General features: G+C 40.3%; 4 protein-coding genes, 1 long non-coding RNA gene and 1 pseudogene across 8 annotated transcripts; 4 read left to right on the top strand and 2 right to left on the bottom strand.

Moving 5' to 3' along the window:
- Window positions 1-32,124: 32,124 nt before the first annotated feature.
- Memo1 (mediator of cell motility 1) lies at window positions 32,125-132,058 on the bottom strand. The gene is made up of 9 exons (XM_048353181.1): window positions 131,709-132,058; window positions 91,062-91,143; window positions 83,049-83,117; window positions 78,819-78,931; window positions 73,088-73,199; window positions 58,122-58,264; window positions 48,954-49,030; window positions 35,181-35,285; window positions 32,125-33,997 (listed from the first exon to the last, which is right to left on the bottom strand). The coding sequence occupies exons 1-9, from the start codon at window positions 131,767-131,769 to the stop codon at window positions 33,866-33,868; spliced, it is 894 nt and encodes a 297-aa protein (XP_048209138.1). The 5' UTR covers window positions 131,770-132,058; the 3' UTR covers window positions 32,125-33,865.
- A 7,992-nt stretch (window positions 132,059-140,050) lies between these two features.
- Window positions 140,051-150,586, bottom strand: Dpy30 (dpy-30 histone methyltransferase complex regulatory subunit). The gene is made up of 5 exons (XM_048353182.1): window positions 150,470-150,586; window positions 150,170-150,241; window positions 150,028-150,075; window positions 147,280-147,422; window positions 140,051-140,503 (listed from the first exon to the last, which is right to left on the bottom strand). Exons 2-5 carry the CDS (start codon window positions 150,203-150,205, stop codon window positions 140,431-140,433), a joined length of 300 nt encoding a protein of 99 aa, XP_048209139.1. The 5' UTR covers window positions 150,206-150,241; window positions 150,470-150,586; the 3' UTR covers window positions 140,051-140,430.
- Window positions 150,587-161,828: 11,242 nt separating this feature from the next.
- On the top strand, window positions 161,829-217,508 carry Spast (spastin). Of its 2 annotated transcripts, none has more exons than XM_048353180.1 (17): window positions 161,829-162,390; window positions 171,136-171,219; window positions 174,321-174,404; window positions 185,306-185,401; window positions 190,536-190,723; window positions 191,773-191,906; window positions 192,158-192,251; window positions 193,504-193,578; window positions 194,299-194,370; window positions 197,172-197,247; window positions 197,726-197,817; window positions 197,947-198,026; window positions 200,725-200,767; window positions 202,995-203,074; window positions 208,813-208,883; window positions 211,643-211,683; window positions 214,726-217,508. In XM_048353180.1, the coding sequence occupies exons 1-17, from the start codon at window positions 161,976-161,978 to the stop codon at window positions 214,846-214,848; spliced, it is 1,848 nt and encodes a 615-aa protein (XP_048209137.1). In that variant the 5' UTR covers window positions 161,829-161,975; the 3' UTR covers window positions 214,849-217,508. The 2 variants fall into 2 exon arrangements, with proteins under 2 accessions (XP_048209137.1, XP_048209136.1); XM_048353179.1 differs by having other exon boundaries at window positions 161,830-162,390; window positions 171,133-171,219.
- On the top strand, window positions 179,681-182,299 carry LOC125356582. Its single transcript, XR_007211931.1, has 3 exons — window positions 179,681-179,895; window positions 181,573-181,987; window positions 182,282-182,299. It is a non-coding gene; the product is annotated as an uncharacterized LOC125356582 (long non-coding RNA).
- A 951-nt stretch (window positions 217,509-218,459) lies between the features above and the next one.
- LOC125356916 lies at window positions 218,460-219,324 on the top strand (annotated as a pseudogene).
- Window positions 219,325-223,164: 3,840 nt separating this feature from the next.
- Slc30a6 (solute carrier family 30 member 6) lies at window positions 223,165-257,194 on the top strand. 3 transcript variants are annotated; one of them, XM_048353176.1, is made up of 14 exons: window positions 223,165-223,302; window positions 227,654-227,740; window positions 232,363-232,447; window positions 233,108-233,150; window positions 236,923-236,988; window positions 241,441-241,521; window positions 242,290-242,325; window positions 244,384-244,478; window positions 248,049-248,097; window positions 248,738-248,857; window positions 251,955-252,057; window positions 253,730-253,777; window positions 254,941-255,009; window positions 256,539-257,194. In XM_048353176.1, the coding sequence occupies exons 1-14, from the start codon at window positions 223,300-223,302 to the stop codon at window positions 257,037-257,039; spliced, it is 1,386 nt and encodes a 461-aa protein (XP_048209133.1). In that variant the 5' UTR covers window positions 223,165-223,299; the 3' UTR covers window positions 257,040-257,194. The 3 variants fall into 3 exon arrangements, with proteins under 3 accessions (XP_048209133.1, XP_048209134.1, XP_048209135.1); XM_048353177.1 differs by lacking the exons at window positions 223,165-223,302; window positions 227,654-227,740 and adding an exon at window positions 233,597-233,743; XM_048353178.1 differs by lacking the exons at window positions 223,165-223,302; window positions 227,654-227,740; window positions 232,363-232,447; window positions 233,108-233,150; window positions 236,923-236,988 and having other exon boundaries at window positions 242,295-242,325.
- Window positions 257,195-288,358: the final 31,164 nt, after the last annotated feature.

The following is a 288,358-nucleotide window of genomic DNA, read 5'->3' as shown; positions in this document are numbered from 1 at the left end:
CACCTAGGACTTTAAATGTAACGTCAACAATAGAGTTTGCTTTCCTTGTCTTATATGAACATACATACATCGCTTTTGAGCTACTGTGATCCACTGAGAGGTCTACTTTTGGCCTTTATATGTTGAGTAGTTGTTTGGTTTTAGTTACATAATGTAGGGTCGCTGACCCAAACCTGTGGGAAATATCATTTGACAAGAAGTTTTTGGTTTCGCAGACCTGGTCTCTACTGTCTCCCCCTCCTCCCATATGCAAAAGATCTTAAAGCGTGCAAAATAAATATCAGCTGTATATTCTCCAGTGGTAACAGGTATTTATGCCAATCTTACTCTTGCAATAACCATCCAAGATTTAAGACGAAACTTTTAACAAATGACTTTAGCATTCTCCAGCCTCATTTTCCAGGGCTTGCTAGCATTAGCAAGGCATTTTAACATACCAAATACTTTTCTGCTGGAGAAAGCTGGAAGGGGGCTCCCTGGGGTAAGACTCAGCCCACCCATTACTTGACTCTAGTCTCAGTCCAATTTTGACTAGAGCATTTTACAGATCAATTGACCTTTAAATACCTTCAGTTGAAAGAAAATGGTTACTTGAAGATGATCTCTCTTCCCCTCGGTCCTCTGGATCCTAGGGGACCTGGGGCGGTTGTTTGGAATTCCATACTGGCAGAGGTTGCTTGTCCTATGTCTTCCTGTAAAGTAAGTTTAATCACAACCAACATATTCCTCCCTTTGAGGACCTTCAGAAGGGGGTCAAGGCATCCCTTGACCACCCCGGCCTTAGAGAGCTCTGCTGCATCCAGCTTCTCTCTGTCTCAGGCCTAGAAACGGTGCACCTTTCAGATTCAGATGGACCCACACAGACGGGCCTGCAGACCTGCAGACAGACCCACCCAAATGGGCCCACAGACAGTTCTCTTTCCAGCACACTTTTACAGACAGGCCCACTCAGACGGGCCCACAGTGCACCCCACAGCGCACTTTTAGGGCCCACTCAGAAGGCCCACAGACAGTGCACTTTACAGCACACCTTTACAGATGGCTGACTCAGACATACAGACAGAAAAACAGACAGAAACAGATGGGTTGACCAAGCTCAGACATACACACTTCCAGAGGTTTCTTTTCTTCACTCGGGTGTCTTCAGTCTCCCCCCTCCCTTCCCTCCCAAAAAAGGAAGGCGGTTAAGGACTCTTCCCGGCCCATGCACCAAAAATGTTATGGGATTCAAGGGAGAGGATTTTCCGACCATCTAAGAGTCCACCACTCAGAGACAGTCTCAAGCAAAAAGTTGAAAAAATATGGATTTATTGGGGAAGTAAAAACGGAACTGACTGGCCAGGGACACAGCCCAGACTCGGGAGTTGCAACTGTGACCTTAAAAAGCAGGCTGATTGGCCAGGGCCGCAGCCCAGCCTTGGGGGCTGGGAGCGCACGTACAGGTGCGCACGTGCACACACGTGTTGGGGTGCACTCAGGGTTGGGGTTATAAAGGCAAATACCACATGGTCAAGCCTGCCACATGCAAGTGGCCAATGGGGTTACAACACTTACAGAGCAGGCCAGGTCACAAGCCGGTGGCCAATGGAGTTGCAGTCTGCCACATAGTATCTGTTTGAACCAACCTATCATTCTAGTTAGAATTGGCATGTGAATTTGGCAGGTCCCCACATGATGCAGGGGGATACTCCTCCTCATGGGGACAGGGGTAAGGCTGCTCCTTGATGGGATGGCACAGGTTTAACGTTGAACATTCCACAACTCAGATGGTCAAGCAGTTTACACAACCTTAGCACAGCGAAGGGAACCTTCCCTGGACAGGGTGGGGCCCTCAATTCTGAAGCTCGGGGCAGGAGAGATCTTAATGAAGATGGGGTCAGCTTCTGCTCTCTCTAACTCTGAGATGGAGCCAGTCTGATGTCCCCCAACATCCCCCCCCCTCTTTTATTTCCCTGAATCGAATCTTTAATTCATGGTCCTCCTGATGAAGAAAATAGTACTTGGCACTCAAGTCCCTTAGTTACATGAGGAGATCTTTCTGGTTTACATTTAGATGACTTCATGAGTCCCTTAACCGCACAGATACAGATAAACATATTTATATTATAGCCAACTTGATTAAAGTGGCTCCACCCACAGGCTACTGGGGAGAGCAAAGATGAGACAAGGGCCAGTCTGATGCACCTGCAGCTCCTAAGCTTGCAACCAGAAACAGGTTCTCTGTGAGGTCCACCCCCCAGGAGGGCTGCAGGTGTTCTCACCTATTTAAATCTCCATCCAGTTACCTAGGTAACAGGCACACCTGCAGGCAGTTACCTCCCTCCCTTCTCTGAGGTCACACCCTAATCCATCCGGACACACTCTAATACACTTGGACACACCTCCCACCCCAGGCATCGCCTGGAAGTGACTTTCTAGCCTGCCCCACAAGTGCAATTTTCTTAATAGAGCTAGTCAACTCTAGTCAACTCAGAGGAGTGGGAAAGTTACCACAGAAAGAATATCCCCCCAAAATCTTAGTCTCAGAAGATTCAAAGTGGCCTTCTGGCAGGAATCAGCCATGTGTGATGGAGTCCCATCTGCTTTTACCACAGTAGAGGTGCTCAGGGTGAAGATGTAGATTCTTCCAGATGATTGTCAGGCTGTCCTTGATCTTAACCCAAATTGGATGGGCAGGGGACGTGAAGGCAGCAGGCAGCAGTGTCTTCCAGTGGCTCCAATAGAATGTCACGCCTTCTGTTGGGTTGCCTGCAACTTTCTGCATAGACTGGTTAAAGAAGCTTAACCTAGGGCTGGGGATATGGCCTAGTGGCAAGAGTGCTTGCCCTGTATACATGAGGCCCTGGGTTCAATTCCCCAGCACCACATATATAGAAAATGGCCAGAAGTGGTGCTGTGACTCAAGTGGCAGAGTGCTAGCCTTGAGCAAAAAGAAGCCAGGGACAGTGCTCAGGCCCTGAGTCCAAGGCCCAGGACTGGCCAAATAAAGAAAGCTTAACCTAGGCCTGACTTTAGTGAAATCTCCTAATATTTTCCTGGTTGCCTTTTTAAATACGCTGGCTTTTGCAGGCTGGAGCCCCACTGAATTTCAAGACAGCTTTAGGCAATCAATGGCCCTTGCCAGGGCAATAACTTTTAGTAATCAAATATTTCCAATAAGGCTAGGATTTTCTAGGCCAGCACAGAAGGCTTAGCCTGTAACCATCTCTCACAAGTGCAGTCTCTATTCTTGTACACATGTTACCTCGGTTTTCCATGCCTCTGGTTTATCCTGCCTCATCTTCCCTAAAATGACTCTGGTGCCTTGATCTTAAGGGGAGCTGATGGGCAAAGATCATCCATCTTCTGTAACTTCTTCAGGCTGGCTCAGGGGTGTTGACCTTACCTACCCAGGAACCTATACTCTTAGCCTATTTTACCAAGGGGCTGCAGGACCAGATGTCCATTAGGAGCTTTACTGCAAGCTGGAAATTACATTCAACTGAAGAGCCAGACTTTGAAGTCAGGCCCCACTTTACCACGTGAACCCCAGTTTACCACGTGAACCTGAGATAAGCAGGCCCTGTGAGCACACTCAGGGCAAGCTTATTAGGGCCCAGCCGGTCGAGAACTGTAACCACTGGGAATGCTTAACTCTAACTGCCCCCAGAATGCCTCGAGCCCTGAGCCAATCAGATTTGTACCTGTGTCCTAATCTTGCTTGCTTGAACACCTGATGGCTGTAACTTTGTTTTTTGCCTTTATAAGCCCTGTGTAATCGCAGCTCCGGGCTTCCTCCTAACCTCCGCTGTGTCGGTGGGTAGGATGAGGCCCGAGTTGCAGCCCCGCTTGAATAAAGCCTTGGCTTGCTTTTGCATTTCGGAATGTCTGAGTCTCAGTGGCCTTCTTGGTGGTCGTTTCGAGACTTGGCACAACACAACATTTAACTTTTAACAACTATACAAACTTCTTCTGGGGCTACAGTAGTGTAGCCTTTTAACATTTTAGTTTGCAAAAGCATTTTCCTGACTGGCTGGGGAAACTTATCTCTGATGACCTAACAATGCCTAAATTACCTTTGTAGGCCTTAGATCTCAATAAAGACACAATCGCAGGTCCCCAAGCTTCCTTTCCTGAACAGATGTACCAGCTTAAAATTCTCACTGTCAGGGTTTTGAGCAGATGCAGGGGGTTGGGATTTTTAAACTATCCCCCCATTTGACAAACTTAGCTTTACTGCCCACTATCACAGATGGCTGGCAAGTTCCTGCCCAGTTAGACAGACATGGGCATTAGAAAGGCATGCTTACAAACTATTCTTCTAGGACCTCCCGGCTCTGATTAACTTTTGAAGGGCCAAGCACAAGTGACTCTAGGATCTGACACCATCTCTGCCATCCAAGCAGTGGCTTACTGCCTCTGGATGTTCCCTCACTTTTGTCCCAGGAGTGACTTTTCCATTCTGGGGTAAATGTACCTTTGGCATTTCTCTTGGTCCATCGTTGGACTTGGACTCAGGGCCTGAGTGCTGTCCCTCAGTTCTCCAGCTCAAGGCTAGCACTCTGCCACTTTGAGCTCCAACACAACTCTGTTCCCAGCACTCTAGTGGCTGATTAGAGACAAGGACTCTTATAGGGACCTTTCTTTGCTCAGGCTGGCTGTGAACCGCAGATCATGAGCCTGTACATAAGGCCACTTTACTCCAATTAAAGCAACAAGGTGGTCCACACAGAAGTAGTTTTTAAGCATGATCTTACCTGGAACTTATTAAGGGCCAACGTTACATCTGACAACCTTGTAGGAATCGCCTGTCCTTCTCTGTAGGTCTGTTGGAAACTTACAAAAAACCTATAGACAAACTGGATAGCAATTAAACAATCATTTTGGTAGCCATAATTTTTCCCTTATCCAATTTAAGACAAACATCTAGGACAAGTTGTATTTCCAAGTTTTCTAGAAATGCCTTTTACTAACCTCTGCTTTAACACTTACACTTTAGCTTTCATTGGCATTTGAAGAACTCTGAAGCCTAGGTGCTGCCCATTGCTTCAGGCTCCTTATTTTAAAAGAGCCATTTTTTTCCTTCAGTCCAAGTTACTACATGAAGACCTTTGAACTCAAATGACAATTTTCCTTACTGCAAGAATTACAATTACAAAAATGGAAATACTTATCCATTTAGCTTTTCAATAAATTAGTGAGACATGTTAGCCCATTCTGCCATTTCTTTCTACATATAGACAAGAGCTAATGAGAGTTTCTTTAAAATATTTGCCTGACCATATGTAACTTAAGATAGTTAGAATCTTACTATTACATCACAGTATACACTTAACTCAGCAACAAAAGGCACAATTAGCAAGCAATAAAATTCAGTACCCGAATCATTAAACTGATACCCAAAACAATTGCAACAAAAGTACATTCAACACAGTGTGCACCAGTATTACAAACACAAGAATCCAGACTTAACATCTTTGCTTTTTTAATACATCCAAATTGCAAAATAGCACAGAAATAAAATTACATCATACAAATAAACTTTTTAACCCTCCTTTAAGATTTTTCCAATTTTAATCCATCCTAAGGGGCAGTTTTAGAAATACCAATCAACTCATTCATTTTTACCATCAGGTTTCCAATGTTCACCTGAACATAAAAGAGACAGGATGAAGAAAGGCCTCCATTGGCCTGTCCTACAGAATGGGCATATACTCATCCTACCCCTTAGAGCCTGATGAACTGCCTTGGTGCCAGCTTGCAGTCTCTACTCTTGCGGTCTCCACCATGCGTGAACTCCCCCAGGGCCTGTCCCACCATGCAGATTCCCCACTAGGCCCTGTGCCACCATGAGGACTCCCCACTAGGCCCTGTGCCACCATGAGGACTCCCCACTAGGCCCTGTGCCGCCATGCGGACTCCCCAATAGGGCCTGTGCCACTACATGGACTGGCTAAGCGGCACCTTTCCAGATCACCCCCTCTCTCCTGAGGATAGGCACACAGGCCCGTCCTAAGTTTTCCGGTCTTTTTCTCTTGATTTTTGACTGAGAAACCCAAGCAATTCTTTAGCAGTGATAAACAGATCTTTACATCCAAATTCCTGCCATTTAGTCTCAAATTTTAACAGTGGAGGAAAATAAATTTCAAGTTCCCAATGCCTTTTGCTAAATCAGATAACTTGATGACAGTGCAAACAGCCTTCAGCATTAATATACCAATTTTTAACTGCAAATTAATTGTAGTTCCTCTTTAAAACAACATTTGGTAACACCCAAACTTGATGACCTTTGAGTTTATAAACTTGTCCACTTTTCCATCATTTGAACTCTAGTTCCTCTTTTAAACCTTTAAAACATTTGGTAACGCCCAAACTTGATGACCTTTGAGTTTAAACTTAAATTCATCCATTTTACATTACGCTGACAGTTGTAATCTTGCACATGTTCACACTCACACATGCACACACATACATATTTATGCAAAAGATCTTAAAGCATAAATAAATATCCAGCCCAGTCAGGAAAATCCATGAGACTTCTCATCTCCAATTAATCACCAAAAAAAGCTGGAAGTGGAGATGTGCAGGTGGTAGAACATGATCCTTAAGCACAAGAAGCTCAAGGACAGCACTTAGGCCCTGAGTTCAAGACCCAGGAACAGCAAGAAAAAAAAAGTTAAATGCTTCAAAATTATCTTTTTCTTATTCAAGAACAAGTAGATGCAAATGTCATCTTAAATCAGTAAGAACTCAAACCAGAGATTGGTTCAAATGGTAGAATGTCAGTCACAAGCAAGGAAGTCCAATGACAGCCCAAGGCCTTTAGTTCAAGCTTTGATACCATTACAAAAAAAAAACCAACAAATAGTAATAACTCATAAGATTAAAAATGAAGTTGTTTCATTACCAGATTTGAAGAGCTGAAAATCACACAAATCTAATTCCTTTAATGACACATACTTTCCATCATTTCTTCTCATTAAGAGATTTATAAAATGTTGAACATCCTGAACAGCATAATTTTCTTTTAGGTGAGTTGACATCTTTAAGCCTTACCTCTTAATTTATTCTGGCTATTTACTGATTCCAGTCTTGTGCCTCGTGATTAGAGGATCTAAGGATTCCCTGCCTATTTGAGAATAAGTACTTTCCATTTCCTCTCTGAAGCTTTGAGGTCTTAGCTGGAAAGGAAGACAATTGATGATGAGACAAAATCCTTGAAGTCATTCCCATTTCCTCTGGCTGCCAGAACTTGCTATCACAATACTAAAGGTTAAGGACAGCTAAATGAAATCTTCAAGGGAAAAACGTTTAAGGGATGGAGTAAATAGTAGGAGGTAGTCTTATTTGCCTATAAAGGTCTTGTCTTAACTTCAGAGATTTTTTTTCATAAATGCAACACAGAAAGACATCATACAAATTAACATTTTTCTGACACTCTCAGTGTTCATTTATAGAGTAGTTAATACTATTATCATTGATGTCAAACTTAAAAAAAAAAGAATGAAAAGTCTAAGTTCTTGGACCTATTTGGAAGTAACCTCTTGTAATTGAACCTTAAAAGAATCTGTCAAAATTATTCTAAACCAGTTCTTCTAGACTGTAACCCCCCCTTCCCAATATCTAGTATATAATGGATTTGTATTGAATGTAATAGAGGTGTTATCTTTCCTTATATGCAACATAGTGAGGAGACCATTGAAAAACTCAAAGGTCCATACAGAAGGAACACTGGCTAGGCACTGGTGGAGCAGGCCTATCATCTTTGTTAATTGGGAGGCTGAGAACTAAGGATCACAGTTCAAAGCCAGCATCAACAGACAAATCCAAAAGACCATTTTCTCTAACTAACCAGCAAAATGCCAGAAGTGAAGGTGTGGCTCAAGTAGAAGAGCACCAGCCTTGAGTTAAAAAGCTAAGGGTGAGTGCAAGTTCTGAGTGCAAACCCCAGTACTGGTACCAGAAAAAAGAGATGCTATACTACATTGCAGTTAGATCAACTATTCAGCTTAACTAAATGACTTGAAGTCTACATTGAGTTTGAAGGCTTTCTGTCATTGATCTATTTGCCCTATGAAGATGAGTATACACTCTGAAATACACTGTCCTCTGTTTACTACACTACAGGTTAATCCTGTCTGAGGAGAAAGTCATAAAAGCATTTAAATAAACTCAGTCCATTCACTTTAAGTTTTATGCAAGGTCATCTTCTTTTTCAAAAAGTGATTTGGGGATGATGGTATGGTTCAAGTGGTAAAGCAGTCAAACGGGAGATCCAGAATGAGGTTTTGGGGCAACAAAATTATTTTTTTTCTGTGCCAATACTGGGACTTGAACTCAGGGCCTGGACAGTGTCCCTCGGCTTTTTTCACTCAAGTGTAGCACTATACCACTGAGCCACAACTCCACTTTTGCCTTTTTGGTGGTTAACTGGAGATAAGAGTCTCACAGGGCTAGGAATATGGCCTAGTAGCAAGAGTGCTTGCCTTGTATACATGAAGCCCTGGGTTCAATTCCCCAGCACCACACATTAGAAAATGGCCAGAAGTGGCGCTGTGGCTCAAGTGACAGAGAGCTAGCCTTGAACAAAAAGAAGCCAAGGACAGTGCTCAGGCCCCGAGTCCAAGCCCAGGACTGGCAATAATAATAATTAATTAATTAATTTTTTAAAAAGAGTCTCACAGATTTTCCTGCCCAGGCTGGCTTTGAACCGAAATCCTTACATCTCAGCTTCCTGAGTAGCTGAGATCACAGACGTGAGCCACCAGCAGCCAGTCAAGAGCAACTAAATCATCTCCCTTCTTCATTTTTCTCTTATTGTGTGCCAAATACACAGAATGTCTTACATTTCAGTGAAGGTTTTTAATGTGTGTTTTTTTCAAATGACATTGTGGTTAAATGAGTGTTATTATCATCTATATGGCCAAGTAGTAAAGACATGATGCAGTAAATTCTTTATGGAATAAGACCCTAAGACTTAGAGCCTAGAGTTGAAAGTAATGCTGACATCCTAGACAAAAATGAGATTGTTCTCAAGTTCTGACACGCTGAGTTTATGGGGATAGCAAAGCCAAATGGAGTAGGTAGATCACTTACTTCCAGTTGATACCCATTTTGAAAGATAATCTCTACAGTGGCCTAAGCCAGTACATTATTTTATTCTTCTTCTGCAATGTTAGGATTCTGACATTCCCAGCTGCTTAAGTACTTTTTATTCTAAGCCAGATCATCTTGGATACTCTGTAAATAAAATCAGAGTAGGTATTTTATGCACTTTATTTGAAGCACAATGCTGACACCTAGTGTATTAACTTATTTCCTTCCTTCCTTCTTCCTCCCTTCTTTCCTTCCTTCCTTCTTTTCTTCCATTGCTGTTAAGGTATAGTTTAGTAATAGTGAATACTTACTGAGAACTTATATGCATAATACTGTTAGTCACTTTAAATGTATCATTTGTCTTCATGAACTAAGGAAAACACTTTATTCTCTGCACTTTTCATGAATAAGGGAAAGGAAACTTTTAAGAGTTTAGCCAAACTTTATTTTTGCAAAAACTAGAATTCAAGGCAGATCTACCTGATTCTGAAGCTGAGCACTCAGTCACTAACTTTAAAGAAATCAAGTAGGATGGTGTTATCGATAGTTAAATTCATTTATATGTACTAACTTGGATTATAAGTTTGTATAACAAACACTTGAAAACTACTTTTGTTAAAACAAAACAAAAACAAAACACTGATTCCTTACTTAAGACCACAAGTTAATTTAGGGGAGGATAAAGCCTATTATGCCTACCTTCATTTTGCTTTTATCTCCTTGGCCTAAAACTTTGGGTCAGACATCTGCTTTGCTCAGTATATAGGTATGTTAATCAGTCAAGGACTGTGTGTGTAAAACCAGCAATACTTAAACTTTGCTCATCTCCTTTCAAGGCTGAAGGTAGAGGCAACAAAGTTTTCTGACCCTGTCAAGGTCTTCCATTCCAAGATTTCTATGATATCCTCCCCCACCAGAGGAAAGTAGTTACTGAAGAAAATAGCCTTTTGTGGGCTGGGAATGTGGCTTACTGCTTGAGTGTTTACCTGCATGAAGCCCTGGGTTCAATTCCTCAGCACCAGATAAACAGAAAAAGGCAGAAGTGGTGCTGTGGCTCAAGAGATAAGAGTGCAAGCCTTGAGCAAAAGATGCCAGGGACAGTGCTCAGGCCCTGAGTCCCAAACCCCAGCTGGCAAAAATGAATAAATAACCTTCAGTCTCTAACTTCTCATACAAATGGAATGATGACTTGACAGTGAGAGTTTGAAGGACAGCACTGGTCACAGGCCTAGCTCGTTTTGTCTCTCTCCAACCTTACTTTTACCTCTTTAATTACTTCCTCCTGAATCTCTATCTCCTGCAATCACCTTGAGTTCTGGAGATGTTAGGATTGATCAATAAACTTCTTTTATGATCGTGGTCAGAAACTACCCCCAAGAAACAGTAGTAATAACCTCTTCAGAACTATTTGCAAACCAAAACTGAGCTAAAAAATCCTTCAACCACTGGCCTGACCAAAATGACCTATTCTGCCAGCTGTGTGCCTCTCAGTGCCCTCCTTTGTGTAAAATCTCCTTCTTTCTGTAAAACAGTAAAATTGCTGTGAGCCCCTCACAGACAAACTTCAGGACACCAAACCTCTATATCAGTTTCTCCTGCCACGGCCATGTTGAACAAACCTCCTTTCTCTGCTTTTCACCATGGTTGTGTCTTTAATTCACTTATTGGGGACAAGTAATTGAGCATAATATGCTGGGGCTTTTGCCCTAAAACTCCAGCAGCATTTGTACAGCCATCCTTCAAGACTGCTTGTAAGGGTTCAAGTAGAAAATACGACAACCTGAAGTTTTGCACCAGCCCTTCTCTTGATTCAGTGTAAAGGGCTCTTTCCAGAGTCATTTGGTATTTCTCTTTCTTTTCTCCTACAGCACACTTCCTTCCTTCTTGCTCCCATTGTTTCATAATCCAGTGTTACTATACATCAATCCTCCTTAATACAATGAGAATAGAGAATTAAGATGCAAAGTATGTACAAAACAATGCAACAAGTTCATGTCATACTTCCCAGTGACTTTGACCAAGCATGACAGCTGCTTTGAGAGCTCTCCTTTAACTTTCTTAAGTCAAGCTGTAATTAAATCCTTAGTAAACCTTAAAAGACCCTGCCAATATTCCTCAAGACTAGTTTTTTATTCTCCATTCCAAGCACAAGAATACACAGATTCTCAGTGAATAGGGTGTGTGCATGTGCATGTGTATGTGCACATGGGCATGAGCACGCAGTGTTTGTGTATGTATATGTGTATATACTGGTACCAGGACTAGATAGAACTCGGTGCCTGGGCACTGTCCACTAGCTTTTTTGCCCAAGGCATTACTTCCAACACTATTTCCATATTTTTTGCTAGTTATTTTGAGATAAGAGTCTCAAAAAGTTTTCTGCCCAGGCTGGCTTTGAACCATGATCCTCAGATCTCAGCCTCCTTAGTAGCTGGGATTGCAGGTATGAGCCACTAGCTCCCAGGTGAATAGGACTTAATATTAAAGATTATAACAAAAGTTAATTTTGACATTAATGGAAGTTCCCTGCTTTGTACAGAATATGCATTCCTTTGTTTTTTTAAAAAAAAACTATCAATGTTTACATATGATGAAAGACTAGAAAATTATCTCAACCAAGGCCAGAAGAATATCTGACCCTAGAATCAATACTGCACAACTATGAATCTCTAAATATAAAACAAAGCTTTCTTTTGGTTCAAAGAAGCAAGGCTTCCATAGAAGTACTGGGACTGGATTAGTTTAAAACTGTTCTCTTAATAGCCACTTGGAAGACTCAGGTAGTGCTGCCTTTTTTGTCTCTATGCAAAAATCTCTCTCCCTTATTTTGAAGGCATAACACCATGAAATCCCTCTCCTGATTGTCTCTGTAACAAATTAATTCAAATCAAATTTTGTGACTAATGTTGCATTTTCTTGATTTATGAACATTTAATGTAAAGCAGGAAGACACTCAGAGTTGGCTTAATACTGTATTATTTCTACAAAGTTGGATATCTTATATTAAAAGTATCATCTCCTTTTACACAAAATCACATTTATATCATTAACAAATCTGCTCCAAATAAGTAAACTCTGTCTCAAAACTACTCATAATTAGGATACCTCATATCTGAGAGAGAAGCATTAGTTTTATCCTACTCTCAACTCTACACATTGTAAACATTTCACTCATTTTCTAATTTAATGTGTGAACCCATAAAGGAACACTGCTTAAAAGTTGGGTTACCAGGCCATTCCCAAAGAATTCCTACAAAGGACAATGAATGGTATTGAGCTTAGGGACCTATAATTTTAATAAGCACCAAAGGCAACTCTGATGAAAGGGGTCCTTGAAGCTCACCTTGATGTTCAAAAAAATTTTAATTCAGCTACTTGAAAACTATTTCATACTGACTAAAAAATATAGTCAAGAAAACATAAATATTTATAAAATCTAGGTACATCACTTGCCTCTGGATTAGAAGCTTTGGGTCACCTTGTTTAGTCATTTGAAAGACCAAGCCACACAGACAAGAGTTTGTAATGTTCCCAAAAGCTTGGCAGAAACATTGACCATATTATTTATAAACCACTGAAAATTAGGACATGGATTTGCATAATAGATTTTAAAGATTAAAAAGAAGAAAATGTATAAAGTCAATGCACCAAGATGGAAAAGAATCTGCATTCAGGCCATAGACAAAGAAAACTTAGGTTCCTATTCGCCTTCCTTTCCTTTCCCTTCCCATTTCCATTCTCTTACCAACACTAGGTAAAACTTGCAGAATCATAATTCTTACCTAAGGGAGAGCCAGGAATAAAGTAAGTTCATGTTCTCAGGTGCAGCTTCCAGCTAGGAGGGGCCCAGGGAATACAGAGTTCATATCACCAGTCATCGTTCTATTTCATCTTTTGGTGTGCATAATTGTAGAAATAAATATTTGAGCCAGACACTGGTGGCTCATAAACCCTAGCTACTCAGGAGGCTGAGAATGGAAGGTCGTGGTTTGATTCCAACCCAGACAGAAAAGTCCCCATGAGACTCCAGTTAATACTCAACTGTTGACAATCTTTTACAGTATTTCAATAGGGATTGGCGAAGGAAATGAGAGAGAACAATGAAAGGGGTAACACTGATGAAGATGCACTGTATTCATAACCTAACTTATAGAATTAAAATCTCTTTATGCAACTTCTTAATAATAAATAAAGATCTAGCCATAGGCAAGGATTCACTGAATAGCACTCCAATGGCTCAGGAAATAATACCAAGAATTAGCAAATGGAGGGGGGAGGAGGAGTGGGGGGAGGCGAAGGAAGGCGGGGAAGAGGTGTTGAGTTGTAAATATGAGCTTTGCATACATGTATTCAAATATTATAATGAATTCCATTGTTTTGTACAACGTGTGCTACATAGACATCCTTCCATTGTATTACCTTCCAGTTTCTGTTATAAAGTCAGTTAATGTTTTTACTTTGCTTCTATATATCTACCAGGTCTTTTCTCCTGTCATTCCGTGTCATTGTATTTTCCTTAGATGATACTGGGTTTAAATTCAGGGAATCATGCTTGCTAGGCAGGTACTCCATCACTTGAGCCATGTCTCAATTCCTTTTTGCTTTGGTGATTTTTGAGACAGATTTTCCGTTTTTCACAAGCCCAGACCTCCATCCTCCTACACATGTCTCTCACATAGTTGGGATAACATTTTGTCCCATTACTAGCCTTGAACTCAGGATCTTCTGCTCTCACTTGGCTTTTCACTCATGGCTAGTATAGGTTCTGCCACTTGAGTCACTCATTCACTTCTGGATTTCTGCTGGTTAATTGAAGACTCTTGCATATTTGTATCCCTGGGATGGCTTGTCAATCCTCAGATCTGTTTCCTAACTAGCTAGGATCATACATGTCAGCCAATGGCCCCCAGTGCCTAGCTTCTTTATTTAGTTTACTTGCTGCCCAGGCTGGCCTCCAACTGCCTTTATTCTCATTTCCACCTCCCCAGTGGCTCAGATAACAGGCATGAGCCACTACACCCAGCTGTGTCTTAAAAAGAAAAAGAAAAAAAATTATTTTTACTGCATCAGTGGTATTCATCAATTTGGTTATGATATGCCTTGGTGTGGTTTCTTTGGGTTTTTATTTATTATCTGGGCTCACTGTGCATCTTGGATCTCTGACTTTCTAGATTTCATCAAATCTGGGTGTGCATAAAAGTAAATTTTGGCCATGTAGCAGCAGTGAGTACTTGCCTAAGTGGTGAAGGAAGTAGTTTAATACTAAGGCCAAAAATGTGTAATCAAATGTCCAATACTACATGGCTATTTACATTCTTGGGAAGGAAAGGAGTTTGTGGAATTTCACAAGCGTCACCAGTTCAAGGTAAAGAGTAGCTCACACTAAACCTTGCCAAAAGTACCTCAAATTAAATCCTGCTTGATAAAGTGTGCTCAGTCCAGGTCCTGAGAAAAACACCAAATATAACTAATTGTACTAATTGAATTAAAGGCCAGGACCTGGGTTCTAGAAATTTATAATCCAGCTGAGAAAAATAAGAAAGGAGGAAAAGGAGATGGAGGAGGAGGAGGAAGAAGAGGAAGAGTCATCAAGTGCTAGGTTGCATGAAAAACAGACTTCAGGAATGCAGAGGGGAATGTCAATTAGAGAAAGATAAGGAAACAAGAGAATTGCTTGGCAAATAAAACAGTGTGTTCCAGGAAAAGTGAGAAAGAACTTCTGGAAAGTGGGAAGGAATGAGTGGTATACTCTTAGATAGCAAATGAGAGGAAATACCTAGTAGGAGATTTATATAAAGAACTTATAATGAACAAATTAAAAATTTTTTAAAGCTCAGACAATAGATTAGCATAATCCAAATAAGCATTGGGGGTTTCTTTTGTTGTTGTTGCTGTTGTTTTTTGCTAGTCCTGGGGCTTGAACTCAGGGCCTGAGCACTGTCCCTGGCTTCTTTTTGCTCAAGGATAACACTAGTGCCACTCATGGCCTTTTCCTATATATGTGGTGCTGAGGAATAGAACCCAGGACTTCATGTATGCAAGGCAAGCACTTTACCACTAGGCCACATTCCTAGCCCAAGTATTGGTTTTAAAGCAAGAGACTGCCATCTCTAGTAGGTTGGCGACCTCAAAAAGGGTCCTGTAATATGGGAGGTCAGATCTGGCCAGTGCCATCATTGGCTGTTGAGGGGTGTCAGATTGACTCCATCTCAGTTAAAGAGAACAGAAGCCAACTCCACTAAGCTCTCCCCAGCCCCTGAGCTTCAGGGTTGGGAATGTGCCCTGTCTGCTCAATCCAGGGAAGTTCCCCTTCACTCTGATAAGAATGTGTAAACTGCTTGACCACTTGAGTTGTGGAAGGCGCAAGGAACGTTCAAGATTAAACCCTTGCCCTCCTATGAGTAGGTGTATCTACCTGCATCTTGTGAGCCCCACCAAATCCATGCGCCAATTCTAACTAGAATGATAGGTTGGTTCAAACAGATACTGTGAGACAGACTGCAACGCCATTGGCCACGTGCGTGTGACCTAGCATGCTCTGTAAGTGTTGTAACCTCATTGGCCACCTGCGTGTGGCAGGTTTGACTGTGATGTTTGCCTTTATAACCCAGCCTGGAAGGCCACTTGTGGTCGCAGTTTCAGCTGTCTGGGCTGCGGCTCTGGCCCGTCAGTTTGCTTTTTACTTCCCCAATAAATCCTCCCTTTTATCATCTTTTTGGTGGAGAATGAGTGGTGGACTTTTGGAGAAACCAGGAATCCCCTCCCTTGGTGGGGCGGGGGGGGGGGGGGAACTCCATTACAGGTCCTCCACTGAAACTGCTTTCTAACCTGGGAAGAACACCTCCTCATCATGGCAAGGTGGCATAAGACCACACTACACTAAACTGAAGTTTGTAAATGATGACTGAGTATCAACAGCTTCAAGTAGCTCATAAAGAATCAACACTGTCTGTCATGCAGTACATGTTCAGAAAGCTTAATGAACTACATTTCCTCATCTCATAAAAATGTGATTTAAAAAGGAAAATCAGGGGCTGGGAATATGGCCTAGTGGCAAGAGTGCTTGCCTTGTATACATGAAACCCTAGGTTCGATTCCTCAGCACCACATATATAGAAAAAGCCAGAAGTGGTGCTATGGCTCAAGTTGGCAGAGTGCTAGCCTTGAGCAAAAAGAAGCCAGAGACAGTGCTCAGGCCCTGAGTTCAAACCCCAGGACTGGCAAAAAGCAAACAAACAAAAAAGGAAAATCAAAGCTGGTGCTGGTATCTCATACCTGGAAGCTAAGATCTGGAGGAATGAGATTCAAAGCCAGCCTAAGCAGAAATCTTTGAGGCTCCATCTCCAATCACCCGGGGGCGGGGGGGGGGGGGAGAGCAGGGAGAGAGAGAGAGAGAGAGAGAGAGAGAGAGAGAGAGAGAGAGAGAGAGAGAATCAATGCTGAGACATGGATCAACTGGCAAAGTGCCAGCCATGAAGAAGAAAGCCAAGCACAAGAGTGAGGCCTTACATTAAAGCTATCAGCACATCCATGTTTCTTGCAGCATTGTTTACCATAGCCAGGCTATGAAATCAGCCTAGATGCCCCTCAGTGGACAAATGGATCAAGAAAATGTGGTATACATACACAATGGAAGTTGACTCATCCATCAGAAAGAATGATATTATACCACTCATAAGGAAATGGAAAGACTTGGAAAAAAATTGTATTACATGAAATAAGCCAGCCCCAGAGAAATACAAGTTGCTTGGTTCCTCTCATTTATGGTAGCTAGAATGTGCCTATGAATCTACAAGTAAACATACTGAATGGAAAAAAAAAACAAAACACCAGGACATGATAAATTGTATAGGTCTCTAGGAATTCACAGTGAGACCAGAGGAGGATATTCAAAGGTGCAATAGCTATTTGCATCTGATCATATAAAATAATATTTATCAAAAATGGAAGCTTTTTTCTTAGTTGTTATTTTTGTCTTCTTTTCCTTTAGTCTTGTTTATCTGTCTTTGGGAGTCTAGGGGAGGGCACAGAAATGGTGGGACAAAGAGTGAACAAATACAGCAGTGGTTCTCGCTATGTTGAAAATGAACTATACAACTTGTAAGTGGGGACTGGAGGGAAAAACTGAGAGAGAGCAAGCTAGGGAAGGGGAAACACTGTTAAAAAAGAAATGTACTCTTTATCTGACTTATATAACTAACTCTTGTGTACATCACCTTTATAGTAATAATTTTTAAATGCATGAAGAAAAGAAGCAGAGGCCTTGAGTTCAAACTAGTACCACCACCAATAATTCAAGTCCTGGCTCAGCCACTTATTAGTAGAGTGACATCAAATCAGTCACTTAACCTTCCCAAAATTGTTAATAATAATAATAATTTGAGGTTCCTTAGGTTAGCCTGGCAAAGAGTGGGTTACAGAAGATAATACTAAGATTCATAAGAGGCATGTGACAAAAACCGCTTGTATCAATAATCAAGAATGTGAAAACAATCCTGAGCTAGAACTTCAAAGTTTGAAAAAAACAGGTTTTCAAATTTAGGCTCACAGGAAGGAAAAAGAAAAAGACATTTTGGTTGATAAGAGATATATTTAGCCAAACATATTTACATTTAAAATGTACATTATATATACATGTATCTATACATATATATGTGTATACACATTTCGTACATCCTTTGTAAGAGCCACGTATTCAAACCAAAAACCACACATATAGTATGAAAGAGACATTGACAAAACATAAGAGGTGAGAAGAAAAAAATGTTGCTGTGTGCCGTTGGACTGGCCAGGGAGAGACAAGTGCGGTGCTATCTAGCAAGCATGAAACCTTGGACTCAAAACTCAGTACCAAAAAAAAGTTTTCATTAAAACTGAAAACTTCTCAAGGTTGAGATAAGACAGGAATGGAAAAAACAAAGACATGGATTGGGAGGGAATACTGGCAAAAGAAAAAAATATATCTGATAAGAGATTGTTACCCCAAATAACTCTTAGGGCTGGAGAATGTGGCTCAAGTGGTAGAGCAAATACAAGGCCCTGAGTCCAAACTCCAGTGCTGCCAAAATAAACAATTAAAAATTCAATTTTGAGGGCTGGGGATATGGCCTAGTGGCAAGAGTGCTTGCCTCCTATACATGAAGCCCTAGGTTCAATTCCCCAGCACCACGTATACAGAAAATGGCCAGAAGAGGCGCTGTGGTTCAAGTGGTAGAGCGCTAGCCTTAAGCAAAAAGAAGCCAGGGACAGTGCTCAGGCCCTGAGTCCAAAAGGCCCAGGACCGGCCAAAAAAAAAAAAAAAATTCAATTTTGAAAGTTTTGAATTTAAAACTCAACTTTAAAATTTTGAACATGCCCTATATCCAAAACCCATAGAAAGTAGGACACCAAGAATGAACCCCCGATTTTGGTCATCATGATGTGCCAGTGTAGCTTTGACAGCAACAAAGATACTAGTCTGGTTTTAAGATGTTGATAGGAGGAAAGGTTGGGGTGGAGTGAGGAGATGTGCAGGAGTAACATAGGTTAAACAAAACTTCCTGTACTTTCTGCTCAATTTTGCTATGCACCTTAAACTGCTCTAAAAAATTATAATAAAAGATGCCTCATAGGTACCAAAGATCCAATAAGTCTAAATTAGTTTCTTAACTATCTCAACGCATCCTATTTTTTCTTAACTTGTAATCACTAAGAATAAACAAAAGAGGGGCTGGGGATATGGCCTAGTGGCAAGAGTGCTTGACTTGCATACATGAGGCCCTGGGTTCAATTCCCCAGCAACACATATACAGAAAACGGACAGAAGTGGCACTTTGGCTCAAGTGGCAGAGTGCTAGCCTTGAGCAAAAAAGAAGCCAGGGACAGTGCTCAGGCCCCGAGTCCAAGCCCCAGAACTGGCCAAAAAAAAAAAAAAAAAAAAAAGAATAAACAAAAGAATAGCCTGCAAGTGTGAAGATGTTACAGAAAAAGCCAAGTATTCTGTCACTACCATCTAAATAAGTGGCAAGGTGCTGAAGATTACTGCCAGGTGGTTAGCAGAAGACAATAGGTATCATTACTTGATAGACATACCTTATTTTCATGGATAGAACAGACTTCTAGCTCTTTTATTTACATAAGCCAACTGCATATTGCTTGAATTGTGCTTTCATAGAGACTATGTATAGCAGTACTTTCTAGAGTAGGATTTGACCTATACCCTGGTAGAGAAGCAGAGTTACAGTGTGTTGTTCTCATTCAGTAAAGAAAATACTTAGTGCTTTCTAAATTATACTTAACAAATATACACTTTTTAAAAATGTGCATCCTGAGCTGAGTACTGTTGACTCATACCTATAATCCTAGTTACTCTGGAGGCTGACATCTGAAGATTGTGATTCAAAGCCATCCCAGACAGGAAAGTCAGTAAGACTCTCATATCCGATGAATCACCAAAAACCCAGAAGTGGAGCTGTGGTTCAAGTGACAGAGCACCAGCCTTGAACAACAACAAAAAACACCTCAGGGACAGTGCATAGGCCCCAAGTTCAAGTCCCAGGAATGGCACGCATGCACACAGGTATACACACACACACACACACAGACACTGCATCAAGGTGACCCAGCCTATAATCTTAGCTACTTAGAAGGTGGAGATGGGAGGATCACAATTAAGGACTGTGCAGAAAAGTTCATGAGATCCCGTCTCAACCAGCTGCTGAACAGAGAGGCACATATTTGTGATCTCAGCTACAAAGGGAAGTAGAAATAAGAGGATTGCAAACCAAGCTGGCCAGGCATAAAGTGAGATCTTATCCTTGACTTGTTCTAAAATAAGCAGGTTTACTACCAGAATTAAACTGAAGGACTTCAAATCTCAAATTTAAGTTATAATTAAAACTTTTCTATAGTGAGATCAATTCAGATCTCCCCAGTTGTCACAGTGATTATAAGGGATTCTAGTTGTTTCCAAAAATTTACACTTTGCATTTTCAAAATCTTTACTTTTACTAGTTTTCTCAGTAACAAAATCCCTGGTTATGTAATTTTTATTATGTCATCTGACCTAATCATCATCATGAAATGGCCACCCTTGCTTATAGATTTGCATGTAAGATAAAGCAATGATTCCAAACCTAGTGTTTTGAGACTTAATTTTTTCTTCCCTCCTAATTCCATACACATATTCCACACAAAATAACCTTTCACAAAACCCTTTAATAACAAATTCTACTATCCCATCTTGAGTGAAAAGAAATTTCTAAAGGCCATAATCTCTGGAACTTCCCCTGGGTAAAAGTTCATTGAATTACTGGTAATAGAGACCACTCACTCCACTGTTCCCTGTAAGTTCCCATAGCTCAGTGCTATCCTATGTGCCTAAGTCTCCCGAGTTCAGTTTCTGCCAGTGTCCATTCACATTGATGTCCACTAATTATTGACTAAAACAAAAATATCTCCTCATGAGCCAGATGTTGGTGCATCATGTCTGTAATCCTAGTTTCTCAGGAGGCTGAGACCTGAGGATGGTGGTTCAAAGCCAGCCCAGGCAGGAAAGTCCATGAGACTCTTATTTCCAATTTCCAACTAGGAAACTGGAAGTGGAGCTGTGGCTCAAAGAAGTAGAGCACTAAAGCTCAGGAACACACAAGTTTGCATGCATGCACGTGCACACACACACACACACACACACATCCCACCTCACATACAGAACATGTCCTCCTTATACCAAGTACCAGTCAGCTCTGATGTCCTTACTTTGATTCACTTATTTTTTTTCCCTACAAATCTCATTTCCTTGAATCATCAGTCACTTACCTCTAAACTTTTATACCTTTTTTATGTGTGGGATTGTGAATCCAGCCCACAATTTAACACAAACATGATGTTGACTACAATGAGTGTGCACCCTACAGAAGAGTTAGGAGGGCCATTTTTTCTCAGTGTGTGTACCATGCTATTATTAGCTTACCTAGAAGATGTCAGAATGCTAAAGTCTAATTTCCAAAGGAGTTCATATTTTTTCAGAGCTCATTCACTTGGCAAGAATATGCATGACATGACAGTACAACTTAGGCAGACAACCTGCCAGTCATTACTTTTATTAGTTTAGCAAATGCCCTCGGGTCAGCCAGTTTAGAAACCTCATTTATCCAAAAATAACATTTAAAAACAACAGCAAAGAGGGTGGGCTGGTGGAAAGGATAAAGAAGGCTGAATGCATCAAAATAAGACTATAAAAGAAAACCTATTGTGGATTCTTTTTTTAAGAGGCATTGAGGTGGACAGTGTGACAAAAGGGGTAAAACTGATTGGAATATAGTGTAAACCTGTGAAGGGGTAACCATGAAATCCTTCCTGATATAAGCCAATTTTTAAAATGGCATTCTTTAAAGCTAAACAGCCTTTGTTGGAAAATGACACCGAAATGAGAAAAGCTGCATCACTACTGGTGTTGTGTAAAAGTAACAGGCTGAAGTATTACTTGAAGCTTGCAAAATCTGTTCTAAACATACATTCAGGAAGAAACTCATTCAGGAAGAAACTTAAAAAACATATTTATTAATGATTGTAGGGAAGTTAAAAACATTATTTACATACATTTTTACAAACATGTCTATAAAATGATTTTCTTGCTTTAAATAGATTGACAAAGTTTAAAACATTTACTATAAGCAATAAAACTGTATACCTGTAAAAAGTTATTTCATGGGATTACTCTAACAAGGAAAATATCTCTGGGGTCTCTTCTTTGCTTTTTTCCTCTTTACCATGCTACCCACCACATACTTTCTGTAAAACTTGCAGAGCAAAACCCCAAATACTGTAAATCCTGCAGTTAAAGGTGGTTTCTCATAAATATGAACTTTTGATCACTGTCTAGACTGTTAAAATGGATTTATTACCTATTGTTAAATTAACTGTGAGGCACAGAAAGAAAAAATAAGTCTCTTTTCTTCTCTTCAGGTTTTTCCTTAAATTCAGCATTCATATCGGTCACCTAAAACACGAGTGATCTCCACCAGGACAATGTACTTACCTACTGTAATTAATGGTAGAGCTACTGTCAGGAGGTAATGCAGAACCATGAGCGTTAATAAAGAACATGAAACTTAATCTGACACATACAGCATTTTTCTTCTTGATGTGTTCCAAGGAAAGATATGCAAGAAACAGAAGAGAATGAGAAGGGAAGGGTAGTGTTGGCATTTACTTTGGACAGAAGGGAGTTGCCATATACAGGGCATTCAACCTCCTAAGAAGCCTTGGGGGTCAGGCGGGAGACTGAGATACGTGAATGGAGGGAGGAAAAGTGAGCAAATGCTCGCTTTTGTACATCATGTAAAATTGTCTTCAGTGTACATCATGCAAAAATTGAATTATGTAAAAACCTGAGAGTAAGGATGAGGGGGATGAAAGAGTGACATTGCTCAAGACACACTGAATTCATAACCTGACTTAGGGAATTGTAATTGCTTTGTACAACTACTTAATAATTTTTTAATTCATAGGAAAGCTTACCCAGAGAATTAATAATTTGCCTACTATCAGGAGCTACAGAAGTAAAGAAAGCCTGAAAAGTGAAAGCTCAAGTTCCTCCAGTTAACAGTGGCAGCGCCTCTTCAAGACTATAAAGGCAAGGGGCTGGGGATATAGCCTAGTGGCAAGAGTGCCTGCCTCGGATACACGAGGCCCTAGGTTCGATTCCCCAGCACCACATATACAGAAAACGGCCAGAAGGGGCGCTGTGGCTCAAGTGGCAGAGTGCTAGCCTTGAGCGGGAAGAAGCCAGGGACAGTGCTCAGGCCCTGAGTCCAAGGCCCAGGACTGGCAAAAAAAAAAAAAAAAAAAAAAAAAGACTATAAAGGCAAGCTTCTGCTGTTGTTGCTGATGAAAATGCACAGAGAAAAGGGAAATGGAAGCAGATCTTTCATCTTGTGTCTTTACAAGAGTAGCCTATACATTAGAGAAAATGTCTCCTTCCATGGTAGCAGATTATACAGCTTTCGTTATAGAAATTTAGCCACTATTGAGTTACTCGTGTCAATTAACTTAACAGGCAGACACACCAATAGATCTTGTGCTTACTGTCTTAATTTCTAAAGACATAGATAACTAACGTACTTTTTAACAAATTTAATGCCTAACAGTTTTAATTTTTTTAATTATTATTTATTATTTTCCTACTTGTGAATCTCATTATCTTTATTTCTCAGAATATCATTCTTCATTTAACAGGACAAAGTTCCTGCATAGAACCCCTGTAATCTCTATTTTGTTAGTCTATCCTTCTGTTGTTTTCTTCAGGATACCTGTACATGGGTGATGTGTAAATGAGTGTAAAGCACACATGACCAAGTCTTTTTGTGAGAGGCAATTCTGAATGTTGGTTCTGTTTTGACAGAAGTAAAGTATACCTCCTCATGTTCATCTTAGGCAGAAAGCTAACATTCATTGAAAACAACCATTTTCAAAGCTTTAAAGGCAATGTAACCACTAAAAAAAAATGGGGGTGGGGTGGGGAATGGAGAGCATTACTAGTAACTTCAGGCATTATTATATGATTTCATTTCAACTCTATAACCAATGGTAGAAGCTGGCAAGAAAAATTGCAGATTCCAACCAGCAAGCTTTTGGTTATCATGTGTGATCCAAAAACAATTTCTGTCAAAAATATTTCTTACAATGTAACAGGAGTAGCTGCTGTCATATGTGATAGACATAGAAACCTCAAGCTATTATAAACAACTGCTTCTTCAGTTAAAAAGGTAAATTTCCGAGGAAAACACAAAAACTATGTAACTGTACAATATAAAAGATGAAATCACATAATGAACCAGAGTCATTCAAGTAAAAAACAAGAAATGACTTTAGATATTCAGTACTGACCTATATTTCTCTATTACTTAAGTAATTACTTAAATCTCCATTTTAAAAACAGATGAAAATCATAAGTATAAAAAAACTATAAAAGTATCTAAATTACTTAAAGTATAAATCATAATCGAGCAGTATTAAATCTAATACTAAATCTATGGTGAAGACCTGAGTAAAGGATGATATCCTTTAGACAGAGTCACAAACACATTAACACTGCACCTAAATTAAACCCTAAATTGTTTTAGTACTAACAATAGGTTCACTCTGGGAGGGTAAGGGGGAAAACAGAAATGGAGGGACAGGGGCTGGGGATATGGCCTAGTGGCAAGAGTGCTTGCTATACATGAGGCCCTGGGTTCGATTCCCCAGTACCACATATACAGAAAATGGCCAGAAGTGGCGCTGTGGCTCAAGTGGCAGAGTGCTATCCTTGAGCAAGAAGAAGCCAGGGACAGTGCTCAGGCCCTGAAGTCCAAGCCCCAGGACTGGCAAAAAAAAAAAAAAGAAAAGAAATGGAGGGACAAAGAGGGACACTACATTGAAACTGAACTATACATTGGGGGCGGGGGAGGGGGAGACTGGGAGAAAACAAGGGAACAGGTAACACTGTTCAAAAAGAAGTGTACTCATTACTTTATTTACATAACTAATTCCTCTGTAAATCACCTTTACAAGAACAATTTTAAAAAACAAAAAAACCCAACAGGTCCAACAATGTAAACAATGTAGTTAAAAACTGTTTTTTTGTAAAGAGACAATAAATGTGAAGACTTTTTAAAAAAGTAGAAAAATAAAACATACATATGAAAAACTAGATTACCGTAAGGTTACAATATTTTACTAGAACAAAACCAATGGAAAGAGATACGGCAATCATAAAGGTTTTTCTTTCCTTTTGGTTTCTTTCCGTTTGTAGTGGTGGGGATGGAAACCACAGCTGTGTAGGTGCTGCTACGGAAGTGTTCTGCCACCAAGCTACATCCCTGGCCCTGAGATCTATTTGCAAAACATAAATTTAGATGTATATAATTTCATAGAATAAAAACGTTATATTTTTATTATATAAGATTATTTTATATAGTGTTTTAATTATTAGCATTTATCAATGTCTTAACAATGATTTTGCAAACTCTCAGAAATAGATCAATTCCCTCTAACATTTATCAAAATAACTAACATTTACAGACACAATATTGTCAAACAACCCTACTTGACGCTAAGAGAAGCAGGGAAAAATGGAACAGGCTGTGATTAGGACAGAGATGTTGCACAAGAGGCCTATGGGGACAGAAAACACATACATTTTATTAAAGAGACTATTTTTAAGACTTTTAAAATAAATGATGATGATTGTTCACATTTAACTTTAATGTAGCTCACAGTATCATTTCTGGAGAAATTGTGCAGGCACTAACCATCTACGTTAGCTAAAACCAATCCTGGTCACTGATGATAAGTGAGGAGGTCTTGGTTAGAAATGAGAAAGTTTCAATCAAATACCATAAACGCACTAATTGCAGTAGAAGCAAATTGCTTTAATTCAATCATATTTTTAAAATAGATAATTCATTTTGCCTATCTACTTAAATAGACTTTCAGAAAAGATTTCCACCCTAACATCTTTCACCTAGAATTTTTACTTAAGTTCTAACACCTTCAGTCTCTCCTCTCTCCTTTCCCCTCTCCTTTTGTCCTCATCTCCCCTCCCTCTCCTTGTGCTTGTACCAGGGCATGACTCAGGGCCTCGAGCTCTTCCTTACTGCTGACACTCTACTACTTGAGCTACACTTCCAGCTTTTTGATGGCTTACTAGAGGTGAGTCTTACGGATTTGGTTTCTCAGTCTGGCCTCAAACTTCAACCCTCAGCCTCCTGAGAACCTAGGATTATAATAGGCATAAGTCACCAGTACCCAGCTAATCTTTCTCTTATTGTAAAATGAACCTAAGAAAATTAAATTGAATATGGATGATTATAAAACAAATTAAAATAGAACAAAATATTTGTTTGGAATTCTGTGCAAAACAAAATCACCTTTATAAAATATTTCAGGGACTGAGGATTAAGTACTTACTTGTCTACCAATAAGCACAAGTCTGGGTTAAATTCCTAGCACTCCACCAAAAAAATACAGTCTCAACACTATTAAAATCTTATTTCTCTAACCAAGTGTGTCTTAGTTTGTCCCAGAAACAGACTCTGAGACAAGAATTCACAGACAAGAAGCTTATTTGGAAATACTCCCAGGAAACAGTGATAATGGAATGGGTAGAAACAGAGAAGAAAATAAAGAATATGTGTTTATGATTCTTGCTGTGGGCAATGAAGACAAGGCCTCCTCTTGGAACTCCAGAAAGCAGCATGAAACATGCCTCTAAACTTCCACCAGAAAGGTTTCTTAAAAGCTGATACAATTATCCTGTAACTATCATCCATCACTGGCCAGGGACTGCTCTGGGATAATGATCTTTCCAGCACTTCCAGCATGCTCTATGTGGAGCTGAAAAAAATCCAAGGCAGAGCCACAGGTGCTTGCAGGACCCTTTCTACAGGAGCTGGAATGGTGCAAGCCAAGCCTCCAACCTCAAGTCTCACCATCAGTAAGATAATCATACAAAAATAAATGTAATTCTTGTCATTAATCCCAGTATAGAAAAGTTGTGCATTTTCATAGTGTAAGCAAGCAGAATAGAATTTCAAGATCTTAGTGACCTGACTTATGAAATGGTAACCATTCTGTACAACACCTTAATAACAAAATTATATTTTTAAAAGATTTTAAAGTGATCCTTCCAGCAGAGAAAATAAAAGTCTACAGAGTTATGAGAAGTAATGGAACCCCTAAAAATATATCTATTTTATCTGAATTAATGAAATATATTTCTACATGTTTTCCACTATAACTGAAATTGCAAATGCCCATTCCTTAAAAAAATAAAATCCAATAGTTTATCACAGCCAATACCAAAAACAAAATACAGAAAACAGTACAATACTTGAAGCATCACACTGAAAATCAACTAAATTATTGTCTCAACTCTGATACTAACTAGCTGCATATATACAAATAAGGAAGTTGTGTAATCTGCATGTGTCTCTGGTACTCGTATCAATAAAGATAAGGCAATAATGTCTGGATTTTTATTGCTGAGATATGAAAACAAAGACATAGGAAATTTTTTTTAAAGATGTAACACAGGTTTTTAAATTTTCAAAGTACAACATAGTACATGTGCTTATTTCCTTGTCATAAGAAGTAAAAAATTCTAACCCACTCTACTACAGAAATGAACGTTATCCTAGGCAGGGCAGCAATTTATTTTAGCAAATCAGCAGCAACTCACCTGTAGAGTTGAAGTGGATTCCAGTCCAGTACTTCCAGTACTTCTGCATTGGCTAGACATATCAGTGGGTATGCAGCTAAAGCACAATTTTAATTACCTTTCAAACATTTTGCAATACATCAGGTAATGGTATCATAAGATACCATACTCTTTACAAATGAGCTGGGACTACTCAGGAGGCTGCGATCGGAGGATTGTGGTTCGAAGCCAGCCCAGACAGAAAGTCCATAAGACTTAGTTCCACCAAAAAGTCAGAAGTGGAACTATAGCTCAAAAAAGATAGCAAAAAAGATTAGGGACAGCATCCAGGCCCTGAGTTCAAACCCCAGGACTGGCACAAAGCAAGAAGCTAGGCATCATGAGATAGTAGTTTCAAATTTACCAAATCATTTCCACTACTATTCAGTTTCATTTGGCATTACATACAGTCTAGCATTATCAAATTTGTTTAAATTGAGGTTGGTTTACACAATTAAAATCTGAAAATGTAAAAAGCCACTTAAAAATGCCTCCAATTGAAAGGTTTATGTTTTCCTAGACAAGAAAATACTTCACATGAAAATTTTTTTATCTCCTCACTTCAAAATTCAGTTCACTGAAATGGAATAAGCACCAATTAAATGTCTAGTATTCTTTACATTAAACAAGTAAGTTTTAAGTGGAAAGAATTCCCAGAAAAATTCCATTTATAAAATAGTTTAAAGTATCTTTATTAAATCTAATTTTACAATTTAAGTAAATTTTAGACACTCACAAGATTCAGTCAGTACGATCTAAGACTTTTATTCTTCACGTTCTTAGTACTTTTTCTTTAAGTGTATGTAAAGAATTCACATTCTGTAAGGAATTCAGAATATCATGGTCAGAAAATTTTAAATAGTTTTAATGTTTACATTGGCAGATTTAAAGACCAGAACCCAGATCCTGCGAATAGCTGAATACACTTGGCTTTCAACAGCTTTTTAATAATGGCATTTATATTGTCTTTGGTTTTATTACTAGGATGATAGGGGGAAATATGAGCACGTCAGTTACATTCCTTACTCTCAGTATGAAATGTGCATTGGAATATTTATAACAAAATTGCATCATATTATGGCTTTCACAATCAGAACCAGCGTTTAATTTTTTCCCATTATTTTTGTAGGATGACAGCTAAAACCTTATAATTAAAGGTGCAAACGTGTGGGTGCAATACATACATACACACACACACATACACACACACACCATCAAAAAACCAAGGAAAAGATGGAAAACTGGAAATACTGCACACACAAAACCCATTCATAACAGTGACATCAAGGAGGCAGAGGCAGGGCTCAGTTGTGGCATGAGGAAGTTATTATAAAAATCAGTCACTGTTGACATACGCAGTGCCATTAAATCACATTTGCAGCCATGTGCTGGAAGTAATTCCTATCTGCCAGCTGCTCCCGCCTCTCCTTCTAATATTTTGATATCGGTAAGTATAAAAACAGCTCTCTTGATTCAGTACCCTTTCCATTTCTGATATGGCTATCATTTAGGTTGAAGAAAGCACCTTTGTTTGAGAAAGAAGCCATTTACTCAAAAGACCGACTTCAATTCTTTTGTATTAAGAACTGACAGAACTTTCCTTTACATGTAAATGCTCTAGATAAAACAAATTCATTATTCTAGAGTTCCACTATTACTAATGAAGCAACAATCTTCTTGATAATTCACAATCCCCATGTTTAAAGGATTAAAGACAATTTTGACATGAAAATAACAAGTTTTGTACAAATGAGTTTGATTTTATTTGTTCTGATTCTACTAGCTTTTGTTCAGCCTGGTGATCTATGATTATAATTATTATAATTATAAAATATTTCAGGTAATAAAGTATTTCCAGGAACTCAATTTTGAGAATTACAGATCTAGTTTTTGTTCAAATATTTCTAAAGCTTTTGTGAGGGTAGAGCCTGTTCTCATCACCAGAAATCCTCATATATTACATACAGAACCAGAAACTGTTTAATACTATTTTGACCTAGAATAACACAGAACAATCCTACTGTTCGTCTATGACATTCAATCAAATATTTGAAGAAAACTCTCCTTTAGACTTATTTTCTCCAAAGTAACTACACCAGTTCTTCCATCCTCACCCCACACAGGCCTCTTGTCACTCTGGCTTTCTGAGCGAATGTTCTGGAAGTCTGTAACTACATTGGGTCTTCTGACAATGAAAAGAGCATTTCTTGAATACCTCGACTATGCACTGCAGCTGACTTGATGAGGTTTTCAGTCATCATCAAAAAAATGACAAAATAAGTCTACAGCATTTTTTTCATCAATCTAAATGTACTCAAATTACTCTCCTTCACTCCAAGTTTTTGTCCTTCCTTAACACTAGAGTTCATGGTTTAAATGAGGGTGATAGAAGATAGTAGTTATTTTTCCAAAAGTCTTCACACAAGTAAAATAAATGCTCCATATTTCACAATCTCATTTAAAATAATTATCTAGTATTCCAAAATACTTAGACAAAAAAAAAAAGAAGAAAAACTTGATTTGTGCCAGCCATGGTGATGCATGCAGTAATCCAAGGACTTCAGATGCTAGGTATGATAACCACTGGAGGCCAGCATGGAGTACCTAACAAGACTCTGTCTCAAAAAAAAAAAGACCAAAGTTCACTGTATACATCCTCTGTGGCAGGCTACGTAGTTAGTGTGGTAGCTCAGAGATGGTAGAACATGTGCTCAGCATGCATGGGGCTCTGGTTCAATCAGCACCACCCAAAAGATACAAGACATTCGCAATAACTAACCCTACACTAATCACTCCTTCATTCCATTAATTCATAGCAGCAAAGCAAACCCATTGGGCTTTGGGAAATAAAAGCATTTCAAAGTACTATAATACTCATTCTAAGAGTTCTTCATTTCCCTTTTTACTTTTTGAAACTCAGAGCTTCTCACTTGATAGGCAGGCGCTCTACCACTTAAGCCACACCTCCAGCTCCTTTTGGCATTGGTTATTTTCAAGGTAGGGTCTTGCTTTACGCTATGCCAGCCTGGATTAGTCCTCCTAACTTGTCTTCTCCCATATGGCTGGGGAGGACATGTGTGCACCACTGCATCCAACACTGAGTTTCCCCAAGGCTGAGATAACAGAGCCATAGTGCCCAAGTCCTGATCCATCAATCTCCACCTCCCAAGTAGCTAGGACTACAGGCCTGAGTCAAGGTCACCAGACTATTCTACTCTTTGCAAAGACTTGTAACCTACCCAAGACAGAGCACTCACTTACCTGTCCACTGATCTAATCTCTAACAAACATTTCTCAAGGACTCACTAGTGGACAGTGAGGAATCAATGAATATGCTGCTCTGTGCAATCTAAGATTTAAAAAAAAAAAAAAGGCCAGAAAGAACTCATCTGTGTATAGTAAAGAAGCAACTGTATAAAACTAACATTCTTTGCATTTTAGATTTTATATACAAAATGCTTTAAAAGGCACTTAAAATAGGAAAGCTTAGATACAATTTATAATATTAATTATACTAAATAAGGTTAATTCATTTCTGGCTTATGTTAACTAACAAGATTTTCATTTCCATATACATAGAACTCAAATCAAAAGATAATACGTATACTCTGATTAAATTCTGTAGCTATTTATCATAAGTGACACTAGAATATAGGTTTTTTTTAAGTCAAAACATCAAATAATTTTAAACAAAAAGGGCTTAAGAGATCACTTCCACATTGTATACATGAGAATGCTTCAATAATACATGAAACACAAGTTCAAGGGACCGAACTAGAACCCAACACATAACTATAAGCTTAGAATTCTTTATATTTCAAAACTAGATATAGAAGGTATGCTCATATTTTATGAAAGGGCAGAGTGTTATTGAGATAGTCCAGTTATAAAAGCACAATACAAGCCAAGTGTGTGTGGTACTTGCCTCTACTAACCCCAGCACTAGGGAGGCTGAAGCAGGAGTACCAGAAGTTTGAGGCCAATCTGCATTATAAGGAGATCCTGTCTCAAAAAATGAAAGACTATAGTACATAGTACTCATGGAATTACAGGTCACACAACGTAGACAACTCTTCTATTTTTTTATATGCCAACTATAAAACCACAAAAGGAGCCAGGGGCCAGTAGCTCATACCTGTAATCTTAAACTACTATGAAGGCTGAGATTTGAGGATTGTGGTTTGAAGCCAGGCCCACACATAAAGTCTATGAGACTCTTATCTCTAAATAATCAGCAAAAAGCTAGACATGGAGCTGTGGCTCAAGTGGTTGAGGGCCAACCTTGAGTAGAAAAGCTAAGGGACAGTGCCCAGGCCCTGAACTCAAGCTCTAGTACTGGCACCAAAAAAAAAATTGAAAATTAAAAAAAAAAATCACTGAAGGAAAATAACTACAAAACAACTCATACTAAAATTATTAAGGAAACATTCAGTTTTGCTGAACAAATTGTCAATGATTAGAAGAAATGTCACTAGTAAAAGGTTGGTGTAGTGCGAACTCAACACTACTTACTAATATGATATAATCTTACTGAAAGATAATTTGGCATGTTTTAAAGAGCCTAAGACATTCTCACCATGCAAACCACTTATTCCATCCCATAACGACATCTAGAGAATGAGTCTAGTATAGCATTAGGATTTTATAATAAGGATGTCCATCCCACTGTAAAATTGTCAAAGATTAGAAACAACCTAAGGTCCAAAGAGAGCACTAGTAAACTTATATTTTCAAACAATACAGCAGCCACTTTTTTAAAAACCACATTTTCAAAGACATGGGTAGGTACTTATAACAGTAGGTTATTAAAAAAACAAGGTACAAAACTATATGGTCGGTATAATCTTAACTTTGTTGTTACACTTACACACATACACACACACACAAAGCACACTCATACACATGAATAACATAGACAAAAACTGAAAGAAAATACAAAAGAAATATTTAACAGTGTTATCTCTGGGTAGTGAGTAATGCAGACAATTTTTGTTTTTACACTTTTCAGTATTTCCAAATTTTCTACAATATCCATGTGCTAGTTTGGTACTCAAAAACATTACTCTAAAAATTCACTCTGTTGACAATTCAGAAGTTTTTATAGTCTATATTAAGCCAGAAATAAAAACACATAGTACTCAAAAGTATATCTAAATAAATAGATATACTCAAAAGTATAAATAATTGATGTGTAACAGTATAATTTCTACACATATATACGGATAATTTTGAATCTAAAAGATAATTTTATCCCATTCTTGAGTATAGAAAATTGATAAGAAAGGCAAATCTTTAAATAGAATTGGTGCAAGGCATCTAAAGTTGTGCTATTGTCATAACATTGAAGATATAACCACCCTCCAATGAAATACAGATAACCAGTGTCCTGTTAAAATAGGTATAATACACAACATGCATGGTGGCTTAAGTGACTGAGTTACATTGTTTTTTGCCAAAGTGATTAGGATTGATGTATGTTAAAGAAAGAAATACAACACCATACCATTATTTTAGTTGGAAGAGCCGCACCAAAAATCAGGCCAAAAAATAAGACTATCAGAAAATCCAGTGGGTTTTGATGCTGTTGTTAATGATTTCTTGCTAAAAAGTCAAGTAAAAGAGTCAAATTGCTCAGAACACTAAAAAAAAACACAGCAGTGTATGGTCTGCAAAGATTTGAAAATTACTAGCAACACTCTTCAATGTTTCTTCATTTGCAGACTATCAGATATCATTTCTGAAGTAAAGGACTGATCTATGTCTTTTACCATTCTTCAAGCCATATTCTACCAAATACTGTAATGACATGGGGAATGTCACAAAGGCAAACAAGTATAATTTTTAAAGTTAATTATAAAATAATATTGTTTTCTGTGATTAAAAAAATCACATAATATGCAAAATAGAAAATACATCCTAAATATATTTTTACATAGAGCTGAGGCTTACCATTTTAACAAAAATTCTGAAATGGAATTAATTTAAAAAAACAAATTTCATATATACCACAGAGCAATAAGTTTAAATCAGACTATTTTGAGTTGTGTAGCCCTTTATTAGCAACTAAAATAGAAGGTATCTGTTGTACAACATGGGTAGTAATTGTCTATTAACGGGGGTTTATTGTATTCTAATACAGATCATTTATAAATGCAATTCTTTATTAAAAAGCTTCCACCCTTATTTTGTTTGTTTGTGTACAATTTGCAAAACTATTTGAAAGCGGAATATATGTGCACAAGTCTGCAAAGAGTGCAAATTTAGGATATGGTAAATGCTTTACAAGTCACTTCCAAAAAACTGCCAGAACTTGGCCTTTACATTGTTATCTCTTTTAATCAAAATATTTTTTGATGCCAGCCTTCATTCCACTGCCCCAAACTATAAAGCATTTATTTAATGAGTTGAAATTAAGAAGGACTACACCTACTAGAAAAGAAGAGAAGAAAGTTCTATTAGTTTGAGGTTTCAGAATCCCCCCAAACCAAAACCAGTGTGTTGGTAAAGGCTGGGCGGGGACCAGGGCAGAACATGAGTATGTGCAGGTGGCATCCCTGAGGATTCAGAGTTTCAGTGGACCGTGAGCGCTCCAGCCGCATAACTCACTGAACTGTCCTGCCAGTTTCTACACTGGCTAGACTGGGCATAATTCAAAAAGGAAAAGCTCATATTCATCCCATTCTTCTGGAGTTCTGTGATAGCCTAGAAAAAGAAAAACCTGGTTATGAAAAACATCATATAAAAACTGAACATGATGGTGGTCTGAATGCCTATGTCACAACTGAAGCCTAGATTTCTTTCACCCTTTATTTCTTAAATGTTTCCTGTTGTCTATTAAACAGAAAAAATGAGAACTCATCTGATCCTCACAGACTCTCTTCTAAACTTGCTTCAAAATTAAACATCAGACATCATTCATTCTACCTTTTACTCTAATTTTCAAAAAGAAAAAAAATCATAGTATCTATCTTCTAAACCAAACCTTGGATACTTCTGCATTAGTGTACTGGAGTCTTTCTCTAACTTTGACTAAATTTGAACTGTGCATAAAATTAAGTTTCAGATCTAGAAGACATGCTAGGATTTCTTTTTTCTTACTGATGGACTGGTAGTGTATTTAATGAAACCTTTCATTTGGTTCAATTCAGACTTTAGGTAATCAATACCACTCATTCTAGCTCAAGCCTCAGGGAATTAACAGGATACTAAACTACAGAAGCTCCACCTTGCAGAGTATTTCTCTGCCTTTCTAAGTAAATCAGTCACTGTTACTTCTTGAGTATATATATTCTCTCTTTTTTTCTTACAGAGTGTTGTGTTTTGTTTTAGAAAATCCAGTGTTTACTTACTAGAAGGAAAATCAATGTTTACCTCTTTCAAAATCCAACAAAACTTCTGTCATTACTCTTTAAATGAAATTAGAATTACCATTTTAGTTTTTAAGAGAAAAACTGACATGTCACCTTTCCTGCATTATTAAATTATAAACATCTAAAATTCATGAGCGGGAGTTTGCACTTATTTTAAATTAAAGTCTGTAACACACACCAAAAAATCTGACAAATCAATCTCGTGAAAGATCACCTAGGCTTATATTTATAAAGAACATATATTTATAAAGAACATACTGGAACTAAGTAAAGAGAAAATATGACTATTCTAAGTAACCTTCTGTAATTAGCAGAAAATACAGACCTGTATTCCAAGGGTCGATTTAGTCATACACTAAAAACACTGGCCATCTACAATTGTGTTAAAGGTACCAGGAAGAAAATGGACTATGCAAAAATAAAGCAATGACAGTAATGAGGCACAATGCTTAAGAAGGTATTTTAAAATATGACAGTATTAAACACTGTAAGTCACAATTTCCAAGGATACTCACATTTAATAATACCCCAATGGGATGTCTTCCACATATAGTATTATGGTATTTCTTCAAGTAATTGCTAAAAGACACAGGATCTAATTGTTCTATAATACTCATACCCTAAAAAGGGAAGAAAAAGAAAAAAAACACAATTTATTATTCCTTAATTATATTTTAAAACCTAGAGCTAAACATAATTAAATAGACAGAAAGGAAATACATTAAATTTTGTGAGATAGCAAACTCATTCATAAAAGAAAATCCCATTATAGTTAACTCAACTGACAGAAACCCTTTCAATTTCAGTTCATTTTCTCTAAACTCCAGAAACGTTTCTACACCATCTTTAATAGTCATAATTTAGCTCACAATCTTCACATATTTCACAACATATTTTCCTTACATTAAGAACATTTACAAAAAATAAGCATGCTGTAAAATTTTTCATACGAAACCTACAATTTGATTTCACATATGGCTCATTTCTCCCTTTGTGGTTTTCCTGCAACCGGTGTGAAAAATCAAAAGTCCACCAAATGTAACTAATTCAACAACATATACTTAGATATCACTATCAGCCATTACCTAGGTACCTGATTTAAAAGAAAACAGCAGAATCTAAGAAAATAGCTAAAATATTTTAATTAATTTAAAATTGATTGGGGTTTAGATTTTTCTTTTTACATTTTAAAATGCTTTACTTAGACTGATGTTAAATCTGTACTCCCTGAAAACATTCAAATAATGTATAATTCATAATCCAGGGTAACTTTTGTTCACTGAGTAAAGCAAAAAAATAACTAATTCTAACTAATTTGTCGCCAATTACCTTTCATTATTTTCTCATTCAGGTCAAACATTTTATATCTGTATACATCTAGATTACTACCCTCTGGCATGGTATAAAAGTGCAGAGAATAGTCAGAAGAAAACTATAAGTCATAAATCATCTGGAAAGTACAGTAATAAGTAAATAACAAATTTTGTAGCTAGGGGCTTCAAAATGTAATTGTATTAATAAGCTTTTTCACAATATTCATAACTTTCACAAATATCAATTTTACAAATATACCTAAAGCATAGGCTTGTGCATTTATAATCAACTCTGCATTGTTTATACAAAATCAGGCAGTTTTAAATCTATCCACACTAGTTTTTAATGCTAAGTCAGTTTCCCCTAACAACCAAGAGCCCTCCAGGTCAACAATAATATATGGTGCAAACTCAGAGAAATATAAACTGAAAAGTTAAACCTAAGAGGAGCATTAAATTCTGGTGAAAAGTAAATCCTATGGTGTGCTACTAAATTAACAAGCAGTAATACTGAAATGGAGTAAGAAAACTCTACAAAACATGGAGAATGAAGAGTGTGTCTCCCCTAGAGATGAAAAATGGACATAAAAACACTCTAACTCCAGGACATTGCCCATTAACTGGTTCATTAGAGTGTAAAGGAGCTATAATAGTTAATTCTTTTCATTAATACCCACATGTAGATACAGCTCCTGAATGAAATCTAGAACAGCTTTACCTTGAAAAGAATTCACTAACAAAAGCTATGTGAAATTGGAGGTGCATATATTTTAATGTTAAACTCTCCAAGCACATTTGGAATAAGCTTCATATTTAATCTGATTTGGTATCAAAGAGAAAAAAACTGATAACTGTATTTATAGAAGGCAAGGAATTCCAAGTAACAGTCAAGAAACCCTTATCCTGAAAGATTTAGAATCATAAAAATAGAGAAGACTCAAAGAGTTCAAAATGAAGATAAGTGAATTAAATTATAACAGGGAAAAAATTTTAAGTAAAACAACTGAAGTTAAAGGATTCAATGTGTTAAAATTTTAATAATTTTAAAGTATGTTACATAACTACTAGAGCAACACTCAATTGGATTACACTCAAATCTACAAATATGATTTAATGGTATGCCTTCTTATGTAGGAGAAATAGAGGGATTTGGGCTTTTCTTACAAGTGAACCTCTCCTAGAATTCACTAAGTGTGGAACAAAAGTAATGATGATACAATTGTAAATTTGGGAGACCCACCAACTAATATATGGAATGCTGACAAATACATGTTTACATACATTTATCTTTGATGGTAACAACGGTAAAATGACTACTAAAATTCTAAGCAAATGGAACAAGTTCAATCTGATGCCAAAACTCCAAGAAGATGAAATACATGAATCCTAGACATGCTGGAAGGCATAGTCAGTGGGTGTAATGCCCAGGGCCTGGCAGAATAAAAATTTGACTGTTTCTCTATACAATAAGCTGGATTATTGTCCATCATCTCTAGGTGGGAAGGCAAACATTATAAATATCAAAGCCTATCCATTAAGAATATGGAATTATTTGGTGATTTAGCTTTTTTTTTTTTTTTTTTTTTGCCAGGCCTGGGCCTCGGACTCAGGGCCTGCGCACTGTCCCTGGCTTCTTTTTGCTCAAGGCTAGCACTCTGCTACTTCAGCCACAGCGCCACTTCTGGCCGTTTTCTATATATGTGGTGCTGGGGAATTGAACCCAGGGCTTCATGTATATGAGGCAAGCACTCTTGCCACTAGGCCATATCCCCAGCCTGATTTAGCAATTTTTAAGAAGAAATATGAAGAATGAATACCAACTCCCTAATTTTGAGAGTACAAAGAGTTATGTACCATTTTGTTAAGTCTCCAAATAATGGGTGAAAACTTGTGATGTCAAGTCTCAATCACGTGTCAGTCCTAAACTCAATAAGCATATTAACTAAGAGAACTGAAAATTCAGGACTGATTAAAAAAAATTTGTTTGCATTTAAAAATGAGCTTACAGGAAGTGGTGCTGAGGCTCAAGAGGTAGAGCGCTGCCCTTGAGCTGAAGAGCTCAAGGCCGGTGCTCAGGCCCAGAGTTCAAGCCCCACGACCACAAAATAATAATAATAATAATAATAATAATAATAATATATAATAATAAGCAGCTTACAGTTGAGTACTGGTGGCTCATGAGCACTGGTGGCTCACACCTATAATCATAGCTACTCAGGAGGATCAGATCTGAGGATCACAATTTGAAGTCAGTCCAGGCAGGAAAAGTCCATAAAATTCTTATCTCCAATTAACCACCAAATAGCCAGAGGTAGAACTGTGGCTAAGTCACAGAGCACTAGCTAGCCTTGAGCACAAAAGCTGAGAGACAGTACGTACCCAGACCCTGAATTCAAGTCCTAAGACCCATACAAAAAAAAGAAAAAAAAAAAAAAAAGGCGAAACATCACACAGGGCCAGGAGCAGTGGCTCACACCTGTAATCACAGCTACTTGGGATGTATAGATCTGGTGGATCTAGTTCAAGGCCAGTTTCAACAAAAAGGTATCATGACTCCATCTCTATCAATAAGGCAGGCATGTTAGAAGTCTGTACCTACAGCTATGTGAAAGGCGGTGAATAGGAAGATTGCAATCCGAGGTCAGTCCTAGGTAGAGAAGTGAGACCCTATCTAAAAAAAGACCAAAGTAAAACAGGTCTGGAGGAACATGGGCCAAATGGTAAAGCGCCACCTAGCAAACATGTCTTGAGTTCTATGTCAGTATTGAAAACAAAAACAAAAACAGGTAAGTAAATAAATCTCTTCCTAAAGTAATAGAAATGAATAGCTCCTTGAAGTAACAAAATCAAAAGAAAAGCAATCATTTTTTGTTTTGTTTTTGGGCAGGTCCTAGGGCTTAAACTCTGGGCCTGGGCACTGTCCCTGAGCTTTTGTGCTCAAGGCTTGTACTCAATCACTTGAGCCACAGCTCCACTTTCACCTTTTCTTGTGGAGATAAGGGTCTCATAGACTGTCCTGCCTAGGCTGGCTTTGAACTGCGATCCTTAGCTCTCCGCCTCCTGCATAGCTAAGATTACAGGTGTGAGCCTCTGGCACTCAGCTAAGAAACTTTTTTTTAAAACACTTAAGCAACAAGAACAAGAATTATGTCTTTTAATAATGACCACTTAATCAAAATACTGTCAAATCCTTAGAACTATAAAGTAAGGATTATATTTATGTGGGGAAGGACACAAGTTCAGAGAAATAAAGTATTTTTTGTTTCTTGAAAGATAAAACCTTAACAGTGAAAATAATTCTATGCAAAAAAACCCCACCCTAAAGATAATTCTAGGTAGCAATGCACTAGTAATTGCTGCCATAAAGATAAAAGAGGTGCGCTTTAAGTAAAAAAAGGGATGATATGACAAATAAGTGACCAAAAATTCAGACAAGCTGGGAGCCAGTGGTTCACATCTGTAATCCCAGCTTCTCAGGAGGCTAAGATCTAAGGGTTGAAGTTTGAAGTCATCCCAGGCAGTTAAGTCCCTGAGACTCTTATCTTCAGTTAACCACCAGAAAACGAGAAGTGGAGCTGTAGCTCAACATGGTGGAGCATTAGCCTTGAGCAAAAGAGCTCAAGGACAGTGCCCAGGACCTGAGTTCAACCCACCCCCCCCTGAAAAAAAAATTCCAACAAGTTATACCTGAACACTTGCAATAATCTTTTCTCCCTGTTCAATATTAATTGCATTTTCCATAACCCATTCGAAGCTAGAACTTTACCACTTGAGCCATAGCTCCACTTTTGACTTTTTGCTGGTTAACTGGAGAGAAGAGTCTCTCAGTTTTTTTTCTAGACAGGCTAGCCTGGAATCAAGATTCTCAGCTCCCAGCCTTCTAAAAAGCTAATAAGATTGTAGGGGTGAGCCACCAGCACCCACCTAATATGTGGCCATTTTCATAATAAATAGATATAAGTATGTCTCATATTTCAGTGAACCTAAAATTCACAAAAATCAATGTCTTAAAACATATTTGCTTTACCAAGGAAAAAAAAAAGATCCACAACTAATAAAATTACAAGACTTTCCATACTATAATATACAGAATTTCCCAACTACATTTGGAAGATGCATTAATCTTGTGTGTGTTTGCATAAGTAGCTTTCCAAGACATCCAAATGTTATATACACACATTTTAATAGGAACAACTATTTTCATTTCTTTTAGAAACTTAAAAGCGACTCATTTTCTAGCAACTTATTATTACAGTTAGCATTATTTTTGAGATAAAAAGGAACAAAAACACTAATTTTTAACAGATATAATGTAAGCCTCCATAATTAAAGATAACATTTTCTTTATTAAATTTTAAACACTCTTTACCCAAATGCATGACAACAGCAGTGTTTTCAATTTTAGATTTTTTAAGACTTTTGCAAAATTTACATATACATAGTGAGGTATCTTGGAGATGAAACCCTTAAACATGAAATTCATTTATATTTCTAATACAGGCAGACCGAGAGTAATTTAAAACAATACTGTGTTTTTATCACCTGCAAACATAAAATTTTCATTTATGCCATCATATCACCCATCAAAAAAGTTATGGATTTTGAAGTAGTTCAGATCTTGGAGTTTGGGGATTAAAAATTCTCAACTGGTATTATACAACATGTAATCACTAACATTTCCATAATATTTATACAGAGAACCATCCAGCTGTATTTTCTCTCAAAGTATTACATATATAGGAATTAAGATGTTGGTTCTCAAATGAACTAACTTGCTATGTAAAATGAACTCTTAGAAAAGGACTATGAACTTAAAGGGTAAGGTGCAGGGAATATGATAAGGGGGGAAAAATAGATTATAATACAGTGTAAGCATGTGAAGAGGTTAATAATGAAATTCTCATTTGTATTAGGCAATTAATATGTATATATTAAAAGACAAACAACACACAAAAGTATATTTACAGTCTGATTACATAAATCAAGACATTATATAGGAATCTGCCTACTAGGTCATTCAGATGAAAGCTAGCCCTTTATTATTTAGCAGTATGCTAATAAGAACAGACCATACAACCAGGTACTGGTGGCTCATGCCTGTGATCCTAGCTATTCAGTAGGCTGAGATGTGAGGATCATGGTTCAAAGCCATCCCAGGTAACAAAATTCATGAGACTCTTAGCTCAAATTAACCACCAGAAAACCAGAAGCAGAGCTGTGGTTCAAAGTGGTAGAGCACTAGCCCTGAGCAAAAAAATTCAGGAACAGTGCCCAGGTCCTAAGTTCAAGCCCCAAGATGTACCACCACCCCCCCCCCCAAAAAAAAGAATAGAACATACTAATAAGTCACTTCGAATTCTATGTATGAATGTATTTCAATAAGTGGACTACAAAAATTGATTAACTTATGACATCAAATACTAAATCCAATAACATTTACTCTGAAATCATATTCTAGGCTATTTATTTAAAATAAGTTCTGGTAATGTTTGTATCTAAAGTAAACTAGGTATAGATTTAGAAGTCAATCTGAGCTTACTGGTCTACTGTTTGCTTTTTGTAAACTAAGCAGAAAAGGCAACAATATCAGGAGACACTGTAACTTATGACCATTGGTAAATGTTTTGTTTTGCTTTCACATAGGAAACCATGGTAAACCCATGTTGCAAGCACATTGCCACTGACCTATAACCCAGCCCTGAACAACCCTATTTTGAAAGTATTCTGATTTCCCTCTTAATGGAAGAGTTGAGGATTGCCACCATGGACAATCTCATCTCATGATATGGCAACTTAATTTCCATCACCATATTGAGACTTCCCAAACTGTATCTCTAGTCCTGCACTCTTCTGTGAGTTCTGCTGACTTATTCTATTCATTTCTTCACTTCTTCATCAACACCACCCCAGTTCCAGGTACCACTTCTTCTATACAATATTGCCAATGGTCACATTGTTGCTACTTTTGATCCTCCCTAGTCTATTTTCCTCACAAACATCAGAGTGACCTTTAAAACCATGTAAATTACATAACTTCATTTTTTACTGTCCTTACATAAATTCTTCGACCAGGCTGATCTAGAGTCTTTAGTTTCATTGTTCACATCCACCATCCATTTAGTCATCTTTCATTCAACTAATTCTGAGGGAGGGAGAAAGGAGAGAAAGATATATCTACTGTCAAACACTAACAATCCAAACAAAAGAGAACAAAATCTGTTCTCATGAAGCTTAATATCTAACAGGGGAGACAGTCATCAAGAAAATAACAAGTAGTAAGTCATATAGTAAACAGTACTGAGAAGAATAATAAAAGGTGAGTATGGTGAAGACTATGCTTCATCTCAGTACTGTAATGGGAAGTTATGTACATTTTTGGTTGTCCCAATAATTAGGAGATACTACAGGGATTTGGTTGGATTCTAGGGATGCTGATATAACATCCATACACAGCGAACATTTTCAAACACTAAAGCTCTGACATGTCAATTGAGGGAAAACACCTGCTCCATACTTACACTTCAATTCCATCTTACTACCAAGAGGAAAAGGTTTTCATTGGTTTTAATACAGACTTCCCAGGAATAGAATTAGCATGTAAAGTAGGAAAGATTGTACTTTGTTTTATTTACAAGAGTACTAAGAATTACTCACCATTTTGGAAAGTCAGTTCATCCCTCATTATCACATACTAATTGGAGAAACAAATAAAACATACCTGTAGGAGTCTTTATTGACAGCTGCTTCATTAACAATACTATATCCAAGCATCTAATAACCACTCTCTTGTGCTTGGACTTTTAAATCCTTTCCCACCTCTGGTACTGGTGCTTGTACTCAGGGTTTGGGCACTGTCCAGTGGTAGGCTAATGCTCTACCACTTGAGCCACAGCTTCACTTCTAGCTTTTTTGTTGATTAACTGGTGATAAGAATTGCATGGATTTTTCTGCCCAGGATGACTTTGAACTGCAATCTTCAGATCTCAGCCTTCTGAATAAGCTAGGATTATAGGCATGGGCTACAGGCAGCAGGCTGAACTTGCTTTTCATTTCATTTTTATATTACAGTTGGGTATTCACATTTTTAAATTATGTATACCGGAAGATTATTTATACTAATTTACTCTTTTAAAATATTTATTGGGCACATACGCTCTAATCACTGTTGTAGGTCCTTTGGATACATCTGTGAACAAAACCAATACCTTAACCAACAAAAAATGCAATCAGTAAGTAATATATTTTGTTGGTTTTGTTGTTGTTGTTGTTGTTGTTGTTGTGCCAGTCTTGGAGCTTGAACTCAGGGCCTGGGCACTGTCCCTGGGCTTCTTTTTGCTCAAGGCTAACACTCTACCACTTGAGCTACAGCGCCACTTCCGGCTTTTTCTGTTTATGTGGTACTAAGGAATCGAACCCAGGGATTCATGTATGCTAGGCAAGTACTTTACCAGTAAGCCACATTCCCAGACCTATATTTCGTTTTTCAGAAGCAAAATGTAGTGCAAAGTTAGGGAATTCAGGGTAGTCAAAAGGCCCTACTGAGGGCTGGGGATATAGCCTAGTGGCAAGAGTGCCTGCCTCGGATACACGAGGCCCTAGGTTCGATTCCCCAGCACCACATATACAGAAAACGGCCAGAAGCGGCGCTGTGGCTCAAGTGGCAGAGTGCTAGCCTTGAGCGGGAAGAAGCCAGGGACAGTGCTCAGGCCCTGAGTCCAAGGCCCAGGACTGGCCCCAAAAAAACAAAAAAACAAAAAAAAAAAAAAAAAAAAGGCCCTACTGAGAAGAGTAAGTGTTAAGCAGTTGTAAGGCCTGTGAAAAAATTATATGGAAAAAGAACAAAAACCCAAAGCTGGAAACATATATGCCAATATCAAGACAGTGTGTTCACAGAAGAGTGAAAGCAGCATGAAGGCAACATGCTATATTGGTCTTTGTAGGTCATTATGGTAGACATTGGCTTTTACAAATAAGGTAACACTATAAGGGGTTGGGACAGAAGAAAGATACAATCTGATTTGAACTTTAAAAAGAACGCTTTGGTTCCTATTTTAAATTACTTTTAGACTAAAGAAAACCAGTCAGGAAACTGCAAACTAGCAAATGAATTGGGACAACTTGTAGTTTAAGATGTTTTTTTGGGCAAGAGAAAATCAGGAGTTGGGATCAATGACATGGTTCATTTTAACTATTAATAAGACCCCAGTGGAAATACCAAATTAGTAGTTGCTAAGTATGGAATTTACAACAGTGGTCCTTGGAAGGAGTTATTCTTACCTTTTAGGTGCAAATGCTATTGTATTTTTTTCCATAAAATGCAGCACAAACTCCCTAAAAACCACCTCCAAGAAGACTTGCATTTACTCTGAAAATAAATCCTGAGGTATTTTTGAAGATTACTTTCTATTTAGTTAGTTTAGCAGAGACAATTTTAATGAGAGGGAAAGATTTAAATGTAATCTAGTAGTGATACTATCTACTTTACATATACCAGTCATTCTTCCTATACTCTTCTGTATGGATGCTAGGGCTTGGCACCAGGATCTTCACATAAACTATCACTGAACTACTCTCCCAAACACCTGTATTCCTTCCTAGGAGAATAGGAGAAAGTGATGCGGGAATGAGAATCATATGAGACTTCATCTCTCCAAGACTTCAAATTAGTAACATCACTGGGAATTCTGAAGGGATTCTCGATTTCCATCTTGCTGTTTAGGACACAATGGTAGATATGGACAAACATTTAAAAATCATTGGTACCAAGCTCAGTGAGACAAATGGCATATGTTTTCTCTCATTTGAGGAAGCTAGACCTAAAATACACCAGGAAATGATAAATTTTACAAGACTCGACATTCACACACAGTGAAACCAAAGGAAGATACTCTTAAGGGAGGGACACGAGGACACCAGGCCTATGTGCCTCTGACCATATAAGGTATTATAGATCAAAATGAAAAAAGAAATCATTGGTATATAAAGGGTATATGGAAAGGATATTAATGCCCTGAAAGTGTCCTGAAAGAGTACATGATATAAAAAGAAAAGGTGAAATGCCTTCTTCCTCAGCTGTGCTTCCTACATTTTCTCATCATCAAACCAGTCAATACCCAAATATTGTTCCTTTCTAATCAGCCAAACTAGTAGAAGGACAATTCTATCGTTTCTTCATTCCAATTTAGCTTCTCTCCTTATTTTCTCAAACTACTCATATTCTTAACATAATTCACCATACTACTTGACTGTACCTCTCTCTCTTAGTTAAAGCTTTCTCCTCCTGGGATATCACTTATTCTGGACTTTTCCTAGGCAGAATTGTTTTACTGGTTCTTCTTAATCTTTTCACCCACTTAATGTTTTGTTCCTCTCACTCAATTCCTCTTTTCTTCATGCATCATATACTCTCTGGACACCAGCACAAATATCCTTCCTATCTACCTTCCATACACCAATGATTTTTAAGTGTTGGTCTCCATTCAGACCCATTTTTGTGTTTTAAACCAGCAATAACCCCTTAAATATGTAATTTGGGCCATACAAGTCACTTTAATTTTTCTAATATCCACATTAAAAACAAAATGAGGGCTGGGAATATGGCCTAGTGGCAAGAGTGCTTGCCTCCTATACATGAAGCTCTCGGGTCGATTCCCCAGCACCACATATATGGAAAACGGCCAGAAGGGATGCTGTGGCTCAGGTGGCAGAGTGCTAGCCTTGAGAGGGAAGAAGCCAGGGATGGTGCTCAGGCCCTGAGTCCAAGGCCCAGGACTGGCAAAAAAAAAAAAGAAAAAAGAAAAAAGAAATATACTGGTATAATATTTAAAAAAACAAAATGAAAAAAGTGAAATTAACTTTAAAATATTTATCTACTACAAACCATTATACCATAGTCATGATAAAAATCACTCGAGAATTTTTTTTCTTTTCTTTTCTAAGTATTTGAAATCTAGTGGTGGGTTTTACACTTACAGCATATCTCAAATCAGAGCCTGGGCACTGTCCCTGAGCCCCTTTGTGCTGAAGGCTAGTGCTCTGCCACTTGAGCTACAGCTACCAGTTTTTGAGCGGTTTTTGAGTCTCAAGGGGGCTTTCCTGCCTGTGCTGGCTTCAAACTGAGATCCTCAGATCTCAGCTTCCTAGGTAGCTAGGATTACAGGTGTGAGCCACTGGCACCCAGCTACATTATCAACATTTAAAGTGATCAAAAACTATATGTGACTAGTGGCTATAGTTGAATTTCTAAACATAGCACAAAAGCATGTTTGAATTGAATTCATCTCTCTTCTTACACATGGTTTCTACTATGTAAGTACATGACAATATTTATGTAAGTATGGAATGCAGAAACTATCCAATACCCTACCATTTCCTTAATATGGTAAATGTATCTAATCAGTTACTAAAGTTCCTTTCATTCTACCTTCTAATATATCTCTTAGATCTCTATGTTGTAATGGCCTCTTCATAAGTCTGTTAACCACAGGACTTATGTTCAATTAAGTCAAGAGACCATGTTTTCTCTTCTTAGTAATCTTCAGTACCTCACATGGTACCTTGTACAGTAGGCAACCATTAAGCATTTGCTGTATGAAGAAAATAAATGATAACTGAACGAAGTAAAGTTTTCTGAGGCAATTGGAAACTAAATCAGAGAGAAAAAACTATCACTAGGCATCAAAATGTGTTAATCAATTAAAATAATAGTACCATAAAGCCAATAAATTAAAGAAATTAATCTACAGGTATTAAGACAGTCATTGAATTTAAAATAACAATGGACATAAATTGAAATATGATTAAATGTCTTCAAGTAGGTAATTTGCAGGCACTGTTACAATACTTTATAATATATCTATCATAGAATTTAAAAATATTTTACAGATCATTTGGACCAAGTGTCTCTCCTTACAATGAAGAACTGAAAACAGAGAGCTAAAATGATCTGTCAGAGGTAAGAGAACAAATTAGTGACAATCTTGTTATACTGAATATGTTTTTAAGTAGAACAGGAAACTTGCAAGACTTTTTAAAAACTAAAAACACTCTGTACATAATGACAATAAAATTAAATTAAAAATAACTAGGGTCTGGGGATATAGCCTAGTGGCAAGAGTGCCTGCCTCGGATACACGAGGCCCTAGGTTCGATTCCCCAGCACCACATATACAGAAAACGGCCAGAAGCGGCGCTGTGGCTCAAGTGGCAGAGTGCTAGCCTTGAGCAGGAAGAAGCCAGGGACAGTGCTCAGGCCCTGAGTCCAAGGCCCAGGACTGGCCAAAAAAAAAAAAAAGAAAAGAAAAAGAAAAAATAACTAGAAACAACTAAAATAACTATCATACTACTTTAAAAAATGATAGTAGAGTCAATGTCTAACTGTACTCCTAGAATAGGTAATAATACAATTATACTTTAAATTTCTGTATTTACAAAAACAAACTATAATTCCATTTAGGCAAAATCAAAATAATCAAAATATAAAATAATAAACTAACAATTTATGGGAAGAACAAAAGACAAGTGAAAAAGCATGTTCTGTATTTATAAAAGTAATTCCATTTCCTTATTTTAATTTTCTCTTTTAGTTTTTTTTAAATTTCTGTAGCTATCATAGTAGATATAGACTATAGGCAACAGAAACTTAAAGTTCAAGTCGTAATAGGCTTTAGATCAATAATAAATGAAAATTCAAAACAAGAACTTAGTTCAATATATAGTAACCTAATTTATGAGAGATTTTACAGAAACACACCAAGGCTCAAATTTATTCTGGCTAAAAGTATTAATTTCACTAAACTTAAGTTTATTTTGAGAAGTTCTAAAAACTGTAAATAGAGGAAGTCCAATATGATTCCAAACAAAACAGTCTTGTAATTAAAAAATTAAAATAGCCAGGCACCGGTGGCTCACACCTATAATCCTAGCTACTCAGAAGACTGAGATCTGAGGATCCCAGTTCAAAGCCAGCCCAGGAAGGAAAGTGTGAGACTCCAATTAATCTCCAATTAACCATCAGAAAACTGGAAATGGCACTGTGGTTCAAGTGGTAGAACATTAGCCTTGAGCTCAGACCCAAGTTCAAGCCCCATGACCAACAGACAGACAGACAGACACACACACACATACACACACACAAATTAAAATAGCAAAATAAAGTGCTTATAAAAAAACTGCCTTAGTTTAGCAACTAATTTTGTGTATACTGGAATTCCTTTACCCTATCATCAATAAACCTAGAATGTCAGTATTTCCAGAAGGAAAAAAATGTAATAATGGAAAAAACAAGAACTTCAATCAAATATTTGAGATTTTAGGTTATTTACTTTCTTATCTCCATGTTTTATTATATGCTATAGGGTACAGGTTTTATCAACTAATTCACAAAATCTTCACCATCACTCAAGAACAAGAACAGTTTTCCCTATAACAAACTAAACTTAAAAAATAATACTAAGTTACTAAAGTGCAAGAAACGACAACCCATTTAAAAATCACTGGAAACTCAGAGATTGTCTGCTATGCTTATTACAGCTTAGCAACAAATACTAAGAGTAATATCTTAGTATTACTAAGATGCTTCTCCAAAAAATTAATAAAATACACATCCATAAAATTTTTATTAAATATTCTCAAAATTATGATGAAGCAATCATGTACCAGTAGAAAAATAATTATTATTATAGACAATAATAATATGAGGACAACTTGGCACTTGTTTTTCTGCTTGTTTGGTTGGTTCTTTTGAAACAGTGTCACCCAGGCTGGCCTCAAACTTTCAATCCTCCTGCCTCAGCCACCCAGTACTGTGGTGATAGTCCAGTACCACCATGTCAATAAAACACTGAATTTGTACTTTTAATTAGAGATAAGGGAAAGAGTTGTTAGTCCACTGTATATTTAACATGTCTTGAATCACTAATCTAAAATTAAAGCAATTGTCTTAAAGCATTAAAACCCCACACCTGAAAGACTTACCATTTTATCTAGATGTTCAATGGATCTATAAATCTCCCCCTGGGATTCATCATAGTAACTGTAACGGAACCTTTGACCTTGAAACAAATATCATGTACAAAATAAAATAGGGAAAAATTAGAAGCTAAAAAGAAAGCAAGCGCTTACCAAATAACTTCAATTGTCATGAAAGGCAAAGCCTCTGAGAGCCATTCCCAAGAGTCCTCAACATAAAAGTAATAGGCATATTTGGGAAGGTAATAAAGAAATGATATATCACCAGTGTTTCATGATGTTAAAGCTACTTCATACTGTAGGAACCTGAAAGTCACCAGCAATACAAGGTTAAGGAAGCAAACAGCTTAAAAGTTAGAAGCATAGTTAAATACTGCATCAGTTTACAATAAAGGTAAATCCAAAGAAAATGAAGAAAATTTAAGAAAACTATCTCAGTAAAAGAAATCAATGAAAGTTTTGTTTCTGCTATAGGAATGTAAAAATTTGATCTTGATTACAGGAAAAAAGTGTAGTCAGCAAAACTTGTGGCTTATTACCTCAATTTTTAAAAAGATCTCATTTTTGCACTATTTGGAAAAGGTTCAATATGAGTGCCCTATGGATGTGAACAAGACATACAAAAGGTAGAATACAATAGTCCTACATGCATATAAAATCTCAGTAAGACCACAAGGCCAAAATATGAAATGTTTAGCTGTTCTGCAAAGAACAGATGTCAAGATGAAAGCAGTTTAAAAAAGAAAGAAAATTTCAAAATATACTTTTTTCCTGTGTAGTCATATGAAATTAAAAAGTTAATATTCCTAATTATGGATTACTTAACTAAATGTGATATATTTCAGATACACCTACATCTACCTGTCAGCAAGACCTTACTCCATTATTTTTATGCTGCCTCATTTTTAAAGACTCACCAAAAGCATTTCTAATGGTACTAGAGGCATTGGCTCATGTACATACACCATATATATGTCTTAGGCTTTGTATTTAAATCACTATTAATATATCTAATTATTGTCTTCATAGTTGAGAAGATGAGTTTTTTTGGTAGGATTATTACAGCCTTTCAACTTTTATATGTCTTACTAAAAATACTACCACACAAATAAAGGTTATAAGCACAATTATAAACCCTCATTGGTGTCTTTGGTTTTTAAATCCACATTTCATACAATTTCATACAATTTAACTTTGTTGATGTAATCATCTTTAGCATTTACCTTTCTAAAATATATCATGTTTCCTCGATTTTCACATTTTAACGTTCCATACACACACACATTTATATATATGCAATGCAGCACCTATTAATTTTCCCCAAACATTATTATATAACCTGTAACAATACAGTAATATCTACTGTATAAATGTGACAGTATTGGTTACTACATGCTGCCATAGACATGAGATCTACTACAGACTCTGTACTAAAAGAATGGGGAGAAGGAGGCAGTGCTAGGGTTTGAATTCAGGGTCACATGCTTGGTAGGCAAGTGAGAGACATCCTCAGCCCATTTTCTTAATAGCCATTTTTCAAATAGGGTATTGCTGTTTGGGCCTGGGTCAGCCTGGGCTTCTAAGTTCCTACATATGTTTCCTACATAGCTTGTGTGACCATGCCAAGCTCTTTGCTGTTGAAATGGGATCTCACTAACTTTTTGCCCAGACTGACCTCATAACTGCAATCTTCTCTACCTCTGCCTCCCAGGGACTATAGGTTTGAGCCAATGCACCCAGCCAATCATTCTTAAAAATAATGATAATGTATCAATCAAAATCTCTCTATTAAATATTATATCAGATCTTCCCTTCAAAATTTAAAGCTAATAATAGCCTTTATTTTTTCAGATGTATACAAATCTAGTAAGGAGAATTAGCTGACAATGAGAACTATTATCCTATTTTTCCACTTGGCAGGTGATTATCAGGCTACTCAAAGCCAAATCTTAAGTTCTTACTGATTCAGTAATTTACTGACTCATTCGATGGTACTAAGTTTTTAAATTTCAAAATTCTGTTGATAAAGCCAACAACATTTGTGGAAAATGATTAAATAAATAGCTTAAATTAAGAAAATTCTGAATTACTGTCACCAGAATTAATATTCTTGACAGAAATCATGATAATACATTGAATTCTTTGAACCTGAACTACTTCAGGTTCCAGCTAATACACTCTTTCCCCCTGTTCCTGAAAATTGCTCTTTGTTTTGCATAGTGTCAGTAAATCTTGTGACTGGCCATAATTGTTGTCTCTGCAGGTTTATTCTCAGGTCCAAGGAAAAATGCACAGAGTGTGTGAAAGTCCTTTGCTACTCTAGTCTTAACTTCCAAGTTCACAGCTAGTCTCTCAAATGGCAATCTGCCTAACTGTAACTGAAAAATGTAACAATATTTTTAAGTGCTATCTTGTTCTACTGATATGATTTTCTATATAACTTTCATTTAAAAACTACTGAAGGAAAAGTATACAGGATGTTTGAAATGCTTTAAAATGCATTATTGTGTGATCTAAAAAGAATGACAACAAACAAAGGAAGCAAATCTGTGCAATGCTTAATATTTTACTATCTACTTTCTGTTACTCTTTTATAACCACCTCACATTTAGGAGCTGAAAATATAAGCACAAATAAGCACAAATATACAAATAAATACAAACAGGAAGAGCTTATTCACAGGATATATAATTAATACACTGAATAAATAGTTCACATCTACATGTTCATTCTGTCTCAGGATCACTTTTAAAACATATACATACATTTTTTTAATTATGTGAGTAACAAATTCTGGCCAATAAATAGAGAGAGCTATCTAATTTGATATTAAGGAATGCCATCATCTTACTTCAACATGAATGTATGTTTATGTGTGTGCACCTATGTGTACATGCACACACACACATGTGCATGCAAACACACATGTTAATCAACTGCTGCTTGGAATTGTGTTCAAAAGCCATTTTCTACTTTCTTATTATTAAAAACTTAAAGTTTTTCAAGATTTATCACAAAATCACAGCACTAATATACTAATCATAAGTACACATTTAAGTATAGTTCATCTAAAGTAAAATACCATTTCATGTATCTCCTAGGTAAATATACTTTATCACATAAGTTTTCATATTTCTGACTTTCAGGAATGATATGACTCTAACTATTAATAAATACAGTTGCCTCTGTACTTGAAGACCTGGACTTGTGTACTTTTCTAAGAATGAATAAAGCATATCACATAGTAAAAGAAAATTACTTACCTGAAACTTATCCTTTCAGAAGGTACACTGGGAAAATGGATTCTTTGAGCCCCTGTTTCAACTCCAAGTATGAGCTTTCTAGCTTTAAGAGCCACTGACACTGCCCTAGGGGCAGGACAAGCTTTGGAACTCCCCTAGTATGTCAGTAGTTTCTTCAGGTGCCTTCCCTCAGTTCTTTTCAAATTCAAAAGATGAGAGGAAAAATAACCCAAGAAAAAAAAATCCTGTAAAGCAGAAACCTTACTCTTTGAGGGAAGGAGGGTAGCTCATTTGTGAATCCATTCCAGAGCACGCTTTCTGAGAAAAAGAAATACAGGTAAGTAATTTTCCTATCTCCAAAGGTGACTGGTGATTAATGAGTGGATTCACAGAGTGTGGAAAGTAAGCTCCAGGGATGTCTGTTTCACACACAACAATTAACTAATGAAGACAAACAACAATGGATGGGACAAGAACCAATGCTACTTTTTTTAAATACCTCGAAACAAAAGAGAAAAAAGAAAAGAAAATACCTCACATTAAGCTATACACTAGACTACAGAAATAAGCAACCATGGAAACTTGATCTATAAAGCCCCAAAAGACCAAAGAAACAGACTTTCTGAAGTAAGTCCAATAAAAATTGTACTACTATATATTTACTTAATCATTTGGTTAATACATTAAGACATTTTCAAATATTTGAAGTCGCACAAAAATCAGCGAGATATATTATCTTGCATTTCTACAATAAGGTTCTGAATTGGGGACAGCCATAACTGAAATCTCACTGACAGGAAAGTATTCCCAATGAAGTTTAAAATCATTTCTGAAAACCAGATGCTGTCCTTCCATCATGATGAAGGTTTAGTCATAATGTAAGCACTAGACCTTTCTTAATCTGGGAAATCAGAATGTACAAGGATTTGAGAAGATAAGTATAAAGGTATGAATAAGATATATTTTAGGAATAAGCTAACTTGTATTGAGATCAATTTAAATATTTAGAAAATGATCATAGCCTTGTATCCAAAAGACTAACAGAAGAAATACTAAATCATTTGTCAATATATATTACAAAAGAGATCTAAATAATGACATAAACCTCATAAATATTTGGGGTAAGGTCATTTAAGTGGCATGTTTATGTAGAAAATTATGAAGCCTGGACAAATTCAAACCACTAGACACTATGACAAACATTATTCATATTTTAACAAAATAACACAATAGCATTAACAGTAAGTAAGCCAAGTGGAAATGATCTGCAAAATTATCAAAAAAGCAAATCAAAAAGCCGCTTAACCCCACTTTTAAATTGGTTTTTACTGGTGTTTGAACTCAGGGCTTCATGCTTTCAAGGCAGGTATTCTATCACTTGAGCCTCTCTGGCAAACCCTATGAGTTCATTTTAAAAGAATCAACATCTAGCCGGACACCAATGGCTCTAGCTATAATCCTAGCTACTCAAGAGACTGAGACGTGAAGATTGTGGTTCAAGGCCAGCCAGGGCAGGAAAATCCATGAAATTCTTTTCTCCAATTAACCACCAGAAAACCAGAAGTGGTACTGTGGCTCAAAGTGGTAGAGCACTAACCTTGAGTGAAAAATTCAGGAATAGCACCCAAGCCCTGAGTTCAAGCCCCACGACCAAGGGAAGAAAAAAAAAAAAGAATCAACTTCTTTTTTAGGTGCAAGACCAGGACTCAAACTTGGTGCCTGATACTTTTGCTCACTGGCTAGCATTCTACAAACTGAGACATATGTCCAACTCAAAAAGAAACAATTTCTATTAGATCCAATTTCAGTTAGAAATTTGTTCAAAATTAAGACTGTTGGGCATCATTGGCTCATGCCTGTAACCATACTACTCAAAAGGCTGAGATCTGAAGATCCAGGTTTGAAACCAGACCTACCAGGAAAGTCCAAGAGACTTTTATCTCCAATTAACCACAAGAAAGCTGGAGTGGAGCTGTAGCTCAGTGGTAAAGTGCTAGCCTTAAATACAAAAGCTCAGGAACAGTGCACAAGTCCTGAGTTCAAACTCCAGGACTAGCAACAACAACAACAAAAAAAAAAAGTGAAAAATTATGTCAATGAAAGCTATCAATATTATAAAGTTGGAAATAAAGATTTTAGAGACTCAAGAAAACACAAAAACTTAACAGTAAATATGGAGATGACTTAAGAAAATAGAGTAAAAACTATCCATTAAAAAACTAAAATAAGCCCATCATAAAGAATGTAGAACTTGGTTATTAAGCCTATTATGGAAACAACTTACTTAAAACCAGTAAAAACCATTCACTGCAGCAAATATGAATTGAGGTAAGAACATCAGGTTACCTAAAAAACAATGCCCTGCCGTGCTAATGCACTTCCACACATGGAAGAGTGATAAAAGACAGGAATTCAAATTCAGGGCTTGATTTGGGGGAATTCAATCTGAGTGACAGAAAGGAGATAAGAGAATCTAAGTTCCTATCCCTATCTGGCATTCACTCAATAAAAACAAACTTCCACTATTTATATCTAAGTAATTTGTCAAGTATACTATGTTATTTTTTATTTCAAACACCAGCAATTTGAAATTGTGTTTTAAGAGCCCAATTCAATAAACATTTTAAGGTCTCTGGGTACTTAGGAACTGATTTCATCTTGTGAAATTTTTAAGAGTTCAATATTATTATTTTTATATGGTAAAAAAAAAATTCAATCTGGGGGCTGGGGATATGGCCTAGTGGCAAGAGTGCTTGCCTCATATACATGAAGCCCTGGGTTCAATTCCCCAGCACCACATATACAGAAAAATGGCCAGAAGTGGCGCTGTGGCTCAAGTGGCAGAGTGCTAGCCTTGAGCAAAAAAGAAGCCAGGGACAGTGCTCAGGTCCTGAGTCCAAGCCCCCAAACTGGTTTAAAAAAATTTTTTTTTCAATCTGAAGAAGGGCACTGGTGTCTCACACTTGTAATCCCCTAGCTACTTAGGAAGCTGAGATCTGGGGATCATGGTTCAAAACCAGCCTGGGAAGGAAAGTCCCTGATACTATGCCTATCTCCAACTAATCACTAAAAGAAAGCAGGAAGTAGAGCTATGGCTCAAGTGGTAGAGAACACTACAATGAACTCAGGGATAGTACTCAGTCTCTGAGTTCAAGACTCAAGATTAAGACCAATAAATAAATAAATAAATAAAACCTAAATAGTGTCTTCTTAAAAAAGAAAATCTAGGTATGGTTATACCTATAACCCAGAACTAGAGAGGCTGAGGCAGGAGGATCACATATTTAGGGCCAGTCAGGACTAAATAGCAAGACCCTATCTCAAAAATAAATAAAAACTCTAAATATTGCAGTCATGAGAAGCTAATTTGTGTTTTTGCTCCCTGGGGTACTGAGGTTAGAACACAGGCCTCGAGCTTGGTAGGTAGCTCTCTAACAACTGAGCCACACCTTCAGCCCTAGTTTTCATTGGTTATTTTGGCACTGGAGTCTACTTAACTTTTTTGCCCCGGCTGGTCTTCAACCACAGTCCTCCAGCTCTCAGCCTCCTGAGTAACTAGAATTACTGATGTAACTTATCGATGTCTAAGGAGAAGCTAAATTTTTTTACAAAGCAATATAGCATACTTATTCAATTTGGAAAAATAATCAATACTAATGGACCATAAATCTGAGAAATGCAGAATTTCATCACTATCTTGGTCTATAGCTAGCCAATGAGCCATGTAATCTCAATAAGCATGCAAAACAGAAAATGTATCTACTTTCCAGAAATGACCATTACTATTACTATAGTGTCATGGAGGCAAGGACATGATCCTTTTTAGAACAGCATCCATGTCACTAACTCACTGACCTCATACTCCCATCAAATTTCTTAGAAAGAATTAGCACAGTGCTTTCTGAAGGTACAAAGCTAACACTAAACATTACCAGTGATGGTGCCACCACAAACTGAACATGGGAGAGCTTCATTACTTACCACCAAAGGTAAATATAACTTGGAGTTTTCACAGATATCATTATCAACCTTTGGAAATGTCTCTTGTTTTTTACATCTATCATCTTGAAATGTAATCTTAACTATTGAAATCTCAAAATACTTAAGAAGTCAGAAGATAAAATGTTTTTAAAGTTCTGAAATTTCTTTTTTTTCCCCTCTCAACAATTATAGCTATGGACAATGGAGTAGGATTTGTTAGTTTTAGAATTCTTTAGGGAAGAGGTAAAAGGGATAAGTCTGCTGAAATAGCAATGTCAAAGTGTCTATTGATGGGTAAAGGAAAGTCACATTGGGCTTTCAACTTAGAGCAACAGCTCATATTCTAAAGAACTTTATCAGAGAAAATAATTAGTTAAGTCAAGTGGTTCATAAGAGTCTTCAAAATGAAGAAAGATAGGTGCTCGCATTAAAATTCTTAATTTCCAAAACAAAGGAACACACATTACCAACACAATATTAAGTAGTTTTTTCAATAACAATATTCCTTACCATCTACTATCAATTATTACAAAATTTCTAAATTCCCAAGAAAGAAATTCCTTGTCTAACCATCTACTTGGGCCCTCAGAGCTAGCTATTTATATCCATAAAAAATGGCTTCTGCCAAACATAGCAAACTAACTAGACAATTACTAAAGAATTCTAAACTTTTCATAAAGAAGTTCAGCTCGTTTGCACATCTTCAGTCTGGGTTTTCCAACTTAGCACTACTGACAGCAATTATTTGGCTGGAGTGCAGAGAAATTCTTTGTGCATTATAGGATGCTTATCTGCAGCTTCCTTGCACTCTATTCATCTGATATCAGCATCTTCACCACCCCCAAAATCCCATCTCAGTTGTGATGATCAAATAAAAATGTCTTCAAGCATTATCAAATACTCTCACAGAGGAAAGCCATACCTAATGAAAAGAGCCTTTAACCCAAACAAAACCTGTCAATACCTCCATATAAGATAGTTGTCTTAAACTAAGATGTCAACAATAAAAAGGCCATTCAGATAAGGTTGTAAGAAGATCTAACAAAGCCAGATAAATGTCTAATCAAATCTGGCAATCAAAGTATTAAGACAGCCAGGAGACAAAGTGTTAACTGTCACACTGAAGATGTTTTTCTAGTCTTCTAACACTTTTATTTTTAAAAGTATAATACTATGTTTTGGGTTTTCTTTAATAACTGATGAATTAACAGGCATTGGCATCCTTAAAATAGTGAATTAAGTATATCAAAGAAATGATGTAAGAGGAATGGAACTTAGAAATATTCTGGAACAGTAATGGATAGATGAAAGCAATGGCATCCAAAGAATGCAGAAACACAGTTTACTTAAGAGGCATTAGCAATGTCTTTCTTCTTTTATTCACCATGAAGCATCCTTACACTAAAATCATAAAAATCACTTTTCTTACTCTTATATTAATGACCAATGAAGACCACAGCCAACATGGTATCATCTTCAGAATGTATCTCTACACTGATTGTAGTTGTGGGCAAAAAACCACCACCAAAAAAAGCAAGAGAGACTAATTACCAAAAAAAAAAAAAGGAAATCTGAAAAAGGACCTGCAAAGCACACAGTGCTCTTCCACATTCTACAGAACATGGTTTGTCCACCAAAACTAAGTTCAGAAAAGCTATCATACATGCCTACATGGAAATGGGCTAAAAAGTGATCATTCCCTCTGGCAAGTTCCTAAACCAAGAATGCCCTCACAGTGTGAATCCAATTATACCAGTCGCCTTTGGAAACGTGGCCTTAATCCACTTTTATAGTCTGATCCTTTATAAATGACCAAGAGACTTTATTCACTTTTAAACATTGTTGCAAAAAGGCAAGAATTTTTTTTAATTGAAAATCAGAACTTAGAAAAAGATACCTTAAACCACATTTATATAATATCTACCATGATATGTTAAAATCTAGAACTTACCCCAATGGCAGAAATCAGAAGAAACCACAAAGAGATTACTAGGATCCGCTAGATATTTACTGAAGAGTTTTCCGAATTCCTGTTCTTTTGACTCACTCAGAGCTCCAACCAGTACAGGAATAATGGTAAACTCATCCTTATGGCTTAAAGAAAACAGAAAAAATATATATATAAAAAGCCATTTAAAATATTTTAAGAATAAAAATAGTTTTGCAGATGTGCTGGCACTAGAAAGTGGAATATTTATTAGCAGTGGTAATGATAACATATATTATTGCTGTTTAATTCTTAAAGCCTATAAATTAAATGTCAACAGAAGCTAATTTAAAAACGTAAGAAGGAACAGATTACTAAAAGAATTTATTGAACTTACAGAAGTGTACACTACTTTAGGAAACAAGGCTATTTGACTGCCAGGTGTAATAATATTGTCAAACCAAAATAAGCCCATCAATCCATTATCAACTAAAAGCTTCTCAACTACTTACTAAGGCTACAGTCACCTAACCAAATCCTCCAGGAATTTTCAACGAGCTTTAAAACTATTCCTCACCTATTATAAACACTATCATTTGGGCACTTATTCTATAATCCTCCCAAGTAAAACTTACAAAACTTAATGCTAGTTCTCTTAACATTCACAAACGGCACTTTTACATTTATCCTAATGATCAGATACAAGCCAGCCTCGAGATACAACTCAAATTTCACAGACATCCAGAATAAGCAAAGTATTCATCTCTAGCAGTAAAAAGACACCATATCCACCCATAATGTGTGTAGCATATTCACAAATCCCTCTTTTAATCTACAGATTGGAAAATTCATGGAAAGGAACAAGTAGATTAATAAAGAGAAACTATGATGTGCTATGTTTATGTAAAACATTTGTAAAAATTTATTACATTGAAATTTTACTTATATATAAATACAGTATTATTTATAGTCTCAATGATCCTACATTAGAATCTTAGAAATAAATATGAACCACGTTTGACTTGTTCTGAACAGGACTTTTTTTTTTTTAAATCACCACCATAATAACTGCTTTTTAAAATGACAATGTGATACTTAACTGATAAAGGACAAAGTTCATTAACGGATATTTTTAAATACTAAGTTTAAGTGTTCCCCCAAGTAAATATTGGCTAAGCTACTTACAGCTAAATTTAGGGCACCCAAGCACCTCCCCCACAAAAGCCCCCTTACCCTTGTCAATTGCGAAATAAACAGATCATACAGATCTCCAGTCCCTCTGCAATGCAGGGGCTTCTTGGGCAGAATCTGCATCTAGGGAGTAAGAAAAAAAAAGGAAGCTGGCAGAGGAAGCTGCCATGGATATCTCATTCTGTAACTCTTACTAGTTTGCTAAGTAACTGTCAAGAACAAATAGGGACCTCTCATTTACTAAAGGTGATTGTTAATTAAAAGAATTTCAGTTTTTAGGAAAAATTTAAGAAGACTGCCACAAGTTATTCTAACCTGAGAAGCGCCTACAAGTAAAAGTATCAATCATCAAAGAGCCTGCAAGTAATTATGAGATGGTAGAGAAGCAGTTATAATAAAATATAAGGAACAAGGAGAAGCCAGAAAACTGTGGGTCCAAATACTGCCCCTACCACACAAGTAAGTATAGGTAAGACTCAAACATGAGAATTTATTTCCTTATCTGTAAAATGATTTTACTTGCAAATTCTATTTCATAAAATTGTTATGAAGAGAAAAATACTATATAGGAAGATACATTTTTGATGATAGATGACTCACTCTAAAGGAACAACAAATCTACTCTCTAAGACATCCACAGCAGTTATCCTCAATTTGAGCTCATAACCCTATCTCTAAAAGGGAAAAGTCTGGTCCTCTGTATAAACACATGGCTTGAATCAAAGTTTATTCAATCCTCCTTATAATCACCCTTTTAAAAAAATAAATAAAATGTGTTCTCTATGTCTATAAATAATGCATGACTGGGAAAAATACATTTGATTTTGAAACTTTTTAGATTTTAAAATCCAAATTTTAAAGTTTGACTTCAAAAGAAGTACAAAGTTTGTCTCTAGAAAACAATTATAAAATGGAATAAACCTTGAAAAACAACCATTTTTATAACATTAAATCAATCAAATTCTGTTCTTCATGACAAATAATATAACTTCTTGAAAAGAACAGTTTAAGTCTAGCATCTTACCAGGAGCTGCCTCCATCCCCTACTCAATATCAACAGATGTACAAGTTCCATCCAAATGGCATTATGAAAACTAGCACCATCACTGCCCAAAGAGGATAACTTCCATTTGGAACACAGAGCAGAAAAAAAAAAAATCACACCAGGTAGAATACAAAATCAAAAAATAATAAAGAAATAAAACTAGAAAAATAAGAAATAAATTAACAAGGAGATCCAGAAAATGAAAGAACCTTAGAAGAACTTGAAAACATTTTCCACAAATCCTGAGAAACCCTACACACAATGTGGCTGACTGAAAGGCTTCATATACCTACAGGTGAGACCCCCAAAGGATGCTGAACACAGGTGGCTCATGACTACTCCTAGGTAGTCAAGAGGCTAAGATCTCAAGGATCTTGGTTAGAAGCTGGCCTGGGCAGAAAAATCATGAGCCTCCATCTTTAAAATGACCAGGCAAAGAACAGGGCTGGAGGTATGGCTCAAGTGGTAGAGCAACAGCCAGACAAGCAAGATAGACAAGATCTGAGATCAAACACCAGTACCACAAATAAAATAAAATTCCCTTTGAGCTAGGAATCTGACTTTGCAAAGGGGAAACTTGAGAGTGATCTAGCTTGCTACAAACCCCTGATGATGGAAAATCTGTATGTAGGATATAGCAGGACAGAGGACACACAGGAAGTCATAAGATAAAACAAAAGAAATGAAATGAAGCAAACATAAAAATAGATTGAATTATGAATGTTCTGCCCAAAGCACACACATTCCGAAAGCAAAAGAGGAAAGAGTTACTGGTGCAAGGTATTTAAGTATAACCTATACTACATTAAAGTCAAGCTAAAAAACAAAACTGAGCAAGCACAACAGCAAGCAGCACTTGAGAGGAGAAAGAGGCTGCAGCTGAAGCACATGTAGCCTGCTAAGTAAATGCAACCTGCAGGAGGAACATTAAAAATCAGAATCACAGGGCTGGGGATATGGCCTAGTGGCAAGAGTGCCTACCTCGGATACACGAGGCCCTGGGTTCGATTCCCCAGCACCACATATACAGAAAACGGCCAGAAGCGGCGCTGTGGCTCAAGTGGCAGAGTGCTAGCCTTGAGCAAAAAGAAGCCAGGGACAGTGCTCAGGCCCTGAGTCCAAGGCCCAGGACTGGCCAAAAAAAAAAAAAAAAAATCAGAATCACAGGTACAGACTATGTACAACATCCAGTTCAAAGAAAAAAATACATATAATTCATGCAAAAATCACCAGCAATCTGTGATTCGTACTCACAGGAGGCAAAGGGGGTGAGGGTTCTTTTACAAATATATGGTATTTTTACAAATATATAACAAAAGTTGTATCTGGGTAAGACCATATCTTAGGCTTAGCAGACTAAGATTTCAAAACAATTATAATTATCCAAGGATTAAATGAAGCTATTTTTAAATGATAAATGCAATTATTTTATTAATAGCTAATATAGATTAGGAAATGCAAACTAAGCTGGATCCAGTGGGTAACTTCTGTAATCCTAGAGACTCCAGAAACTGAGATCTGAAGATCCTGGTTCAAAACTAGTCCAGGCAGGGAAGTCTGTGAGACTCTTAATCACCACTAAACTACCAAAAGAGCTGGAAGTGGAGTTGTAGCTCCAGTGTAGAGTCCTAACCTTTAGCAAAAAGAAGCTCAGGGCTAGGCACCATTGACTCAAGCCTGTCATCCTAGCTACTCAGGAGGCTGAGATCGGAGGATCACAGTTCAAAGCTAGGCCAGGAAACAAAGCCCTTAAGACTCTTATCTCCAATTAACCATCAGAAAACCGGAAGTGGTGTTGTGGCTTTAGTGGTAGGGCACTAGCCTTGAGCTGAAGAGCACAGGGACAGAGTCCAGGCCCAGAATTCAAGCCCTATGTCAGACAAGAAGAAGAAAAGAAGAAGGAAGAAGGAAGAGAAGAAGGAGAAGCAGAAGCAGAAGCAGCAGCAGCAGCAGCAGCAGCAGCAGCAACAGCACAAGAACAGTGTCCAGGCCCTGAGCTCAAGTGCCAGGACCAGCATCAAAATAAATAAACAAAAATACAAACTATTTTTTTAAAGTAGTAACTAAGAGTTGAAAAGTACAATAACTGAAATGAAAATTTACTAGGTTGTCTAAAGAACAGAAGTGTTATTAAAATGGGAATGAATGTATGAAATTAAAGATTTTATTTTAAGGCCAGGAGTAGTTATGAATGCCTGAAATCTAATACGTAGAAGGCTGCAACAGGAGACTGAAGAGTTTGAAGCCAACCTGGGATACACAGGAAACTGCTAGCTAGCCTGGGATACAGAGTAAGATCCTATCTCCAAAGTAAATTTTAAAATATTAAAATGAGAAATTACGCAATCAGCAGAACAGAAAAATACTGGGGAAAAAATGAAGAGAACTGGAGGTATAAGTAATACCAAGTATACAAGCACATATATGATAGAGGAGTGCCAAAAAGGGTAAAGTAAAACTATTAGAAAAAAAATTTCTGAAAACTTTCTAAGGAGGTAACAAGTTTGACAAAAAATATATTCACTAAGTATGTAACTGTAATCCCTCTGTACATCACCTTGACAATAAAATTAAATTAAAAAAAAAAAGACTTTTGGGGGTGGGAAGGTCAGGAGGGAAAAACAGAGAAAACGAGGGAGGGGGGTAACACTGTTCCAAAAGAAATGTACTCATTACCTGACTTATATAACTGTAACCCCTCTGAACAGCACCTTTACAATAACATAAATACAAAAATAAAATAAAAAAGGGAAGATATGAGGAAAAAACATTCTAAACTCATGAAAAATATTAACCTACAAATCTAAGAGATTCAACAAATCTAAGGTAGAATAAACAGAGATTCTCCTAAGCTAGTGATTAAACTATTGTAAACAAAGCAAAGAAATCTTGAAGCAACAGAAGAAAATGACTCATCACATGAGGACAGTCTTTGCAACAAATGATACTGGGTAGTTGCACATCTATATGCAAAATAATTAAAACACAGATTTTTTTTTGCCTTACCATGACATAAAAAATAATTCAAACTGTATCTTGAAACTGTAAGATATAAAATGGCAATTCCCTTAGAACATGGGCTCACAAACTTTTTTTTTTAAGGTATCATCAAGTATTTTAAGTTTTCTAGACCAGTCTCCAAAGCAATTCCTCAACACGTAAACAGAAAATATGTCATTAAATAAAGAGTAAATGCTTAAAAAAACAGTAATAAGAAAGTGGAGCTGTGACTCAAGTGGTACAGTGTAGGCCTTGAGTGAAAAAGCTAAGAGTCAATGCCCAGACCCTCAGTTCAAGCCCCAATACTGGCATATAATAAACAACACCAATGTTATTCACATAAACAAGATGTAGGTCCAATGGGATCAACCCATAGGCTATAATTCAGTGACTCTTACTCAAAAAATAAATAAATAAATAAAAAGTAAGAGAGGGGCTGGGAATATGGCCTAGTAGTAGACTGCTTGACTGCATGCATGAAGCCTTGGGTCTGATTCCTTGGTACCACATATACAGAAAAGGCCAGAAGTGGCGCTGTGGCTCAAGTGGTAGAGTGCTAGCCTTGAGCAAAAAGAAGACAGGGACAGTGCTCAGGCCCTGAGTTCAAGCCCCAGGACTGACAAAAAAAGAGAAAGAGGGCTGGGAATATAGCCTAGTGGCAAGAGTGCCTGCCTCGAATACACGAGGCCCTAGGTTCGATTCCCCAGCACCGCATATACAGAAAACGGCCAGAAGCGGCGCTGTGGCTCAAGTGGCAGAGTGCTAGCCTTGAGCAGGAAGAAGCCAGGGACAGTGCTCAGGCCCTGAGTCCAAGGCCCAGGACTGGCCAAAAAAAAAAAAGAGAAAGTGAGTTATTTATTTATTTTTTGGTGCTGGCCCTGTGGCTTGAGCTCATGGACTGGGTTCAAGGCTCACATTCTACCACCTGAGCCACAGCTCCACTTCCAGCTGTTTTGGTTCTTAATTTGAGATAAGAGTTTCAAAGACTCCTGCCTGGGCTGGCTTTCAACCATGATCCTCAGATCTCAGCTTCCTAAGTAGCTAGGATTATAAGTGTAAGCCATCAGCACCTGGCTTAGGCAAGGATTTCTAAATATGGTTCCAAAAATAGAGTACATACATGAAAACGATAATTTAATTCATCAAGATTAAAGAATACTTTGGTGGCTCATGCCTGTAATCCTAGCTATTAGTGAGACTGAGAGCTAAGGATTAGGGTTTGAAACCAATATGGGCAGGAAAATATGTGACACTTTTATTTCAAATTAACCACCAAATAAAAAAAAGCCAGAATGGAGCCATGTTTCAAATGGTAGAGTGCTAGCCTTGAATTAAAAAGCTCAGCTATAACACACAGGCCCAGAGTTCAAGCCCCAGAACCGGCACACCAGTGCACATGTGTGCATGCGCATACATGCACACACACGCACACGCACACATCTTCTTAAGAAAAGGGGGAAAGAAAAAAAGGTTGGGCATGGTGGCACACTTCTGTAATCTCAGCTACTCATGAGGGGCCGGACCAAGCTCCAGTGCTGGACCAGGGAAAAAGGATAAAACCTCACCTGAAAATTAACTAAAACAAAAAGGGGGGCTGGGAGTGTGGCTTAGTGGCAAGAGTGCTTGCCTCACATACATGAAGCCCTGGGTTCGATTCCTCACCACCACATAAGAAGGAAAAAAGCGGGGGGTGTCTGGGACATGGTTCAAGTGGCACAGAACAAGAGCAAGGCCCTGGGAAAACGGAGGGAGAAAGGGAAGATGGGAAAAATAATCATATAAGGGGAGAAAATCTTTGAAAAATGAATACATGTATAAGTATTCTTACAGCTTAATGACAAATTGATCAAGTAAAAATTAGGAAAAATATAATTAGTGCACAAAAAGATAATACCAGTGATTAATAAGTACATAAAAAGCTGCTGAACATAATTAGTCACTAGGGAGATGCAGCTCTCAAAATTACTGTAATGAACAGTAATAATAGCATCTACTGGACAAGATGCAGAGAAATTGCAACTATCATGCACTGTAACCTAGAACACCAAATGGTGCAGTCACTTTGAAAAACCAATACCTTCTCAAAGAGCTAAAAACACAGACATCCTATCATCCAGCAATTCTACTCCTAAGTACTGAAAATGCTGCCAACACAGAGAATTATATGAGAATGTTTATAATATAATATCCTCAAACTGGAAATGATCAAACTATCCATTAACTGGTAAGTAGATACATAACACATGACATTCACATATGAGAATACTTAGCAATAAAAAGAATGAACTAGTGATACAAACCACAACATAGATGAACCCCCTGAAAGTATGCTAAGTGAAAGCAACGGAACCAAAAGACTATATGATTTAATTTATTTGAAATTTCTGGAAAATGTAAATCTAGAGACAGAGAGTTCCAGCTGTTACCTAGGCTAGGACACAGGGATGGACCTCAAGTGGACCAGATTTCTTTTTAGGATAATGAAAATGTTCCAAAACTGAACAGTGAGAATAATTACACAACTTACTAAAACATCACTGAGGTAAACACTTACATTGGTGATTTTTTCTGAGGCAGAAAAGAGTTTATTGGGGGGAGAACAAACTGCCAGCCCACACAAGATGGAAGCACAGAGACAGAGGGGAAGGAAAAGGAGAAAAAGAGAGAAAGAGGAGGGGGACTTGTAGTGAGCTGGATTATATAGGGAAAGGCGGGAACACTGATGATTTTTACAGTGTATACATCATATAAAGTTGGGTTTTTTTGTGCTTTTTTTTGTTTTAGGTTTTGGGGCTTAAACTCAGGGCCTAGGCACTACTACCTTTGAGCTCTCTTGTTCAAGGCTAGCATATTCTACCACTTGAGCCACAGCTCACTTCCAGCTTTTCAGTACTTCATTGGAAATAAAGAGTTTCATGAACTTTCCTGCCCAGGCTGGCTTCAAACAGTGTTCCTCGGATCTCAGCTTCCCTAATAGCTACGATGACAGGCATAAGGCACCAGCAGCCTCGCTCAGTAATGTTTTCAGAAAATGAAATCCATTTTTGCCATTTACAAGCTTCACTTCTTGCAGGGAGTTACCAACCTAAGCCTCAAGATAACGGTTATCTGTAAAAATTATGTTCACAATACTTACCTGACAGGGATCTTGTGAAAGCTTTAGAAAGGATGTAGAACACTCATTCTTTTTCTAACCTATAGCTTAAATCATGCTACAGAAAATTCATATATCTAAGGTGTATAGCAGATTAAATAAAGAGTTGAATTTCCAAAACAAAAGCATGAGACTCTCTTTGCAAGTCCACAGTGTCACCAATGATCTTACTGGCATATAGCACAAAATACACATTCTAATGTTCAAATTCTAATATAAAAATGTAAATTCCTATGTTAAATTCCAAGTGCTGCAAAACATTGGAACTTGCCTACAATCTCAGGACTCTTAGAGAGCAGAGGCAGAAGGATCATGAGCTTGAGGTTAGCTTGGGCGATGTAGAGTTCCAGGCCAGCTTGGGCTTCATAGCAAAACCCTATCTAAAATACATGCATGTGTGGTGCACTCGCAAGTGTGCACATACACACAAAAATTCCAGTGATATCACAATTTAACTGGTAGTGGATGATTTAAAATTAATCGAGGCTAGGCATCACAAGTTCATACTAGTATTCCTAGCTACTCAGGAGGCTGAGATTTGAGGATAACAATTCAAAGCCAACCTGGACAGCAAAGTCTGTGACACTCTTATCGCCAATTAATCACCACCAAAAAACAAACAAACAAACAAACCAGAAGTGGAACTGTGGCTCAAGTAGTAGAGTTCAAGCTCTGAACAAAAAAGCTCAGGGACACACCCAAGCCTTGAGTTCAAGTCCCAAGAATAGTAAAATTAAAAAACTAATAATAATAACACAACTGAATCTTTAAAGCTGATACTTTAAATCAAATATGCTGTTGACAGCTACTTTTTCATTTTTCCTTTGCTTAAGTAAATATTTCTTCACTGAACATCACTGGTAAATATTTGAATTTTCTTTCCTATGTAAGTTCTTCCATGTTCCCAAAGAGTTTAAATAGAGATCATTTCTCAATATCTAGGAAAAACTAAACTTGCTACGTCACCCTGTCTGGCCTTGAACTCTTGTTTTAGTTTTCCAAGTGTTATACATGTTCTTCTGTGCCTAGTTACTAGGAATTCATATATAGCCAATGAAATGGAATTTTAAAGTGACTTCACATGGAGCTTCTTGTTTTAATCCCAACACTTAGGAGGCTGAATGAAGCAGGATCATCAGTACTATTCCAACATAGGCTACATAGCACAATTCTGTCTCAACCCACCACTTTCCCAAAAATAAATAAAATGACATGAATATACATCATGATGAGAAGCAGTTTTCTAACATACTGTATCATAAAAAGAAGATACTTGGACCAGGCGTCAGTGGCTCACACTTGTAATCCTAGCTACTCAGGAGGCTGAGATCTGAAGATCTTGGTTCGAAGCCAGCCCAGGCTGAAAAGGCCCCAAGAAACATTTACCTCCAATTAGCCACTCCAAAAGTGAAGTAGCACTGTGGCTCAGTAGAGTGCTAGCCTTGAGCACAGAGGCTCAGGAACAGCACCCAGGCCCTGAGTTCAAGCCCACAACCAACAACAGCAGACAATTGATCCCATTTTTATACATTTCTTTTTTTTTTCTTTGCCAGTCCTGGGGCTTGAACTCAGGGCCTGAGCACTGTCCCTGGCTTCTTTTTGCTCAAGGCTGGCACTCTGCCTCTTGAGCCACAGAGCCACTTCTGGCCTTTTCTATATATGTGGTACTGGGGAATCAAACTCAGGGCTTGTATATGAGGCAAGCACTCTTGCCACTAGGCCATATTCCCAGCCCTTGATCCCATTTTTAGATGATTAAATTAAAAATCTAAAATGGTTACAAATCAATTCATTCAATACTTAATGACTGAAATGCTTTAGCCAAGGTGTTAGGCACAGGATATACAGTGTAGACTAGCTCCTCTAGTCAGAAAGAGTATTAAGTAACTACCATGGAAGGGAATCAGGCTTGCATATCACTCCAAGATCTATCAAAACCCATCACCTGAAAATATAACCACAAAAAGTTCCTCCCATGTCTAAATACTCAAGGCCACTTCATTCATTGAAGACAGAAACTGCTACTCATTCCCCTTCAATTTAGCCTTGTGAGTTACTATGAACAGTAGATTTGAAATATTAGCAATCCTAGAAGTTTCAACTTTGACACAATTGCCACCCTCCAAAGCCAGGAAGTCCCAAGTCTATGCTGTTGCAGGGGGGAAGCCATGTGGAGAGACAGACTTTGAAAAATGAATGACAACAGGAGACAAACAAAAACCAAAATGAGAACTGTGCTACAGATAGCATCCAGTATTACACAGTCAAAAGAAAACCACAGTATCTGGAACATTCAGACTAAGTTGACTTGCCTTAACTGAAGCCTGTCATTAACCTGGCACCAAATTTCAAGTCACAAAATCAAGATGAAATTTTAAAAAATAGCCAGGTACATTAGCCAGGTACCACCAGTGGCTCGTGCCTATAATCCTAGCTATCTAGGAGGCTGAGCATAGGCTAGCCTGTGGAGAAAAGCTTACACATCCCTTCTGAACCCATGTTGAACATGATGGTGTTCATCCCAAGCTACATGGGAGGCTGAGATCAAAGGATTGAGTTAGCAGTAGAGTGCTTGCCTAGCATGCATGAAGCCCTAGGTTTGGTTCCTCAGCACCACATAAACAGAAAAGCTGGAAGTGGCACTGTGGCTCAAAAGGTAAGAGTGCTAGCCTTGAGCAAAAAGAAGCAAGGACAGTACTCAAGGCCCTGAGTTCAAGTCCCAGGACTGACAAAAAAAAAAAAGAAGAAGAAGAAGAAAGGACTGAGGTTCCAAGCCAACCAGGCAGACAGTCTCTGAGATTATCTCCACAGAGAAAAAGATGAATGTCATGACCTGTGATTCCAGAAACCATGGGAAGCCTAATGTAAGCATGAAGGCAGAAAGCAAGACTATCCTAAAATTAACCAATGAGAAGTAGGGCTGGAGGTAGAGCTCAGCAGTATCATGTCAGTCTAGAAAGTGTGAAGCCCTGAGTTCAGACCCTAGTATTGTCCCTAAGGTACTACAATAAATATGGTAATACAAACAGTAAGGCATGTTATGATGACTTGCTATGCTGCAAAAGACAACTGAATCAAAAAATGATTTCTGGAAATCGAGTGCTGCTATAATAGAAACATCAAACATATAATCATAGCTTTGGGGACTCAGAGGAAAATGAAGGCTGAAGGACAAAAAGGAAGACTTGCAGATAGGCAGCACAGAAACTGTCAGAGGAGGCCAGCCAACAATGAGCAAGACTGTCACATGAAGTATCTTTAAAAACAAGTATTATGCCAGGTATAATAGCTCGTATCTGTAATCTAGCTTCTGGGAGGCTGGATCATCAAAGGACCACAAGTGGAGGCTAGCCCAGGCAAAAAATGTGAAAGAAAGATCACACACACACACACACACACACACACCTGCCAGGTTTAGTAAAAGCTGGATGTGGTAACATTTGCCTGTCATCTCAGCTACGTAAAAAGTGTAAATGGGGAGACCAAGGTTAAGACTAGCTTGGGCAAAAAGCAAGACCCTATTCAAAAGTTAGTAAACCAAAACAGGTTGGGGACATGGCTCAAATGGCACTTCCCTAGCAAGTCCCTGAATTCAACCCCCAATACTGCCCTCAACACCCCCATCCACATGCACATGTGGATCTAGTGAAGGTGATTTCTAAGCCGAATATTGAGAACATAAATAGCTTTTTTATGCCTGCAAATGAGAAGATACAAGGAGAAAAACATGAGCTAAAAGTGAACTCATTAGCTGCAAGCAGAATTAAAAGGAAACAGTTCTAATCTCCTCACTATCCTCTTCAGAGTAAAACACTTAGAGAAAACACTTCAAGGATGAAGATAAAAATCTATAGTACTATCAGGAAAACCTGGGCTTGAATTCATTAAATAAAGATGTTCATTCAGATCTCAGATTTTTAGGCAATGGTTACACTCCCTCTTGGGAGGCTAAGGGGCTACTAAAGAAACTTCTGGGGCTGGGGATATAGCCTAGTGGCAAGAGTGCCTGCCTCGGATACACGAGGCCCTAGGTTCGATTCCCCAGCACCACATATACAGAAAACGGCCAGAAGTGGCGCTGTGGCTCAAGTGGCAGAGTGCTAGCCTTGAGCGGGAAGAAGCCAGGGACAGTGCTCAGGCCCTGAATCCAAGGCCCAGGACTGGCCAAAAAAAAAAAAAAAAAGAAACTTCTGCACCACAACTTAGGGCCCTAAATAGAAAGAATTCAGCCTCAGAATTCTAAATGTGACTCCTTTTCTAAAAGACTATAGTTACAATCTGATATACAGACAACCCACAAGGTATTTAAAGGAATTCTATCAGTTTGAACTAAACAAAACACTGGTTCAAATGAAAAAAAAACCTACACTTTCAAACTGGCAAATTCACGAACCAAATTTAAGACTGCTACTTAGGTACCAAGTAAAACTTATCTCTTATGGAAAAGTAAAATGGTTCAGAATTAACAGTCACTCAAAGGATTCAGGCCAAAGATCAGAAAATCAGTGAACTGTGAAATCACTACCAGTGATAGAACTAAGCTACAGTCAAGCAATATCTTCTGTTCTGTTTAAAGTTTAGGATAGCTTTGCTCTCTGCTTCCTATTCCTCCACTAGGAATGGAAGTGAGTATGTGGTCATCAATCCGTGTCTCAAATTTGGAAGTGGTGGTTTGGGGAGGAGGAGCAGCAACTTGTCTTCTTTGTTCATATGTCTCCAATCAAGAAGAACCACATCCAAAGTCCAAACTTGATACAGAACAAGGTTCAAGGATTTTGATGAAATTTCTGGAAATCCTGGGAGTAAGGGCTATATATTACATGGTAGAGAGATGTATACTGTCCACAGGGAGTAGAACCGTGCCAAGTCGTTCTCAAATATTCCCATTCCTACACCTTCCACCACAACTCCTGAAGGTGGAGTACTCAACTGCAAGAATTTGGTGGAAATGATAATAGTGTAGTTATAAGCCTAATTCTTCACAGGCCTGGAAACTTCTGTTTTGCTCTTCTACAACCCTAGAATCCCCACATAAAGATATATATGCCACCATTCTGGAGTGGCCGAGAAAAAAGAAAACCCTTAATTGATAAACAGACTATGCCACTGGAGAACAAATGAGAGCAACTAGAGCCAGTGTCAAGGCCCAATGTATCTGTGGGAGATCATCTTGAACTCTCTACCCTACCTGAGCCACCTTAGACAATACCTTGAAAACCAGACCATGCTGGCTGAAATAAATAATATTACTTTGAATACTATGATCCAAAACCACCTTAATAATCCTTTAAACCTAACAAGAAAAGATTGTACAGAAATAACTGAAGAGCCATATGTATTTAGGGTTAAATGGTCTCAGCCACAAAAAAAAATTTAAGAGGAGAAAATAATTCATCTTAATAATATGAAAAAGTCTTGATCTTTCACTGATCACAAATACATTAACCAACAGAAAATAAGAAACATCCACATTTTTAAAGGTAATGTGATTTTTAGACTTATTATAGTTAAATAAAAGCATGTTCTAAGAACATTCAATGCACCATATACTTTACTAAGAGAACAGTACCAGATCCAGAAAGGAATACTTTCACCATATTTAGAACTAATCTAACTGTATATGAGACAATAAGTACATACTAAAGAAAAAAGAGAAATGTGACCTACAATGGAAAAGATTTCTTAATTCAAATGCTTCCCTATGAGAAAGAAAGAAAACTCTCTTGAGATGTTTTTCTTTTCACTTTGACAAGACAAAGCAATGATTACATATTGAATAAAATGTCAGGCACTGAGCATACATTACATAATAAAAAACAAAACAGAGATTGTTCCTGTGTTCACATTGCTTCCATTCCAGTAAGCATCTATCCCAGGTTGACATTTAGCTGGGATGTAATGATCCACTGAGTATATTATAAAGGAAATTCACATTCCACTTGCAAATCTAAAATAAATGACCTACAAGGTTACTTCTAAATTTCAATTATTATTAATTATAGCACTAAACCTCAAAATACTGTAATTATTTTAAAATATAGAAATATCTAGGTACAGAACTGAATATAATGCCACAGACAAACCAAGATAAACACAATCAAAAGACACACGTGGGCCTGGTGTCAGTGGCTCATGCTTGTAATCCTAGCTACTCAGGAGGCTGAGATCTGAGGATCACGGTTCAAAGCCATCCGGGGCAGGAAAGTCCATGAGATATTTCCAATTAACCACCAGAAAACCAGAAGTAGAGCTATGGTTCAAGTGGGAGAGCGCTGGCTTTGAGCTGAAAAGCTCAAGGACAGAGCCTGGGCCCAGACTTCAAGACCCATGACTGATAAAAAAAAAAAAAAAAAAAAAAAAAGACATACATGGGGGCGGTTATGTTTTCACCTATAAAACAACTACATCAATTTCTATGCCCAATTTTCATAAGCAATTGACTTTTAAACAACTTCAATCCTCATTAAGAAATTTCAATCTCCAATTTTTATCCCAACTAATAAAATAAATCTCCTATTCAATAACCTTCTTGTGCTAGTTAAAATAATTACAAAGAAATTAATATCTATGATTTCTCAAGGATTTCTTATGTTAATATACCTTTCCATGGCTTTAGCTGTGTAAGGCAAATGCATTTCAATACTGTGTTCATCTTCATCAGTCTGTAGGGACATGCGTTCAAACATCCCTGTCTTCCATAGCTCTCCGTAAACTAAAGAGAGTACAAAACACAGTAAGACAAACGTATTAGTGTGCATTTTTACCTTGGAACACCACTCCCCATAACACAAAAGTAAAAGACAACAGCATCAAATAGTGCTCTACTTCACTTTTAGTAAGACAACAACAAATGTATACATACAAACTAGTACATGGAAAAACTCATTTGCATAAGTAGCAAAGTTATATTAAAACAATTTAGACTTTTTTATCAGTTTCTTTATTTCTAACATTACCTTTGGCTTTAATCAGTACTTACTAGAAAAAGGCTAATTCCTACTAAAATTTGAAAACAACAATGATCTGTTTATGCATACAGTTAACAATACAATTTTTAATTCTACTTTTTCGAATAAAATATATGGTATTATTATTATTTCATACCTTAGTCTGTTACCAAAACTATAAAATTACCGCTTAAAAACTACTTTCCTCAAAATTCAAAATTAAGCTCCTGATATAATCAGAATATAAATTCATCACACAGTACCATGCCCATTTAAAATTCTCTAGTAATTTCATTCGGAACCTTCTGATAAACTATACTCAAAACTGGAATTAAATTTAGTAAGCAAAAAATGTAATGAGAATATTTTAAAGTATATCCTTAAATGAGTTAATCAATTTCAAATAATGAAATAAATGGTGCCAGGTACAAGCCAGATACAGCGTACACATCTGTAACAAGCCACATGGAAGACACAGGTGCAAGCCAGGTGCAGCACGACACACCGGTAGCCAGCTACACAAGGAATACATAGGTCTGAGGTCAGCCCCAGGAGAAAAACACAAGGCCCTTTTTGGAAAACTAAAGCAAAAAGGGGTGAGGACATGGAAGTGAGAGAGGATGTATCTTGAAATCAAGAACAAGATCCTGAATTGAAAATTTCAATGCTGCTCTCCCCCCATCCCCACCAAAAAGAGCTGGAGGTATAGCTTAAGTAGCAGAGGGTCTGCTTAGCAAATTCAAGGCAATGAATTCAAACCGCAAAACAGCAGCAAAATTGAACTGGAACTGGTGGCTCATGCCTGAAATCCTAACTACTAAAGAGGCTAAAATGAGGAACATCATGATTTGGGGATAAGCCAGATTAGAAAAAAAAAATTTAAGAGACTCCTTCTCAATCAATAGCTAAGCATTCTGGAATATGCCTGTCACCCCAGCAACAGGGGATGCTGAGATCAAAAAGGTCACAGTTCAAGGCCAGCTCCAGCAGAAAAGTCTACAAGAATCTCAACAGAAGAAGTAGAGCATGGTGACTTGTCATCCCAGCTAGGGTGGAAGCAAATATGAGGAGGATTGTTACTGGTGACTCATGCCTGTAATCCTAGCTACTCAGGAGGCTGAGATCTGAGAATCAAGATTCAAAGCCAGCCTGGGAAGGAAAATTTGTGAGACTTATCTCCAATAAACCACCAGAAAACCAGAAGTGGAGCTGTGGCTCAAGTGGTAGAGTGCTAGCCTTGAGATGAAGAGCTCAGGGACAGGAGCTCAGGGCCCAGACCCAGAGTTCAAGCCCCATTACCGAAAAAAATAACAACAACAATAATAATAAGCACAAAAAGGGCAGAAAGAACTGTTGCAAGGAAGGAAAGGAGAGAGAAGGAACACTTCTACAAAATCATACTGGCTTAAAATTACCCATTTCTTTGCTATCAGCATATTCAAACTAGTTTTCTAAATGCCCCTTACAAAGTAAAATATGTCTTGGACATCAACCCAGAATATCACAAGCCAGGATACTTGCACATCATGTTCATTGCTGCACTACTCACAATAGGCATGTTATGGAAACAGCCCAGATACCCTACAACAGATGAGTGGATCCAAAATAATGTGGTACCTATATATAATGAAATTTTACACAGCAATCTAAAATATATAGTCATTTGCAGGGAAACAAATGGACCTAGAACAAATCATGTTAAGTGAGGTAAGACAAGCTCAGAGAGACAAACATGTTTTCTCTCATATGCACTAGTTAGATCTAAAATACATTAGGAAATGATAAACTACACAAGACTCTAGGCATTCACACACAGTGAGAACAAAAAAATATTCTCTTAGGACAGAAACACAAAAGCACAATGCCTATGTGCTTCTGATCATATAATATCAAAAGGAACTCCAGGAAATACAAGAGGGCTTTTTTCTTCTTTTTCCTTTCTTTTTGTCTTGTTTGTTCGTCTGTCTTTGGTGGGGTATGGGGGAAACACAAAAATGGAGGGACAGAGGGTGAACAAATGCAGCAGTGGCACCTACTAGACATGACTTGTGGGTTGGGACAGGAGAGAAAAACTGGGAGAAAATGTGGGAAGGGATCACACTGTCCAAAAGGAAATGAACTCTGGGGGCTGGGAATATGGCCTAGTGGTAGAGTGCTTGTCTAGCATGCATGAAGCACTGGATTCGATTCCTCAGTACCACATTAGCAGAAAAGCCAGAAGTGGCACTGGGGCCTCAAGTGGTGGAGTGCTAGCCTTGAGCAAAAAGAAGCCAAGGACAATGCTCAGGCCCTGAGTTCAAGCCCAGGACTTGGGGAAGAAAGAGGGAGGGGAGAAGGAGAGGGAGAGGGACAGGGACAGGGACAGGGACAGGGACAGAGGGAGAGGGAGAGGGACAGGGAGAGGGAGAGGAAGAGGGAGAGGCAGAGGCAGAGGCAGAGGCAGAGGCAGAGGCAGAGGCAGAGGGAGAGGGAGAAGGATAGGGAGAGGGAGAGAGAGAGGGAGAGGGAGACAGAGGGAGAGGGAGAAAGGGAGAGGGGGAGAGAGGAAGAGAGAGAGGGAGAGGGAGAGGGGAGAGAGGGGGGAGTGGGGGAGAGAGAGAGAGAGAAATGAGCTGTTTACCTGATTTATATAACTATAACTCCTCTATACATCATCTTTATAATAACAATTTTAAAAAACTAAAGTGTAACCAGGCACTGGTGGCACACCGCAATAATACTACCTACACAGGAGACTGAGATCTGAGATCATGATTCAAAGCCAACCCAGAGAGGAATGTCCATGAGACTCTTATATCTAATTAACCAGAAAAGGCCTGAAGTGGAGCTGTGGCTCAAATGGTAGAGTGCTAACCTTGAGTATAAAAGCTCAAGGACAGTGCCCTTGGACTGGCAAAAAAATAAAAATAAAGGGGGCTGGGAATATGGCCTTATGGTAGAGAGCTTGCCTCATATACATAAAGCCCTGGGTTCGATTACTCAGCACCACACATATAGAAAAAGCCAGAAGTGGCACTGCGGCTCAAGTGGCAGAGAGCTAGCCTTGAGCAAAAAGAAGCCAGGGACAGTGCTCCCGCCCTGAGTTCAAGCCCAAGATTCGCAAATATATAAATAAATATTAAAAAGTTAAAGTATGTCCCCTAAAATCATCTCAAGCAGTAAAGCTAATATTATTCTAGCAAAGCTAATAATACTCCAGTTTCAAAAAAAAAGTTTCATTAATAATAAGATGACACTAGTGGTAAAGTGCTTGCCTCGTATACATGCAACCCTGGGTTCAGTTCCTCAGCACCACATATATAAAAAAGCCAGAAGTGGCGCTGTGGCTCAAGTGGCAGAGTGCTAGCCTTGAGTAAAAAGAACCAGGGACAGTGCTCAACCCCTGAGTTCAAGCCCCAGGACTGGCAAAAAATAATAAGAATAATAAGATGAGAATAGTAATATAACAAGTTGCTAGTATACAGTAATATTCAAATCCTCAGATTAAGAAAATTAAAGCATCTCCATACAACACCTCATTAACAATAAAACTCTATTTAAAAAAAGAAAATTAAAGCAAAAAAGAAAAAGAACCTCTTCTTTTGAAATGGAACCTTTTATGCAAAAAAAAACTATTGCAAAGTTTTTTGAAGCAATACATCCCTGTCATATATAAAATATAATGGAATAAACTGAAGGATTGTTTCAGAGGAAAAGATACAACTAAGTTCAGGATAAGGGAAACTCCAGGTAAATGATAGATAGTGAGTATACCTATTTGCAAGGCAATTCTATATACTGTTTTAGATTGTTTTCATTTTCTTCCTCACATCTAAAAATGCCTTTATAGGGGACTGGGAATATGGCCTAGTGGTAAAGTGCTCGCCTCGTATACATAAAGCCCTGGGTTCGATTCCTCAGCACCACATATGTAGAAAAAAGCCAGAAGTGGCATTGTGGCTCAAGTGCTAGCCTTGAGGAAAAAGAAGCTAGGGACAGTGCTCAGGCCCCTGAGTTCAAGCCCCAGAACTGGCAAAAATAAAAAATTAAATAAATAAATAAATAAATAAATAAATAAATAAATAAATAATGCCTTTATAAGGGCTGGGAATATGGCCTAGTGGCAAGAGTGCTTGCCTCCTACACATGAAGCTCTTGGTTCGATTCCCTGGCACCACATATATGGAAAACGGCCAGAAGGGGCGCTGTGACTCAGGTGGCAGTGTGCTGCTAGCCTTGAGCGGGAAGAAGCCAGGGATGGTGCTCAGGCCCTGAGTCCAAGGCCCAGGACTGGCCAAAAAAAAAAAAAAAAACCTTTATAAAATCAAAACATTTTGCTATATACTTTTAGAAACAACTAACAAAAACTGTGATCTCTAGAAAGTAAAATATATTTAAGATTCCTATAACAACATTCAGAATTTTACAACTACAGGCTCCTAACAATTACCTGAGAAGAAATAAAGGCACTTGTGACCATTACATACTTAAAGTGAGAAATCCAGTCCACATGGAAGTATACTAACTAGCTCAGAATCTTTCATCAAGTTAATATGGACATTAACTTCTGATCTCAACAAACAACTACCACATAATGATTCTTTGAATATAAACAATTATAGTCTGGAGACTAGAGACAGTATATCTCACAGATTTTTTTTTTTTTTTTGAGTACTGGTGCTTGAACTCAGGGGCTCCATGCACTCTACCACTTGAATAATGACCTCTGTCTTCTTTTGCCTCAGCTATTTTTACAATAAGGTGCCACCTCCCCCCAACCCTGGGGAGTCCTGTGGCCTGTCACAATCCTCTTACCTATTCTTCCTATGTAGCTAGTTTATAAAAGTTTATTTACTGAGGGGCTGGGAATATGGCCTAGTGGCAAGAGTGCTTGCCTCCTATACACGAAGCCCTGGGTTCAATTCCCCAGCACCACATATACAGAAAACGGCCAGAGGTGGTGCTGTGGCCCAAGTGGCAGAGTGCTAGCCTTGAGCAAAAAGAAGCCAGGGACAGTGCTCAGGCCTTGAGTCCAAGGCCCAGGACTGGCAAAAAAAAAAAGTTTATTTACTGAAATGGAGTTCCAAAAGCTTTTTGCCTAGGCTGGTCTTGAACTGTGATCTGTGATCCAACCTAGCTCTACCTCCTTAGTAGCTGACATTATAGGTATAAGCCACTGTGTCCCACCTTGACTGACATTAAAAGCTAGCAAGGACACACTAGTTCTCATTTAGGGTATGGAAGATTTTCTTTTATTGTTTTTGTTTTAGGCAAATTAGTTACAACAACATTTGTGTTTTTTAAAGTGAGACATAATTAATTTTTTTAAGTTTTTAAATTTCAATCCCAATTTAAAAAGAAAAAACTTTAGCTATTTCAAAACTCTAACACTTCCTCATACTTACTCTTTTGGTCAATACGAAGGTCATAGAGAGGTGTCCTATATATGTCCACACTGGAAAGTGCACATCGAGAGAGGGGCACGTGATGAGAAGGCCCAAGGATGAAAACTCTCCGTCTAGGAGACACACAACAGAACACAAAACCATTGCACTTCCACACACCTTCCCAAACAAGGAAAAGATAAGAACAGTGAAAAATTACTTGTTTTCCTTTCCTGACCATTTTTTATAACCTTCTTTCAACATTAGAGCTGGGTTCATAAATACAGTCCTGTCCTGACTATAATGGAATTTTGAAGTAAGGTCTTCAAAGATCTTAAAACGGGACCAGTAGGTGGGGTGATAATCAATGTGACTGGTGTACATATTTATGTAAGAGGGTATAAGAGGCAGCACTCCTCGTTAAGAGAGAAGCCTCAAGGAAATCAGCTTTATTAGTACCTTGATCTTGGACTTCCAATTTTCCACAACTGTGAGAAAATTTTCTTCTTTCTGTGGTTTAAGCCACAGTCCAGAGAATTCTGTTACAGCAGCCTAAGCAAACTAATACAATGACTAATGACCCTCCTTGCCAATTTAAGTTCAATTTCTTATGCTTCTGCCAGCCTCCACCCCCTTACTCCACTAGAGGGATAGCTATACCATGTGAGCCATGTCCACAGCCACTTTGCATTGCCTATTTTTAAGGCAGGATCTCCCCGCATGCCTGAACCCACCTAGAGTTCCCATATCATAGACAATGACAGGTGCACCACTGCACTCAGTCGTCCTGCTTTCCCTATTGCTGGGCTAACAGGCTCATACTATCACATCCAGCCATTGGTTGAGATGGAGTGGTGGAAATTTTTATGCCTGGGCTAGCCTCAAATCAGAATTCTCTGATCCAAGGGGATCAAATTGTACAATAAAGCAACCTGCTTTTCATAAATCATCCCTGCATTCATAACAATAAGAACAGGTTTTCGGTCTTATATTTGATTGAAATTGAAATATTTCAGCTATTAAAATCTCAAAATCCTAATCTAAAATTCTTCAGAATTTCAATAAAAATAAATTATATAAATTTCTACAGTCATACAAAAACCATTACAAATAAGCATTGCAGTAATGTGATTTCCACATTTCTTCCATGGCAGAGAACTCTTATGTAATAAGCTTTCTTTATTCCCCTTCCAGTAGAAGGCGTCCTCAAAAACAACAAAGCCGAATTGTTATTTGCACTGAAGTCTAGCTAAAGAAAAGAACTGACCTAAACTATAGCTTAAATCTTTGCAGTCCCTTTCTCTTCAGGTGGAAAGTATCTCAAACTTCCAAATCAGCTTTATAGTGTAAAGTCCAAACAGTCCATTTCCTCTAAGAGTCACAGGGGCCAATATTCCTCTATCACAAACAAACAGCAAAACCAATTCAGACTCACAGAAATACATTATGACAAAGAAGGGAATACATGACAGGCTTTGCACCTAGAAAACTACACAAAGACTAAGATGGTGGTTTTTCACATCAAAATTTTGTAGACCAAGGGATGTATGCTTTAGCAATGTGTCCGGTACAGATCAGTGCTGTGTTGGGCATGATGTCCTACGCCCACATTCCAGCTGAGGAGGCCAAGAGAGAAGCAGATTCTTCTTTTTTCAAGAGGTCTCATGTTGGAAATTCACCTCATCCTCAGACCATTTCTAGTCAAAACGTGTCTGTTTCTACCCTTCACTCCAAGTGTTTGAAGCACTATAATTAAACTTTGCTTCCTGACACTCTTCTCTCATGGGCTAGGTAACCATTTAAGAAAGTTACACATTCAAAAAAAAAAAAAAGAAAGTTATACATTCTTAAATGAACAAAACAAAGAAATACCATTTTCTTATCCTATCTTGACAATATATATTACAAAAAAACATTTACTGCAGGCTAAGGTGAAACATAAAGAATGGTAATAATGTCTCAGTCACTTGATTAATGCCAGATATGTGCCTGCAGTCCCAGCTACTCAGGAGGCAGAGGCAGGAGAATCACCTGAGCCAAGGAGTTCAAAGTCAATCTGGGTAACACAAGGAGGTAGACCTTCATTGCTTTAAAAAAAAAAAAAAAAAAAAAAAAGACTCAAGTATAAAAGGGGGCATTTTCTGATTGAGGAATAAATTGCTACAAAAAGACAGAGGAATATAACATTTAAATCCAGAAAATTCTAAGACATATGGTTAAAATATTAAATGATATATTTGAAATGTCAGTCTAAACTCCAAGGCATATATAACTTTTAAGTAACTATTGCCAAAAAAATGACCATGGCTGATAAAATAAGCACTGGAGTTAGAGGCTAGAAGCCAAGGTCCTCCTCCAATGCTTGCCTTTTTGTCAACCCTAAACCTATCCCAGGGAAAAAGGCCTTTTACCAATGTGAATTCACCAATTGTTTGCCTCATAGATACTTTCCAGTTTGGTAGAAATTCACCCATAGCTAACATAACAAAGTTTCTCATTTGATTTAGAAAAATAAGAGAAAAAAATTAGGTTTAATATAAAGTGCTTTAAAATGCTATACTCAAAAGCAATGGAAAAAGGCTACATAATGTTAAAAGGGGTTAATATTAAGCATATTAGGCCAGAAATCATTTCAAAATAGGTCTTGGTTAGCCAAATTTTTTGTTTATCAATTGAAGAGGAGAGCTTTTTTCAGATTTGTCTTCCTGGGCTAGTTTTAGACCATGAGCCTCAGATGTCAGCTTCCTGACATGAGCCATCAGTGCCTGGCATTGGTTCATATTCTTTAGCCATCTAACAACTTAGCTTCTAAGGTTCTTATTATTTTTTTTTATAATACTAACCTTTCATAGTCTACTGTTATGTAATTTTTTTTAATTTATCCAATCCTGTTCATTAGTTACATCATGAGCTATGGGTATTCTATGTACTTTAATCTTTTTTAATTATCACTTTTTTATGTCTAATCATGTCTCATAAGCAAGAATATAGAGTTCCAAATTAGCTAGGACTATAAATTATTTTCTAGTTAACAAAATATATTCATCTACCTAGTATATACCTTGATGTCTTAAACTCCAAACATTTTTCAAGTTGTCAGTTAAAATTCCATCATGAATTTTGGGATAATTTTTATCTTTTCATTCTAAGACATTTTTAAAGCATATGACTACTCCACTACTTTAAAGTACTATGAAGTGACATATTATTTAAATTGCAGTACTAGGTTTGAACCAGATTCCCACTTGCAAAGCAAATGCTCTACTATATAACTCATGTCCCAGTTCCTACTTTTTCTTTTCTTTTTTTTGCCAGTCCTGGAGCTTGAACTCAGGGTCTTAGCACTCCCTGAGCTTCTTTTGCTCAAGGCTATAGCACTCTACCACTTGAGCCATAGAGCCACTTCCAGCATTTTTTTGTTTATGTAGTACTAAGGAATCGAACCCAGGGCTTCATACCTACTAGGTAAGCACTCTACCACTAGGCCACATTTCCAGCCCCTAATTTTTATTTTTATTTTTTGACAGAGGATCTTGCTAGGTAGCCTAGGCTGGCTTCAAACTCCTCCTGCCTCAGTTTCCCAAATGTGGGAATTATAGACAAGTATCACTATACTCAGCCTTTGCTTACATTCTTAAAAGATGATCCCAAATGACAAGTAGAAAATAGATTAGTGCAAAAAGTAAGAAGGGAAACTAGTGATATTGAATTCTCTCTGGAACCAACTCTACTTTTTCTGCTATACGTCTCATAGTTCCCAAAAAGATGTTCTTTCTCTATTCTCTCATAGGACTGCAAAGACACTGCAATCCACAGGAAAGGACTTTTTTTTAAAGAATACAGCTTTTCAAAAAGAAAAGCTTACATCAGCAAGAAATTATTCTTTTAGTAACCATCATTTTAAAAGTATAATAATTAACTACAAAATGATTAAAGGACTGTGTATCCCTCTTAAAAAATGCTCATCTCTGAGTTTTCAAAGAAATTTTTTTTAAAAATTAACTTTTTAATAGTTTCAGAATGAAACCAAAGAGAATGTAAAGACTAAATGTTCACACTAAGAAAAAAAAAAAAACCTAAGGTATGTCTTAACCCATAAGGTATTATAAAATTCATAAAGTCAAATTTCTAACTCAAACGAATGAATTACAAAAATTAAGATGAATGAAAAATAAGTTACTTCCATGACAAAGTAGTTATCACCATGTAATTCCAAAACTCGTCCCAGTTTGAGCTAGATACATTACTTACGTAATAGATGGGTCCACTTGTTTGTAAGCATGGGCAGCACAAGACCCACAGTACGTGTATCCTGCATGGCTACAAAACAAAATAATTTTTTAATCAAATTCAAAATCATGATATTCTGAAAATGCACTTTAGAAAGAAATACAATTATCTACAGTAAGCATAACAGATTGAATGTACAAACAAAAAGCAATGATATAAAGTCTAAAGAAACTGTATTTGTTCTTTATGATACTCCAATTTTAAAAATAGTTTCTAATCTTTGGACTTTAGACAATAAATTTGAAGATATTGAAGACTTACACTAAGTTGCTCATTTAGCAATAATAATGTGTTTCTAATCCTCTTCTACAGTTATATTAAAAATGATTACAAAGCAATATCTGTTGTTACCAGTGAAAGAATGACTGGACTTCTCTGTGCAGTATATAGCCTGCAATTTCTGTCCACACAATCTTCCTTTTCATGCTATTCTTTCAGCACTGGCAGTTCTCTTACTGTCTACAGATTACCATTCTCCTTAACTGCACTTTTCTTTCTTGACTTCTTTAAATTAGAATTGTTAAGAGTCACTTCCCTAATACTTGCTCATTCGAATGTATCCAGTGGTAAAGCAATCAATATTTTAACGGGCTCTACAAGGAGAAAACCTATGCATACATATATATGTAAGTTTATGCTAAAATTTCACTGAAATAGACATGATGTACAAATAATGACAAAAATGTGTATTATTGTGCCAGATGCCAGTGGCTCACGTCTATAATTCTAGCTACATAGGAAGCTGAGATTTAAGGGTTTTGATTCAAAGCTATCCCAGGCAGACAAAAACAGGAGACTCTTATCTCCAGCAGAAAGCCAGTAGCTCAAGAGATAGAGTACCAACTATGAATGAAAAAAGTACAGCAGAAGTGCAAAGCTCAGAGTTCAAACCTCAGTATATGTATATACATACACACACACACACACACACACACACACTCACACCAAAACGTAAAGGACTGGTAGCATAACTCAAGTGGCAAAATATAGGCAGTTATAAAACCTTAGATTCAAACCCCAGTATGTATGTATGCATGGATGAACACATGTATAAACAGACTTAGTCTAAAAGATAACGTTCTGAAAAGGATTCACAAAACTGGGCTGGGGATATGGCCTAGTGGCAAGAGTGCTTGCCTAGTATACATGAGGCCCTGGGATCAATTCCCCAGCACCACATATACAGAAAATGGCCAGAAGTGGCGCTGTGGCTCAAGTGGTAGAGTGCTAGCCTTGATCAAAAAGAAGCCAGGGGGGCTGGGGATATAGCCTAGTGGCAAGAGTGCCTGCCTCGGATACACGAGGCCCTAGGTTCGATTCCCCAGCACCACATATACAGAAAACGGCCAGAAGCGGCGCTGTGGCTCAAGTGGCAGAGTGCTAGCCTTGAGCGGAAAGAAGCCAGGGACAGTACTCAGGCCCTGAGTCCAAGGCCCAGGACTGGCCAAAAAAAAAAAAAAAAGAAGCCAGGGACAGTGCTCAGGCCTTGAGTCCAAGCCCCAGGACTGGCAAAAAAAAAAAAAGGTTCACAAAACTATGTAAATATGCTTAACACTATGCTTGTAGTTACAACAAATTTTACATTACATGTATTTTACTTCAATTTTTAAAAAATCTTTAGGGCAGATGAATGAAAAGAAAAATTGTGAAAAAAATATTGCCATGGGGGGGGGGGTGGCTGGGAATGTGGCTTAGCGGTAGAATGCTTACCTAACATGCATGAAGCCCTGGGTCCAATACCTCAGCACCACATAAACATAAAAAAGCTCGAAATGGCACTGTGGCTCATGTGGTAGATAGAGTGCTAGCCTTGAGCAAAAAGAAGCCAGGGACAGTGCTCAGTCCCTGAGTTCAACCCCCAGGACTGGCCAAATATATATAAATACACACACACACACACACACACACACACACACACACACACACACACACACACACACACAGACCCGTAGTACTCAATATACATATGTTGAAACTGAACTAGGAAACTTGGGGACAGGATTGATGAGGAGGAAGATAAGAAAAGAGTGACTGATCAAAATGTATTGTATACAGAAATTGACGTATTACACGAAACCCTTTTGTACAACTATTTGAAGAAAAAATTTAATAAGATATGAATAGAAACTTTACGAAAGAATATATTAAGTAGCACATAATCTCACAATAGAGATACTCAGGATCAATTTGTCATTAGGGAAAAGCAAAATAAAGCTATGAGATATCACTAATACCCACTGGAATAGATAAAATGAAAAAGTGACCATACCAAGTGTATCAAGAATGTAGAATAACTAAATCTACTAGGACAAGTATGGCAGTACAAGCATGTAACAGCAGTTACTCAGGAAGTGGACACTGGGTAGGATCACATTTCAAGGCCAGTCAAGGCAAAAAGTTATTAAAACCCTATCTCAACCAACAAGCCAAGCAAGATGGTAAGCATTTGCCTATAATCCTACCTAGTAGGAGGCATTGGTAGGAAGATAGTAGTCTAAGGTCAGCACCAGCCAAAATGCAAGATCCTATCCAAATAAATATGTAAAGCATAAACAAGGGCTGGAGGTATGGCTCAAGTGGCACAGCATAGTAGCAAGCACAAGATCCTAAGTTCAAACTCAAGTCAAATTTCATACTCCTAAAAAATAAAGAACTAAAGCCCTTGCACTGACAGAAATGTAAAATGGTATGATTGTTGGGAAAGACAATTTAGCAATTTCTTAGAAAGTTACATATATTCCTACCATGTAACTCAACCACTCTACTTAAAATAAAAAGGTTTATTTCCACATATACAATTGTAAACAAATGAGTCAAAGAAGCTTTGTTTTCAATAACCACTAACTACTGGAAATAACCAGAGTCCCCTACAGGTGAAAGGACAAACTGAAGTATAGCAATATAAGAAGATACTCTTCAACAATAAAGAGAAATAAACTACTGAAACTCAAAATAATTGTGCTGTTTTGAAAGAAAAATTAATAAATAAGCATGCTATGAGGGAAAACCCAGACAAAAAGAGCTCCCATTATATGGGATCACATTGTATGATCCCATTAAACAAGTCTAGAAAGTTAACACTAGTCTGCAGTTGACAGAGTAAACTGGTGGATGTGATGGTGAAGAAGGGGAACAGAAGAAATAAATAAATCATAAAAGAGCATATGAACTTTTGAGAAAAATATGTTCATTTTCCTAACAGTCAGTGGTGATTTCCCATCCATATGTCAAACATCAAGCTCTATACTTTAAACATATGCACATTAAGTAAAATCATACCATTATACAGCATTTAAAAAAATGTTTCTCACCAAGCTAACTTAGATATGGAAGAAAAGTCAATCATAGCAATACAAATAAATAATACGGGACACACACTATAACTCTGGTAAGAATACTTACCAAGTTGCCTCAATATGGTAATGTTCTGCTAACCCAATTCCAACGTTAGCCAGAAGGAAATTCAAGTAGTTCTTTGGCTCAGCACACAGCTTTGCCTCATCCTATACTTTATCTTGATACTAAGATCTGACTAGGGGACTTGTTTTAATCTGGTATGTTCATTCTCAAATTTAATCTGCTATTGTCCTTCTTCAATTATCTCTACTCTGATCTCTCCTGTTTTTCTAGTCTGATTCTTGTCCAGCTTCATCAGTCCTGTTTCTAATCAATGTCCACTCTTAGCATCCAGAAATGCTTCTTAGAAGCAAGCCTTCTTAAAGAATAAGGACAGAAATACGAAGAATACAAGGGTAAATGCATAAAAGAAGAGAATAAAAGCCAAAGGGATCATAGAAACAAATGTCTTAGTGCATGATAGAGATGAGAAATACAAGACTAACCTCGGAGGAGCAGAGTAACACGAGGCTAGAATCAAACAGGGGGCCTAAGCTTGATAAAACATAACACGGAAAAATGTAGTGACCTCCTAAGCAGATTATAACAACATGAAACTATGACTAGCAGAGCCCTGCAAACCACTGGTACAAGGACAGATTCGAGATAGATATGAAGAGAACTCTTTTGGAATCCAGACAATGCTAAATTCAAGCATGAAGCACTTGCACTATGGCATCAATGCTAGTAAAAACTGAGAAAGAAACGTTCTAGAACCTTAAAAAGAAAAACAGAGTAGTGAACAGGAAGAAAAGAAAGAGGAAGGATAATGATAATAACATTTACTATACTTTGTGGTCCAAAGTATTGATCTAATCCTAACACTAGTCTCCTAAAAAGAGAAATCTTTTTCTCATTTTACAAATGAAGAAACGAGCAGAAAAGTTAAAAAGTATACTCAAAATTACACTGTCAGCTCCACAGTAGAACTTGGGGCTACCCAGAAGGGATCAACAACCCATGCTCAGAGCAACTACAAGAGACCCTCACATGTCTGAAGGAAGAAGAGTAAAAAAATGCATCGAGTAAGTAGGAAAAAACAATAAGCCCACAAATTTGTAAATACTTAAGAATCAAACCCTACAAAAAAGGATCAGTACTGAAACCATAATTAACTGCAGTAAATACAGTTTATAATGGAAATCAGAACTCTTCATTTTAGCAAAAACTTAAAGTAAAAACAACTAGTTTCAGGGAGAGAGAAGTCAATTCAAACAGATCTTAACTTGGATAAAGAATAGCTGAGACTATTTTTTAATTAATCTATCCCATACATCTCCAAGAGTTTTCCTCTTGGAAAATTATATGGAAAAAACTATATGGGAAATTTTCCTCTTGAAAAACTGTACTTTATGAAATGAAAGAAAAAAATTCTAACATTTTCTTTCATACTAGCTAAGATTCATGGTAATGAAGAAAGCCAGAGTGATAACCACAGATCTAAAGAGGTCTTTTCCTACCCTATCTTGTTAACAGAATCTGTTATTCTACATACATAGAGAAAGTTTTATCAAAGATAAAGGAAGCTTCACTAAAGAACAGCTAAGGGGCTGGGAATATGACCCAGTGGTAAAGTGCTCGCATCATATACATGAAGCCCTGGGTTCGATTCCTCAACACCACATATATAGAAAAGGCCAGAAGTGGCACTGCAGCTCAAGTGACAGAGTGCTAGCCTTGAGCAAAAAGAAGCCAGGCACAGTGCTCAGGCCCTGAGTTCAAGCCCCAGGACTGACCAAAAAAAAAAAAAAAAGAAGAAAGAAAGAATGAAAGAACAGCTAAGGTTTCTTCACTGGGGCATCAGTCAGAACAATTAAAACTTGAATTCCACAGATACTCGATTTTGCATTTTTAAAGTGCACCCTAGCTAGCAGGTAATCCTAGCTACTCAAGAGGTTGACATCTGAGGATCCCTGTTCCAAAACAGCAAAGTCCATGAACCTCTAACTTCAATTAAGCACCAAAAACCTGGAAGTACAGCTGTGGCTCAAGTGGTAGAACACTAGCCTTGAGCCCAAAAAAGCTCAGAGACAGTGCTTAGACCCTAAGTCTGAGCTCCAAGACCAGCCAGCCCACTTAAAAAAAAAAAAATCACACTGGGTACTGGTAGCTCATGCCTATAATCCTAGCTACAGGAGGCCTGTGAGGCTCTTATCCCCAATTAATCACTGAAAGTGAAACTGAGTCAAGTGGCAGAAGACTAGCAGTGAGCAAAATTGCTCAAGGACATGGCCCAGGACCTGAGTTCAAGCCTCAGGACTGGCACTAAAAATAAATTTAAAAATTTTTTTTTAAAAAGCATGCCCCATTGCAGTATTCTAAATGCTCTTAAAATCCTTAAGGCAAAACATCATTCCTGCTAGATTTTCCAAATCATTCTGGTTCCTGGTATAGATTCATGAAGGTAAAGTTGAGGTTACACTTTAATACTTGTAATTTCAAAGGCTAAAATGCCTCTAAAACCCAATCAATCTTCTTTTAACAAGGGGTGAGTTTGCTTCTCCTTTTAACTATTACAGAGCAGAAATCTTCACATCAGCAAGTCTATTCCTGACCTGCTAGAATTTACTGCCCACTAAACTACAACCGAATGAGAATTCAGGGTCACTGTCTGTGTCACTCATGGATAGTTTCCCACATAGCAACCTTGCACTGTGGAAATTGTCCGCTGTGAAAATCAGTCATTGCTGTGTGACAGAAACTTTCAACTGTTCATTCTGAGACCTCCAAGATTGAAAGTGAACAATATAAACTGTCACTAGACAGAGTCTACCCCATGGCTAGCAGTGAGGCTTAGTGGCAGAGTGCTTGCCTAACATGCAGGAAGCCCTGGGTTTGATTCCTCAGTACCACATAAACAGAAAAGGCTGGAAAGTGGTGCTGTGGCTCAAATAGTAGAGTGCTAGCCTTGAGCAAAAGAAGCTCAGGGACAGCACCCAGACCGCTGAAATGGGCCCTAAACAGTTTACAAAAAGAGCAGCTTCCACCTTGCCCTTGCAATTTTATTTTGTCTTCTTTTCTTTCATAGGTACTGTTCACTGGTCCTTAAAATTCTAGCTTCAACAACAACAAAAACATTAGTAGTAATTACATTAAAAAAAAAAAAAAAAGAAACAAGTTAGTCATTATTTCGATTTGGGGGCGGGGGGGGGGGGGGCTTCTGAGGCTTGAATTTAGGGCCTGAGTACCATCCTTGAGCTTCTTAGTTTAGCCACAGCTCCATTTCCAGTTTTTTTGGTTATTAACTGAAGATAAGAATCTCACAGACTTTCCTGACCTAACTAGCTTCAGACAGCAATCCTTTTAGCCTCCTGAGTAACCATGATTATAGGTGTGAACCACCAGTGCCAAGGCAGAATATTTTATTTAAAAAAAATACCTCTCACTTATTAAGTAAAAAATACTAGGAGTTAAGGAATGTTTCTCATGTAATCAAGGACCTCATTTATATAAATTTCCCTTCTTATTCTTGCAGCAGTTTTTCTTTCTCTACTAAATCATTTATCAATATACAAACATTTTAAAAACTCCCAAGTGAAATGAAAACCCTTCCTTGATACATTCCTATCATTTCCCTCAAGACTAGCATTCAACCAGTTGAGCCACATCTCCACTTATAGCATTTTTCTGGATATTTGGAAATGAGAGTCTTTCAGATTTGTCTGCCCAGGCTGGCTTCAAACTGCAGTCTCAGATCCCGACCTCCTCAGTAGCCGGAGTACAGGTGTGAGCCACCAGTGTGCCACTTCCCTGAGATAATTTCATACAGTATTTTTACAAGGCAAGCACTCTTTTTTTTTTTTTTTTGGCCAGTCCTGGGCCGTGAACTCAGGGCCTGAACACTGTCCCTGGCTTCTTTTTTGCTCAAGGCTAGCACTCCTCCATTTGAGCCACAACGCCATTTCTGGCCATTTTCTGTATATGTGGTGCTAAGGAATCGAACCCAGGGCCTCATGTATACGAGGCAAGCACTCTTGCCACTAGGCCATATTCCCAGCCCCTCATACAGTATTTTTAATGTGCCTGTAGTTTGATTCCTGATTCATCACATGAGTTAGGGTGTTGAATTTTTCACTTGTGGCTTGACCTCGGTGATCAAGAATTTCAATTCTGAAGAAATCTGATTGAAGATGCTCAACAAGGACATACTTCAACAGCTATGTTGACAGCTTGCTTTCCCTCAAACAGACTAAAGCACACTCCTGCACAAGAACATGTGCTTGCTGTTCCTCAACCTGACACCTCACTCCTCAGTGTACATCCTCTCCCATCATCCTAGCTTAAATGTTACTGTATCAGGGAGACCTTTCCTTACAATAGCAAATCCCTACCTGTACTGTTACTCTCAACTATATGACAACTATTAGGAAGATTGAAAATCAGGGAAATGACAGGTGGTAAAACAAATTTTATACAATTTTATCTCAAGCAGTCTGTGTCAGAAAGATTTACCCCCCAATCCAATATAGGACAATTTTTTAGAAATAATTAAATTTGTTTTGTATGTTTCTTTGCAAGTTTAAGTATTTTGAGATATAAAGTAATGCCTGTTGTAAATAAATTTTTAAACAAACTTACGGTGCAATAATGGCTCTAGCAGGTCTTTTTGTAGACTGTACTTGTGAAAGCCAGCCTTCTAGTTGTGCATTCAGCTGCGGTCCTATAAAATGACAAAGAACAAAACTGGAGTCAGCAAAGCAATGTATTACAGACAGCCATACAGGGCACAAAGCCCTCATTGAACCTATCTGATACTCAAACAGCTCAATGGGCATGGGATCATCATTTTGGATGTTCAGGCTTAAATTTACCAACTACAACATTTCTGGAAAGTCATATGATAAGGCTAAATATTTATTAGACAAAGCTTATTACTCATGTACTTCTTACAACCATCTTCATCCCAGAAAAATAACTCTTTATAATTTGAAATAACATTTAAACCTGACTTTATTTGATCAATAAAAGGATAATAGCTCCTACCATTAATGATCCTTTCTACCATCCCCTACTAATACCCTACTGCACTACCTCAAAATTCTCTATTTCAAGAACCTCTCTCTTTGCTTTTACTCTTTCCAGTTCACTTCCAGGTCTTACAATTTTTTTCCTCTTTCCTTTATCCTCCTTCTTCATTTCTTGTTTATCCCAAAATCCAACAATATATCACTACAGTCCTTCTCTTGTCGACAACCTCAGTGCTGTTCTTCTCCATTATCAAAACAGTTTAAAATAAACTTTACATTTAACTCTACCTAAAGAGCTAATGAAAGATGAGAAACAACCATATAAACCTCAAAATTATAGTAAAAAAAATTCAGCAAACCTCAAGCAGTGCTCAGAAATCATATCACATTAACTTGACAAATTTAGTATTTCATCTTTAACAGAAAATGACAGATTCTTTTTTTCTCTCTCTCTCTTTTTTTCCCCTGTCCTGGGGCTTGGGACTCAGGGCCAGGACACTGTCCCTGAGCTTCTTTTTGCTCAAGGCTAGCACTCTACCTCTTGAGCCGCAGTGTCACTTCTGGCTTTTTCTGTTTGTATAGTACTGAGGAACCGAACTCAGGGTCTCACACTAAGCAAGCACTCTACCATTAAGCCACATTTCCAGCCCTCTCTTTTTCTCTTATGCCTTAAAAAATCTTCTTTCATCCCATTGTTACTCCCAGAAAATAAATCATTCTTTTCATTTTATCCAAGATAAATAATCAGATATATACTCTGGTCTACCATCCTTGTTTGCCAAGATGTTCCCAGTCTAATTACTGTCAGTCCTATTTCCTAGAAACCCAGTCCTAAAATTCAAAAGAGAATGACTCCATCTTCCCACCATTTATTCTTCCTGCTTTCACTTCTGTTTCAACAAACTGACTTAGCTCCTACCAAAGACCAGATACTTTGCCTGGTGCTGGTGGCTCACTTATGTAATCCTAGCTACTCAAAAGGCTAAGATCTGAAGGTTACTGTTCAAAGCCAGCCAGGGAAGGAATGTCTGTTAGACTCTTAAGTCTAGTTAACCACTAAAAAGTGAGAATGGCTCAAATGGTAGAGCTCTACTAGCCTTGAGCACAAAAAAAGCTCAGTTCAAGCCCCACACTGGTACCAGGAGAATCTCTCTCTCTCTCTCTCTCTCTCTCTCACACACACACGCACACACACACACACACACACACACACACACACACACACTAAATTTCACCATAATGCTTTGCTTTGCTTGTTTTTTGGGCTGGTCCTGGTACTTGAACTCAGGGACTAGGCACTGCCCGTAAGCTCCGCCATTTGAGCCATAGCTCCACTTCTAGCTTTTTGGTAGCAATTGAAGATAAGAATAACAGACTTTCCTGCACCCAGTGACTTTGAACAGCCATCCTCAGACCTCAAACTCTTGAGTAGCTAGGATTACAGACATGAACCACCAGCTTCCAGCTTACCACATGCTTTTCTTGTTTCTAGTCACTTAAACTTTGTATCATTGGCTACAGGCACAGCTCAAAGGCTAGAATGACAGCATAGAAAGTGTGAGGATCTAAGTTCAAATTTCAGTACTGCTAAAAACACAAATAAAGAAGTGCCTTGGGGCTTGGAATGTGGCTTAGTGGTAGAGTGCTTGCCTAGCATGCATGAAGCTCTGGGTTTGATCCCTGAACAGAAAAGGCTAGAAGTGGACCTGTGGCTCAAGTGGTAGAGTATTAGCCTTGAGCAAAAGAAGCTCACAGATAGTGCCCCAAGGCCCTGAGTTCAAGCCCCAGGATTGGGGGGGGGGGGGGAAGTGTGTCATTAAAATGCAATACCAGGCTGGGAATATGGCCTAGTGGTAAAGTGCTCGCCTCGTATAAGTGAAGTCCTGGGTTCGATTCCTCAGAACCACATAAACAGAAAAAGCTTGAAGTGATGCCATGGCTCAAATGGTAGAGTGCTAGCCTTGAGCAAAAAGAAGCCAAGGACAGTGCTCAGGACCTGAGTTCAAGCACCAGGACTGGCAAAATAATAAGAATAATAAATAAATAAAATATAATACCATCATTAATTAATTTTCCCTCACCTACCATCCCATCTCTCTGGCCCTCTTTACAGGAAATTTTCTTAAAGGGATGTCCTTACATAATTCCTCTTGTCTATCCTTTATATATTTTTAACTTAAAAAAAAAAAAAGAAGATCGGGGCTAGGAATATGGCCTAGTGGCAAGAGAGCTTGCCTCGTATACATGAAGCCCTGGGTTTGATTCCCCAGCACCACATATATAGAAAATAGCCAGGAGTGGCGCTGTGGCTCAAGTGGCAGAGTGCTAGCCTTGAGCAAAAGGAAGCCAGGGATAGTGCTCAGGCCCTGAGTTCAAGGCCCAGGACTGGCAAAAAAAAAAAAAAAAAACATCATTCCATGTTGCCCAGGCTGGTCCCTAACTCCTGGATTCAACCAATACTCCTGCCTTAGCCTCACAAGCAACTGGGAAAATACACACACCAATATATATTACAAAAGAATCTAGATAATAACACAAAGTACCTATGTAAATATACCTATTACTTTCCTGTCTGCAGATTTTGTGGTTGTTCCCACAAACTCCTGTTAATATCGTTAGCAGACAAGACTGCAGAGTTATGAGCGTGTGTTGAGTTTCTCAGGGACCTTTCTAGAAGTATGAGCACTATATAAAAATATGTACAACCTTAACTGCTAATTTATACACCAGAGCAATGGACCAATTTTTTCTTCAATATATGAAAGGGCAAAACTTAAAAATAAGCTTAATTCCACTTATATACCCTTACCTACTTTTCTGAGAACATTATCTGTAGAGCACTCAAATTCTTTCTTAGCCCCTTAGAGATATATGTAAATCTTTCTTAAAGCTAGTTCCATTTCCCTCCTGAGGATCTAGTATTCATCTCTTCAAAATGTGACCATAAAGAAAAAAGCTGTTGGCTGGCTCGTTAGCTGACTGATTTGTTTTTTTGGTGCTAGGAATGAAACCTAAGGTCTTACATAAAGATAAAAACTTTAAAAGACCAGCTAGCTTCTTCAACTTGCAAAATTATTCTCTATCAACAGAGATGATTTTTTTCAAATAAAGCCAATTCACTAACACAAAATATTCTCCAATAACAAAGTAAATTTCAAAAATTATGTGTGGCAAATAGGACGACCCAGTCCTCTTTCTCCAGTATTGTTTACTGTTTATCTTAAGAACTATGTAATTGGTTGTATATGGTTGACTATATATAAAGGTGAGATCCTATCTGAAAAATAACTAAGATAAAAAGTTCTAGAGGTGTGGCTCAAGTGATATAGCACTTACCTATCAAGATCAAGGCCCTATGTTCAATCCCTAATACCACCAAAAGCAAAACAATTATATTGAATACATAAAAAACAAAGGGAGGGAGGGGGCCTGGGAATATGGCTTAGTGGTAGAGTGCTTGCTTGCCTTGTATGCATAAAGCCCTGGTTTGATTCCTCAGCACCATGTAAACAGAAAAGGCTGGAAGTAGCACTGTGACTCAAGTAGTAGAGTGTTAGTCTTGAGCAAAAAGAAGCCAGGGACCATGCTCAGGCCCTGAGTCCAAGCCCCCAGGACTGGCAAATAAATAAATAATAAAATTGATAGCCCATCTGTAAGTTGCTTAAGTATAAAACTTTTTAAAATTATGATTCCATGATGAAATAACCTTTATCTCTATCATTAAAAATAACATTATCAATTGTACTGAGGACATATCTAAGTGGTAGAGGACCTGCATAGGATGCACCAAACCCTGGGTTCAATCCCCAGTGTTCTCAAAATACATAGCTAGCGAGGCTGGGGATATAGCCTAGTGGCAAGAGTGCCTGCCTCGGATACACGAGGCCCTAGGTTCGATTCCCCAGCACCACATATACAGAAAACGGCCAGAAGCGGCGCTGTGGCTCAAGTGGCGGAGTGCTAGCCTTGAGCGGGAAGAAGCCAGGGACAGTGCTCAGGCCCGGAGTCCAAGGCCCAGGGACTGGCCAAAAAAAAAAAAAAAAAATACATAGCTAGCACTTGAGCAACTTTTCCCAAATTTTCTCTCTCCTCTCTCATCTCTCTCTTTCCTCTCTCTTACAAATGGATTGTTGGGAAGTGGACCATAATTAGAGGGAGCAGATCACTAAGAGCATGCCTTTGAAGGGTACATCGTGTCCCAGGACCCCCCCTCCCGTGTCTGTCTTTCTGTGTGTCCATGTCTGTCTTTCTCTCTGCATGTCTCTCTGTGTCTCTGTATGTCTCTGTCTCTGTCTCTCTCTCTCTCAGTGCCAGAACTGAGGCTTAGAGCCTGGGCACTATCCCTGAGCTTTTGTGCTCAAGGTTAATGCTCTACCACTTGAGCCATAGCTCTATTTCCAGCTTTTTTTGGTGTCTAATTGGAGCTAAAAGTCTCACCGACTTTCCTGCCCAGCCTGGGCAGCAAAGGATTACATGTAAAAGACACCAGCACCAGGCTAATTCTCTCATTTTCTATGTCTTCCTATCACCACATACTTAAATTTAGTGTCATACTATTGACAATGTAAACTAAAATCTTATTTTTTACTTACATCTCAAAGGATGTTTGTTTTTACAGATCTGAGCTCTCCACATAAGAAATAACAAGCCCTTGGCACAACACACTGGGGATCATAACAAAAAAACTGTCACGTTAAGTGGAACCCAAAACTCATCCAGAGCTATACTGTATCAAAGTAAAAAAGATGATGAAAAAATTGTTGATTCTTTATGAGCCATTTGTTCACTTAAACCTTTTTTAAGAATTTCTTTCCATTTTTAGCTAAATTCTGTTGATAAGACTAAAACTGTGTAAGAAAATTAACTAGCCTTATGAAGAATCTTTAACATGATCAACAAAAAATCATTTAACATTTTATGAGCACTCACAGACTCTCAACACTATTGATATTTCACTTTTAAAATGAGGCTGCAAAAGCCTGGAAGGTCGAAGTGTACTTCCCCCTACCATTTACAAAATAATGTGAAAATTGATTTAGCACTTATCCATTAATTTGGACTTCATACACCTACCCCAAACTCACTGTTGAGAGAAATTCCTTTAAAACCTATCAAATGATGTTAATAAATCCCTCAGTAATCCTTCTAGTACCTTATCTATTATAAGATCAAAATATCTTATCTGCTACTTTTCTGATTTAGGAAAAGCATGTTCTATATAGAACACAGATTAGGAAAAGAGGATAAAATCCTATAATAATTTTCGAAATAGCCAAAATTAATATTTTATAATTTTCCTCCTAGTCTTTAAAATGATAGTTCTATAGCCTACTTTTACACCTATCATATTGCATATGCATAATAAACTTTTAAAAGACAGTATATAGCTAAACATTTTATTTTGTGAATGGATCTTGCTTCCTAAAACATTAATATAAAATATTTACCTTGTTACAATTTTTGTGTTACCATAAATAATTCTGCAACATCTATCAACTCATAAAGCTTCTTCCATATTTAAAATTATTTCCTTGTGGGCTGGGGATATAGCCTAGTGGCAAGAGTGCCTGCCTCGGATACACGAGGCCCTAGGTTCGATTCCCCAGCACCACATATACAGAAAACGGCCAGAAGCGGCGCTGTGGCTCAAGTGGCAGAGTGCTAGCCTTGAGCGGGAAGAAGCCAGGGACAGTGCTCAGGCCCTGAGTCCAAGGCCCAGGACTGGCCAAAAAAAAAAAAAAAAAAATTATTTCCTTGTATTATTCTCAGAAGATTTTTATGCAAAACAAAGTGAGTCTAAAACATTCTGATTATCCTAAAGGAGAAAACATTTCCATAGTGTCTGCTGCTTAGGTAACCCTCTACTCTAGACATTCTACATTATATTTTATCATTTTTCATGATAGAAAGTCTGTCAAGGAAGATTTATAGAAAATATTGGGATACAAAAAACAGATTTTAATTGCTATAGTTACGAGATAGTGTTGTATATCCCAATGAATGTGATCAATGAAAATCTGTTAGATAAATGAAATAAAATTTTGTGTTGGAACTGTTAAATAAATAAATAAATAAATAAATAAATAAAATAAAATAAAATAAAACATTCTGAGCAGGGGGTATGGTTCCAGAGGTAGAGAATCTGACTAGCAAGTATGAAGCCCTAAGTTCAAACCTTAGTGATGCCAAAAATGTATTTTAAAAGGATTCTGACATATTCAAAAGGTTGCAAAAATTTGTGCCCATTTGTAATCCTGCATCACCAATAATGCCTGCTTCATCATAATCCTACCATTGCTCAAAATATTTTAAAGGATTAACTCATTTAACCCATATACTCATTCAATGAAAATTAGAGAGCCCTACTCCTCAATCATATTTGACATTTCAATGTAATATATTTAATTGGTGAATTTTAATATCTAAGAAAAAAGGCATTTTGCTTGTAAGATACTGATTTTCTACCTGCAGCTGTTTATATACTGTATATATGTGTATGAGAACTAGGGAAGGGAAAGGGAATGTCAAAATCAAGAGACAAAGGATAAAAAGACAAACGATTCCAAAAGCAATACTTATAGAACCATTTGGTGTAAACCAACAGTACAACTCATTGCGGGGGAGGGAAGGGAAGAGGAGGGAAGTGAGGGAAGAAGGAGGGAGGAGGTAACAAGCTGGAGAAGAAATGTACTCACTGCCTTACATATGAAACTGTAACTCCTCTGTACTTCACTTTGACAATAAAAGAAAAAAAATGCCTACATGTAGGGCACCTGTGGCTCACGCCTGTAATCCTAGCCACTGAAGAGGCTGAGCTCTGAGGATCATGGTTCAAACCAAGCCCAGACTTTGGGCAGAAAAGTCTGTGAGACTCTTATCTCCAATTAACAACTGGAAGTGACACTATGGCTCAAAGTGGTAGAGCACTAGCCTTGAACTGAAGAGATCAGGGACAGCGCCCAAGCCCAGAGTTCAAGCCTCACAACAGAGGGAGGAAAAAAAATCACCCACAATGCCGGGTGGCTCCTTGTCACTTAATAAAGGAGGGGCAAATTTTTCATCCTTTCAGAAATTACAGTTCTTGGGAATGATGGGGGGGGGGGGCAAGGAGGGAGGGAAGATGGGAGTAAAATGAGGGAGAGATAACAAGTATGGCAAGAAATGTACTCACTACCTTATGTATGTAACTGTAACCTGTCTCTACATCAGCTTGACAATAAAATTAAATTTTAAAAAAATCACAGATCTTACTATTAGTCAAGCCAAGAGGTGACCACTATAGTAGCCAAGATGTAACCTATACGTCAGAATCACCTGATGTGTTTACTTAGGAAAGATCTTTAGGTCTTACCACAGAACTGTGTCATCATGATCTCTGAGGATGGCACCAGGTATTTTTAACAAGTCTCCAGGTAACTCTGATATGCACTCATTAACGTGAGGCACAATGCCAAAGTTTTTATATATGCTACAACCAAACTACCAGAAACTCCAAGAAGGTCTATGACAGAGATTTTTCATTTTAGTTATTTAATCTATTAGTAAGCAACAAATAAGGACATGATTTTTTCCTCGCTTTGAAGTCATAATTGACCTCCATTGTTTCTCAAATTTTACACATTTGAGAACCAGGCACCCATGGCTCATGCCTGTAATCCTAGCTACTCAGGAGACTGAGATCTGAGAACGTCAGTTTGTTTGGTTTTGTTTTTTTGCCAGTCCTGGGGCTTGAACTCAGGGCCTGAACACTGTCCCTGGCTTCTTTTTGGTCAAGGCTAGCACTTGAGCCATAGCGCCACTTCCGGCTTTTTCTATATATGTGGTGCTGAGGAATTGAACCCAGGACTTCATGTATATGAGATTAGCACCACTAGGCCATCTTCCTAGCCCCTGAGGATGTCAGTTTGAAGCCAGTGGGGACAAGAAAGTCTATGGGATTCTTATCACCAATTAAGCATGGAAAAAGCCAGAGTGGAGCTATAGCTCAAGTGGTAGAGCACTAGCCTTCAGCAAAAAAGCTCAGGGACAGAACCTAGGTCCTAAGTTCAAGCCCCAGAACTAGAAAAACAAAAATTACATGTTTAACAGTTTTTTAAACTCTAACTTCTATTAATGTCTTGCAAATGACCCTTATGAAAGAGGGAAAAGAATTCAGATAAAAAACAAGATGACACACAAACTCATTATTTCCAAAAGTTTTTATTTTAGTCCAAAATTTCATGACAATGTCATAGAATAACCAACAATATCCCTGCTTTTAAAACTCCACAAGCATCTTTCATGTTCCTGATTTTTATTTTTTTATTTTTTTTATTTATTTATTTTTTTTTTGCCAATGCTGGGGACTCAGGACCTGTGCACTGTCCCTGGCTTCTTTTGCTCAAGGCTAGCACTCTACCACTTGAGTCACAGCACCCCTTCTGGCTTTTTCTATATAGCTAGTACTGAGGAATCAAACCCAGGGCTCATGTACAGGAGGCAAGAACTCTACCACTAGGCCATATTCCTAGTCCCCCTGTTTGAAATGTAAATGGAAGTTTTATTAAGGCACATCATGTTTACCATCAGGTACAGGGTCAAGTACTCTAATAAGGAATGTATGAATCTGGATCATACAAAGCAACCACCTAAAGTGACACAAATGATAAAAGTTGGGTCTAAAATACTTTATAGACAGGAATAATTATTTTCTTCCAATTTTAGCTAGCATGTTTCTTCTCCATTTCTTTGGGCTACAATCTGACAGTTGGTCTGGCAAACCTAGATAATTTGGCATTCGATGCTAAAACATAATCTGTGGGAAAAATAAAACAAGTCTCCCTTATTGGAAAGAGCCAGTACTGAGACATCACTTCCCACACAACTTTCTCATGCAACAGCTTAAAAATAAGAGCTTAAAAGATAAAAATTTATTTTTCATATATTTTCATCACAAAATAGATTTACAGGCATTACCATGTTCTCATTTTATTCTGTGCAACACAGACTTCCTCCTTGAAGGGTTTTCATTCACAGAATTGGTAAGAAAAAGTGGGTCAGGTGCAACAGACTACACCAAAATAAAATATGGTAAGAGCCTGCTAATGATTGCATATGTGTGAACTAATAGAACACAAGATCTGAAACAATGTGGGTATCCATCAAAAAAGAAATTATGCAGGGCTCTGTACATTCACATACAAACAGACTAAAAGAGAATACTCCTAGGGGAGGAACCCAAAGGTATAACTCCTGTACACATTATAAAATACTAATTATCAAAATGAATTCTGGGAAATGGAAACATGGGTTTTTGTGGTGGTGGTGGTGGTAGTAGTAGTGTTGTTTCTCCTTTTTTCTGTCTTTTGAGGAGCAGTAAAGGGGGATACAGAATGAAAAGAAGGGTGAACAAATGCAATCATGTGGGTCTGGGCTTGTGGCTTAGTGGTTAGAGTACTTGCCTAGCATGCATGAAGACCTGGGTTTGATTCCTCAGTAACGCATAAACAAGATCACTAAATAAATCATTTTTTTAACATGCAATAATGTGTTGGGGATGCAGCTTTGGCCTTGAGGGGGGGAAGGGCAAGGAGAGCTATGCTGCCCTTCCCCCAGCCCGGGGGCAGTGTGGAAGCAAGCCACACCTCTGGGGGTCCGGAACCAGAAGGGGTGGCTTTGCGACCAGCCCCCCAACTTCTCGCCAGCTAGCACATGTGCTCCCCTTTTCGCAGGCTTTGCCCAGGGGTGGTGCTATGGGAGTGACGTTAGCCCATGAGGGAGGTCTCAAGACAAGCTCGCCAGCCTATTGCCAGCTCCTGGTCTATCACCCCTTTTCTCGTCAGCATTACTATATTAACTATTAGCCACTCCCCTATTAAATCAGATTGCTCTTGAAGCTTTCTCTGAGACTCCGAGTATGCCTGGCTTCCTTCGTGGGTAAGGAGGGAGGAAAAGAGATCTCGTTCGGCCACGTGCACCTGAGGCCTACCCTAACTCCCCCACTCCACCCTGGCCTGCCTGCAGGTCGGGCAGCCAGGGGAGAGGGTGAGAAAGGGAGCACAGATGAGAGTAAGCTTAGCATCCCCGTGCCAGGGGAGATAAATCTAGCCCGGCAATAATGCTATTCAGTATACACTATGGGAAAATGAACTTTGCAAATGGGGGAGGGGGGAAGAAGGGGAAAGCAAAAGAAGGGGTGACACTGTCCAGAAAGAAATATACTCAGGCTGAGAATGTGGCTTAGTGACAGAGTGCTTGCCTAGCATGCATGAGGCCCTGGGTTTGATTCCTCAGTACCATACAAAGAGAAAAGGCCAGAAGTGACACTGTGGCTCAAGTGGTAGAATGCGAGCCTTGAGCAAAAGAAGCTCAGGGACAGTGCCCAGAACCTGAGTTCAAGCCCCACAAATGGCAAAAAGGGAAGAAAAGAAAGAAAGAAACTAGTTACCCAAGCACCAGTGGCTTAAACCTGTAATAGCCGCTTCGGAGGCAGAGATCTGAGGATCACAGTTCAAAGGCAGCCTAAGTAGGAAAGTCCATGATACTCTTATCTCCAGTAAATTACTCATAAATAAAGACAAAGTGGAGCTGTGACTCAAATGGTAGAGCAATAACCTTGAGAAAAACACTCAGGGACAGTACACAGGCCTTGAATTCCAGCCAGGACCAATACATATCCACACACATTCACATTCACACACATTCACACACACACACACACACACACACACACACACACACACACACACACACATAGTTAAGTAAATTTTGGCAGATGTAAATAATAGAACATAAAACAAACAGAAAATGAGGCAAATTTTCATGTACCTCTATGGAAAGTCTTGTAATTAGAAGAACAATAGGATTGATACAAGAAAAAAAAACTGTTGGCCAATTATAAAAATGTTTTTGCTTATGCAGAATATCTCTGGAAAACACAAAGAAGTGTCTAACAGTGATGGCTTACTGAGAAGGGAACTAAGAGAGAAGCTTTCCAATCTTACTGTGTATTTTTTTGTATCTTCTATATTTTACATTATGTACATTTAATTTTTTTAAAAAAAGAGCTAGGTGTCAATGTCTGTCATAACTATAATCCCGGAAGCTGAGATCTGAGGATGGCAGTTCAAAGACAGCCCTTATCTCCAATGGAGACTCTTATCACCAATAAACTACTCAAACTTTTTTTTTTTTTTTAAAGAAGCCAGGGCAGGGCTGGGGATATAGCCTAGTGGCAAGAGTGCCTGCCTCGGATACACGAGGCCCTAGGTTCGATTCCCCAGCACCACATATACAGAAAACGGCCAGAAGCAGCGCTGTGGCTCAAGTGGCAGAGTGCTAGCCTTGAGCGGGAAGAAGCCAGGGACAGTGCTCAGACCCTGAGTCCAAGGCCCAGGACTGGCCAAAAAAAATAAAAGAAGCCAGGGCTAGGAATGTGGCTTAGCAGTAGAGTGCTTGCCCAGCATGCTTAGAGCCCTGGGTTCAATTCCTCAGCACCACATAAATAAAAAAGGCCAGAAGTGGCACTGTGGCTCAAGAGGCAGAGCACTAACTTGAGCAGGAAGAAGCCAGGGACAGTGCTCAGGCCCCCAGTCCAAGCCCCAGGACTGGCAAAAAAAGTGAAGTTCTAACTCAAGTGGTAGAGCACTAGCCTTGAGCAAAAACAGCTCAGGTAAAATGCTCAGGCCCTGATTTCAAGTCCCAGAACTAGTACCCAAGAAGAAGGAGAAGAAAAGATGTAGTCATATAACAGAATATTATAGTCATAAATAATAATGTAAATATATATTTTCTGTCACTCGAATTTTGCTAACAATAAATTCTTACAAATGACGAATATTAATGCTTTAAAAATAAATAAAGGCTGGGAATATGGCTTAGTGGCAAGAGTGCTTGCCTCCTATACATGAAGCCCCTGGGTTCAATTCCTTAGCACCACATATATAGAAAAGGCCAGAGTGGTGCTGTGGCTCAAGTGGAAGAGTGCTAGCCTTGAGCAAAAGAAGCCAGGGACAGTGCCCAGGCCCTGAGTTCAAGCCCCAGGACTGACAATCAATCAATCAATCAAACAAACAAACAAAACAGGGCTGGGAATGTGGCTTAGCAGTAGAGTGCTTTCCTAGCATGCATAAAGCCCTGGGTTCAATTCCTCAGCATCACATAAAAAGAAAAGGCCGGAAGTGGCACTGTGGCTCAAGAGGTAGAGTGCTAGCCTTGAGCTAAATAAATGAATAAATAAAGCTAAAATGTTAATAATCTAACCAACAAGCAATAAAATATACAACATAATAAACACAGAGTGAGAGTATATGTATGATCAGTCTCATGAAGTCTCTTTATTAGAAAAAGTGAGTATTTTCCTCCTATTCTGCTTCCTAATTTCTGGCAGAACCAAGGAACAAGGAAGTACTCTAGGAAAGAATACTCAAGCCAAGCACTAGTGGCTCACGCCTATAATCCTAACTATTCAGGAAACTGAGATCTGAGCCTAGAGGTTCAAAGCCATCCCAGGCAAGAAAATCCACAAAACCCTAATCTCCAATTAACCACCAAGAAAAGTGGACATGGTGCTGTAGCTCAAAGTGTTAGAACACTGGCCTTGAGTGAAAATGCTCAGGGATGGTGTCCAGGCCTTAAGTACAAGCCCCACAACTGACAAAAAAAGAAGAATCAAGAAATGAGTGAAGACACATTATAATTCTTCAATGAACAAAATGTAAGAGTTTCAAAAGTTGTATTTGTTTTTTTGTTTCATTTTGTTCTTTTAATCTCTCAAGTAAAGGCTTGAGCTCTTATTTCTTCAGCACTTACCAGATCATCTACAGAAAGCAAACTGCCATTTGAAGTAATTAACTATAACATGATGCAATTCTTGTTTCTGTACTTTTTGGTGTAGTCTTGTTTGAGATGTATTCAGTAACATTTGTGTTATTACATATACTAGCTCATCTGCCTGAAGAATGTTTCTGATTGAGCAACCATAAAATGCAAACAAAAAAAAATTCACCAGACAAGGACAGGATGGGACTTGAACATATAAGGTATCAATTACACAGGAAAGAAAAAGGCAGGCAGCCAGCCAGGAAGGCAGACATATAGCAACTACCCAAATAAAAGGACTCCACTTCTGAGCCTGACAATTTCGGAAGAAACTGAGGCACATAGCTAAACAAAGAATCTGAGTTCTATGTGTCCACTCTCCCAAACCCTTTCCATGCTCTTTTAGAAAATTAGTAGCCCGTAAATTTCCTAACAAACATGTCAATATAAAACTTAACTTTAGGGCTGGGAATATGGCTTAGCAGTAGAGTGCTTGCCTAGTATGCATGAAGCCCTGGGTTCAATTCCTCAGCACCACATAAACAGAAAAGGCCGGAAGTAACACCATGGCTCGAGTGGTAGAGTGCTAGCCTTAAGCAAAAAGAAGCCAGGAACAGCTCTCAGGCCCTGAGTGCAAGCCCCAGGATGGGCAAAATAACAATAACAATAATAAAAAAAAAAAACTTTGAAGTAGAACCTCTCCAATTCCTGAGAAGTTCTGGAAAAGCTTTGAGAGCCTCAGCAATGCTCAGGTACTCGTATCTTTACAGAACCTTGGACAATGCCACTGATATCGTGGTATTCTTTTTGTGGTTTCTTGATTTTTTTTTTTTTGCCAGTCCTGGGCCTTGGACTCAGGGCCTGAGCACTGTCCCTGGCTTCTCTTTGCTCAAGGCTAGCACTCTGCCACTTGAGCCACAGCGCCACTTCTGGCCGTTTTCTATATATGTGGTGCTGGGGAATTGAACCCAGGGCTTCGTGTATACGAAGCAAGCACTCTTGCCACTTGTCCATATTCCCAGCCCCAATGGTTTCTTGATTTAAATTTAATTTTATTGTAAAGGTGATGTACAGAAGGGTTACAGTTACAAGTACAGTTACACTGTACTCAAGTAATGAGTACATTTCCTTTTTAACAGTTTGCCCCCTGCCTCCTTTTCTCCCACTTTTTCCTCACCTTACCTCCCTCCCCCACAAGTTGTAAAGTTCATCTCCAACATAGTGTCTAGTCAGTATCAGTGTCGGATTGTTTCACCCTTTGTCCCACTATTTCCATGATTACTCTTCCCTTCCCCAAATCAAATAAACATATACAACACAAAGAAAACAGAAATTAAAAACTGTGACAATATCACTTCTGGCTTTTTCCATTTGTGTGGTACTGAGGACTCAAACTCAGGGCTTCACGCATGCTAGACGAGCACTCTACCACTAAGCTACCTTCCCAGCCCCCTTAAAGAAGTTTCACTGAGAATGGCAAGAGACAAATGGGAAGAAGGATTTAGAACAGGCTTTGTTTCCAATTAAAATGGAAAGTTTTAAGGCATGTTGTTCAAAATGATCCTGTAGAGAAAGTTTTATTCAATCTGAGAGATGGGAAATGAAGTACAAGGAAGACAAGGAGATCCAATGATCTGTAATGAACGAGCCAATGAGAAGAGAGAAAATGCCAATCAACAGATTGGGTGATTTTGAAAAACAGTAAACTAAGAGCAATTACCTTTTGATAGTTGGGGGTAAAAGCTGTGCATATAAGTAGTTACAGACAAAATGAATTACAAGAAAATAGGGAGAGCAAATGAAAACTATCCTCAATGAAGAAACTGAAGACAGTTAAAACTGCTTCACTATATCTAGGTCAAAACTCCCAATTTGAAGTCTTCAATTCTACAAACACAATTTATTAACCTTATGAAATATAACCTTAGGCATCAGCAACACAGAAAGACATCTATTACTGTCATGGGAATGTCAACATTCAGGAATTTAATAGCATGCTTCTGGATAACTTTCAGCTTTTGAAAATTAAACAGTTGTCTACGGCCATACCACCCTGAACGCACCCGATCTCGATTGAAAATTAAACAGTTTTCAGGGTTTACCTTATATTTCCATATTAAACAAATTCCAGATTAGTAATCATATAGAACTAGGTCTATAGAACTGAAGCCAGTAATTTACGTTGAAAGGAGAATGCTGAAAGAGAATGATGGGGGTGAATATTATCAAAATACTCAGCATTTACACGAAAGAAATGTAAGAAATCTCACTGACAGCTATTAAACAACAAGGAAAGGAAGACAGGGAAAGGGGAAACAAAAAGGGTTTATTCTGAATAGAATACATATATGCACATACAAAAATACCTTGATGAAACCCCTGGGTACAACTTAACAAATGCTGAAAGTGACACTGCATGAAGGGAAATGTACTCATTCATTACCTAACTCGGGTAAATGTAACCCCTCTGTACATCACATCTATAATAATAAAGTAATTTTTTAAACATAATATACTAAAAGATGACTGACAGGAAGTAAAATGGGCTCTGGAATGTGACATTCTATATACAAGTATGAAAAAAGAACAATGAAACCAGGTTTGTTTTTTGTTGTTTTTTTTGGGGGGTGGGGGTTGGCCAGTCCTGGAGCTTGGACTCAGGGCCTGAGCTCTGTCCCTGTCTTCTTTTTGCTCAAGGCTAACACTCTACCACTTGAGCTACAGTGCCACTTACAACTTTTTCTCTTTATGTGGTGCTGAGGAATCAAACCCAGGGCTTCGTACATGGTAGGCAAGCACTCTACCACTAAGCCACATTCCCAGCCCTGAAACTAGTTTTAAGAACGGAAAAAGTAAAAGAAAAGACAGGAGAGATGAAGCTGACGGCATACTGTATGTACATATGTAATATGAAAAGTCACAATGAAACCCCTCTGTACTACTAATATATACTAATAAAAATATTTTTAAGGAGAGTATAATTAAAAACACTAGCATTTGGTTTGGGTAGCACAGCTTTCATCTACAAACATCAAAGCAACTTTTAACCTATTAATTATAGCCTCCCTAAACTATCTTGTTGACTGCAGCAGAATACAAGCATGAACATGATTGTACTGTACCATAATCATAATGACAGAATACAATTTTAAATATTTGGAAATTCAATAATTATAATACACAGGAACATGGCAACAAAAACTATTTTGGATAAAGTACTTCAGAATGAAAAGTAAAATCTTTTCAAGTTAAACTTCAGTTAACTGTTGTCCAGAAAAATTCACAAACAACCAATCCCTTTGTAATTGTATTTGGATGGCAACAATATACCTAGGGGGGAAAAACTGCAAAGTAGGAGGACAGAAAAACCCAGAACCTATAGGTACCAGAATCCATAATGTAGTTACAGTATGCCAAGTACACCACTGTTTTTTTTTAATATGCTATCTTGGGCTTGGGTTATAACTCAATGGTAGAGTACAATTTTTTAAAAATTGCTATAGCTAATCTTTTGTTTACCTTTTTCTGGCTTTTTGCAGTGTCATGAATTGAAATTAGGGCTTTATGCATGCTAGGCAAGTTATCTACTACTGAACTACATCCCTTCCACCTTACCATGATTTTATATATAACTTCAGCTTTTTATTTTGTTTTACTTTGTTTTTGGCAGGCCAAGAATTTGAACTTATTGCCTCCTACTTGCTAGGCAGGTGCTATGCTACTTGAACCATGGCTAGAGTCCTGTTTTCATTTTATTTTCAAATGAGGAGCCTTGCTTTTAGCCTTGCCCAGCCTGGACTTTGATCCTCCCAATTCCTCCTCATAACAATTCCAACATAGCTGAGAGAGGTGCAAGGCATTGCACCAAGCTTTTTTTAATTGGTTGAGATGGAATCTTCACTAACTTTTTTAACAGGTCTAGCCTCAAACCACTATCCTGATCTTAGCCTCCTGAGCAGCTACCACTATAGGCCTGAGTAATCATTCCAAGTGATTTTCCTTTTTAACATAGTAAAAATCAGCATTCCTTGGGAAACTGGTGAGTTCCATACTTGGGGCAGAAAAAAACGAGCCTAGGACATCTTAATTTTATATATCAACTCTGACTGGACCACAGAGTACTGAGAATTTGGGTCAAGTATTATTCTGTTTTTCTTTTGTGCTTGTCCTAGGGCTTGAACTCAGGGCCTGGGTACTAAGCTTTTGTATTCAAGGCTAGCACTCTGCCCCTTGAGCCACAGTGCCACTCCTGGCCATTTTCTAAGGAACTGAACCCAGGGTTTCATGTATGCGAGGCAAGCATTCTTGCCACTAGGCCACATTCCCAGCCCCAGGAGACTCTTATCTAACCAGAAGTTGCACTGTGCTCCAAGTGGCAGAGCACTAGCCTTGAGCAAAAAGGCCTCAGGGATAGGCCCAGGTGCTGAGCTCAAACCTCATGATTGACCACCCCCCCCAAAAAAAAAACCTGACACTCATGTTTCTACATGATACAAAGCTAGATCAGTTAATCATATAATCTGTGTTAATTTAAGTATGTGACATATAATTCTATTTAATATGTTGATTGGAAAATCAAATTAATTTCAAACATGTTATAAACACCCAAAATGTTTACAAAATACTGAAAGTGTTCCGTACTTTCTTACTAACTGAAAATGTTTTTAATGCTTCTAAGTAAAACAAAAAAAATCAAAACATTTGTACATGCATAGTTTGTTTTCTAATCCAGCATATTAAACCACAAAAACATTAGGTAATTTAAGAAATACCTAAAGCCAAGATGCTGGTGGCTCACCCTTATAATCCTTGCTACTTAGATCTGAGGATTGTGGTTCAAAGCCAGCCAGGGCAAAAGTCTGTGAGACTCTTCTCTCCAATTTAACCACTAAATGAAAGAAGCAGAGCTATGATTCAGATGGTTCAGTTAGCCATGAGCATAAAAACCCAGAGAGAGCGCCTAGGCCCTGAGTTCAAGCCCAGGACCAGCAAATAAAAGAATAAACATCCAAAGACAAAGTACATATTTTGATATTATGTTACCAAATCCTAAAACAACTTGTATTTATAATGTTGCATGTCAAACAGAAAAACAACATTCACAAGTAGCAGAAATAGGTAGTGGTGACATCATAAAATTTCCAAGGGATATTACATTGGCTTTTTGTCTTAAGTCAAAATAGAAATAACATTTTAAATGTATGTTATTTTACCTAAACAGTCTTCAACAACCAAGTAAAACCAGTGTAAAAAAATCAAATCTCATTACCTGAAATTACATGATTGTAACCCCTCTGGAACATCACCTTTGTAATAACAATTTTTAAAAAGTGTTTGTAAGGGCTAAGAATGTGGCTTAGTAGTAAAGGATGCATGAAGCCCTGGATTCAATTCCTCAGTACCACATAAACAGAAAGAACTGGAAGTGGCACTATGGCTCAAGTGGTAGAGTGCCAACCTTGAGCAAAGAAGCTCAGGGATAGCACCTAGGACCTAAGTTCAGGCCCCAGGACTGGTAAAAAAAAAAAAAAAAATGTGTTTGTAAAAAAGCATTAAGTACTTTTTTAAAGTATGTATGTATACTGTTTTGGGTATAATGACACCTAAATTGGACCTGCCCTTGATATAGATCTGTGTGACAGGAAGGAATCAGCAATCAGTAGATCTCTACGCACAGACCACAGTCCTCTATGCACTATTATCTCAAACCACACATGAAAGTGCCACCCCAACCTCAAGAGGACTTAGCTTCTAAGCCATTAGATTGCATTCAAAAAAAAAAAAAAAAAGTAGTATTCTAGTTTCTTATCTTTCCCAGCATGTGCATAACTACAAAGAAAAGTGTCAACATTAAAACAGTCTCTAGCAGGCACCAGTAACTCATGCCTGTAATCGTAGCTACTCAGAAGGCTGAGAGCTGAGGATTGCACTTCAAAGCCAGCTAGGGGCAAGAAAATCCATGAGACTCTTACCTCCAATTAACCACCAAAAAGTGGTTCAAGTGGTAGTACATTAGCTTTGGGCGAAAAGCTCAGAGACAGTGCCCAGGCCCTGGGTTCAAGCCTCCAAATGGGTACCCAAAAATAAAAAGTCTCTAGAGAGTGTACAGAAGAACAAGAACACTAGCCTTAAGCCACAAAAGCTCAGGGTTATGTGCCCAGTACCCTGAATTCAAATCCCAAAATGAGCACAAACACACACAAAATTGTTTTTAATAAAACAGTAAAAGTAGGTGCTGATGGCACATGCCCTACTCCTAGGTTTAGAGCAACTTACCTTTAAAAATTGGTTTTCAACCTTCTGAAGAGCTTCTTAATTATTATGCTTTAACTTTATTATATTTAGTGACATAATATTTGATTATCTCATTCTTAGAAATTATTTAAACTTTGTCCTTACTAAGAGGATCCACTGAAAGGCCTGTTGCTACAGAATTCTGTAGTGCCTTACCTTACTATGGAACTATCCATGGCTGGGGTTTTCTGCTGAACAAGCATTTAATAAATTAACTGCTATTTACAGGGAGGTGGGGGAAAGTGTTCATGAGCAAAGATGGGTGCTTTTGTGATTACACTTGTGATCCTAACTACTTAGGAGGCTGAAATTGGAGGATCCCAGTTTGAAGTGGGGGGAGGGGGGGATATGATAAGACTCTTATCTCCAATTAACCAGCAGTAAGTGGTAAAGTATCTAGGATGAGCAGAAAAAGTCAAGTGAGAGTGTAAGGCCATGAAAGTGTGTGCCCCAGTACTGGCACAGAATAAAAAAAAATGTACAAAAGCCAAAGTGGTGTTGTTTCATACCTGAATCCCTAACTACTTGGGAGCTGATACTGGGAGGATGGCAGTTTGAAGTCATTTTGAGCAGAAAAGTTCCAGAGACCACCTGGGCACAGTGGTACGCTTCTGTTATCATAGCTATGAAGGGCACCTAAAATAGGAGGATGTAAGTGCCTGCCCAGGCAAGAAGTGAGACTCTCTCAAAAATAACCACCACAGAAAAGGATTGGGGGAGGAGGGGACTGGGAATGTGGCTTAGCGATAGAGTGCTTGCCTAGCATGCATGAAGTACCACATAAAGAGAAAGAGCCGGAAGTAGAGCTGTGGCTCAAGTGGTAGAGTGCTAGCCTTGAGCAAAAAGAAGCCAGGGAAAGTGCTCAGACCCTGAGTTCAAGCCCCAGGACTGGCAAAAAAAAAAAAAAGGATTAGGGACTTGACTCAGAAATAAGAGTTCCTGCCTAGCAAGAATGAAGCCCAGTACAGACCCCAAAAAGGGGCGGGGGGGCGGTATACAGGTGAATATTTATAAGATACATCATTTGCAAGACTAAATATTCAATTGTATAGTTCAAGAACTATTCATAGTAGAAATATTTTAACTTCATACATTTGGAATTTTTCTTGTGATAATTTTGATTTTATGTTATAGTTGAAACACCCTAAGTTAAAATATGTCACAAGTTACTTTCCTAACATTTTATTTTCAAATAAGCACAGTGGCTAATAGTCTAGGAAGTTAATATACTGATAGTCTAGGATGGGATGGGCACCATCGGCTTATACCTGTAATCCTAGCTACTTAGGAGACTGAGATCTGAGGACTGCAGTGCAAAGCCAGCCCAGAGAGAAAAGTCTGTGAGCCTCTTATCTCCAATTAACCACCAAAAAGTCAGAAGCATAGCTGTGGTTCAAGCAATAAAACACTAGTTGTGAGGAAAAAAAAGCTCAGGGACAGCACCCAGGCCCTGAGTTCATGCCCCGGGACGGATTTAAAAAAAATTGGATGGGAAGAAATATGAAATGGTTATTAAAAGCTACAGTCTGTAGAGTCAACTGGTTAAAACACTATCACAAACACTGAACTTGAACAAGTTTTTCATATAGTGGTTATATTAAGAAAGATAAAAATGTATATGCCTGGAATACAGTAAGGTTCCCAATACCCAATGATTAAGGAGAATCTAGAAATTCTATTATCTTAAGTTTGAGACAAGACTGGATTCGTTCAATACTTTTTCTAATAACATAAAATATTATTATATTGGCCAAAGATTCAAAAACTGTTAAGTCTATTTATTTCCCTGTTACTCAGCATTTTTCTCTACAAAAATATATTTTCCAAAACTCCTAATAATGTACTTACAATAATCAGCCTGCATTTTACACATCTTACAAGTTATTTTTAGTTTTTTACAAATGTGAAAACGGTTTTACACATTATGAATTTTCTTTTTTATTTTTTTGAATTGTTTTCTTAAGACAACAATTTGCTTACAACTAAATTTTCTCAGACTGTGTCACTTTATGAAATAATTACCTACTGAAAAATTTTTAAATATGGATACCAAGGAACAATCATAATACACAAATACTCCAATCAATATCTAGGATGAGTTTTCTTTAATGTTCATTTCTTTTCTGTCTCCAAAGGTTTATTAATACTGTCAGGACCTAAGATTCACCCCTGTAATCCTAGCTACTCAGAAGGCTGAGATCTGAGGAACAAGCCTGGGCAGTAAAATCTGTGAAATTCTTATTTCAAATTAACCACCAAAAGAAAGGCCAAAGTGGAGCTGTGGCTCAAAGAGCACTAGCCTCAAGCAAAACAGCTAAGGAATTCAAGCCCTGGTACTAGCAGAAAAAGAGAGAGAGGGAAGGAGGAAAAGGGAGGGAGGGAGGGAGGGAGGGAGGGAGGGAGGGAGGAAGGAAGGAAGGAAGGAAGGAAGGAAGGAAGGAAGGAAGGAAGGAAGGAAGGAAGGAAGGAAGGAAGGAAGGAAGGAAGGAAAGAGGGAGGAAAGGAAGGAAAGCAAGCAAGTAAGCCCACGCAAAACAGTCTGTGAGATTCCATCTCCAATTAACCAGAATGCTAGTGATAGAACACCAGCCATGACTGATAAAAGCTCAGCCCCCGCACAAGGCCCTGCCCAGTACTGTACAAAAAAAAGCAAGGCTTGTTGGGAGCAATGGTGCATTTTATAGCCAGTGAAATGAGATGAGCTGGGAGCCTATTGCAGAAAGCAAGTAAATGCTAAAAAGAAAAAAGAGGGGCTGGGAATATGGCCTAGTGGCAAAAGTGCTTGCCTCCCATACATGAAGCCCTGGGTTCAATTCCCCACCACATATATACATAGAAAATGGCCAGAGGTGGCGCTGTGACTCAAGCGGCAGAGTGCTAGCCTCGAGCAAAAAGAAGCTCAGGGACAGTGCCCAGGCCCTGAGATCAAGCCCCCTGGCAAAAAACAAACAAACAAGAAATGGAAAAACAGTTAACTTTTCAGCAGAGAAACCTGAAAAATATTCATAACCTTAACCAAGTGATCAAGGTTAACCTCACCAAAGTTTTTATCATGAGATCTTTACCATATAGTATTCATTCCCCAAACCTATAACCCCCCAATGTAAACATGAGAAGAAAATCATACAATTACAAATTGAGGGAATATACTATAAAATAAATAAAAATCCAGGGCTGGGGATATGGCCTAGTGGCAAGAGTGCCTGCCTCATATATATGAGGCCCTGGGTTCAATTCCCCAGCACCACATATACAGAAAATGGCCACAAGTGGCGCTGTGGCTCAAGTGGCAGAGTGCTAGCCTTGAGCAAAAAAGAAGCCAGGGACAGCGCTCAGGCCCTGAGTCAAAGCCCCAGGACTGGCCAAAATAAATAAATAAATAACAATCCAGGAACTCAGGAATCTAAAGACGGAGGATGAAGAGTTTGAGGCAAATATGGGCTATACAATGAGACTATGTCTCAAACAAAAAATATATTTTTTCTATTATATTGGTTTTTAACAATTGTTTAAAATCACATCAGTTCATACAGTAGTAGAATAAAGCAAGCCTATTGTATAAGTAACTTAATAGAACAAAATTATTTATGTAAAGTCTTTACTAGTAAATATTACTATCTTTATGCGTTTAAGTATCTATTGAGTATTCAAAATTGTTTCATCCATACATTCTTTTGATTCATAAACTTCTTTACTAACTTTTGCAAAATGCTTATTGTGTATCAATATTGTTTCTTGTTCTAGGGAAATCACAGCTATACAAACATATCTGGGTGTGCATGGAACATATGTTCTAAAAGAAGGAGGCGGAGTTAAGCAAATAAGTAAACAAGCTATGTAACCTCAAATTGTGCTATGAAAAGAAAAGAGCAAAACTTTATTTCACTGCTATGCAATGTGCAGTAGAAAAGTCACTACCTCAAAAAAAGAAAAAGTAATAAAGAACTAAGAACCAAGAAAAGAGCTGGGGGACAAAATGTCTTAGAAGGGAACAAGCACAGTGATCTCTGGGTAGGGAGTAGTACCACATTGAAGGAATCTGGGAGAAAAAAAAGACGTTTTCATGAACCCTAAAACATGGCAAATGAGAGAAAATAACAAAAGATAAAGTAAGATAGGCAGGCAAAGGCCAAATTATGGAAGCTTTACTCCAGGGTCTAAGTATAAGAGAAAACAAATGAAGGTTTTTGTTTTTGTTTTTTTAATACTTACTTATTTATTGTCAAAGTGATGTACAGAGGGGTAACAGTTTCATACATAAGGCAATGGGTACATTTCTTGTACAATTTGTTACCTCCTCCCTCATTTCCCCCCTCCCCCTCCCCCTTTCCCCCAACCCCCAGAATGAAGGTCTTAATTAGCAGTCACATGTTTTAAGTTCTAGAACATGCACTTATAAGTGCATTAACAAACAATTTAATACGTACTTTATAGGTAACTTTGTCATTTATTTTAGAAAACTAGTGTGTCAGAAAAATACTAATCTAGTCAGATTAGTCGTTGTCACTCATGAAGTATTCAGTGAGCGTTTGCCCTTTGCCAGAAATTGCTCCGGGTACTGGAAACACAAAATATAGTAGTGATGTCACCTCCCACTCTGAGCAATACATACAAAAATGAAAATGATGATCTCATCTTCTACTCTGAGCAATCCATCTTCCTTCCTAAAGGTTCCAAACACTACATGTTTTAACTGTGCTGTGTATCAGAACCATCACTGGTGTTACATAGAAAATGTAACATCTCCTTTTGAATGTTAAGTCACAAGATTAGAGACACAGAGGAGCTTTCTAAATGTTTTGTCTTCTGAAATGGTAAACATTTGGGAACTCTTTTTGGATGGTATAGACAAAAAAGAATGAAAAGGGGCTAGGAATATGGCTTAGTGGCAAAGTGCTCACCTTGCATGCACAAAGCCCTGGGTTCGATTCCTCAGCACCACATACATAGAAAAAGCCAGAAGTGGCACTGTGGTTCAAGTGGTCGAGTGCTAGCCTTGAGCAAAAAGGAAGCCAGGGACAGTACTCAGGCCCTGAGTCCAAGCTCCAAGACTGGCAAAAAATAAAATAAAGCCAAAAAAAAAGCAAAACAGGCAAAAGAAGTTGTGAAAGGTTATCAATGTTTTAGTCACATCAATCTTACCCACCCAAAACAATTGTCTAAGGATTAGGAGTTATTAAATGACATAACCACAGGTACTCTGCTAGCTCAGAAAGCTTAAAAGCTCCCAATAGGAACCATCATCCTAAGACTTAACTCCCTTCTCTTACATGGGGAAATATTTCTTTTTTATACACCAAAACAAATCTTTGCTGAAACTTAGAAGGGAAGGAGGGACGTGTATCTGATTCTCAACTATCAATAATTCTAACCCAATCATTCTGTATCATATTTGTTAAAAGCAAACAAATATATCAAAATCACTGGTGACTTATAAATTACACTTCCCTACAGCTCTCTTGAGAATTATGCCCAAACTGAGTCACTGTAATTAATGGAAAAGTGTATGTAGGATTGCACAGGGGATGCTGCCTCTGGGGGATGGGAATTAAGACTGAAAACCATTATAATAAAGAGTTCTTTTTTCCTCTTTTTTATTTGCCAAGAGGTGTGTGTGTGCGTGCGTGCGTGCGTGTGCGTGTGTGTGTGTGTGTGTGTGTGTGTGTGTGTGTGTGTGTGTGTGTGTGTGTACCGGGACTTGAACTCAGGATATGATGCTGTCCCTTGTGGGGAGAGGGCAGTACTGGGCCTTGAACTCCCTTGGCTTTTTTGCTCAAGGTTAGCACTGTATCACTTGAGCCACAGCTCCACATACTTTTCTGCCCTGGCTGGCTTCAAACAGTGATCATCAAATCTCGGCCTCCAGTGTAGCTAGGTTCTGTACCTCCCATAGAGAAGGATTTTTATAGACCAGGACTCCTAAAGGGGCATACAGACTATTTATTGGTGATCTCTAAGATCCTTTCAGAAGGTCTGTCAAGTCAAAAACATTTTTGTAATGCTAAAATATTATTTGCCTTTGTCAATGTATTAGAACTTAACTCTGATGGCTTGGACATAATTTTGGATTAAACTGCTGATGTCTTACTGGCAAACATATTATCTTCACCAAAGGATCAGGGTTAACCTCATTAAGGTTTTTATCATGTGAGGCCTTTTCAACCTGGGGTATCCATCCCCAAAACCACAATCTAATACACGGGAAAAAAAAAAATCAAAGAAACTCATATAGAGGGAACATTCTATAGAACACCTGAGAATATTCCTTAAAACTTAGCCAGGCTCAAATAAATTTAAAGAAAATAATTTAAAAGTTTCTCAGCTTCCATTTCTAATTTGACAGCTACTAATAGATATAACTTATATAAACAAAAACATCTGAAAACAAGTACTATAATCAAATGACATTTTGCATGCTAAGCAACTCTAGATCATCTTACCAAATGTATCATAACTTCTTCTGAAGACCAGAATAAGAGACAACTCTCTCCACAATAAAGGATAGTTACAAGCAGAATGACTCTTGTAAAAAGATCTTCAATTCTTAAATTCTCTCTCTCAGTGGGAAGTATTTTTAAGCCTATAAAGCAATCATCTGAGAAGCCCAAAATAAGATTGAGTAATTAGTGATAAAAATGCTAAAACGAGGAACTAATTTATTAATAACTCATTGATATGAGGAATTGTATTGCAGTGGATGTAGTTCTGTGTTGCTCTGTAGCATACCAAATCCCTGGGTTCTCTCTCCAGTAGCAAATGGGATTTTTTTCTAAAGTTATAATGTAAAGTTGTATGTTTTGGTGACTTCTATCACACTAATCTGACTGATCTTTGATAAGAATTGTAGAGTACAAAACAACTTTCAGATTTTTCTAAAAGTAGCATCTTAAAATTGCTCTGTCACCATATGGATTAGCAACCCTCCATGCTATCAGAGTTTTTAATCCAATCTCTTAGGTCAGATCCAATCTCTTAGGTCAGAGTTGAGCTAACAGCCTAAAAGATAAATTTGGTTCACTACCACCTTTTTTCCCCTCTGTTTATGTGATGCTAAGGAATTGAACCCAGGGCTTCAGGCATGCTAGGCAAGCACTCTACCACTAAGCCACATTCCCAGCCCACTACCACCTTTTATAAAATGCAATTTTACTGAAGAATACCCATAATCATTTATTTACATATTAATCATGGCAACTTCCATAATGCAAGGCAGAGCTGACTAGTTACAATTGCACTGATATGGCCTACAAAGCCTAACATACAAGGTCAGATTCTTTATTTTTAAAAAAATACTAAAATAAAAGCATGAAGTTTCCTTTTTTTTTTGTCTGAAACCAGGACTCAAAACTCAAATTCTAGGGCTGGGGATATAGCCTAGTGGCAAGAGTGCCTGCCTCGGATACACGAGGCCCTAGGTTCGATTCCCCAGCACCACATATACAGAAAACGGCCAGAAGCGGCGCTGTGGCTCAAGTGGCAGAGTGCTAGCCTTGAGCGGGAAGAAGCCAGGGACAGTGCTCACTCAGGCCCTGAGTCCAAGGCCCACGACTGGCCAAAAAAATAAATAAATAAATAAAAATTTAAAAAAAAAACTCAAATTCTAGCTGTGTGCTGGTGGCTCACACCTGTAATCCTAGGTACTAAGGAGGCTAAGATCTGGGAATCAGGGTTTGAAGCCAGCCTGGACAGAGTCCATGAGACTTTTTTTTTTTTTTTTTTTTTGCCAGTCCTGTGGCTTGAACTCTGGGGTCTGGGCACTGTCCCAGAGCCTGTTCGTGCTCAAGGCTAGCACTCTACACCTTGAGTCACATAGCCACTTCCAGCTTTTTTGAGTGGTTTATTGGAGATAAGAGTCTCATGGACTTTCCAGCCTCGGCTGATTTTAACCTCCCACAATCCTCAGATCTCAGCCTCCTGAGTAGCCAGAATTACAGCCTTAAGCCAAGGACCCCCAGCTAGCCAAGACTCTTATCTACAATTATCATTCCAAAACTGGAAGTGGATATATGGCTCAAGTGGTAGAGCTTGCCTTGAGCAAAAGAGCTCAGGAATAGGTCCCAGGCCCTGAGTTAAAGCCTCACAGCCCACAAAAAAGAGGGGGGAGGGGAAGGAGGGGGAAGGGGGAGAAGAAAGGAAGGGGAGGGCAGGAAAAAACAGGACAAGGCAGGGGAAGAATTGAAGAAAAAAAAATAAAAAGGTGCAGGGAAAATACCTTTCCCAAGAAAAACTTCAGGGTCCATTCATACCTTCTCCAGGAAATAAATAACAATACCTATTTCCTAAATTTAAAAAAAAACAACCATAATTATCAAGAAAGGTAGTTTAGGGCTGGGAATGTGGCCTAGTGCTTGCCAAGCATGCATAAAAAGCCCTGGCTTCAATTACTCAGTACTACATAAACTGAAAAGGCTGAAGTGGCGCTGTTGCTCAAGTGGTAGAGTGCTAGCCTTGAGCAAAAAGAAGCCAGGGACAGTGCTCAGGCCTTGAGTCCAAGCCTCAGGAAGGGCCAAAAGAATTAACATTTATAAACTTAGAAGTCGAATACATGTATGTCGGGAAAACACAGACGCATTTCCATTATAATTACTCTCTGTTAATTATAGCTCTCTAGGTATACACTTAACCAACACTACTAAATTAAAAGGAAATTGAATTGTAAAATTTAGAAAAGAGGTAAAATTATAAATGAATGCAAAATGATATGAATATATTTCTGGAAAAATTCAAATTAATCAACTAGAAAGTGTTATAACAATAAAAATTAATATAAATGTCATAAATGGTTTTCATATACATAACGATTTAGGAGATTTAATGGGGAAAAAATACAATGTTAAAGAAAAGAATAGAGAAGCTAGGCTTCTATGGCTCACGCCTATAATCCTAACTACTTAGGAAGCTGAGAGCTGAAGATCACAGTTCTAAGCCAGCCTGGACAGAAAAGTCCATGAGACTCTCATCTCCAATTAACCACCAAAACCCAGGAACTAGAGCTGTGGCTCAAGTGAAGAATGATTCTTCTATTTAAACAACGAAAATAACTAGTATTGTCAAGAATGTGGAGAAATTAGAACCCTCATGCACACTAAATGGCAAAACTGCTACAGCCCACCAGCCTGGCAGCCCCCAAAGGTTGGTTAAACATCAGGATTACCACAAGGTCCAGGAACTCTAATCCTAGGAATTTATCCAAAAGAACTAGAAACAGAGACTCAAATATATGTACCCTCATGTGCTTAGTAGCACTATCAATAATAACTAGAAGACATGGAGAATAGAATCCAAGTGTCTATCTATAGATGAATAAGTAAATGTGATATATACATATAATGGGTTATTTTCTACCCTTAAGAGGGAATGAAATTCTGACCCAAGTTACAACATCGATGAACCTTAAAAACATTATACTAAATGAAATATACCAGACACAAAGGGATAATGATGTCTGCCATGGCTAGGGAGACAGGAATGGGGAAGGTGAAAAGGTTTTGAGATGGATAGTGGTAATAGTTGTAAACATGATGAGTATATGCCATTGTTTATGAAATCAATGGTGTTCACAGTGTGACCTCTTATAGGACAGTATGTAGCTAGAATATAAGTAGCTAAGGTCAGTCATGAGGATGAACCAGGCCTACTTAAGTAAGCCCCAGGAATACCCTGTACACCAACAGCTCCATGACTTGCCTGGTTGGCAATACTTTGTGCTACTCACATACCATTTATAGAGAATTAAGCACAGTCAGCACTACTTCACTAGGAAAAGACAGCCAGACACATGCACCTGATTTCTCCTGTACTCTTCCACATGTACTTCTCCTTCTTGCTATTTTAATTTGTATAATCTCTCTCTCTTCCTCTTTCTCTCTCCAAGTATATATGCACACACATAACAGCTGTTTTATATATATATATATATATACACACACATATATAATAAAAATAACAGCAGCATTTCTAAGTTCTGTGAGTCCTAACAGCTCCTCAAACCCTAGAGTGGTCTTAGTGACCCTTGATATAGCTGACAGAAATAATAAAAAGAAAATCAACAAGAATGTGGATGTAAATACAGTAATCCAACTTAACATAGAGCATTCAACCACCCAGAGAAAACTTACCATTTTCAAATGAACATGAAATATTTAACAAAACAGACCACATAATAAACTGTATAACAAATCTATTCCAAGTTTCAAGGCCCAACCAAGAAAAACAAATACAACATTTTCTAAATTTATTTGACGATAAATTCTTTATATAAAAAGGTACAAATAAGTACATTTTTTCCCAAGAACATTTTGGGAAAATCTACTTTCACTTCACACTTTTTTTTTTTTTTTTAATTTTGGTGCCAGTCCTAGGGCTTGAGCTCAGGGCCTGGATTCTGCCTTGATCTTTTTTGCTCAAGGTTGGTGATCTACCACTTGAACCAGTGCCACTTCTGGGTTTTTCTGAGTAGTTTAGTGAAGATAAGAGACTCACAGACTTTTCTGTCTGAACTGGCTTCAAACTGATATCCTCAGATTTCAGTGAGTAGCTAGGATTATAGGAGGGAGCAGCCAGCACCCAGCTACTTTCACACATTTATTTGTTGGTGGTGGAGGGACTTAACTCTGGGCCTGGGTGCTGTCCCTGAGCTTTTGTGCTCAAGGCTAATTAATGCTTTACCACTTTGAGCCACAGCTCCACTTCCAGTTTTCTGGTGGTTATTTGGAGATAAGAGTCTCATCAACTTTCCTGCCCGAGCAGGTTTGAACAATGATCCTCAGATCTCAGCCTCCTGAGTTGCTAGGATTGCAGGCATGAGTTCACCAGCACCCAGACTTTCACACATTTTTAACATCTCTTTCTTTCTTTCCAACTGTAAATAACTGAAAAAAATTTTCTTTCCTTGACTACCAAATAAAATTACTCAATCTTATTTAGTACATGCAAAAGTCTTAAAGGAAGAGTAATCTTAACATATTTGGGGAACAGTCAGAATGTCACACTCACATAAATGAAGGAAAAAGTAATAAGAGATGAAATCAGAAAGTGTGCCAGAGAACATAGAATAAGGCTTTTTATTTTGGTAATAAGTTTGAATAAGGTGCTATGAAGAAAAATGACAAGAGTATCTGACTTACATCTTTGTATGGAAGCTGTGGGCCAGTGGGCTCACACTTGTAAACCTAGGTACGAAGAAGGGACTGGGGATGTAGCTCAGTGGTAGAGGTGCACCTGTGAGAAGAGGGAAGGAGTGGGGAAAAAGAGGAGAGAAGGTGGAGAGGGGGAAGAGAAGGAGGGGAGGGGAGGAAGAGAGGAAGCATGAAAAGGGAGAGGAAGGAAGGAGAAAGGAGGGGAGAGGGGAGGAAGAGACCGAGGGGAGTGGAGAAGGAGAGAAGGATGGGCTAGGCTTACATTTATTTGGCAAAGAAAACTGCCTAGGCAAATCTGCATGATCAGTGTTTAAAAAAAACTTAAAACATTCTTTATACTTGGTACCTAGAACATGTCATTCTCCTCCTCATGAGACACATAATCTGTCTCCTTACAGTATTTCCTAACCTCCCCAATCTATTCATGCTGGAAATGTTCTAAACTCAGACTGAGTCACTGACCCTCTTTATCTAGTTAGTCTCATTCTCACACTTACTTCAAGCAGACCCTTAGCTTTATCATCAATATAATAACTCTCCCCTATACTGCACACTCATATTAGACATCTCAAACCAAAATTGAGTTCCTAACTTCACACTTCAAATTTGTGTCTTACTTAAGGTCTTCCCTTTTTCAGATAACAGCAACTCCATTTGTGCAAGTACTTAGGGTTAAACTTCAGTAAGAGATATTCATGACACTTCTTTCTCTCAAACACTACTTCAAGTATGTCAACAAATCTCAGCTCTATCTTCAAAATACATCCACAGCACTGGGTTAATGGCTGTGTGGTAGAATGACAGCATACAAAATATATCCAGAAAACTACCACTCCTTGCTGCTATTACTCACTACAAGCCACTATCATCTCTCATTTGGATTACTGCTTTCCGAACCTCCCTAATTCTACCCCTTGCCTTTCTACCTTCGCCTCTGCCCAAATGATTCTATGTAATAGATCCTATTACCAATGTCTATCTCATTCAAGTAAAATTCCTTTCAGAGGGCTGGGGATATGGCCTAGTGGCAAGAGTGCTTGCCTTGTATACTTGGAGCCCTGGGTTCGATTCCCCAGCACCACATATATAGAAAACGGCCAGTAGGGGCGCTGTGACTCAAGTGGCAGAGTACTAGCCTCTGGCAAAAAGAAGCCAGGGAGAAGTAAGTGCTCAGGCCTTGAATCCAAAGCCCAGACTGGCAAAAAAAAAATTTTTTTAATTAAAAAATAAAAATCAAGCAACACTAAAAATAAATAAATAAATAAAATTCCTTTCAGTGGTCCTCAGGAAGTAAATCAGCACCTATTATCACCTCTGTATCTTTGTACTCAGCCACTTATCTCCTGATTCAGACCATATTATCCTGTCCAAATTCATTTTGTCCCTACTACAATGCTGGATTCATCTCCTTGATATTCATCAAATACTTCCTGCCTGCTCTAGCCTCAAAACCTTTGAATTTTCAACCCCAGAAAATGTGCTGCTCTATCTCTCACCTCCTTCAAGTCTTTCTTTACTCACACATTACCTCAACACCCCTCACACATTACCTCAGCTCCCAGCCTTCCCCATTCCCTGCAAGGCAACCCTACTTTGTAACTCTTCATATCACTTCCCCCTTTATTCTGTGTAAAATACTTATAGAGGAGGGGACAAAGGGAGGGGATGCCAGTCCTGCGGCTTGAACTCAGGGCTTGGGCACTGTCCCTTAGCTTTTTCACTCAAGGCTGGCACTCTCTTAATTGAGCCAATGCTCCATTTCTGGCTTTTTTCCTGGTTAAAGATTAGAGACTCACAGACTTTCCTAGTGGGAATGGCTTCAAACTATGATCCTCATATGTCAGCCTCCTGAGTAGCTAGGGTTTTACAAGCATGAGACACTGGCACCCAGGCTTATGTTGTACTTATTTACTTAATTTATTGTCTCCTCCAATTAGACTGTAACACTAAAAAATTTTGTCTGTTTTATTTCAGAGTCCCTAAAGCAGTAACTTTCACAAAGCAAAACTCACTTTGTTCAACACTGAATCATTGAATGTTAAATAAAATCTCTTCTGTTACAGGGTCCACCACTCAGAGACAGTCTCAAGCAAAAAGATGGGTTTATTGGGGAAGCAAAAACGCGAACTACCCAGCCAGGGACGTAGCTCAGACTCCTGAGCTGAAACTATGACCCTGAAAAGCGGACTGATGGGCCAGGGGCACAGCATGACCTAATAATCAAAATGGAGTCAGCTCTATTCCCCCCAACATTTCCTACCATGTTTCCCTAATCAAGATGGAGTCAGCTCTACAACACTTCTAAGTACCAAATTTTGCTCAATTCAAAAATACAGGACTAGCAAAACAGTGGCTCTCACCTGTAATCTTAGCTAGTTGGGAGGCCAAGATATGAGGATTACAATTTGAAGCCAACTGTGGCCAGCAGAGGCAGAAAAGTCCATGAGATTCTTATCTCCAATTAATCATCAAAAAGCTGGAAGTGTTGGGCTGGGATATGGCTTATGAATGAGACAAATAAAGTTGTATGTTTAGAGCAACATCTGACCACAATGCTTTGACTCTAACACTTAGCTCTCATTTTAGAGACAAACTGGCTCTTCCACTTACCTGTTATACCTTAAACAAGTTACCCAACTTCTCTGAGTCATTGCTTTCACCTCTGTAAATGGAGATAATACCAATCTTGTAGAGTCTTCTTGAATTAGAGATTATACATATTTATCCTGTACCCATGGGTACATACATGATAGCAGAAAAAAAAGATAGCACTAACCAACTGACAAGTAGAATTTCTATAAAACTAAGAACTTGACTTACCAAGACACCAAGGTTCTGAAAAGGATATGCACAGAGTAGTACACCTGCCATACATTTACTGTACTAACAAATGACTGCATCTAAAATTAAGAACCACAAATCATTATGAAAAAAGTAAACAGCCCAATAGAAAAAAAAGGACAAAACTTAACAGACATATCACAAAAGCAAAAATCCAAAAGCCACATTGTCCAAAAGAAATGTGTTCATTTCCTGACTTATGAAATGGTAATTCCTCTGTATAACACCTTCATAATAACAATAAAATTGTATTTTTGAAAAGCAAAGGCCAAAAAGAGGGGCCAAAAGGTTCTCTATTTTATTAATCATTAGAGAACACAATTAAAAATGAAATGCAATGTACACACCCTTCCATGATAACTAAAAATAAAAAGATTGACAACACCAAGTGTTAACAAGGATCTGAGTAACTAAACCTCTCATGTATTTCTGGTAGGAGTGTAAATCTGTAAAGCTAGCATGTACAACTTTAGCAGAATCTACTAAAATCTGTGTGCCAAACTCATGACCTAACAATTCTACTCTACAACAAAAATCACAACAAAAATCACAAACATGATCACCAAAGAAATTTTTTTTTTGCCAGTCCTGGGGCTTAGACAGGGCCTGAGCACTGTCCCTGGCTTGCTCAAGGCTAGCACTCTGCCACTTGAGCCACAATGCCACTTCTGGCTGTTTTCTATATATGTGGTAAGGAGGAATCAAACCCAGGGCTTCATGTATATGAGGCAAGCACTCTTGCCACTTAAGCCATATTCCCAACCCCAAAGAAATTTTTTTTTTAAGTATAAGCCAAGGGGCTGGGAATATGGCCTAGTGGCAAGAATGCTTGCCTCATATACATGAAGCCCTGGGTTCAATTCCCCAGCACCACATGTATAGAAAACGGCCAGAAGTGGTGCTGTGGCTCAAGTGGCAGAGTGCTAGCCTTGAGCAAGCCAGGGACAGTGCTCAGGCCCTGAGTCCAAGCCCAGGACTGGCAAAAAAAAAAAAAGTATAAGTATAAGCCGGACACTGGTGGCTCATGCCTGTAATCCTAGCTACTCTGGAGGCTGTGACCTGAGGACTATGGTTCAAAACCAGCCTAGGTAGGAAAGTCTCCAATTAACAACCAAAAAACTGGAAGCAGAGCTGTGGCTCAAGAGTAGAGCATTAGCCCTGAGCCAAAAAGAAGCTCAAGGACAACACCCAAGCCCTGAGTTCAAGCCCTAGGGTCAGCACAAAAAGGGAAAAAAAGAAAAAGAAAAAGTTTAAAAAATTAGCACTGAAACTATTTTTGACAATAATCATACTGTCATAAGAAATCCTATTGTCCATCGAGAACAGAATGGAGAATCTGTGGTACATTCACACAACAGAATTCATCAATGAGAGTAAAGAAAATAAAATACCCCACTTCAACAAACAAGCCAGACATGGTGGTCCAAGCCAGTAATGCAAGCTGGTAACCTCCTCTACATGGAAGGTAATCAATCCCAGCTACTGAGAAGATACAGGAAGTAGTAGGTTCACCATATGAGGCCAGTCCAAGGCATAGCTCAAAACGGGCTCTCCCAAAAAAGGAACTCTTGGGGAGGGAAGCCAGCAGGATAAGTTTCTGGAGATGTTAACACTTGAGTGTTCGTTCTGGCAAAAAGTATTCCAACAAAGGGAACATTTTGAGTAAAAAGCATAGTGATGAGAAGTAGAATGGCTGGGTGCTGGTGGCTTATGCATCTAATCCTAGCTATTTAGGAAGCTAAGGTCTGAGGATCACAGTTCAAAGTCAACCTGGGCAGGAAAGTCTGTGAGACTCTTCTCTCCAATTAACTACCAAAAAGCCAGAAGTGAAGGTATGCTTCAAGTGGTAGAGTGATAGCACTAAGCAGAAAAGCCTAAGGGACAATGCCTAGACCCCGAATTCAAGCCCTAGTACTGGTAACAAAAAAACAAAAGTTAAAAATCACTAGCTAGGGCTAGGAATGTGGCTTGGTGGCAAAGTGCTTGCCCAGCATGCATGAAGCCCTGGGTTCGATTCCTCAGTACCACATAAACAGAAAAGGCCAGAAGGGAAAGTGTGGTTGAGTGCTACCTTTGAGTAAAAGAAGTTTAGGAACAGTGCCCAGGTCCTAAGTTCAAGCCCCAGGACTAGGAAGAAAAAAAATCACTAGGTAGGTACCAGTGACTGATACCTGTAATCCTAGCTACTCAGGAGGCTGAGATCTAAGGATCCCAATTCAAAGTCTGCCCAAGCAGGAAAGATGGTAAGACTCTTATCTCCAAAAGCCAGGAATGGAGCTGTAGTACAGGTGGTAGACAGCTAGCCTTGATCAAAAAAGCTCAGGAACAACATCCAAGCCATGTTCAACTCTCAGGATATACCCCCCCAACACACACACACAATAGTAAAACACACCCAAGATAGGGTGGTAGGCAGCTGTCAAGAGATAAGATGATGACAAAAATGGTTCTCAAACCTCATCCAAAAGACAAGGTGGACCAGTGAGGAAATGATCAAAAGAACAATACAGTCAATGGGTAATACAGACAGCAGTGCAGAGGATGTACTCAAGGGATAAGGCTAGAGGAAAGGAACTGGTTAGAGGGAATTCTAATTCTCCAGGTAGAAGATAGGGGCCTGAATATAATAAAATGAAAAGATGGGAAAAAAAAAAACAGGCTCAAGGTACTTTAGTTCTGGTCACACTCTGAGAATCACTAACCTATACTAGATGTCAGCCATGGCCAATTTTTTTTCAATTAGTAGTCAAATAATCACTCTATCAGTCCCACAAATGGTCTTTGTTGCATTTCTGGTTATTTTTTAAATAACCTGTTAAATATTTTAAAGTATACTTAGTAAATAAACTATTTTTTAGCTGGATTTGGGGATGTGGGCCACAGTGTGCTGATCCCTGCAGCACACAAATAAAGAAGTGAGGATTAACCTTACTACAAGATTAATTTTCCTAAAATGCTACTTGCATATTAGTCCCCAACTCTGAAATCTGCAGCCAACTAAGCCCAACCCTATGAAGCCTAATATTCACAGACATCTCCAACTCCCAACTACACTTCCTGACATATGAACTACACCCCTGAAAAGTTTCCATTTTTATTGAATTAAAATGCTTGTACTTATCTACTGTAGTATGTTCTTCCCTCCTGTCCCAAATGTCCTTCCTTCAAAGCACAATTCAAATTCTAACTCTTAAGTGACTCCACTCTCAGAACTCCTAACAGCACTAACTCAATAGATCAAATCTTTACTTGCTGCCTTGAGTTACAACTTACCTCAAATAAACTGCAAATTACTTGAGGGTAGACAATAATTTACACTTCCCTCTAACAATGGCTCTAGCATACAACAGAGAAAATAAAATGAAGATATATGTGTATCTAGAAGATAGAGAACTTTAGCAACATAGTTTCATTCATTTCTATAAGTAAATAAACACAATTCTATGGGTTCAATCTGAATGCTGCAGGAACCACAGAATGAGCAGGGAAGAACATGTCTTTCTGAAGTCCTCATGTTTTAAGGCTAATCCAATAGAAAAAAAGTAACACAAGTAAAATTTTTCCAAAACTGATAATAACCATCAGGCATACTGGCATAACATTCAGGATAGAAGTTACTAGGCCAATTCTAAATGTACTGTAGTTCTACTTCTTTTACTTTTAAAACACAAATAAAGAGCCAGGGGCTTGTGGCTCATATTTGTAATCCGAGCTACTCAGGGGGCTAAGATCTGAGAATAATGGTTCAAAAGCCAGCCAGACAGAAAGTCCATGAAATTATTTCCAATTAACCAGCAAAAAGCTGGAAGTGGAGTTGTGGCTCAAGTGGTAGAGAGAACAAAATCTCAAGGACAACACCCAAGCCCCAAGCTCTATAACATACACATGCACACACACACATGCACACACACACAATTACAAATTACGTTTCTAATACATAACTTTAAATTTGCGTTTAATTCCCTCCATTACTCCTCAGACTAAAAAAGTCACACAGATACACAAAGACACCTCACACACATAATACACACACACATATACATACCTCATCTATGACAACTCACATTATCAAAACACTATCATTTAGTTCACCCAGATTTAGGGAAGAAAAGAATATAATTCTCTACAGAAAAGTTTTAAGAGTCTATTTCCACTCACTAATAACAAATAATTATAATCACAGAATTGTTTTAGCTATATTACAGGATTCGACTTACTTAAAAAGGCACCAATGGCTCCCATCTGTAATCCTACCTACTCAGGAGGCTGAAATCTGAGGATCACGATTCAGAAAAGGGACAGAAAAGTCCCTGTGAGACTCATATCTCAAACACTCAAAAACAGGAAATGGCACTGTGGCTCAAGTGGTAGACAGCTAGCGTTGAGCACAAAGAGGCTCAGGGACAGCACCCAAGCCCCATAACTGACAAAAAAATAAAATAAAAATTCTAAGGTCAAAGTGCCCTGGGCTATGCACCATATCACCACTCATAGACTGTTCAAGAACCCACAAGAATTCCCCTAGAATACTTGGTCCACATTCCAGTGTAAACTACAACAAACGTTTAAAGCAGGGGCTGAGAATGTAGCTAAACGATAGAGTGTTTGCCTAGCATGCATGAAGCCCTGGGTTCAATTCCTCAGTACCACAGAAACAGAAAAGGCCAGAAGTGGCAATATGACTCAAGTGGTAGAGTGCTAGCCTTGAGCAAAAAGAAGCCCAGGACAGTGCTCAGACCCTGAATCCCAAGCCCCGGGACTGGCAAAGAGAGAGAGAGAGAGAGAGAGAGAGAGAGAGAGAGAGAGAGAGAGAGAGAGAGAGAGAGAGAGAGAGAGAGAGGGGAGAGCGTGCCACATGCTGGGAACATGACTTAGTAGTGGAGTGCTTGCCTAGTATGCATGAGGCCCTGGGTTTGGTTCCTCAGTATTATATAGACAATAGTAATGATAAAATTAGGTTGAGAATGTGGCCTAGTGGTAGAATGCTTGCCTAGCATGCATTGAAGGCCTGGGTTCGATTCTCAGCACCACATATATAGAAAAAGCGGAAAGTGGGCGCTGTAGCTCAAGTGGTAGAGTGCTAGACTTGAGAAGAAAAAAAAAAGCCAGGAACAAAGAGCTAAGGCCCTGAGTTCAAGCCTCAGGACTGGCAAAAAGAAAAAAAAAGTTTTAAACATTTGTATAAGGCAGGCTGGGAATATGGCCTAGTGGCAAGAGTGCTTGCCTCCTAACACATGAAGCCTTAGGTTCGATTCCCCAGCACCACATATATGGAAAACGGCCAGAAGGGGCGCTGTGGCTCAGGTGGCAGAGTGCTAGCCTTGAGCAGGAAGAAGCCAGGGATAGTGCTCAGGCCCTGAGTCCAAGGCCCAGGACTGGCCAAACAAATAATAATAATAAAACATTTGTATAAGGGATAGAAAACTGCATGGAGTTCATGAAAAGATAACCATGAATGCAAAAACACTTTCCAGTTCTTCAAATCACACTTATTTATAAAAGCTTATCTAGGGCTGGGAATGTAGTTAAGTAGTAGAGTGCTTGCCTCAAAAACATGAAGCCCTGGGTTCAATTCCTCAGTACCACATATATAGAAAAGTCCAGAAGTGGCACTGCAGCTCAAGAGCTAAAGTACTAGCCTTGAGCAAAAAGAAGCCAGGGACAGTGCTGAGGCCCTGAGTTCAAGCCCCAGGACTGGAGAGAGAGAGAGAGAGAGAGAGAGAGAGAGAGAGAGAGAGAGAGAGAGAGAGAGAGAGAGAGAGAGAGGAAGGATATCTATAACCCTGAGAAGGCTATTCTTGTTCATTAATAAGTAATACTAATAATTCACTAATTAAAGGACACATTCAGGAGCCAAGGACTCTCATTTCTCAATTCATCTTCTACCACTGGCTTATTAGCCTTGGACACAACACTAAATTTCGCCACCCATTTCCACATATATTAGTCAAGAATGGCTTCACTGACGGTCTCAAGTGAGAAACGATTAAATGCCTATCAAGTATTTCAGGATCACGAAGGAAACCACTGTAACCATAGAACGTCCTATTTACTTAATGCAAAGCTACAGCTACTAGTGAGCAGTAGCTGCAAATCCAATCCTCCTAATTCTTCTGTGTCTTAACACAGCAAATCCTCAGTGAGTCAGGAAGGCACAAGTACTTCTTGAGCTCGTTTCACACACCCTCAGCGCAAAGACTTCCCTTCCAAATCTTTGTCTTCTCCAACACCGTGGCACTCACTACCCAACCCAACCCAACGATCTGCCAAGAGAAACGTGGTCCAACTCACACTAGGAAGTCACATCGAGTGACTGGTTACACGGGTAACAAATGACTGGAGACTGGTGAGAACCACAGAGGAACTTTTCTTTGTTAAACACACCAGAGATGCGGGGCCGGAAAGGGATCCCCGAATACAGGGTTTTAAGGAGAGCTTTATTAAGCGAAGGTCCTTCCTCCTCCCCCGCTTACATAAAGAGGGATTTTGGACAGCTGCAGACACCAGACAGAATTCGCTCGAAACCTAAACTAACTCGCTGGGTCGAAGCAGCACGAGCTCCGAGATGAAGAGGCTGCACGGGGTAAAGTGCTGATGCCTCCTCCAGCTGCCCCGGGGTGACAGCAACAATGCCAACACCCACCGAAGAGCCGGGAGGCCACCCGGAGCCCCGCCTGGCCGCCCGCCCGCGGGAGTTCCCCCCCCCCCCCCCAGCGCACGAACCCCTGACAGGTTCCCCTCCCCGCCCCGGCGGAGCCAGGTGCCCAGCCGGGCGACCAGATTAGGTGCTCCCGTTCCCGGCTGCCCCGGGCGCGGGCACTGTGAGGCTGAGGGACCGGCCGCCCGCCTTCCCCGAGCGCCGGAGGAAGCGACGCGGGGACTTCCTCTCGGGCTCCGCGCGAGGCGGCCCCGGCCCCGGAGGGCACAGAGGGCGCAGCGGGACGCGGGGCTCGGGCGCCGGGCACCCCGTCCTTTCCCCCCGCGAGGCGGCGCGTGCTCCCGGGGCGGCGGGAGCCCAGGCCCCGGGCTGCGGCCGCCCGGGTGGGGGAGGCGGCGGGCGCCAGGCCTCGGGGCCCGCTCCAGCTCCCGCTCCCGCCCCGGCTCCCGCTCCCGCCCCACGCGGTCCCCGCCCGCCGCCGCCGAGGGCCGTGCGGCCGGGCTCGGGCGGAGGGCGGCCGGGGCCCTACCTGAGGCTGTGTACCAGCTCCCGGCGTGGCTGGCTTCCCGGCAGACCACTCGGTTGGACATCTTGGTGCCTGTGCCGCCTATGGTGCACGGGGATGAATGAGGAGGAGGCGGCAGCGGCGGCGGTGGCGGCGGGAGCGGCCCGGTGAGGGGACGAGACACCGCGGGCCCAGCCCAAGAGGAGGCGGCGGCGGGGAGGGGATCGGCCCGGCCCAGGAGGAGGAGGAGGAGGAGGAAGAGGAGGAGGAGGAGGAGGAGGCGGCGGCCCCGGAGGAGGAGACGGCAGCCTGGGCGGTGGCGGCGGCGGCCACAATCACCGCCGACTCCAGCGAGCGCCGGAAGACGGGGCCCTCGGCGGCTTTACCGAAGCTCGGCCCCGGAGTCGCCGCCGCTCCGTAGCCGGGGCTGGTCCCACCGAGCCGCCCCCACGGCCCCCTCCCCGCCCGGCCTCCCGAGCCGCCGCCGCCGCCGCCGCCGCCGCCGGTGACCCCACCCCCGTGACTCCGCGCCCGCCCCCTCCCCGCCCCCCGCGGGGCTCCCGCACCCTCCCCGCCCCCACCGGGAGGCCGGGCCCGCCCGCCCGCCCGCCCGCCCGCCGGCCTCGCCCCGCCCCGCCGCCCGCCGCGCCGCGAGGTTAACGGCAGAAACCGGACCGGCCGGACGGCATCTGGGGTCGGGCGGCCTAGGCGGACGGCGGTGTCCACGCGCGCGCGCGCGTATACACACACACACACACACACACACACACACACACACACAAAGCCCAGGGCCGGGGCCTGAACCCGGGAAGGCAGGCCCGGAGGAACCAGCGCCTCCTTACTCGCCGCTCCAACGGGTCCGGCCCACTGAGCATGCCCAGCTCCGCGGCCAGGCCCGCCGCCGAGGCCCGGCGAGCACGCTCCGCGCTCCGGGGCTTAGCGCCGGCACGGGCGGGGCGCAGAGCGCCGGGCGCCGGGAGCCGGGCGCAGCCGCGCCGCGGGCCCGAGCCCCTTCCCCCGAGCCAGCCTGCCCGAGTTCAGGTCGGGAAGCGGCTTCTCCACTGGAAGCCCAGCCGCCAACCTCTCCCTAACCCCCGCCGGACCCAGGAGTCTCCAGTGGATTCCGGGATTCACTGCCCGGGAAGTTTCATTTGTAGAAACCGCCACATGGTAGTGTGCCCGTAGTCTCCGCATAGGGAATTGTGGCTTGACAGGGTTACCCTTACTTAGCACCGAATCCGGGCTTGGGCGCTCAACGTTACCTTGTTTCGTGTTATGTATCTGCATGGTTTCTCTCCCTAAGCACTGGGTAAGAGCGCTTGACTCCATTATTCCCAGCTGTAATGGGGAGTGACACTCTAGGAGTGTGCCTAGGTGTACAAGAGAGATGCATCTTATAAACTCCCAGTGTCAGCAACAGAAAATTCCTTTACAATTATAGAGCCGCATGCACAGGACATTTTGGCCTCCAAGGATGTGCTACTATTTGCCGTACACTGTTCGAAAACTGGGAACTGAGTAACAGAAAGTTGCATATCTTCATCTTCGAAGAGAAAGGTTTAGGGCTAAAATCGCAAAACTGCCGTACCTTAGTTCCGTACGAAACAAAAGTCCTGACACTGAAATCTATAGTTTTCCTTGAGAAAAAAAAAATATATATTTATATATAAATATATATTTTTTTATTTTTATTTTATTTATATATAAATATAAATATATATATTATCCATATATATATATTTATTTATTTTTTTTTTTTTTGGCCAGTCCTGGGGTTTGGACTCATGGCCCAAACACTGTCCCTGGCTTCTTTTTGCTCAAGGCTAGCACTTGAGCCGCAGTGCCACCTCTGGCCTTTTTCTATATATGTGGTGCTGAGGAATCGAACCCAGGGCTTCATGTATACGAAGCAAGCATCCTTGCCACTAGGCCATATTCCCAGCCCTATGCTTTCTTTTAAGATGCTTTTTGTTATACCACTTTCCCAACGTGAAGGGCATCAGAACTTTGTGTATGAGATCTTGTCCTTAAAACGGTTTATTACTGGAATACTTTGGTTACATTTTGCCAAAGTCACCAAGCTAAATCCTCCACCGAATCTTAATCTATACATTTCCAAATTTTCCCCTTTGACCAAATATTTATAGCTTTGGGGGGAGAGGACGCTATTATTAGGATAATAGAAAAAGAGAAGGCTGGAGCTCTAATTCGATGCTACTCTTTCTAGAGTAACAAGACTCTGACAACTGATGAGGCCAACTTTTGATTGTAAACTGAAGAATAAAGATACTTAAGTATTGGTATGGCAACAGTGATTCTGGTTAATTCTGATACTGTTTCTGCTTCCAAACCTAGAGGGGAATGAGATACAATGAATTAAGTTTCCTATTTCAGGCCCTTCAAATGAGAAGGTCAGATTTCTATCCTAGCTGTGCCACCTGAGGCATCTAACAATTCAACCTTTCAAGCCTCAGTTTTCTCATCTATAAAATGCAAACAGCAGTAATAATCTCCCAGGCTTGCTGTAGGAATCCTTAAAGTATTTGAAAATACTCCCCCCCCCCAAGTCCTGGGCCTTTAACTCGAGGCCTGAGTGAGCACTGTCCCTGGCTTCTTTTTAGCTTAAGGCTAGCACTCTGCCACTTGAACCACAGCGCCACTTCTGGCCATTTTCTATATATGTGGTGCTGAGGAATCGAACCCAGGGCTTTATGTACATGAGGCAAGCACTTTTGCCACTAGGCCATATTCCCAGCCCTTGAAAACACTTATAAGCTAAGCTGTTCTTCCTAAATGTTTGCTCTTACCACTCTCTGCTTCCAGCAACAGCCCTATGTCTCACTCCAAACTAGTAATTTAATTAAAAATTAAGGCAGGTGTTGGTGGCAAGCCAGGCACTTGTGGCTCATGCCTATAATCCTAGTTACTCCGGAGACTGAGATCTGAGGATAGTGGTTTGAAGTCAGCAAGGCAGGAAAGTCTGTGAAACTCTTTATCTCCAATAAACTACTCCAAAAAGCCGGAAGTGGTATTGTGGCTCAAATGGTAGAACACTAGTGTTGAGCACAAAGAGGCTCAGGGACAGTGCCCAGGCCCTGGGGTTCAAGCTCTACTACAAACAAACAAAAATAAGGCAACAAATTTGTAACAGTAGTTTGGATGGCTAAGGTACATGATAGACAAAGGGTTAACTTCTTCAATGTGTATCTTTTGAATTTTGTACCATATCCCTGAAGTACAAGTGCCAACTTATTTTTAAATTTTACTTATCCACATTAAACAGATAACTTTAGGATCTCTATATCACTGACTATGGATCAGGAAATTATTGTAGAGCTAGGGTAACTAAGTAGTAGAGTGCTTGTCTGGTATATGGAAGGAACTGGATTCCACCTCAACAATGAGGGAGGAAAGGACAGAAGAGAAAAAATATTTTAGAAGATATCAGTATTTTTGGACAAAAGATTGAGAACCATACAACAGTAGCTCATACCTGCAATCTTAGACACTCAGGTGGTTGAGATCTGAGGATACTGGTCCAAAGCCAGCCTGGGTAGAAAAGTCTGAGACTCTTATCTCTAATTAATTAAAAATAATAAATAAATAAATAAATAAATAAATAAATAAATAAATAAATGCCAGAAGTGGAGCAGTAGCTCAAACCAGAGTGCTAGCCTTGAGCAAAAAAAACTAAGGGACAGTGATAAGCCCCAAACCAGCACTCACATACATGTACTCAACTGCGTGTGCATGTGTGTGCGTGCACACACATCTGTGTATATATTTTGAGTAGTTTATTGGAGATAAGAGTTTCACTGACTTTCCTGCTTAGGCTGGTTTCAAACCCCAATCCTCAGATCTGAGTCTCCTGAGTAGATAGGATTACAGGCTTGAGCCACCAGCACCTGGCTTCATACATGTAAATAGTGAGGATTTCAAAAAATGAAATAACTGAGATAAAAATATTCAAGCCAGGACTGGGAATGTGGCTTAGTGATAGAGTGCTTGTTTGGTATGCCAGAAGCCCTGGGTTCAATTCCTCAGTACCACATAAGGAGAAAAATCCAGAGGTGGTCACTATGGCTTACGTGGTAGAGTGCTAGCCTTAAGCAAAAGAAGCTCAGGGAAAGTGCCCAGGCCCTGAGTTCAAGCCCCAGGATTTGCATACACACACAAAAATATCCAAGCCTTTTATAAAGCCTGGCATGTTTTTCTTTTCTTCTTTTTTTTTTTTTTTTGGTCAGTCCTTACCTTAAAATTCCACCATCATCCTATATGAACTCTTACAAAAGTTCTATACGCTTCTTATAATTCATCAAAATTATAAAATCTATCCAAACAACTTTTTTTTCCCAAGTCAAGGTGGCTATTTCCTCTAGGAAATCATATTCTACCCACTAAAATACCCACTATAATTCAAACCCTCATTCTTAAATTAAGAATATTTTGCCAGGGCTGGGGATATGGCCTAGTGGCAAGAGTGCTCACCTCATATACATGAGGTCCTGGGTTCAATTCCCCAGCACCACATATACAGAAAATGGCCAGAGGTGGCACTGTAGCTCAAGTGGCAGAGCGCTAGCCTTGAGCAAAAAGAAGCCCGGGATAGTGCTCAGGCCCTGAGTCCAAGGCCCAGGACTGGCAATAAATAAATAAATAAAAGAATATTTTGCCAGGCACTGGTGACTCATGCTATAATCCTAGCTACTCAGGAAGCTGAGATCTAAAGATCACGATTCAAAGCCAGCCAGAGCAGGAAAGTCTGTCTGACTCTTATCCCCAGTTAACCAACACAAAACTGAAAGTGGGTCTGTGACCAAAGAGGTAGAGCACTAGCTTTAAGCAAAAACAGCTCAGGGACAATGCCCAGGCCCTGAGTTCAAGCCCCACAACCAACAACAAAAAATAAGAATATTTCCCTCTTGGGGCTGGGAATATGGCCTAGTGGTGAAGTGCTTGCTTCCTATACATGATGCCCTGGGTTCGATTCCTCAGCACCACATATATAGATAAGGCCAGAAGTGGCACTATGGCTTAAGTGGTAGAGCGCTAGCCTTGAGCAAAAAGAAGCCAGGGACAGTGCTCAGGCCCGGAGTCCAAGCCCCAGGACTGGCAAAAAAAAAAAAAAAAAAAAAGTATTTCCCTCTTAATTTTGTACTTCCTCTTAATTTTGCTTTACTAAATTATATATTCATTAAGTATACAAAAGGATAGAAATTGTTTATATACTATAATTGCCAGTAACACATAAGTATATACATAAATATATAAGTATATACATAAGTATATAGAAGTTTCTAAACTGACCGCTATTTAACCCACTTATTGGACAAGATAATGTTCATCATCCCCTCACTTAGGCACTGGGCAGTGCTCACCACAATCTGAACTCTCAAAGATGGTAGAACAATTAAGAGACCCTCACATGAAGGATGTGAGTACCTGCACTTGTAATCCTAGCTACTCAGGAGGCTGAGATCTGAAGTTCAGAGTTCAAAGCTAGCCTAGGCAGGAAAATCCATGAGATTCTCATCTGTCAAAAAGCCAGAAGTGGAACTGTGACTCAAGTGGTAGATCACTAGCCTTGAGCACAAAAGCTCAGGGACAGCACCCAGGGCCTGAATTCAAGCTCCCAATGGAAGGACACGCACACACACACAGAGCTCTAGAAGGAGGAAGGGAGATTGGTAAAAGGGTGATTATGATCACGTAGTGGTATACACATTAAATAAACAAAAAATGAAACATACTTGCATAACTCAATGTCAATTAAGAAAAAAAAAGAAAACCATGCAGCATGTATGATTTATAAGCCCTGTCTCTAATCCCTTTTTCAGCTAGCAACCAGGTAAAAAGACTTAAAAAAACCTAGATCAATTCTAGAGCTACATGAGAGGTAATGCAGTGTAAAGTAGGACTAGAAACTAAACTCACTTTCTCTATAAACTTAAGCAATTAACCAAATCTTTTTCCTCACCAAAAAATGAAGTACTAAAATTAAATCTACCTCTGAGCCTGATGTATATGGCTTAGGTTTAGCACACGAGGTCCAGACTCAAGCCCCAGAAACACAGAAATAATCTAAACTACTTCAAACTTTTCAAGTAGGTAAATGTTTTTTGCCTTGAAGAAAGTTAGGATCCCACTGGTATATACATACTGAGAAACTCATCTAGTTGTATGGATTAAAAATGTACAGCATTTGTTTCTCAATAAATGAGGATAATTTTTTTTCTAAAACATTAAACTGCTTCCCAGGACTGAGACTCAATGACAATTCATACAGAAGTATTTTGCATAGCTCTTGGCCACATGGTGAATGCAAAAGAGCACACAGACTGCCAGCAAGAGGCATGCCTCTTCTGTCCTTACTGAAAAAAGGGAGCAAACTCACCACCCAGTAACAAGGGCCGTATATTGAAGATAATTCAAAACAACACTAGAACAAATGTAAAACTAGGCAGAGTACCATACATTTATGCTTTCAAAGATAAAATAATTCCAGCAAAGTGGTTCTTTAAGTATCAGACAGACTGCCTTAAAGTTTTCACCAAATCCATAAACCTAGGCTCTGCCCCAATCGAATCCTGCTCTCCAGATGTATATTTATACATATGGTATATATTTTCACATATAGTATAAAATACAAATTAGTGGGTATGCATTTTGTTATGACTTGTTTTTTGGCAAGTTCCCAATTAGAACTGATGTAAATAACTGAAGAATCACTGCTTAAAATGATATTGGGGCAATGGAATATGGCTTAGCAGTAGAGTGCTTGCCTTAGCATGCATGAAGCCCTGGGTTCAATTCCTCAATACCACATAAACAGAAAAAGCCAGAGTGGCACTGTGGCTCAAGTGGTAGAATGCTAGCAGTAAGCAAAATAAACCAGGGACAGTGTTCAGGCCCCGAGTTCAAGCCTCAGGACTGGCAAAAAATAAAAAATAAAAAGATATTATAAATGCTTGAATTTAAAAAATTACCCAACTACTTCTTTGTTGTGTGTGCTGGTACTGGGGCCTTGTACTTAAGGTTTCAAGTTCTCACTTGATTTTTTCGCTCAAGGTTGGCAATCTACCACTTAAGCCAAACCTCAACTTGCAGCTTTTTGCTGTTTAGTTGTCAATGAAAGTTTCATGGATTGTCCTGCCTGGGCTGGTTTCAAATCACACTTCTCAGATCTCATCCTCCGAACTAGCTGGGCATGAAATACCAGTGTCTGACTCCAACTACTTACTTGAATATCACTGAAACATCACTAACAATATTTCTACGGATTCACTAATGAGAAAATAAATAACCAAATATACCAAAATAAATTTTGATATACTACTGAGACTAGTATAAGCAGATCGAAATATTTCTAGATTTTTCTTATTCAGATATACAAACCAACATATGTAAATCAAAACCATACTATCACCTCTCCAGAAGAGTCTACTCTATTTAAATAACTATTTGTCAGTTTAAAGAGAACTAAAACCCATGCTGGAGAACTATAATACATGCCTCATCAATTTTGTAATTATAAATCTGCAAATGACTTAATATTTTCACCTTGAAGAAGCAAGACTTTAAAATGCTTCCAATGCAGGACTCTCAACTTTGGGAGAAATGACTGGGTAACTGTGGAAGGGAGGACATATGCGCTATCAGGTGCCTTTTAAGATATTTAACAGCACCCTGGCTCTCTCCACTAGATGCCAGTAGAATTCCACCTCACTGTAGTTGTGGTAACGAATGTCTGTGATTCACCAAATGTCCAGAGTGTGGAGGTGGGTATAGGAGGCACCATCACCTGGTTTGGAGACCCACTGGTCTCATCAATTTTTTTTCTGGCTTTCTTCAATTTCCTGTTTTCAGAGCTAGTGAGCTATTGCCATTCCTTCCCAAGGAACAATAGGAATAGACTCAAAAAAAAACTACTATATTTGTATTGCAAAAAGAGGCAACATTAAATAACAGAATTCGTCACAGGGCCATCAGCAACACATTGGCAGAAACAACTGAATTCCCACTCAAGCACTTACCAGCAGTGCTGTCTTAAGCATTTAACTTCTTCAAGCCTGTTTCCTTGACTGCAAAATGGGAATAATTTCTAATTTGCAGAGTTGCTGTATGAGAGCTAATTTGAGTAAACTGTACTGTTCCTGACAAATAGGACTGCAGAAAATAATAGTTATAAAATCATTCCTCTGAAGCACTGGAGGTTCCTGTATGCCCTCTGTAATGCTTCGTTGGTGCACCAGAATCAATGTATATTATAATCACCTGTGGTATTTATCAGATACTGAAGGCGCCCATGGCCCGCTCTTGGAAAGACCTGGGGACAATGCTAAGAATAACTAGCTGAGTGTTTTAAATTAGACTTGATTCTGGTTTATTTTCTCTGTTGTAAAACTCCACAGAATTCAAAAACACAAGAAGGCATTCATGAAAACAGCATATAAAATATTTGTCATATAGAACAAAAACTACCATAATGGCATTGGACAGTTTATTTTGAAGGCCATTTAAAAACAAAGTTATAGATGATCTAAGAAAAACTGCACAGAGTATGCTCATTAAATAAGTATGGTGATTAAATCAAAATAAAGGAAATAGGTTCTCATCTGCCAATCTGGAAATAAGTTCTGTTGTCCTGAAGGTTCTTCCAAATGGGGAAAAAAAATCATGGCAATTAAAGCTGCCTCTTAATCATGTAAATCTACAGTAGCAACCAATTTTTTTCTTTTCTTCTCAGTCAGTTTCGGTCTTCAAACTGTGCTTTGTTTTTCAGAAGATAAGATGCTAGAAATTCAATGGGATTTGGTGGTCTGTAAAAGAAAAGAAATCCAAAGTTTAGAAATATATTTTCTAGATGTATTAAATGAACTATGCCATTTAAAACCACATTTTTAGTTTAATTATCATTTTACTACCATTTGTAGTAAGTATGGTCAATGAGTTAGTCAAATAAATCAGCCAAATACAAAGTTCAAAACTACTGTAATTTGCTGGGCACTGTCCTGTGATCCTACTCAGGAACCTGCAGTTCCAAGTCAGTTTAGATAGAAATGTCTGAGATTCTTCTCTCTAACTAATCACAGAAATAGCTGGAAGTAAAGCTGAGGCTCAAGTGGTAGAGTACTAGCCTTAAGCAAAAAGAATCTGAGAGATTGGCTGGGAATGTGGCCTAGTGGTAGAGTGCTTGCTTAGCATACACAAAGCCCTGGGTTCCATTCCTCAGCACCATGTAAAACAGAAAAAGCTTGAAGTGGCACTGTGGCTCAAATGATAGAGTGCTAGCCTTGAGCAAAAGAAGCTCAGAGACAGTGCCCTGGCCCTCAGTTGAAGCCCCAGGACCAGCAAAAGTTAAATAAATAAATAAAAGTACACTGAAATTTTCCATGGTTTTAAACTGGATATGAACTTAATTCTAAAACACATATACTGCCAGGCATCAGTGGCTCACACTTGTAATCCTAGCTACTCAGGAAGCTGAGATCAAAGGATTGCAGTTCAAAACCTTCCCAGGCAAGAACGTCCCTGAGGCTCTTTATCTCGAATTAACTACAAAAAAAGCCAGAAGTGGAGTGTGCCTCGAGTGGTAGAGTGCTAGCCTTGAGCAAAAAGAAGCTCAGTGTTGGTGCCCAGGACCTGATTTCAAGCCACAGGACCCCCCCAACCCCCCCCAAGTAGTTATGTACTAATCAGAAAGGCAAGATTCAGAGGATCATGGTTTAAAGCCAGCCTGTGAAGAAAAGTCTGAGACCCAGCAAAAAGCCAGGCTGACAACATGGAGTTCAAATCCTGGGTATCACCAAAAAAGAAAAAAAAAAGTACTAGCAATGGAATGATAATTGCCTCAAGGAGAAGAATGATGTGAAATGGTGTCAAGGCAGACTACTAAGGCACTAGCAGTAATTTAGAAAGAACTTGATAATGTGGGCACATAACACAGGAATGCGTAATTTTTGAAATTCCTCAAGGTATATGCCTCTGATGTGTACAATTTCCTGAGTCAACCACCACTACCACCACAACAACAAAACAGGACAGCTGGGTACCAGTGGCTCATACCTATAAGCCTAGCTACTGAGGAAGCTGAGATCTAAGGATCTCCATTCAGAGCCAGCCCAGGCAGGAAAGTCTCTGAGATTCTTATCTCCGATTAACCACCAGAAAACAGAAAATGGACCTGTACTTTGAGCAAACAGAGCTCAGGGACAGTGCCCAGGCCCTGAGTTGAAGTCTCATGACTGACAAAAAAAACACAGGATACAGTTGTAGCGTAACACCTCTGCTGTTACTGAGACATGTAGATGGAACTACCTCAAGAGAATAATCAAAGACCAGCATTTATTTAGGCAAATTCTGCTTCTTTTTCAGAAAGAGAATTCTTTCTTCAAATAATGTAAATTCATAATTTTATTACAGAAACAACATAGCACTCCTGAGAAGTTAAATATATTTCTAAGTTATTCCTGCTGAAGAAGCAAATTTAAGAATGAGTTCAGAAAATATATTTTAAACTCTCTTTTGAAAAGATACATTGAAAATGGATTTACTATATTCTCAGAACATTCTCTTTGTACTTTAAACTTTTTCTTTGGTTGGTTGTAGGGTTTCAACTCAAGGCCTATACGCTGTTCTTGAGCGTCTTTGTGTTCAAGACTCCTACTCTACCACTTAAGCCACAGTGCTAATGCTGGTTTTTGAGAGGTTAGAGACAACAGTCTGGGTTTCTACATCCAGCCTGGGCTGGTTTCGAGCCACAATCCTAAGATCTCAGCCTCCTGAGTAGCTAGGATAACAAGTGTGAGCCATCAGCACCCAGCAAAACTTTTTATAATGGCTATTTTTTAATTTTAATTTTGTTAATCTCATTTTTTTGTTTATGTGGTACTAAGGAATCAAACCCAGGGGGTTTGTGGGAATGTGGCTTAGTGGTAGAGTACTTGCCTAGCATGCACAAAGCCCTGGGTTCGATTCCCCAGCACCACATAAACAGAAAAAGCCAGAAGTGGCACTGTGGCTCAAGAGGCAGAATGCTAGCCTTGAGCAAAAAGAAGCCAGGGACAATGCTCAGGCCCTGAGTTTCCAAGCTACAGGACTGGCAAAACAAAACAAAACAAACCCAGGGACTCATGCATGCCAGGCAAGCACTCTTCCACTAAGCCACATTCCCAGTCCCCTTTAAACAATTTCTTGACAACACATAGACAACATAGTTCAAACAATATTTAGAGCTGGTGGCTCATGCCTGTAATCCTAGCTACTCAGGAGACTGGGAGCTAAGGATGATGGTGAGAAGCCAGACCAGGCAGGAAAGTCTAGTTGAGGCTCTTATCTCCAATTAATCACTAAAAAAGCTGCAAGTGGCACTGTGGCTCAAATGGTAGAGTGCTAGCCTTGAGCCAAAGGAGCTCAGGGGCAGCCCCCAGGCCCAGAGTTCAAAAGGAAAAGGAAAAGCTGAAAATGATGCTGTGGCAGATTTCATAAAAAAAAAAAAAAAAAAAAAAAAAAAAACAACCTCAGGAATAACACTCAGGTCCTAAGTTCAAACCCCAGGACTAGCACACACAAAGTAAGTTTTCACAAATACCTTGGTTACTTGAAAACCATACAATTTTTTCTTCTATAACTTACGGTACTATTTAGTTTCTAATATGTTAGCATTCCTGTTTTGTTTTTTGCCAGTCCTGGGGCTTGAACTCAGGGCCTGAGCACTGTCCCTGGCTTCTTTTTGCTCAAGGCTAGCACTCTACCAACTGAGCCACAGCACCACTTCTGGCTTTTTCTAAACATGTGGTGCTGAGGAATCGAACCCAGGGCTTCACATATATGAGGCAAGAACTCTACCACTAGGCCATATTCCCAGCCCCAATGAGATACATGTCTATCAAGTTCATTATACAATTATGTCATGTGGCTACAATGGCTTTTATCATCTCATATGTTTTAAAACCTAATATGTACCTATACACACACACAAACAAACTGATGAAAGAATAATATACTTATGGAAAAAATCCAAAGGTATAAATCCTCTGAACAATGACCTATTTATCAAAATAAATACCAGGAAACAGAAACATGTTTTAGGGGGTGGACAAAGGGGTAATATGCATGGAAGGAGGAAGGGTGAGCAAATGCAGTCATTGTATTCAATGTACATCATGTAAAAGTTGAACTACTTGAGGGTAGGAATAGGAGAAGCAATAATGAGGGAGAACAATGGATGGTATAACAGTGATCACAATTCACTGTATGCATAACTTGACTTATGAGGTTTTAACCTGTTTGTACAACTACTTAATGAATATTTTGGAAAAAAAAACTTAACACACTTCTAATAAATGGTCATTAATTTACACTTAATTTCTTTATTAATTTATACTTGCTTATATATTAAAAAAAACTGTGACTATAACCCAAGAAAACATATAGAAGAAACAGAAATAATTGCTAATAAAGAAATGCATTCTGGCTGGGTGATGGTGGCTCAAACCTGTGATCCTAACTATTCAGGAGGGTGAGATCTGAGGATCACAGTTTGAAGGCTGCCTGGGGAAGGAGAGACATTTTTTTTTGTCAGTTGTGGGGCTTGAACTTAGGGCCAAGGCACAGTCCCTGAGCTCTTTTCTTGCTCAAGGCTAACACTACCACTTTGACAGACAGTTCCACTTCTGGTTTTCTGATAGCTAATTGGAGATATGAGTCTCATGGACTTTCTGTCCAGGTTGGGTCTGAACCACAACCTTCAGATCTCAGTCTCCTCCTAAGTAGCTAGGATTAAAAGTGTGAACCAAGAGCCCCTGGCTTGTGAGACTCTTATCTCCAATTAACCACCAAAAAGCCAGAAGTAGAGCTGTGGCTCAAGTACTAGAGTGCTAACCTTGTTTAAAAAAGCTCAGCTGACTCTATGACCCAGCCATACCACTTCTAGGCATCTATCCTGAACAACAGGTCTCAGGATATCAAAAAGACATCTGCAGGGGCTGGGAATATGGCCTAGTGGCAAGAGTGCTTGACTCATATACATGAAGCCCTGGGTTCGATTCCCCAGCACCACATATATAGAAAATGGCTAGAAGTGGCGCTGTGGCTCAAGTGGCAGAGTGCTAGCCTTGAGCAAAGAGAAGCCAGGGACAGTGCTCAGGCCCTGAGTCCAAGGCCCAGGACTGGCAAAAAAAAAAAAAAAAAAAAGACATCTTCACATCCATGTTTATCACTGCACAATTCACAATAGCCAAAATATGGAAACAACCCAGATGCCCCTCCACAGATGAATGGATCCAAAAAATGTGGTACCTATACACAATGGAATACTACATAGCAATTAGAAATTATAAAATATTGGTATTCGCAGGGAAATGGTCAGAACTTGAACAAATAATGTTGAGCGAGACAAGCCTAGAACACAGAAAACAAAGGGGCATGATCTCCTTGATATATGACTGTTAAGGTGGGGGGATGGGGGACAGTAGAGACCAGGTCTGCGAAACAAAAAACTTCTTGTCAAATGGTATCTCCCACAGGTTTGGGTCAGCGACCTTACATTATGTAACTAAAACCAAACAACTACTAAACATAAAAAGGCCTAAAATAGACCTCTCAGTGGATCACAATAGCTCAAAAGCTATGTATGTATGATCATATAAGACAAGGATAAGCAAATTCTATTGTTGACGTTATATTTAAAGTTCTAGGTGAATTTCCTTTGGCATATGCCACGTGGCTACTGTATATGTTTTTGGTACACTTTGTATTGTATATATGTCTACCTGATCTAGGGAAGGGTAAGAAAAATGAAGGTGTAAGATAGCACTAGAAATGTACACACTGCCCTATTATGCAACTGTACCCCTTTTGCACAACACCTTGTCAACAAAATTTAATAAATACATAAACAGAAAAAAAAAAAAGCTCAGCTGGCAGTGAGTTCAAGCCCCATCACCACCACCAACAACAATAACAACAAAGAGTCTCAGGGAATATTCTGCCAGGGCTGGCTTCAAAGAGAAATCCCCAGACCTCAACCTCTTGAAAGCTTAGGCCAACTAAATATTTGAGATTCTTTTGCGTTTTTTTTTGGCCAGTCCTGGGCCTTGAACTCAGGGCCTGAGCACTGTCCCTGGCTTCTTTTTGCTCAAGGCTAGCACTCTGCCACTTGAGCCACAGCACCACTTCTGGCTGTTTTCTATACATGTGGTGCTGGGGAATAGAACCTAAGGCTTCATGTAAACGAGGCAAGCACTCTTGCCACTAGGCCATATTTCCAGCCCAAATTTGAGATTCTTATCTCAAATTAACCACCAAAAAAGCCAGATATAGAGCTGTGGTAGAGAACTAGCCTTAAACAAAAAGGTTCAGACAGCACCCAGTCCCTGAGCTACAGCCCCAAGACTGGCAAAAATAAATAAATAAGACAAAACAACTCAGCCAAAGAGTTTATAACACTGAGGTTGTTAAGGCTATGTCACCAGAAGAATTTAAATAACACAGTTTTGGACACCAATATGATATTATGTCAAGCACTATAAAAATAGTTATTTCAAATAATAAACCAATAATTGAATAATAGTAATAACAATAATTGGATTAATAAACCAATACTAGGGTCAGCGCCAATGGCTTACACCTGTAATCCTAGCTACTGAGGAGGCTGAGATCTGAGGACTGTGGTTCCAAGCTAGTATGGGCAGAAATGTCCCCATGAGACTCTTATTTCCAATTAACCACTCAAAACCCTGAAGTGCACTGTGGCTTAAATGGTACAGCACTAGCCTTGCGCACAATGAGGCTCAGGGACAGCGCCCAAACCCTGAGTTCAAGCCCCACTAGGAACTAATTACAAAAAAGTATCTAAACACAAACAGGCCTAAAATTACATTAAACTGCCTGAGGACCTGTAATAAAGGAAATTACAATGAGAAAATGGTTGTTAATTATGAAAATGTCTGAATTACAAGGTTATGAATAACTTCTTTAAAAAGCTTTATAAAGGGCTGGGAGTATGGCCTAGTGGCTAGAGCGCTTGCCTCCTACACATGAAGCTCTCGGTTCGATTCCCCAGCACCACATATATGGAAAACGGCCAGAAGGGGCGCTGTGGCTCAGGTGGCAGAGTGCTAGCCTTGAGCGGGAAGAAGCCAGGGACAGTGCTCAGGCCCTGAGTCCAAGGCCCAGGACTGGCCAAAAAAACAAAACAAACAAACAAAAAAGCTTTATAATGCCAGGCAATGATGGTTCAAGCCTGTAATCCTAGGTACTAAGAAGGCTGAGATCTGAGGATCACAGTTCAAAGCCAGCCAGGGCAGAAAAGTCCAAAAGACTCCTCTCCAATAAACTAGAAAATAGCCTGAAGTGGCTCTGAGGCTCAAGTTGTAGAGTGCTAGCCTTGAGTACAAACAGGCTCAGGGAGAGCGCCCAAGCCCTGGATTCAACCCCAGGACTGGCAATAAATAAATAAATAAAATTTAAAAAGCTTTATATCCACAAATTATAAAGCATTATAAAGTTAAAAAAAACAGTTCTACATGACTGACACTTAGAAAAGTCTTTATTTTCTGTTACCCCCATTTGCAGATACAACTTACTGTATTACCTTTCCTTCGCAAGCACAGCGAGTCCCTGAAGCAAGATAGGCACCACTGTCTGATCCAGGTAGGCACGAGTTGGCAAGGATTGGAGGTCCACTTTCTGTTTTGATGACTTTTCTGCATTAATCTTCTCATTCTCTACTATCCTCTAGTCAAAATTTTTAAAAATGCATTAGTATTCCAGATATCTAGATTATTTTGAGTGCTAAACAAAAACTAACAGGAAAGACAAATCAATTACTAGACATTAGCTCTACATTGTAAACTTCTCTGACAAAAGAAATTCATCTTGGGGCTGGGAATATGGCCTAGTGGTAGAGTGCTTGCCTCGCATACATTAAGTCCTGGGTTCGATTCCCCAGCACTACATATATAGGAAAAGCCAGAAGTGGCGCTGTGGCTCAAGTGGCAGAGTGCTAGCCTTGAGCAAAAAGAAGCCAGGGACAGTGCTCAGGCCCTGAGTCCCAAGCCCCAAGACTGGCAAAAAAAAAAAAAAGAAAAAAAGAAATTCATCTCTACTTCAACCTTTTTCTCTCCGAAGATACCAAAATACCTTATTATTTTAATGTTATGTCTCCTTTTTCTCTTTGTGTACCTTTTTTTGTTTGTTTGCTTTTTGTTTTTTTTTTGCCAGTCCTGGGGCTTGGACTCAGGACCTGAGCACTGTCCCTGGCTTCTTTTTGCTCAAGGCTAGCACTCTACCACTTGAGCCACAGCATCACTTCTGACTTTTTCTATATATGTGCTGCTGAGGAATCGAACCCAGGGCTTCATGTATATGAGGCGAGCACTTTACCAGTAGGCCCCTCTTATGTACCTTTCTAGGAGTAAATATAACTTCTTTTCTGTTCTTTGTTTTTTTTTCTTTTTGTGCCATTAATGGAGCTTGAAGTCAGGGCCTCTCTATCTCACTCAATTTGTTTCAAGTGAGCCATGCCTCCAGTTCTGATTTTTTACAGGTTAGAGATAAGTCTCTCAGAATTTTCTGTCTAGGCTGGCTTCAAACCACAATACTCAGATCTCAGCATCCTAAGTAGCTAATAGCTAAATAGCTGTATGAGTAAGCCACAGAAGCCCTTCTGTTTTTGTGTTGTTTTTTGGTCAGTCATGGGGCTTGAACTCAGGGCTTGGGAGCTGTTTCTGAGCTTTTTCACTCAAGACTAACACTCTACCACTTTGACCCACAGCATTAATGGGAGGTCAGAGCCTCACAAACTTTCCTGCCTCTGCTGGCTTCCAACCATAATCCTTAGATCTCAGCCTCCTGACTTGCTAGGGTTATAGATGTGAGCCACTGGTGACAGGCCCTTTTCCTTTTTTGGTACTTGAAATTACACCCAGGGCCTTGAGTATTGCCCTACCACTGAGTTAAATACTCAGTGTATCCCCACTTTTTTATACTACTTTCTCTTGGTTTTGGCTTTTTGAGACAAGGTCTCACTATGTATCCTCGGCTAGTCTTTAACTGTGATCCTCCAGCTTTCGAAGTATTGGGATTACAGATGTGGACCACCATGCCCCGTTTACCCACATATACCTTACTACAATGTGTTCAAAAACACTGTACAGAACACAAAGCAGCATAATATCATAGCATAGATGCTGATTCTTCTTTTATTACAGATCATAACAAGAACAAATTCTCACTAGGTACTGGTGGCTCACATCTGTAATCCTAGCTACTCAGGAAGCTGAGAACCACGGGTCATGGTTCCAAACCAGACCGGGCAGAAAAATTGTGGAAACTCTTCTCTCCAATTAACCACCAAAACACCAGTAGTGAAGCCATGACTCAAGTGGGAGAGTATTAACTTTGAATGAAAAAGCTAAGGGAAAGTGCCTAGACCTTAAATGCAAGCCCTAGGACACACACACACACACACACACACACACACACACACACACACCACTAAATCCAGATGTTGTGGTACATGACTGCAATCCCAGTGCCGAGGGAGGAAGACCAAAATTTTTATGCTAGCTTGGGCTACTCAGTAAGATCGCATCTATTTTTTCCCCTTGTGAGGGGGGGCAGAGGGAGTGTGTTGGAATCGGGGGTGAAGGAGAGCAGGACTCAAACTAGGAGTCTGAAGATTTCAGTCATTGGCTAGAACTCTACCAACTGAGCCACGCCCCCAACCTTCTCCGGTCCACCCCCAAGATCTCAAGGAGGATTAAAAAAAAAAAGTTCACTATGAAAACAGACTGATGGTAAACCACTGGCACAGAGTAGTCTCAACTCTGGACGTTGGTCAAGGATAGAAATACAATTTAATCTTTTGGCAAAAGTCAGCCCACCTAAGGTGAAAATACAGCTCTCCATTTACGGTAGACATTAGACACTCAAAAAAAATTTTTTTAACCTACTAGGGCTGAAAAAACACAGAAATTTCTCACTAAAGGATCGAAGAACTATAAACATACTGGTGCTTGGAAATACTCCTGTTCTCACATATCCAAACATCCAAAACCTTCCCTGGGAAGCTGGTATTTTCCTACCCAGCTCTGCTTAATTCATTTGCTCCAGGATTTACTCATTCACTTTCAGGTACGTTCTATTTTTTCTTTTTCAGACAAGTATAGGTGCTGCTCATGATAAAGCCAGCCACCTACATACAATTTTGATACCAATTTACTCCAGGCAGCCAAGTTCTGCCTCGTGTAAAATAACCTAGTAAAATGAGACCCCGAGTTTTCTCTGGCTCTGAGAGCCGGGGCTGCTGCGGCAGAGGGGAGCGGGGTGGGTGGGTTACCTCCACGTTGTCTGTGAGACCGTACTCGGTGTGAGGATTCTCTGCAACCTAGAAAACAAAACACCCATCACAGGGAGACCCCGACGCCCCCACGGCGCCCCGCGGCGCCCACGGCCGCCCCGCGCCCAGGGCCTCCGGGTACCTGCGTCTGCCCCTCCAGCATCTGCTCCGGCTCCATGGCGGACCCCGCGGATCACAGTCACAGGATCCCAGTCTTGGAAAACAAGGAGAGCCCGGAGTTACCCGGGAGATTTCAACCCCAGGAAGGAGCCCAGCCCCTGACCCCGCCCCTCACCCCACCTGGGCGCCCGGGCGCCCGTGGCTGAGGGGGAGCGGGATGGGGCCGTGCACCACTCGGAGGCCGCCGCGGGTCAAGAAGCTCCGCGGTAGACCCCAGGGCCAGGAATAAGTGGGAAAAGAGGACCGATTGCGGGCTACCCACCCCGACGCTGCTGGTTCCGAAGGGCTCCGCGGCGCGCCAGCAACTCGCGGCGCCAACCTCCCCAGCCGTAAGTGAACGGTGTCGCACAACTGACGCGCTTGCGCCGGCGTTCCGGGCTGAGCGAGCGGCGCCCCGACCCGACCGCCCGCCGGCCATCCGGCTCGCGAGGCCTATCGCTGCCCCAGCGGTACGCACCGAGTGCCGCCCGGCCGGAACCGGGGTGAGGCGCTCGTCCAGCTGCCGAGCCGTCGCGACGCCCGCCCCAGCCGCACACCTAGTGACCGGCCAGCTTCCCCGTTCAGCCCGGACCCCTCTGTCCCGGAGGCACCTAATCCTTGCACTTGCTGAGTGGTTCTTCCTAGGAAATCATAGGCCCAGGCTCAGCATCCACGGTAGAATGTCAGTGTTTTGTTTTATTTTATTTTATTTTATTTTATTTTATTTTATTTTATTTTAGAGGAGGAGGAAGTCAAGCAAAAAGCTTTGACTCAAACCCTTAAATCTGTGAAGATGAGCGGTTAATGGTAACCTACGTTTGTATCCACATGGGCTAGGTGATGAAACTAGCTTTCCAACTCACTAGTTCTATGGATACTGTTGTATTTAAAAAAGAAAAAGAATAAAATAGATAATCTGCCCCCCTTGAAGCACAGTTCGTAAGTGGCCAGAATAAAAGGATGTAGTAAATCAGATTGTCTTTAATACAATGTCATTTATTTTAGGGTAAATACAAAAGTCATAGTCATGAACTTCATGTGTTTGCCTCAATTCAGCTTGTAGTTACATTTCTTCTTTTTTTATTTTTTATGTTTATTAGTGTGCGCGCCCCGCGTGAATGTGTTGGTCCTGCGGCTTGAAATCAGTTTGACTTTTTCACTCAGCTTGGCATTCTTCCATTTACACCTGCACTTGTGGCTATTTTTTCCTTATTAATTGAAGTCTCACAAATTTTCCTGCCCTGGCTGGCTTCAAACCATAATCTTCATATCTCAGCCTCCTTAGTATCAAGGATTTGCAGATGTGACCACTGGCGCCCAACATTATAACATCTACTTATCATGTGCAATGAATATGATCTACACACCATAAATATAAAAAGAGTAGATGGTGTGTATATCTACTAATATTTTGTTTAGCATGCTAACTGAATCCTCCCTCTAATAATGTAGGCTGTCACTAGATTGGAATTCTTTATTATCATGCTCTGCCATGCTTTCATGCCTTCACAAAGCAAGTTGAGCTGGTCAGGTAGCAATTTATATTTGCACCCACTATTTCAATGAGCTCATTCATTCTTACTAAAGATTGTAGACAATCTCAAACTAGTGACAGTTTTGGTTGAGGTTAGTGGTTGGTTAATTGGGTTTAAATGTTTGAACCAGGTTTTAAAAATGGAGATTAGAAGCTGGGCTCCAGTGGCTCACACCTGTAATCCTAGCTACTCAGGAGGCTGAGATCTGAGGATAGAGGTTGGAAGTCAGCCCAGGCAGGAAAGTCTGTGAGATTAGCCATTAGAAAACAAAGCATTGCTGTGGCTCAAAGTGGGAAAGTGCTAATCTTGAGTGCAAAACCTCAGGGACAGTGCCCAGACCCTGAGTTCAAGCCCCAAGATGACAAAAAATAAATAAATAAAATAGAAATTAGAAGAAACAAATACAAAATAGGGGTTGGGAATGTGGCTTAGTGGTAGAGTGCTTTCCTAGCATGCATGAGAACCTGGGTTGGATTGCTCAGTACTACATACACAAAAAAATAAATGAATAAAAACTAGAAATTTAGAGTTGTGATTTCTCTTGAAAATTTTTGACACTTTTTTTCCTTTGCTAGTCCTAGGCTGTGAACTCAGGGCCTGTCCACTGCCCCTGAGCATTCTTCCTCAAGGCTAGCACTCTACTACTTGAGCCACTGTTCTACTTCTGGCTTTTTGGTTGCTAATTGGAGAAAATAGTCCTATGGACTTTCTTGCCTGGGCTGGCTTTGAACTGTGATCCTCAGATCCCAGCCCCCTGAATAGTAAGGATTTCAGGTGTGAGTCACTAGCACCAGGCTTGGATTTTTTTTTTTTTCAGTCCTTGGGCTTGAACTTAGGGCCTGAGCACTGTCCCTGAGCTTCTTTTGCTTAAGGTTAGCACTCTTATCACTTGATCCACAGCGCCACTTCTTGCTTTTGTTTGTTTAATGTGGTACTAATTGAAGAATTGAACCCAGGGCTTCATGCATGCTAGGCAAGCACTCTACCACTAAGCCCATATTCCCAGCCTTCCACTCCACCCCCATGAGACTCTTATCTCCTGTTACCCAGCAAAAAGGAGAGGTTTGGCTCTTCTGTGAAGAAGGCCTTGAGTAAAATAAAAGCAAAAGAAACCCCGAGTTCAAGCCCCGCTGTAGCAGCACACACAAATACACATCTTGATCAGTGTCACCCCCTTCCATTCTTTTCCTCCGTGTGCACATTTTCCTACATCACTAATGTGTCATATTGTGGACTCAATTCAGAGAAATGTTCATGATTCTATTTTTGTTCCTTAGCATAGTGACCGGCTAATAATTTATATATTGTTACTCTAATCTTATCCCTCACTTACAACCATGTCTTCTGTTTCTCTATTTCAGAGAAGCCAATCATCTCTTTCTCAAAGTAGACTATTCTATTTTACTCTTTTTTTCTTCAGTTAAAAAGATGTCCTAAACTTGGCACTGTTGGCTCATGCCTGTAATCCTAGCTACACAGGCGCCTGAGATTTGAGGATTGCATTCAAAGCCAACACAGCCCAGAAAGTCCTTGAGACTCTTATCTCTAATTAACCACCAGAAGATCAGAGGTGGAGTTGTACTCAAAGTGGTAGAGTGCTAACTTTGAGCAAGGAGCTCAGGGACAGCTCCCGGGCCCTGCATTTAAGCCCCATGACTGACCAAAACAGCAACAAAAAGAAGAAAAGATGCCCTAACTGGGTGCCAGTGGCTCACTCCTGTAATCCTAACTACTTAGGAGGCTGAGACCTAGGAGATCATAGTTCAAAGCCAGACCAGGCATAAAAATTGGCAAGACTCCATCTCCAATTAACAAGCAAAATGTTAGACTGGGAGTGTAATTAAAGTGGAAGACTGCCATCTATGAGCAAATAAGCAGAGAAAGATCAAGAGAGCTGAGTTCAAGCCCCACTACAGAAAGAAAGAAAAGAGGTCCTTCAATAGCTGCCACTGGGTTCTCCTTCAAATAATGTAGTTAACAACTAAAGCTAAGTGTTTAGGAAGTTTCTTACATGTCCAGTAGTGCTGAAATTAAAACAAAAAAAAACTATTTGGCAAAGAAGTTAATGGGTTAAAGTGATAAAGTGATTGGATGTCCTGGCTTAGTTACCACAGTACTCAGTTCTTCTTTTTTGTCCTGGTGAAACTGTCCTAGATTCCATTTGAGATTAAGTGTCCTGAAAGTCCTAACCATCTAAAAACCAGGAGCCTTCCACACTGTAGGTTGAATGGCTAGGAAGGTTCAGATCTTCGGTCCAAGCAGAGTATCAGTCCTGGAAAATATCAAGACACAATTTTTCTTGAGACCAATCTAGGAAGATGTTAACTCACAAAATGGATTCAAAACAAATAATCCCAAGGGACCCAGGATGTGAACTGAAAAGAAGAAAAGGTTCAAGATCCCTAAGAGTTTGGGCTAGGGGCTGCTAATATGGCTTAGTAGTAGAGTGCTTGCCTAGCATGCATGAAGCCCTGAGTTCAATTCTTCAGCACCACATAAACAGGAAAAGCTGGAAATGGCACTGTGGCTCAAGTGGTAGAGTGCTAGCTTTGAGCAAAAGAAGCTCAAGGATAGTGCCCTGACCCTCAGTTCAAGCCTCAGGACTGGCAAAAAAAAAAAAGTTTGGGCTAGTCACCAGTAGCTTATACCTGTAATCCTAGCTACTCAGGAGGCTGAGATTAATTATTTGGGTTCAAAGCTAACTCAGGCAGATAAATCCAAGAAACTCTGTACTCAACCAGCAAAAAGCTGGAGTGGAAGTTTGGCCCAAGTGATAGAGCACCAGGCTTGAACAAAAAAGCTAAGGGAGAGCTCAAGGCTCTGAGTTCAAGCCTTAGTACCAGCACCAAAAGAAAAAAAATAGTTTAGTTCATATCATACTACAAGTCAACTGATGGAACCAGGGCACCAATATAGCAGTACAGTGCTTGCTTATGATCCATGAAGCCCTGGGTTCGAATTCTCAGTACCACAGTAACAGAAAATAGCTAGACATGGTACTGTGGCTCAAGGGATAGAGTGCTAATCTTGAGCAAAAAGAAACTCTGGAACAGCGCCAGGCCTTGAGTTCAAGCCCCAGGACTGGCAAAAAAAGAATCACAATGGCAAAAATCACAATGGGCAACGTTGTTTTTTTGTCAGTCATGGGGCTTGAACTCTGGGCCTGGGCACTGTCCCTGAGCTCTTTTGCTCAAGGTTAGAGCTCTACCATTTGGATCCACAGTTCCACTTCCACTTTTCTGGTGGTTATTTGGAGATAAGAGTCTCATGGACTTTCCTGCCCGGCTGGCTTTGAACCCCGACCCTCAGAGCTCATCCTCTAGCTTAGCTAGGATTGTAGCAAATGGGAAACTTTCAGATTTAGGTTTCAAGAGGCCAGAAATCAAATGACATCTAAAAAGTCTAAACTATCTGACTAGAGACACGAATCCCATCCAATAGCAACAAACAAACTCTGGATGTGTGAGTGAGACTAAAGAAGCCATCCATCCATTTCAGCTTCATAAGCATGTGACTTATCACTTGATTCACACCAGGCAAGACTATCAGAAGAAACCACCCAACAGAATCTAGACAAAATTTAGGGCAAGTAAATGGCTATTGGGCTGGGAGTGTGGCTTAGTGGCAGAGTGCTTGCCTAGCTTGCATGAAGCCCTGGGTTTGATTCCCCAGTACCACATAAACAGAAAACACTGGAAGTAGCACTGTGGCTGAAGTGGTAGAGTGCTAGCCTTGAGCAAAGAAGCTAAGGGACAGTGCCCAGACCCTGAGTTCAAGCCCTAGGACTGGCAAAAAAAAAAAGGCTTTTATCTGAAGCTAATACATTTTGGAGTGTTTTACTACACTGTAAGCAAAATGTCTACCACTATCATTTTTTTGAATTGGTTTTCAAGTTATTCCTAAATCCAATGAGTACTATAAGGCATACAGCTAGATGTAGGAAGGGAGGCAAATGTATAAAATGTAGCCATGTTTTATAAATTTTAGTAAGATTTCAATCTGTATCTAGGTGATAGTGTTTAACTCTCACATAGAATGATATAGGATAATAGGGCTGGGAATGTGGCCTAGTGGTAGAGTGCCTGAAGCCCTGGGTTCAATTCCTAATACCACATAAACAGAAAATGCTACACGTGGTGCTGTGGCTCAGGTGGTAGCCTTGAGCAAAAGCAGCTCAAGGACAGTGCCCAGGCTCTGAATTCAAGCCCCAGGACTGGGGGACAGGGGGAAGGGGGGTAGGAGCAACATCGCATAAGAGCTATAGCACAAAACAACTGCATTGACATAAGATTTCTGCTTGAGGTGATAAAGGAAGTATTTATCAAGAAGACCAAGCTGGTAATCTTAAAATACAAAATAGCAAAAAAGCTAATGAGATCCCATTGTGTGTGTGTGTGTGTGTGTAGTGTGTGTGTGTAGTGTGTGTGTGTGTAGTGTGTGTAGTGTGTGTGTGTGTGTGTGTGTGTATGTGTGCTGGCCTCAGTGTTTGAGCTTAGGACATAGGTACTGTCCTTGAGCTCTTTTGTCTCCAGGATAGTGCTCAATGACTTGAGCCATAGCTTCATTTCTGACTTTTGGTGTTTAATTAGAGATAAGAGTCCCAGGGATTTTACTGCCTAAGCTGGCTTCAGACCCTGATCCTCAGGTTTCAGCCTACTGAGTATCCAGGCATCCACCACCAGCACCCAGCAAGACCCCATCGTAATACGTAAACTGATCATGGTGGTTCATATCTGTCATTCTAGCTACTGTACAGGATTGTAGTCCAGGGTGGCCAGGTACAAATATGAAACCTTATCGCAAAACTAAAGCAAAAAGGCTTGGGGGCATGATTTGAGTGATAGTGTACTTGCCTAGCAAGCATATGTTCCTAAGTTTAATCCTCAGTGTTCCTCTTCCTCCTCCTCCTCCTCCTCCTCCTCCTCCTCCTCCTCCTCCTCCTCCTCCTCCTCCTCCTCCTCCTCCTCCTCCTCCCCCTCCTCCTCCCCCTCCTCCTCCTCCCCCTCCTCCTCCCCCTCCTCCTCCTCCCCCTCCTCCTCCTCCTCCCAGAAAAACCAGAAGTGATGTTGTGGCTGAATTGGTAGAGCACTAGCCTTGAGCACACAGAGGCTCAGGGACAGCACCCGAACCCTGAGTTCAAGTCCCACACCCTACCAAAAAACAAAAACTAAAGTCAGAAAAACCTTGAAGGACTTTGACAGTGAAAGTGGAAAGAGTGGCCATTTTCAGAAAAAGAAAACTAGTCTGAGGGTACTTGTTCATGGTCCTGGAAAGTAAGAGGATGTGCTTAGACACATGCAAACAGTGCATTTCAGTTAGATTATAATGTAAGTGTACAGGAGATGGGAAAGAAGCGTTCTTCATCAACAGATACTATTGTAGGGAGTACAGCTGACTCCATCTTGACATGGTAGGAACTGTTGGGGGGAGTAGATTAGGTCAACCTGACCCCAAAATTCTGCTTCTCTAAATGGCTTGCTTGTTTCTTGCCCTACCGCCTGCGTCAACCTCCTACATCTGTGTTACGCCTTTACCTTTATAAACCCCAAATTGAGGACTGCTCCGGGTCACAGTGGCAGCTCCCAAGCCTGCACTGAGTCCCTGGCTGGTCAGCCCACTTTTCACTGTCGAAGTTTCAGCTCCTGAGTCTATGCTGTGTCCCTGGCCAGTCAGTTTGCTTTTTGCTTCCCCAATAAATCCATCTTTTTGCTTGAGACTGTCTCTGAGTGGTGGACTCTTGGCTCTTGGAGGGACAGGGACCCCCCTCTCGAACCCCATAACAATACCAAGCACCACCTTCAAGTCAGGTCCTACTCTCACCATTATTCAAAAGGCCCCAGAAGCTGAGTCACTAGACTGAGATGACAAAGAAGTGGTAGAGCAAGGATATGAATGCTACCAACTTGCCTCCAAAACCATTCTACCATAGGGCGGACGGTGTCATGGCCAAATTATAAAAGGAATTGTGGAGCCAGAGGGCTGGGTTTATGGGTGCTGGGTTGGGCCTTTTATGGTTTTTTTGTACTTGGGATTGAATTCAGGGTCTCTTACATAACAAGGCAATTACTTTACCATTTGAGCAATACTTCTAGTCCAAGCTCATTTGTTTAGTACACTTAAGACATAGATTTAATCCACAATACTGAAAGTTAAAAAACCCAACAAAACAAACAAAAAAATCTAAGAAATTAGTTAAGTTTAAAACACACACACACACACACACACACACACACACACACACACACACACACACACACACACACGGCTGGGAATGTGGGAATGTGCCTTAGTGGTAGAGTGCTTGCCTAGCATGCATGGAGCCCTGGGTTTGGTTCCTCAGCCCCACATATATAGAAAATGGCCAGAAGTGGCACTGTGGCTCAAGTGGTAGAGGGCTAACCTTGAGCATAAAGAATCCAGAGACAGTGCTCAGGCCCTGAGTTCAAACTCCAGGACTGGCAAAAAATAAAAAATAAAAACCATAAAGAGGGCCAATGGCACACACCTGTAATGCTAGCTACTCAGGAGGCTGAGATCTGAGGATTGGGGTTCAAAGCCAACCTAGACAGGAAAGTCTATAAGACTCTTATTTCCAATTAACCACCAACCATAAAGCTGTGGCTCAAAATGGTAGAGCACCAGCCTTTAGTGAAAGAGCTCAAGAACAATGCGCAGGTGCTGAGGTCAAGCCCAATGACTGACAAAAAAGGTGCCAAACTAGTGGCAGAGTGCATGCCTCGTATGCATGAAGCCCTGGGTTTGATTCCTCAGCACCACATATATGGAAAAATCAGAAGTGGCACTGTGGCTCAAGTGGTAGTGTGCTAGCCTTGAGGGAAAAGAAGCCAGGGACAGTGCTCAGGCCCTGAGTTCAAGCCCCAGGACTGGCAAAAAAAAAAAAAAAAAGGGGGGGAGAGGCTGGGGATATGGCCTAGTGGCAAGAGCGCTTGCCTCGTATACTTGAAGCCCTGGGTTCGATTCCCCAGCACCACATATGAAAATGGCCAGAAAATGGCCAGAAGTGGCGCTGTGGCTCAAGTGGCAGAGTGCTAGCCTTGAGCAAAAAGAAGCCAGGGACAGTGCTCAGGCCCTGAGTCCAAGCCCCAGGACTGGCAAAAAAAAAAAGGGAAGGCACCAAAGTAAGTACCAATAGTTGAATACTGAAGTAAATTCGAAATTCAAGTAAATTAATAAAATAGTACATAGCATGAAAATAAATGTACTATAGCTAATAGAAATAAGAAAAGTTAATTTTATAATTTTTTGGGGGGAGCAATATTAGGATTTGATCCCAAGCCTTAAGTACTCTGCCACTTGAGGTAGTTCTCTAGTACTTTTTGCTACTTTTTAGATAGTGCCCACGACTTTCAGGCCTACTTGTTAGGTTACTTTTTAGAAAGGGTCTTACTTTTTCTTCTGGCTGGCGTTAAACCAAGATCCTCCTGTCCTAAGGGTCCCTCTCATGTAGCTGTAATTAAGGGTGTATATAACCATACCAGGTTCATTTTATTGTAATAGGTCCTTGCTAACTTATTATTGGCCACAAATCTCTATCCTCTACATATCTGCCTACCAAGAATCTGGAATTATAGGTGTGAGCTGCTAGTCCTGGTCTACAATGAAGATTTTTAACATAGAAGAAAAAGCAAATTAAGAATATTATATTTATAAAAAAAGTCAAGACCAGACAAAACTATGAAGAATATTGTTTCAAAATGCCTAGGCACACAGAAAACTAAGATGGCATGCAAAATAATAATTACTACAAAGTTCAGGATAGTGGCATCCTTTGGAGGAGGAGAAAAGAAATTTAGTTAAGGAAAGGGTTCACAGAGAACTTCAAGGAATGGCTGATATCAATTTCCCTTCACTTGGATGGAGTTTATTATTTTCCATTAAATTGCACATTTAAGTTGTATATATCATATCTGACAATATAAGGATAAGTATAATAGATTTCACATAACTGCTCTGTAGTTTAAAGAGAAGACATTGCTGGAGGGAGATGGAGAATTGAATCATTTGAGAGAAAGTAGAATAAAGAGCTGGAAAGTGGCCAGGAGGAAACATAAGTCATTTTTGCAGTAGCTTCTATTTGTAAGGGAGTATTTCTAAGGAATAATTAGATAAAGCTGTGGCACTATGTGGAGACTCTAGGAATCACTCAGGAGGCATTTGTAATCCTCACACTACAAACAATGGAGACTGTGTTGGCATTCCCTGGTTTTAGGCAACAAGAAACAATTGTGGCTAACTAAAGTAAAAAGGGAGAGTTTTCTAAAAGGCTGGGAAAGGGAAAGAAAGAAGGAAAAGAGAAAGGGAAAAAAATAAAATAAAGAGCAAGACTGAATCATTTATCGGGTAGGTTGTAGGAACTCAGAAGATCTGGGCTTCCCCGTGGGATGGAATGATGGACCAATTTTAGAAGCTCCATTACAACTTCCTTCTATCTCAGCATAGCATCAGCAAAATGCTAGTTTTGCTAGGTGCACTGACTCACGCCTGTAATCCTAGCTACTCAGGAAGCTGAGATCTGAGGATCTTTTTTTTTTTTTTTGGCCAGCCCACAGATCTGAGGATCTTGATTTGAAACCAGCCCCACCAGAAAAAGTCCTTGAGTCTCTTTCTTTCTTTTTTTTAAACAAAAAATGCTTTATTTAAAAAAAAATACTCAGGGGCTGAGAATATGGCCTAGTGGTAAGAGTGCTTGCCTCGTATACATGAAGCCCTGGGTTCAATTCCCCAGCACCACATATATAGAAAATGGCCAGAAGTGGTAATGTGGCTCAAGTGGCAGAGTGCTAGCCTTGAGCAAAAGGAAGCCAGGGACAGTGCTCAGGCCCTGAGTCCAAGACCCAGGACTGGCAAAAAAAAAAAAAAAAAAAAAAAAGTTGAAAGCAGAGCTGTAGTTCACTTAGTAGAGTGCTAGCTTTGAGCAAAAAGAGCTCAAGGACAGAGTACTCAGGCCCAGGGGTCAAGCCCCAGTACTGTCACCAAATTAAAAAAATAAAAATAAAAACAATTCCAATTCCCAGGAGAATTTGACCTAATAACCTAATATTTAGTTCTACTTTGTGACTGTATGGTCTGTACTTGCGTCTTATTAGAATACTGGGAACAGACATAGATAGTGCCTCAAATGAAGGGAGGCTGGGGCTGGGGATATGGCCTTGTGGCAAGAGTGCTTGCCTTGTATACATGAGGCCCTGGGTTCAATTCCCCAGCACCACATATACAGAAAATGGCCAGAAGTGGCGCTGTGGCTCAAGTGGCAGAGTGCTAGCCTTGAGCAAAGAGAAGCCAGGGACAGTGCTCAGGCCCTGAGTCTAAGCCCCAGGACTGGCCAAAAAAAAAAAAAAAAAAAAAAATGAAGGGAGGCTGGGGAAGTACAGTACAGAATCCTTGAATCCTTTGTAAACTATTGGATCGTAATTGAGCAAAGCCTAAGAATTACCTAATTCATGCGATTATTACTTCAAGTTAGATATCTTTACTAATTTTGTTAAGCTCCTCGATCCGTGGCCCTCAACCTCGTCGCCTTTTCTAATATTTTGGGGGTGCTCTAAGGTTGGTTTCCACGCTACTTTCCTTTCAGATAATAAGTCGGAGGTTGAGTCACATTACTTCTAAGAACTCTGATCAACCATCCTTTGCAGAACGCTTATGCTAACCAGCAGAAAAAGAATGAAAGATACATGAGAAAACTGACAATGCGAGATAGGACCCCTGTGGGCTACCCAAGCCACCCTGAAGCTTCAACGCCCTCCTCTTTGAGCTAAACAGGCTTAGCCACAGGGACCCGACACCAAAGCGGGCGGAACTGCATATCCCGAATTGTAGTTCCCGGGGGACAGGGGAAAGAGAAAGGGATGCCGCACATGCGCATAACGGCCCGGCTCAACAAAGACTCAGGCGTGCGCATGCGCGCCGAAGAAAGACAGCGGTGGACGCGCGCGTGCGCAGCCGCAGCTCCGAGCTTCGCCGGCGGTAGAGAGGACGGCGGGAGGGAGGGGCCGGTGCCACCGACCTCAGGAGGAGGAGAAGGGGCTGTGCTCCGGGCCAGGAAGGCGAAAGGGGCGGGGCGGGGCGGGCCGGGCCGCGCGTGGAGGCGTGGAAGCTCCCGGACCGGCGGGCGCGCGGGGCGGGGGTCTGTGGCCCAGGTCGACGCCGTGGCCGCCGCCGCCGCCGTCGCCGCTCGGTCGTCGTCGGACTGCGGGAGGTGGGTTATGGCGGCGGCGGCAGTGGGAGCTGTGAATGAGTTCTCCGAGCGGACGAGGGAAGAAGAAAGGCTGCGGCGGCCGCGGCAGCCCGGTGCCTCCCAGGCCTCCGCCCCCTTGCCAGGCCCCCGCCCCTCCGGCCGCCGGGCGGTCCCACGCGCCGGGCTCTCCGCATAAGCGGAACCTGTATTACTTCTCCTACCCGCTGGTTGTCGGCTTCGCCCTGCTGCGCCTGGTGGCCTTCCACCTGGGGCTCCTCTTCGTGTGGCTTTGCCAGCGCTTCTCCCGCGCCCTCATGGCCGCCAAGGGGAGCTCCGGGGCCGCGCCGCCCCCTGCCTCGCCCTCGCCCGCGATGCCAGCGCCCGGCGGGGAGGCCGAGCGCGTCCGGGCCTTCCACAAGCAGGCCTTTGAGTACATCTCCGTGGCCCTGCGAATCGACGAGGACGAGAAAGGTAATTAGGCTCTGGAGGGTTAGCTGGGGAAGAAAGCAGTGGGCTTCACCCCTCCCCTGGGTGGGTACCACCTGCGTCCCTACCTCGCCTTCCCCTGACGCCTCCCCACAGCCCGGACCCCCGTGCACTGTTCTCAAACCTTTCCCCATTGGAGGACACTCGAGCTTTCCACTTTGTTTCAGGCACCAACTCCCCCCACTGCTGCATGACCTAAGTCCCTATGAGACAACCAGACGTGCTAGTGACAGTGACAGTTGTCCTAGAGTGGCCACAAGGATCCTTTCTTGCACTGTAAACAGTGTATGGCTTCTTCTGAGCCAGGTTTTCCAAAACGTTTTGATATCAAAGAAGCTACATGCCTTTATAGGCTTATAGTGAAAACAGAGGACGGTGGTGTCAGAAAAAAACAACTTAATTATGAAAGTCTTTTTGAAAAGTCTTAATTTTGAAAGATTTAGCTGTGTGTGATTACATTATTATTTTAAAGAATTTTGCATTATTTTAAAGAGTTACATGACATTTCAGTAGGTTGACTTTTGGCTATTTTTCTATAAAGTTGTATTTTAGCACTAACCTTCCTCTTTCTTTGTTTCTTTCTCTTTTCTTTCTTTCTTTTTTGCCAGTCCTGGAGCTTGAACTCAGGGCCTGAGCACTGTCCTTGGCTACTTTTTGCTTAAGGCTGGCACTCTATCTACCACTTGAGCCACAGCACCACTTCTTGCTTTTTCTATATATGTGGTGCTGAGGAATCGAACCCAGGGCTTCATGCATGCTAGACAAGAACTCTACTATTAAGCAAATTCCCAGCCCCATGAATACTACATTCTTTATATTTCTTTTCTTGGTTTTTTGAGAGTTGGGTTGGAGGGATGAACTGAGGGCCTTGTGCTTGTTGGAGGCAGGTGTTTTACCCTGTGAGCCATGCAATCAGCCCTACCAGTTTCTTTTTGTCAATCCAGTTTCTTTCCCTCCCTTCCTACTTTCTCTCTTTCTTTCTCTTGCTCTCTCGCACTCACTCTTTCGCTCTCTTGCTCTTTTGCTCTCGCTCTGTGTGTGTGTGTGTCATGGGGCTTGAACTCAGGGCCTGGGCACTGTCCTTGAGCTCTTTTTGCTCAAGGCTAGTACTCTACCACTTTGAGCCACTACTCCACTTCTGGTTTTCAGGTGATTAATTGGAGGTATGAGTCTTATGGACTTTACTTTCCCCAACTGGCTTTGAACTGCAATCCTCAAACCTCAGCCTCCTGAGTGGCTAGGATTACAGCTGTGAACCACCACCAGCATTGGCTCTTCAGGTTCTTTCTCTTTTTTCTTTTTTGCCAGTCCTGGGACTTGGACTTAGGGCCTGAGGCTGTCCTTTGCTTCTTTTTGCCCAAGGCTAGCACTCTACCACTTCTGGCTTTTTCTATATATGTGGTGAGGAATTGAATGAACCTAGGGCTTCATGTATACAAGGCAAGCACTCTACCCCTAAGCCATTACCAGCCCCATTTCAGGATATTTTTGTGGTTAATTTGAGATAAGAGGAGTCTTAAGAGACTTCTGCCCAGGCTGACTTTGGCCTGTAATTTTCAGATCTCAGCCTCCTGAGTAGCTAGGATTTCAGGCATAAGCCACCAGAACCCAGCTATCATTTTTACTTTTCTTTTCTCTTTTTCCCCCCAGTCTTGGGGCTTGAACTCAGAGTCTAGCCACTGTCCCTGAGCTTTTCTGCTCAAGACTAGCACTCTACCACTTTGAGCCACAGTTCCTCTCCAGGTTTTCTGGTTATCTTCATAAGAGTCTCATGGACTTTCCTGTCTGGGCTGGCTCTGAACTGTAATCCTCAGATCTCAGCCTCATGAGTAGCTAGTATTATAGGCATGAACCACCAGCATTCCACTTGAAGTCTATATATAATAGTGAAAATATGTTTAAGAGAGATTATTGAGCCAGGCTGGCTCAGGTTGTGTTGTTATGGTCCTGTTCTAGCCTATTTCTTTTCTTTTCTTTCAAATTTTTGTATTTGGGTCATAATCCAATAGTAAAGAGTTTACGTTTGCAACCTCTTTCCCTTTCAAGTATCCTTAGTTTTTGCCACATCAGAGTATCTGTGAATAGACAATCTTCAAAGCCTTCCTGACTCTAGTAGTTAAGGGGCTACCAATGCCATCCCTTAGACATACAATGTAGCTTTCACGTGTACTGTTGACAGCCACCTTTATTTCATCAGATTAAGGGGGCTGTTTCAGACTGTAGTTAATTGAAACCCTTTGGTGTCTTGAATGGTAAATGCTGAATTAAATCTCATTTTAATAAAGTAATGTATAGATGTGGTTGTATAGATGTGGTTTACACAGTGACTGCTCATTTTGATGGGGAGTGAGGTTTGAGACAGGGTCTTGCTATGTAGCTCAGGCTGGCCTCCAGTACTCAGTTCTCAATCTTCTCAGTGCTGGGATTATAAGTGTGCTATCACACTTGGCTTATTTTTTTATTTTATTTTTATGCCATTCTTAACTTTGCTGCTAATTTCTTTTATGTGCTAGCATTGGGCCTTGAACTGAAGGCCTGGACACTGCCCTTGAGCTTTTGTTCAAGCCTAACACTCTGCCACTTGAGCCATAGCGCCACTTCTGGCCATTTTCTATATATGTGGTGCTGAGGAATCGAACCCAGGGTTTCATGTATACGAGGCAAGCACTCTTGCCACTAGGCCATATTCCCAGCCCCTCAAGAGACTCTTATCTTCAGCTAACCAGGAGAGAGCTGAGGGTAGAGGTGTAGTTTAAGTGGTAGAACACCAGTCTTGAGTGGAGAAACCTAAGCAAGAGCATAAGGCCCAGTGTTTACTCCTCAGTACTGGCATTTTTTTTAAAAAAAAGAAGCATAACAAATTTTATTTAATAATGTTTAGAAGATGTGTTAATACAAATATTTATTGAATATTAGCTACTTGAACAACTGCATTCTTGGTGATATTGGAGAAATTTCTCCAATGAGATGTGAGATATTTGTTAAATAATGCATTTGTGTGTGTATTCTCATTTTCTCAAAGAAGTAATTTTGTGTATAATTTTTGAACCTCTTTAGGTAACTGATAACCTATGGCATCTAATTTGTATGTGGAGAAATTGAAATGTAAAGAGTAGACTTACAAGCTAGGTGCTAGTTGCTCACGCCTATAATCTTAGCTGCTCAGAATGCTAAGATGTGAGGATTGTGGTTTGAAGACAGCTTGGGTAAGAAAGGTATCTGAGACACTTATCTCAATTTAACTATCAAAAAGTAGACATGGAGTTGTGGAATAGTGCTTAGGCCTGGGGTTCAAGCCCCAGGACTGGCACCAAAAAAAAAAAAAAAAAAAAAAAGAAAACAGAAGAAGAAGGAAAGAAAGAAATTAAAAGAAAGGAAGGAAGGAGAAGACTTACAGTAGTAGACAGCAATAATTGTGTGGGTGAACAGACACAATAGGACTGTCTTTTGCTTTTATATTCAGTAAGGCTTTATAGTTTGTATTTCTGGTGAAGAGCTTCTTAGAATAGAAGGAAAGGGAAAGTGGCTCTTAGAGTTAACTGGAACGTGTTATGTCATGTTATGCATGACTTCTGTAAGTAGACAATTGTGAAATTTCCTGGGTAATACAATGACAGATATAAAAGGTGTGGTTCAGTATCACAAGTTTCTAATATTTAAGAGCAGAGTAGGAAGAACTGAGGAGACATAGAGAAAAGAGAGAAGTTATCTGATAAAAGGATATTGGAAGCCAGATGCTGGTAGTTCATGCCTTTAATCCTAGTTACTCAGGAGGATGTGAGATCTGAGGATCATGGTTTGAAACCAGACTGAGCAGGAAAGTCCAGGAGACTCTTAGCTCCAGTGATTACTCAGAAAAAAGCCAGAGTAGACTGTGGTTCAAGTGGTAGAGTACTAACATTGAGCAAAAACTCAAGGACATCACCCAAGCCCAGAGTACTAGTCCTAGGACTGGCAAAAACAAACTAACAAAAAAAGGTCATTGGAATGATACACCTTTTTAAAGTGATAATATTACTTTTTTTTTTTTGGCCAGCCCTGGACCTTGTCTATCCTGGCTTCTTTTTGCTCAAGGCTAGCACTCTGCCACTTGTGTCATAGCACTACTTCTGGCCCTTTTCTATATAGGTGGTGCTGGGGAATCGAACCCAGGGCTTCATGTATACGAAACAAGCATTCCCAGCCCTGTAATAATATTGCTTTTAAAGAAAATGCATAAAATTTCTCTTAAGAATGTTTAGTGGGATTTACACTAAAGAAACCAAACAGCCACAGTTAGGGAAATTATACATGTTCTGTTTCTATTTTCACCTTCCCTCTCCGTTCTTTTTTTTTTTTTTTTTTTTTTTGCCAGTCCTGGAGCTTGAACTCAGGGCCTGAGCACTGTCCCTGGCTTCTTTTTGCTCAAGGCTAGCACTCTGCCACTTGAGCCACAGTGCCACTTCTGGCTGTTTTCTATATATGTGGTGCTGAGGAATCAAACCCAGGGCTTCATGTATATTAGGCAAGCACTCTTGTCACTAGGCCATATTCCCAGCCCCTCTCCATTCTTATATGTCACTCTCTTCTACTGGACCAAACTTGTTCAAGTTGCTTGCTTATGAGTGATATTCAAACAATTGACCCATACCTCCAAACCAGCTCTGTGTGTGTGTGTGTGTGTGTGTGTGTGTGTGTGTGTGTGTGTGTGTTTGAGTTTTTTTGCTCAAGGCTAGCACTCTATGACTTGAGCCACTTCTGGTTTTCTGCTGGTTGATTTAACTTTCCTGCCCAACCTGGTTTTGAACCAGGACCCTCAGATCTTAGCCTCCACGGTAGCTAGGATTACAGGCGTGAGGCACCATCATTTGGCTTCTACTTCTGGGGATTTTTTTTTTTTTTAATGTGTGTGTATGTGGGGCAGTCATGGGATTTTGAAGTCAGGGCCTGGACACTGCCCCTGAGCTCCTTTGCTCAAGGCTTATGCTCTTATCACTTTGAGCCATAGCTCCATTTCCAGTTTTCTAGTGATTAATGTGAGATAAGAATCTCATGGATTTTCTTCCCCAGGGTTGGCTTTGAACTGCAATCCTCAGATCTCGGCCTCCTGAGAAGCTAGGATTATATGTGTGAGCCACCAGCATCCAGCTGACTTCTAGCTTTTCTTTTTTGGTCAGTTGCAGGGCTTGTACTCAGTGCTTGGGTGCTGTCCCTGAGCCTTGAGCCACAGTGTCACTTCGGTTCTTGAGTGTTTAATTGGTGATGAGTTTCATGGGGACTTTTCTCCCAAGGCTGGCTTTGAACCAATCTTCAGATCTCAGCCTCCTGAGTAGCTAGGATTACCTGCTGCCTTCCCAGCATTCCAAACCAGCTTTTTGCAGGTTGCTTTGAAGATGCTGTCTTACAGACTTTGCATTAGACTGCTTTTGAAGCATAATCCTCCAGATCTCACCCTGGGAATTAGATCTACAGTATTATGTTATCTTGATAACAATTAGGGGATAGTACTCCTACCATGCTAGTGAAAGTATTGATGTACCAGTGTATTGTTTGGAAATTAACAGCTGTTCATGCTAGACATCCTATAGATTATAATATTTTGTGTATGTGGCCGCATTAACTAAGTAAGCTTTTTCTTTTTTCTTTTTTTCTTTTTTTTTTTTGGCCAGTCCTGGGGCTTGGACTCAGGGCCTGAGCACTGTCCCTGGCTTCTTTTTGCTCAAGGGTAGCACTCTGCCACTTGAGCCACAGTGCCCCTTCTGGCCATTTTCTATATATGTGGTGCTGGGGAATCGAACCCAGGGCTTCATGTATACGAGGCAAGCACTCTTGCCACTAGCCCATATCCCCAGCCCTTAAATAAGCTTTTTCTTTCTTTCTTTCTTTCTTTTTTTTTTTTTTTTGCCAATCCTGGGGCTTGGACTGAGGGCCTGAGCACTGTCCCTGGCTTCTTTTCCCTCAAGGCTAGCACTCTACCACTTGAGCCACAGCGCCACTTCTGGCTTTTTCTGTTTATGTGGTGCTGAGGAATTGAACCCAGGGCTCTTGCATGCAAGGCAAGCACTCTACCGCTAAGCCATATTCCTAGCTCCTGAATAAGTTTTTAAGCCCTCTAGAAGGAAGAAATGCTAGAGTGGAGATTTTTTTTTTTTTTTTTTTTTGGCCAGTTCTGGGGCTTGGACTCAGGGCCTGAGCACTGTCCCTGGCTTCTTCTTGCTCAAGGCTAGCACTCTGCCACTTGAGCCACAGCGCCACTTCTGGCCATTTTCTGTATATGTGGTGCTGGGGAATCGAACCTAGGGCCTCATGTATACGAGGCAAGCACTCTTGCCACTAAGCCATATCCCCAGCCCTGGAGATTTCTTGTATAGTTGGTTATTAATTAACTTGAAGAGGTAAATGTTTGGTATTTTCATTGTTGGACTGTATTTATATTTTGTCTATGTTTAGAGTGGTTTTGTTCTATTTTGGTCAGAGCAGCCTTGTCTGATAATGATAGTCTGTGAAATTCAACCCTTAACTGGCTTTAAATGCCATGTCAGCTTGTAGTTAGTTACACTAAGGCCAAGTTGATGGTACTAGGTCAGTGTCAGATGTCAGAGACTGCTTTTTCCTCCCTTTTTTTGGCTTTGAAAATCTAATATGGGCTGGGAAGTAGCTCAGTAGCAAAGCGCTTGCCTAGCAAGTGCAGTGTCCTGGGCTCAATCCCCAGTACCAAAAAAGAAAAGACAAAAAAAATACAGTTACAAAAATCTAATATTGGGGCTGGGGATATGGCCTAGTGGCAAGAGAGCTTGCCTCGTATACATGAGGCCCTGGGTTCGATTCCCCAGCACCACATATACAGAAAACGGCCACAAGTGGCGCTGTGGCTCAAGTGGCAGAGTGCTAGCCTTGAGCAAAAGGAAGCCAGGGACAGTGCTCAGGCCCTGAGTCCAAGGCCCAGGACTGGCAAAAAAAAAAAAAAAAAAAGATTTGAGACAGGGCTGGGGATATGGCCTAGAGGTAGAGTGCTTGCCTCGTATACATGAAGCCCTGGGTTCAATTCCTCAGCACCACATAAAGAGAAAAGAAAAAAAAGATTTTAGACAAATTACTATGCCACTCTAGTGGCTGTAAGTGCTGCATGTAATAGATGAGTTTTAGTAAATGCATTCAATAAATGGAAACTATTATCATTTTAGTCCTTTCAAGATTAGATCTTCTAGAGGTCATATTCGAATATGGTTAAGTATCTGTTCTAGTTTCTACTATTCTTTTTTCTTTCAAGCCAATCTTTTGATCAAGGCTAACACTCTATTTCTGGTTGTTTTTTTTGTTTTGGTGATTAATTGGAGATAAGAGTCATAGGTTTTCTGATCTGGGCTGGCTTTAAATTACAGTCTTCAGGGGCTGGGAATATGGCCTAGTGGCAAGAGTGCTTGCCTCGTATACATAAGGCCCTGGGTTTGATTCCTCAGCACCACAGAAAATGGCCAGAAGTGGCACTGTGGCTCAAGTGGCAGAGTGCTAGCCTTGAGCAAAAAAGAAGCCAGGGACAGGCTCAGGCCCTGAGTTCAAGGCCTAGGACTGGCCCTAAATAAATAAATAAATAAATAAATTACAGTCTTCAGGTCTCAGCCTCCTGAGTAGCTAGAATTACGGGAATGAGCCACTGGCACCTGGTTTTGCCCACTCTATTTTATTGGATTTGTGTGTGTGTTTCTGTTTGTGTGTTCATGCACACTTAACGCATGTACTGGGGCTTGAAATCAAGGCCTTGGGTTCTCACTTTTGAGTTTTGTTCAAAGCTAGTGCTCTACTTCTGGTTTTCTATTTGTTTGTCCACGACTGGGACTCAGACGATATCTGACACTTTCTCTCATTGGCTGGCATTGTGTCACCCGAGCTACACCTCCAACCCCTAATTCTGTTTTTTTCTTTACTGGCTAATTAAAGATAAGAGTCTCCAGGACTTGTCTTGTCTGCTCAGAACGTGTGTGTGTGTGTGTGTGTGTGTGTGTGTGTGTGTGTGTGTGTGTGTGTGTGTGTGTGTGTGTGTGTGTGTTGTGGCGCTTGAACTCAGGGCCTGGGCACTGTCCCTGAGCCTCTTTGTGCTCAAGGCTAGGTCTCTGTCACTTAAGTCACAGCACCACTTCTGGTTTTTGAGTGGTTAATTGGAGATAAGAATCTCATGGGGGCTTTTCTGTTCTGGCTGGCTTCAAACTGCAGTTGTCAAGTCTCAGCAGAACTGCTTTAAAGCAGTCATTTGTTTCAAAGAAAACAGAAATGTATTGCTACGTGTCATGCGTAAGTATATCATGTGCCAGTTCTCATGATGCAGTCATTTGTGGGTTTTTTGGTTTTTGTCTGTTTGTTTCAGTTTTTTGCTAAATACAAGTTTACAAGGGCAGTCAACAAAGGACATATTACATTGTAGTTATTGTGAACAGTGCTTTTTTTTCCTACTATGTTTATATTTTCTAGCTATATATAATAAAACCATTTATTAAGTGACTATAGTATCAATACGATAAGACAATTAGCAAAGTAGTATCCAAAACTCTTAAGAGTTTGCAATGATATTCTCTGTTAAAGAGGCATGTACATACTAAGATGCTAAAAGTACCAAGAAATCTATAGTAATGTTCTTCTTACTTATTTGATCATATTCTTTTCATTTCTCATCTGTAAACAGCATGTTTTGGGATGTATGGGGAGTACTCTTCATATTTGTTATATATTCAAATAGTGTTTTCTATTTTAAAGCAGGACAGAAAGATCAAGCTGTGGAATGGTATAAGAAAGGTATTGAAGAACTAGAAAAAGGAATAGCTGTCATAGTTACAGGACAAGGTAAGGTTATATTTTCATTTATTTATAGCTATCCCAAATTATCCATTGGGCCATATTCCAAGGCCCTCAGTAGGTTCTTAAAATTGTCTTAAGGCTTGAACTCAGGGCTAGATGCTCTCCTTGAGCTATTTTGCTCAAGGCTAGCACTCTGCCACTTGAGCCACAGCTCTACTTCTGACTTTTTGATGGCTAATTGGAGATAAGAATCTCATGGACTTTCTTTCTCTCCCTATCTACAGTTACCATCAGTTCACAGCCTCCTGAGTAGTTAGGATTATCTGCTTGAGCCATTGGCACCATCTTTTTTGTTGTTGATTGTTGTGGGCCTTGAACTTTAGGCCTGGGCACTGTCCCTGAGCTCTTCAAGGCACTTGAGCAACAGTGCCACTTCCAGTTTTCTGGTGGTTAATTGGGGATAAGAGTTTCACAGTCTTTCTTGCCCTGCCCAGGCTGGCTTTGTACCACAGTCATCAGATCCCAGCCTCCTTAGTAGCTAGGATTACAGGTGTGAGCTACCAGCATAAGGCCTAGTTATCTTAATAAAGATATTTTAAACATTATTGCTAACATTTGTAGATGTATAGTTACTGCTGTCTACAAGACCCTATGCATGCTAGGCAAGGGTTCTTTCACTTGAACTAGCCCTAGCCATTTCATTTTGGTTTTTTGAGATGGGTTCTTACTAACCTTGTCCAATTAGCCTTGAATTTATGATTCCTCTGTCTCCCGTGTAGCTGGGATTATAGATATGTAATTCATAACTGGGCTTGGGATATGGTAGAACATTTTCCTAAGTATTCAGAAGGCCTGCAAAAATGAATTAGAGAAGAGAAAAAAAAATAAACATGGGAGGTTAGATCTTTGAGACTGTTGGATATGACTTTATAAATTACGGGCAAAGATGTATTTATAGTTCTTTGATAACTACATGGAGTAAAAGCTAGAAGAAAATGAATTGTTTGTAAGTAAAACTGTATTTCATTCAATGAGAATGCTTTCTAGTATCACTAAGAGAAAAAAAAAACACCAGCCAATTCACTAAGATAAAGTTTCTTTCCTATCACTTAGAGTTTAAATCATAATCTTACTGAGTAGAGTTTATGCATATTAGAGGTAACACGTACTAATACCTACGTCAAATTAACGTATACACAGGCAGTGAGAAAATGTTATGACTGCAGCCTGGGTGATAACATTAATAAATTGGCACTGATGATAAAGTAAATCCTAATTTTAAAGATTTTGAAGTGGGGAGGACATGGAATATAGACTTTATGAGACACGTGTGAAATATGTGAAATACCACAGTAGATCTGGAAAGCATCATGAACAGTAAGTTACTTTTTGTTGTTGTGTTTTGTTTTGTTTTTTTGCACCAGTCCTGGGGCTTGAACTCAGGGCCTGGGCACTGTCCTTGAGCCTGTTCCTGCTCAAGGTTAGTGCTCTTCCACTTGAGCCACAGTGCCACTTCCAGCTTTTTCTGTTTATGTGGTACTGAGGAATTGAACCCAGGGCTTCATGCATGCTAGGCAAGCACTCTACTACTAAGCCACATTTCCAATCCGTGTTTTGGTTTTGAGATAGTGTCTCATTTTCTAGTCCAGGCTACTTTTTTGTTTCTTTTTGTTTTTGTTTTTGTTGGTCATGGGTCTTGAACTTAGGGTCAAGGCTCTGTCCCTGACCTCTACCACTTTAGCCACAGCCCTACTTCTGGTTTTTTGAGTAGTTAATTGGAGATAAGAGTTTTAAGACGGGCTGGGGATATGGCCTAGTGGCAAGAGTGCTTGCCTCGTATACTTGAAGCCCTGGGTTCAATTCCCCAGCACCACATATACAGAAAATGGCCAGAAGTGGCGCTGTGGCTCAAGTGGCAGAGTGCTAGCCTTGAGCAAAAAGAAGCCAGGGACAGTGCTCAGGCCCTGAGTCCAAGGCCCAGAACTGGCAAAAAAAAAAAAAAAAAGAATTTTAAGAGGACTTTTCTTCCCTAGCTGGTTTTGAACCATGATCCTCAAATTTTAGCCTCCTGAGTAGCTAGGATTATAGGTATGAGCCACCAGCACCCTGCCAGTCTACTCTTGAACTCAGGGTGTTTCCCATGTTGACCTTCTACTCAAACTCCTCTTGCCTTAGCTTCCCAAGTGCTGATATTACAGGCATACTACCATGCCTGGCGCCTGGCACTGTCTCTGGGGTGTTTTTTTTTGTTTTTGGCCAGTCCGGGGCCTTGGACTCAGGGTCTGAGCACTGTCCCTGGCTTCTTTTTGCTCAAGGCTAGCACTCTGCCACTTGAGCCACAGCGCCACTTGTGGCCGTTTTCTGTATATGTGGTGCTGGGGAATCGAACCCAGGGCCTCATGTATACGAGGCAAGCTCTCTTGCCACTAGGCCATATCCCCAGCCCTTGTTGTTGTTGTTGTTTATTTTGTTTTTTGTTATGATAGTGGGGCTTGAAGCTTACACTTTTGCTTGGCCAAAAGCCATGTGCTCTTGGCTGGCACTCAACCACTTGAGCCACACCTCCAGTTTGGGCATTTTGTTGGTTAAATTGGAGCTAAGAGTCTCAGATTTATCTTCCCAGGCTGACCTTGAACTGTGATCATTATTAGCTCTCAACTCCTGAGTAACTAGGATTCCAGGTATGAGCTACCTGCACTTGGCTTTGTTTTTTGTTGGCTTTTTTTGTCTTGTTTTTTTGTGGTTTTCCCCTCCCCCCTTTTTAACTTTTGTTTTGTTTTCAGTAGAAATTATTTGAAAATAATTTTTCTTTTGAGACAGACTTTTCTGTATCCTAAGCTGACGTGAATTCACTATGTAGCCTAGTCTACCTGTCTTCTGAGTTTTAGAATTACAGGTGTGTGCTCCCATACCTAGTGAAAATAATATTTATGTATATGGATATTTTTTCACAGTACTGGAAACTGAACACAGAGCTTTGTACTTGTTAGACAAGTGCTGCACTACTTGAAATATTCCCCTGCCCCCTATTAATTTCTTCATAAAGATATTGACTCTCTATGAAAGCAGTTGGAGTAATACTTTATTTGAAAAAATGCTAATAGGGAAATTAGATATTTTAATTAATTGTTCCTTTGTTCTTTTAGGTGAACAGTGTGAAAGAGCCAGACGCCTTCAAGCTAAAATGATGACTAATTTGGTTATGGCTAAAGATCGCTTACAACTTCTAGGTATCAATTAATGTATTGTATGATTGGATATTAGATATACTTGAAATGTATGTATGACATATCTTAAGTTTTAGATAGAAGTAAATTAATTATTTGGGCTCTTGCTTTTTTCTTTCTCTCTTTCTTTTTTGAACTCAGTGCATGGGTATGTGGGTACTGTCACTGAGCTTTTTTTACTCAAGGCTAGTGCTCTACCACTTCAGCCATAGCTCCCTTTCAAGCTTTTTTTTCTTTTTGATAGTTAAATGGAGATAAAGAGTCTTGAGGACTTTCCTGAACTGACTGGCTTGAAACTGCATCCCTCAAATCTCAGCCTCTTGAATAGCTAGGAGTACAAGTGTGAGCCACCTCCATCCCACTGTCTCTGAGGTTTCTTTTTGCTCAAAGCTAGCTAGCACTTTACCACTTGAGCCACAGCTCCGTTTCTAGATTTTTTTTTTTTTTTTTTGTGGTTAATTGGAGGTAAAAGTCTCATAGACTTTCCTGCCAGGAGTTGCTTTGAACCTCAATCCTCAGATGTCAGCCTCCTGAGTAGCTAGGATTACAGAAGTGATCTGCTGGCACCCAGCTACCCTTCCTTCCTTCCTTCCTTCCTTCCTTCCTCCCTCCCTCCCTCCCTCCCTCCCTCCCTTCCGTTTTGTGTGTGTTTTTGTCGGTCATGGGCTTGAACTCTGAGCCTGGGCACTTGAGCTGAAGAGCTCAAGGCTAGTGCTCTACCACTTTGAACCACAGTGGCTCAATTGGAGATAAGAGTCTCACAGGCATTCCTGCCTGGGTTGGCTTTGAACCGCGATCTTCAGATCTCAGCCTCCTGAGTAGCTAGTGTTACAGGCATGAGATACTGGCTCTTTTTCTTTTCTTGAGAGTCTCACTATGTGGTCTTAAACTTCAGGTTTATCTGCCTATCAATGATTGTAATGATACAATCAATTGGCTTAATAGGTACTTTCTGTGTGGGTTTTTTGTTTTTTTATTTGTTTGTTTTTGCTTTGTCATTTGTGGTCCTAAGTACTATCCCTGAGACTCTTTGTGCTCAAGGCTAGTGCTCTACCACTTGAGCCACAGCGCCACTTCTGGCTTTTTCTATATATGTGGTGCTAAGGGATCAAGCCCAGGGCTTCATGTATGCAAGGCAAGCACTCTACCACAAGGCCATGTTCCCAGCCCTACAGACTTGTTTTTTTGTGTGTTTTTTTTGGCCAGTCCTGGGCCTCGGACTCTGGGCCTGAGCACTGTCTCTGGCTTCTTTTTGCTCAAGGCTAGCACTCTGCCACTTCAGCCACAGCGCCACTTCTGGCCGTTTTCTATATATGTGGTGCTGGGGAATTGAACCCAGGGCTTCATGTATATGATGCAAGCACTCTTGCCACTAGGCCATATTCTCAGCCCCAGACTTGTTTTTGAATGTGACTTTTTGTTTTTTCTCCTTTTCCCCTCCCAATGCCAACATCTGCACTCATGGCATGATCTTTTTGTTCAGCTTGCTCAAGTTAGCACTTTGCTACTTGAGCTATCTCTTTTTTTTTTTTTTTTTTTGGCCAGTCCTGGGCCTTGGACTCAGGGCCTGAGCACTGTCCCTGGCTTCTTCCTGCTCAAGGCTAGCACTCTGCCACCTGAGCCACAGCGCCCCTGCTGACCGTTTTCCATATATGTGGTGCTGGGGAATCGAACTGAGAGCTTCATGAGTAGGAGGCAAGCGCTCTTGCCACTAGGCCATATTCCCAGCCCTTGAGCTATCTCTTAAGTCTGACATCTTGCTAGTTATTTGAGAGAGAGAGTTTCATGGGCTTTTCTGGCCAAGCTGCCTTTGAACCTCAGTCCTTCAGGTCTCAGCCGCCTGAGTAGCTAGGATTGTAGGCATAAGACACTGGCATCTGTGTTTTTGTTTATTTGCCTTAATAGAAGAGAAAATGAAAACAAGATATATAATCCCCATGATGTTAAATATTAGTACATTAAAATCTATAAAATGAAAAGCATTAATATTCTGGAAGTTTTGAGACTGCTATGTATTTTTTCCTCAAAAGTGGACATTTAAAGATTTGCACACAAATGCATAGGAAAACGTATTTGTATAGCATGTGCTGTTTAAAAAGCAGCTTTTGAGCCAGTGTGATAGTGCATACCTGCAGTCGCTGATGCCTGGGAAAGCAAAGCAGCAGAATTTTCTGAGCCCAGAAATGAGGAGCAAGTCCAAGAAACATAGCAAGAATCCCTACCTCTTTTTTCTTTTTTTTTTTTCTGGTGTCAGGCCTAGTGCTTGAACTCAGGGCCTAGGCACTATCCCTGAACTTTTGTGCTCAATGCTAGTGCTCTCCCATTTAGCGCCATAGCTCCATTTGTGATTTTTTTGATAATTGGAGTTAAGAGTCTCACAGGCTTTACCACACAGGCTAGCTTTAAACTGTGATCCTCACATCTCAGCCTTCTGAGTAACTAGGGTTGAAGGCATGAGCCATTGGTGCCCTACTACCTCTTAAAAAAATCAGCTTTCGGAAATTTGTTGCCAGATAGGTATCTAATTAGGATGTAGAATGTAGAGAACCATTTTGGGAGTACCTACATAGAAAATGCTTTGAATATGTACAGCCTTTCTGGCAGTGATGAGAAGAGGTAGATATAGTGACACATGCCTGGGATCTCAGCATTTGCATTGTTAAAGCAAGAGAATTGAGCTTTAGAGGACAGCCTGTGGCTATAGAGCAAGGCTATCTCCAAAAGACAAAGGAGGGGGGCTGGGAATATGGCCTAGTGGTAAAGTGTTCGCCTCATATACTTGAAGCCCTGGGTTATTATATTCCTCAGCACCACTTATATAGAAAAAAGCTAGAAGTGGCGCTGTGGCTCAAGAGGTAGAGTGCAAGCCTTGAGCAAAAAGAAGCCAGGGACAGTGCTCAGGCCCTGAGTTCAAGCCCCAGGACTGGCAAACAAAACAAACAAAAGACAAAGGAGGAAGGATCGTTCACACACACTTATTTACCTGGAGTTCAGTGATAGTCACCTATCATGGTTATAACTCAACCATAAAATCTGTTTTAGATAAGATAATTTGGCATCAGCATTTTGATATTGCTGGGAAGTTTTTGTTTTATTTTTTTGTCAGTCCTGGGGCTGGACCTCAGGGCCTGGACTCTGTCCCTGAGTTTTTTCACTCAGTGCTAGTGCTCTACCACGAGGAACTGTTAGGTTTTTAAAGTAGGTAGCCAGTAAAGGAGAACACCACGCGGTATTCAGGCAGAGAGAGAGAGAGAGAGCACGTGTGAGAGTGAGTGAGTGAGCGAGAGAGAGAGAGAGAGAGAGAGAGAGAGAGAGAGAGAGAGAGACAGAGCGACAGAGCGCGAGAGCGCGCGAGGGAGCCCACGCACGCTCTGCCTTATATCTAGGGCAGGGGCAAGGGGTGTGGCCAGGTGGATTAGGATGTGACCTCAGGGAAAGGGGAGGTAACTGTCTCCAGGTCTGCAGGTTACCCAGGTAATTGGGTGGAGACTTAATGAGGTGGGGGCATCTACATGTAGCCCCTCAGGGAGAGGACCTAACAGGAACCACAGTGCTACTTCTGGTTTTTGTGGTTAGTGGGAGATAAGATTCTCATGAATTTTCCTGCCTGGGCTGGCTTTGACCTGTGATCCTCATATCTCAGCCTCCTGAGTAGCTAGGATTACAGGCATGAGCCACCAGTGCCCGGCTATTTTATTTCTTTGAAAGTTTAACTTCATTCATCATTGGTTTAATCCATCCTTACTTTATGCTGGGTACTGTGACAAGGAATATACATGGAATTTATTACCTAATTAAATATTTATTTATTTGATGATAACCTTACAGTAGATACTGTTGCAGGCACTTGAGATACAAAGATCCCTCCTCTCTATATTAAATTTTCTACCAGGAGAACGACAGTAGATAATAAGCATAAAAAGTAATTTATATTGCTAAGTGCTGATAGCTCATGCCTATAATTCTAGCTACCCGGGAGATGAGATCTGAGGATTCTGGTTTGAATCCAGCCAGTCTATCTCTTATCTCCAGCCAGACTTTTTTTTTTTTTTTTTTTTTTTTTTTTGCCAGTCCTGGGCCTTGGACTCAGGGCCTGAGCACTGTCCCTGGCTTCTTCCCGCTCAAGGCTAGCACTCTGCCACTTGAGCCACAGCGCCGCTTCTGGCCGTTTTCTGTATATGTGGTGCTGGGGAATCGAACCTAGGGCCTCGTGTATCCGAGGCAGGCACTCTTGCCACTAGGCTATATCCCCAGCCCCCAGCCAGACTCTTATATGTCCAATTAACCACATACATACAGCCAGGAATGGAGCTACTCAAGTATAGAGTGCTAGCCTTGAATACAAAAGCTAAGTCCGGGGCTGGGAATATGGCATAGTGGTAATGTGCTTGCCTCCCATATGTGAAGCCCTGGATTCAATTCCTAAGTACCACATATATAGAGAAAGCCAGAAGTAGCACTGTGGCTCAAGTGGTAGAGTGCTAGCCTTGAACAAAAATAAGCCAGGGACAGTGCTCAGGCCCTGAGTTCAAGCCCTGGGACTGGCAAAATGAAAAAAAAAAAAAGCTAAGACACAGTTGACAAGCCCAGAGTTCAAGCCCCAAGATGGCAAAGTTACTGAATAAATAGATTATTTATGCGGCATATTAGGGATACTAAACTACTGAATAAAGAACATTAGTAGTGGACCTACAGGTGGGTTGAGTTTTTAGTTTAAAACAGAATGATTAGAATATCCTGTTAGTGAATTTGAGTTAGATGTGAAGGTATCTGGGAGAATGTGCAGAAGAACCAATATGAAGCCTTATGAAAACATATTGTATGTTTATGAAGCAGCAAAGAAGTCAGTGTGACTCAGCAAGGAAACTTTATTAGAGGCTATAAGTGGGTTAGAAGCTGTTACAATATGTAGGGCTATATAGGTCAGCATGAAGGTTTAAGCTTCATACCTGTGAAGTGGGGAGCAGTTGTCAGAGGTTTTAGGGCAGGAGTGATGTCACCAGACTTGAGTTTTAGAAAGATCACTCACTCCAGCATTGGTGGCTCATGCCTGTAATCCTAGCTACTCAAGAGGCTGAGATCTGAGGATTGAGGTTCAAAGCTACCCTGGGCTGGAAAGTCCCTGAGACTCTTATCTCCAATTAACCACCAGAAAACCGAAAGTGGCGCTGTGGCTCAAGTGGTAGGGTGCTAGCCTTAAGCTGAAGAGCTTAGGGACAATGCCCAGGCCCAGAGTTCAAGCCCTAAGACCAATAACAACAAAAAGAAGAAGGAGGAGGAGGAGGAGGATTACTCGGGTTTCTGTGTTGCTTGAAAAAAGATAAGTGATTGGTTTATGATTTTTGAGAACCAATAGATTTACTGATAAAGTTGGATAAAATGTTCTGTTTAAGGATCTCATTTTATCTTGGGAGAAACAGACGTAGAAATAGATAATTATCACTTCAAGGTGGAAGCATGCGAATGAATATTTTGTAGGAGTGGTAATATAGGTGTATGAGAAAGCTTTCTTTTTTTTTTCTTTCTCCCTTTTTTTTTATTAATTGGACATAAATTTTTTTACAAGGTGTTGTGCAAAGAGGGTGCAGTTACATAGTAGGGCAGTGTGTACATTTCTTATGATATCTTACGACCTGTTTTTCTATCCCTTGTCTAGGTCAGGTTGACATATATGCAATATACAATGTATCAAGAACATATACAGTATTCACAGACTTGGTCTCTACTGTCTCTCCATCTCCCTTTGTTAACAGTCATATATCAGGGAGATCATGCCCCTTTGTTTTCTGTGTTCTAGGCTTGTCTCACTCAACATTATTTGTTCGAGTTCTGACCATTTCCCTGCGAATAACAGTATTTCACCATTCCTAATCGCTATGTAGTATTCCATTGTGTATAAGTACCATATTTTTTGGATCCATTCGTCTGTGGAGGGGCATCTGGGTTGTTTCCATATTTTAGCTATTGTGAATTGTGCCGCGATAAACATGGAAGTACAAATGCCTTTTTGATATCTTGGATTTTGCTGTTTAGGATAGATGCCTAGGAGTGGTATGGCTGGGTCATAGGGTAGGTCTATATTGAGCTTTTTGAGAAACTTCCATACTGTTCTCCAAAGTGGTTGTACTAATTTGCACTCCCACCAACAATGGAGAAGGGTTCCTCTTTCCCCACAGCCCCTCCAGCATTTGTTGTTTCCTGAGTTCAGAGTATAGGCCATTCTAACTGGGGTGAGGTGGTATTTCAGGGTTGTTTTTATTTGCATTTCCTTTACTAGCAGGGATGTTGAGCATTTCCTCATATGTTTCTTTGCCATTTTTATATCTTCTCTTGTGAAGTCTCTCTTTAGCTCTTTTGCCCATTTCCTAATAGGTTTATTGGGCTTGGAGGGGCTTAGTTTTTTGAGTTCTCTGTAGATGACAGATATCAGGCCTTTGTCTGTTGCTGTGCTGGTAAATATCCTTTCCCATATCGTTGGCTGTCTTTCTATTTTGGTGGCTATGTCCTTAGCTGTGCAGAAACTTTTTAATTTGTAGTAGTCCCATTTGTCCAGTCTTTCCCCTATTTGTTGTGCCCCTGGGACTCTATTCAGGAAGTTCCTTCCTGTGCCTATAAGTTCTAGTGTCTTTCCTACTCTGTCCTTCAGTAGTTTCAAGGATTCAGGTCTGATGTTGAGGTCCTTGATCCATTTTGAGTTGATCTTGGTGCATGGTGATAGGCTTGGGTCTACTTTGAGTTTTCTGCATATGGCTGCCCAGTTCTCCCAGCACCAGTAGTTGAAGAGGCTATGTTTATTCCGTTGTATGTCTTTAGCTCCTTTGTCGAATATCAGTTGGCTGTAAGAGTGCGGTTTTATTTCTGGGTCTTCAGTTCTAATCCATTGGTCTTCTGATCTGTTTTTATACCAATACCATGCTGTTTTTGTTATGATGGCCTTGTAGTAGAGCTTGAAGTCAGGTATTGTGATACCTCCTGCACTGCTTTTTTTGCCTAGAATTGCTTTGGCTATTCTAGGTTTTTTGCTGTTCCATATGAATTTATGGATTGGTTTCTCTATTTCAGTGAAGAATGTGGCTGGGATTTTGATAGGTATTGCATTGAATTTGTATAACAATTTGGCCAATATGGCCATTTTCACTATATTGATTCTGCCTACCCATGAGCATGGGAGGTCTGAGAAAGCTTTCTTGAAGATGTGAAACCCTGAAGTGTAGTAGTACATACTGGTTTACAAAGACAAGTGAGAGTTATTAAAGCATTCAGAAAAGACATATCAGAAGGAAGCAAAGGTTGGGACAAAAACTTGGGTAAGGTGAGCATGCTGATAGACAATTGAAGTAGGGATCTGCTTAAGTGTGACAGAAGAGGCAAATCAAGGATGGCCTGGTTTGACATATGAAGGAGTATGAGATCTAATCTGTGAGTATGAGATCTAATCTGTGAGCAGTTGGAAGCCACTGAAAAATTTGAAGTAGAAGAAGTCTATGGTAAGATTTTTCTGTTTAAGTAATCATTCAGGTGGTTGTGTGGTGGTTGAATATGAGGCAGTAAAAAAGTAAGGTTAAGTTTTAATTAACATCACTGATGTGTCTATACAGGTTAAATCGTTTACTTTTTGATATAGTAAGGATTGAACTTAAGGTCTCACGCATATGAAGCAGATGCTCTTGCTCTACCACTATGCTCTATCCTGTGCTGTGTACTTCATATGAACAGGAAATGAATAGGAACAGGGTCATAATAGCAGATTACTATTGGTGTGTGTGTGTGTGTGTGTGTGTGTGTGTGTGTGTGTGTGTGTGTACACGTACACATGTAAATCTAAATTCACTGGGCACTGGTGGCTCATACCTGTAATCTTAGCTCCTCAGGAGACTGAGATCTGAGCCTCCTGGTTCAAAAACAAGCCCAGACAGACATCCAGAGGTACTCATCTTCAATAAACCAGCGAAAAGCAGAAGTGGTGTGTGGGTCAGTGGCAGTGTATCAGCCTTATCAAAAAAGCTAAGTGAGGGCTGGGGATATAGCCTAGTGGCAAGAGTGCCTGCCTCGGATACACGAGGCCCTAGGTTCAATTCCCCAGCACCACATATACAGAAAACGGCCAGAAGCGGCGCTGTGGCTCAAGTGGCAGAGTGCTAGCCTTGAGCGGGAAGAAGCCAGGGACAGTGCTCAGGCCCTGAGTCCAAGGCCCAGAACTGACCAAAAAAAAAGCTAAGTGAGGAGCACAAGGCCTTGAGTTCAAGTCCCAGTACCACAACACACAAAAAAAAATCTAAATTCTGTGTACCTACAGATAAATGCTAACTTTTTTTTTTTTGCAGTTGTGGAACTTGAACCCAGGGGCTGGGCTCTGTCCCTAAGCTCTTTTGCTTAAGGCTAGCTCTGTACCACTTGGAGCCACAGCTCCACTTTCAGTATTCTGGTGGTTAATTGGAGATGAAAGTATCACTGACTGCTTTGCTCAGGCTGGCTTTGAACCGTGATCCTCGTAGCCACTAGTACTCACCAAATGCTTACTTTTATTCCCAGTGACCAAATATTTTAATATATCTTTCCCATCTAATGAATTTTCTATGCGCTTTTTGTTACATTTAATTAAAAGGAGTGTTAAAAGAAGGTATTTACAGTATTTTTTTCTAACATACTTTTGCTCGCACAAGTTGTGCCTCAGTATGGCAATTTAAAGAGTACTATTGAGGAAAAAACAGATGACCTACCTCTTAGCTAAAAAAAAAAGAAAAAACTTCAAGGTATATTGTATCAGCCAGGTCTAGGAAACAAAAGCTGTTCAGTACTTTGTGCTTTGTATAAAAAGAGTAGCTGCTATTTAACCTGTCCCAAAGGCATGTATTGTTGTACCATAAACCAAGCATGGCGCCTGCTTGTCTGACCTTAGAAATAAAGGTTTCAGAGAGTATGTATGTGCTGCTTATTTTTCTTCATTTTTTTCTGGTGCTAAGGATTGAACCCAGGGCCTTAACCACACATAGTAATAAACACAGATGCTACCACTGAGCTACCCTCCCAGATGCTATGACAGGTTTTTAACATGTGTTCATTGACTTGCTAGTACAGAAAAGGAAACTTGTGTTTTCAATATTTCACCAAAATAAAATAAAATTGAGTTTTATTATGGATAAGGCACAAACTGCATGTACTTCATGTTCATTTATTTAATCCTTGAGATGCTGGGTAAACAGGGTAAACCAAGGCCATGTAACTAGTCAGTAGTGGAGCAGAAGATATATCTGCTAGCATACATACAGGTGAATTTAGGTGCAGGAGGGGTGTGCAGCCAGGAATGTAGAATGTCAAGGACAGACTTTCCCCCTCTGTGCCTTGTGTGCCAGAATTACTGAAACAAATCATTGGACAGCTTTTGTTATTTGAAATGAGAATAAGATTGAAACAAGACTAAAAGGACTGAAAAAGTGGATTGTAGAGTACATGCCACAAAGTTTTAAAATAGCCAAGTATGACTAGCATCCATCTGATATTGTGCCCCAGCAACCCAGGTCCTCTCCTAAGACGCAGCTGCATTACCAGTTTCTCTGGGCCCTTCTTATAGAGAATCTTCATGTGTACAATATACATATGTGTTTAAATCAATGGGAGGACACTATACAAAAATGCTTATTCTACTCTTATTCAGTTACCTTTGTCTTTTGCCTGATTTATGTTAGTGTAGCTAAATGTCATAATATTCTTTCTGTGCTATCTTAATTGTTTCTGTCCTAATACATTTTTTGGTTTGTTTGTCTTCTTGCCAATCCTAGGGCTTGAACTCAGAGCCTTGGAGCTGTCCCTGAGCTTCTTTGGCTCAGGCCTAGTGCTCTACTACTTGAGCCACTGCTCTACTTCTGGCTTGTTTGGCAATTTATTTGTGAAAAGAGTCTCATGGACCTTCCTGTTTGAACTGGCTTTAAGCCTCAATTGTCAGATCTTAGCCTCCTGGATAGCTAGTATTACAGGCATGAGCCACCAGCACCCGGTTCTAATATGTCCTCTTTTTAATCTTTCAAATGGTAGTCACATTCTTGCACACAGCTCCGTAAAGCCTTTTGAAAGCTTTTTTTTTTTCTTTTTTTATTATATGTAGTACTGTTTGTTTTTGTTGATACTTTTTGGTTCTGGGGATCAAACTTTTCTACATGCTAGGCAAGTGTTCTATTTTCAAACTACATCCTCAGCCTATGTTTTAAAAGGTATCATTGTGTTCCAAGTAGCCTATCACATTTAAAAGGTTTATAGATGATAGAAATCATGTCCATATTTTTATCTCTAGTGATTTGGTCATATCAGTTATTCAGTAAATATTTTCTGGTAATAATAGTGATATCAGTCTCTAGTAATGAACCTATCTAAGGCATATTTTTAAGCTGTGTGTGTGTGTGTGTGTGTGTGTGTTATTGCCAGTCCTTGAACTCAGGACCTAGGACTTGAACTCAGGACCTGGGCTCTGTCCCCGAGCCTCTCTGTGCTAAAGGCTAGTGCTCTACCACTTGAGCAGCCACAGCACCACTTCTGGCTTTTTCTGTTTATGTACTGAGGAATTGAACCTAGGGCTTCATGCATGCTAGGCAAGCACTAAGCCACATTCCTAGTCCCTTAATGTATATCTTAAAACATAATATTTCTGTTGCTGTTTACATGCTTGAGTTTTTACTAACTATTTTTAAAGATACTTAATGTAAGTGCAGAATTTTCATGAGATTTTTTCATGTGTGAGATTTTATTATATTTTAAAGATGCTTTATAAAATGCAGAAAATCATCACATAACAGTTTTGTAACACCTGAATAATTTTTCAGTTTTACATGAATATTTTATTTGTTCATTATATTTTTTTCTTTTTGTTTATTTTGTTCTTTTTTTTTTTCCTAACTCCCTCTGTTGCATAGAGAAGCTGCAACCAGTTTTGCAATTTTCCAAGTCACAAACGGATGTCTATAATGACAGCACTAGCTTGACATGCCGAAATGGACATCTCCAGTCAGGTACGTTTAGGTTAACTAACCAAAAATAATAAAGCTTGCATGCAAATTAGAGTCATACATAACCTGAAAATATCGATTTAGCTTTATAAAGAAAGATCTGCATTTTGTGTTTATAGGACTGTGTTGGAAATAAAGTATCAAATCTAAGTATATGAGCATGTAACATATAAGGTATACCTATTGTAAACATTTTGTTTCCATGTTTTACAACCTCCAATTTTAAAATTATATAGTGTGAGTATGCCTTCCTTGGATGATTAAAATATTCTTTTATTTTAATTTATTTTTTGTCAGTCATGGAGCTTGAATTATTCTTTTTATGTTTTAAGTTTTTTGTGAAAGTTTTGTTTTTGCTTTTTTTTTTTTGCCAGTCCTGGGGCTTGAACTCAGGGCCTGAGCACTGTCCCTGGCTTCTTTTTGCTCAAGGCTAGCACTCTGCTACTTGAGCCGCAGCGCCACTTCTGGCTGTTTTCTGTATATGTGGTGCTGGGGAATTGAACGCAGGGCTTCATGTATACGAGGCGAGCACTCTTGCCACTAGGCCATCTCCCCAGCCCTGTTTTTGCTTTTTAAAGAAAATGTGGTGGTCCGAGCACTGGTGGCTCACGCCTGTAATCCTAGCTATCCAGAAGGCTGAGTGAGATCTGAGGATTGTGGTTCAAAGCCAGCCCGGGCTTTGAAACCTGTGAGACTCTTATCTCCAGTAAACTACTCAAAAAAGAGGAAGTGGTGTTGTGACTTAAGTGGCAGAGTACTTGCCTCAGCAAAAAACAACTCAGGGATAGTGCCCAGGCCCAGAGTTAAAGCCCCAGGACCAGCCAAAAAAGAAAAAGAAAAGAAAACTTGGTGGAGCTTTGTTGAATAAGCAAGCAAGCAGACAAAAAGCGGACAGACAAACAGAAAGGAAGGGATGGCTAGCCTTCCAGAGGAAACCCAGAGGGGGTTCCTGCATCTCACTACAAAGGGCACAAGCCAGAGGGCTGTTAGCTGGAATGGAAGGGACAGGAGAGAAACAGGACAAGTGAGGAGAAAAAAGAAAGCTTGAATCTGTAGAACCTCTGGCCATTTTCCTTTGCATTGGTAGAAATTGGCAATAAAAAGGTGTTTTGGCTTTATGGAGTCCTTGAGTGAACGGACATCTAGAGAACATAATAATAAGAAACACAAGGGAGGAGGAGAGTCTGGTAAGTACAGAGAAAGAGACACCAGGAAGAAGGTATCCCTATCCTCCCGAAGTCTCTCTGGCTGAGAGTTGAATTCTCAATTCAGGCATCCCTGAAAGGAAAAGAGCCTTACCAAAAGTGCCATAGCAATGTGGTCCCTTTGGCGTGATACCATATTGAAAAAGACAAACAGAGGGCCTGTAGACAGAAGTTATTCACTAGACTTAGAAAGGAGATGGTGTGGTGAAGCCAGCTATGGTAAAGGCAAAAAGTCTGACATGGGGCTCCTTCAGCAGTTCTGGTCTATGGAGGGTGTTCAGGAGGTGGACTGAGAAAGACAAGAGGTATCCAATCCATCATCTCCTGACACTATCCCTTTCTGGCCTGTGCACCATATGTAAGGTTTGGAGGAAGGAGACCTCCATGTTGTTGTTCAGGCAGAAGAGAGTTTATTAGGAGGAGAGCAGACTGCTGGCCCTGCATGAAATGGAGGTGTGCAGAGAGAATATAGCCGAGAGAGAGAAAGGAGAAAGAGAGAAAGATTGAACAGAGAATAGGAAGGGAAGGGAAAGGAGAGGAAAGAGAGGGAAGCTTGTAAAAAAAATTTAAGATAAATGTTAGCTTGTTACTTTTTTTTTTTTTTTTTTTTTTTTGGCCAGTCCTGGGGCTTGGACTCAGGGCCTAAGCACTGTCCCTGACTTCTTTTTTTTTTTTTTTTTTTTTTTTTTTGCTCAAGGCTAGCACTCTGCCACTTGAGCCACAGCGCCACTTCTGGCCATTTTCTGCATATGTGGTGCTGGGGAATTGAACCCAGGGCCTCATGTATACGAGACAAGCACTCTTGCCACTAGGCCATATCCCCAGCCCTTGTTATATTTTTTTTTTGACTTACCAGTTTATTCTTCCTTGTTAAATCAATGACAAAATAAACTTTTACAATGTTTCCCAATGTTATTCGGGTGTATATTTTAGCAAATATCTGCTATTCTTTCTTTTTTGAGCTTCCATTTATTATCTTTAGTAAGTCATCCTTCCTTTTTCACCCCAGGAATCTTGAGGTTGAATTCTCCCACTTCATTTCACCCACTACCCCTGTATTGGAGTTGATGTTCAGTATAAGTGTGTGTGTGTGTGTGTGTGTGTGTGTGTGTGTGTGTGTGTGTGTGTATGCATGCATGCTGGTTTAGGAGCTTGAAGTTAGAATTTAGACTTTGGCTGTCTGTGAGCTTTTGTGCTCAAGCTCTATTGCTCTAGCTCCACTTCTGGCTTTTTTGGTGGTTAATTGGCAGATTTACCTGCCCTGGCTGGCTTCAAACTGTAGTCCTCAGATTTCAGCCTCCTGAGTTGCTAGGATTATAGGCCTAAACCACCAGCATCCAGCCAGTATAAATTTTAATATGCCAGTTTTCATTGCATATCTGTTTTCTTGTATATTATATATAAATGTTGATCAAAATACTTTTAAAACAATTTGAGCTAGGCACTGGTGGCTCATGCCTGTAATCCTAACTCCCTCCAATTCATATCTTACAAATAATGAGGCATGTGGTCCATGCTATAATCCAAGCACTGGGGAGACTAAGGCAGATGGACCACACGTTCAAGAGCAGCCTGGGCTGCAAACATAGAGAGATCTTGTTTCATTCAAATCCTATAGTTTAGGATTAGGAATGTGGCTTAGTGGTAGAGTGCTTGCCTAACATGCATGAAGCCCTGGGTTCTATTCCTCAGCACCACATAAACAGAAAAAGCTGGAAGTGGCGCTATGGCTCAAGTGGTAGAGTGCTAGCCTTAAGCAAAAAAGGAGCCAGGGACAGTGCTCAGGCCCTGGGTCCAAGCCCCAAGACGGGCCCAAAAAAATCCTGTAGTTTATATAGAAGAATATCACAAGACAATAACATTTTAACTTAGAATAATGTTATAGAAAAGGCATATATACATACATACACATATATGCAACAAATAAAATACATATTAAAAGCCATAGCATCATACATTTTTGAAAGTCATCACTTTTATGCTAAAATTATACAAGGGAAAAATGAATTCTTTGGAAGCTAGTTTATTTATCTTCTAGAGATTGGCATCTTTGCTCCCCCAGGAGTTGATTGTGCCCCAAACAAATAGGGTACTAGTTTGTTCTAATTACGGAACCCTTACACCAGGCAAATTACTTCCTGTCTTAACCCTGAAAGGCCAATGTCCTGATAACTACAATCTCATCTCCAGCTAGTAGCTTGTCCACAGACACGGCTTTATTTCCTTATTCAATCGTTAAAGAAGTTTCAGTCTGTTGTGGGTGGATCTAGTTTCTATACCTGAGGTAAGGCATAAGGTAAAGCATGATGTCAGAAGCAATAAAGTACAAGCTTCGCATGCACACACGTGTGTGTGTGTTTGTGTTGGTTCTTTGTCAGCTGTGAGGGAATGCTGGTTTAGCCCAATCTGGAGGCTACCATAGCAGGACAGCAGGACACATCTTCTAAGGATGGGCTTTCTGGATTTCTTTGAGCGACATGTGAAAGATCCTGGATGAGCTCCCTGTTGCTTGAGATATCTCAGGATATTAGGGTGTCACGTAGAAATGAGGACACATACTCAAAAGGAACCTAACAAGGTGAAGTTTACTTCTGTGCAGAACGGCCTGTGAACACATCAGAATGGTGCCTGAACACACACACACACACACACACACACACACACACACACACACACACACACACAGACAAACACACTTCATAAATAAGTTTGCTCATTTTTAAACCTCTTTTGGCCAGGCCCCAGTGGCTCACAATTAAAATCCTAGCTACTTAGGAGGTTGAGATCTGAGAGTGTCATGGTTTGATGCCAGATCAGGCAGGAAAATCTGTGAGCAGAAAAGCTCAGGGACAGTATCCAGGTCCTGAGTTCAAGCCCCCAGCACTGACCAAGAAAAAAATTTAATTAAATATAAAAAATTGAAACGTTTTAGTAGATACAAGTTGTGTGCTTTCATTCTCTTTCATATTTTTTAAACTTTAGAGCCAAATGTCAAGATACATTTTTTTCCTGTATGCATATGTTGTTGAACTCAAGACCTAAGCACTGTCCTTGAGGTTTTTTTTTTTTTTTGCCAGTCCTAGGCCGTGAACTCAGGACCTGAGCACTGTCCCTGGCTTCTTTTTTGCTCAAGGCTAGCACTCTGCCACTTGAGCCACAGCGCCACTTCTGGCCATTTTCTGTATATGTGGTGCTGAGGAATCGAACCCAGGGCCTCATGTATACGACACAAGCACTCTTGCCACTAGGCCATATTCCCAGCCCCCTTGAGGTTTTTTTACTCAAAGCTAGGGCTCTACCACTTGAACCACAATTCTACTTGAAGCTTTAGTTGGTGATTTATTGGTGATAAGAGTCTCACAGAGGGCTGGGAATGTGGCCTAGTGGCAAGAGTGCCTGCCTCGGATACATGAAGCCCTGGGTTCGATTCCCCAGCACCACATATATAGAAAACGGCCAGAGGTGGCGCTGTGGCTCAAGTGGCAGAGTTCTAGCCTTGAGCAAAAAGAAGCCAGGGACAGTGCTCAGGCCCTGAGTTCAAGGCCCAGGACTGGCAAAAAACAAAAAAAGAGTCTCACAGACTTAACCTGCCTGAGTTAGCTTTGAACCATGATCCTTAGATCTCAACTTCTTGAGTAGCTAGGATTATAGGCATGAGCATCTGGCACCCATCCTTACAAGTACTTTTGTTTATATAAGAAAAGTAGAGTGGGTATCAGGAAGAGGAAATCCTAATACTCATAACCTAGAGAACCCTTGAACAGGTCCTGAAACAGCCTGATATATATTCTAGTTGAAATCTTAGTTTGAAGTATTTCTGAATTTTAAAAGATTATTAGCTTGGTTTTACAAATTTGCTTTAGTTTACTAGTACTTTTTAAACTTATGGCCCTAATTTTCTATTCACATTGAATTTACCTTTGCCTTTGTAGAAAGTGGAGCTGTTCCAAAAAGAAAAGATCCCTTAACACATACTAGTAATTCACTGCCTCGATCAAAAACAACCATGAAAAGTGGATCTACAGGTCTTTCGGGTCATCAGAGAGCACCTAGTTGTAGTGGTTTATCCACTGTTTCTGGAGCAAGACAAGGACCTGGTCCTGCAGCTGCCACTCATAAGGTATTCTGGGACATAGACTATAATTTCTGTGCCTTTGCAAATAGAACATTTTATATTTATACTTGCTCAAATTCATTAGTTCTGTGTGTGTGTGTGTGCACGCATATGTGTGTTTAAATCAGGGCCTGGGTACTGTCTGAGCATTTTTGTTTAAGGCTGGTACTCTACTTAGTACTTGAGTCACAGCTCCACTTCTGGCTTTTTTGTTGTTGTTGTTGTTGTTGTATTTAATTGGCGATAAGAGTCTCTCTGGCTTTCCTGCTTGGGCTAGCATCAAAACAAGATTCTCAGGTCCCAAGCTCTTCAGTAGGCAGGGTTATAGGCATGAGCCATTGGTCTCTGGCAACTATCAATTTTTTGGTTTTTGTTTTTTTTTAATAATTTTTCAGAAAATGGATAAGTTTCTACAAAAAGGCCACTTGTTCTAAAAAAGCAAATTTCATTTCATTTCTTTGGACCTAATTAGTAATTTTATATTGCTTACTTGCCCAGTGTATTTAATGATGCTGTAAGTATAATTGTAAATTATTTCAGCTTATATAAATTTTATAACGTTAAACATACCTAGAGTTTTGTCACAGTTCCAAGAAAGATCAGAATTATACGTGTGAACTGGGTGCTAGGGTCTCATGCCTGTAATCCTAGATACTCAAGAGGCTGAGATCTGAGTAGCCTGGGCAGAAAAGTTCATGAGATTCTGGAAGTGGAGTTGTGGTTCAAGTGATAGAGCTCAAGCCTTGAGCAAAAAAGCTCAGGGACAGTGCCTAGGCCCTGAGTTCAAAGCCTAGGACTGGCAAAAAAAATCCTAACGTTATATGCATCGTCATAGGGCCCTTTTCTTTATACTAACTGAATCTCTGCATCAAAGCTCTGTAAACTAACTTCGTGTCATATGTAGTACTGTCATTAATATACTTTTACCTTGGGATAAATATATTTGGAGCTTTACATCTTTCCCTTATTTTTAAAGCTTGAATTCTACAGATATTAAGATTAATAAATAAGTAGTGATAAACTATATTTTAAATTCAAATTTTGTATCTTTTAAGGGTATTCCAAAAACAAATAAAACAAATAAACCTTCCACTCCTACAACTGCTGCTCGAAAAAAGAAAGACTTGAAAAACTTTAGGAATGTGGATAGCAATCTTGCTAACCTCATAATGAATGACATTGTGGACAAGTAAGTTTTGCTTTCTAAACTGTTTCATAGTTTTTATTCCAAAATTTTACTTAAAATGTATCATAAGTGGAATGTGTATAATGCCATGTTTACATGAAGTTGGATAGTTTTTAATTATAAATGTAGAAAATTTTGCTAATAAAATGAATATCACAGCATGAAAATGGCTATATTTCAAATGGCTTATATATCATATTGTAATAACTGAACCATATTTCTGTTGTGAATTCAACTGAGATTCTGTTTCTTAGTGGAACAGCTGTTAAATTTGATGATATAGCTGGTCAAGAATTGGCAAAACAGGCGTTACAAGAAATTGTTATTCTTCCTTCTCTAAGACCTGAGGTAAAGACTTCACTTATTTTACTAAAATACTGTCCACTACTAAATTCATTGTAGTAGTAAAGAAATATTTGAATAATTAATATAAGATAAACTTAGCCTGGGGCTGGTGGCTCACATCTGTAGCCCTAGCTGCTCAAGAGGCTGAAATCTGAGGATCGGGGTTCAAAGCCATCCAGGGAAGAAAAGTTCATGACACTCTTAATCTCCAGTAAACTACTCAGAAAAAGCCAAAAGTGATGCTGTGGCTTAAACGGTCAAGTGCTAGCCATGACCACCAAGAGGCTTGGGGATGGTGCCCAGGCCCTGAGTTCAAGCTCCATGACCAGCATAAAAGAAGATAAACTTACTGGTTTAAAAAGACATTAAAGGGGTTGGGAATATGGCCTAGTGGTAAAGCCCTGGGTTCGATTCCTCAGCACCATATGCATAGAAAAAGCCGGAAGTTGGCACTGTGGCTCAAGTGGTAAAGTGCTAGCCTTGAGCAAAAAGAAGTCAGGGACAGTGCTCAGGCCCTGAGTTCAAGCCCCAGGACTGGCAAAAAACAAAACAAGAAGACATTAAAGTCAGGCATTACACTGTACTTTCAAGGCCTAAACAAGACGTTCTTGAAATTGAAGCCACTTTGGGCTAATGGTAAATCCAGGCTATCTTGAGCTGTATATGAAAGTTTTTGTGCTAGTGTTATAGGGGCTTGAACTCAGGGCTTATTAGATGCTGTCCCTTAGCTTTTTTACTCGAGGCTGGTTGTACTGTACTACTTGAGCCATGGCTCCACTTCTAGTTTTTTTTTTTTTTTTTTTTTTGGCCAGTCCTGGGCCTTGGACTCAGGGCCTGAGCACTGTCCCTGGCTTCTTCCCGCTCAAGGCTAGCACTCTGCCACTTGAGCCACAGCGCCGCTTCTGGCCGTTTTCTGTATATGTGGTGCTGGGGAATCGAACCTAGGGCCTCGTATATCCAAGGCAGGCACTCTTGCCACTAGGCTATATCCCCAGCCCCACTTCTAGTTTTTTGATGGTTAATTGATTATAAGAGTCTCTGTCCTGGCTGGCTTTGAACCGCAATCTTCAGATCTCAGCCTCCTGAGTAGCTAGGATTATAGGCATTAGTCACCAATGCCAGACTACATATTCCCCTTTAAGCTGTCTGGTAGGCTGTCACAGAGAGATTGTTGTTCTTAGATAGTACATAATCCTGAATATTGAAAACACTTTCTCCTTAATCATAGTTGCGAATTGATGCATATTTTTTAAAGTTGTTTACAGGGCTTAGAGCTCCTGCAAGAGGATTGTTACTCTTTGGTCCACCTGGAAATGGGAAGACAATGCTGGTAAGAATTCTCTTCAACTGAGATTTCTATTGAGATATACTAGTGAAAATATGAAAACATCAATCTTTGACTCTTGAGTGTATTATTTATTGCTTTTGCTATGTAATATGTCCTTAAGTTTCGTGTGTGTGTGTGTGTGTGTCTGTCTGTCTGTCTTGGTACTGTGGCTTCAACTCAGGGCTCATGCTCTCGCTTTGCTTTTTTTTTTTTTTTGTATCAAAGGTAGCTCTTCTGTCTTTTTGCTAGTTAATTGGAAATAAGAGCCTCTTAAATTTGTCTTCCTGGGATGGTGTTGAACCATGATTCTCAGATATCAGCATCCTGAGTAGTTAGTATTACCGGCGTGAGACACCAGTTGCCAGGCTTTGGTTTTGGTTTTTGTTTTAAACCAGGATCTAGATACCTATATCTCTGCATTGTTTAAGAATCTAGATTTTAAAAAAAGAATATTTTTTTTACTTAGTTGTTTTATCTTTCTCTGGTCATTTATCTTCCTATATCTAAGAAAATAGTCCCCTCTGCCCCAGCTCTCTTAGAAAATGAGAAAATAGAAACATTCCTGAGGACCTTTCTTCATAGCTAAGAGGAATATTGCCTCATGTTGGAATTGTATCATACTTTACATTTCTAGAGAATCCATTCCAGTGTCTAGATTGATCAAATGTGACTATCTTTTTAAGTAGAATATTGGACTAACATTTTTTTTTCTGATTTTAAAAGGCCAAAGCAGTAGCTGCAGAATCTAATGCAACCTTTTTTAACATAAGTGCTGCAAGCTTAACTTCAAAATATGTGAGTATTCTTTTCTCAGTATTGCCATATATTAAGTTACTGTCCAAATATTACTATCTTAAATATAAGTGATAATTATGAAATTATTTTATCTAATATTTACATATAATATATACCAGTCCTCAAGGTACAGTTATTTGCATTTGTTAGATTCTTTAAATTGTATCTATTGTAAAATACTATTAGTTTGCTGAGTCTGCATAACTATATATTATAACTTAGATAGATAAATGATTTAAAATGTATTACCTTACAGATTTAGGATGGTAGATATCCAAGATGAACGTGATAGCAGAGTTAATTCCTCTGAAAGCGATGAAAGAATATGTTACAAATCTTTGTCCTTGTTTCTTTTGGTAGTTTATTGGCAGTTTTGACATTTTTCATGCTTTAATGATCTCTTATCTTCATATGACATTCCTATAGGCATATCTTTCTCTATGTTCAAATTACCACTTTTTTTTTTTTTTTGCCAGTTCTGGGGCTTGGACTTAGGAACTGAGCACTGTCCCTGGCTTCTTTTTGCTCAAGGGCAGCACTCTGCCTCTTGAGCCACAGAGCCACTTCTGGCCGTTTTCTGTATATGTGGTGCTGGAGAATCGAACCCAGGGCTTCATGTATACAAGGCAAGCACTCTTGCCACTAGGCCATATTCCCAGCCCTTAGCACAGTTTTTAAGAACCCAGTTGTATTAGATCAACCTTAATAAATTCAGTTTACTTTGATCATCTACAAAAACCTATTTCTTGTGTGTGTGTGTGTGTGTGTGTATGTGTGTGTGTGTGTGTGTGTGTATACTGCTGGAACTGGGGTTTGAATTTAGGGCTTGGGTACTCTACTTTAGCTTTTTAGCTCAAGGCTATTACTTTACCACTTAAGCCACACTTCCATTCCAGGTTTTGAAGGATTTTTTTGTTGCTCTACAGGGACTTGAACTCAAGGCCAGGATGCTCTCTTAACTTTTCTCACAGTGAGGATGCTCTACCACTTTTTTGGTGGTTAATTGAAGACAAGAGTCTCATGGACTTTGCTGCCCAAGTTGGCTTCTAATCACAATCCTCATGTCATAGTAGTTAGGATTACAGACATCAGCCACCACCAGGGGCCAGCTTATTATCTGTCCTTAAGGATTTCTTTTATTTATTTTTACATTTGCAATGCTGAATATTTAACTCAGGACTTCATGCTTGCTAGGCAATGGTTTACTGTTTGAACCATGCCTTCAGCCCTAACATTTACTATTTACCTATCTATTTATTTATTTGTTTTTGCTGGTCTTGGGCTTAGTCTGGGTGCTCTCCCTGAGCTCCTTTATTTATTTATTTATTTATTTTTGGTCCAGTCCTGGGTCTTGTACTCAGGGCCTGAGCACTGTCCCTGGCTTCTTTTTGCCCAAGGCTAGCACTCTGCCACTTGAGCCACAGTGCCACTTCTAGCCATTTTCCATATATGTGGTGCTGGGGAATTGAACCCAGGACCTCATGTATACGAGGCAAGCACTCTTGCCACGAGGCCATATCCCCAGCCCTCTGAGCTCCTTTTGTTAAGGCTAGCACTCTACCACTTGAGCCATAGTGCCACTTACAGCTTTTTTAAAAAAAATTTAATTATTTGACAAATAAAGTGATGTACAGAGAGGTTACAGTTTCATATGTAAGGCAATGAGTACATTTCTTCTCCAACTTGTTACCTCCTCCCTCATTTTTCTCCAACCTTCCCCCTTCCCCGTTTACAGCTCATAATGTGATTAATTGGAGGTAATAGTCGCATTGATTTTCCTTCCCTAGCTGATTTTGAACCACAGTCTTCAGATCTCAGCCTCCTCAGTAGCTGGGATTACAGGTGTGAGCCACCATGCCCAGCAATATTTCCTTTTCAAAAGAACTAAACAGGCTGTGTAAAAGTATAATTCGGTCTATTTTCTAAAATACTGTTCTGGGGGCTGGGGATATGGCCTAGTGGCAAGAGTGCTTGCCTCCTACACATGAAGCCCTGGGTTCAATTCACCAGTACCACATATACAGAAAACGGCCACAAGTGGCGCTGTGGCTCAAGTGGCAGAGTGCTAGCCTTGAGCAAAAAGAAGCCAGGGACAGTGCTCAGGTCCTGAGTCCAAGCCCCAGGACTGGCCAAAAAATAATAATAATAAATTTTTAAAAAATACTGTTCTGGGGCTGGGGATATGGCCTAGTGGCAAGAGTGCTTGCCTCGTATACATGAGGCCCTAGGTTCGATTCCCCAGCACCACATATACAGAAAACGGCCACAAGTGGCGCTGTGGCTCAAGTGGCAGAGTGCTAGCCTTGAGCAAAAAGAAGCCAGGGACAGTGCTCAGGTCCTGAGTCCAAGCCCCAGGACTGGCCAAAAAAAAATAATAATAAATTTTTAAAAAATACTGTTCTGGCGTGGGGATATGGCCTAGTGGCAAGAGTGCTTGCTCGTATACATGAGGCCCTAGGTTCGATTCCCCAGCACCACATATACAGAAAATGGCCAGAAGTGGCGCTGTGGCTCAAGTGGCAGAGTGCTAGCCTTGAGCAAGAAGAAGCCAGGGACAGTGCTCAAGCCCTTAGTCCAAGCCCCAGGACTGGCCAAAAAAAAAAAAAAAAAAAATACTGTTCTGTTATACCACCCCTAGTAAGCCTACTTCATACTAGTGACAAAAATTTAGTTGCTAGGTTCTAGACTAGGAATCTGTCATAAAAGTCGACATTTAAAATTTGAGTGGCAAAATCATGAATCTTTCGAAAACTGGGATAATATTGTATTTTATGTGTAATAGTACTTAATGCTTTATGTAGATGGGAGAAGGAGAGAAATTGGTGAGAGCTCTTTTTGCGGTGGCCCGAGAACTTCAACCTTCTATCATTTTTATAGGTAAGAATATGTTTTTGTTTTTGTTGGTCGTGGAGCTTGTACTCTGGGCATACGCACTGTCCCTGAGCTCTTCACCTCAGGGCTTGCACTCTACCGCTTTAGCCAAGTGCCACTTCCAGTTTTTTGGTGGTTAATTGGAGATAAGAGTCTCATGGACTTTCCTGTCCCGGGCTTTGCTGTCCTGGGCTGGCTGAACTGCAATCCTCAAATCTCAGCCTACTGAGTAGCTAGGACTGTAGGCATGAGCCACTGGTGCCCAGCTGAGAATATGTTTTATAATGATATTTGTTGAATATTTGTAAAATATCCTTTTCTTAAGTATGACAAAAAGTTTCAAAGAAAGGAGTTTAAATAAAGTATAACTTATAATAAATTCAATAGCACCCACTAAATTAATAACCCAAGTATCCAGCTAAATTAATCATAAAATGACTCATCTAGATTGCTTTTTAATTATTTTCCCTTGTATTTCCTGTAGATGAAGTTGATAGTCTTTTGTGTGAAAGAAGAGAAGGAGAACATGATGCTAGTAGACGTCTGAAAACAGAATTCCTAATAGAATTTGATGGTGTAAGTAATGTATTTTCATTATAGCACTATTTTAGTATATGTTTTTCTAAGCACCATATTATTATAAATACAGATTTTTCTTTTCATTGCTTTGTCTAAAAAGTACTGACAACCCTTTTTGCCTTGTAGGTACAATCTGCTGGTGATGACAGAGTACTTGTAATGGGTGCAACTAATAGACCACAAGAGCTGGATGAGGCTGTTCTCAGGTAGGGCAGTTCACATGAAACACATATATTGATGACCATGTTCATCTTCTACATCTTATTTCATTTACATTCATTTTTAAGACTAAATTATTTTCCTTCCTATGCTATATTCTCATCTTGTTACCAACTAAGTAATTTAGAGGGTTAGGCACAAGGAATTTGTGATATTGCTCCATTGTGTTTAGAATTGGATGCTGAAATTAGAAATTTGAATCCAAACTTTGTTTTTTTTGTCTTGGGGCTGGAACTCTGTGCCTGAGCACTATCCCTGGCTTCTTTTTACTCAAGGCTAGCACTCTACTACTTGAGCCACAGCACCACTTCTGGCTTTTTCTATATATGTGGTGCTGAGGAATCGAACCCAGGGCTTCTTGTACACCAGGCAAGCACTTTACCACTAGGCCATATTCCCAGCCCCAGTGCTGGGAAATCTAACCCAGAGTTTCATGCATGCTAGGCAAACATTCTACCTCTAGGCTACATTCCCAGCCCCCAAACTTTTTTTTTTTAACCTTATGGATTAATTTGATTTTTAAAAAATATTTTACTGCATAGAATTTTTCAACCATTAAAGTCTAGTCTCTTCAAAAATGTTGATTGGTCTATGTTAATGTTTCCTGAGATTTGATCTTTTTCATTTTTTGAGTTTTTCAGTTCTTGAGAACGAGGACTTGCTACATAGTCCAGTCTAGTTTGAACTCAGTATCTTCTTGCCTAAGCCACTCAGATGTGATCTTTTATTAAGTTTATAGGTTTTTCTTCGTCTGTACTGGTATTAGAACTAGGAAATTGAAAGGGAATACCAAAATTGAGAGACACAGGGTATAAAAAGACAAACAACTACAAAAGCACTACTTGCAAAACTGTTTGATGTAAATGAACTGAACACCTCATGGGGGGAAAGGGAAAGGGGAAGGGGGGAATGAGGGACGAGGTAACAAACAGTACAAGAAATGCGGGCTGGGGATATAGCCTAGTGGCAAGAGTGCCTGCCTCGGATACATGAGGCCCTAGGTTCGATTCCCCAGCACCACATATACAGAAAACGGCCAGAAGCGGCGCTGTGGCTCAAGTGGCAGAGTGCTAGCCTTGAGCGGGAAGAAGCCAGGGACAGTGCTCAGGCCCTGAGTCCAAGGCCCAGGACTGGCCAAAAAAAAAAAAAATAAATGTATCCAATGCCTAACATATGAAACTGTAACTTCTCTGTACATCAGTTTGATAATAAAAATTTTTTAAAAAATTTATAGGTTTTTCTTACTTAACAGGCCAGTAGTTAGTATCCTTGCTGCTACATCTTTTATAATTTTGTTTCTGTGATATTTTTTCTTTTTCATTGCTTTCCTGTTCTCTCATCTTCTATTGTCTCTTGAGCTGTTGTGTGTCATTTTCTTAAGCTCTCACATCCCTGAGTTATTACTTCATAGAAAAACACTTTGTTTCATAAGATCATTATATTCTTTAGAAAATATTTGGTCAAAGTCTAAGTGTACTGTTTGGGAAACTGGTACTTGTTCTTCATTATATCTGTTTAACTGTGGATTTTCCCCTTATTTTTGGTAGAATAGTTTGTAGAGTGTTTTTATTAGTTATTTATGGCCAGTCCTAGGGCTTGAACACAGGGCCTGGGCTCTGACCCTGGGCTGCTTTTAGGCTCAAAGTTAGCACTCTACCACTTGAGCCACAGTGCCACTTCTGGCTTTTTCTGTTTATATGGTCTGAGGAATCGAACCTAGGGCTTCATGCGTGCACCTAGATAAGCACTCTATCCCTAAGCCACATTCTCAGCCCCACTAGCCAGACTTGATTGAGGTGTTTTTTTTACAAAGTTGTGCTTTTTGAGTTCCTCAGTATACTTACCTCCTTTGTCATTTCTGTGTTACTGATTAGGGCTTACATGATCTGTATCATCAGATATTACCTGTTTGTTTAAATATGGAGGGAGTTGGGTACCTCTGGCTCATACCCATAATCTTAGCTACTCAGAAGCTAAGACCTTGAGTCCAGAGCCAGCCCATGCAAAAAGTCCATGAGATTTTTAATTTCAATTAGCAAAATACTGGTCTAAAGGCATAACTCAAGTAGTAGAGAATGAGTGAAAAAACAGTGCAAGACTTCAAAACCCCGAGTTCAAGGCACAGTACTGAAACAAAAAAAAATTAAAACATGAATAAATAAATGAATAGGAATGATTTGATTACCCTTAAAAGTGTGCTTGTCTGTATTTCCTTTGGAAGACCCCATATTAGATGACTATGTCCATGATCTGCAATGGTAGATCTTTGTGTTTCTTCCTTTGTTAGTACACTTGTCACTATCATCTGTAGTATTTTGTATATTTTAGTTGCATGAATCTTACCTAGTTTGACAATGATGAATTTATATTTCACTTTCTGTAAGGTTTGTTTGTTTGTTTTGCCAGTCCTGGGGCTTGAACTCAGGGCCTGGGCACTGTCCCTGGCTTCTTTTCTTTTGCTCAAGGCAAACACTCTACCACTAAGTCACATTCCCAGCCCAAATTAATTATTTTTTAAACATTAGTAGTTTTTAAAGTAAGTAAAAATACTGTTTTAGCTGTGAGGATGCATTTTTTTCATTTGAATATTATATTTAAAGCCTTTTTCTTGTCATTTGTTACTTTGAATTGAGTTAGTTTTAAATTCAAAGTTAAATTTCTAAAATTATCTGAATCTTTTTTTAGGCGTTTCATCAAACGAGTATATGTGTCTTTACCAAATGAGGAGGTATGTATAAATGTTGGAGTTTTTCTTAAAAGCAGAAACAAGAACTCTCATCTAGATGATATCGAGTCTTTAAAACTGTTAAAGTCACTTTGGAATCTTTAATAGTTTAAGATAATCATAAACTTAACACAAGACACCTAGCAATGGTACTCCTAAAAATTTATGCTAGAGAAATGAAAACATGTCCACATAAAGACATGTACAAGAATTTTTAGCCGGGGGTGGGGTGGTGGAGTGGCTCTGTGCATATGTAATCCAGGCTACTTGGAAGGCAGAAATTGAGCATACCAATCAAGGTCCACTTGACAAAAATCTCATTAGAACTCCATTTCAGCCAGGTACTAATGGGCTCATGCCTGTAATCTTAGCTACTCAGTTTGATAATGAGGATCACAGGCTCTGGGTTTGATCCCCAGCACTACAACATCAAGAGGTATCAGTATGCATATTCCAGTCTGGTAGCCAGTTGTTAATGGTTCACACCTATAATCTTGGCTATTCAGGAAGCTGAGATCTGAGGATTAAAGTTCAAAACCAGTCCAGGTGGAAAGTCTTTAGACTCTTAATCTCCAATTAACCAGCCAAAGGCCAGAACAAGAGGTGTTGGCTCAAGTGATATAGACCCTAGATCTGAAAAGGTAAGATAAGAGTGGGAGGTCCTTAATTCTAGCTCTGAATTGGCCCACACGTGAAAGCATACCATAAATAAAAGGAGCCATATGTGAACTAATTATCATATGATTCCATTTATCTAAAATGTCTAAAAAGATAACTCTTTAGAAATGTGAAGTGGATCACTAGTTTGCTAGGGCAAAGACAAGGTTGAGTGAATTTTACCAGATTGGTAGAATATTCTAAAAGTATTGTTCTAAGGGTTGTACTACTATAAATTTATTAATAGTTAATTGTATAATTGTAAGGAGTGAAATTCTTGAAATATAGATTAATATATCTTTAAAACCTATTGAAAGAGAAAAAATAATAAAAATAAAAGTTCTTTGAAATTTATGATTGTCTAGCTCAGACTTAACATTCTTGATAGAAACAGCTGCTATTTCTTTCTTTCTTTCTTTCTTTGTCAGTTGTAAGGCTTGAACTCAGGGCCTGAGCGCTATCCCTGAGCCTCTTCATGCTCAAGGCTAGTACTCTACCTCTTGAGTCACAGTATCACTTCTGGTTAATGAGAGGTTATTTGGAGGTAAGAGTCTCATGGGAACTTTTCTGCCCAGTCTAGCTTCAAACCAAAATCCTCAGATCTCAGCCTCCTGAGCAGCTACAATTACAGGCATAAGCCACCAGTGCCCAGCAACAGCTGCTATTTCTTTAGTGTTTGTTTAGATCATCAGTTCTCTCAGTAACTCTTATAACACAGGTAGTTTTAACTCTACTTGAAAGACATATATGAGGTTTCACAGTGATAATCAGGATTTCAACCTGTTTCCTGAATACTTTATCAAGCTAGTCTTAATATGTTAAATAAGTATTATTAACTTTCGGGTAGAATGAGGGTTGGTCAAGGGACTTGTGAACTCAAGGCCTGGGCACTGTCCCTGAACTTTTGTGCTTAAAGCTAGCATTCTACCACTTTGAGTCACAGCTCCACTTCAATTAATGGGAAATAAAAGTGTCTCACAAACTTAATTGTGATCCTCAGATCTCAACCTCCTGAGTAGCTAGGATTGCAAGCTTGAGACATCAACGCTGGGCAGATTATTAACTTTGATAATTTTGATATTAAAGATTGAGCTGGGCTACAATCGCAACTACACAGGAGGCTAAGACCTGAGTATCCCCGTAGGTAGCAAGCTCAGTCAAGAAAATCAATGAAAATCCTTAACTACCAAAAATAAAAGGACCTGTGGCTCAAGAATGCTAGTCTTCAGAAAAACAGTTCAGAGACAGTGCCAGGCCCTGATTTCAAGCCCTATAACTAACACCCAAAAACAAGAGCTGGGTGGTAATGGCTCACTCACACTTGTAATCCTAGCTACTCAGGAGGCTTGAGGTTCAAAGCCAGCATAGCCAGAAAAGTCCCTGTGAGACTCTTACCTGTAATTAACCATTGCAAAAACTGGAAGTACACTGTAGCTCAAGTGGTAGAGCCCTAACCATGAGCACAAAGAGGCTCTGGGACAGTGCACATGCCCTGAGTTCAGGCCCCACAACTGACCCCCCCCCCCAAAAAAAAGGAAGATTGAACTGATAATTCTTTAATTTCTTTTTTTAGACAAGACTGCTTTTACTTAAAAATCTGTTATGTAAACAGGGAAGTCCATTGACCCAAAAAGAACTAGCACAACTTGCTAGGTGAGTAATTCAATTTGGATTTTCTCAGCGTGTTTCTATTTATTTGGCAAAGAATTGCCTTCCTGTATTAATTTGAAATAAACCCAAGCTTGATATGAGTAATTCACTTGTTAAAAGCTTACCTTGTCCTCCTCCTCCTTCCCCCGTTCTCCCCTCCCATTGCATCTCCTTTTGCTCCATATATATATTTCATAATATATATACATATATACACACACACATAAATATTTCAATTCAGTTTCTGTCTGGTTAGACCTGACCTAAAAAATGGTGTATTTTTTGTAAATAAAGTTTATATGTTATTAAAATAATTTAAAAAACTTAAACCATGCAATATCTACTAATGCCAAGACGTGTTTTTTTTGTCAGTCCTGGGGGCTTGGGACTCAGGGCCTAAGCACTTCCCTGGCTTCTTTTGCTCAAGGCTAGCACTCTACCTCTTGAGCCACAGCACCATTTCTGGCTTTTTCTGTTTATGTGGTGCTGAGGAATTGAACCCAGGACTTCATGCCTGCTAGGCAAGCACTCTACCACTAAGCCACATTCACAGCCCAACACACACACACACACACACACACTCTCTCTCTCTCTCTCTCTCTCACACACACACACACACACACACACACACCTTTTTTTTTTATATTTTATGGAATCTTTTTAAACTTTTTCATCTTTTTGAGGGGTGGGAGGCATGGAATGGTTGTAGAGCTTGTACTTGGGGCCCGAGTACTGTCCTTGAGCTCTTTTGCTTAAGGCTAGCACTACCACTTAGAGCCACCATTCCACTTCCAGTTTCCTGGTGGCTAATTGGAGATACAAGTCTCACAGACTTTCCTGCTTTGAATTATGATCCTCAGATCTCAGCCTCTTGAGTAGCTAGATTTCAAGTTTAAGCTATCAGCACCTGGCTTAACTTTTACGTTTTTAAACAGTTTTTTGTTTCTTTTTAAATACTAAAGAAGCTGGGAATGCTGGGTGCACATCTGTAATTTCAAGTATTGAGGCAAAGGGGCCATGAATTTAAGGCCTGGTATATGTAGCAAGACCCTGTCTCAAAAAACAAACCAAGTCTGGGTGCTGGTGGCTTATACCTATAATCCTAGCTACTCGGGACAATGAGATCTTAGGATCGTGTTTATAAGTCAACACAGGAAAGAAAAGCCATGAGACTGTTTGTTTGTTTGTTTGTTGCCAGTCCTGGGGCTGGGGCTTTAACTGGCCCTGGGCACTGTTCGTAGCTTCTTTTTGCTTGAGCTAGCACTCTACCACTTTAGCCACAGTGCTACTTCCAGCTTTTTCTGTATATGTGGTGCTGAGAATTTGAACCTAGGGCTTCATGTATGCTAGGCAAGCACTCTACCACTAGGCCACATTCCCAGCTCCCATGAGACTCTTTTTTTTCTAATTAACCACTTAAAAACTGGAAGTACAGCAGTGGCTCAAAGTGGTAGAGTACTAGCCTTGAGCAAAAGAGCTCAAGGACAGTGCCCATGCCCAGTTCAAGCCCCACAACTAAAAAAAGAAATAAATATAAACAAAACCCCACAAAAGGGGTCATGGTCCTAGGTATAGCAAACACTGCAGCTGATCGTGCAGAGAACTGGAGATTGGTCTTGACTCTTAACCCAGCAAGAACATGAGGGAATTTATAGCCAAGAAGCAAGATGAGGGTCAGTAGATGGAAAATTACTGATATGGAACATCAGAAAAAAAGGGGATTCTTACAGGACAAATTCTACAGAATTCTTGCTGAAATCAGGCCATGGTGATTATAGTGTCTAGCTGTCCAGATACAGTTGTGAAGGATTTGTACTATACTTAGCAGAATTCCTGCTCAGTTGTATTCTGCACCAAGGTAAAGCAAGATGAGGCCAATGAGCCCAGAGGATCCCACTTAATGGCAGACTGTCTTAAACTTTTTAATGAGCATCACATACTTCAGTTACAAATGAATATAGGAGATACATGAGTTTTAGTTCCAGAAACAAGTCAAAAAGTAATTTAAAATTTTACCAACTATATGAATAGTGAACAGTTTTAGTAAAAACACTTTCAAGATATCTGGAAGAAAGTAACAAAGTAAATACTTAGAAATTTGAAGTCCTGGGCTGGGAACATGGCCTAGTGGCAAGAGTGCTTGCCTCCTACACATGAAGCTCTCAGTTCGATTCCCCAGCACCACATATATGGAAAACGGCCAGAAGGGCCGCTGTGGCTCAGGTGGCAGAGTGCTAGCCTTGAGCGGGAAGAAGCCAGGGACAGTGCTCAGGCCAAAAAAAAGAAATATGAAGTCCTTTTTTGTTACTCAGGATTCAGCTAATATTTGACCTGTATATATGTTTAACATAATTCACATGGTAAATAAATGTTTTTGCCTATTTTATTTTCTTCTCCTTTGCCTCTATTCCCTAGTTTCTATTTTTTATTTATTTATTTATTTATTTATTTATTTATTTATTTATTTATTTTTGCCAGTCCTGGGCCTTGGACTCAGGGCTTCATGAATACGAGGCAAGCACTCTTGCCACTAGGCCATATTCCCAGCCTCCCTGGTTTCTTTTTTTTTTTTTTTTTTTCAGTACTGCAGTTTGAACTCACCTAATTTGCACTTGGCTGATGCTTTGTCATTTGAACCAACATCTGTAGCACTGGTTTCTTTTGCTGGTTATTTTGGAAACAGACTTTTCTGCCCAGACTTCCATCAAACCTCCATCTTCTGTATCTCAGCCCCCTGTAGGGATCACAGGCATGAGTTTCCACTGTTTGTGTAATTCCTTTTTTTTTTTTGGCCAGTCCTGAAGCTTGAACTCAGGGCCTGAGCACTGCTCCTGGCTTCATTTTGCTCAAGGTTAGTACTCTATCACTTGAGCTACAGCACCACTTCTGGCTTTTTTTTTTTTTTTTTTTTTTTTTTTTGCCAGTCCTGGGCCTTGGACTCAGGGCCTAAGCACTGTCCCTGGCTTCTTTTTGCTCAAGGCTAGCACTCTGCCACTTGAGCCACAGTGCCACTTCTGGCCGTTTTCTGTATATGTGGTGCTGGGGAATCGAACCCAGGGCCATGTCTACGAGGCAAGCACTCTTGCCACTAGGCCATATCCCCAGCTCCTTCTGGCTTTTTTTGTATATGTGATGCTGAGGAATCAAACTCAGGGCTTCATGTATGCTAGGCAAACACTCTACCACTCTACCATATTCCCAGCCCTGTAATTCCTTTTGTCTTACCACTCTAGTGTTCTAGTCAAGTATGCCTCTGTTTGCCAGTATCTTCTATACCAGATCTTTCTTTCATCCTGTTCTACATTTCAAGAAATCTACCCTTTTGGTGCTCATTTTACATCAAGAAAGTATTTGCCAAGATAGAGAATGATTTACAGAGAAGTAATTGAGGTTTAGATCAGTTGGCCACCAATAGATCCTACCTTTCCCAGTGACACGTTTATATTCTAATGGGGCATTCTGGAGTGTATGCCTTAACCTAAAAGGGTAGTTTGTTGTTGTTGTTTTGTTATTGTCGGTTGTGGAGCTTGAACTCAGTGCCTGAGTGCTGTTCCTGAGCTTTTTTGTTCAAGGCTAGCACTCTACCACTTTGAGCCACAGCACCATTTCCAGTTTTCTAGTGGTTAATTGGAGAGAAGAATCTCACAGACTTTCCTCCTGGGGCTGGCTTCGAACTGTGATCCTCAGATCTCAGCCTCCTACCAGCAAGCACCTGGCTCTAAAATGGTTGTCCTAATGGTGAAAATGTAAGCTGTTGCAAGTGCTCACATTACATTGTTTTGCTTTTTACAATGAGCCTTTTTGGTCCTCTTATTAAAAATCAAACCATGAAGCCAAGCACCGGTGGCTCATGCCTGTAATCTTAGCTACTCAGAAGACTGAGGTATGACGATTGCAGTTTGAAGCCAACTAGGGCAGAATAGTCTCCATGAGACTCTTATTTCTAATTAACCTCTCAAAAAACCTCAAGTGATGCTGTGACTCAAATGGTAGAATTCTAGCCCTGAGCACCAAGAGGCTCAGGTACAGCACCCAGGCCCTAAGTTCAAGCCCCACAACCAACAACAGCAATAAAAACAAAATCAAAGCATGAGCTGATGCTGGTGGCTCACACCTGTAATTCTAGCTACTCAAGTGGCTGAGATCTGAAGATTGAAGTTTAATGCCAGCCCAGGCAGGAGAGTCTGTGAGACTCTTATCTCCAAATAACTACACTGGGGCTGGGAATATGGCCTAGTGGTAAAGTGCTCACCTCGTATACGTGAAGCCCTGGGTTCGATTCCTCAGCACCACATATATACAAAAAGCTGGGGGGCTGGGGATATAGCCTAGTGGCAAGAGTGCCTGCCTCGGATACACGAGGCCCTAGGTTCGATTCCCCAGCACCACATACACAGAAAACGGCCAGAATCGGCGCTGTGGCTCAAGTGGCAGAGTGCTAGCCTTGAGCGGGAAGAAGCCAGGGACAGTGCTCAGGCCCTGAGTCCAAGGCCCAGGACTGGCCAAAAAAAAAAAAAAAAAAAAAAAAAAAAAAAAAAAAAAGCTGGAAGTGGCACTGTGGCTCAAGTGGTAGAGTGCCATCCTTGAGGAAAAAGAAGCCAGGGACAGTGCTCAGGCCCTGAGTCTAAGCCCCAGGAGTGGCAAAAACAAATAACTACACTGGAAGTGGGGCTGTGGCTCAAAGTAGTAGAACTAAAGCCTTGAGCAGAAGAGCTCAGGGGGGCTGGGGATATAGCCTAGTGGCAAGAGTGCCTGCCTCGGATACACGAGGCCCTAGGTTCGATTCCCCAGCACCACATATACAGAAAACGGCCAGAAGCGGCGCTGTGGCTCAAGTGGCAGAGTGCTAGTCTTGAGCAGGAAGAAGCCAGGGACAGTGCTCAGGCCCTGAGTCCAAGGCCCAGGACTGCCCCCCCCCAAAAAGAAGAGCTCAGGGACAGTTACCCAGGCTCTGAGTTTAAGCCCCACAACTGACCGAAAAAAAAAAAAAATCAAACCATGCACCAGGTCCCAGTGGCTCATACCTGTAATACTGTCTACTCAAGAGGCTGAGACCTGAAGGATCGCTGTTCAAAGCCATCCTAGGTAGAAAAATATTCAAGAATCAATTTCCAAGTAACCAGCAAAATGCCATACGCTAGGGCATGGCTTAATTGGTAGATTACCTGCTGCGAGCAAGAAAGCCAAGTTAAGGGGCTGGGAATATAGCCTAGTGGTAGAGTGCTTGCCTCCCATACATGAAGCTGCCCTGGGTTCGATTCCCCAGTACCACACATATAGAAAAAGCCGGAAGTGGCGCTGTGGCTCAAGTGGTAGAGTGCCAGCCTTCAGCAAAAGGAAGCCAGGGACAGTGCTTAGGCCGTGAGTCCAAGCCCCAGGACTGGCAAAAAAAAAAAAAAAAAAAAAAAAGAGCCAAGTAAATGTATAAAGACCTAAGTTCAAGCCCTTTTACTGGCAGACATACACAAAACAGTCAAACCACAGAAGTATTATTGTGCTTCCAAAGACAAAGTAGTTTATGCCTTTATTATTTAGAGATTTTTGTTTGATCGCTTGCTTGGATTTGGGTTTTGTATGTTTTGCTTTTTAGACAGGATCTAGCCACGAGGCCAAGAGTAGCCTCAAACATTTATAATCTTGCTTTGGTTTCCTGAATGTTGACATTACAGGCATCCATTACCATTCCCAATTTTTAATCTATAAAATTAAAAACTTTGCTCTTTCTTCCTTCCACTTTTCAGAATGACAGATGGATACTCAGGAAGTGATCTAACAGCTTTGGCAAAAGATGCAGCGCTGGGTCCTATTCGAGGTAGTGTATGAGTGCTTCAATATTTGATCTGTTTAACATACCACTTTAGCTGGGTGCTGATGGCTTAGACCTGTAATCCTTAGCTTCTCAGAAGGCTGAAATGGATATTGTTCAAAGACAGACCAGGCAAGAAGGTCTATGAGACTTTAGCCACCTGAAATTCAGAAATGAAGCTGTGGCTCAAGGGATAGATTGCTAGCCTTGAGCACAGCAGCTCAGGGACAGCACCCACGCCCTGAGTTCAAGCCCCAAGACCAGCAATGAAAAACAAAACAAAACTGTTTTGCCACTTTAGAAGTTTAAAAAGTCCCCAGGAGAGATCTTTTTGTTGTTGTTGTTGTTGTTGTTATCAGGTGAAAGCAGTAAATCTACATCAGTAGAAAACTGAATTTTAAGGCTAAAGGCTAACAAACTTTTCTGCTAAAAATTCTTACCTAGTTTAGGCCTTGTAGACTGATTCTGGTGTCACTTGCATACTTGTTATCATCTTTTTTAAAGAACCTTTTAAAACTAAAACCATTCTTAGCTCACAGGATATAGAAAAATAGCCCATGAACCAGTGGACCATGACCCCTGGGGTACCCAAGACGTTTCACTTCTTGGAACTGGGTAGGAAAAAGGAGTTGTTGTTGTTCTTAATTTGTAGTACTGGAATTTGAATTCAGGCTTAGTGCTTGCAAGCCAGGCACTCTACCATTTGAGCCATGCCTCCCTTTCTTTTGTTTGTGCAAGTAAGTGTCATGCACACCAAAGAGCAGATATATTCTTTTAGAAATTTATTATTTTGAGTGTATGTGCTTGTGTGTATCTGTGCGTGAGTACATGTGTACTTGCCAGTCCTAGAGCTTGAACTCAGGGCTTACCTTTTTTGCTCAAATCTGGTACTCTACCACTTGAGACACAGTTCCATTTCTAATTTTTTTTTTTTTTGCTGGTTAACTGGAGATATGACTCTCTGATCTGACTGGTTGAGCTGACTTTGAACTACAATCCTTGGATCTGGAGCCTCCTGAGTAGCTAGGATTACAGGCATGAGCCACCAGCACCTAGCTTAGTTATTATTTTTTTGTTTATGAACTGGGTTTTGTTTGTTTGTTTTTTGTCAGTCCCAGTGCTTGAACTCAGGGCCTGAGCACTGTCCCTGGCTTCTTTTTGTTCAAAGCTAGCACTCTACCACTGGAGCCACAGTGCCACTTCTGGCTTTTTCTGCTAATGTGGTACTGAGTAATCAAAACCAGGGCTTCATGCATGCTAGACAAGCACTCAACCACTAAGCCACATTCCCAGCCCTGGTACTGGGGTTTGAATGCAGGACCTTGCACTTGTTTGGCAGGCATCGTACTGCTGAGTCATGCTTCCAACTTTTTTTTTTTTTAAGGTACAATCTTGCCATCCCCCCCATTTGATGTTTCCTGTCATCACTAGGATAAGCATGTATCACCCCACTCTCAGTTCAGAAGAGGTTCAGGGATGATGTACCTGAACTCAAGACTAGCACTATACCACTTGGAGCCACACCTCCACTTCTGGCTTTTTGGTGGTAATTGGACCTATTAATCTCATGCGTTTTCCTACTTTTGCTGGCTTTAAACCTCAATCTTCAGGTCTCAGCCTCCTAAGTAGCTAGGATTACAGGCCTGAGCTATCAGCACCCAGATATATTGTTATTGTTATTGACAGTGCTAGGGATTGAACCTAGGGCCCCACAAATGCTATCTGAGCAATCTTCTACTGAGCTACATCTCCAACCTCTATTTATATTATTTGGAATATGAGTTCCTATTCTGAAACTAAGTTTTAAATGTTTCACAATACTGGAATTTGAACTTGAGGCTTCATGTTGGCTAGACAGGCACTCTACCCTTTGAGCCATGATTCCTCCTCTAAAAACCTAAATACCTTTTTAAAAGAACAAGTCATGAGCTGGGAATATAGCCTAGTGGCAAGAGTGCCTGCCTCGTACACATGAAGCCCTGGGTTCAATTCCTCAGCACCACATATATGGAAAACGGCCAGCCTTGAGCAAAAAGAAGCCAGGGACAGTGCTCAGGCCCTGAGTTCAAGGCCCTGGACTGGCTAAAAAAAAAAAGAAGAAATTATGAGTGAGGTGCTGGAGACTTGTGCCTGTATAATCCTATTTAGACGGGGCTAAGACAGGAAGATTGCAGTTGAGTCTGGAAGAAAATTCTGTAAGACTAACCTGCAATTAACCAGCAAAAGTGAGAAGTGGAGGTATGGCTCAAGTGGGAAGAGTACTGATCGTGAATAAGACCGCGAGTCCCTAAATTCAAAGCCCAGAACTATCACCCCCCCAAAAAAAGTCACATTCTTTAAAAATTGTAAAAAGTGCCAAGTACTGGTGGCTCACACGTGTAATCCTAGCTACTCAGAAGGCTGAGAGCTGAAAATCATGGTTCAAAGCCAGCCTGGGCAGGAAAGTCAATGAGCACAAAAGTTCAGGGACAGCGCTTAGGTCCTGAGTTTAAAACCCCAAGACTGGTTAAAAAAAATTATAAATTATGGATTCTGTTGCTGGAAAGTTAAATGAGAAATTGTTCAGAAATTGAATACTTCTCATGTCTCATAAAGAAAAATGTTACCCTTATGTAAAAATTTACAAATTCCAAGTGTTCGCAATGTTAATATTTATCTCTTAATACAGTGATTTGTACTAAGCAGACACTAGATCTTTGTACTTTTCTATCCTTAGGCAATTTATAATTCCTTTTTTTTAAGTGTCTTACTTTTATATTTTATAGAACTGAAACCTGAACAGGTGAAGAACATGTCTGCAAGTGAGGTATACTATTTTTTATTATTATCTTTTCTTTTGGTTCTCTGTAAGACTAATAATTTTGTCTGGATTTTTTCCACTTTATTTGGATACAAATTCTAAAAAAAGTAACTTTGATTAACTTGAAAATTATGAGTGTATGAAATTAGTCTCATGTTCTTAGTCTCTTAGGTATATATATACACACAGAAATATAAAAATATTCATGTAGTCATTAAGTCTTTTGCTGTCAAATCATATTATGTACTGAACAAAATGATTAAAAACTTGATTTTATACAATACAAGGAGATCTGTATGGGAGTGGGGATGTATCTCTGTAGTGGAATGCTTGTGTAGCATATAAAATAAGCTGGGTTCCATTCCCAAACTGTTTACAAAAAGAAAAGGGAGGGGAAGGGGAAGAGGAAGTGCAACCAGAAAATGGAAGGAGAGGGAAGAGACCATGTGTGGTGGCATTATAATCTTAGAATATAGAAAGAAAATTATGAATTCAAGACCAACACCAGCCACATGAACTGTGTCTCAAAGAAAAAGAAAAGGGCTGGGAATGTGGCTTAGTGGTAGAGCGCTTGCCTAGTGTGCATGAAGCCCCTGGTTCGATTCCTCAATACCACATAAACAGAAAACACTGTGGCTCAAGTGGTAGAGTACTGGCTTTGAGCAAAAAGAAGCTCAGGGACAGTCCCCAGGCCCTGTGTTTAAGCTCCAAGTATGGCCAAAAAAAAAAAAAGAAGAGGAAGAAGAAATAGCTCATGGACAATGTCCAAGCCCTGACTGAGTTCAAGCCCCAGGACTGGCAAAAAAAGAAAAGGGAAAAATAGCACCCTATGATTAAACACTTTATGAAGTAACATTTATCTCTTCCTCCCTATACAAATAATGCATTTACCTTTGTAATTTAATTTATAGTATTTTCAAATATAGGCCAGTTTATAAGATGCTGATGCAATTTTTGAAAAACATGTAACAAAATTGGATATGCAAGATAGCTATAACTGCAGGCAAATTATTGAAATCAGGCTTGAATTACATTTATAACCTATTTGTCAATGGGTGTGTGTATGTATATGTGTGTGTGTGCACATGTACCAACATTGGGGCTTAAAATCGGGGCCGCACAATTTCGCTTAGCTTTTTCACTTGAAGCTGGTGCTACCACTTTAGCTACACTTCTACTTCCAAAGATTGTTTTTTCTTGTGTGTCAGTTCTAGGGCTTGAACTCAGGGCTTGGGCACTGTCCTTGAGCTTTTTTTTGTTCAAGGCTCTACCACTTGAGTCACAGCTCCACTTGTGGCTTTCTGGCGTTTGATTGGAAATAGTCTCAGGTACTTTCCTTCCTCAACTGGCTTTGAACTGTGATCCTCAGATCTCAAGTCTCCTGAGTAGCTAAGGTTACAGGTATGCTCTTGGCCTTGGTTCTTGTCTCCCAGGTTACTGCCACATCCCCAAGGCTTTATGCATTGGTTGACAGTTATTCCTTCCCTGGGCAAAAAAGAGAATAGATGATTAGATTGCCTAGTTTTCCTGGGGAAAACAAGTGTTAACCTTGGGCTTCCCACCCGATTTGGAGAGTTACACATAATTAACTAAGCATGTCCTTCCTGGATTCCAAAATAGCTGCAGGAGACAAGATGTCAGAGCACTGATACAACGTAGAGGCTGGAATGGCCACCTTTTATCCAGTGTTCCATTAATTTAAGTAAGCTTTTCTATAAGGAGTCAGTATTCCTCAGCCCAAGCAGATATTAAGCACCTGTTGCATAAAGACTAAGGAATCCTACTCTTTATTTCCTGTTTATAGAATGAGTGGTAAACATACGTAGTTTGGTCTCTGAAATTATGTGCTAGAATTAGATATATCCATTAGAGTATTGTTGTTTCTCAGTGTGTGTGTGTGTGTGTGTGTGTGTGTGTGTGTGTGTGTGTGTTTAAATTTTTATTTTTTTTTGTCCAGTCCTAGGCCGTGAACTCAGGGCCGGAGCACTGTCCCTGGCTTCTTTTTTGCTCAAGGCTAGCACTCTGCCACTTGAGCCACAGCGCCACTTCTGGCCATTTTCTGTATATGTGGTGCTGAGGAATCAAACCCAGGGCCTCATGTATGAGGCAAGCACTCTTGCCACTAGGCCATATTCCCAGCCCCGTGTGCTTAAATTTAAATAAGAAAAAACAGGTTTATCTTTCTCTCTCTCTCTCTCTTTTTTTTTTGCTTTTTTGCCATTCCTGGGGCTTGAACTCAGGGCCTAGGCACTGTCCCTGAGCTTCTTTTGCTGAAGGCTAGCACTCTACCACTTGAGCCACAGCACCACTTCTGGCTTTTTCTGTGTATATGGTTCTGAAGAATCTAACCCAGGACTTCATGCATGCTAGGCACTCTACCACTAAGCCACATGCCCAGCCCCAGGTTTATCTTTCATATGAAGTTCATAAGAACAAAAATTCAGCTAGGAACAAGTGGCTCATCCCTGAAATCCTGGCTACTCAGCATGCTGAGATCTGAGTGTCATGGTTCAAAGAACAGCCTGGGAAGAAAGTTCTGAGAGAATTTTATCTCCAATTAACCAGCAAAATGTTGAAGGTGGAGCAGTGCCTCAAGTGGTAGTGTTCCAACTTTCAACAACAACAACAAAAATGTCACCTCTTCCTTCATACTCTTCCAGTTTTTCCCTCTCACACCCACACATTTCCTTTTGGCTTGAGTAAAAAAGGCCAAGCAAGAGTGCATTCCCTGTACTAGTTCATTCCCTGTACTGGCACAAAACTAAGGAAGAAAAGAAGAAACCAATAAGGGGGGAGGGAAGGAATGAAGGAGGCAAGGAGGGAAGGATGCCAATACCTATGAAACTAAACATAAGTAATAAAGATGTTAGCATAGTGGTTTTGTAGATGTTTTATATAGAAATGTTGTGTAACATGTAATAATAGAAAATACATTAAAATATTTGGCATGATTTTCTACTGTTTGTATTATAAGATTAATAAACACCTTTTAATCAAATTAGAGCTAATGTGTTTATTCACGGGTATTATGTGTTTTTTTAAATCTAGATGAGAAATATTCGATTATCTGATTTCACTGAATCCTTGAAAAAGATAAAACGCAGTGTGAGTCCTCAAACCTTAGAAGCATACATCCGTTGGAACAAGGACTTTGGAGATACCACCGTTTAAAGAATTGACTTTGAAAGCCTGCAGAATATTTTACTTAACAAGAAACACATCTTCAATGAATATCAGTTACAGAAACTCAGCCTAAGTTTACGGGATTTTTCAGTTTTACAATTATTTGTGCAGTCAACTTGAAGATGAATGGGAAAACAAACTGAAAATATACAATTGTGAATGGAATATTTTGTTGATGGTTATGGTTATCTCAATGGGCACTGTTAAGTTAGAGCACATCAAAAATGAATCTGGTCTCCTTTACCAATGTAATCAAATGTAAATAATAATCTGTATATCAGGTAGCAAATGAAAGTATTTCAGAGACAGTGATGGTAGAAGACACATAGAACCTTTGGTTGTTTGTCTTGTTTTTAAAATAGTATTTTTTCTTAATTTCCTTTCCTACTGTCATTTTACCCATCTATGATTGGAATACCAAACATTTAGTTTATTTTTTTCTTTTCTTTTTACAAATCCAGTGTGCCAAATGAAATGTTTTCTTAATAGAAGTAGGAAAAAGCTATTTTGAGGCTTTTTTCTTTACACATCTACAGACAATTATTTTGGCTTGTTTTGTTTTGTTTTACTTTTATTGTCTTCTTACCTACTGTCAAACAATTTAGGAAACAATTGAAGAGCGAGCAACAAAGCAAATCTGGTAAAATAGAGGAGAAGGTTTGTGTTACTGTCATATTAAAGGTAGATAAATCCTCATGTAACCTGCAGTATTTTTTTCAATAAGTCAGAAATTATTGTCAACTGTTAACTTATTCCAGATAATATTTGTTGTCTGCTAGAATTATTCTGATATTTAAAAGAGCCATTTGTAATTGCTATAAAAATGGCTCCATATGACAGAAGGGAAATACTTGGAGCTAATATATTTCTAATTTGCTTATTACTTTCTTACTGTTTATAGGAAAATTACAAACCAGTGAAACTACCATCTTCTATTCTTAATAATTATGAATCCCTTAAATGAAGCTTAAAATACAGAATTTTTATATATTGCATACATTTTATAGGTTTCTTGTGCTTAGTTTAACTGAAGAGTTCTAGTCTGTTGATCTACCTTTTGTTTTCACAAAATGTACAATAATTCTGCGTGTTTGTATAAATATGCCTGCATTTTTTATTATGAAAATGCATTGTAGGAAGTAGAAATCCATATCATGGCCTTTTAAATATAATAAAGGCAAATAGATGTTTGCCCCTAGTTTACTGGCTAAAAGTTTGTTTACAGAAATTTTTTTTGGTGCTTAAAGAATGCTATGTAAAATGTCACGGGTGGAAAGAATAATTTTGTAGTAGTAATGAAGATTTTTTTTATTTAGCAAAATTGTTTTGAGAGAGTAAAACATTTTCCCTGCTAGATAAGATTTTATAATGAAGATATGCATTCTCCTTAATTTTATTCTTGCTCTTGTTAAAGATTTAAGAAGAGAAGATATATGATTTCTTAGCATCATATGCTGTATGTAGCCATAGTTTAACTCATGTGTTTTTAGAACTCCCAGTATAATAAAAAACTAGAGTTGGGATAAATAGGAAAGAAATCCCCAAGAGCCAAACCTTTGCTTAAAGATTGTACCTTGAAGGTCTAAAATGTTAAAACAAGCTATAAAATACTGATTTAAAAAAAGAAACAAGGGTGATAATTAGGTGTATATGATAAAAACAATTGGAAAATCCCAAATTGTAACCTTTTTAGTAAAGCTCAAAATTTCATTTTGTTTTCAACTAGGAAGACTGCTGGCTAATGATACTGAAGTACTATGTGGGTCTAACTCAACCTTTTAAATATATTCTAATTTTTCATTATTATTACAGTTCTATTAGGAAAGATTTTAGGTAACAGATTTCAGATATTAAATACAAGTCATTACTGTACCATAAACATTGAGTTGAAGTTACTTTACTGTATGAATACTTACCAGTGTATAAAATTTTCTTTGCTGATGGAAGTCTGAAGTCAAGATAGTTGCTAGAGAATTATTTTCTATGACTTAGCATGGTCAGTTTTATTTTAAGCTGTGGTTCTTTAATAGGGCAGTAGTGAAAACAGAATAATGACATAGTATCCGGAGGCAAGGGATTGGCTTGGTCTTTTGGTAAAGATAGTATTTGCTTTGGGTTTCTGAATTGTTAAATTGTAACCTTGTAGATTTTGTGTTGATCTCTATTATATTCCTAAAAAATAATGCATAAACAGTATACATTAGTATGTTCTTCATATCAATATGGCAGATTTGCAAATTAAAAACTTTGATTATTGGACTTTGAACCAAAGGAAATAATCAATATGATCTTTCCACATATATTAGAAGTAACAGCTTTTTCTGAGACAGTCTGCCCATTGAGGTTATTATCTTTCTGAATTTTGCAAATGTGTTTTGTGCTCAAGGAAAACTAGAAGAAAAGCATATAAAAGAATCCTGATTTAAGTATGTATACAGCAGTCTTTGTTTATAGTGTAAGATTCTTTATATTTTGTACAAAAACTAATTCTTTTGGTAATCTGAATCATTTACAGTTTACTTTCCTTTAAGTGCTTGTCTCACTCAGTTTTAGTCAGGTCTTTTGTACTTCTCTTCAGAGGAAATTAAGGACACAGGCTCATTAATTGGGTTTTTATCTAATGAATTGTAAATAAATGATGAATTTTATTTTGCCTTTAATTTTTAATTTAAAACCTTTTGAGATTTCAGAGGTTGCAGTGTGGCTATGGAGCATTTTGTAAATCTTGCCAATAAAAGTTTTACACTCTGAACAAAATATGAAAAGCAGTAAATAGAAGGTTTTGGAGGGCAGCCAAAACCAAAACTGTACGAACTCCGTATTGGAAGAGATCCACTCCCCAAAACCAATTGGTTATAGGACAACTTCCAGCTTTTCTGTAGTTTATATGGGAACACAATTCAAGCACAACTTGTAAGTCTGAATCAAATCTGAAGCAAAACGTATCTGAAGTAACTTCTGTTAGACTGATGTAATGCTAAAATGAACACTGGAAAAACTGAACTGAAAGACATGTCAATTATCAAACAAAAACACAGAAAAACAGAAGTTTGAGATACGCAGGACAGTGTTCAGTCTATTGTACCTGTAATTTGAGAAGCGGTAGGAGGGAGGAGCTGCGCGCAGGTGGCTCACTCTTGTAATCATAGTTACTCAAGAGGCTGAGATTTAGGGATCAAGATTAGGAGCCTGGGGCTGGGATGTGGCTCAGTGGCAAAGCACTTGCCTAGCAAGTACAACGTCCTGGGTTCGATTCCCAGTACCAAAAAAAAAAAAAAAAAACCCCACAAAAGAAAAGATTAGGAGCCTGGGGGCTGGGAATATGGCCTAGTGGTAAAGTGCTTGTCTCGTATACATGAAGCCCTGGTTTTGATTCCTCAGCACCACATATATAGAATAGAAAAAGCTAGAAGTGGCGCTGTGGCTCAAGTGGTAGAGTGCTAGCCTTGAGGAAAAAGAAGCCAGGGACAGTGCTCAGGCCCTGAGTTCAAGCTTCAGAACTGGCAAAAAAAAAAAAAAAAAAAGGTTAGGAGCTTGGTGGTGTAGACAAATCCTTGAGGCTCCATCTCCAGTGACTGGCAAAGTGGGAAATGGTGGTATGCCAGCAGTGAGCAGAAGAAGTCCAGCAAGAGTCATAGGCCAAATGCCTATGTACTAGCAAGAAAAAAAAAAAGCCACTAGACAAAGTACAATGGGTTCCTAAGATAAACACACTTGGTAGAATCAAGGAAAGATGGGATTAAAAATAAGTGAGCGCATTCAGCACTGCATCCCAAACCTACCAACCTGACTGCCTACAAACATGCTGATCTAGCATGGCTTGAGCGCCTGGAACCTGGAGAACCAGGTACCACACAGACCTGAGCCTGGCTGTCAGGCTCTGCAAGATGCTGGCTGAGTTTGACATGTGCTTCACCTCGGTGCAGAAGAGAGCAATTAGGACTCTCTGGATGCCATTGACCAGATTTGATTGTCAGTGGTGAGAACCTAGCACCTCAGTGAGCAGCACTGCGGGGGGGCGGTCCTGACTGGCCTCAATAAAGCAGAAACTGCTGCTAAACATGGTGAGGCCAAGGTGAAGATCTCACTTCTATGATGTACCACCACCTCCAATGGAGCCTGACCATCAGTAGAGGTTGCAGGTATGCAGACCTCAGTGAGGATCAGCTATCCTCCTGTGAGCAGGCATCTGGAAGGTCTCTGAAGAGGCCATCATGGAGCTGAACCTGCCAACCTGAATTCCCATTATCTATGAACTGGAGAGGAACCTGAAGCTCATCAAGCCCATGCAGTTCCTGGGGGACAAAGCGACTGCACAAAGCAATGGAAGCTGTGGCTGCCCAGTGCAAGGCCAAGAAGTAAAGGCAAGCAGGTGGACTGCTACCCCACAGAACACCTTCCCTGCCCACTCATTCTGCACCTCACTGACCACTTCTCTAGATCTTAAGTTGGAGGTAGCTGCAGACAGGGACCAGTGGCTCCCATTATCATTTTTAACATTGTTTCTTGCACCCACTCCCCTCATAGAATCTAGTCAGAATGGCACCTTTAGGTGCAGGTTTGTAGCCTGAGCCCAGTAGGGTTGAGTGATAGTAATTCTAGTTTTTCCTAGTGCTTTGTTTATTACTAAGATGTGCTGGAGTAGTGGTTAGGGAGGAACCAAGCCATGGCACGACCAATGAGAAGCCAGAGACTTCTAAACTCTGATCCTCAGGTCCCTGTTGAGGCTTGAGTCATTCCAGTGGAAGGTGAGGGTGTCCTGCAGGGTCATTTCAAAACAGCTATTTCCTCCCGAATCCAGAGGTGCTGGACCAGCCTTGAAGTACATTTTTATGTTACATTCACATTAAGAAAAAAAAAAAAACTTCTAGATTTTGTAGTGGTCGTTGAAATAAAGTGAGACAGATTAGGCACCAGTGGCTCACACCTGTAATCCTACTCGAGAAGTTGAGATATGAGGATCCAGCCAGGGCAGGAAAGTCTCTTAAGACTCCTAAATCCAAAGAATCACAGAAAAAGCCAAAAGTGGCACTGTGGCTCAAGTGGTAGAGTGCTAGCCTCGAGCAAAAGGCACTCAGGGACAGTGCCTAGCCAGAGTTCAAGCCCCAGACTGGCAAAAATAATTAAAAAAAAAAAGTTTATGGGGGTAGGGGAAAGGTGGGAGAAAAATGAGGGAAGACGTAACAAGTTTGATAAGAAATGTACTTACTACCTTACATATGTAACTGTAATCCCTCTGCACATCACTTGGACAAAAAAAAAGTCAAGACAAATATAAAGGTCAAAGACACCCAGTGAAGTCACACAGGATGCACTCAGTTCCTCAGCCACAGTAACATACGTGAAGGTATTGGGCACAGAGTCACTCTGATAGGGATTAGGGGAACCTCCCAAATCCAGTTTTACAGATGCCAGCCAAGAGTCGATGTTCTGTTTTGCTTTGTTTCTTTTGCCAGTCCTGGGACTTGAACTCAGGGCCTGGGCACTGTCCCTAAGCTTCTTTTTGCTTAAGACTAGCACTCTACTACTTGAGCCATAGCTCTACTTCTGGCTTTTTCTGTTATGTTGTGCTGAGGAATTGAACCCAGGGCTTCATGCATGCTAGGCAAGCACTCTATCCCTTAGCCACATTTCCAGCCCCAAGAGTCAATGTTTCAAGCAGAACTTTGTAAGAATAGTCTCTAACCTGGTATTTTACCTCTATTCTGTGCAGTAGTAAAGATCAGTGTTTATAGTGAGGAAGACACTTGGCAGAGTTGGGTGTTAAGAGCCCCCAAGTGAGGATAGAAGGGTTATCTGCAGTGACAGGCAGTTTAGTATGGAGTGTCAGCTACACTGAGAAAGGTTTTCATATAGTGGAAGTCTGGAACAAGAAACATAGACACGAGAGTGTGGGTTTTCATTTTTCTGTTGTACTTGGGGCTTGAATTCAGGGCCTGGGATCTGTCCCTGAGCTTTTTTTGCTTAAAACTAGCACTCTACCACTTGAGCCACAGCTCAACTACCAGCTTTTTAGTGATTAATTGAAGATAAGGGTCCCACAAACTTTCCTGCGCAGGCTTGCTTAGAACCACAATTCTCAAGAGCTCAACTTCCCTAGTAGCTAAGAGTACATGCATGAACCATGGGCAACTGGCAATCTGTTTTTAAATGACTGGTCTTGGGCTGGGAATATGGCCTAGTGGTAAAGTGCTCACCTCGTATACATGAAGCCCTGGGTTTGATTCCTCAGCACCACATATATAGAAAAAGCCAGAAGTGGTGTTGTGGCTCAAGTGGTAGAGTGCTAGCCTTGATCAAAAAGAAGCCAGGGACAGTGCTCAGGCCCTGAGTTCAAGCCCCAGGACTGGCAAAAAAAAATATATATATATTAAATGACTCTGGTCTTCATCCTAACAGGATTTCCAACCATTAAACCTAAGGATTTCTCTGGACTAGAGTTTCATGTTTCCCATGTGTTTTCCACAGAATAATTCCTTATAGAAATTGGCACCAAACTCTTGACATTACAATAGTGTGACAATACCCATTCTGTAAAAACCACGCTTTGCTATACACTGCCTTCTTTCAGGTCTAAAATTGGCCAAATTTTAACTGCCTAAAAAGCTTTTTCTAGGGCTGGGAATATGGCCTAGTGGCAAGAGTGCTTGCCTCGTATACATGAAGCCCAGGGTTCGATTCCCCAGCACCACATATATAGAAAACGGCCATAAGTGGCTCTGTGCCTCAAGTGGCAGAGTGCTAGCCTTGAGCAAAAAGAAGCCAGGGACAGTGCTCAGGCCCTGAGTCCAAGGCCCAGGACTGGCCAAAAAAAAAAAAAAACTTTTTCTAGGGCTTAGTGGCAGAGTGTTTACCTTGCATGCATGAAGCCCTGAGTTCGATTCCTCAGTACCACACAAACAGAAAAAGCCAGAAGTGGTGCTGAGGCTCAAAGTGATAGAGTGCTAACTTTGAACAAAAAGAAGCTCAGGGACAGTGTCCAAGTCCTGAGTTCAAGCCCGAGGACTGGCAAAACAAAAAACAAAACCCTTTCCCCAGAGACTTGCCATTCAGAAGTTAAATTTCATCTCCTTACAGAAGCTTTTCTGACCACCATTATCAATTACCCACCTGTTCTCTACAGCATTACATTTTCTACATTATACTATTTATTTAAATTTTTTCCTTTCTCCCATTCATCTCTTCCTGACATACCTATGTGCTTCAAATCATACCTTCCCTTCACCGTGAGTGGGTTTGAATTTAGGGCCTTGCACTTGCTAGACAGGCACTCTCTACCATGTAACCACTTCCAGCCCTGTTTTTATTTATTTATTTATTTATTTTATTTTTTTTTTTGGCCAGTCCTGGGCCTTGGACTCAGGGCCTGAGAACTCTCCCTGGCTTCTTCCTGCTCAAGGCTAGCACTCTGCCACTTGAGCCACAGCGCCGCTTCTGGCCGTTTTCTGTATATATGGTGCTGGGGAATCGAACCTAGGGCCTCGTGTATATGAGGCAGGCACTCTTGCCACTAGGCTATATCACCAGCCCTCCAGCCCTGTTTTTGATGGTTTCGTTGGAGATGGAGTCTAGGAAACATTTCTGCCTGGGTTGACTTCAAACCTCCATGAGGCTGGGAATATGGCCTAGTGGCAAGAGTGCTTGCCTCATATACATGAAGCTCTGGGTTCAATTCCTCAGCACACCATATACAGAAAATGGCCAGAAGTGGTGCTGTGGCTCAAGTGGTAGAGTGCAAGCCTTGAGCAAAAAGAAGCCAGGGACAGTCCTCAGGCCCTGAGTTCAAGGCCCAGGACTGGCTAAAAAAAAAAAAAAAAGTTAATCAAACCTCCATCCTGTATATCTCAGCCTCCCAAGTATATAGGGATTACAAGCATTAGCCACCGGCAGCGACTATGAAGACTTTGAATTTTTCTTTTACCAAGGATTTTTCCTAATTACATTGCTTCTATGATAAAGTGAGCTTTACGGGGCCTTTAAATATTTAAGGAAGTATACCACAGGATTCCACAGGAAACCCCTGCTCATATAGAGCAAACTAATGTTCACACGAGATCTGCTGCAGAATGTTGTCTTCTTCCATCCTGATTTTTCCCATCACGTGGCCCCGGTTGTCCTAAAGTTCACGATTCCCCTGCTTTCCACCCACAGTGTCGGGATTACAGACGTGAAAAGTGATACTTCCCGAACTGCTCCCTGCCGCCGGCTTCAGGTTTTCAAGCCCCGGACAGCCGCGGTGAAGAATCCCGATCCACACGCCAGGGATCGCCACCGCGTCGTAGGCCGCCGGGAAAAGGGGCGGGACTCTGAGGGCAGGGCACGCACTTCCGTCCTCCGTCGGTCCTCGCAGCCAATCATCTCCATCCTTCCCACCCCTTCCGCCCCTGGAAAAACGGGCCCCCAGAGCGTCTTCCGGCGGGAGCTGTGGGGCTCCTTATCATGGTGAGTTGGCCCTGGGGCTGAGGGTTTGTGTCCTGGACGGGTTCTCTTGCCTTCTGTCCACGGGGGCATGAAAGTCCTACAGCCGCCCGCCTGAGGGGTCTTCGGGGATCTTCAGAATCGTAGTCGGGCCCGGGGGGAGAATGCCCTCGGGTTGTTTTCGGTTCCTGTCACCCCAGGCCGAGCTTTCAGGATCAGATTTTTCTAGAAGTAAAACTAAACCGGGCGGCTCAGCCTGTAATCTCAACTACTCAAGAGCCCGAGATCTGAGGGTCATGGTTCAAAGCCTACCTGAGCGGCAAACCCCTTGAGACTCTCATCTCCAATTAACTCCAAAAGCCTTAAGTGGAGCTGTGTGGGTCAAGTGGTAGGGCGCCTAGCCTTGAGCAAAAGCTCAGGGACAGCGCCCAGACCCTGAGTGCCTACCACCGAGTGCTTACCCGTGCAGGACGGGCTCAAAACTCGAAAGCCTCCGCCAGCGTGGGCAGCTACCAGACCGACCAACCCCAGATCCGAAAAGAAAGCTATAGCAGCAGCGACCATAATACCCATGCACCAGCGGTGATGTCAAGAGGAGGAAAAGTTAGGAGTTTCAAGGCTGATGCCTGGACTTAGCAACTTGCGTTTTTTCATTGAGTGGCAGACAGCTTAATACAACAATGACTTTCATTAGGACCAGTGTCTAGAAAAGTAAAGATGCTGATGGATCTTTATTTTTTTTTAATTTAACTTTATTGTCAAGGTGATGGTCAGAGGGCTTACAGTTTCATAGTAAGGTAATGAGTACATTTCTTTTTTTTGGCCAGTCCTGGGCCTTGGACTCAGGGCCTGAGTACTGTCCCTGGCTTCTTCCCGCTCAAGGCTAGCACTCTGCCACTTGAGCCACAGCGCCGCTTCTGGCCGTTTTCTGTATATGTGGTGCTGGGGAATCGAACCTAGGGCCTCGTGTATCCGAGGCAGGCACTCTTGCCACTAGGCTATATCCCCAGCCCATGAGTACATTTCTTGTTAACCCCCTCCCTTACTTTTCTCCCCCCTCCCCCTCTCTCTCCCTCCTCTAGGTCTGTATTTCTGGGCTAGTAGAAACTAATACAAGGTCCCAGTATGCGTTAAGGTTGTTGGGATATGGCGTTTCCTGTAAAATTGATTAAAGGAATCCGTTGTTTTATGTCTAGCAATACAGTAGTTAGATCTCTGTCTGATCTGAAGACAAGAGTTGGATTTGCTGGTGATTTTGAGGATGTGGCCAGCTTGTGCTACATAATAGGAACCATACTGAACAAAAGCAAATGGTTATCTAATGGTAAGCAGGTAGTTGTGGTTTCAGTTGTCAAGGTACTAGCCTCATCCTGGAGCCAGTGGCTCTTGCCTGTGGAGGCTGAGATGTGGGATGTAAGTTCAGCCCTGGGCAGAAAAGTCTTTTCCAAAAAAACTGAAAGTGGATATATGGCTCAAATGGTAGAGCACTAGTCTTGAGCAAAAAAGTAAGGGACAATGCCCAAGCCCTGAGTTCAAGTCCCAGAACAAGCATAGATAGAAAATTATTTGTGCCTTTGGAAACTATCAGAAAGAACTCATAGAAAACAAAGAACTTCTTAGTTGCCTATTTATGAGAAAGGTATATTTCTTTGTCTTATTTAATACTGTAAAAGTTTCTTTAGTAAATTGAGTCAAAAAGTTCTTACACAACATCTTCTGTAAAATTTATGTTCTTCAAAACCATCACCACTGTTTCTAAGATTTGACCTTATCAGTTCCTTGCTTAAAGTGTCTCCTTTTCATCATGGTGTAATTCCACCCCAGCCCTCAAGACAAGCTATATCATGATATAGTCAAGATTCTCCTGACAACCTATTTTTCACACACAGACACAATGCCTACCTGTATTCTGGTGTAGTGAACAGCTTGCAAATCTATGAACTGGATCTTTGTACCTAATTTGTATATGCTGTTCCAGCTGCCTAAAATATTCTCCTTTCACCTAACTCCCATGCTTATCAGTGCACTCCTTTCCTATCCTCAATTCTTTTTCAAAAGAGCCTTCCCCATCCCCCTTTTTTTTGTAATAGTGAAGTCCTAAGTTCAAACAAAACAATCACCAGAACATCGTATGTGTTTATTTTTTAAAATATTTTAGCAACAACTTTATCATGCAAAGAAAGCTACACACTATAAAAACTTGCCCCTCATGAGGAAGGGGGCACCTAAAAACATTCATGAAGAGTGGGCACTGTGACCCATGCACATAATCCTAGCTACTTGGGAGGTAGAGATCCAAGAGCTAGAGCTGGTATACAAATCTGAGAGGCTTATCTCTAATTAACTAGGAAAAAACAGAAACTGGAAGTGATAGAGTCCCACCAGTACACTTAGGAAGGGATATGAAGGTAAAGGGTTAAAATTAATTTATTTTCAAAATATATACCTTCCTTATGTACAGGTTTAACGTTTAAATTTGGCTGCTTTGCACTTATTATGAGTAGTTGTATCTCATACCAGACTGTGTTAGAATTATGTGCTTGTCTTTCTCCCTGTGTAGATTGTAAACTCATTAAAAACATGGTATTCCCAGATACTTGATTGTACAATGCTTGGCCCAGGGGAAGCTTTTAAATAAATCTCTTTTACAGAATAATAAATTTTTATCCTTGTAACAGTAATACAGGAAAATTATTTATCTGTATGTCTGTCTACCTGTTGCTATGGATTGAACCTGGAGCCTTTTTTGGTGGTTGTTTTTGTGCCTGTCCTGGGGCTTGAACTCAGGGCCTGGATGCTGTCCCTGAGTTTTTCTGTTCAAGACTAGTGGTAGTTAATTGGAGATAAAAGAGTTTTTCCTGTGTGGGCTGACTTTGAACAATGATCCTCAGATTTCAGCCTCCTGAGTAGCTGGAATTACAGAAATAAGCCATGTTTATTTTATTTGAGTGAGGCAGTATTGGGTTTTAAATTTAGCTTAACGTTTACTAGACAGGCCATGTATTACATGAGCCACCACCCCCACCCCACTAAGATTTTTAAAAAACACTTATGAATTGTATTGATTTGTAAAAAATATGTTTTATCTAATATATACCTCTTAGAAAACGTGAAGCCATAGGCTGGGAAGGTAGCTTGGTGGTAGAGTGCTTGCCTAGCACGCATGAATCCTTGGGTTCAATTTCTCAGTACCACATAAAGAGAAAAAGCTGGAAACGGTGTTGTGGCTCAAGTGGTAGAGTGCTAGCCTTGAGCAAAAAGAAGCTCAGGGACAGTGTCCAGGCCCTGAGCTGAAGTCCCAAGACTGGCAAAAAAAAAAAAAAAAGTGAAGCCAGTATAGTCATGGTTACTAGTAAAATTACTAAAAATTTAACTTATACTGCAAGATAGCAGGATGAAAACTGTCCTGTAGTTAAATACAAAGTACCATCAAAAGCACTAGGTTGGTGTTCGCTTGTACCCTTTGCACAGAAGTAAATTTTGCCTTGCTGAGCGAGAAAAGAAGCACTGGGTCTAGGAAGACTTCGTGTAAGAAGTGACATATGAGCTTGGCGCCGGTGGTTCAGGCCTGTAATTCTGGTTACTCAGGAGGCTGAGATCTGAGGATCACAGTTCAAAGCCAGCCCAGGAAGGAAAGTCTGTTAGACTCTTCTCTCCAATTTACCACCAAAACCGGAAGTGGAGCTGTGGCCGAAGTGGTAAAGTGCCAGCCTTGAGTGCAAAAGCCAGCCAAGATTGTGAGGCTTGGGTTTGGAGTTGTGGCTCTCAGTTGGTAGTGAAAGCAATGAATGAAAGCATCAAGTACTAATGAGTTCGAGTTCCGGTTTCCAAAAAAGAAAGAAAAGATTGCAAGACCCTGAGTTCAAGCACCAGTACTGGCACATCTAACACTGTAATCTGAAGCCAAAATGCCTGGGTTTCAATTCCTTTTCAGCTATTTCCCCACCTTTGGGGTTAAAAAAATTTTTTTTTAAATTGTTTTTGCCAGTCCTGAGACTTGGACTCAGGGCCTGAGCACTGTCCCTGGCTTCATTTGCTCAAGGCTAACACTCTACCTTGGGCCACAGCACCACTTCTGTTTATGTGTGTAGTACTGAGGAATCGAACCCCGGGTTTTATGCATGCAAGGCAAACACTACCACTAAGCCACACTGTCCCCACCTTTGTGATTTTAGACAATTTAATAAAGTTATTTACACCTCATGGAGTTATTTGAGTATTAAAACTAACAAATACCTATAAAGTGTTTAGACTAAGTGCTTGTCATATATAAAGCACTCGGTAAAAATTTTTGTTAATACTGTCTAATCATAGGAACAATGGAATATTAGGTACTTATGTGTTAATTTGTATACTTTTTATTTGTTTTTTAAAGGGGACAATTCATCTGTTTCGAAAATCACAAAGATCCTTTTTTGGAAAGTTATTGGAGGAATTTAGACTTGTAGCAGCTGACCGAAGGGTAAGTCATTTCTTAACCTCAGTTTTAATTATTGCACAACAAATTTTAGAAATCACTCTCATTCCTACCACTTCGTTTTTACATGTTGGATAACTTTTTTTTTTTTTTTTTTTTTTTTTTTTTTGCCAGTCCTGAGGCTTGGATTCAGGGCCTGAGCACTGTCCCTGGCTTCTTTTTGCTCAAGGCTAGCACTCTGCCACTTGAGCCACAGCGCCTCTTCTGGCCTTTTCTATATATGTGGTGCTGAGGAATTGAACCCAGGGCTTCATGTATATGAGGCAAGCTGTCTTGCCACTAGACCATATTCCCTGCCTTGGATAAATATTTCTTAAGTGTAGAATTACAGTTTTTTGGTGGTCACTTGTTTTGCTTTGGTAAAACGAAGCAGCACTTTAGTTCATTTTTATTTCTTTTTGTTGCTATTGTTTTGTTTTTTGTTTTGAGATAGTCTTCCTGTGTTCCCAAGCTGGCCTCCAACTTTTTATGTAGCCCAGGCTGGTCTTAAACTCACTGTATGGTACTAGCTAGCTTCCAACTCTCCATCCTCTTTATTTCAACCTCCTAATACTAGGATTACAGGTGTGCGTCACCACACCCATCTTAAACATGTTGATCTTCCTTTCTGTTTCACCAAGGGAAAAGAGAAGAAGTAATCAGAAAAACAACAACAACAAAAACCCTGTACATATTATCATGAGCAAATCAAGCAACATGTCCCTCCTATTTCTATGAGGGAACTGTCCTGTTATGTAAGGACAGTCCATTTTGCCAGTCATGTTCCTAAAATTTGTTTTGTATTTCTTGGATCATTTGTTCTTACATCATTATCTTCTTTCTTTCATCATAATTATATGTCACATGTTGTACTCTCTGTGGCCACTGCATTTCTCCGATTCCTTTATAGCAAAGTACTTGAAGAATTCTTCATGCTGTCTGTGTTCACCTTCTCTTCCTTTTGTCTATGTTAAATACATACCAGTTTGGCTATAGACCACAAATTTATAGCTTTTACAAAGGAACCTATAACATCTATGTTGTCAGAATCAGTGTTCAGTACACATTTCCATTTCTTATTTTTCTTTTCTTCTTCTTCTTCTTCTTTTTTTTTTTTTTTTGGCCAGTCCTGGTGCTTGAACTCAGGGCCTGGGCACTGTCCCTGAGCTTCTTTTGCTGAAGGCTAGCACTCTACCACTTGAGCCACAGCACCACTTCCGGCTTTTTCTATTTATGTGGTACTGAAGAATGGAACCCAGGCCTTCATGCATGCTAGGCAAGCACTCTACCACCAAGACACATTCCCAGCCCCCTTATTTTTCTTTTCTTTCTTTATTTTTTTTTCTCTTGCCAGTCCTAGGGCTTGAACTCAGGGCTTGGACACTGTCTCTGAGTTTTTTGATCAAAGCTGACACTACCATTTGAGCCACAGCTCCACTTCCAGCTTTTTGGTGGTTGGAGATAAGATTTTCACAGACTTAGCTGGCTTCAAACCATGATCTTCAGATCTCCACCTGCTGAGTTTACAGTTGTGAGCCACCAACACACAGCCATTTGTTTTTTGCTTTTGTTTTTTTGGTTAGTACTTGCATTTGAACTTAGAGCCTCATATTTGCTAGGCATGTACTCTACCAGATGCCGTGGTCCCATGGGCTGGGAATATGGCCTAGTGGTAGAGCACTCGCCTCATATACATGAAGTCCTGGGTTCGATTCCCCAGCACCACATATATAGAAAATGGCCAGAAGTGGAGTTGTGGCTCAAGTGGTAGAGTGCTAGCCTTGAGCAAAAAGAAGCCAGGGACAGTGCTCAGGCCCTGAGTTCAAGCCCCAGGACTGGCCAAAAACAAAACAAAACAAAAACAGATGCCATGGTCCCAAACCTCATTTTCCATTTTTCTTGATATTTTAACAGTATTGGACAAAACTTGGTTACTTTCACTAAATCATTTTATTCATTTGATTTTTTTTTTTTTTTTGGTTCTGGTCCTGGGGCTTGACCTTAAAGACTAGGTGTTGTCTTTGAGCTTTATTTGCTCAAGACTGGCACTTTACCACTTGAGCCACAGCTCCACTTGTAGCTGTTTTGGTGGTTAATTGGAGAGAAGGGTCTTTTGGACTTTACTGCCTGAGCTGGCTTCAAACTATGTCCTCAGATCTCAGCCTAGGATTGAAGAATTAAAGACTTGAGCTGCTGGTACCTGGCTTCATTAGAATTTTGAAACAAAATTTCATTTTTCTCCTACTGGCTGGTTCATTATTTTTCAATTTTCTTTGCCACTTTTCTCTCTTATTTCTGGCCTCTGAGTTTTGGAGTGTGAGCGTATTCCAAACTCTTCTTTTTATGTTTATGTATACTGAGAAATACTGGCTGGTTTCATCTGTAATAATAATTTCTTTGCCCTTATTGATTTTTTTAATTTGTGGTACTTAGGGTTTAAATTCAGGGCCCATAAGATAAGCAGGCAAGCTCAGCACATCATACGTGCTAGGCAGACATTTTTCCTCTGAGCTACTCTGGCATATTTGTAATTCAAGCCCTAATAGTTCTTCTATCGCAGATTCCTATATATAATAGTTTTCTCAGTATCCAGATATCTAATAGGTCTTTCAGCATAATATAGTCACATCTGAACTTTGATCTTCAGTCTCTTCCTCTTCACACTGCATTCTTCCAGTGCTTAGGAATGCTTAGGTCAGAAAAATATAGTCATGATCATCTCCTTTCTGTCCCTCATTCCTCACATCTGCTATCTCTGTCTTCTGTATAGTACCAGGTGCACACTGCCACACCCAGTGGAATATTTGTTCCTTATCCTTCCTTTCTGACGTATAGAATCGCTGTCCTTACTAGATTCCATGTCTGGTCATTAATAAATAGTATTATTTATTATACAGTAGTATCACCATCATTTGCCCTATATCATTTCTCAGGTCTTTATATCTCTATCCTACTGCTCCCTCGTGGGATATTCTGTTCTTGACTATAGAAGTTTCTGAATATTACCAGAAGTTCATGCTGGGTTTCTTTTGTGGGACATGGGGCTAAGGATCAAACCTAGGGCCTTATACATGGGAAAATGTGCTCTGCCATCAAGCTATATATCCAATGCCCCAAGCTAGTAATTATTGTTATTTTTTTCTTTTTTCTTTTTCTGCTGGTCCTAGGGCTTGAACTCTGAGCCTGGGTGCTGTCTTTGAGATTCTTTTGTTCAAGGCTAGTGTTCTACCACTTGAGTCACAGCTCCACTTTCGGCTTTTTCTGTGATTAATTGAAGATAAGAGTCTCATAGACTTTCTTGCCTGATCTGGCTTTGAACCATGATCCTCGGATCTCAGCCTCCTGAGCAGGCAGGATGACAGGTTGTGAGCCAAGGCACCCAGCTGTTAATATCTTTACTAATTCAGTAGTATGAGCATCATAACACCTTGAGATTCTTCTCTGAATTTCAGAAAATTACCTTGTATCTTTTCTACAGATTTGTGACTACCAGCTCTGCTACTTCACTCTTTCTTCCATTATCCAGTCTCTCTTTGTCCTTCGTTCACCTTTACTTTCTCAGAGGTTATTCCTTTCTAAGTCTGTACCTTCCACCTAAGCTTTAAGACCATTTGACACTTGACCTTTACAACTAAAGCTTTCATGCAGTTCTTTCCTCTGCTTTGCAGGAAGCATAGGTCTGTGTTGTTTGTAGGGCTTGGGATGTGACAAAACTTGAAAACACTTAATCTCTGCCTTGATTTATGGAATGCCCTTTCTTCTCCTATCTAAATCCTAGCTATTTTCAAGGCTTGTATCTCAGATCCTCTTGCTATTTGCAATCCTATTTGTAAATACTCACTTTTGGATTACTCTTTATTTTGGTATAATCATAAAATTATAGAACACTTAGTATGAAGGACACTACTTTGCCTATATTCACCTTTACCCACTGCTTATATCTTTTCCTGTGAGCTTTTCATCACTTCTGTCTACACACTTGTAGAGACAACATGGTATACATATAATCCATTGTTTTCTTAGCTCTTTGGGAGTCCATGTCAGAATATATCTTCTCTTCAAAAGTTCCCCTTCTGGCTGACATTGACCAAGAAGTATACTCACAGCCTGACTTCTGAAATTATAACCCCTTTGTACAATTATTTAATAATAAAAAAAACCTTCTGCAATCATTATTTTAAATTTCTATATTCTGTTAGCTTTGATAATTATCATTTTGGTAGATGTAGAAATGTGACAGAAATATGTTGAAGGAACTTGTTCTTATTCTTGTGAATATCAAAGTATTAAATACAGCAACATCAAGCAGGGTGCCTGTGGCTCACACCTGTAATCCCAGCTAATAAGGAGGGTGAGATCTGAGGATGGTGGTTTGAAGCCAGCTTGGGCAAGAGAGTCCATGACACTCTCACTTCCAATTAACCACCAGAAAACCGGAAATGGTGGAGTGGCTCAAAGCTGTAGAGTTCTAGCCTTGAGCAAAAAAGCTTAAGAACAGTGCTCAAGCCCAGAGTTCAAGTCCCACAACCAAAAAAAAAAAAAAAGAACAACAGAAAAAAAAGCAACATCTACAGAACCAGTGAAATTTATTAGCACTGTACAAATAATAATGATTCTCCTTTTCACAGTCCTGGAAGATACTGTTGTTTGGTTCCATAAACTTGATATGCACTGGTTTCCTGCTTATGTGGTGCAGTTCTACTAATAGCATAGGTATGTCACCATTTATATTTGTATGGAGTTGCATTTTAAATAAAGCTATATTTTCTTTTACTTTGAACATATTTTGAAATGTGTATAACCCAAATTCTTCAAACAAGAGATAGCAGAGGCAAGCGGAAAAATAGTCACAGGGCTTTATACACCTGCTGCTTCATTTTTCCTGATAAGGAAATCAGATTTTAAAGTAAGCTTTTGTACAAACTCATTTTGGTTACATGCCAATCAAATGTACTACATAATTGTCAATGTTTGAGGTTGATCAGCTACCCCAGATTTTGGGGAGGTAATGGATAATTTCTGATATGAGAAAGTTAATTGTATAGCTATATTTTCTTAAAAATGAATTAAGAGCTAGTGCCAGTAGATCACACCTGTAATCCTACCTACTCAGAAGGCTGAAATATAAGAATCACAGTTCAAAGCCATCGAGGGCAGGAAACTCCATGAAACTCTAATCTCCAGTTAACTACCAAAAATTGGAAGTAGAGCTGTAACTCAGAGTGGTAGAACACTAGCCTTGAGCAAACTCTCAGGGACAGGACTCAGGCCCTGAATTCAAGTCCCAGCAAGGACACATAAAAAAAGGGAAGGAAGGAAACAATTAGGGAAGGATTGAGTAACATTTTAATCAACCTTTCTGTTGTTTTGCAGCTCTAACTGCCTATACTTACCTGACCATTTTTGATCTTTTTAGGTAAGTTTTAAACAAAATCTCCCGATTTAAAATTAATAGGATTTGTTATAACTGAATTTATAAAGACCTTGTTTTGCTCAAAGTAAAGGAATTTGCAAAATAAGTAAATTTATCAACATATAACATGCGTATAGGACTGGGAATGTGGCTTAGTGGTGGAGTGCTTGCCTAGCATGAATGGGTTCTATTCCTCAATACCACATAAACAAAAAAAGCCACAAGTGTTGCTTCAACCTAAGTGGTAGAGTGGTAGCCTGGAACAAAAGAAGCTCAGGGACAGTGCCCAGGCCCTGAGTTCAAGCCCCAGGACTGGCCAAAAAAACAAAAAAACATGCATACAATTAACAGTTTGAAACCCATAAGAAATTTAACAACAGAAAGGATAAACTTTGAGGCATAAACCTAAGTAAGACGTACACATCCTGTGTTATGTTGTCGAAACTCAGTGGCGAGAAACAGAGAAGCCACCACTTAGAGGCCAAATTATGAGTCTTTATTGGAGAGCTGGAAAACTGTTGTTGGACTGAAGTCTCAAAGGCCAGCAGCTCCAAATGCAGGTAGCATGAAGCTAATATAGGCCAAAACCACAGAAGGTATATGGAATCAAACCCCAAATATGTTCTACATAAGCAAAGCAATCCAGATGAGGACACTTAAACCCAATAGAAATTAGATAAAAGCGAACCATTTAGGGAAACAATCAAGGGCCAGTTATCTAGGGGAAGTATAGACCCAGTCTCCTCACGTTAATGAAAACTGCAAAAATTATTCTAAAGGACACAAAAAAAATATGGAACACTGAAAACCACAAAATAGAGCTGGGCACTGATGGCTCTCATCTGTAACTCTAGCTACTCAGGAGGCTTAGAGTTTGAGGATCATGGTTTAAAGCCAGCCCAGGCAGGAAAGTCAGTGAGACCATTATCTTCAATTAACCACAAAAAGCTGGAAGTGGAGCTATGGCTCAAGTGGTAGAGTGCTAGCCTGGAGCACAGACACTCAGAAACAGTGACCAAGCTCTGAGTTCAAGCCAGGGACCAACAAAACAAAATCACACACAAAAAAAGATCACCTCTCTAAGGCTGTCAAACTTGACAGTCTTCTGCTAAAGTTTATAGCCCCCCTCACATCCATGGTTTAGCAGTTTCAGTTACCCTGGCCAATCGCTTTTCTAAAATGTTAACTGGAAAATTGCAGAAATAATTTATCAGTTTGAAATCATCACCATTAATGAGTTGTGCGATGAACTGGCACCATCCTATTCTGTCTAGTCCCAGATGTGAATCCCCTCTCTGTCCAGTTGTCTGCACTGAATGCCTGCTGGTTAAGCGCTTCCTGGCCATCCCAGCCATCAGAACCACCCATTACAGTGATAGTGCTGTGCTGCTTAGAAGCATAGCCGTATGTCACAGTACCTGCGTCATTCACTTCACTTCATTCCATCTCCACTATAACCGGAAAAGAGATAAGCTATAATAAGAACAGTAAGGTATTTTGAGAAAGATTGCATTCTCATAAATTTTATGATAGAATATTGTTTTAATTCTTCTGTTATTCACTGTTGTTAATCTCTTACAATACCTAGCATATAAATTAAACTTTGTTATAGATTTTTTTGTGTGCATGCTGGTCCTGGGGCTTGAACTTGGGGGCCTGAGCACTCTACCACTTCAACCACAGATCCATTCCAGCATTTTTTTTGGTGTTTTAATTGGAGATAAGAGTCTTACAGACCTCCCTGCCCAGGCTAGCTTTGAACTGTGATCTGAGCTCAGATCTTGAGCCACCATCTATAACACCACCCAGCTGTTATAGATATTGATATATAGGTAAATATCGTATCTACAGTATAAATCCAGTACTAGCCATGGCTTCAGGTATCCATTAGGGGTGTGGGAATATATCCTCTGCATATAAAGGGAGAACTCTAAATAAAAGGTAAGGGTAGGCATGGTGGTTTACATCTGTAATCCAAGGACTTTGGAGGCTGAAGCAGGATGGTCATGAGTTTGGGGCTAGACTGTGCGATATAATATAGTAAATTCACGGAGAGCTTGATTACATAACAAGATCTGTCTTAAAAGAAAAAAGAACTGGGCTGGGAATATGGCCTAGTGGCAAGAGTGCTTGACTTGTATACATGTAGCCCTGGGTTCGATTCCCCAGCACCACATATATAGAAAATGGCCAGAAGTGGCGCTGTGGCTCAAGTGGCAGAGTGCTAGCCTTGAGCAAAAAGAAGCCAAGGACAGTGCTCAGGCCCTGAGTCCAAGGCCCAGGACTGGCAAAAAAAAAAAAAGAAAATGAAAAAAGAACTGGAATCAAGGGAGGAAGGATGAACAAATGTAGTCATTATATACAATGTACATTATGTAAAAATGAACCATTAGGAACAAGAGGAGAAAATGAGGGAGAAAGAAGAAAGGGGTGACATTGATCAAGAAGCACTATACTTATAACCTGATGTATGGAATTGTAATCCCTTTGTACAACTACTTAATTTAAAAAAGAAAGAAAGATGCCAGGCACCAATGGCTCATGCTTATAATCCTAGCTACTCAGGAGGCCAAGAGGTCTTAGTATCATGGTTCAACATCAGCCCAGGCAAGAAAGTCCATGAGATTCTTATCTCCACTTAACCACAAAAAGCCAAACATAGAGCTGTGACTCAAAGCCTTGAGCGGGGAGGGGGAAAGAGGGAGAGGGGAATGAGGGAGGAGGTAACACACAGTACAAGAAATGTACCCAAGGCCTAATGTATGAAACTGTAACCTCGCTGTAGGTCACTTTGACAATAAATTAAAAAAAAAAAGCCTTGAGCATAAAAGCTTAGAGACCAGTGTTCAGGCCCTGAGTTCAAGCCCTAATACTTAAAAAAAAAAAGTAGTTAAAATTAAAAAGAGCCAAAAGAGCCAGTGATTCATGCCTATCATCCCAGCTGTTTAGATCTGAGGGATGCATTTAGAAGCTAGCCAGGACAAGAAAGTCTATGAGACTCTCATCTCCAATAAGCAACCCAAAAGCTGAAAACAGAGATGTGTTTCAAGTGGTAGAGTGCTACCTTGGACAAAAGAGGTTCAGGGACAGTACCCAGCCCCCGGGCCCTGAAAAAGCAGACTAGGATAGGAACACTTTTGAGAATTTAGAGTGTAATTGTAATATTTTAATGATAACTAAAAACCTCAAAACCATAAAAATTTTATGAATTTAGGCATTAAAATTTTAAAATCTAGGTAGCTCTATTTTATATATATTGGTAGTACTGGGGCTTGAACCTCAGTGTCTTATGCTTGCTGGGAAGACACTACCAGTTGAGCTAAATCTGCAGCCATTGTGTGTTCTGTGTGTGTGTCTCTGTGTGTGTGTCTGTCTGTCTTTGTGTGTGTGTCTGTCTGTGTAAACAAAAATAGTATAAGTTTTATATGTTACCATTGTTACTATTTTCTGTCTTTTCTGTTCTCAGGACAACTGTATAGAAAGCATAGTATTAGGTTTTATTTAACTGACTTGATGAATTAGTAATAGTTCATCAACTTTATAACTTGGTGAATAACATATCTTTGTGAATTATAACTACATCATCCATGTATACCATGTGTTAGGATGACCATTGTGACTAGGTTGTAAGTTAGTTGAATAATCTATTAACTTAGTCTATGCAAACACTGATAACTTTCAGCACTTAGGAATTCTGAAACCATGATGTGTCTTAGAATGTTCTCTTCTAGCTCTGGTTCTAATGCTAAATTTCTTTTTTCCTTTCTTTACTTAGTTTAATAACATGTTTAATAAGCTACTGGGTAATGATGAAAAAACCTAGCCCTGTCTATTCATTTGGGTAAGTTGAAATTCTTGTATTTTCTGCTTAACTTATGGTTGTTAAGATGATAGTGTGGTCGGGCCTGTAATCCAGGTACTCAGGAGGCTGAGATCTAAACATTCAAAGCCAGTCTGGGCAAGAAAGTCTGAGAGACTTTTTTTTTGCCAGTCTTGGGGCTTGAACCTAGCGCCTAGGCACTGTCTCTGAGTTTCTTTTGCTCAAGGTTAGCACTCTACCTCTTGAGCCACAGTGCCACTTCTGGCTTTTTCTGTTTATGTGTACTGAGGACTCAAACCCAGGTCTTCATTTATGCTAGGCAAGCACTCTACTGGCAAGCCATATTCCCAGACCCTCTGAGAGATCCGTAACTCCCACAAACTAAAAACAAACAAGCAAACAGACTTATACCTGTAATCCTAGCTATTCTGGAGACTGAGATCTGAAAACTGTGCTTCAAAGCCAGCCTGTGCAGGAAAGTCTGTGAGACCCGTATCTTCAACTGCCTACCAAAAAAAAAGCTTGAACTGTTGTTCAAGTGGTAGAGTGCTAGCCTCAAGCAAAAAAGCTCAGGGACAGCGCCTAGGCCCTGAGTTCAAGCTTCAGGACTGGCACAGATAATAGTATTAATAATAGTGCCGTAAAGAGCTGGCTATAGTAAGTTTGGAAAAATAAAAACGCTGCCTGCTTAGGGACCTGTTGATCAAATAATAATCATAGATAATAAAACATTTTCCCCAGTGGGGCAAGGGTTCAGGGGATAGTTTATCCCACTTACCTTGAAAACATCCAGGAGGAATCTAGAAAAGAAACATAAATGTTGAAAATATAAATCATAGTAAAATGTTTGCACTGTTTTTTTATATTTTATGAAAGAAATGCTAACATACAGTGATCATAGTAATTCTTTAATTTTATTTTCGGTGTCGGGCTTGGGGCTTGAACCCAGAAACTGAGCACTGTCCCTGAACTCTTTTGCTCAAAGTTAGTACAATACTGCTTGAGCCACAGCTCTACTTTCATCTTTTTGCTGTTAATTGGAGATACAAGTGTCAGAGACTTTTCTGCCCAAGCTGGCTTCGAGCCCTGATCCCCAGATCTCAAACTTGTGAATAGCTAGGATTATAGGTGTGAACCACTGTCGCCGTGCAGTTCTTTAGTATTTCAAATGATATTTAATATTATGAATTGACGAAGATAGAGTCTTATATTTTTTTTCACCGTTTAAGGAATTTTATTAAAACAAGAATTTTATAATCCAAATTACGTTTCCTCGCACAGTTATCAAGTCTGTTACTTAGAACTGAATCCTGAGCTATTCCACATTAAAGAAAGGAATGCTTAAAGTTTTTGTACTTTGCTGAAAATTCTTTTTCCCAGGGTCTATAAAACACTAATTTGTTTTTATATTTTACTATTTTTTGTCGGTTTTTTTTTTTTTTTTTTTTTTTTTTTTTTTTTTTGCCAGTCCTGGGGCTTGGACTCAGGGCCTGAGCACTGTCCCTGGCTTTTTCTTGCTCAAGGCTAGCACTCTGCCACTTGAGCCACAGAGCCACTTCTGGCCATTTTCTGTATATGTGGTGCTGGGGAATTGAACCCAGGGCCTCATGTATACGAGGCAAGCACTCTTGCCACTAGGCCATATCCCCAGCCCCTTTGTAGGGTTTTTGGTGTTCTTAAATCAAGTAATCTAGGACTAGCACTGTTTGCTAGACCTGGCATTTGCTCGGTACATATGGTTCAAAGTTTCCTTTCCTTTTTTTAAAATTTATTTTATATTTTGCAATGTTTTTTCATAATACTTAAGTTTTTCAATGCTTAGATATTTTTCTTCGGTGAAGCACGAGTTTCTTTTCATGGTCCCTGATCAATTTTTTAAACAGTTGGAACACCAGTGGCACTGTTGACTGCTTTCTGGGCAGCCTGTTTAGCTTGGTGGGCTTGTAGTACAGCTACAGCTTCATCAACCTTAGAACACAGAGACTCTGGAGACTCAAGCATATGAAGTAATTCTGAATTATCTATCTCCAACAACATGCCAGTGATTTTTTTTTTTTTTTTTTTTGCCAGTCCTAGGCTGTGAACTCAGGGCCTGAGCACCGTCCCTGGCTTCTTTTTGCTCAAGGCTAGCACTCTGCCACTTGAGCCACAGCGCCACTTCTGGCCATTTTCTGTATATGTGGTGCTGAGGAATCGAACCCAGGGCCTTATGTATACGAGGCAAGCTCTCTTGCCACTAGGCCATATCCCCAGCCCAACATGCCAGTGATTTTGCCAGCAAGAGTAGGGTGCATGGCTTGGATAAGAGGAAACAGCCTTTCACCCAACATTTGCTTTTGCTCTTGAGGGGGGGCAGATGCCAACATGGAAGCAGTCAAAGGTTCCTGACCTTGTACATGCACAGCAGGCTATTGCATGGTAACTTGTGGCTGTGCATTAAGATGTTGCTGAGGATTGCGGACTCCTGCAGCATATTTATACTGGGGAACGGTGCAGACAGCAGGAGTGGCTGCTGCAGCAGCAGCTACAGAATGTGGACCCATTGTTTGTGTTGATGTGTTAGCAACACACTGTGTGGACATGACTGGTGGAACCTGTGAAGAAGCTGGTCTCATAGTACTAAATGGTGGTCTAGGAGTGGCTGGACAGATAGCACCAGGCATATTTTGGAATGGATGAGGTCTGGCACCCTGAGCAGTCCAGCAAGGATGGAGTTTTATCTTAAGACTTTGGATTTACCAATGAACTGACAAAGAATTTGAGATTTCGTTTCTGTTTAGTTTAGTTGAAAGATATTCTTTTATATTAGAGATGTTTTGTTTTGTTCTGTTTTGCCAGACTTGGGGCATGAACTCAGGCCCTGGGCACGGTCCCTGTGCCTCTTTTGTGCTCAAGGCTAGTGCTCTACCACTTGAGCCACAGCACCAGTTCTGGTTTTTAAGTGGTTATTGGAGATAAGAGTCTCTTGGAGACTTTTCTGCCAGGGCTGGCTTTGAACTGCAATCCTCAGATCTCAGCTTTCTGAGTAGCTAGGATTACAGGTGTGAGCCACCGGTGCCAGGCAGCCTCTTTTTTTAAGTATTTGAACCCAGGATCTCACACATGCTTTACCATTGAGCTACCTCCTCGGCACAGACATCAATCTTAGATAGGTTACTGTGGACTAGAGATAAGGTCATAAAAGGGTATGGTTCTTTGTGTGAATAGGAAAGCAAAGCCCCTTTTTTTTTTTTTGGGGTGCCAGTCAGTCCTGAGGTTTGAACTCAGGGCCTCAGCATTTTTGCTCAAGGCTAATACTCTACAAATAATATTGTAATAAATTTACCTTAATTACATCATGATCTTTTCTGAACCTCCAAGGTTATTTCCTTGAGAATTTTAAGCATTTAAATTTGTATTAGGAAACATTTCACTATGTGTTGTTGGAAAATTTATAATAATAAGACAGTTCCTGACCTCTATTTAGGGATTATAAATCACTAACAATTACGTTCAATATACATTGAAATAAGAGACTGTAGTATTATGATAATGGTATTTCTTTTTTCTTTTCTTTGTGTGTGTTTTGTATGCGTGCTAGTTCTGGGACGTGAGTTTGGGGCATGAGTGCTGTCCCTGAGCTTTTTTGCTCAAGCCTAGCACTCCACCACTTGATCCACAGCTCCACTCCCAGCCTGGGCTGGCTTTGAACTGATCCTCAGCTCAGCCTCCTAAGTAGCTAAGATTACAGGCATTAGCTACTGGTGCCTGCTCTGATAGTGGTGACTTCTAATTAGGACCATGACTAGGCCCTGGAAATTATGTTGAATAAAGAGAAAAAAAAATGTTTTTTTGTCAGTACCTGGGCTTGCAGTCAGGGCCTGAGCTCTGTCCCTTGGCTTTTTTGCTCAAGGCTGGTGCTTTGGGCACAAGTAGTAACTTGAGCTATGGCTCAAGTTCCACTGACTTTTTGATAGTTCATTGGAAATAAGAGTCTAGGAGACTTTCCTGCCTAGACTGGCTTTGTACCATGTTCCTCAGATCTCAGCCTCCTGAGATACTCTTTTTAAAATTTTCTTTTCTTGAGTGCTCGTACTGGGGTCTGAACTCAGAGCCTGAGTCCTGTACCTGAGCATTTTTGTTCAAGTCTAGTACTCTACCAGTTGAACCACAGCTCCACTTCTGGCTTTTTGCTGGATGATTGGAGCTAAGAGTCTCAGACTTTTCTGGCTGGCTCGAACCTTGATTCTCATATCTTAGCCTCTTGAGTGGCTAGGATTATAGGCACAAGTCACCTACCTGCACCTGGCTCAAATTTTCTATTTTCATTGTATGTTGTCCTCTTAAAAACTCCATAGTCTATCACAATAGTATTTGGCTTTTAGTGGACTACATGTTCGTATATTAAATGAGTGAATAAAGTAAACATATTTTAGAGAGACTGGTTTGTAGGTTGAAAGAGTTTTGGTGATCTAATTCATTTTCTTATTTCAGGTTTGAAAGATTAGAAGTCCTGGCTGTATTTGCCTCTACTGTCTTGGCACAACTGGGAGCTCTGTTTATATTAAAAGAAAGGTACATTTGCATGTATTATTATTATTATTTATTATTTTTTTTTTTTTTTGCCAGTCCTGGGCCTTGGACTCAGGGCCTGAGCATTGTCCCTGGCTTCTTTTTGCTCAAGGCTAGCACTCTGCCACTTGAGCCACAGTGCCACTTCTTGCCGTTTTCTATCTATGTGGTGCTGGGGAATTGAACCCAGGGCTTTATGTATATGAGGCAAGCACTTTTGCCACTAGGCCATATTCCAAGCCCCTTGCATATATTATTTTAAGTTCCACTTTGGTAGTTTGGGAACACATCTGGTTTGAAGGCTGTGCAAATTAAGATGAGAACTACTGGAGTTTTGATAGTGAAGTTTCCTCTTGTTTCAGACTTTTTTCTTTTTTTCTTCACTTCTCTTTCTTTCTTGATATTATTAAATTCAGTCAGGTGCAATGGATGAAAGAGAGTCAGTGGACATGTCTTAATATATTTCATACAGGATTTCAGGTTTGTTTGTTTTTGGATATGTCGTGGGCCTTGAACACTGTGCCTTGGCGCTGCCCCTAAGCTCTTCCTAGAGCTCTACCACTTGAGCCACAGTGCTACTTCTCTTTCTCTGGTGGTTAATTGGAGATAAGAGTCTCATGGACTTTGCTGCCCAGGATGGCTTTGAACCTTGATCCTCAGATCTCAACGACCTGAGTAGCTAGGATTACAGATGTGAGCCACAGGTGCTCAGCTTAGGATTTCAGTTTTATAATTTATAAGATTTACTTATTGTATTTTTCTTTCTTTCAGTGTAGAACGCTTTTTGGAGCAGCCTGAGATACATACGTAAGATGTTATTTTATTAATACTAATTTTTTCAGTGCTGAAGATCAAACCCAGGGCATTATGCATGCAAGGCCAGAGTTCTATCACTGATATACACTCCCAGCCTAAAATATTTGTTTATTTATTTATTTACGTGTGTGTGTGTGTGTGTGTGTGTGTATACATGTACATGTGTGGATACTAGGGCTTGAACTCAGGGCCTGGGTGCCATCCTTGAGCTTTTTTATGCAAGGCTACGGCTTTACCACTTGAGTCACAGCTCTACTTCTGGCTTTTTGCTGGTTAATTGGAGATAAGAGTCTCAAGGATTTCCCTGCCATAAACTGGCTTGAACTACCATCCTTAGATCTCAGTTTACTGAGAAGCTAGGATTACTGGCTTGAGCCACTGGCACTCAGCTAGATATTACTACCATTTTTTTTTTTTTTAGCCTCTTTGTGCTCAAGGCTAGTGCTCTAGCACTTGAGCCACAGCACCATTTCCAGTTTGTTTGAATACTTTATTGGAGATAAGAGTCTCTTGGGGACTTTTCTGTCCAGCTGGCTTTGAACTACAATCCTCAGATCTCAGCCTCCTGACTACCTAGGATTACAGGCATGAGCCACTGTTGGCCCAACTTAGATATTATTTATTTTTTATTTTTTGCCAGTCCTGGCTGCTTGAACTTAGGGCCTGGGCACTGTCCCTGAGCTTCTTTTGATGAAGGCTAGTGCTCTACCACTTGTGCCACAGTGCCACTTCTGGCTTTTTCTATGTATGTGGTACAGAAGAATTGAACCCAGGGCTTCATGCATGCAAGGCAAGCACTCTTCCCCTAAGCCACATTCCCAGCCCCCCAACTTAGATAATACATATATATATATATATATATATATTTTTTTTTTTTTTTTTTTGGTACTAGGGATCGAACCCGGGACATTGCACTTGCTAGGCAAGCGCTTTGCCACTGAGATATATATCTATATCTATCTGATATAGATATATCTATATCTATCTATATCTAGATAGATATAGATATATATTTCAGCCCCAAGATATTATTTTTGATATATTATTTACGATTAAGATCAAATGATCAAATCCAGAGGTGGAGATTAAGCTCAGAGGAAGAACACTTGCCTAGTAAATCCAAGCCTGAGTTAGGTCCTCATTACCTGAAAAAGAAAGGAAACCAAAAGGTTAATTCCAATGATTAAGTAGTAGTTACTTTGTACAATAGCAGAATTTTGAGTATGGTAATATACATTTTTACTAGCATTTGAAAACAAAAATAAAATCTCCAAATCCAAAATATTCCTTTTCATCCTTAACAATTCTCAAGTTCTAGACATTAAATATACTAGAAAGCCCCTCCACTTTGCCTTTAGTCCTTCATGATTTACACATGAAAACTATAGAGACCAACTCCCTCTAATCTTCTGTAGTTTCAACTTTAACCTCCAAAATTTTTAGCATCTGCAGAAAAGATAATTGTATTACCCACACAGTTGCCAACTCTAAGGGCCTTTCCTATTGTGATCAATTCAGAGAAGTCTGGTTTGTCCAAATCGCCATTAACATCTGTACAGCTGTATGGCAGTCATTACATGTTGTTGTTAGTGATGAGAAAGTCCTTTTTGTTCTGTGTAAACTGGAGCAGTAGCAGACAGGACATGGGACTAGAGACTGAGATAAGTTCTGCCTTGCAAATACCAAACCTTTGAGGCAGACCATCCTAAACCCTTCCGATCTATTTTTTTTTTTCTTTGTGCCTGTCCTGGGGCTTAAACTCAGGGTCTGAGTGCTGTCCTTGAGCATTTTTGCGCAAGGCTAGAACTCTACCACTTGAGCCACAGCTACACTTTTGACTTTTTCTGGTAATTAATTGGAGACGAGTCTCACCAACTTTCTTGTCCAAGCTGACCTTGAACTTCTATCCTCCTCATGAGTAGCTAGAATTACAGGAGTGAGCCACTGGCACCCAGCCCTTTCCAATATCTTAATTTCTGTCCCTTGTGAAGTTACATGTTGATATTACCAAGAAAAAACAGTTAAGATGAATGTTATTGTTCTTTTTAGGGGAAGATTATTGGTTGGTACTTTTGTGGCTCTTTCTTTCAACCTGTTCACCATGCTTTCTATTCGGAATAAACCTTTTGCTTATGTCTCTGAAGGTATGTTTTTCATTTACTATTAATAAAAAGTACAGTTAATCTCTTATGAAAAGGCTTTTCTTTGTTATTTTTTTCTACAAATAATTTTTATTTTTGTTATAAAGATGATGTACAGAGGGGTTACACTTACATAAGTTAGGTAATGAGAATATTTCTTTTTGGACAATGTCACCCTTTCCCTTGCTTTTTCTTTCTTTGGACAGTTGTGGGGCTTGAACTCAGGATCTGGGCTCTCTGTCCCTGAGCTTTTTTGCTCAAGGCTAATACTCTACCACTTTGAGCCACAGCTCCACTTCTGTTTTTCAGATGGTTAATTAGAGATAAAAGTCTCATGGACTTTCCTGCCCCTGCTAGCTTCAAACAATGGTCCTCAGATCTTGGCCTCCTGAGTAGCTGGGATTACAGGTGTGAGCCATCAGTGCCCGGCTTGTTGAACAAATAGATATATATGCGTGTCTGTGATGGTACTGGAGGTTGAACTCAGGGCTTGTTTTGCTCAAGGCTTTCACTGTCCCACTTAAACCATACCTCCAGTTCAACATTTTGTTGATTACTTGGAGATGGAGTCTTGAAAGACTATTCTGCCCAGACTGGCTGAACCTTGATTTATCAGGTCTAAGCTTCCTGAGCAACCAAGATTAGAGGCATGACCTACTGGTACCTGGCTGCATTTTTAACTTGTAAATCAATGAGAGTAAATACATCCAGAAAAGTAGGAAGAAGTATCCCAAAGGTTCTCATGTCTTCCTTAAGCAGGGGATAATAAAAACATCATTAGTTTGAGCTTTAAAAATAATATATAAGGGGACTGGGAATATGGTCTGGCAGTAGAGTGGCTGTCTAGCATGTATGAGGCCCTGGGTTTAATTCCTCAGCACCACATAAATAGAAAAAGCCAGATGTGGTGCTGTGGCTCAAGTGGTAGAGTGCTAGCCTTGAGCGGAAAGAAGCCAGCAACAGTGCTCAGGCCCTGAGTTCAAGTACCAGGACTGGCAAAAAAAAAAAAAAAAAGAATAGGTACATCTGACCTAAACATTGAATTGTATGTAATGAAAAATTACATATACCAAATAATGTGAAAGTTTAAGTAGATATATAGTTTATCTTGAAAAAAGTCCATATGAAGATTTTTCAAGCTGTAGTTTATTTAGAACAAGTCATATGCTGATTGAAAGTAGTTGCATTCTATTAATGAAGTAAATTCCCAGGATGTTATGTTTGACAATAGGTTGAAAGTACAAGTACCCAACACTGGTGGCTCATGCCTGTAATTCTGGGCCTTAGCCTCACTAGGAGCTAGAGGACCAAGGTTTGAGCTTCAAATTCAGCCTGGGTAGAAAAATTCAATAAATTTCATCTTTAAAATAACTAGAGGGGCTTGGGAACATGGCCTAGTGGTAGAGTGCCTGCCTCGAATACACGAGGCCCTAGGTTCGATTCCCCAGCACCACATATACAGAAAACGGCCAGAAGCAGCGCTGTGGCTCAAGTGGCAGAGTGCTGGCCTTGAGCGGGAAGAAGCCAGGGACAGTGCTCAGGCCCTGAGTCCAAGACCCAGGACTGGCAAAAAAAAAAAAAAAAAAAAACTAGAAAAAAACCAAGTTGAATGTGATAGAGTACCAACCCAGCAGGTACACTGAGCAAATTTGAGACCCTAAGTTCAAACCCTAGTAGTGGACAGAAGAAAAAAAGGAAAAAAGAAGAGGGGCTGGGAATATGGCCTAGTGGTAGAGTGCTTGCCTCGTATCCATGAAGCTCTGGGTTAGATTCCTCAGCACCACATATATGGAAAAAACCAGATGTGGCACTGTGGCTCAAGTGTAGAGTGCTAGCCTTGAGCAAAAAGAAGCCAGGGACAGTGCTCAGGCCCTGAGTTCAGTCCCCAGGACTGGCAAAATAATAATATTAATAATAAAAGAAAGAAAAGAAAAAAAGAAGATTTAAAGTGTTTTTTGTTTGTTTGTTTTATGGTAGCAACCTACCACTTGAGCCACAGTGCCATTTCTGGCTTTTTCTATATATATGGTTCTGAGGAATCGAACCCAGAGTTTCATGTATACAAGGCGAGCACTTTACCACTAGGCCATATTCCCAGCCCCACCAGTCACTTTTACATTATGATACACATAAGAGAATGAGATTTTCCAGGGTACCCTATGGTCAGTGGAAGAGGACACTTGATCCCGGAGGCTACTTGTCCAGGGACAGTCGTTGCCAGTTGTTTTTGAATGGACCCAGATTGCCACTTAGCTTCTCTGAGACCTGAAAGAATTAACTGTTGTTCTATCTACAATGGATGTTCAGCACACTGGTTAGAAAGGATGTTTTACTGTGTAAAGAACCTTTAATCTTCAATTTAGGGGGCTGGGAATTTAGCGGGGAGCTGGCCTAGTGGTAGAGTGCTTGCCTCGTATACATGAGGCCCTGGGTTCAATTCCCCAGCACCACATATACAGAAAATGGCCAGAAGTGGTGCTGTGGCTCAAGAGGTAGAGTGGTAGCCTTGAGCAAAAAGAAGCCAGGGACAGTGCTCAGGCCCTGAGTTCAAGCACCAGGACTAGCAAAACAAAACAAAAAAATTCAGTTTAATATTAAATGACATAAATAAGTTAATTCCTTCAGGTCAACTCTCCAAAGGAGGGGCTGGGGATATGGCCTAGTGGCAAAAGTGCTTGCCTCGTATACATGAGGCCCTGGGTTCAATTCCCCAGCACCACATATACAGAAAATGGCCAGAAGTGTCGCTGTGGCTCAAGTGGCAGAGTGCTAGCCTTGAGCAAAAAGAAGCCAGGGACAGTGCTCAGGCCCTGAGTCCAAAGCCCAGGACTGGCCAAAAAAAAAAAAAAAAACTCTCCAAAGGAGACAAAAAGGAAAAGCTCTAGATTGGAGTAGTAGCATGTTTTTTCTAATGTTATATAGTTAATGCGAAACCTTACTTTGTATGTGTGTACGTGTGCTGGTTCTGGGGCTTAAACTCGGTGCCTGCATAGTGTCTGTGAGGTTTTCTTGCTCAAGGCTAGTGCTCTACAACTTGAGCCACAGCCCCACTTCCAGTTGTGTGGTACTTAATTGAAGATAAGAGTCTCACAAACTTTCCTGCCTGGACTGGCTTCAAACCACGATACTCAGATCTCAGCCTCCTGAGTAGCTAGGAGTAGAGATATAAACCACCATTGTGGGGCTCAAACCTAGCTTTAAAAGTGAAAGAACTCAAGTTGGGCACCAGTGGCTCACACCTGTAATCCTAGCTACTCAGGAGGCTAAGATCTGAGGATTGCCCTTCAGAGCCAGCCCAGGTGGGAAAGTCTGTGAGATTCCTATCTCTACTAAGCTACCAAAAAAGCTGAAAGTGGAACTGTGGCTCAAGTGGTAGAGTGCTAGACTTGAACAAAAGAAGCTCAGGGACAGCACCCAGTCCCTGATCAAGCCCCAGGACTGGCACGTGGGTGCACGCGCGCACACCCCCGCCCCATGCACCCCCACACACATACACACATCTAGAAGAACTCAAGTACTACTAATAGTGACATACTCTTCTATGTAGATAACTTAAGTGTTTTCTTCTTAAAGCTGCTAGTACGAGCTGGCTTCAAGAGCATGTTGCAGATCTTAGCCGAAGGTAAGGTGTTCCTAAGTTTTCTGATATGATAATTTAAAAATAATATATAAATGCATTTGGGGCTGGGAATGTGACTTAGTGGTAAAGTGCTTGCCGGATTCAATTCCTTAGCACCACATAAACAGAAAAGGCCGGAAGTGGCACTGTGGCTACAGTGGTAGAGTGTTAGACTTGAGCAAAAAGAAGCTCAGAGTTGGAGCCCAGGACCTGATTTCAAGCCACAGGACTTGGGGGGGCGGGGGGGGGGGGGAAGAAAGAAAGAAAAAAAGAAAAGAAATGCATCTATCTGGGGAACTTAAAATTATTTATTGCTGAGATTGCTGCACAAATCACACAGGTCAGACTTTTATCTTCTTTTCAATTTACCTTTGCAAGTGAGAGAGCTTTGTTCCCAAGTCCTGTCTTCTTTCTTTAAGAAATAAAGTGCATAACTTGAGGGTAGGGACAGGAGGGGAGAAAATGAGGAGGAAGGAATAGGTAGCATTTTCTAAGAAGTGTTTTTCTCGTACAGATTGTAACTCCTCTGTGCAGCTACTAAATAATGATAATGTGTAGGAAAATGAAATTATTTTCCTTAGAAGTTTATTTGTGTTATGTGAGTTCTGCTAATTAATACTCTTTTTATTGTTGTTTTTTATAGCTTGTGTGGAATTGTTCCAGGACTTAGCAGTATCTTTCTTCCCCGAATGAACCCATTTGTTTTGATTGATCTGGCTGGAGCATTTGCTCTTTGTATTACGTACTTGCTTATTGAAATTAAGTAAGTATTTTTTATATTTCTTTCTCATGCCTGAATTTTTGGCTTATGATCTATGTAAATTTGGTCAGGTCTTGTCCTCTGTTGTTTTCATTTGAAAACTTAAGGTGATTGGATCAGTATTTCTAACCACAATCTATAATGCAAACTGGAAAATGATTTAATTCCCTACTACTAACCTGATGAGTAAAACAGAAGACAGTGAACTAAGTTCCAGCTGCTGTTGCTGAGAGGGACGAGAAGAAGTAGGTGTGAGGCAACTTTTAAAACAAAATTTCTTGAAAATAGTCTTTAGAGCTGCTTTAACTGTACCTTTTTTTGGTGCTGTCCTGAGGCTTGAACTCAGAGCATTGTACCTTAGCTTTTAACTTCTTTTGACATGATTCTCGTTACCTTTTATATATTGATGTTTAATAGGATCTGGCCGCTTTCATCATTATTTTATTATGATTATTAGTTTGTATGTGTTTCTGAAAAATTATATACAATTATTTAATTTTATTTACTACTTTTTTGAAGATTCCCAAATCCTCATGTTTAGCACACATTTCTATTGAATTCCAAAAGATCTTATCTTCCTAATTTGTATTGAGGGATACTTCAACTGAACCTATTTTCCCCATTACCATAACTCTTTTTTTTCTCTAGCATTTCCAGGCCAGTGAATACTGTTGCTCTTTATTCCAATACATTCTTTAGGAGCTGGGAGCAGGTGGCACATGCCTGTAATCATAGCTACTCAGGAAGCTGAGAACTGGAGGACTGAAGTATGAAGCCAGCCCAAGTAGGGCAGAAAAATCCAAGAGACTTCATCTCCAGTTAACTAGCCACATGTTAGACTGGAGGCATGGCTCAAATAGTAGAGTACCAGCTCTGAGAAAAAAATGCCAATTGAGAGCATGGGGTTCTAAGTTCAAGCCCTAATACCAAAACACCAAAATGCAGAAAAAATATGTATAAGATATGCTCTAACCATTTTAAAGCATATACTTCAATGTCTATGTTCAGTGTCTGTGTCAGAATTTCCTATTTAAGGCCAAGTAACATTTCATTATATATACATACCTCATTTTCTTTATGCATTCATCATTAATGGACCATATTTGAGTTGTTTGCATTTTCTTTTCTTTCTTTTTTTTTGCTATTTTGAATACTACCACTATGAACATGTGTATATAAATATTCGAATGAGTCCCTGCTTCCAGTTATTGGGATTATATTACCCAGAAGTAGAAATGCTCAATTATACGGTAAATCTCTCTTTTCCTTTTTTTCTTTCTTTTGTTTATTTTTTTCTTTTTTGTACCTTTACAGGCACTTGAACTCACACCCCTGTCCTTTTTTGTTTTCATTTCGATAAACATTATTTCATATGATCAGAGGGAATAGCATTGTTCCTTTGTCCTTGCACTCATACTTGGCTTTTTCACTCACAGCTGGTACTTCGTTTTCTCTTCCCATTTTTCTCTCTTAAATAGGCCATAATCATTTTTTGGCATAAAGTATTCTGTGGATCCTCTTAATTTTCATCCTTACTTATCTGTAGTTAGCTTCTAGTTAGTTCACTGTTAATGTGATCATTGAAAATGGCCCATAGGAGTTTTCCATTTCAAACCCCTCTTATTTGCATATTTGTAAAAACTAGTAGCATGGACTCTTGTGAGGTCAAATCTCTATCAGCTTTATGACTGTCCATGTATCTACACTGTAATATTTGTGGTGTTACTGCTGTGTGAGATTTTTCTTACTCTGTGCATTTTACTCTCATTGTCTGGAATTCTTCCTCCCTTTATCTCACTCATCTTTGAAGACTTATTTGCTAGTCTATATTTTGCCTTTCTGGATTGTCCCCACCTGCAGGTAGCCTTGTCACTCTTTTGTGCATCTGAAATCCTGTAGAGATTTATACTTTAACACCCAAAGTTCTATGTCATGTTTTTATAGTCCTGCTTTTATGAACCACGGACTATGTCTTACTTATGTCTCTATTCCAAGAAAAAGGGAATGATGAAAAAGAAGAAAAAAAGGAAGATCAGCTTGTAACCATCAGCTATTTGGTACCTCTTGTTAATAGTTTATCAAAGCTGAACTTCTGGTGAAATGTTGCACTTCAGCCCTGATGTTGCTGTAATATTACTGGAGAATCTTAACTTTGTGAAGTTCTTGGGGAATTTTGTAACTTCGTATTGAAACAATGGTTGATTATAGGAAAGTGATGGAATCACTGATGAAATCCATTAGTCTCTCTCTGTGTCAGACAGACATTAGGTGCTGAAGGTGTTTGTCTTTCTCAAGCAAATTGATATATCTGAAATCTTCCCAGTTGACAAATAAATTGAAATATATGTAGTGGGGAAATGCTCATATTTCTTTCTTCATGATCTGTCCACACTAATATAATCATTTTTCCACCAAAGTCTGATAATAATGATCCTAAAAAGACTTCTTTTTTATTTTTTCTCCTTTAAGGAACTCCCCATGCTAGGAATTACCTTTTTTTTTTTTTTTTTTTTTTTGCCAGTCAGAGGGCTTAAATTCAGCCTGGGTGCTGTCCTTGAGGTCTTCTGCCCAAGGCTAGCACTCTGCCACTTTGAGCCACGGTGCCACAGTTTTAGGTGGTTAATTAGAGATAAGAGTCTCAGAGACTTTCCTGTCCAAAGATAGCTTTGAACTGCAATCCTCAGATCTCAGCCACCTGAGTAGCTAGGATAATAGGTATGACCCACAGGTGCCTGGCGTGTTACCTTTTTTAAATTCTTGTTCCAGTATAGAGGCTTGAACTCAGGGCCTGGGTACTGTCTCTTAGCTTTTTTTACTTAAGCCTGGGGCCCTACTGCTTGAGCCACAGCACCACTTCCAGCTTTTTGATAGTTACATGGAGATGAGAGTCTCATATACTTTTCTGCCCCAGCTGGCTTTGAACCTTGATCCTCAACTTTCTAGATAGCTGGATTACAGGGGCCAGCCACCAGCACCTTGCTAGTATTTACCATTTGTGATAAACATAGTCCTCTTGCTTTAAATATACTGTCTAGTAGATTGAATTGGAAGATGCCCAGGGAAACATATATTTCACATTTGGAATTGTTTTTCTTTTCAGCAATTATTTTGCTGTAGACACTGCCTCTGCGATAGCTATTGCTCTGATGACATTTGGTACAATGTATCCCATGAGTGTGTACAGTGGCAAAGTCCTGCTCCAGGTAAGGTTCTCAGCATGCACATGTGCACTGCCACGACCCCCACCGTACTGCGATATTTAGCACTCAGAGGGCCCAGTGAGAAATGTTATCAAACAGTAGTCTCTGGAATTTATACCTTAAGAACCAGCTGAAATTCCATTATCCCATAAAATAGATACGAAGCCTCCTATGTTTCTGTGATGTAAAAATCATGAATTGAAAATTATTGCCTCTGGTAATGTTTTAAGTGATAACAATTTTACTTAAAGTTTTTTCTTTTTTTGTTTTATGTTTTTGAGGCGGTATCATTTTTTCCCTTAGTAAATATGTCTTCACTATTGCACTATTCTTATTTCCTATTGAATCAATGACACTTAAATTTCTGACCTGAAAAAGACAAATTGCTACCTATTGAAACAATAGGGACACCTGTAACCAAGCAACCCCTTTATAGCAAAGTGGTTTTCCTGGGTTGGAGATATATATATACTGATCTTCTTTCTGTCTCTTACCTCATGACTTTTCTAAAACATAGGGGTACAGGCTCCATCTCTCAAAGCAAGGATAGCAATAAGATAATGAAACTGGGTGTTGGTGGCTCACACCTATAATCCTAGCTACTCAGGAGACAGAGATCTGAGCATCAAGGTTCAAAACCAGCCTGAGCAGGAAAGTCTGTGAAACTCTTTACCTACACTTAACCACCAAAAAAGCCAGAATTGAAGCTGTGGCTCTAGTCGGAGAGCTACAACTTTGAGTGAAAAAGCTAAGGGTGAGTGCAGGCTGTAGGGTTAAGCCAAGTTCCAGCACAAAATAAAAAATAGTAAGATAATGATAATCATTTTATAGTGCTATACCTAGTATAAAATATTCCTTTTCTAATCATAAACAATTTCTTTTGGGGGGGGCTGGGAATATGGCCTAGTGGTAAAGTGCTCGCCTCGTATAATTGAAGCCCTGGGTTTGATTCCTCAGCACCACGTACACAGAAAAAGTCAGAAGTGACGCTGTGGCTCAAGTGGTAGAGTGAGCAAAAAGAAGCCAGGGACAGTGCTCAGGCCCTGAGTTCAAGCCCCAGGACTGGCAAAAAAAAATAAATGGTTGGCGCTTTTCTTCATGGTTGCTGGGTGGCACTTGGGTTTTTACTCAGGTTCTTGTACTCACTGGTCAGGCACTCTACCACTTGAGCCCTTGGTGTTTTGTTTTGTTTTCTTTTTTCACAGTCTGGTATGGAACCTTGATCTTTCCAATCTCAGCCTACTAAGTGGCCAGGATTATAGATGTGAGCCACTGCAGCTGGCTGATTGACTTTTCAAGTCTTACTTGGTTTTATTTATTTATTTATTTATTTTGGCCAGTCCTGGGGCTTGGACTCAGGGCCTGAGCACTGTCCCTGGCTTCTTTTTGCTCAAGGCTAGCACTCTGCCACTTGAGCCACAGCGCCACTTCTGGCCATTTTTCTGTATATGTGGTGCTGGGGAATTGAACCCAGGGCCTCATGTATACGAGGCAAGCACTCTTGCCACTAGGCCATATCCCCAGCCCCTCTTACTTGGTTTTAAACATAGCTTTTCTTTGAGAAAAACAAGTAGGGTCAGCAGAAATTGGTTTAAAATCCATTAGGTTTCAGGACCACTTCAGCAAAAGGTTTTGCTCCCTTGGTTATTCATATTTTATTTTATTTTATCCTCAGACAACACCACCACATGTCATTGGTCAGTTGGATAAACTGATCAGAGAGGTAAGATGAAATTGAAAATAATTTGAATTTATGTTACGAATTGAAAGGGTGGGTACATGTGAAACTTTATCCAGTCCTACATAGAATTTTATTCTAGGGGACTTTGGGTTCTTTATAATAACATAGTAGGATCAAATAATAATGTGGTAGAAAAAAAATAGGGCTGGGAATATGACTTAGTGGTAGAGTGCTTCCCTAGCATGCATGAAACACTGGGTTTGATTCCTCTGTTCCACATAAACAGAAAAGGCTGGAAGTGGTACTGTGGCTGAAGTGGTAGAAGCTGGCCTTGAGCAAAAGAAGCTCAGGGACATGCTGAGGCCCTGAGTTCAAGCCCCAGTAGTGGCAAAAAAAAAAAAAAAAAAGAGAGAGAGAAAGAAAGAAAAATTTGAGGAATTCCAAACTTTGGACACCAAATTCACTTGAAATAAGTATAGAATGTAATGGTTTAAGACCAACCTATTAGCTATGTAAATGCTGTGATTTTTCTGACTGTATCTAAAACCCTGAGAAAGACAGTGCCTACGCTTACATGTTAATTTACTTCACCATCAAACATCTTGACTTTTATTCAAAATCTCCACCTGCTAACTGATGAAGAAATAAGATGACAGAATTATTTAGATGTTGAGACTGTTCTAAATTCTAGTCACAAGGGTGACTTTTCCAAATCAGTATGTCATAGCTTGTGAACCCTAGCCTTATTGTACTTCCTATGCCACTGTACCAGTACACCACACACTGCCTACTTTGCCGTGGGATTTCCAATAGTTTGTATCCAAATAATATCCTGTGATGTATAGGGACTTGCTATAAGGAGATGCAAAGAAAGAAACAGTAAACAAGGGGAAAGGGGGCTGGGAATATGGCCTAGTGGTAAAGTGCTTGTCTCGTATACATGAAGCCCTGGGTTTGCTTCCTCATCACCACATATATAGAAAAAGCTGGAAATGGCACTGTGGCTCAAGTGGCAGAGTGCTAGCTAGCCTTGAGCAAAAAGAAGCTAGGGACAGTGCTCAGGCCCTGAGTTCAAGCCCCAGGACTGGCAAAAAAACAAAACCAAACAAAAGTGATACAAACTGTGCGTCTATAGTGTGACTGAACTGTGTTGTATATGTCAAATGCGGATGATACTAATAACCTATTGCTATGTTCTTGATTAGGTGTCTACTTTGGATGGTGTTTTAGAAGTCCGAAACGAACACTTTTGGACCCTAGGTTTTGGCTCATTGGTATGTTTTCAACATATTACTTTAGTTATATTTGAACGCACAATTTTTATTTAGCTAACAGTTGTACAAGTTGTGACATTTCCATGTATACAATGTATCAGAATGAAACTCACTCCGTTTTCACTTTCCCTTTATAATTTCCAATAATCATTGTCACTTTCCCTGAATCCCGTCCCCTCTTCTGAAGACAATTTCAACACATTTCATTCTTTTTTCTTTTTAATTGTTTGATTTTTGTGCCAATACTGGAGCTTGAACTCAGGGCCTGGGCTCTATTCCATAGTTTTTTCTCTCAAAGCTGGAGCTATACTCCTTGAGCCATGGCTCTACTTCCAGCTTTTGGTGGTTATTTGGAGATAATTGTCGAGTAGACTTTCCTACCCAGGCTGGCTTTAAAACTTGATCCTCAGATCTCAGCCTCCTGAGTAGTAGCACCAAAGATGCCTAGCTAATTGTTCTATTTCCGTACATACAAATATACTACTTGAACCACTTTCATCCTCATTCACCCTTTATGTTAGACCTCCTAGCTCCTGCTGGTGCCTCGCCCCTTCAGTCTGTTTTTACATTCTTGCATTTATTTTCTTTGTTGTTGTTGTTGTTGTTGTTGTTGTTTGTGGGGCTTGAACTCAGAGCCTGGGTGCTTATCCATGAGCTCTTTTGCTCAGGGCTAGTGCTCTACTACTTTGAGCCACAGCTCCACTTCCTAGTGTGTATTAATTTTACCAAGGTGTTTTACTATGGTATTTCAGATACCCATATATTTTGCTCAAAATTATCCTTTCTGGTACTTTTTCTTTCCCCACATCTCCAGCCCAACTTTTATTGAAATTCCTTATACTGTCTTGGTATGTAGTAGCTAGGATTACAGGCCATGAGCCACCAGTGCCCAGCAATTTTATTCACTTTTAACTCTGATAATTACCAGTCCTTAGGAAACAGCAAGACTTTAAGCTTTCTCCTATTGTAAAGAAAATACCAAACCAGGGGCTGGGAATGTGGCTTAGCAGTAGAGTGCTTGCCTTGCATGCATGAAGCCCTCAGTTCCATTCCTCAGCACCACATATATAGAAAAAGCCAGAAGTGGCGCTATGGCTCAAGTGGTAGAGTGCTAGCCTTGAGAAAAAAGAAACCAGGGACAGTGCTCAGACCCTGAGTCCCAAGCCCCAGGACTGGCCAAAAAACAAGTAAGAAAGAAAATACCAAACCATTGTCTCACACTTGTAATTCTAGCTACTCAAAAGGCTGAGAACTGAAGATTGAAGCCAGTCCATGCAGAAAAGTCCATAAGATTCTGTTTCCATGGAGATAGCCAACAAAAAGCCAGATTAGAATTGTGGTTGAAGTGGTAAAGCACCTATCATGAGTAAAAAAGCTAAGCAGAAACAAGGCTATGGGTTAATGCCCTTATACAACACCAAAAAGAAAAGAAAATATCAAATACTAACCACATCTTTTATTCATTTTTAGTGAAATTTTCAGTAATATAATTCTAAGCATTGTCTTTCTTCTTTTTTTTTACTTTTTAGGCTGGATCGGTGCATGTAAGAATTCGACGAGATGCGAATGAACAAATGGTTCTTGCCCATGTTACCAACAGGCTGTACACACTTGTGTCTACTCTGACTGTTCAGATTTTCAAGGATGATTGGGTTAGACCTGCCTTACTGTCTGGGCCTGTTGCAGCCAATGTCCTGAACTTGTCAGACCATCATATCATTCCAATGCCTCTTTTAAAGAATACTGATGATGTGACCCCTGTCACATCAACTCCAGCTAAATCTAGTAGTCCGCCGCCAGAGTTTTCATTTAATACGCCTGGAAAAAATGTCAATCCAGTTCTTCTTCTGAACACACAGACAAGGCCTTATGGCTTCGGTCTTAATCATGGACACACACATTATAGCAACATGCTTAATCAAGGACTTGGAGTTCCAGGAATTGGAGCAACCCAAGGATTCAGGACTGGTTTTACAAATCTGCCACATAGATATGGTAATAATAATAGAACTGGACAACCAAGACCGTGATGTAATCTCATTTTTATGAAGAATACTGACTCCTTGGCTTCCAGTTTACATAGTAATATAACTTCGCGTTGACTGTTCAGTCATTTACACTAAATGTCAAAGAAAAATAGACTTGTTCACATTTCATGAAACCTATAAACTCTATTTTTATAAAACATCTTTGTGGTGGTGAGATCCTTGGAAATTTTTTAGGCTTTAACTAGGCTTCCATTGGAAAGTGCGTTTCTCTAAATTTGAACTTTTGCTATCTTTGTGGATCACTACAATGACATGTGACCTTCCCTTTCTAAGAGAGTCACTTGGTCGCGAGGATCTGTCACCATATTGAGAATACAATACTCACTGAAACTTATGAATATGCTTTGAGAATAATATGTACTTTTGGAAAGGGAAAAAATGTCTACTGTAAAAGTAGAAGTCTCTTTTATACCTTTTCCAAACTTAATTGCTAAATTTTTATTTTAGGTTCTTCTGAATTATGTTTTACAAACTAAAAGGTTTTATCAGAAATTGGGGAACATATTCTATTACCTAGCACCATTTTAATTTTTTTATCGATCAGGGTTTGGGTTAAATTTTTTGTATTGTTGAAAGTATACTCTCTAGGGTTTTTTTGTTTGTTTTGTTTTGTTTATTTGTTTGTCGGTTGTGAGACTTGAATTCTGGGCCTGGACCCTGTCCCTGAGCTCTTCAGCTCAAGGCTAGCACTCTATAACTTGAGCCACAGCGCCACTTCCAAGTATTTGTCACTGACAAATTTCAGCACATTGGAAAATACTTCTGGTTCTCAGTATTTTATTTGATGAAGTCAAAATGAAAACTTCAGTGAAATGCAGTGAGATACACTGATTTGTGTTGTTTCTAGTCAAATACATAATAAGGCACTTGTCTTTTAGTCACATTTTAATTGATTGCTTTTTAATTTCTCATTTTATTAGCAAAATATATCAAACATAATAACAAAGTAATTATATAATGGTAAATTTTCTATTTTCAAAATTTTGCATTGAAAATTTAACTATATGTTATATACCAACATATAATGGACCTTATATAGAGTATAATATTGTAGGTCTGCAGTATTTCTGATTTCTAATTTTTTGTTTTGCTTTGTTAAAAGTGAATTATTTGATGAAGTATGAGAATCATGTAGATTTATTTATGTATTTAGTGCGCCAGTCTCCTAGCTAGAGCTTGAGCTCCGGGCATGGGCACTGTCCCTAAGCTTTTTTCTTTAAGGCTAGTGCTCTCGCATTAGAGCCACAGCTCTACTTCTCCCTTCATTGTTGTTATTGGTGGTGGTAGTGGGTGGTGGTGGTCCTGGGGCTTTAACTCAGGGCCTAGGTGCTGTTCCTGGGCTCTTTAACTCAATGGTAGCATTCTGCCAGTTGAGCCACAGCTCCACTTCTGGTCTTTTGGTAGTTAACTAGAGATAAGAGTCTCATGGACTTTCCTGCCCAGGCTGGCTTTGAACTATGAACCTCAGATCTTGGCCTCCTGAATAGCTAGGATTACAGGTGTAAGCCACCAACACCCAGCTTACTTCTGTCTTTTTAGTAATTAACTGGAAATGAGAGTCGCATAGACTTTCCTTCCTGATGTGGCTTTGAACAGGATCTTCAGATCTCAGCCTCCTGATTAACTAGAGTTACTGGTATGTGCAATCGACAGCCAACTTTTATGTTTTGTTTGTTATCCCACTGCAGATTTTTATTATAAACTTTTTACTACTACCAGTATTATTTCCAAACAGCATAATAGACAACAAACAAGCAAATTACCTATGAGTTGTGTGTGTGTGTGTGTGTGTGTGTGTGTGTGTGTGTGTGTGTGTGTGTGTGTGTTGGGCTGGTCCTGGGGTTTGTATTTAGGGCCTGAATAATACTGTCCTTGAGCTTTTTTGCTCCAGGCTAGCAGTCTACCACTTGAGCCATAGCTCCACTTCCAGCTTTCTGATAGTTAATTGGAGATAAGACCCTCTTGGGTTTGTCTGCTCAGACTGGTTTTTGAACCATAATCCTCCAGATCTCAGCCTCCTGAGTAGCTATGATTACAGAAATGAGTTACTGGCACCCAACCTATAAGGCATTTTTTAGAATTTTCTTTTTGTTCTGTTTTTGTTTTCTCACTTCTGTACATTTTATAAAAGGATACAACTTTCTTAGAATCTAGTACCTCTAGGAGTTTATAGGTTTTCCAGCCAGCTGTCTAGAGAAGATTTTTGTTCTTAAACAATTTTCAAGACTTTTTTCAATCTATCTTATTAAGTAGGAACAATAGTTCCAAACTTTCTCTTCCCAGTGGAATGACAGACATTTCCAAGAAGCTACCTCTTGAGTAGAAGTGTAGACATCTGTGGTAACAAGTGACCATGTTCTAAATACCTTTTGCTTAGTGAAGAGTTAACTGGTGATTGTCCTTGCCATCTACAAATCTGAGCATATGACTTGCTGAGGATATGTACCCAAGGATGGGTGCCTGTGTCTCATACCTGTAATTCTAGCTACTCAGGAGGCTGAGAGCTGAGGAGCGCAGTTCAAAGCCAGCCCAGGCAGGAAAGTCTTTGAGACGCTTATCTCCAATAAACTACCAAAAAAGCCAGAAGTAGAGCTGTGGCATAAGTGGTAGAACACTAGCCGTGAACAAAAGTTCAGGGAAAGTACCCAGGCTCTGAGTTCAAGCTGCAGGACCTGCACAAAGAAAAAAATTATATATATAATTATATATATTCATATATAATGTTTATATGTGTTATGTATATGTATGAATATCCACACTACCTTGACTTACTGAGGAAATTGCAAGTTTTGTAAAATGGACTAAGACAACCTGGATTATTGTCCTTTGTCTTATGTTCTCCAACTGTTATTATACCTATTATTGGCCAATATTCTATAGTCATTTTCCTCCACTGACCGGTGGAATGTGAATCAGGTAAAAGCAGCAGAACTCCTGTATGGGCTGATTGTTAACTAAGAAGTCTGTGATACCACCCCATGCATAGCTTTTTAATCCCTGTGGGATTTTTAAGTGTTAAACTACTAAACAGTTATGTGTGAGGTTCTATGCCTACTCTCTCAACACTCTTTTCAGAGGCTGTTCCACCAAAGGTGCTTTAATCCCCACCTTAACTGCTTCAGAACAAAAACCCACAGTCCCCTAGCAGTTGTGAAACAGTAGGCCCTACTCACTGAAATCAGTACACCAACTGTTGCCTATAGTATTGGCCTGTACAGCATTATATAAAGAAGGGTTATTTGTCAATGCTAGCTGGTTTCCTGGATCTGAAGTAAGGAATATGAGCAACTTAGATCTATATGCAGCATCCTTACTGGTAATTCTCATCACAGAAGCACTTGAAGGTAGACCAAGAAGGAAGTTTGATTTGTGGTTAAGTTTGTGGTTAAGTTTTTGCTGGACACTGGTGGCTTACACCTGTAATCCTAGCTACATATGAGGCAGAGATTTGAGGACTGTGATTCAAAGCCAGCAAAGTCTGAGACTTTATTTCCAGTTAGCCAGCAAAAATCTAGAAGTGGAGGCATGGCCCAAGTGACAGAGTGCCAGTCTAGAGCAGAAAAAGCTAAGTGAGAGCATAAGGCCCCCAGTAAGACCTTGGTTAACACACACTCAAGGGCAAGCTCAATATGATCAACCCAGTTTCAAGAAATCCCTGTATTGTAACATATCACAAGAAATGTACACACTGCCCTATTATGCAACTGTACCCCGTTTGCACAACACCTTGTCAACAAAATTTAATTAATAAATAATTTTTTTTTAAAAAAAGAAGTCCCTATATTACAATAGGAAAAAAAAACACCACTGAACTAAGAGGCAAGAGATTTGGATTCCCAGTCTACTGCTGTGCCACCGCTGCTTCTGCTACAGATTTTTGTTTGTTTGTTTTTTTGGCCAGTCCTGGGCCTTGGACTCAGGGCTTGAGCACTGTCCCTGGCTTCTTCTTGCTCAAGGCTAGCACTCTGCCACCTGAGCCACAGCACCACTTCTGGCCATTTTCTGTATATGTGGTGCTGGGGAATCGAACCCAGGGCCTCATGTATACAAGGCAAGCACTCTTGCCGCTAGGCCATATCCCCAGCCCCTGCTACAGATTTTTGAAGCCACAGACAAGTAAGTCATTTACCTTCACTGAGTTTCCTCATCTATGAAATTAGGAGAAGCTTGGAGCACTAAAACTTTCTAACAACCTATAGAATGTATGTGAAGTTACTAAGCAAATAATGGTACTCAGAATCTCCAGTGAGTATCTCAACTTGTAAACCATACATTGTCTGCACCGACATGCATGCCATTAATTTGTGGTGCCATGAGAATCAAAAGGCGTACAGGCCAACACCATTTAGGTGTTTTTTTTTTTTTTTTTTTCAGAATTGCCTTGAGTTGAATCTGTGTACATGAATGAGATTTTTCTTATTTGTGTGTGTGTGTGTATGTGTGTGTATATGCGTGTGTTGGGGGGAGATTATTTGGGAGGTGGTGATAAAAAGATTCTTTGTTTTGTGGGGTACAAACAAACAAGATAGGGGCTGGGGATGTGGCCTAGTGGTAGAGTGCTTGCCTCTCATACAAGAAACCCTGGGTTCGAATCCCCAGCACCATACACAGAAAAGGCCAAAAGTGGTGCTGTGGCTCAAGTGGTAAAGTGCTAGCCTTGAACAAAAGGAAGCCAGGGGATAGTGCTCAGGCCTCCAGTTTAAGACCCAGGACCGGGAGGCAGGGAGGGGGAAAAAAATAGGATACACTTTTCCTTCCTTCATTTCTGAAGTGACAGTTGGAATTACAATGAACATGTCAGCTACTAGGAGAAGACTTGAATTTTAATCCTGAATGATTGAGCTGCTTTTAAAGTGTCACTTATTGCTTAACTAAAGAATGCTTATCTCTTTGGGGAGGCTGATCTTCTAAAGATGAGTATATGCTTTTTACAGGCCAATTTTTTAATAAAACAACATTCGATACATAAACTTTTCTCTCCAGTTTTAATTTTGGATTGTTTCTTTATTCAATAGCTATGTATTGGTGGTAACTTGATTACCTCGCAGTCAGGAAATAGTTGTTGAGTCTATCACATGCCAAGTGGGCTATATTAAGTAAATATGCATACAATATATAAGTTTTTGTCATCCAGTATTCATGGGGCCAAAGATACTATAAAGATGAACAGCGTTAAGGAGCTAGGACTCCTACTTGGAGATATGAGACATAAAATGATTGCATTCATTATCCACGAACTTTGCATGTCCTCATCTTCTTTGGCTTCCATTTTACAAGGTTTTAAAAATCTCAGCACTTGTTCGCTTAAAGTGCCTTTAAGCAACTACTAGTTTAAAAGCACCTTTAATAACATTGATATTATCCTCATCAAATTGCCACCCAATAAGCCTAGCTTCCTGTAAGAAAGATAACTTGGATATCACATGACCAAGTTTTCTGACTAATGCAGCATCAGGTAAAATCTGTAGAACTAAAGTCAAAAAATACTAAGTGCTTCAGGTTTTCAAATGCACCCATGAAGGCAAACCATCCGTCACTGCTCACACCATTTCCTGCCAGATCCAACTGCTGGAAGTTTCTCAGTGGGTTCTTTACAAAAAATGCACCTGGGTAAAGAAATAAATGTATTAATAGAAGAATATCTTGTTTTTGTTTTTTTTGCTAGTCCTGGGGCTTGAACTGAGGGCCTGAGCCCTGTCCCTGGCTTCCTTTTGCTCAAGGCTAGCACTCTGCCGCTTGAGCCACAGCGCCACTTCTGGCCATTTTCTGTATATGTGGTGCTGAGGAATTGAACCTAAGGCTTCATGTACACGAGGCAAGGACTTTTTTTTTTGAGAGAAAAGATTTTCTTTTTTTTTTAAATTTATTTATTAATTGAACACAAATTTTTTGGACAGGGTGTTGTGCAAAAAGGATACAGTTACATAGTAGGGGAGTGTGTACATTTTTTTTTTTTTTTTTTTGGCCAGTCCTCGGGCTTGGACTCAGGGCCTGAGCACTGTCCCTGGCTTCTTCTTGCTCAAGGCTAGCACTCTGCCACTTGAGCCACAGCGCCACTTCTGGCCATTTTCTGTATATGTGGTGCTGGGGAATCAAACCCAGGGCCTCATGTATACGAGACAAGCACTGTTGCCACTAGGCCATATCCCCAGCCCCGAGTGTGTACATTTCTTGTGATATCTTACGCCCTGTTTTTCTTTCCCTTCTCTAGGTCAGGTAGACATATATACAATATACAATGTATCAAGAACATATACAGTAGCCACGTGACTGCGCCCAAGAAAATTCGCCTAGGGGTTTAAATGCAATGTCGATGTTAGACAATATGTCGACAGTAGTCTTATATGAATGTACATACACAGATTTTGAGCTATTGTATTCCACTGAGAGGTCAATTTTTGACCTTTATGTGTTGAATAATTGTTTGGTTTTAGTTACATACTGTTGGGTTGCTGCCCCAATCCTGTGGGAAATACTATTTGACAAGCAGTTTTTGGTTTCACAGACTTGGTCTCTACTGTCTCTCCGTCTCCCTTTCTTAACAGTCATATATCAGGGAGATCATGCCCCTTTGTTTTCTGTGTTCTAGGCTTGTCTCGCTCAACATTATTTGTTCGAGTTCTGACCATTTCCCTGTGAATAACAATATTTCACCATTCCTAATCGCTATGTAGTATTCCATTGTGTATAGGTACCATATTTTTTGGATCCATTCGTTTGTGGAGGGGCATCTGGGTTGTTTCCATATTTTGGCTATTGTGAATTGTGCAGCGATAAACATTTGATATCTTGGGGTTTGCTGTTTAGGATAGATGCCTAGGAGTAGTATGGCTGGGTCATAGGGTAGGTCTATATTGAGCTTTTTGAGAAACCTCCATATTGTTCTCCAAAGTGGTTGTACTAATTTGCACTCCCACCAACAATGGAGAAGGTTTCCTCTTTCTCCACACCCCCTCCAGCATTTGTTGTTGCCTGAGTTCAGAGTATAGGCCATTTTAACTGGAGTGAGGTGGTATCTCAGGGTTGTTTTTATTTGCATTTCCTTTACTACCAGGGATGTTGAATGTTTCCTCATATGTTTCTTTCTTTTTTTTTTTTTTTTGCCAGTCCTGGGCCTTGGACTCAGGGCACTGTCCCTGGCTTCTGTTTTGCTCAAGGCTAGCCCTCTGCCACTTGAGCCACAGCGCCACTTCTGGCCGTTTTCTGTATATGTGGTGCTGGGGAATTGAACCCAGGGCCTCATGTATACGAGGCAAGCACTCTTGCCACTAGGCCATATCTCCAGCCCCTCCTCATATGTTTCTTTGCCATTTTTATTTCTTCTCTTATGAAGTCTCTCTTTAGCTCCTTTGCCCATTTCCTAATTGGTTTATTAGGCTTGGAGGGGCTTAGTTTTTTTAGTTCTCTGTAGATGACAGATATTAGGCCTTTGTCTGTTGCTGTGCTGGTAAAGATCCTTTCCCATATATGGTTGGCTGTCTTTCTGTTTTGGTGGCTATGTCCTTAGCTGTGCAGAAACTTTTTTTTTTTTTTTTTTTTTTTTTGGCCAGTCCTGGGCCTTGGACTCAGGGCCTGAGCACTGTCCCTGGCTTTTTCCTGCTCAAGGCTCGCACTCTTCCACCTGAGCCACAGCGCCCCTCCTGGCCGTTTTCCTTATATGTGGTGCTGTGGAATCGAACCGAGAGCTTCATGTGTAGGAGGCAAGCGCTCTTGCCACTAGGCCATATTCCCAGCCCCGAAACTTTTTAATTTGTAGTAGTCCCATTTGTCGAGTCTTTCCCCTATTTGTTGTGCCCCTGGGACTCTATTCAGGAAATTCCTTCCTGTGCCTATAAGTTCTAGCGTCTTTCCTACTCTGTCCTTCAGTAGTTTCAAGGATTCAGGTCTGATGTTGAGGTCCTTGATCCATTTTGAGTTGATCTTGGTGCATGGTGATAGGCTTGGGTCTACTTTGAGTTTTCTGCATATGGCTGCCCAGTTTTCCCAGCACCAGTAGTTGAAGAGGCTACGTTTATTCCATTGTATGTCTCTAGCTCCTTTGTCGAATTCATGTACACGAGGCAAGCACTCTTGCCACTTCTCAGCCCAAGAATATCTTTTTTTAAAAAAGTGGTATAGATCATTTACACATACAATTTCATATTAATTAGGATTTTTTTTTGTGTGTTCTGGGGCAGGGTCTTGCTATGTGATGCAGGTTGACCTTAAATTCTTAATCCTGCTTCGGCCTCCTGCGTGCTGAAATTTAATCTATACCAACACATCCAGCTTAAATTTTCTGTTTTGAAGTAACTATGGTTAGATTTTTATGTTTCAAAGAGAGATTAGAATTCCCTGTAGGTCCAATGTGAATATGTCCCATTGACTTTGCAAACTATGTTTCCTAAAATGTAAGCATCACTCTTTACCATGATAAACAACAAACCAAAATGAATTACATATTTTCCCCTTTCCCTAACTTACAGCAAATGAAAGGTGGCTTAAAACTTGAGGTATAATGCCAGGTACTGGTGGCTCACACCTGTAACCCTAGCTACTCAGGAGGCTGAGATCTGAGGATCATGGTTTGATGCCAGCCTGGGCAAAAAAAAGTCCCCATGAGACTCTTTTCTCCAATTAACCACTCAAAACTGGGAAGTGGTGCTGTGGCTCAAGTGGTAGAGTGCTAGCCTTGAGCACAGAGGATCATGGACAATGCCCTGGCCCTGAGTTCAAAAAAAATAAACAGGGCTGGGGATATAGCCTAGTGGCAAGAGTGCCTGCCTTGGATACACGAGGCCCTAGGTTCGATTCCCCAGCACCACATATACAGAAAACGGCCAGAAGCGGCGCTGTGGCTCAAGTGGCGGAGTGCTAGCCTTGAGCTGGAAGAAGCCAGGGACAGTACTCAGGCCCTGAGTCCAAGGCCCAGGACTGGCCAAAAAATAAAAATAAATAAATAAACAAAAAATAAAACAACAACAAACTTGGAATTTGAGATATTTTAAATATTTAGAACTTCAAAAAAAGTTCAAAACTTGTTTGCAAAACCAAGTCAAACTTAGGCAATATTAGCAGCATCTCCTTTCTGGAGAAATAAATACTGCTTAAGGATTATGTCTTTGGGTATAAGATATTTCTAACAGTAGCCTTGAGTAAATAAGCCTTCTCCAGTGTCTGAATAGTTGGATGAGTTCCATTGTTAATTTGTTTTTATCCCTCCCCACCCCCTTCATGCAAGTCCTCCATTCCTTGAAGAACAGGGTCCCCTAGCTGCTCCCTATATGTGAAAGTGAGTATCCTATCCTGATGCACAAAAAATCCAGGCCTTTTTAAGGGCTGGGAATGTGGCTTAGTGGTAGAGTGCTTGCCTAGCATGCGTGAAGCCCTGGGTTTGATTCCTTAGTACCACATAAACAAAAAGCCAGAAGTGGCACTGTGGCTCAAGTGGTAGAGTGTTATGCTAGCCTTGAGCAAAAGAAGCTCAAGGACAGTGCTCAAGCCCTGAGTTCAAGGCCCAGGACTGGCAGAAAAAAAAACCCACAAAAAAAGAAAAAAAACAGAATGTGCGTTGGGTTGTTCTTTACAAATACCTAAATAAATGGAGCCTACCTAGACAAGTTGTTAGTGGAAAAAGTAGGCCAAACTGAGTGGTTACTCTCTCTGTCTGTCTCTTGGATGATCATGGGGCTTGAACTCAGGACCTGAACAAGGTCTTGGTATTGTTTTTTTGTTTGTTTGTTTGTTTTGTCAGTTGTGGGGCCTGAGCTCAGGACCTAGGCGCTATCCCTGAGCTCTTTTGATCAAGGCTAGTGCTCCATCCCCTTTGAGTCACAGCCCCACTTCCAGTTTTCTAGTGATTAATTGAGATAACAGTCTTATGGAATTTCCTGCCCAGGCTGGCTTTGAACCTTAATCATTAGCCTTTTGAGTAACTAAGAGAACAGGCATGAGCCACCAGCACTTGACTTAGCACTGTTCTTGAGCTTTTGTGCTTAAGGCTAGCGCTCTACCACTGGGGCCACAACACCACTTCCAGTTTGTTGGTGATAAACTGGAGATAAGAGGCTCATGAACTTTCCTGTCTGGGTTGGCTTTGAACCTTGATCCTCAGATTTCAGCCTCCTGAGTAGCTAAGAACACAGGTGTGAGTCACTGGCACCTGGCTATATTTCTTACCTATGTGTGCTTTGTGCTACTAGGAACATCTTTGGGCTCTTCTTTCTCTGATTGCATTTCTTTGATAAGTGAGACACACTTGTTGTTCCCTAAAGCTGTCTCCTTATTTCATAGTTACAAAGTTCAGTCTGAGTATATGGCCACTCATATCCCAGCCTCCCTTGCTGTTACATGTGGCTAAATATTTGCTAAAGAAATAAAAGGCAGCAATCATGTGTGTGACTTCCATATCACTTTAAAAAGAAAATGGGGGCTGGGAATGTGGCTTAGTGGTAGAGTGCTTGCGTGCATGCATGAAGCCCTGGGTTCAATTCCTCAGCACCACATAAACAGAAAAAGCCAGAAGTGGTACTGTGGCTCAAGTGGTAGAGTGCTAGCCTTGAGCAAAAGGAAGCCAGGGACAGTGCTCAGGCCCTGAGTCCAAGCCCCAGGACTGGCAAAAAAAAAAAAAGAAAGAAAATGCCCTCCACCTCCATCATTTCTCCTTTCCCACGAGGTTGAAATGTTCACATAGCAACCACCCAGTGATGACCATGGAGTCAAAGATACAACTCTACGAATGAAGGAGTAAAAATACAGATTACTGGGGCTGAAAAGCTGCGCAGAGCAAAACCACCCCCTGCCTGAGCTGCTCATCTCATAACTGTTAGATCCAGGGACTCAAATTCCATCTCCTGGCAACCATGGTATAGTTGGGTCTCTGCTATTCCAGTACAGTCTGTGCATAGCCTACACCTTCTTTCTTTCTTCTTTTTTTTTTTTTGGCCAGTGCTGGAGCTTGAACTCTGGGCCTGGCCACTGTCCCTGAGCTTCTTTTGCTCAAGGGAAGTATTCTATCATTTGAGCCACAGCACCACTTCTGGCTTTTATTGGAGATAAGAGTCTCACAGACTTTCCTGCCTGTGCTAGCTTTGAACCGTGATCCTCAGATCTCTGCCTTCAGAGTAGCTAGGATTGCAGACGTGAGCCACCAGGGCCCAGCCCCACTTATCTTACTGTGACCCCACCCCCCTGGCAGGACACGGGCACCCTGCCCTCCTCCTTTCTTATAGGCATGCTTCTTTATCCAGGTAAGATGGCTTTCTCCCAGCTTCCATATCTTATACTAATGCTCTTTCTGCCCTTGCTCTTCTCCTTGTGCTTCCCAGCGTGGCATCAACTCAAAATGTTTGTGGCCAATTAGTGTGTCTATTTAGGGCTCCTTCCCCAAGGAAAAACTTCTTTTCTCCTCATTTAGCAAAACACATTTCACCACCTAACAGAACTTGAAGTTAAAGCCCATAAAAAGTTACTGCTTGCATTCAAAAATACGATGCTGCTTAAAAAAAAAAATAGTGCCAGGCGTTAGTACTCACTCCTGTAATCCTAGTTACTCAGCAGGCTGAGATCTAACAATAGCAATTTGAAGCCAGCTCAGGCAGGAAAGTCTGTCAGACAACTATCTGCAATTAACTTTTTTGTTGTTGTTTGTTTTGTTTTGTTTTTTGCTAGTCCTGGGGCTTGAACTCAGGGCCTGAGCACTGTCCATGGCTTCTTTTTGCTCAAGGCTAGCACTCTACCACTTGAGCCACAGCGCCACTTCTGGCTTTTTCTATATATGTGGTGCTGAGGAATTGAACCAGGGATTCATGCATGCTAGGCAAGCACTCTACCACCAAGCCACATTCCCAGCCCCTCCAATTAACTCTTTAAAAGCCAGAAGTGGGGGCTGGGAATATGGCCTAGTGGCAAGAGCGCTTGCCTCTTATACATGAAGCCCTGGGTTCAATTCCCCAGCACCACATATATAGAAAATGGCCAGAAGTGGCGCTGTGGCTCAAGTGGCAGAGTGCTAGCCTTGAGCAAAAAGAAGCCAGGGACAGTGCTCAGGCCCTGAGTCCAAGGCCCAAGACTGGCAAAAAAAAAAGCCAGAAGTGGAGCTGTAGCTCAAATACAGTGCCCAGGACCTGAATTCAAGCCCCAGGAGTAGCACAAAACAAAACAAAAAAGTATAATTGGAGAACAAGAAAGAGCTCTTAGAGGAGCTGGGAATATGGCCTAGTGGCAAGAGCGCTCGCCTCGTATACATGAAGGCCTGGGTTCGATTCCCCAGCACCACATATATAGAAAATGGCCAGAAGTGGCACTGTGGCTCAAGTGGCAGAGTGCTAGCCTTGAGCAAAAAGAAGCCAGGGACAGTGCTCAGGCCCTGAGTCCAAGGCCCAGGACTGGCAAAAATGAAAAAAAAAAAGAGCTCTTAGAAAATGCAATTATTAGCTGAGTGCTGGTGGATCATGCTTTTAATTCTGGCTACTCAAAAAGAAGATCAAGGTTCAAAGGCAATCTAGACAGAAATATTCAAAAGACTCCATTTCAAAAATAGCCAGCACTCAGACTGAGTTTGTTCTTTTGATAGATGAGCACTCCAGGTTTCTACCCCGTGGGGGAAAAAAGGATGTTTCAGCCACAAACCAATTCATTCTGCTGTTTCACTGTCAAAATTAAAGAAAACTTATATTGAAAAAAAATAGCCAGCAAAAAGTATGGCTAAAGGTGTGACTCAAGTGATAGAGTACCAACTGAGAAAGCCCTGAGTTTAAGCCCCACCCAGTACCTAAGTGAGTAAGTAAAAATATGATAGCAGTCTCCACGTGGTGGAGTGTTTGGGCCCAGGATTTACCAAAGCGCCTTCTGACCTTGAGGAAAATAAAGTCTGACATTTTTTTTCATTTCAGTAAGCATCATTGTCTATGGTCATATGCATATAGCTATTGAGCCATTGTGATCCTCTCCTAAGTATAACCTAGACATATTCTAGTTATTAAAAACAAGAAAAAAACAATACCGCCTATGTGTCTTTGGGTCTGGCTTACTTCGCTTAGTATAATTTTTTCCAAGTATTTCCATTTCCTAACGAATGGGGCAATGTCACTAGAAAGTGTTGAATATGGAAGCATGTTGTTTTGTTTTCATTTTTGTTTTTTGCCTGTACTGGGGCTTGAACTCAGAGCCTGGGCACTGTCCCTGAGCTTCTTTTGCTCACGGCTAGCACCCCACCACTTGAGCCACAGCGCCACTTCCGGCTTTTTTCTGTTTATGTGGTACTGAGGAATCAAACCCAGGGTTTCATGCATGCTAGGCAAGCACTCAATCACTAAAGCCACATTCCCAATCCATCACTCTCCCGCTTTAAGCCATAGTAAAACAGCCAGGAATGTTCTAAAAACAGGTGTTCAGAACTAAAACACCCCATAAATCACCTGTCTATCTCTCTCACCTTGTCTATGAACAAGAATGTATTCCTTTGTTCTACACCGACCCAAGGTTACTACTCTTCTAGTCTGGGAGATTGTTGTTCCTTTTATTTTTATCCACTCCATTAATAGAAACACTAATATCTTCCAGGAACATTCACAAAGATACACTCAGAAATTGTGTTTTCCCAAGTCTCTAGGTACCTAACCCAATAAAAAATACATTAATCACCACATGAATATATCTCTGTTTTTTTTTTTGTTTTTTTTTTTTTGTTTTTTTTGGCCAGTCCTGGGCCTTGGACTCAGGGCCTGAGCACTGTCCCTGGCTTCTTCTCGCTCAAGGCTAGCACTCTGCCACTTGAGCCACAGCGCCGCTTCTGGCCGTTTTCTGTATATGTGGTGCTGGGGAATTCGAACCTAGGGCCTCATGTATCCAAGGCAGGCACTCTTGCCACTAGGCTATATCCCCAGCCCTCTGTTTTGATTAATAAAATTGTCACTATTTTTCTTCATTAGTGCTTTACTTTGATCTATTTTATTACCCCTTTTAAAGAGCTAACTAAGCTTTGTTAGTTTTTTTAATTCTTTTTTTCTGTTCCATTGACTTTACTCTTTTAAGTTGATTATTGTCAAGTTTACTCCATTTTTTTGGCTTCTTAAATTAAGACATTTAATTTGATAACTTTGAGCCTTTTTTAACACAGCTATTTGAGGTCATGAGGATTATCCTAATGCCTGCTTTTTCTGCATGACAGAGTTTTCTTAGCATCTTGTTGAAACTTTTTTTTTTTTTTTTTTGGCCAGTCCTGGGCTTGGACTCAGGGTCTGAGCACTGTCCCTGGCTTCTTTTTGCTCAAGGCTAGCACTCTGCCACCTGAGCCACAGCGCCACCTCCAGCCGTTTTCTATATACGTGGTGCTGAGGAATCAAACCCAAGACTTTGTGTATAGGAGGCAAGCACTTTACCACTAGGCCATATTCCCAGCCCCCAAGTGTAGATTTTTAAAAGGATAAAATTAAGGGACATGTAGGCTGGGAGTTTTGCCAGGAAAATATACCCAATCCATTATATTTCATTTCCTACTTCACATTTCACATCTGACATCTCATCTTTCTTTAATTAGAAACACCATCTCTCGTTACATTCTTCATTTGACCGTTGCACTGAATACACATATCCTTTGCTAATTGCCTTGTGACACCATGAGCCACAAGAGCTTCAGCTGTTGAGAATTCTTGCCAAGGAGAAAGGGCAGAATGTCAACTATGTGGGAAAAGAAGTCAACAAAGACAGAGCCTGAGAAAAAGCAGAAAGCAGTGGGACCGAAGTCCTACTGAAGGGAACGAACAAGTGATTAGGATTATTGCAATAGGTACAGCGGAAATATAGGAAACTGTTGGTTGACAGTGAGATGTTTTAATTGGAATGTCTTAGAGATCAGACAATTGATTATAAATGAATTATCCTAATCTGGTCATTCCACGTTCCTACAGTAAATGGACAAAGAATAAAGTCCTTTAAGACAAAGCCCTAGTATGTCGGGTTAGTAGTTTTAAGGTCTTCTAAAATGAGAGGAATTAGAAGGCCAGGAATTCTGAAAACACTTGCCAACGTTTTCTTCAGTAAATGAAAAAAAAGGTGATAAAGCTTCATAGTTCATGGCAATAAAAAAAAGACAGAATGTACCCTAGCCAAATATCCTAAATCTCATGAAAATAGGAATTTTTAATGAGGTTAGAAAAAAAGAGTGGACTGGAAGGATGTTAATAATCAAGGAGAAGCTGACCTTGCCTTTGGACTCAAAGGGGCATGAAAATCAGAATGAAAAGTAGCTATTAATGAGGCCTGCAGGGGAAAGCCAGGTTTTAATGAGGACCAGGAGATGTCTAAAGCCTTTGATTAAAAAAAGGCTTATTGCTCAGAATATTCCCTGTTTCTCCAAGCATCTCATCCTGTTTTTCATTAGATACTACCAGCGTCATGACTTGTTGCTTTTCTTCATCATCTGCTGCTGCCTTTATTTCATTAGGTTTCCCATCTCCTGTTTCCAATATGCATTCATTACCTCATCTCAGCACATATTGGGTCTCATCCATCATGCATATCATCACTAACCTAGTCTGGTCTGGAAGAAGTACTGTAGAGTAGAGCCAGGAAACTTGAGAGAGGCTTTGTATTTGGACAATAGTTGGCCTGTGTATAGTAAAGCAGTTGTGAAATCATACAAATATGTTTTCCATTTTTTAGGATGATTTCATATATAAGAAAGCAATGGGGCTGGGAATATGGCCTAGTGGTAAGGTGCTCGTCTTGTATACATGAAGCCCTGGGTTCGATTCCCCAGCCCCACATATATAGAAAAAGCCAGAAGTGGTGCTGTGGCTCAAGTGGCCGAGTGCTAGCCTTGAGCAAAAAGAAGCCAGGGGCAGTGATCAGGCCCTGAGTTCAAGCCCTAGGACTGGCAACATAAACAAAAAACCAAAAAGAAAGCAATATTTAACTGACATCAGTGGCTCACACCTGTAATCTTAGCTACTCAAGGGGGCTGAGATCTGAGGATCTAGGTTCTAAGAAAGTCTATGAGCCTCTTAACTCTTAATTAACTAAACCAAAAGCTCAAGTGGGAGAGCACTAGCTTTGAGCTAAAAAGCTCAGGGACAGTGCCCAAGCCCTCAGTTCAAGCATCAGGATTGGCACAGAAAAAAGGGAGGGAGGGAGGGAGGGAGGGAAGAGAAAGCAAGGAGTATTTTCTATAGCAAAGCTCAAGTCAGGGTCTAAGAACCCACAAACACATGAGTTTATATTTAGGGGAAATTATGGAACTGCTATAATTTTATTCACTTGTTACTTTTAATTTTCTTCTGTTTTATTGTTAATTTTTGTTAGAGAGAAACTTGTAGCTATCTTGAGGACTTTTCATTAACTGAGGCTGGTGGAGTCTTCACTTACCAATTATATGTCCACTGGCTTCTACTAAACAGCTTTCTGTGGAAGCTGGGTGCAGGTAGTTGGTGCCTGTAATTCTAGCTGCTCAGGAGGTGAGATATGAGGATCCCAGTTCAAAGCCAGCCTGAGCAAGAAAGTCTGTCAGACTCTTATTTGAAATTAACCAACAAAAAGCCAGAAGTGGAGCTGTAGCTCAAGTGATTGAGTGCAAGCTGTGACCAAAAAAGTTAAGGGACAACACCTAGGCCCTGGGTTCAAGCCCTAGGACAGGCACACAGCAGATAGGCGCATACACACAAACACACAAGCACACAAACTTTCTATGGTTCTATTTAGATACAACATCATATACCTTTAAATACTTCCAATACCCATAAGTGACTTAAAAATATTTCTTGAGATTGGAGGGGCAATGGTGAAATTGACACAGTTGAAACTGGGAAGAACAAACACTAACAAGATAAATACTGTCAGATATTGTCAACAGTTCTCCTTTGCTACTTGCAGGTAAACTGCTTAAACCCATGAAAGGAAGACAGTGTTTTAAAATCATTTTACCCCTTTACATACATGAACTTTTAAAAACCCTTTTCCTTTTTACAAGAGGAAGCCAATTTAAATACTTTTTGAGGGCTAACCTTTTCTGGTCCGTATGTGTACCCACCTAAATTTCGAATCTCTGCATCTGTGAGTCTCCAGTTCTTCAAGCCAAGCTTGACAAGCTGTGGGGTAGCAGCCAGCTGCTCAAGCAGGCCAGGCGGGACGACGCACGCACCAGCACCAGGGCAGCGCAAGCGCACTCAGCTCTTCCAGGAAAGACCCAGCCTGCTGACTTGACAAACAGAGAACAACTTAGAGCATCTGAAAAATGGTGACGGATGTGTGCGAAGGAGCAGCTTTACTTTATTGCTTATATTTTATTAAGGACTCTGCATCAACATTCATTTGGGAGGTTAGTATTTAAGACTGTCCTTTATGCTGCTTTGATAGGAATAGAGATAATAGTAGTATCAAAGATAAATTGGAAAGTGTTCACAGCATTGTATAAAAGTGGTTTTAATTCTTCCTGAAATGGTTACAATAATTCTCAAAGAACTCTGAAGACTTCTTTTTTGAAGTCACTAAGTGATAAAGTCATTTTTCTTCAAACCTATAACCACATTCAAATTGTCTATTTCATATTGGCAAGATTGTGGTATTTTATATCTTCTGAGGAAATAATCCATTTTTCTTAATTAGTACATGTATGTACAGATCTATTTGATACATTATCTCATACTTTTTATATCTGTAGGATCAGTAGAGACTTCTCCTTTTAAAAATTTAAAGACTGGGGCTGGGAATATGGCCTAGTGGTAGAGTGCTCCCCTCATATACATGAAGCCCTGGGTTCGATTCCTCAGCTCCACATATATAGAAAAAGCCAGAAGTGGCGCTGTGGCTCAAGAGGTAGAGTGCTAGCCTTAAGCAGAAAGAAGCCAGGGACAGTGCTCAGGTCCTGAGTCCACGCTCCAGGACTGGCAAAAATATAAATAAATAAATAAATAAAATAAAGACGGGCAATTTATGTCTTTGAGGAGTAGCTTTATGTTGATGGCTCTTCAATTTACTCAATCTGTGAGGATGAATCTGCTTGGGGTTTTTGGTTCCATTTATACAATGAAGACTGTATGAACAGTGAAACTATATGAACCATAATTTTCAACTAACAGCACATAATAAATAATCCTGATTTGATTCCCCCTGTATTATTTTGGGATTCATAAATCTGAGAAATAGGTATCCTATGTGTTTATTTAGTTGAGTGGGACTGGGGTGTGGACCCCTAGGCCTCACACTGACTCACCAGACATTCGGCCACTTTATGTGTAAGCTTGAGATAGGGTATCAATTCACACCCAAGCAGGCCTAGATTGCAATCCTTTTTATGCTTCCTAATGTCACTAGGATAACAGAAACATGCCATGGTGCTCAAGATGGAGTCTCCATAGGTTGTTTTGTTTTTTGTTGTTGTTTTTGTCCCTTCTCCCTTAGGCTAAATTTAAATTGCAATCTCCTCGGTCACCCTATCTCTGGTTCCCAAGTAGCTAGAATAATAAGCTTGAGCTACTGTAACTGGAAGATCTTTTTTATTTATTTATTTTTTGCCAGTCCTGGGGCTTGTTCTCAGGGCCTGAACACTGTCCCTGTTTTTTTTTTTTTTTTTTTTCGCTCAAGGCTAGCACTCTGCCACTTGAGCCACAGCATCACTTCTGGCCTTTTCTATATATGTGGTGCTGATGAATCAAACCTAGGGCTTCATGTATATGAGGCAAGCACTCTTGCCACTAGGCCATATTCCCAGCACATGGAAGATCTTTTAAAAAAATCATAATTAGGGCTGGGGATATGGCCTAGTGGCAAGAGAGCTTGCCTTGTATACATGAGACCCTGGGTTCGATTCCCCAGCACCACAAATACAGAAAACGGCCAGAAGTGGCGCTGTGACTCAAGTGGCAGAGTGCTAGCCTTGAGCAAAAAGGAAGCCAGGGACAATGCTCAGGCCCTGAGTCCAAGGCCCAGGACTGGCCAAAAAAAAAAAAAAAATCATAATTACATAGCTCTATTATACCTTTAAAATGTTACCAATCTAAAAATGAAGTAGGCTGGGAATATGGCCTAGTGGTAGAGTGCTTGCCTCATATACATGAAGTCCTGGGTTTGATTCCTCAGCACCACATATATGAAAAAAGCCAGAAGTGGCGCTGTGGTTCAAGTGGTAGAGTGCTAGCCTTGAGCAAAAAGAAGCCAGGGACAGTGCCCAGGCCCTGAGTTCAAGCCCCAAAACTGGCAAAAAAAAAAAAAAAGGAAGCATAAATAAAGTCATTGAAGTGGGGACTATGATCAATATGTGTGTGTGTGTGTGTGTGTGTGTGTGTGTGTGTGAAAATGCCATAATAAACCCCATAACACAACTTTAAGGATCTTTTGTTTTGTTTTGTTTTGCCAGTCCTGGGGCTTGAACTCAGGGCCTGAGCACTGTCCCTGACTTCTCTTTGCTCAAGGCTAGCACTCTACCACTTGAGCCACAGCACCACTTCCGGCTTTTCCTATATATATGTGGTGCTGAGGAATGGAACCCAGGGCTGCATGCATGCTAGGCAAGAATTCTACCACTAAGCCACATTCCCAGCCTTCTGGTTAAGCAAACTTACCTCAAACAGCAGACACTAACTTCCTTGAAGGAAGAAGTCAGGATTGGTGCTCAGGAAATTAGGACACAAACACTGGTGACTCAAAAGAAGAGGGCTGATTTCACTAAAGGAGGTGAATCTAGTTAGACACACAGAGAAAGGACGAGAGACCTCAGGGCTCAGGCTGTGCTGTTCACTACTAAGCATACGTATTCATGCGGGATTTTGGCTGAGTTGTCATTCTTACTCAGTTCTTGTAGTGCTTCCTTTCCGTCCTTTTCCAGGTAATTTTCAGATAAATCAAGAAGACTCAGTTTGACCATATTGTGAAGATTCTGAGCTGGAAAAAAATGTAACCCGGGGCTGGGAATATGGCCTAGTGGCAAGAGTGCTTGCCTCGTATACATGAGGCCCTGGGTTCAATTCCTCAGCACCACATATACAGAAAATGGCCAGAAGGGGCACTGTGGCTCAAGTGGCAGAGTGCTAGCCTTGAGCAAAAAAGAAGCCAGGGACAGTGCTCAGGCCCTGAGTTCACAGCCTAGGACTGGCCAAAAAAAAGAAAAGAAAAAATGTAACCCAAGATGAAAAGATTTTTCAGGTAGTCATATCTACATTTTTTAATGTTCTTAGAATTATTCTAATGTAACCCAAGATGAAAAGATTTTTCAGGTAGTCATATCTACATTTTTTAATGTTCTTAGAATCATTCTAAGTCCTTGTTTTTGCCGATGGTAATAGAAATGACTATTTGACTTGATTAACTTAAGTATTTCTCAAAGGTGTCTGGATAGGTGTAACCCCCAACTCCCACTGGCCAAATAGCTGATATTTCTTGGTTCTCGGCTCTGATTACAAACTCTCCATTACACAAAGCCAAGAGCAACCTGGGCGACAATTGTTATGTCACCAGAAAAAAGTCATGTAATTTCCCTAAGCCTCATATCTTTATCTACTTATGAGATTGCTTTACAAGATAAGCTGAGCTTGCTTTCAGTTCTAAAATGCCTTTATCTATACAGGAGAAAGAGGAGCCAAAAAACTAAAACAGTTGAGCCAGGGCTCAGTGGCTCGTTCCTATAACCCTAGCTACTTAGGAGGCTGAGATCTGAGGATTGTGGTTCGAAGCCAGCCCAAGCAGGAAAGTCTGTGGCACTCTCATCTCCAATAAACTTCTCAGAAAAGTGGAAGTGGTGCTGTGGCTCAAGTAGTAGAGTGCTAGCCTTGAGCACAAAGAAGCTCAAGGACAGTGCTCAGGCCCTACCACTTGAGCCACAGCGCCACTTCTGGCTGAGGTGGTGCTGAGGAATCGAACCCAGAGCTTCATGTATAGGAGGCAAGCACTCTTGCCACTAGGTCATATTCCCAGCCCATGTGTGTTTTTCTTTTAATGCTAATACTGGGGCTTGAATTAAGAGCCTTGTTCCATTTTTTTTCACTTGTTTTTTTCCCCCTCAAGGCTGCCATTTTACCATTTGAGCCACAGCTCTACTTCTGGCTTTTTGCTGGTTACTTGGAGATAAGAATATCATGGAATTTTGTGCCTAGGCTGGCTGGAACTGCAATCTTTGGATCTCAGCCTTTTGAGTAGCTAGGGTTGATTGGTTACAGGTATGAGCCACAGTGCCTGGATTCCTCCTCTGAGAGGGTCAGTGTATGCTTTTATAGCACATCGCCTCATTCTGTTAAGGGAGGCAGTGGTTACCTAGGGTTCTGATGGAGTTTGCTGACAGGCAGCAGGAGACTAATTGGAGCTCTTGAAGATCACAGGGCTCGCTTGAGAATGTACTCCATTCCTTCCCCAATGTCACACAAGTGAGTCAAATGAAACAAATGCATCTTCTTCAGATCTGCCAGCCCTTTCGCTGCAAGAAGATTGGAAAGAATACATTAAGTTTTCTCTTACTGTAACTTTATCATAATGAAATTTGCTGAGACCCCTCTCATTTTGACTGCTCAATAAACTTAGGCAGGTGGAGACTGATTTTCGAGGAGGAGCAGGGACTGTATCCTCTCAAACTGTTTCTGATATAAATGGCTATGGCTTCACAGAGGCCAAAGCATTAGGGGTCAGCCTTCCTTCCTTCCTTCCTTCCTTCCTTCCTTCCTTCCTTCCTTTCTTCCTTCCTTCCTTCCTTCCACCCTCCCTCCCTTCCTTCCTCTCTCCCTACTTTCCTTCTCTCTCTCTCTCTCTCTCTCTCTCTCTCTCTCTCTCTCTCTCTCTCTCTCTCTCTCTCTCTCTCTCTCTCTCCTGGAGTTTGAAGTTATGATCTTGCTTGCTAAGCAGGTGCTCAACCACTGCCTCATCCAAAATAGCCTTCATTTTTAGGTCTAAAGTTAATGTGGAGTTTAGGATTGAATAGGTGTAGCACTGTATCTTGATTTTACTGTAACCTATAGGGAAAAAATGCACTGTGCTTAAGAGTTTCTCTCTCTCTCTTTCTCTTTCTCCCTCTCTGTTACCCTTATATGTGTGTACACATGTGCATACACACTAGCACACATGTACATGTGATGGAGATTAAACCTAGAGCCTTCTACATGTTAGGCAGATGCTCTAACTTTGAGCACTTTCCCAGGGCATGCAGTTTTGTGTTTTTTTTTTTTTTTAACAACAATGATGTTTAGAGCTTTGAGGAAATCACAATGTCTGTAATGAACCCAGCATGGCGTTAGGCACAGACCAAACCCTCAGCAAATGGTCATTGTCATTATGGGAGTATGTGATGCTTAGAGGTGTGGGCAAGACTTTGCAGCTACACTGACTTCTGGATTCACTATTCAATAACTGTGTAAGCTTGGGCAAATCATTCAACTTTCTAGCTGTGGCTTTAGGGGTCCTTATGCCTACAGACTAGGGTAAAGGTTCCATGAGAAAGTATATAGAGCTGTGTCTAACCTATTACAGACTAACTCGTTAATCCACAGTATATTGTTATTAATATACTTATTCAAGTGCAGACCTTGATTTCTTAATACAAGAAGGAAGGCTGGGATATAGTTTGGTGGTAGAACACTAACAAGGGCAAAGCTCTGAATTTAATCTCACTATAAGAAAAATGAATAAATAACAGAAGCAGACTATCCTAGAGAGATGCCTTTGGCCCTTTTCTCCCAGTTGTTGGGACTTTGGGCAAGTCATGAAGCAATTCCAGGTCCTAGTGGACTTTCTAGAAAAATGAATGAGCTGAAACAGATACTCCCGGGTGTGATTCGTTGGCAGGCAGTGTGGGTTTCCTGAGTGCTGTACTGAGTATTCTCCTATAGCCTATATAAAGAAAAAAGTCACTCATGTTTTAATTATAGGATAGAGTCATCCTTTGGCAGGAAGCAGACAATGAGGAACAGGCTGCTTGGGAGAGAGGAACATTTTCCTACAGAAAAAAAGCCGATTACAAGGATCTCCACCCCACCCCCCGCCTTCAATGCCTGCAGCTCCATGGGAAAACATATGCTGTGTTTGTGTTCTTCAGTTTTCTCTGTCTACCTTCTTTGCTGCATCTCATCTTAATTATGAACTTTTACTTAATTGTGAAATGAAAGTACAAGCACTTTTATATGGATTGCTGGCTGCTGGTGGCTCACACCTGTAATGCTAGCTACTCAGGAGGCTGAGATCTAAGGATCATGGTTCTAAGCCAGCCCAGCCAAGAAAGCCTGTTAGACTCTTGTCTCTAATTAAGCAGCAAAAAGTTGGAAGTGGAGCTGTGTCTCAAGTAGTAGAGCAAAAAAAGCTAAGGGATCCAGGAAATGGAAACAGTTTTTCTTTGTTGTTGTTTTCTTTTCTTTTTGTCTTATTTATTTATTTATCTGGGGGGGAGGGGACAAAGGGAGCACAGAAATGGAGGGACAAAGGATGAAGAACCAATGCAGCTTTGCAACTTGTGGGTGGGGGCAGGAAGGAAAAAATGGGAGTGAGGGAAGGGGTGACATTGTCCAAAAAGAAATGTACTTTTTATCTCTCTTTGTAACTGTAATCACTGTATACATCACCTTTATAATAAAAACTTTTTGAAAAAAGAAAGGCTAAAGAATAGCACTCAGGCCCTAGGTTCAAACCCCAGTTTGAGCACAAAAATGGGAGGAGGCAGGAGGGTGTACACTCTAATTGTGTGCAATTTGAATAAAATAATGCTGAAGGATTACGTTAAGAGAGAGGAAAAGCACACAGGGAAAACAAAGTGGTCCCATGTGCCTCTACCTTGTGCAGAAGTGGACAGACCCAGAGTCTTAAACCAACCATACTTATTCCCATACTTATGTCAATGAAAGCAGTAGAGAAAAAAAAATTGACCTAGTTTTATAGCGTCTTCTTCATTCATATTAATGTTATCCAATATGAGCTTCATAAGGTTCTTCAAATTACCCAAGCTATCAGTCAGACCACCTGCCAAAAGAGAAACACCTGATATTTACTATGAGTGATTTACTATGTTTCTTACTAACACAGTCATTCCTATTACCAAATATAAAACATTAGCTATGAGCAGGGACTATAAATATTTTGTTTGTCAGAAATGGGCATTGCACTTAATTTTAAGCATGCTGTCCAAATATCATGGCATTTAAAACTGTATAAATAACAGAAAGTTAACAGGTTCATCCATACCTACAAATAATCATGTATCAAAGAGGAACTTTTTTTTTTTAATTAGATTTTTTTGTTTTATGTGCCGGTCCTGGGGCTTGAACTCAGAGCCTGAACACTGTCTCTGAGCTTTTGTGCTCAAGGCTAGTACTCTACCACTTTGAGCCACAGCACCATTTCCAGCTTTTTCTTCTGGTAGTTAATTGGAAGTAAGAGTCTCATGGATTTTCTTGCCCAATCTAGCTTTGAAACACAATCCTCAGATTTCACCTTCCTGAGAAGCTAAGATTACAGGCCTGAGCCACCAACACCTGGTTCAATACATTCTTAAGAAATATAGAAATAGGGCTGGGAATATGGCCTAGTGGCAAGAGAGCTTGCCTCGTATACATGAAGCCCTGGGTTCAATTCCCCAGTACCACATATATGGAAAATGGCCAGAAGTGGCCAAGAGGCAGAGTGCTAGCCTTGAGTAAAAAGAAGCCAGGGACTACAGTGCTCAGGCCCTGAGTCCAAGGCCCAGGACTGGCCAAAAAAAAAAAAAAAAAAAAAGAAATATAGAAATAAAAATAACTAAAATCTTCAGCTAATAGTACTTACAGGGTCAAGCACTGATAATTCGTGTCTGTAATGCTCTAGCTACTCGGGAGGCTAATATCTGAGGATCACAGTTTGAAGTCAGTCGAGGCAGTCTAGGCAAGCCTGAGAGAGGCTTATCTTTGACAAAAAAAAAAAAAAAAAAAAGCCAGAAGTGGACTTGTGTTAGAATACCAGCCTTAAGAGAAAAAGCTAAGCAAGAGCATAAGGCCCTGAGTTCAAGCCCCATTACTGGGGGAAAAAAATGCTTACATTGATGTTTATAACATTGAATGTTTATAATAATTAGAAATAAGGAAAGACCTCCAGTCTGTAACCCAAGATAATTACTTGAGAGACTACAGAAAGCAGGGCTGCCAGTGGCTCACACCTACACTCCTAACTGGACAGGAGGATGAGATCTGAGAATCACAGTTCAAAGTCAGCCTGGGCAGGAAAGTCCTTGAGACTTATCTCCAATTACCCACCAAAAATCTGGAAGTGCAGCTATGGATCAAGTGGTAGAGTGATAACCTTGAGCAAAAAAAACAAAAAACAAAAAAAACCCCAAAAAACAAAGGAAATGCAAATAAAAACAACCCTGAGATACCACCTCACTCCAGTTAGAATGGCCTATACTCTGAACTCAGGCAACAACAAATGCTGGAGGGGGTGCGGGGAAAGAGGAACCCTTCTCCATTGTTGGTGGGAGTGCAAATTAGTACAACCACTTTGGAGAACAGTATGGAGGTTCCTCAAAAAGCTCAATATAGACCTACCCTATGACCCAGCCATACCACTCCTAGGCATCTATCCTGAACAACAGGCCTGAAGATATCAAAAAGACATCTCCACTTCCATGTTTATCGCTGTACAATTCACAATAGCCAAAATATGGAAACAACCCAGATGCCCCTCCACAGATGAATGGATGCAAAAAATGTGGTACCTATACACAATGGAATACTACATAGCAATTAGAAATGGTGAAATATTGTTATTCGCAGGGAAATGGTCAGAACTTCAACAAATAATGTTGAGCAAGACAAGCCTAGAACACAGAAAACAAAGGGGCATGATCTCCTTAATATATGGCTGTTAAGGTGAGGGGAGGGGGAGACAGTAGAGACCAGGTCTATGAAACAAAAAACTTCTTGTCAAATGGTATTTCCCACAGGATTGGGTCAGCGACCCTACATTATGTAACTAAAACCAAACAACTACTCAATATATAAAGGTCAAAAATAAACCTCTCAGTGGATCACAATAGCTCAAAAGCTATGTATGTATGTTCATAAGACAAGGATAAGCAAACCCTGTTGTCGACATTACATTTGAAGCCCTAGGTGAATTTCCTTTGGCATAGGCCACGTGGCTACTGTATATGTTTTTGGTACACTGTGTAATGTATATAAGTCTACCTGATCTAGGGAAGGGAAAGAAAAACAGGGTGTAAGATATCACAAGATGTACACACTGCCCTATTATGTAACTGTACCCCTTTTGCACAACACCTGGTCAAAAAATTTTGTTTAATTAATAAATAAATTACTTTACCCCCCCCCCAAAAAAAAAGACCCTCAGAGAGACAGCAGCCAGGCCCTGAGTTCAGGACAGCATCTAGGCTCTGAGTTTAAGCCCCAGGACTGGCACAAAATGTTTTCAAAAATTAGTTGGGGGCTGACACTTTGAAGTCACCCTGGCAGGAAGGAAAGCTCCAGTTAACTACCCCCAAAAAGCCACTTGTGGAGCTGTGGCTGCGGGTGGTAGTGTCAGCCTTGAGCACAAAAGCTCAGAGACAGCACCCAGGCCGTGAGTTCAAGCCCCAGGACCGGCACAAAGAAAAAAGCAAGTTAAAGAAAGCCCTGTGCTATGTGGTATCTCCCCAGTGCCCCGCCAGGCTGAGGCTGCGGGTGCGAAGCGTACCCGGCAGGCGCGGGGTCTGTAGGTTGCGGATGCTGAGCTCCGTCAGGGGGGTCACAGAGGCGATGTGCTGCTCGTCCTCGATGGTGAGGGGGCTGCCTTCCACCACGAGGGCCTGGATGTTCCGTCAGGTGCTCAGGACCAGGCTGAGGCTGCCAGCCATCCCGGCACAGCGCTTCACATACAGTTTGAGGCTGCTGGCTGAGCTGCAGATCTTCCCCAGGTACTTGATGTCCCGCTGATTGAGCCTGCTGAAATTCCGGAGTGTGACCTCCAGAGTCTTGAACTCCTGCTTCCAGTTGAAGAACAGAGACACGGCCCGGCTGGGGATGTAGGTTTGCACGGATCCCTGCGGGCCCGTGGCGCTCGGGCCTGCGGCGGCCTGGTCCCCGGCGGCCGCCGCTCCTCCGTACAAGTCCAGGATAATGAAGTCCAGCGCGCTGGCGCAGTTGGGCAAGTGCTCGAAGAAGTCACCGGGGATGTTGTCCGAGTTGATGTAGAGACTTTTCCCGCGGAAGAACGCCTCGAAGTCCTGGCTCCGGGCCGATTTGGCGAGGCTCTCGCGGAACAAGCTGACGCCACACTGGGCGAAGCAGCTGCTGTGCGTGGCTCTCCGGAGCTCGAGCGCCCGGGCGCGCGGCAGGCGCTGCAGGGAGTCCTGCCTCCACAGCGGCCTCTGGCCGACGGGGAGCCCGAGCAGGCTGCCGTGCTCGGACACGGCCGCCCGGCGCCGGACGACCCGCACGTGTACAGCAGCAGGTTGCCGTAGCGGGAGGTAAGGTCCGAGATGGACGCCATTCTCTGCAGGTAGCCCTCCCCCTCGCTCACCTCCCCGGGCACGCGGGACCGCAGCAGGCTGCTGAGCCTGCGCCCCGCCGTGTACTCCTGGAACGACTGGTGGAAGAACTTGTACTTGGGCTTGAACCTCTGGGCTGTGTATTTGCAGAGGAGGCCGGTGGCGAGCAGGACGGCCTCGTCCACGCCGGACACGTCCTCCGGCTCGAAGTCGAAGCGGTGGGAGGAGACGCCGTGGAGAGCCAGGACTCCGCAGCGGGCCAGGCTGCGGGCCACGTCCCGCGCCGCCACGCCCGGGTGCCTGTGCAGTTCTCGGGCAGGAACTCATTGTAGCCATCCAGGAGGAAAAGCACCTCCTGCCGCAGCTTCTGCAGCAGAGCCAGGAAGGTGGGTTTCCCGACGGAGCCTGGCATTTCCAGCAGCTGATCCGCACAGGGTTTCGAAGAGGCCACCCTGGGCCCGGCGCAGGCGCAGGAAGAAGACGAATTTGAACCTGGCCAGGGCCTTGCACTGGCCCGAGGCCCAGAGCATGGCGATTCTCTGCAGCAGGGTGGACTTGCCCTTGCCCGACTCCCCTTCCACCAGGCAGGGGCTCTGCAGCTGCTCGAGCAGGCCGGGCAGGGTCAGCTGCTCCACGCGGTGGTGGTGCTGGTCCTTCCTCCACAGCACCGGCTCCGTGAAGGTGCTTTTCAAATTAAAAATAATGTCGATATCTTCCCTTAGAGGATAGAAGTTCAGGAAAGAGGGGCTCTTGTACAATTCCTTTAAATCCTGAGCCAGAGCCTCTTGCTCTCCTTCTGATAGCTGACGAAAAAGGCCTGTTGGAGAAGAGGGGACGTTAGAGGGGATTCGGTGTCTCCCTGAGAGCTCAGAACCAGGCAGGGGGGATGGGGAAGCTCAGAGCCTCCTTCTGGACCCTTGAATTTCTTTCCTCGGGTTCCAAGTATCTGCTTCTGCTCTCTCCCCCTTACCCTCTCACCTCCATCTACATTTACCTGCCAGTTCCTTCAGCAAAACAAATCCTTCAGCAGCTTGCTGGAGAGGGGAGGAAGCTGTGTTTGGGTGAAGGAACTGAAGATTTGGCTGAGAATGGTGGTTACAGGTGACTTTCAACCAATTAGGCCTTCATCTTGGGCAACATAGGTCAGGATATAATTTATTCATTTAAAATCACTACAACTAACTTGGGTCACACCTGTAATCCCAGCTATTCAGGAAGCTGAGATCTAAGAATGGAGGTTTTTTAAGCCAGCCCAGGCAGGAAAGTCCATGAGACTCTTTATTTCTGATGAACCCCCCAAAATGCTGGAAGTGGGGCTGTGGCTCAAGTGGCAGAGTGCTAGCCTTGAATGAAAAAGTTGAGGGGCAGTGCCGAGGCCTTGAATTCAAACCCTATTGCCAGCACACAAAAATCGAGACAATAAAATCAAGAAAACTGAATCCTTGCTTCCTGAAAAATCATTGTTTCCTTGAGCTCATCAGGCGCTCTTTACTCAGGTGCCTGAATCATAGAACAGGTAGTCAGCTGGGCTATTCACCCCCAGTCAGTTTAAACAATGCAGACACAAATATATTTGTGGTCCTGTTATGCTTTTTTTCTTTTTCTTTTCATTTGTTTGTTTATTTATTTTTGAGATTGGCCTAGATTGGTTCAGTCTTAAAATCCACCAGCACCAGCACCGCAAGTGATAGGATTACAGGCATATGCCACCATACCTGGTATTCTGGTTATATATATATATATTTTTTTTTTTTTTGGCCAGTCCTGGGCCTTGGACTCAGGGCCTGAGCACTGTCCCTGGCTTCTTCCCGCTCAAGGCTAGCACTCTGCCACTTGAGCCACAGCGCCGCTTCTGGCCGTTTTTTTTTTTTCTGTATATGTGGTGCTGGGGAATCGAACCTAGGGCCTCGCGTATCCGAGGAAGGCACTCTTGCCACTAGGCTATATCCCCAGCCCCTCTGGTTATATTTTGAAGAGAGGCTACACTAAATCATTTATTCTCTGGCTCCTAGTCTTATTACATATTTGGCTTCACCACCAAGCCATCTAATGAGAGCTTCTCCTTAGCATGAATCAAAGCCCACTGCCAGGTGATATAAAGATAGAAGGAAACTGAGGCTCTATAATGAGATCAGGGGTCCTGGTCTTTCTTGGTTTATTCTCTTTGAAGAAACAGATGCAAGCAAAGTGATAACTTACTTTGTCCATTTAAGTCCTGATATACTGTGTAGTTGCACTTCTCCAGGGATTTAAGGAAGAGGTTGCAGGCCTCTGAGCCCTTCTTCAAAATCATGTGAATGATTCCTCTGGCGGCATCCTGTTCCACCTTCTCACAGCAGATGACCTGCACTTCTTCACAGTTCAGGACATTGTGAACAAACAGATCATCCACGATTTGCTTTATGACGGTCTTGCCCATCCTTTGAATAAGGACTTGACTGTTGTCCTTTATGAAGTTCACTGAGGAGATGAAGGGGATATATATACATATATGTATATGGAAATGCATAACATATAACATATTGTATTATGGGAATTAGCATAAAATATGCAGGCCAGCCTCTGTTCCAGAACATCAGGGATATGCACTTTTACCTAGTGGGCCCATCTTAAGTTATAGAGATCTTTAATGCTAGAATTTCAGGCCCTCAAGAAATGCTCTGCAAAACGCTAACCCCAGAGTTCTGGATGAGGAAAATAGTTTTATCTTGGTAATGAAGAACGGTGAGTTATCTGGTCCTCTGACATAAAGAAGTCCTCAGGGAGTCCACAATAATGAAACCCTGGACATTAGAATAATGACAATGGGCTGGGCTCCAGTGGCTCGTGCCTGTAATCCTAGCTACTCAGGAGGCTGAGATCTGAGAATGATGGTTCAAAGCCAGCCTAGGCAGGAAAGTCCACAAAACTCATCTCCAGTTAGCTACAAGAAAACCAGAAGTGGAGCTGTAGCTCCAAGTGGTAGAGTGCTAACCTTGAGTGGAAAAAGCCCAGGGACAGCACCCAGGCCCTGAGTTCAAGCCTCACAAATGACTAATAATAATAATAATAATAATGACAATGGCCTAATATCTGAGTAACCCTAGCAAGTTACTAAACTTCTTTGAACGTGTGTGTGTGCGTGTGTTTGTGTGTGTACACTGGTACTAGGGCTTGAACTTGGGGCCTGGGCATTGTCCCTGGGCTCCTTTTGCTCAATGCTAGCACTCTACTACTTGAGCCACAGCGTTACTTCTGGCTCTTTAGTGTTTAATTGGATGAGTCTCATGGATTTTTGTGCCTGAGCTGACTTTTAGCTTCAGCTGTGATCTTTGGTCTCAGCCTCCTGAGTAGCTAGGATTACAGGCATGAGCACTGAGCACCTGGCCTTTTTTGCGTGTGTGGTGGTACTGGGGCTTAAGCTTAGGGCTTCATGCTTGCTAAGCAGGAGCTCTACCACTTGAATCACACCCCTGGTGTTTGAACTTGTTTCAGTGAAATGCTTCCAAATGGCTCACCAATAAACTGGCTCTCTGTGGAGAGAAGGTCTCATTTGTAGCACTTACCCATTCCTATAACTGATTCAGTGTTTCCATCATGGCCAATTTCAAGCTGACAGCATATGTTCAACTAGCTAACAACAATCCTGAACATTCTGCAATCAGGTTTCATAATAACTAAGAATCAGCTCTAGGGCACCATGTAATTACTCATCTATGTGTGTCTAGAAGATGTGCAAATGGTAAGTAATCTATGAATTATGAGAACTCATGTGTGGTGTCTCACACCAAGTAGTAGCTTTGTCATTATCCTGTTATCACAATTCAAACAAATAGCATGTTGTGTCTCTCACAACTTTGGTATTTTCTAAAAAGTATAATTGTAAAATATTAGACTATGTCTAGTCTCTTATCTCTTCTCCTGG

Source organism: Perognathus longimembris, chromosome 8 (assembly GCF_023159225.1).
Source record: "Perognathus longimembris pacificus isolate PPM17 chromosome 8, ASM2315922v1, whole genome shotgun sequence".
In the NCBI taxonomy this organism is placed as follows: Eukaryota; Metazoa; Chordata; class Mammalia; order Rodentia; family Heteromyidae; genus Perognathus; species Perognathus longimembris.
This window is presented reverse-complemented; position numbering and strand designations above follow the sequence as displayed.

What these genes read in the sequence shown, in the direction of transcription:
- Dpy30 (XM_048353182.1), bottom strand. Translation starts at nt 150,205, where the DNA reads ATGGAGCCGGAGCAGATGCTGGAGGGGCAGACGCAG. An exon ending in TGCTGGAGGGGCAGACGCAG is followed by an intron (nt 150,076 to 150,169) that starts GTACCCGGAGGC and finishes TTTGTTTTCTAG; the next exon opens with GTTGCAGAGAATCCTCACAC. An exon ending in GCTGTGCTTGCGAAGGAAAG is followed by an intron (nt 140,504 to 147,279) that starts GTAATACAGTAA and finishes TTTCTTTTACAG; the next exon opens with ACCACCAAATCCCATTGAAT.
- Memo1 (XM_048353181.1), bottom strand. Translation starts at nt 131,769, where the DNA reads ATGTCCAACCGAGTGGTCTGCCGGGAAGCCAGCCACGCCGGGAGCTGG. An exon ending in GAGCTGGTACACAGCCTCAG is followed by an intron (nt 91,144 to 131,708) that starts GTAGGGCCCCGG and finishes GTCATTTTATAG; the next exon opens with GACCGCAGCTGAATGCACAA. An exon ending in CAAGTGGACCCATCTATTAC is followed by an intron (nt 78,932 to 83,048) that starts GTAAGTAATGTA and finishes TGTGTCTCCTAG; the next exon opens with ACGGAGAGTTTTCATCCTTG.
- Slc30a6 (XM_048353176.1), top strand. An exon ending in TTGTAGCAGCTGACCGAAGG is followed by an intron (nt 227,741 to 232,362) that starts GTAAGTCATTTC and finishes TCCTTTTCACAG; the next exon opens with TCCTGGAAGATACTGTTGTT. An exon ending in GTGGCAAAGTCCTGCTCCAG is followed by an intron (nt 252,058 to 253,729) that starts GTAAGGTTCTCA and finishes TTTTATCCTCAG; the next exon opens with ACAACACCACCACATGTCAT.
- Spast (XM_048353179.1), top strand. Translation starts at nt 161,976, where the DNA reads ATGAGTTCTCCGAGCGGACGAGGGAAGAAGAAAGGCTGCGGCGGCCGC. An exon ending in TTCCTTCTCTAAGACCTGAG is followed by an intron (nt 192,252 to 193,503) that starts GTAAAGACTTCA and finishes TATTTTTTAAAG; the next exon opens with TTGTTTACAGGGCTTAGAGC. An exon ending in CAAGCTTAACTTCAAAATAT is followed by an intron (nt 194,371 to 197,171) that starts GTGAGTATTCTT and finishes TGCTTTATGTAG; the next exon opens with ATGGGAGAAGGAGAGAAATT.